The sequence below is a fragment of the Halichoerus grypus genome, chromosome 4, assembly GCF_964656455.1.
Source record: "Halichoerus grypus chromosome 4, mHalGry1.hap1.1, whole genome shotgun sequence".
NCBI lineage: Eukaryota > Metazoa > Chordata > Mammalia > Carnivora > Phocidae > Halichoerus > Halichoerus grypus.
This window is the reverse complement of record NC_135715.1, coordinates 193430706-193707985: the sequence shown is the minus strand read 5'-3', so window position 1 is coordinate 193707985 and position 277280 is coordinate 193430706. Positions and strand designations below refer to the sequence as shown.

Below are 277280 nucleotides of genomic sequence, written 5' to 3'. Positions count from 1 at the left end.
AGGGATTTATTCTACTTCATGCTAACGTTTTGCCTGTGTTTCTGTTGCTATGAAAGGAAAATTTTATCTGCCAATAGCACATTCTTAGGATGCTTGAATTGATGAGGAAATACTTAATTCCCATCTTGCAAAGAGTATTTGCACAACTAATTCCATTCAGGGGCTTATGTAAGAACAAATACATTGTAATGTTCTGTGAGTAAGGTATGTTCTAAAGCAGTAAGCACTTTAATAACACCATGAGATTAATTCCCATATTTAGAAGGTGAAACTACTGTTTAATTTCACAGAGTCCACACTCTATAAATTGCTGACTTATTTTTTCTCATTATAAATTTCAAAGAGCATTGAAAAAGCAAATGGAACTTCAATTTTTAACCAAGATGGCATAACAAGGATGACTTAATCTCTCACCATAAACAATGATAAAACCAAACAAAATATGTGGAAAACGTGCTTCCCAAGCCTGACCAACAACAGCATAGATGTGTGACCCCTTGCAGGAGACAATGAAGTGAGTCCTGCAGGCTTGCAACTTCCACCCTGGAAGCAACGTCAGGATGGCAGGCAGAGCCCAGAGACCTGAGAGGAAGGGAAGGCACCCTGGGGGTCAGTGCAGGGACCTGGGGGGAATGGGAGACATCCCGGGGCAGGTGCAGGGAGCTGGGGGGATGGGGAGGTGCCCTGGGGCAGGTGTAGGGGCATTCATGGACACAGTTCTGGGGAAGAAAAAGCTACATCTTAAAATTTCAAAAAAAAAAAAATGCTACCAACCAGGGATGCCTGGGTGGCTCAGTCGGTTGAGCGTCTGCCTTCAGCTCAGGTCATGATCTCAGGGTCCTGGGATCGAGCCCCACATCGGGCTCCCTGCTCAGTGGGAAGCCTGCTTCTCCCTCTGCCGCTCCCCCTACTTGTGCTCTCTCTCTGTGTCAGATAAATAAAATCTTTTTTAAAAAAAGAAAAGAAATATTGCTGACCTAAAATTCTATATCCATCAAAATGTCCGTCAAAAAATAAGATGAAATAATAGCTTTCAGACAAAAAAAAAAAAGATAAATCAGTAGCAACAGATTCTTGTTACCGAAAAGGAAAAAAAAAAAAAAAGTTGAGATAAATTCTTCTTGCAAAAGGAAAGTGTTCTAGATGGAAATTTGGGTCTACATAAAATCATGAGGAGTCCAGAAACGATAAATCAGTGGTTAGACATAAAATACATTGTTTCGATTTTTTAATGTTTACACTGGTTAAAACAAAAACAGTAGCAATGTGTTGTCAGGTTTAAAATATAAACAGAGAGAGAACAGAGATGGAAGAGAAGTAAAATCTAGGAGAAAACCATGTGATCTTCTCAATAAATGCAGAAAAACTATTGGACAAAATTCAACATCAATTTATATATTTTTTTAAATCTGTCTATAAGAAAAATAAAGAAACTTCACCAACCTGATAAAAGATATCTACTTAAAACCTACTAAATCTTCACTACCCCCTCTACTCAGCATTTCACTGGAGACCCCAACCATTGCAATAAATCAAGGAAAAGAAATAAAAGATACAGATATTGGAAAGAACGAAGTAAAACTTTATTTGAAAATGACACTATTCTCTATTAGAAAATCCTAAAAGTATCTTTAAAAGCTAAAAGCAAATGAAGAATAAGTATACCAAGGTCACAGGATTCAAGAGCAATGTCCAAAACGTAATTTTATTTCTATATACTAGCTACAAATAATTGGAAGCTGAGATTTTTGAAAACACATACGTGCTGAGGGGAATTTTTAACACCAGGCTTGTACACAGAGAACCCTAACACACTGTTAAGGGACATGAAAAGCTGTCTGTGGCGCACGAGATCATGACTCGCAGGGAACAGCGGTGACGGGCGCCCCCGCCCGCCTGGGTGCTGAGCTCCACGCCCCACTCTGGGTCCCCCAGCGAGCAAGCCTAGGGCCACGGCGTGTCTTCTGTTCTGACTGCGCTTCAGACGTCGAGATCCATCTTTACGCACTCTGGCTGAGAAATGGTTTCAGTCACGTTTTCCTTTACGTGGGGGAACAAAATTTGTTTGCTTTTTCACAGAGAAATCTGAACATAAGCAATGACCCTTGAGCTACTTTCTTTTAATATCTCTTAAACTCATTTTTACTGAAAGTTACTAAAGCAGAAAGGCAACTTCTCTCCAGAGCTGGATGCAGTTAGGTCCAAGCTGTCCCCAAATCACTTCCTGCTTTTCTAGAATAATTGGTTATGCTCTAGGTTTTGCATTAAGGATGTGCAAACATGAGACCCCCAGCAACCCCCGGACGTTTGCGCCTCTCAGAGGAGCGGGGCTAGCTGGGCTGGGCCCCACGGTCATGGCCACGGCTGGGACCCTCGGCCTCCAGCCCTCTAAAAAGGCAGCAAGGCCACAGGTGTCCACAGGGAGGGCCCTCATTTCCCATAGGAAGAAAAAGCCATTTCAGCGGCTGTGAAAGTCCCACCCCCATGGTTTCTGATGCTTGACGACATTTGGAGATGGATCAGGTGAGTGACATTCTTCCCTTCCTTAAAGAGAAAATGGACACTGGAACACTGGCCGAACACAGTGCCATTCAGCCGCCTCCCATCCGGTTCCTGGTGCTGCTGCCCTGCGGTCAGGGCTGGGGCTCCGCGGGAATCTGACAGTCCACTCTGTGGGCTCTCTGGGCTCTGGGGACAGGAGGAAATGAGCCATCCTCACCCCAGACCCACAAACTCAGCATCAGAGGGGAGAACACAAGGTTTCTGGGCTTTGGGAAATGGACCCTCTCCTGCTGCAGGTCGGTGACATCACAGGGGTGTCAAACACCACTGCCCAAGGTCCTGGGGTGGGACGTTCAGCTTCTCAAGGGGGGGCGTCTCCCCTTCCCAAAGTTGTAAGTCAGAAGATTCCCTTCTCAGGGGGCACAGCACGCCTTAGTCTCCACACTGCACACACCCTCACACACATGCACACACACACGCACATATATGTACATGCACACATGCACATGCATGCACAAGTTTGCATACCAGCCACACAGAGACACATGTATGCATACGCCCTCACACGCATGCACACACATGCACAGATATGTATACATACACATGCATGCATGAGTCTGCATACCAGGCACACACAGACACACGTGCACACATGCACATACCCTCATGTGCGTGCACACACGCGCACACATAGGTACACACATACACACGCATGCCAGAGTCTGCATACCAGGTGCACACGCACGTGCACCTTTACACGCATGTGCGCACACACATGCATGCATGCATTGGCATGCCAGGCGCACACAGACACGTGCCTGCGCACACACGTCCCCGGGGCACACCCAGCCTGGTGCCGTCCAGCCCACTCCCACCGCGTGCCGAGTGAGTTGAGGGTGAGGGCAAACCCCACCTGAGTCATGTTTTAATAAACCACGTGCATTACTGGCAAGATGAATGCTGCCTGCTGCAATGCCCTGACGGCGCCTTGCATGTCCTGACCTCCCCGTGTGTCCTGATCCAACGTGTCCTGTCTACTCCTCCACTGCGACCCGAGCTTCCTGAGGGCCAGCGGCTGCCCAGACCCCTGCGTCCCCCCTGCAGCCCCCACTCCTCCCTGCTGCAGCCTCCGCAGCTGGGGGTGGCCGTGTCCTCCCTTGTCAGGAAGGCGCTTCTCTCCGCTCATGCTACCTCTCCCCAGGCGGGTCCCTGGTGCTGGTGGAAGCCATTCCACGAGGCCAGGATTAACAAGTGCCCTTTCCCCAGACCGCCCACCCGGCACTCCCTCCGCCTCCCGGTCCCCGCCTGGTGCCTGCCCACCGCTCCTGTCCGCATAGCCTCCGTATGAGGCTTTGCAGCTCCAGCCCCAGAGGGGAGTCTGGATCCAACCTGGGGGTCCAGGTGGCCTGGTTGGGGAGCTTGTTCCGGCCGGCAGCGGCATGTGGTGGGAGCTCTGACCTGCAGCTGACCAGACCAGGAGGGCCCAGCCAGGAAGGAGCACCTGCCCGGCTGAGCAGCGGGCTCAGGGGTAGCATGAACACTTACTGTTTGAACCAGGGTTTGGGGCCGGAGAGCAGATGCCGTGGGACCACAGTGAGCCCTGGCTTCCCAGCTCCGCACGGAAGCCCAGAGCCTCGGGGTGGGGAGACCATGTGTCCTGATGTTACTGCTCAAAACTCATAGCAAACCCATCACTGAGCTAGAAAAGCCAGGCTCATCTGGGTCCAGAAAACTGAGAAACAGACATTCATAAAAACAGTGCCCAGAATAGAGGGCAGTGGGGGCAGCAGACCCCTCCCCACCCCGGCGGCGGGCAGACCCGGCTCGGCCCGCAGGAGGGAATTTGCTGTTCTCGCCCGTCAGGGAAGAGCGTCCCAGGGTCTCTGTCTGCTCATGCACCGAAACAAAGCCACAAGCCGGCGGCTTCCACGACAGACGTTCGCTGCTCACAGCTCTGAAGGCTGGACGTCCCAGATCAGGGAGCCGGCAGGGCCGGGTTCTGACGAGGCCCCCTTCCAGGGCAGACATAGGGCTGTGTCCTCATGTGGGGAAGGGAGAGACATGGGGTGTCTGGTGAAGGCACTAAGCCCAGGCATGAGGGGCCTGTCTTCATGGCGAACCACCCCGCAGATGTGGGTGCGGTGGGGATGAGGGTCTGTCTCCCCTGCCACTCCTCCGCTCTGTGTGCTCTGCACACACACGTGACCAGCAGTGACCCGAAGGACCCCAGGTGCACAGGGGTGTGGGCAGTGCAGGCCTATGGGGGGTGCAGCAGGGTGTCTGAGAGGGCAGGGTCCCCGCAAGACCCATGGGAACTGGCCAAGCCAAGAGCAGATGCGTCTCCTCAGTGTTGAGGCCAGACCAGACTGACCACGTTGAGTGCCTGATGCTTCACTGATTTGGGGGTCTCCTTTCCCGGCCCTCTGCATGGCCAGAAACGTAGGACTCCCTGCCCCAATTCCACCCAGGGCCTCTCACACCAGTGTGACCGGGGAGGAGGAGACCCCGAGGCCTCAGGGCCCAGCCCCCCACAGCCCTGCCCACACCTCCTGGGAGAACTCTTTGGAATTTTTGTTTTGCTCCATGCTTGGTTTTCCTGCTAAGTGTGTATCACGGTGAGATCCATCTTATTTATTTGTCAGTTTATGGCAGCTTAAAAAAAAGGGGGGCACAGATTGCCGCAGGGCTGGTAATGAGAAATCTCTCCAACTTCCGTAGGTTTTTATGTGCTTCACAGTTTTCTGCAGCAAGTAATAAAAAATGAAAGAATATATATAAATGTGGAGGTTCAAGACTGCCCCTTATCTTGCTTTTCTTTATTCTTTTCCTTCGTATTTCTGTTTGCTTCACTTTGCTTATTCTAGATTCCAGCATGTTTCTATCTGTGACTAACGGGATGAAAAAGCCAAGAGCTTATTCTCAAAATGAGGAAGTGTGCATAAAGTGTCTTTCAGCTGCCATTTATCAGAAATAATGGACGATTTCTTAAAGAGACTATTTCTACCCATAAAGAGACGCTCTTTTCCTCAACAAGAGACATACACCTAAGAGCTGGGCTTTGAGCCAGGATCAGATGGAGACGGCGCTCACAAGTAGCTCAGCGGTGAGTCTGGGGACTGCAGATCCGTCAGCTCGGTAGGTCGAACTTCTGCCATGATCAGAAGCACGGTGGTGAGAGCACGGAAGCCGTAGCCTCTGGAAGGAAGGAGGAAATGTCTTCTACCCCAATTATGATTTCCACGTGGTCTGTGCATTAATTCCATGCTTGCATTACCATTCAGCAGTGGTGGTTATGATTTCCTCAAACATTCGGTTTTTGTTGTCATTAGCACATTTTTCTGTTAACTTTGGCCAAACTGCTGAAATGAGTTCCTTTCTAAAAATCTTCCAGGATCTTCCCTTTTGGGGGAATTATCCATAGTAAGTATGTCTAATCAATAGTCCACACTTGATTAATCAGCACTTAACCAAGAAAGTCAGTTACTTAAAACCAAAAGGGCACTTAAATGAACTTTGTTTGTTGAATAGAGATGGATCAGTGGATGGAAGTTTAGGTGGATATTTGGATGATAAATGTGTGTACAGATGGATGGGTGGATAATAGATGATAGGTGGATAGATAGATGATTGGGTAGATGGGTGGTTGGTGGATAGATGGGTAGACATGTGGGTGGATGGATGAGTGGTGGGTGGAAGGATGAGAAGACGGATGGATGGGTGGATGGACACATGGGTGAATGGATAAATAGATGGGTAGTTAGATGAAAGCATGGGTGGGTGAATGGACAGATGAGTAGATACATAGCTAGGAGAGGGGGTAAGATGAAAGCGTGGAGGGGGAGGGGTTAATGCAGCAAAAACTCGGGGTGGGGGGAGGAAAGGGTAATGCCGCCAAGCCATGGAGGAGGGGGAAGGGAGGGAGGGGACACAGGATGGGCAGCCAAGACCTGAGCCCAGCCTTAGCGCCTTCTGAGCTCCTCACGCTTCCAGGCAGGTGGTTCAGCTCAAGGAAAACACATGTAATACATCTTCATAGATGCTTCACAGACTGGATCTTCCCTGAACTGAAGGTCAGAAGTGTCTTTAATGCTCAACAACAAGGCTAGTGTTTAGGTGAATATCAGTAAAAAGACGTCATGAACCACAGGAACCTAACAGAGTGTGGTGCTTTTGATGTGACCGCTCCAACATAAATTCCTGTTAGAACCTAGGAAGCTGGCTTCCGTCCCCAGGGGACATACCTGGAGAAGGAGAACTGAATACGTCCTAAAGTCTTTTCAGTAAAGTTGGCATCACTTCCTTTTGCTGAGCTCAGGTGTGTGCACTGTAATGGAAAGCTGGTCCGTGATAACGTCGGGAAGTGGGACTCTCAGCAGAGAAGAAAGGAGACACAGTGTAAGGGCAAGGAGGTTGAGGACAACCCATAGACCTTAATCTGAGTTGGAAGTTTCGCCATGAGCTCACTCTGGGCTCTGCTAAAAGGGAAAGAAAGGGGACTTGTCAGCTCTGCCGCCTGGAAAAGTCAGGGAGCACGACTTCCACGTCCAGACTGTGGTCTCCAAGTGCCACTTCCCACTCAGGAGAATCAGTCCTTGCAGAAATGACAGAGGTCTGCGGTCTGAGACCAGAAACCTGTGGGGGGGTCTGACAACATCATGTCACACCAGAAGCAGGCAGCTCATGGACAGGACACGGAAGCCTGCCGGGACCCACCCACAGGCCACCGGTGGGACACCTGCGTGTGGAGTCAGGGGAGCCTAGATCCCAGCAGTGTTTTGAGAAGTTGGTAAATCCAGGGCAAGAACAGAGCTTCTGACAGCCAGGCCACCACCGTCCACGCGGCTGACGCTCCCCAAAGGGATGCGCCTGGCAGCCAAGCTTTGAAGACACGCACACGGCCACCACCACCACGGAAAGTAAAGGAGCCCTGCCCACACGTTGCCTTGTTTTTCCCAGCTCCTCACCACTCCCTGCACACACACCCCATGCTGTGTAGTTGCCGTTCCTCCTGCCAGAAATGGCGCACCTGTCCTGGCACCTTCCGTGGAGGGCTTGGCCGTGGGACTCACCTTGGCCAGTGACGTTAGCAGTAAAGGACGCTGCCGGAGGGGCTGGGCCTGTCCTCTCACACTCTTTCCTGCTGCCGAGGGAAGGACACGCCCTGGAAGCTGCCGATCCCAGAAGACGTAATAACACAGGCCTGGAGACAATGCGCATCCCCCGAAGAGGCTCACGCAGCCCTCGGGCATTCTGTTTAAAATGGACCGTCCCCTGCTGAAATGACGCAGCGCGTGGAGGGGCTCCGGAGAGAGTGCTGGGCAGGGCATCCCGGCAGCAGGGTGACCGCGAGCTGTTCCCTGCTGGGGCAGGCGGTAGGTTCCTGATGGATACGCGGCACCGCTCTCTAGACCTCAGAAAAGGTTGGAAAAGAACAGTCACAGGGAAAGGAGCGGCCACTTTGCAGCATGTGTGCAGAATCTGAGACAGCGGGAACGACGGCGCACGAGTGGCCCGGTGGGGGAGGGGAGTGGCACACAGTGGGGCCCCCAGTGCCCGCCATGGAGTCCGACCTCACCTGTTAATGTTACAAAGACACATCACCTGTAGAAGGAAAGCGGTGAGACCTGCTGTCTGGGTTGGAAGCACTGGTGGAGGTGTGACGAGACAAATCTAAGATGATGACCTGTTTGACCTTGACACTGGCCGAGAATCCAAACAGTGCTGTGAAAACACATCAGTGAAGGTCCCAGGGCCGCGAGAAATGAGAAGAGGGGGAGCCTTTCCCTCTGCGGCGCCCGGGACTTGCAGGGGCAGCGAACTGCCCCGCATGAACATGTGCAGCCCTGTGACGCACCCTCCCCACCGCCGCTTCTCTGTCCCCACCCCTGCTTCTCCTCCCCACCCCTGCTTCTCTGTCCTCACCCATCTGCTTCTCCAACCCCACCCCTGCTTCTCCATCCCCACCCCTGCTTCTCCTCCCCACCCCCGCTTCTCCATCCCCACCCCTGCTTCTCCGTCCCCACCCCTGTTTCTCCGTCCCTACCCCTGCTTCTCTGTCCTCACCCCTGCTTCTCCTCCCCACCCCTGCTTCTCTGTCCTCACCCCTGATTCTCCGTCCCCACCCCTGCTTCTCCTCCCCACCCCTGATTCTCCGTCCCCTGCAGATGCACAAAGGCAGGGTCTCCTGCAGGAGCCAATGAGATGAGCCTGGAATCATCTGACTCTGCACAAGCAATGATACCCAAGTACAGTGTGCGAGAGAGCCCCGAGCCACCCTGGACAGGGAAGGGCCACCCGAGGCCGCCATGTTGCTGGTGGCACATGACCAAGGACTCAACAACGACCCCACAGGGTCCCAGGAGGCACAAGAAGAAAGGGCTCCTGCCGGACGGTGCCTCCCCCAAACTGGGAAGAACTGGAGGGGTTGTCAGACGCAGCTAGACGTGCCTGGAAAGTGTGTTGCAGGCGAGGAAAGGAAGCCTTGGGGAAGGTGTGCGAGCCACAAGGTGTGAGTGCAGAGGACAAGACTGGGATTTGCAGGAGGATCTGAGCTCTGCAGAGGGAAGGACAATGAGCCGCTGGTCCACGCACCCACGCCTCCATCAAACACCCCCAAGCACAAACGTCCCGTGTGAAACCAGCAGTGGCCTCCCCTGAGAGCCCGCCCTCGCAGACAGACTGCCTACCCTTCTTCAGTTACAGACTGTGGAAGATAAATACCCACCCCATTCACTGTGCTCGTCCCCCAAGAGGGCACAAAACGTGCCGGAGAGAAAGCTAGCCAAGAGTCATTCACAGAGTCATCCATCATTATGATGATGCCCCGTAAAGGAATAATGAGTGGGAGCAGAGCTCAGGCCAGTAACAGGAAGGAGCTCTCGTCCCGAGGGCAAGCGCCCACCGTGCAACCACCGAGTGCAGTCTGGCCGACAGCTGCCCACAGGCGCCTCTCCTGCCGACAGAGCGAGAGCCCCATGGGTCCTCTCACTGAGTCAGTGTGAGGCTGTGAGGCATTCCACGGGCTTCTAATGACCCCAACCATACCTGTAGCCAAAAATCAACCAGACTTCCTGCCCGGCAAAGACATACATCAGCAGCTGCCTGGGGTGGCCACCTTGGTCACCTGCAGCCCTTCCCAGCAGGAGCAGAGGGAAAGAGGGACACTTTGTAGCAAGTGAATCACTCAGGTCTTCATATCTAGAGATGGGTCTTTTGGGGTATAAACTCCAGGTGAGCAGTTTGCTTGGATGAACAGGTGTGCTCAGGTGAGCGGGTGTGCTCAGGTGAGCCAAGGAAGCTGCACTTGAGGCTCGCTGTTCTGTTCAACATTTCAGGAAAACCCAGGCCACAGGCCATAGGAGAGCATAGGACCCACACGGCCCCTGGTGGTCACTGCCAAACTCAGTGATGGATCCCCAACATCCACCTGGGCTCAACAATGCCCCACCAACCAAAGCAGGAAAGTAACTCTCGGTGTTGTTGTGGGTTTGCTTTGTTGGTATTTTTGAAGGTGGTGGAGAGGTTCCCCTACTCAGGTGCCTGGGTTCTAGAGGAAGCATGCACACATCTGCTGTGGCTGGTGCTGCAAACACAGTCGGTAAGAAACTCCCCAGCCAACTCAACACCAAAAGAACAAAGAATCCAATCAAGAAATGGGCAGAAGACATGAACAGACATTTTTCCAAAGAAGACATCCAAATGGCCAACAGACACATGAAAAGGTGCTCAACATCACTCGGCATCAGGGAAATCCAAATCAAAACCTCAATGAGATACCACCTCACACCAGTCAGAATGGCTAAAATTAACAAGTCAGGAAATGACAGATGTTGGCGGGGATGCGGAGAAATGGGAACCCTCCTACACTGTTGGTGGGAATGCAAGCTGGTGCAGCCACTCTGGAAAACAGTATGGAGGTTCCTCAAAAAGTTGAAAATAGAGCTAACATATGATCCAGCAATTGCACTCCTGGGTATTTACCCCAAAGATACAAAAGTAGGGACCCGAAAGGCTACGTGCACCCCGATGTTTATAGCAGCAATGTCCACAATAGCCAAACTGTGGAAAGAGCCAAGATGTCCATCAACAGATGAATGGATAAAGAAGATGTGGTATATATATATACAATGGAATATTATGCAGCCATCAAAAGGAATGAGATCTTGCCATTTGCAACGACGTGGATGGAACCGGAGGGTATTATGCTGAGCGAAATAAGTCAAACAGAGAAAGACATGTATCATATGACCTCACTGATATGAGGAATTCTTAATCTCAGGAAACAAACTGAGGGTTGCTGGAGTGGGGGGTGGGGTGGGAGGGATGGGGTGACTGGGAGATGGACACTGGGGAGGGTATGTGTTCTGGTAAGCGCTGTGAATTGTGCAAGACTGTTGAATCTCAGATCTGTACCTCTGAAACAAATAATGCAATATATGTTAAGAAAGAAAAAAAGAAGAAGAAGAATGTAGCAGGAGGGGAAGAATGAAGGGGGGGAAATCGGAGGGGGAGAAGAACCATGAGAGACGATGGACTCTGAAAAACAAACTGAGGGTTCTAGAGGGGAGGGGGGTGGGAGGATGGGTTAGCCTGGTGATGGGTATTGAGGAGGGCACGTTCTGCATGGAGCACTGGGTGTTATGCACAAACAATGAATCATGGAACACTATATCTAAAACTAATGATGTAATGTATAGGGATTAACATAACAATTAAAAAATTAAAAAAAAAAAAAAAAAGAAACTCCCCAGCCCCCCGACATGCAGCAGGCAGCTCTGAGTTGGGGGTCCAGGCCCGTGCAGGGGGAGCTTTGTCCCCTCTTGGCACTGTGTCCTCAGCATCCATCCTGGGTCCCCAGGGAAGGGTCCTCCAAGTGCAAGGCTGCCAGGACTGAGCTCCCTTGGAGGTCCCAAACCAGCGGAGGCTGGGACAGAGCCGCGGCCCCCAGCGCCCCCCCCCCCAGAAGCATCAAAGGGCAGGGCCAGGCGTGTGGTGTGAGGTGTGGTCAGGAGGAATGCACCATCCCCTGTCCCTAAGACAGCTGGAAGGACAGTCAGCTGTGCCCGTGACCCCACACCCGAGTGAGCGAGCACACCCCAACCACATCAGTTACAAAGGCAGTCCTGTGCCCAGAGAAGACATGCCCGATACCCCTATTTCTGGATTTACACCTCTGCCGCTAAGAAGTGAATTTTATTTTTTTACATTTGTGATTACAATTCATTTGATAATAAAAAGCATTCAGAAAATTGAATATTTTATTTATTTTCTCTTGGTTTAACTGCTCTTAAAATATTTTGTTCTCACTTTTTACCAGCTTCATATTTTCAGTGGCTTTTTAAGTTTTTACCCCCCCCCCAAAAAAATACAAAGCGATGGAGAGAAATCCGTGCTTTCAGAGAAAACCCAGCAAGGGCTCAGGTCGCGCCCTCTGCTCCCAGAGAGGCAAGCCCAGCGCGTCCCTAGCCCTTGGCCAGAAAATCCAGATGTGAGACGCGGGTAACGAGCCTCTGTCGTAAGCTACAGCCCCTGGAGAGTCGTCTCAGCAAGTCTTCCTTCGATGTCTCTTCCTTTCTTCTCCTGGGAAGATTTCACGGAGAAAACGTTTCCCCGATGGTTAAGACATTTTGTGGCGGAAGGTCCCGCATGCTCGGAAGCGGCCAGCCCTGCCCCCTTGGCTGGCCCGGCACCACGTCTGGGGTGTTCTGAGCAGTCCAGGTGGGTCCCAGACGTGACAGGATGAACCGCCTGCTGACGGCGGCAGGTCCCGCTGCACCTGAGGCCGACCCCGCCACACGGACAGTGTCCAGGTCTCTCCTTCGAGGAGCAGGTGAACCGCCAGAGGGTGCATGCGGTAAAATTATGGTAGACGCTGAAGCTCCAGGGTCGCCTGGGTGGCTCAGTCGGTTAGTTGTCTGACTCTTCATTTCGGCTCAGGTCATGGTCTCGGGGTCGTGGGATCGAGCCCCGTGTCAGGCTCTGCTCAGTGTGGTGTCTGCTTGAGATTCTCTCTCTCCCACCACTCCTCCCCCAGCTCTCTCGCGCTCTCTTTATCAAATGAATAAATCTTAAAAAAAAATTCAAGAAACTAAAACTCCAAACTTCGTGAGGACAAAGAGAGAAGAGAGGAAATCAAGACCCTAGCACGAACGGGGACTGTTTTGTGACCGACCAGCCAGGGATCAGTGACCCTGCGGCCGCAGTCCCGGCGTACCCGGGGGCCTTAGCTAGCCAGTCCGTCCCAGAGGCCCTGGACTTACCACCCACCCCCACCTTCGCTGGCCCTGGGGGCCCCGGGCTGCAGCTGCCTGGCCTGGAGGGTCCCTTTTGTCCCCAGCATTAGGACACATGGTCTCCCCACCCCGAGGCTCTGGGCTTCTGTGCCGAGCGGGGAGGTCCAGGGCTCACTGTGATCCCACGGAAACTGCTGTCAGTCCCCAGACTCTGGCTCAAACAATAAATGCTTGTGGCTGCTCGTGAGCCATGTGGGGAGCTTTCAAAAATCTCTGCCTGGGGATTCACGGTTGGAGAGCTGGCTCTGCCCAGGTGGCCGTAAGGGGTCACCTGACGGAGACTCTGCTCTCCAGAAGGGCTCAGGTCTGTGGTGAAGCCAGATGCACCACCTTCAAATGCCAAGCACGCGTCCCCCTGTGAAACAGAGCTGAATGGTGGAGCTGACCCTGCCCAGCAGGACCGAGGGGAGGGTGGACAGACCCCCCTCTAACCAGCAGGACTGGGGGGAGGGTGGACAGACCCCCCTCTACCCAACAGGACCAGGGAAGGGTGGATAGACCCCCCTCCACCCAGCAGGACCAGGGAAAGATGGACAGACCCCCCCCTTCCACCCAGCAGGACCAGGGGGAGGGTGGACAGACCCCCTCCACCCAGGAGGACCAGGGAAGGGTGGACAGACCCCCCTCTAACCAGCAGGACCAGGGTAGGGTGGACAGACCCCCCTCCACCCAGCAGGACAGGAAAGAGTGGACAGACCCCCCCTCCACCCAGCAGGACCAGGGGGAGGGTGGACAGACCTCCCCACACACCCAGCAGGACCAGGGAAGGGTGGACAGACCCCCCCTCCACCCAGCAGGACAGGAAAGAGTGGACAGACCCCCCCCTCCACCCAGCAGGACCTGGGAAAGGTGGATAGACCCCCCCCCACCCAGCAGGACCAGGGAAGGGTGGACAGACCTCCCCACACACCCAGCAGGACCAGGGAAGGGTGGACAGACCCCCCCTCCACCCAGCAGGACAGGAAAGAGTGGACAGACCCCCCCCTCCACCCAGCAGGACCTGGGAAAGGTGGACAGACCCCCCCCCACCCAGCAGGACCAGGGAAGGGTGGACAGACCCACCCCAAAACCAGCAGGACCAGGGAAGGTGGACAGACCTCCCCACACACCCAGGAGGACAGGGGGATGGTGGACAGAGGAGGCACGTGAGGCTGAGGGTCCACGTGCTGGGTGCAGATCCAGCTGAGCATGAGCACACACTGCAGGTGAGCCAAGGGGGAGAAGCCCAGGTTCTTTGTTCAATCTTCAAACACCATAGCAGGTTTCTCCTTGGCTTTTCCTGGATCAGTTTCTTCCTGAGCTCCTTCATCCGCCCACGACTGTCCAGTGCAGGGCTCTCGCCAGCGAGAGGGCAGGACAGTGGGGCTGCACCGGGTGGGAGCCAGTCTGGGCTGGAGGCGAAATGCACAGGATACCAGTGAGGTACTTGGCTTCGGAAGCTGGTGTGCGCCGGCACTGCTCCGTTCCCCTCCATCCCGGCCCCCGCTGTCCTCTCTACCCCCGTGTCTCCCACGCTGGCCCTGCCTCCCCCCACGACGGATTGCTCTGTCGGGGAGAAACTCCGCCAGACAAGAAACCTCCCTGGTGAACCTTCTGGGGTCTGACAATTTTAGGGCGCGACCTTCCATGTTGCAAACATGGGAGCAAAGTCGAAACGGTCAGTTGTGTTGAGATCATGTTGCATTCAGTGCAGAAGCCCAGTGTTTTTAATTCCTGAAACCGTTATAAATGACAAACCTTTATTTTGAATATAAACAGAAATAAAAGACATGCACCTTTTTTTTAAATAAGCCCTTTTCTGCCTGGAGCCTTTTTTCAAAATATGATTAACACACACAAATGATCATAGGGGGCTGAGGGTTACCTCCCTCTGGGCGGGGCGGGCCAGCTTGCGCGCATGAGGACAACGGCTGCGTCCCCTGGCTCCCACGAGGACCGCTGAACACTCTGCAGGCGGGGCCACGCCATCGCTGTCCTCAGTGCGCGCCTGGCCCCCAGCAGCCCCTCTGTGATTGGGGGGCAGACGCGGGGAGGGGCGGCCTCTGCCCTCGTCCAGACGCGCCCGACCAGCACTGACGCCCGCGGTCCCTCTTTCAGAACAATTAGCATTTCTGGGGATGATTAACAGAATCCTCCCAAAGGTAAAGGCGCCCCATGAAGAACGCAAGCTGGGGGCTGGGGCTCACTTGCACCCCAGAGCCCAGGGGGTCTGTCAGCGCCACAGCCCCCCACCCCACATCCACATGACAAGAACACCTCCCACCCCCAGCAGGCATGAGCTGCCCCCAGCCCCGGACCTCCTCTGCCCCTCCCGAGGACAAGGTGGCTGGGTCACAAAGGGGCCTGCAATTGGGTCCCTGAGCTCAGGTTCCCATGAAATCCACGCCAGGTGCCAAACCTAAAGCACCTTCCTCCCTCTCCTAATAAACCGCGACTATTAGTTACTTAAATCCAAGTAGAATTTCAGCCTGTAATACTTGTCTAGGCTGTGAAACAGACCTGTAAATAAGACTTTCTCCTCCCCCCTTTTAAAAAATCATTTATTTTTTTAATCGTGGTAAAATATACATAGCCTAAAACTGACCGTCTTCCCTGCGTTTAAGTGCGCGGCTGCCTTCAGCGCCCTCACACGGAGGTGCGACCATCCCCACCGTCCATGTCCCGAACTTCCTCATCCTCCCCAGCTGAACCCCCACCGCGCAGCCCCCGGCCCCGTGCCCACCGTCTGCGCTCTGCCCACAGGAGTTTCACTCCTCCAGGGGCCTCATACCAGTGCGATCTGTGTCTCATTCCACACAACGTAATGTCCCCCGTGTCCACCCACCTGGTGGCGGGTGTCGGAACGTCCTTCCTTGTTAAGGCTGAGGATGAGTCCACTGTGTGGACAGACCACGCTTTGCCCATCCACTCGTCCCTCCGTGGATGCGTGGGTGCACCCCCCCTGGCTGCCCACGGTTTTGGTGTTTTCCTCTCTGTGGATGTTGGCTCTGGGCCAGTGAGCCGCATAAACACACACGACGCCCTGAGGAGCTCAGACGAGTTAGCTCACGTCACCGTAAGCCTCCGTGCTCCTGACAGCAGACGTGGGGAGCCCCCAGGTCCCAGGAAGCAGGAGGGAAGAAAGTGCCTGTAAGTGGGCGGGGGGGGACTACGGGACCCTCCTGCAGCCGCTCGGATTAGCACATCTCAGCATCGTCTGGCCGCGGGCGGAGGGACAAGGCGTATCGCGCTCCACTCGGCCAGGCCTTGCTGCCGGGCTGAGCAGCCCCGGACTGTGGAGCCGGCCCGGGGCAGGGCATCAGGGACGCGGGCTCACCTGCAGGTGAGCTCAGGGGTGTCCCTGGTGTCGTGGGGGTGTCGACTGCACCTCACGAAGCCTCCATCTCCGGCAGGACAGGACCGAGAAAATGGGTCCTTTGCCAGTAACGCCCCCAGCACACAACTGGGGAGAACGACGGGCTCCAGACAAGCCCCGAGGAGCTCTACCTCTGCAGAAGGGACTGCCCTCCGGAGGCTCACATTTTGGGATCAAGGAGCAGTTCTGTGGCTCGCTCCTGTCACGGGCACACAGTTTCTGGGCCTCTCCCGGTTGCGGGACACGCTTTTTCATTGCTGAGCCATATTCCCTTGCGTGGATGTACCCAGTCTGTGGATCCATTCAGCTGCCGATGGACACCCACTGTGAGGCCACCCTGCACAGAGCCAGCGTGGGCACTCACGTATGCACCTTGTGTTCACTCCCCCCAGCTCCCCCAGGCACCTCTCGAGTGAGAGGGGTGCCCTGACCGCCGCCCCCCCACCCGACTCTACGAGCTGAAGCAGGAATCTGAGATGCTTCTCGGAGCCAAGGGAGCCTTCTCACTTTGGAGACCCTGGGAGAAGCTGGGAGAAGCTGCTCTCGGCCTCTGGGCTTTGTGTTTGCTGTCTTGCTGATCCTCACGGGAGAGGCCTGCAGGAGCCCGGCTCCACACGCGCAGCCTCCTGGGGCCGACGGACATCAGCGTCGTTCTGAGTAGGAGCCGAAGAGCCCCTGACGGAATCTCTTTCCATCCAGTGAGACAGACACTGAGCAGCAACATCTGGAAATCCAGACCCGGCACGTACAGCCCAGGTGACCTGGAGAGCACTCCAGCTGGCTTCTCGCAGGTGGAGCCGGGTGTCTGAGGCTCATCTAACCAGGGACAATATACACAGCTCAGGCATCTGTCACGTGTCCCGTTCACTACGCTCCTTGCAGCAGAAAAGGGATTTAAAACCCTAAAACAAACTGCAGTTTACTTACCCTCCCTGCTCGCTGTCACGTTTGTCCGCATAAACACTGAAAGCAAAATGCATATACGTTCTAAAATACATGTCTGTGGTTTCGACCCCTGCTTTGGGAATGTTTTAATGAGTTGTGTTTTCTCTAGAATGTTCCCTGGGTGTGGGGGACATTCTGCAGAGTTGCTTCAAAATGAATTTCTCTCTCTCTCCCTTTGAAAAAGCTTCAGCCAAAGGTTCTCTTTCAGACATCGAATCGGGCACTGGGGTTTAGACCAAGCAGGCTAATTAAACGCAGGCTCAGACTCAGCGTCCAATGTCACCCCGCGTCCCCCGGCTCTTGGCTGCAGACGTGGGGCTGACTGCCCACGCCATAGGATGGAAGCTGAAATGTCTCGTGGTGGTCAGGTCTGTCCACAGGCTGCAGACCGAGGCTGTGTGCCATGCCCTCCTCCTGGCGTCAGGTGCTCCTCAGACCTGCCTACCTGGGTTCCTGTCACCGGCCAGAGGCCAGCACAGCCTGTCCTGAGTCGGAGTGGCCGTGCACGTGACCCCGACGTTCCCAGAGAGCGCTGGCTGGCCCCAGCCAAGGCACAGCCCGTCTGGTGGGGCCTGGCAGAGGACAGGCTTGCTTGGCCGGTGGGCCGTGCATTTGACACGGTCGCTCATCCCAAGAAGAGGCCGTGATGTTCCGGATGGGATGCTCTGGTCCTGCTCTCTGGAACTCGCCACTCCTTCCAGAAAGGGCTGGGACCCTCCTGGCATCAGGGCCTGGGGAGGTAACTGGATGGGGCCTCAGTTCCCAGCACGCTCCACGTGGGGACCGAGGACGGCCCAGCGGGGGCGTCACGCCTGCTCCTTAACCCACAGCTCTGCCACCCCTCCCACTGAACAGCTGCCTCGTGCCCGCCTAGAGGCGATGACAGACGTCCTCCATCCCTGACTTGACTGATGCAGCCACGGACGACAAGACCACCTGGTGTGCGTGGAAAGCGCCCGTGCCAACCAGCCAGGCCTCGGGCCAGCACCCACAGCAGGCATGTGATAGGAGCTCCCTGAGGGACCGAGTCCCAGGTGCTTCCAACCCCCCAAGCACACAGGTCCAGGGGGCCCGAAGATCCAGCACAGACCCAATGCCGGCCACCCCAGGGTCCGGCTTCAGCACAGGGAGCTGGAAGGGGGCCGGGGGGACACCACCAAGGGCCACAGCCTCCCTCCATCCCCCACTCAAGCCACTGGGTGAAGACAATGGGGTCTCCTGCCCTATAGACTCAGCTGGATTTGGAGAGAGCCTGGCTGGCCCACATGTCCCCCGTCCTCCGCCCTGCATCTCCTGTGGTCAGAGCTAGAGGCTCTGTGAGCTCCAGGGCCGACTGTGCACCCAGGGGACTTCAGGAGGGCCGCCCTCCCAGGACACGTGCCGTGCTGCACTCCCTCGTCCAGGCCCATGACCTTGTCCAGGCCCACGCCCTCAGGGTTCCAGAATGCTGGTCTCTGAGGCCGTCACTGGTGTCTGAGGCTTCCTCCTCAAACCCAGGACTGTGGGCTTTTCTAAACCTCATCAGCTGTGTGGGGGGACCGCCCTTCTCCCACCCTGAGCATCCCCATGGTTGTGTGCCCCGTTTCAGCGACCGGGACCAGCCCAAAACTGCGGTCTGTGCTTGGGTGCACCTCCCAGGGAGGGGCCCGTGAGTCCTGCCATGTGATCCTTACTGACCCCCATACTGTTCTTTTAAGACCCTCGCCTGGCCCTGGGGCGCTGGGGGGACCGACCGTCCTGACTCCAAGGCCCCAAGCAGCAGGCATTAACCTTCAGACAGTCACCCGACTCTACTCCTCGGGACGCAGAGGCCATTCTTCCGGCTATTTCTCTCAACCTGGCTCGTAGAACACCACCGAGAGCCAGCCTCCAACCCCACAGAGGACACTCCCCCAGTGGAGTTGACAGCCTTACAGACTTCCAGCGTCTTCTCCAGAAAACGTGCTTCTTCTCATTTTTACAAAGAAAAAGAAAATCTCATTAGCAACAATTTGCCTTAATCCTCCTCTGGGCGCCAAATACACACGTGAGGCTGGAACTCTCTGTGGAAACTCAGCCGCGGTAGCGTGTAAATCACGCGGCCAGAAACACCCTGGAGCCCAAGTCCTGTGTTCTGCAGAGACGCCTTCCCCGCGGCTGCACAGTGCACACGTCACCTTACCGTGCGTTTGTGCAGGGAAAGGTCGATGGAGCCAAGGTCAAGGGAGAGGTGCCCTGCGCATGGAGAGAACAAGAGTCCAGAAGGCTTGTCCTCAGGAAATGTGGGGTCTGGTCGGTTTCTGTGGTTACCTGCCACTTTCTCACCTCTGGAACATGACAGCGATGCCATCTGGGGGACCAGGTGCCTTTGTCCGCCCACACTGGCAAGCAGCTTGGCCCCGGTCTCATTCCGTCCCCGAGACCAACCTTGTGCATGCGGGCAGCTGCACGAGGCCTCGGGTGTGCACGTCCCCTGATGCGCACCGTGGGTCCAAATGCCCCTGGTCCCCCCTGCAAATCAGAGTGTGGGGGCAGACAGCGTCCCTCCCTGAATTCCCAGGTCTGGGTTCCCAGCGCTCTGCTGCGAGGGGGTGGGAAGTGTGCAGTTGGTTCCCAGAGACAAAGGTCACTCTTGGCAGGATCCTGCTCCAGCCTGCTGGTGCCTCAGCTCTAGGCACTGGTGACTGAGCAAAAAGGGAAGAAATGGAATGTTAGAAAAACAAAATTCAAGTGAGTACATTCAGTGACTGACCAATCGGGCAGCAACCCATCCAGCAGACGGCTAGGGGCTCCGGGAGCTGTAGGAAATGCTAGGCAGAAGGAACAGGACAAGGAAGCCATCCTGGCGGGCAGCAGGTTGGCTGGGCAAGGTCCCCACTCCCTTTAGGGGACGGCCGGGGCCAGGCAGGCAGACAAGCCCTCTGGGGCCGGTCAGGCCGCTCCTGGTCGACTGGGTTAAGATTCCATCTCCGGGGGAGCCGAGACTGTAATTAGGTTAAGTCTAGATGGCAATGAGGGGCTTTGGGACCTGCTGTCTTGTTTTTAACAAGAGAGAGGAAAACAGAAAGGCCATGTGGCCCTGTCAGCCGTGAATCATGAATGCGAGGGTCTCTTCCCACCGTCACTTGCATCCTCAGTACACGGGAAGGGGCAGCCCCTCGCTGGGAAGGTCACAGCCAGGACGTCAGGGCCCGCAAGGGGCTGACCCCACCTGAGCACCTAGAGCCCCAAGCACAGATCACCTGCTTCCACCTGGGACCCCGCGAAGGATTCCAGGACCTCCTCGGAGCAGAGAGGTTGGAACAATAAACAACGAAGTGGTCTCCATCTGAACAAGGCCAGCCCCCTCGTCTAAAGGAAAGCCATGTTCCGTGAGCCACGCCGGCTGCTTTGATTCCGTGGCCCCATCAGTAAGCCCCAACCGCCTCCACTGTTCTCGCCACTAAAAAGAGCAGTGACCTTAAACGCGTATTTATGCATCGGCTCAGCGAGCCCCCAAGGTCAGAGGCAGCGGTCCCGTGCTAACAGAGATGAGCCAACAGGTGGCAGCCAGTCCGACGGGTCCAACAGCGGCTGTCACCGGGGCAGGGGGAGACAGGTGCGGGCAAATACAGCACAGCACGGGGAGGGCAGGCCAATGCTCTGTGGGCGAGGGTCCCGCCCGGCGCGCAGCACCCCGAGGGACCCCACAGGTGCTCTGGGCGCAGGTCCGGAGAGCTCCTCCCCGGGGCCCAGGGACTAACAGGGGAGCCCTGCAGTGAGCAGACGGGCCCAGAACCAAGACCCAGTCCCAGCTGCCCCCGGGCTGCCCCGTGCCTTTAAGTCAGGCAAACCATGTTTTTATTTTACTGCTTTTTAATCTTGGAGTGCACGGAAAGACAGCCAACGCCTCAACGATTTACTCCAAAGTCCCGTGTTCTTCCTCCCCACTGCCTGGGCCCCTCCCTCCTCGTCCTGGGGTCAAGGCCCAGCACCAAGCTCCGGGCTGTCCACCAAAAAGGGAGGAGACGAAACAGCCTGGGGTACAGGGAATTTCGAAGTACAAATTCACCGCAGAGGTATAAATAGGGCGAAACACTGAAACCAACCTAAATATCCAGCAGTGTTTAGTGAATTCTAAAGCTCCCCCACATCAAACACTGAGCAGCTAATGCGTTTATGAAGAGTTTGAAACAGCACAGAAGACACGCTGCGGCCCAGGGAAAGTAAGCCATGAGATGATGCGTGTCCCCTCCCCCACCAGCCCCACCAAGCCCCCTCCCCCATCTTCCACCCCCACCTTCCCCTTCCCCTCCCCACCTTTCTCCCCCTTCCCCTCCCCCACCCTCCTCCTCACCCTCCACCCCACCCTCCCCTTCCCCTCCCCCACCCTCCTCCTCCCCTCCCCATCTTCCACCCCACCTTCCCCCTTGCCCTCCCCCACCCTTCTCCCCTCCCTCTTCCCCTTCCCCACCCTCCTCCTCACCCTCCCCTTCCCCTGACCTCCTTCCCCCACCCTCCTCCTGCCCCTCCCCCACCCTCCCCTTCCCCTCCCCTACCCTCCTCCTCCCCCTCCCCCATCTGCCACCCCCACCTTCCCCCTTCCCCTCCCCCACCCTCCTCCTCCCACCCTCCCCCCTTCCCTTGACCTTCCCCTCCCCCTCCTCCCCTGAGTCTCCATTGCGTTCTAGAGGAGAGATGAACATCTTGCCTGTGTGGGGCCCAGGGGGAGGCGCAGACCCACACACACAGATCTGGGTTCCACCCATATGACCTGCAACTGCCGTTGAGTCTGAATCTTTGCGAACAAAATCTGGATTCCATAAAAATATATGTGGCAAACTCTTAAACCCCCAGTGCAGTGCACGGATCCTGACACCACAAATCGGATAAAATTAGGATCTTAAATCAGCTTCAGCAGCTGCGGCCAGCTCCGAGGGCTCAGAGCAGCATTTGAAGTCATTCAGCAAACCCTTCCCAGAAGCCAGATAAAGTTGGTCACCAACAACTCCGATTAAAGGAAATACCCTGGAATGGCCACTGGAAAGGAGGAAAATGAAAGAATTTCCAGCACCTGGGGCAGCTGTGGCCTCGGGTGTCCGGGTGGGGGCAGAAGGATGGCAGGTCTGGGGTCAGCCTGGTGCCCCGATTACCGCCTGTGTGACCTTGGGCAGGTGGCCGACGCCCGCACGGCCTCCCCTTCACCAGCTGGAGAACCGAGAAGCCAGTCAATGGCGCACCACACAAAAATCAAGCAGCGGGGGCCGGCCTGCTAGGCGGCCTGGGGCATGAAGACAGCGGCCCCCAGGCCCCACCCGTCCTTAGCAATGTGGAGCTTCAGCTGCTCTTGGCCAGAAGCAGAATCCATCTCCCAGCCGCCAGCAGCCGACCTCAGGAGGCCTGCCTGCTCTCACTTGCTTTCCTGCTCTCACCTGCTTTCCTGCCCCCACGGGGAGGGTGTGTGGGCAGCTCCCAGCAGTCCCCGGCCGGCCTGCTGAGGACGAGGACACTGGACAGCCAGACCAGCCCTCACCACACCTGCCCACTGAGCTCAAAAGCATGGTCAGGCTCTGCCCGGTCAGCCCAGCCCGGCTCGGGCTGGCACACCCACTGGCCTCTCTGCAGGCTTGTGGGAAATGAATACAGTTCTGTGGATGGTTTGTTACACGGCAGGAGCTAACGGATGCATGCGTAGTGAGTGTTAACTGCTTTTCTCTTGCTGTAACCGGATCGGAGGTGGCTGTCTGACCAAGACTTCCTTGTCATGTATAAATTCATCAGTATGGACACGGGCTGGACTCCCAAGTGATGAGAACCCCACTCTCGCCTCCGGCTCCTCGACATGCGTCATGTATCATCAGCCCAGCACTGAGTGTCCAGCTCCAGAACCTGCAGCTCGTCTCCCACACACGAGTCCTTCGGTTCCCGGCGATGGCTCGCACCCATCCCCAGGCCTGCTCTGAGAAGTCAGTTATGGAAAACACACAGTAGGCCACCATAAATGTGGTTTAGTGCCTGTTGGCATCCTGAACCCTTCAAAACCTCATCTGAAGCCGCTGAAACCAGCAGCATGGAACACGGAGACCTCGAGCCACTTTACTAACGCGTGAGGCACTGAAGACGGGCGCAAGAGGGGGAGCCCGGACTGCGCTCGCTCTCGGTGGCTCGGGCCTCAGTGTGTTCCTTTCCCTTTCACATGGTTTGATGTGAAAAGAATCTCATCTGGAAAACCTCTACCGCCACCAGGCGCCCCGTCCTTCGTGTCTCTCAGAGAAGTCCCATGTGGTGATTCCCTTTAAATCGTCTCGGTAAAGCCCCACATCCTGGAGGGCAGCTCCTGAGCCAGTGGGGACGCTGCCGGGACTCCGTTTGCGCCCTTGCTTCCCGGAAGCTCTGGGCCAGGTGGCAATGTGGCCGTTCCCTCTGAACGGTGGTAAACACCCTATCTGATGGTGGTGCTCATTCGTGTATTCCCCACTTCCAAAAAGATCCTTAGGGAGGTTTTAACACACAACACAAACTATTAAAATAGAAAAACAAAGCTGGGGCGCCTGGGTGGCTCAGTCGTTAAGCGTCTGCCTTCGGCTCAGGTCATGATCCCAGAGTCCTGGGATCGAGCCCCACATCAGGCTCCCTGCTCTGCGGAAAGCCTGCTTCTCCCTCTCCTACTCCCCCTGCTTGTGTTCCCTCTCTGGCTGTCTTTCTCTCTGTCAAATAAATAAAACCTTTAAAAAAAAAAAAAAAAGAAAACCAAAGCTGCACGAGAAGGGGTCAGTGAGTGTTATAAACAGAGAAGCCCGGCGGGTGCAGCCGACCCCGGCTAAGCACACAGCCAGCCCATGGGCCCGGGAGGGGCAGGTGCACCCCCAATGCCCGGCAGGGGTGGGTGGATGTACTGAGTGGTGCCGCCCCCTCCCTCACTGCCCCGGCTCCTTACATAACTGCAGGCAGACCTCCGGGAGCCTGGCTAGAGGACCTGTGACTCCTTGTTGCTGAGTCTCCCAGCAGCCCCTCCCACGGATTAATAGGCACTTGAAACTGTCTCTCAGCTCCGTTCCATTTACTTAAAATGATGGCACGACTTCAGTGCTGCTCATAAACCCCAGTGCTCAAAAGAATCTGTCCTGATGTTTGCGATGCTTTCTTTGAGCTCTCAGTCATCTGACGCCCCAGCTTCCGTGGGCTGTTCTCCTTCCCCATGGGGCGGTTTGAACTGGATCACAGCCCGTCTCCCCTCAGGGGATGAACGTTTGTGGTCCAACCACAAGGGGAGAATGTGTGTGGATTTATGCTCTCGGCACTCAGCGTTTACGGCCTTTCAGCCTGACGCGGGCAGCTGGAAGGAGAGAGGACAGCATTTCCCATAAACGTGCCCTGCTAAGAACTGCTAAAACATGAAAGCAGCAAAGAACCAGCTTCACAGTTTCTGAACAGCGAGTGCTCCTCAATGAAACCCCTGAGAGGCACATCTTCAGCGCTGGGCCCCCGACACATGACTCATTTCCCTTGTGATGCCACATGGCCTTTCCGCTAAGCAGACAGATGCACCGTTCAGAGCTAAGATTCGTTCAGTCGATCCATCCACCCAACAGTCACTGTCCAGCAAGGGCAGGGGGTGAACACTGGGGACACAAGGGCCCCTGCTCTTGGCACCCCTGCTAATGTCCGGCCAGTGGAGGGTTTGAGGGACCCAGGGGAGTGGTCCTGGGTTTTCAGAGCCCACCCCTGGGGTTTGCCTCCCAGTGTCCACACCCCTTCTGCTTTGTTGTCAGCTACAGATGCACTTCTCTTCCCCTGCCAGTCATGTGCTCCAGGTGAGACACTGAGGCAAGAAGACCTGCCGGGTCTCCTGGGACATAACAGCTCTCTTCTCCACTGGGTTTGGACAAGGGCAGGTGAGCTGAGAGGCAAGAACACCTGAGAATGGTCACAGAAAGGAGCAGAACCAACAGACCAGAAAGAAGAAAGCTGCTCCTCATCACGTTGATTCCCTGGATCCAGCTGTACCTGAAGGCAGCCCACACTAGACTTTTCAGCTTTGTGACCCAATGATTTCTTTCCCACTTGATTTTTTTTTTTTTGAGTCAGTCTTCTGTCACTTATGGACAAGACCCTGACTTCTCTTCCCTTCTAAACAGACTCTGTGTTTGATTCCCGCAACGTGGTAGTTTGAAGATACGGTGAGCCACGGGAGGTGAATCTCCGGAGTCACAGGGCTTCTTACACCCACACTTCCCCTGCTGAGGGTGGGACATCTGAGGATATACTTTCAGGGGTCAGGGAGTCTGTGAGATTTTTTAAATGCTGTGTGCTGATCTTAGTGATGATCTGAAGCCACAGATAACAACACTTTGGCTCATACCAGTGACACTCAGGGTGGAAGTTTGCCACCGGGTTTCAGAGCTGAATCCGCAAGCAGGCTTACCATCACATCCTCGCCTGTGGGCCTGGGGGGCCCTCACAGCGCACTGTAAGGGCCAGGTGTGCGTGTGGTGTGAATACAAGAAAGCGGACGGGTCTGGTCACACCCAGCACTAAGCAGAGCAGGAAACACGAGACGGCAACGTCTCCTTGGAAAAGTCATCTTCATTTCTCAACATGACTTTGGATGTACACCATTCCATTGATTATCCCATCAATTTGATGTGTCGGTCAGTAAAGCTATTAAAAATGAAAAATAACCATGGTAATGATGAAGATCCAAATGACAATTTGTCTGGGTAGAAATTCTAAAATCCAGGTAGGACACTAAGAAAGCATAAATAAAGAAGCCAAATATGCCTGTGCTTGAATTCAGCATTGGAATTTTGTTTCAAAAGAACGTCACCACGCCACTAAATCAGGGCTGTCACTCGGAAATGGACTGATTTTGTGGGGCATCTAAAACTCCATTTGGTCAGTACCTTTGTTCTTGCTGTGTAGCCGGAAAGAGGTGACAAGAATTAGATGTTTCTACCCCATTTATGTTTGCACACAATTTAGCAACATGAAGAATAACATGTTGATACTTTTCCTTGTCAGCTGCTACAACAAAACACATTCACTGCTCACAGTTCTGCAAGATCAAGGTGCTGGCTGGGCTGCCTCGTGCACGGCCATCAGCTTCTCGTGGTGCCCGCCCAGGCAGAAGGGGTGAGGGAGCTCTGTGGGGCCCCCTATAAGGGTTCTAACCCCATCCTGAGGGCCGTGCTGCACTTGCATCACACTGGGGTCAAGATTTCAACATATGAACTGGGCGGGGGGCGGGGGGGGGACATATACATTCAGAACATAACGTTTGGGTTTAAGCACTTTGATAATTTTGCAGGAAGGATCCTGAGCCCGAAAAATGGAACAGTCTTCCCCAATCTCAGAGACAGTTTTGGGCAGGGGCTGGAGGATGGCCAGCACCCCCCCCCCAACCTGCTCGAGCATGTGTTTCTAGCAGGGAGGGGAAGGCCCTGACTCCAGCCCCACAGGACAGGGCGCTGTGGCCCCCATCCCGCTCCTTGCACCGCACAGCGCAGCAACACCATTTCCAGATGATGCGCCCCACGAGTCCACCATGAGAGCCCACACCTGGTGGGGTCGGTTAAAGCCCCTTAAGCTCCGGTTGTGACCTCAGGATAGCAGCCTCCCTGGAGCATCAGAAATGCAGGACCTCAGACCCAAGCAGAGCCTGCGGCCACACGCCCAGCCCTGGGGAGCCTGCCGTCCCCGTCCTGAAACTCCAGTGAGGAGCCTCCTCTGACAAAGCCTGCCTTTGTGCTTCTCCCCGTGAACCACCACTTATAGGCCCCTGAAGACAAATCAGGGAGAGAGGGTAACCCTCGGTAGCTAGCACCGCTCCCACGACGGCCAGCCACGAACAAGGTCACGGGGTGACACCTCGTGGTCCTGAGGACGCTGCCACCTTTAACTGCCCCGTAAACTCATGGGCTCACTTCAAAATGCAAGGGATAGAAAGAAAACTACTGGTGAAGGCGCTCCTGGCGTCGAGGTCACAGATTAACCTTCAGAGAAGGCAGGAAGCCTCCGCCTTCCTAATCTGCCTCCGGGAGCCCACCCACCAGCCCCCGCTGTCTGACTGGGATTTAACCAGAATCACCCCGAATCATTACAGAGCTCAGTGGTAGTCCCAGCTCCCCAACCTCCATCTCGCCTGCACCCCCACCCCCTCCCACCCCCACCCCTACCCCCTCGCCCTTCCACCCCATCCCTCTGCCTCCAACGGCGTCTCTCCAGGCTGGGCCTGCACGCCCCATCTCCAGGCTGGGACCAGGAAGCCCAGGCCCCCCCACCCGAACGAAGGCCCTGCCACCGCCCAGCACATCCAACCTGCCTCACAACAGCCCTGGCCCTGCGGCCCAACCCGGGGGGACACGTGGCCCTGGGGGCAGAATCTGTGAGAGCCATCAAGGGACGGTTGGCCCCCGATGGCCGTGGAGTGAATGCTGATTCGTGGCCGTGGCTGCTATAACCGGTGGCCACAGACTTGGTGGCTAAAACCACGGAGAGGTGTTCTCACAGCAGCGAGGGCCGGCGTCCTGGACGTCCTGGGACAGTCCCTCGCTCTCACGTGGGGGGTTGCCAGCAAGTGAGACACTGTCTGCTCACGACTGCTCCCCTGCATCGCGTGTCTCCTCTTCTTGGAAGGACACCAGTCCTTGGATTTGGGGTCTACCCTTGAATTAACTGATGACACCTGCAAAGACCCTTTTTCCAGATAAGGCCACATTCTAAGCTTCCAGGTGGACATAGACTTCGGAACACTGTTCAACCAACCACAAACATCAAAGAAAAAGAGCAGGAAACTGGACCCTGTTCCCTCCTACAGCTGCTTATCCCCAAGAAGAATGTCCATGTGGGTGCGTCACCCAACCGGCCACCGTCCCTGCAAACCACACCCGTGCCTCTCAATCCCCAGCCCCCGACGGCCCGCTCAGAGCTCAGCACTGTCACCCCTCCCACTGTGCTCCGTGATCTCTGCTCTCAGACCAGATGAGCTGGCCTGTCCCCACAAGCAACCACTTTAGCTGCGTGCATCTCCCCCTGTGAGGTCTGAGCTGCCCCTGCACCGCTCCTTGGGACCCAAGCCCGCCCTGACACGGGCCCCAGCTCACTGCCCGGCCACACGGCTCCCAGGGCTCCAGTCCCCCTCCCCTTCCCTGAACGCCCACCCCACCCCAGCAGAGGCTCCTTCCGTCCAGGGCGCACCCCGCTCCGCCCGCCAGGGCCAGTCCTGGGCTTGAGCCCAGCGCACCTCCCTGAGGGCGCCTCCCTCGTGCTGCCACCGGCAGCCCCACATGGCACTGCTTCCGACAACCCCACACGTGCCCGCAGCAAAGTTGGACCGCTCACACGGGCGCCTGCTGAGTGCGGCACCCTCTCCTGCTCCAGGGGCACAGTGAGGGCAGGGCCTGGCTCTGTGGTGTCCGCAGCCTTTGCTCCTTCTTTCAACCTACCTCCCTACTCCTGCTTACGGAAGCACGGTCCTTCTTCATTCAAACGGTTCCCTTATCTCCAGGAGACACTCCAATGGCCTCCTGTGTCTCAGGCTCTCCTACCCGAGCTGTGAAATGGGACGGGGGGGGGGGGGTCCGTGAGATGGAGAATCGCAAAGCCCCATTCCAGGGCCAGATAGCGTGAGGTTTAGAGAGGGGGCCAATCACAGGGTTATAAATGATTCACGGAAAGTTGGGACATTTCTAAGAGCTCGTCAGCATGTGGGGAATGGTCAGCACACCCGGGCATCTCTTTCCAATCAAATCCGACAAGTTTCAGAAGCACTCCACGCCCTGGGCTGGAGGAAGGAGCCCAGGAACCCAGGCCCCCAGAGCCAGGAGGTGAGGCATGGACTGCCCCAGCCCCCAGCTCTGCGGCCCTCGGATTCTGCACAGGGAGGACCTCAGGGCAATGAAGCAACATGACCGAGGCGGGCGGTGCGCCGGGTGGCATGAAATAGGCAGGAGGTCCTCACTCCTTGTTTCTTATCACAAAGATTTTTATTTTGTTGTGGTGGTTATTTCTACTTCTGTTTGTCCCACGAGAGTTTGAGCACTTTCTTGTGCGTCTCTCTAGGAACCTGGAGCTTTCCAAAGCAACTGGTGTAGAGTGCCCACCCCAAAGCCCCGCCCCGCCCACAGGAGCCCCCCAAGGGAGGAGGAGGATGGGCTGTGTGGTTCCCCAACGCTGTTCAGGTTTCTCTCTGGGGTCGTTACAAATGGACCTGCTGCGTCATTCACCTGCAGGTCTTTGCATGAGGGCGTTTGTTTCTCTGGCGTAAACTGCTGGGAGGGAAATACCTGCACCACGGGGCAGGTTCATGTTCACCTTTGTAACAAACTGCCAAGCCGTCTTCCAAAATTTCACATTCCTTTTCCCCACGGCCTCGCCAGTGCTGGACAGGACCCATGCTTCCACTCCAGCACTAGAAGCGATGTGTCGTGGGTTTACTGTGCATGCCCTTAATGCACAGGGAGGGTGAGCATCTTTTTGCATGCTGCTGAATCCGTGAAGTGGCGGTCAGACCCTGTGTCTGCCCTTTCACTCAGTTTCGGGAAGTTTTTATATATTCAAGATATAAGTCCTTCATCAGATCCATGATTTGCAAATGTGTTCTCCTCATCTGTGGGTTGTCTCTTCATGCTCTTAACAGGGTCTCTCAAAAAGCAGAAGTGTTGGGTTTCAGCGAAGCCCAGTGCACGTGTTGTTTCTTGATGATTGTGCTCTCCGGTGTCACTGCTGAGGAATTTTCCCCGGCCCGTAGTCACGGAGATTCTCTTTCCCCTTCGCCCTCCTCTGGGTGTGCCACAGACTTGGTCGTCAGGAGATGCACTGGAAGGGACGCCTGGAGCCACGGGGCGTTTGCAGGCCCATCCTGGCTCTTCTCTTCCAGGCCCCCAGGGTTGGGGCGGGTTCCAGGAGTCTGGACTCCTACACACCTGTCCATCTGGGTGATGCCACAAGGTGAGGTGGCTCCCCGTGGCCCAGCCACAGACACGTGGTCGTCTGCGTCACCCACAGAGACACACAATGAAGCTTCTCTAAAATGAGCAATCAGGAATTCCTTCTGTTTTCCGGTAACACACACAATTAGGCTACTCTTACTTCAACTTTAAAAAACGCGGGGCGCCTGGGTGGCGAAGTCGGTTAAGGGTCTGCTTTCGGCTCAGCTCATGATCTCAGGGTCCTGGGGATGGGGATTGAGCTGAGTCCCGAATCCTAATTGGCTCCGTGCTCAGGGGAGTCTGCTGCTCCTTCTGCCTCTGCCCCTGCTTGTGTGCTCTCTCGCTCGCTCTCTCTCTCTCTCTTGCTCTGTCCCTCCCCCCCAAATACATAAATAAAATCTTTAAAGAAAATGCCCCCGTGTGTATATGTAGGAAAAGCCACCCTTCCACCTTTACAATCCTGCTTAAAGGAGAGCATCTGCCCTTTCCATTTCTCGTGTGGATTGGAGAGTAGCAGGCGTCCGAAAACCCAGCAGAGGAGAACATCTCCCAGGAATGGCCTGTGCCGTTTGGAACGGCAGACAGTAATACCTGTTAGAGGGAAATACCCGTTTTGGATGAAACACTGGGGTCACTCGACAGATCGACGTGGCTTCTGATGCCCGCGAGCCCGTGCCGAGAGGTTGGCTTTTACCACGTATTTTGCCAACTCAACAGTTCCTCATTAACACATTCTCCTACTAATTAAACACCTGTGTACAGCTTGTTCAGTTATGTGGCCCCAGGAACTTGTGAAGAGCAGAGTTGTTTCACCTTTTCCGTTTTGAAACGGCCAAGTTTGCAGCTGGAAAGTGGCTGAAGTCAACGGTCTCGAGTGATTCCACTCCATATAAAGAGTGCAAACTGTTTCGGGGTTGACCCAGTGCGACACACACACAGAAAGGGGTGTGCGTTCCCTGCGTGCAGCTCATCGCCAGTAGCGAGGACCCCGGCCCGGGCCCCCGCGGGACCCGCTGGACTCCGCACACCGGGAGCCTCACGCGTCTGTGCCTCCGGCCGGGCTTCTCTCCTCTCCCATTGTCAGATGCAAATGCATTGTTCTGTAGGTGGTGTTGCTGATTTCCGTCACTGGGTAACAATCCATCGTCTGAATACGACACACCGTTGACTGGTCCGCCGCCGAAGACATCTGGGCTCTGGGGGGTCACTGCGCACGTGCCGAGGAGGGGACTTGCTGGGCAGGCTGTGCACGTGCATGATCATCAGGCCGTGTTCCGAGCGCCGTAAACACCCGTGGTCCCCAGCAGTGCGGGAGACGCCAGGCCATCCCCGCCAACACTCGATGTTCCGGGCTTCTCCCTGTTGGCCACAGGCCGCCACAGGCGTCGTGGGGTCTAACTGTGGCCGCGCTCTGCGTGGGGCCAGCGCTCTGTCCTGTGCCCATTGTTCTTCCCGTCCGTGCGCCGATTCTTCAAGTCCCTCATCTGCTTCTTCCACTTGATCTGTACAAGTTCCTCCCACGTTCTTCCCAAACCTGTTACAATGTCTCCTCCCATCCCGCGCTTGCCCTTCGGGGTCTCTGTCTTTACTTTTGGTGGTTTTCCAACCTGAGTTTTGGTTCAGTGCGTGCACTTGCTCACCTGTAACCAGTGTTCCTGAGTTTCTGGGGTTTGTGCTTCAAAGACGTGCTTCGCGCCCCGACTGCGTGTGCGGCAGAGTGAGGACGGCCTCGGCAGCCTGGAAGCGCACGCCGCGTGGAGACAGACGTTCAGGGACACGCCAGCAGGGCCATAAATAATTCTCAAGGCTGGGCCGGCTCTGAGAGCTGACGTCACCTCGCTCTGCGGAGGTTGGGGTTTTCTCTACTTCCCCAAGTCTGGCTGAGTAGAATTTCTATTTCTCCCCTTAGAGAGTAGTCGATTTATGTACTTACAGCAGCTAATTGCATTTGAGGGGGGCTTATTGAAACTGAATCAGAATGAAAAATTAATATATTAATATGTTAATATATGAAAAAATCAGGGTCCAAGGAATATAAAGGCAGAAAAAGTCAGCAGTTTAGAGTAGACGGTGGTCCCGTTTGGTCCGGGGATGAAATTCAGATTATCTAGAATGATGTTAATATTCAGCTTGTTTACCGAAGTGTCAAAGCATGTGCCCCAGGACGTTGATAGGCCTTCCACAAACTAGAGCTGCGTCCTATTATCAAATACATTTGAGAGATGTAGGGTTGGGCAGAAATGCAGGGGCTGCCCAACCCCAGAACACTTCCAGCAAAGGATCGTACCTGAGCCCGTAAGATCCAGCATCCCTGCGTGCAAAGTCCTCTTCTGCACGCTCTACAGTGCACAGATGGGGAAACTGAGGCCAGGAACCCTTAGCCCGGCGACCAGGTTCCCGGGACTCCAGTCCCCGGTCAGCACCCGCCAGGAGCTTCAGTCATATATCCCGACGAGGACCCAGAGTGCGGGGATGCTGCCCGGGGGCTGGCCATGCTCGAAGTCACCCAGTGAGAGCAGGGTCCGAGGGTCTGTCCCCACTGAGCTCGCTCCCATCACATCCCTGGGCAGATTTAAAGTAACAGCCAGAAAGCACTGGGGAACCACCAAAAGCAGACAGGAACTGGCAAGGCCATGGTCCCTGGAGGAAGGCATGCGCTGGACATGTTTCTCTTTTTGGGGGCGTTTTGCCTGAGAGCAGCAAGCCCCACACAGGGAGACAAAACCTGCCTTAGAAAACCCGCATCCAGCCGGTGCGAAGAACCAGAGCACAGCTGGGCGGCCACCGTGGTGGGGGGTCCTGGAACGGGGAGCAGGAGAGCCCCAGCTCGGCTGCGGACCTCAAACACACGCATGGGATTCCCAGCAGCCCTCGGGGACTGGTCAGGGAGTCGGGGACTCAGAGCTTGGAATTCACCTGATTAACGTCATCCGACAAAAGCCTGACAGAACACTCCATCTGCACAGCACACCGTGTGCCCGCCCAGGACGCACTCCGCGGTCGCGCACTCAGGAACGGGGAGCTGGAACCCTCATCCTCACAGAGGCGGCGCGCCCAGCCCGCCCCGTGGCCCAGGTGTCCAAGACAGCAGACTCGGTTCTGAAGGGCGGGTAGAATTATGCTCGTTCTGAATGAAAAGAAAGAAAATTTCAACCACAATGAAAATGATAGTCAGTGACCCAGTAGGAACCGCGGAACTCAGAAACACAGCGTCTGACGGGCTCAGGGCGAATGGCGGGTGAGGGAAACGGGGAGACAGCATCCAGCCGGCCCAGGAGCCAGGGGGCCTGTGTGGTTGGAGCCATAGACGGAGAGGACACGGGAGGGACAGGTCAGAGTCATCCGTGCTGTGACGAGAGGTGGCAGACAGCTCCTGCGTGGTGTCCCCGGCCACATCACGACACCGAGCCCGCGCACGGTGCTGGGGGAAGAAACTCAGCGCCCAGCTGGGCGCCCACGGGCCCATGGAGCCCTCCAGGCACAGAGCGCAGACTGGGCCTTCGAGGGACCTGGAGACACTGCCCGGGGCGGCCGGCACGCCTCGTCAGCCCTGGGCCGGGCCAAGCCTGTGCTCGACACCCCTCTCTCAGCCTCGGGGCCCGGGCCGAGCCCCGTGCCACCTCAGGCCCCAGATCTGCCACCTGCTTGGGAGCCCCGGACACAGCTCAAGCTTCGGGGTGAGCCACTGTCCTCGGGGAGTCCATCTGGGCCTGCTCTCCACCCTCAGGGGCCCCTGCTGACCCTTCCTCTATGGGAGCACTGTCCTTCTCCAGGCCCCAGGAGCTGAGCCCGAACTGGACCCCAAGCCCAGCCCCTCTCCTGCTCCCACTCCTCCCCTGCCTCCTGCCCTGTGCGGCCCCACCGCGTCCGGGTGCTGGCCCCCAGGTGGCCCCTGGCCTCGGTGTCACGGGCACCTGGGATGCACTTTGTTCATTTCCCTGGGGGCCCACCCTGGAAGAGAGCAGGAGCGACTTACCCCGCAGGAGGGCGCCCCCGGTGTGGACTGTGGGTCGTCCCCAGGTGGGATCATCCGGCCAACGGGCTGGAAGCTAGCTCATGGCCTCCAGACCCACTAACCGTCAGGGGCGCCTCTCCAGGGCCATGAACACAAACAGGCGGCTTAAACCACCAGGCGTTTATCGTCTCCGTGTCAGGACCGCAGAATCCCGAGCTCAGGCGTGAGCAGGGCTGGTCCCCTCTGAGGCCGAGAATGTGTCCCAGGCGCCCCGGCTGCAGGCACCTGTCCTTCCCGCAATGTGGACACGAAATTTCCACTTGCCTCTCATCTGAACCCACAGTCCTTATCCCTTTGTCCCCAAAGCCCCCTCCCGGTACACCTCTGGGGAGAAGTTGGCCGCACTCTAGGAGGCAGGAGGTTCGGGGCGTGGGGAGAGCCTGACCGCCGGCCCCAGGCCCGGAAAGCTTCGGGGTGTGGCCCGGCAGCCCCCGGAGACCCAACCCTGCCGGCAAGATGGTGGCACTGGTGGGCTTCATCCCCGCGTACTCCTGCCGGGGATATTTGGGAGGAGGAATACAGCTTCTGAAGTAAGTTTTGGGGAAAATAGCTCTATTTAAATAAAAAATTACATCAAGCAAACCAGGGCATCTCAGCAAAGATGTTAGGAAGCTCTGGGCTTGCGGAACAAGGCACCTGGCCGCCAGAGCTGGGGCTGCCTCCGGCAAGTCTGCAGGACCGGCCATACAGGGCGAAGGGCAGGGCCGCTCTAGGAGGGAGCCTCTCAGTGCCAACACATGGCGCGGAGAATACGCCACATGGAAAATAAGGAAGATCCCTAGCCAGACACGCGACCCTGGACATTCGAGAGCGAGGCTCCCGGCCCCTCTTTGAGTTACAGCCAAACACACACATGTGTGTGTGCACACACGTGCACACCCCCTCGTTTCTCTTGGCTGGGGTCGGCCAGCACTCAGCTCCTGTTCCGCACTGTAACGAGGCCAGTGGCCCCTGGGGGTGGTGAGTAGGCAAGCTGCCCCTTCGGGCAGAGGGGACACGTCCCCTGGGGGCTGACCCCCGACCTGGGCCTCTGACCCCGTCAGGGGTCTGTCGAGCCCGCGCGTGGCAGCCTCAGCCAGAACCGCCTGTCACCCCAGCCGACCGCAGCTGGGGAGGGGTCCCTGAGCAGGGGTGGGGTGTCACGGCAGGCCTGGCATGCACCCCGGCAGGCCACCCCTGGGCAGCTCAGCGAGGGCTCAGAAACCCCAGAAGAAGGGGCTGGTGCACCAGCAGCCCAGTCGGTGAAACGGAAAGAGAGGAGGCGGCCGGGTGATGCTTGCGGTCTCCCTCGGCACAGGCTTGGCGCCCGCCCGCAAATCCTTGCAGACCGCATTCCTGCTGGCCTAGAAAAAATAGAGCATCTAGGAAAAACTCCCTTGACAGGTGGTTCTGGTCAGGAAACTGATAATAAAAACTCACCTCCCACCCAACACCCCATGATTTGTGAGCTGCCCGGCTCCTGTGTGTCCGTCTGTCCTCTCCCGGCCGTCCCCTCGCAGTGCGGCTGGAGGCGACGGGCCCAGGGCTCCTGGGCGTCTCCAGGCAGGGGCTTTGTCTCCACCCGGAGCCTGGATCCCCCACGGTCCCTGCGGGCGCCCAGAGCTCCCCGTGCAGTTGGCTGGCTCGGTGACTTCATGTTAAATAGTGTCAACACTTAAAATCTGGATGTCACCTGAACAATCCAGACTTGGAGCTTCTATTGAGAAGCGTCCTCCGAGCGTCAGTGAGCCTGGGCTGAGGGCCAGCTGCCCCTTCCTGCACGGCTGGGCGTCCATTTGCCAGACTTCACGGCCCCTCAGCGCTCCCAACACTGAGCCAGGTCAGTAAAGGGCATTAGACACTGGCGAGGGGGTGGGGAAAGAGTCCCTGCCCTCCTCCCACTGCCCTCCCCAGCCCCTCCCCCCGCCTCACGGTTCCCTTCCCCATCCTCCTTGATCTGCTGCTGAGATCCCACTTGTCTCTCGAAACCCAATGCAGACGCCACCTCCTCTGTGGGGCCTTCTGGGATTTCTCTCGCACCTTGTGCTCCCATGGCATCGGGGTCTGCTTCCGTGGGAGCACGTACAGCTCTGGGCACTCATCCCTCCGATGGCCAATGACTGTTGCAGCCTGGATACCACTCCGCTGAGCACGGCAGCAAACCCCTGCCCCTGGGAGCAGCGTTCCAGTGGGAAAGCACAGTGTGGTCTGAGGGACAGGGGGCTGTTTCTGTTTGGGGATTTGCCCAGGGACAGCTTGCGGCCACCGGGCTGGTGGGCTGAGTGCCAGGGGACCCACACGCCCCCAGAGAGCAGTCCCGGGCAGGCTGCCGAACCCTGGGGACCCTGCCTGGGTGTCCGTGGAGCGTGGAGCGTGGTTGCTGAGCCTCCGGGAGGCGGGGGAGGCCGGGCCACAAACACAGGGGCCACGCCGGCCTCCCCAAAGCCTGGGGGCTACTGAGGGTCCCGGGACCCTCCCTCCACACGGGGGCGGCTAACACAGACATAACAGAGGAGGTGGCCAGGTTCCCCGGTTTTAAGGGAGGGCACTGTGGATCTGCCGGCACTGTTTCCTGGTCTTCTACCACCATCTGTTGGCGGAGGTGGAATTCCAGAAGCGGGAGGAGACGCCGAGTCCTTGGGCAGGTGCCACCTGGCAGCCACAGAGCCCACCGCTCCCCAGGCTGCTGCGTCCGTGCACTAACCAACCACAGACCCACAGACATGCGGGAGCGTTTGGGGCGAAGGCATTTCTCCTAAGGAAGCGCCTCATCGCCTGGCTCACTACGTAGTCACGAGTGTCTCCCAACTTAACCAGGACGGCGGCACGCGCTGGCCAGCCCCTCGCGGCTGCCAGGAGCTGGGCTCGCACGTCCAGCACCCAGGGCCCCGCCTCTCGCCGCCCATCTGCCGCCACCCTGCTGTCCCGTGACCTCCTGTCCCTTTCCTGCTCCATTTGCAAGTGGACTCCACCCTATTTTCCTGCAAAAGCTCTTTGCGTGTGGTAGACACTTGTCATTTCCCTGGCATCCGTTTTGTGAGGTTTTTCCAAACACATCACTGGCGGGCCATCTCTGTTCGCTGCCTCCCTGCAGCTGAAAACCTGCGTCTTGTTTTAACTTGACCACCTCATCATCCGATTGGGGGTTTTTGCAGGATTGTCGGATCACAGATCCAACCCCTGGGTCATCCTGGGTCATGCACCGGACTTGGGAAGGTCGGAAGAGAAGCCAGGGAAGTTAAAGCCTCCACCTGGGGCAGAATGTGTCCTCCCAAATGCCTCCCATAGCTCTGGTTTTCCAATTGGACAAATAATTTGTGCTCAACACAAACGCCTCATGACCTGCTGAGGGAAGGAAGGCACACCTGATGACTTTTCGACCGTGATGGACGCAGGATCCGCGCACGCTGTGGAGACTCCTGTTCCAGAGGTCCTGCCTCATACGTATTAAAATAAAGGGGTCTCTCACACTGTTTGCTCTGAGTCAGAGACGGGCACTTTGGTTTCGCTGGTGGGCGGGCCGGCCGCCCCTGTGTCTCTTCCGTGGGCCGGCACCAGGCAGGGCGACCCAAAATATCCCTGGTGCCATATTGGGTGCGTCTTGGTTGTTGTTTTAACGTGACCTGCAGCGTATCAGGTGCGAAGGCCGCCGTTCCCAAGACACAGGGCTGTGACCCCGCATGATGCTCAGCCAGCCCGCACGCTCGGGTGGCGGTCATGCCCGGGTGCCACGGTCTGCTCGGCCCCCAGCTCCCTGTCCCCCCACCGGGCTCCCTGGGAGCAGCATCTCAAGAGGAGAAAGCTGTCCACCATAACGCCATCTAGCAGGGAGCTTGCTCAGCAGACTCCACATTCCTGGACGGAGGACCGAGGGATGCATGGCCGCCAATAACTATGTGCCAGGAGCCAAATTATGTCTCCAGAGTCTGCGGCCAGACAGGAGGCAGCTCGTCTTTCCCAGTGACTGAACTGATGCCAAGTGCCACGTCACAAAGCCCATATAAGAGTGAGCGAGCGCAGAGGAAGCCCACCCTGGGAAAGACGCCCTCTGACACCCAGAGATCTGGCTGAGGAGCACCCGAAAAGTAAGCTCTGTCCGATTTGCCAGAGGACACTAACCTTGCAGGGGCCAGGCTTGGAGTTTGGGGGCCCCCATAGATGAGCACAGCAGAGGGGAGATGGGGCACACGAGAACTGGAGTTTTTCCAGGCAAATTTCTGGTAGTGAGTTCCTCCCACGTGTGCCTCCAGGGTCTGTTGGCGCTCTGTGTCCTCTGCCGGCTTTCCGGTTTTCCCTTTGTCTGTTGGTTGGTTGTGTCTACGCAGGAGGGCTTGCCGGGCGGAGCCTCCAGGGGGTCCCACAGAGGATAGCAGCCTCAAGCTTTTACTTGCCGTGCGTGAATCCAACGCCAGGCCCTGCTTTCTCTCGGGGGGCTTCTGCCCAGACGCCCGAGTGCCCAAGCTCCCTGTGGACCGCTGGGGGTGGGTGTGGGGGCAAGTGTCTCAAACACTGCTGTTCCGTTAACTGGGACAGTGCCGGTGTGTTCCTCCCCATCAGGATGGAAGCCAGCCATTATGGGAGGGCCCGTCCTGAGATGTGAGCAGGGACACAGGGCCTGGTGTCGCTCCCTGGGCCCCGACAGCAGGGGCGTTCCCAGGATAGTGCGGGGCTCGGGGGGCTGCAGCCTCCTCCAAGAGCCTGGTGCTGGAGCACAGGGCCGGCTGCCCACGAGACCTGGACCAGGCCACAGCGGGCACTCACACAGGACTCAGGACCTGTGTGCCTTCACAGGTGACCTGAGAGCAGGAGTCCAAGAGGATCGGTCACAGGGGACACTTAGGCAGCCTGACTGGACCCTTCTCTATCCAATAGCAGAACTGAAATTTTTGGTGTGTTCTGGCACATCCAGCCCTACAGCCAGGAGTATTTCAGACCAAGGGTCAGCCGCCATCAGGACGCCGAGTGAGGGTGACCCCAGGGGCAGTGGTGACGGGCCCACGTCAGGCCATCTGCTGCACAGCCACGAAACTAAGTCTGCCGGGCAACCAGTGGTGGTGGGCTTGGTGGCCACATGTCAGCTCAGCATGGACGGGCCACGGCTCCACGGCCACAGCTCCACGGCCACAGCTCCACGGGCCATGGCTCCATGGGCCATGGCTCCACAGGCCACAGCTCCATGGGCCACAGCTCCACAGCCACAGCTCCACGGGCCACGGCTCCATGGGCCACAGATCCACGGCCACAGCTCCACGGGCCACAGATCCACGGCCACAGCTCCACGGCCACGGCTCCACAGGCCACAGCTCCACGGGCCACAGCTCCATGGGCCACAGCTCCACAGCCACAGCTCCACAGGCCATGGCTCCATGGGGCACGGCTCCACAGCCACAGCTCCACAGGCCACAGCTCCATGGGCCACAGATCCACGGCCACAGCTCCACGGGCCATGGCTCCATGGGCCACGGCTCCACAGGCCACAGTTCCATGGGCCACAGCTCCACAGGCCACGGCTCCATGGGCCACAGCTCCACAGCCACAGCTCCACGGGCCATGGCTCCATGGGCCACGGCTCCACAGGCCACAGTTCCATGGGCCACAGCTCCACAGGCCACAGCTCCATGGGCCACAGCTCCACAGCCACAGCTCCACAGGCCATGGCTCCATGGGCCACAGATCCAGGGCCACGGCTCCACGGGCCACAGATCCATGGCCACGGCTCCACAGCCACCTTTCCCTGAGACCAGAGCACTCCGAGGGCTGAGCAGGAAGCAGGAGACACACACAGAAGCTGGCCTCCTGGGGACCCTGCCCTTCTCCAGGGACCCTGCCCTCCTCTCAAAGCTTCTTCCTGCTCCCAGAATCCCCCGCCCCCTCCTCCCAGCACCCCTGTACTCCTCCTCCCCACACCCTTGCACTCCTCCTCCCAGAAACCCGTCCCCTCCTCCCAGAAAATCCCCCCACACACCCCTGCCTGTTCCAGAACCCTTGCCCCCTTCCAAGGACCCCTGTCCTGTGCCCAGACCCCACCCTCTTTGGAGGCCTGGGGGACAGCACTGAGTCACTCTCCAGAGCCCAGGGGCCCTCCTCTTGGGTCCCATACTTCCTGTTGTCAGAACACAGAAGTCTCAGCTTCTTAACTGAGAATCCCCAAATCCTGCAGTCTCCTCCTGACCCTGATTAGGTGTGAGGGACACAGGTCTTGACTTGCTTCTAAGAACCCCCAGAGAGCAGGCTTGGTGCAGCCCTGCCAGGCTGACCACCCCCCACCTATGGGCTCATGTCCTGGGCCTGGGCTCTGCTGTGTGTGCCCACAGGGCCCCCCACCCCCCGCCATAAGCCCGACCCTGCCCACCCAGGCATGGAGCCCAGAGGCCCTGGGGAGGGGCCTTCTCTCCCAACCTCCACACCCTCTGGACTCAGGCAGGAAGCCCCCTCACTGCCTTCACCCTCAAAGGTCACAGGGTTGGGGTCAGGAGGGTCCTCAGGGCTCCCCACCGCATGCTGGCTGCAAGAGGGGCTGAGTGCCAACGATCACCCTGAGGTCTGGCCCAAGCCCTGCACAACTTCACGATGCTTTCCTTATGAGCCTTTCATTCACGTCCTGCTCACTTAACAGATGTTTGCACGTTGCTCTGGGCTCCAACTTTGTAGGCGTTTCCTGGATGTAGCCGTCCTGGACACTGTGGATGCTTCCAAGAAGGATCCCTACAGCCAGAGAGGAAATGACGGGGTCCCTAAGATAGGTCAGGCAGGCAGGGACACTGTTTCCCCCAAACCTCAACTTCTGGAAGGAGCCACCAGCTCGAGCCTGTGGCCACAGCTCCTGGGCTGCTCGCGGTCAGTGGGCACCTGGAGGGAGCCAGGGCAGGAGTGGTCAGCAGAGGCGTGAGGTGGACAGAGAAGCCCCCGGTGGAGCGGCCTGGACAGCATGCCCACGGGGTTCCTCAGAGCCACTGTCCGTGGCCTGATGGTGTCCAATCCGTCATGGATGGGCACTCTGGTAAAACACAATAAAATAAATTGTAGAAAATGACATTTAAAAGACATCAAATACAAGCCCCAGATTTTTTTTTTATGGAATCCACATGAAATTCCTGTCAAACAGCTGTGAAAGTTCCTAGCCTCTTCCCCGCTATGAGCCCTGAGGATCCCTGGTCCCGAAGGTCCCACCGCGGGGCCAGCGGGAAGGGCCAGGCGGGGGGAGGCGTCTGACCGTGGAGCCAGGACCAGCGCCTGACGGCAGGCAGCCCCTTGTCCACCTCGCTGTTCTCGGTCTGCGCCCGTGTCCCCGCGCCCCCAGCGCGTCCCTGCTGTGCCCGGCTGCCCCTTGCCCTGAGCACAGCGGCTCCGTTTCCTGTGAGGAAGCCCAAGCCTCCAGCTTTGGAAGACACATGTGTGAAGCACGATGTCAGAAGATGGGTTTTATAAAATGTCACCTTAAAGCTCCTTATTTTTATTTGCGTGCCGCTGATGCACACTTAGAGGAGTTTCGGCGTGCAGCCGAGTGACTGGACGGGAGCCTACGTTACGCTGGGTTCGCCGCACGTGTGGCCCCCCCGGTCAGCACACGACGCCATCGCGGGATCAGTGACCGCGGTCCCCGTGCTGCGCCTTTCATCCCTGGGACGCACTCGCTCCGTAACTGCACGCGGCACCTCCCGCCCCTTCACCCCTTCTGTCCACCCTCCACCCCCTCCCCCCTGTGCGTTTATGGGTCTGATTCTGCTCTTTGTGCGATTATGCACTTGCTTTGTGTGTTAGATTCCACATACAAGTGAAATCCTGCGGTATTCGTCCTGCTCTGCGTGACTTCGTTCCCGGAGCGTGACGCAGTCTCGGGCCACCCGTGTTGTTGCCGACAGCAAAATTCCAGTCTTTTTTATGGCTGAATAATATCCCATTGTGTACACACCACATCTTTATCCGTTCATCAGTCGATGGACACTTGGGCTGCTTCCATGTCTTGGCTATTGCAAATAGTGCTGCTAGAAACATAGAGTGCATTATCTTTTCAAAGTAGTGGTTTGGGGTTTTTTGGTGGGGGGGGCAATACCCAGTCATGGAATTTCAGGATCTTAGTGTAATTCTATTTTTAACTTTTTGAGGACCCTCCATGCTGTTTTCCACGGTGGCTGCACCAGTCTGCTTTCCCACCAACGGCGCACGAGGGTGCCTTGTTCTCCACATCCTTGCCAATCTTGTTGTTTTTTGTGTTGTTGATTCTAGCCATCCTGACAGGTGTGAGGTGGTGTCTCATGTGGTTTTGGTTTGCGTTTCCCTGACGATGAGTGATGCTGAGCATCTTTCCATGTGTCTGTTGGCCATCTGGATGCCTTCTTTGGAGAAAGGTCTGTTCATGTCTTCTGCCCAGTCTTAATGGGACTGTTTGGTTTTTGTTTCGTTTTTTGGTGTTGAGTTGTATCAGTTCTTCATATATTTTAGATACTAGTCCTTTATCTGATATGTCATTCACAAATATCTTCTCCCATTCCCCAGGCTGTCTTTTAGTTTTATTGACTGTTTCCTTAACTGTGCAGGTTTTATCTTGATCAAGTCCCAAAAGTTCACTTTGCTCTTGTCCTCCTTGCCTCAGGAGACGTGTCTAGAAGGGAGTTGCTGTGGCTGATGTCAGAAAGTTTACTGCCTGAGCTCTCTTCTAGTATTTTTATGGCTTCAGGTCTCCCATTCTGAGCTTAGTTTTGTGTGTGGTGTGAGAAGTGGCCCAGTGTCATTCTTCTGCACGTGGCTGTCCATTTTCCCAACACCATTTGTGGAAGAGACTGTCTTTTCCCCATTGCATATTCTTTCCTGCTTTGTCATAGCAAAGGGCTTATTTCTGGGCTCTCTATCCTGTTCCATTGATCTGTGTCTATTGTGGGGACAGAACCGCACTGTTCTGATGAGTACAAAAAGCTCCTCCTTTGTCCAGGTAAACACCAAGTAAGTTACGAGGTGTCCACCAGGTTTCCGTGACAATCTCATAACCCTCTGGTGTCCTTCCTCCTTGCCGCCCTCCACCCACCCTGGGCCGCTCTGCTGTTTTGTGATCGTGTCCACCCCGACCTGCTTCCCCGCACACAGAAGCTTTCTGCAGGACTTCCTTCCAGGAGTGAGCATCGCCTCGCGTCCCGTCAAGATGGGCTTCCTCTTCTCCGCTGTCTGACTCACTTCCGTCCACGAGAAGTAACTCAGTGTGCAAAGCTCTGCATTCATGGCTGGGTTTTGACCTCCCTCCGTTATCACGGGAAGGCATCTCTGACGAGCCGAGCGCACGTTCGGCCGACGGAAGCCGAGCGCCCCGTGGCACGCCGGACGGCACCGCTCTTGGGACAGACGCTTGGGGCAGCATTGTCTGTGCTGTGAGCCTCGGGCCGGGCCGGCGCCGGGCGCAGGCAGACCTGGATGTTGCTGGCAGGGGCGCCTACCTCCCTGGCAGATCCGGGGCTCCCCAGGGTGTCGCGGGGCCTGCCGCTAGACGTTTATTAATTACCGATTCGCAGCAGGCTCGACGACGGGCTGCTCTCTCCTTCTGGACTCCCCAGTTTTTGCCAGAAGGAAGGTAACTTTGTACTTAATTCTACCCTCACTATTCAGCAGCGTTTCACGCCATGTGGGCCTTCTCCCGGGGCGCCGAGCTGAGGAAGAGAAGTAAGACCGCTGTGACGGGAACTCTGCCGTGACTCACGGCGGGGCTCCAGCACCCATTGTGGGGGCTCTGCTGCGGGGACACCGCGGACGCATCCGCACGCCCGGCTTATTGCCACAGTTCCCACGTCTCCCGCTTCCACGGCGCGCATCGGACACCCACAGCTGTTGTCAAGCTTTCTAAAAGCAGGCGAACAGGGGCGCCGTCCAGGAAGCGTATCTTCCAACTGCTTGAGTCTGCCCTGGCTGTTTCCGAGCCTTCTTCCCGCGTGGCTCCGCACCTGCCTCGGGCTCGGCCACCTCGCTCGGCCGCTCGGCTCCCGGCTTGGGCCGCGCGGCGGCGGCGTTCCAGACAATGCCCCCCCAAGCCGGACTCCCCGAGGCCACCCACACAGAGCACTAACAAAACTAGAGCCTTATTTAGGTTTGAAATAACCCAAAGCCTCAAACGGGACTTGCTGTTAGCTGCTACTTGCATTCACGCAGGAAACGGTCCGGAGGACAGAGCGCCGGCTGCATGCAGCTGCGTGCCCTCTGACGCCTGACTTCCCGACACTGCTTCTGTAGGGCGCTCACAGAAGCGGGGGACATGCCAGTGTGTGGGGCTGAGCCAGCCCCATGGTCGTTACCACGCCGTCCCACCCACAGAGCACAAACGCCAAGTCCCATCAATTTTCCCTTTTCCAGAAAATGAGTAAAAGCCATGCTCAGAAGCGCCCGGGAAGAGTAGCCCTCGATGTCGGTGTGATAACGATGTTTTGGGAGAAAAAAATCGAGCTGCATGCAAAACACCTGCAGAACGAGGCCGCGAGGACCTGCAGCAGCGCCCTGGACAGGTGAGCTCGCGGAAGAGCAAGGCCTGGGCTGCTGCCGATAGGAGCCCCCCACGCCGGGCCGCCTCCACCCTCACCGCTCATAGCCCCAGCCCCCACCGGCCACCAGCACGGCCCCCCAGGTCAGTGGTCACAGCAGGAGGGAATACAACTGCGAACAGCACCACATTAACTCAGCTTACAACCACCACCTGGTCACCAGGTGGGAGAGGGGAGCACCCCACCACTCCACACCCCACCCCCTCTACTCCTTCATCCCTCACCCCATCCATCCGTCCATCCCTCACCCCACCCCTCCACCCCACAACCCACCCCTCCACCCCTCCATCCTTCCATCCCTCACCCCACCCCTCCATCCCCCATCCCACACCCCATCCCTCACCCCACCCCTCCATCCCCCATCCCACACCCATCCCTCCATCCCACACCCCACCCCTCCATCCCTCCATCCTCACCCCATCCATCCCTCCATCCCTCACCCCATCCCTCCATCCCACACCCCACCCCTCCTTCCCCCATCCCACACCCCATCTCTCCATCCCTCACCCCATCCCTCCATCCCACACCCCACACCTCCACCCCTCACCCCACACCTCCACCCCTCCATCCCTCCATCCCACATCCCACCCCTCCAACCCCCATCCCACACCCATCCCTCCATCCCACACCGCACCCCTCCATCCCTCCATTCCTCACCCCATCCATCCCTCCATCCCTCACCCCATCCCTCCATCCCACACCCCACCCTTCCATCCCCCATCCCACACCCTATCCCTCCACCCCTCCATCCCACACCCCACCCCTCCACCCCTCCATCCCTCCATCCCACACCCCACCCTTCCATCCCCCATCTCACACCCCACCCTATCCATCCCTCCATCCTACACCCTATCCCTCCATCCCTCCATCCCACTCCGCACCCCTCCATCCTTCCATCCCACACCCCACCCCTCCATCCCTCCATCCCTCCATCCCACACCCCACCCCTCCACCCCTCCATCCCTCCATTCCACACCCTATCCCTCCGTCCCTCCATCCCACACCCCACCCCTCCACCCCTCCATCCCACACCCCAACCCTCAACCCCTCCATCCCTCACCCCATCCATCCCTCCATCCCTCACCCCATCCCTCCATCCACACCCCACCCCTGAATCCCCCATCCCACACCCCACCCCTCCACCCCTCCATCCCTCCATTCCACACCCCACCCCTCCATCCCTCCGTCCCACACCTTATCCCTCCATCCCTCCATCCCACATCCCACCCCTCCACCCCTCCATCCCACACCCCACCCCTCCATCCCTCCATTCCACACCCCATCCCTCCATCCCTCCATCCCACACTCTATCCCTCCATCCCACACCCCATTCCACATTCCCCCATCCCCCTACTCCAGAGGGTCTTATGGGAAGTTGTCAAAGAAGCCGTGTCTGGTCAGACCAATTTTCTGACAGTTGCCCCCACTGAGTGCAGGACAAATTCATCATACTCCTTCCCACACATTAGCAGATCCAAAGCCCCCTTTCATCCCTGGGATGGAGGCCAGGGCCTGTGGGTGCTGAAGAGGGTCTCCTGGGTGACCCTGAGCAGACTGAGGAGTGCCTGGTCCCAGGGACAGCTAGGAGGGCAGATTAGCACATAATTCGCACCTAGACAAGGGCTCAAGTGAACAGATAATCCAAAGTGGTCACAGCTTTCATCCCCAAATAGCACCATCAGCTGCTACCCTGGGAGCCCAGTTGGAAAAAGGATGCCTGGCAGCCACGGTGGGACCAGACTTCGTGCTGACCTTGCCAGAGGTCCGGCTCCGGGGCAAGCCACCCCACCCTGTCATCCAGGACATCTCCCCCATTCGGCACGGTACAGGAAGCCACGGTGCCGTCCCCTAACCTCTCAGGGCGGCGGTCCCAGCACAGAGCCCAAACATGGGAGGACGAGACCTGCACTAAGGCCTCCTGCCAGCCCTCAGCTCCCTCCTGCGGTCTCCATAGCCTCAACCTTGTCCTACACGTGCCATCAGGCCCTGGAAGCTTCTGGGTCTTCTGCCCACGGGTGCAGGCCCCGGGGATGGGCTCTGGGGCAGACAGCGAGAGTGCGGTCAGCGATGGCCGAGTTAGTCACCGAGCGTCTGGGCTGCTCAAGGACAGACTGTGGAGTGACATTCTGTGGGGGACATATGGTTGGTTATTAGGCCACAGACCGCAGCCAGAAAGATTGTGCCCTGTCCCCTGGACAACAGCAACTCCTGACAGCATCCCCTCAGCCATCCTACGGGCCCCCAGGAACCAGGGGCTCTTCGATGTGTGGCCCCGGGGCCAGCCATCAGCAGCTGCGGCCCGGTGAAGGGGCAGGAACGGGGCCTTCACATGGGGGGCCTGCTGCTGGGAGGCGCCTTCCTTATTTAGGACCCTGGGTGTGGGAACAAGTGTCCATGTACCTGCCTCTTACCAGTTTGTCCTCCAGCCCCTGAGGTCTGAGGGAGCTAAGCACCCAGCCCACACTGCACCCTCCAGCCCAAATCACACAGCAGGGCCAGAAGCTGTCGAATGGCCATTGCCTGCTCAAGGATGGCCAGGCCCTTCCCACCCGGGTCGCCCCTGTGTGTCCTGCTGGAGTCCCAGCAATGTGCCACCTTCCCAGGCAGGTGGGCAAGGCAGGCGGGCAGCACGAGGAAGGAGGGAACGCTCTAACAGGGTCACCGGTGGGGGGCCCTGGCCTACCTTGGGGACTCTGTCGAGTCCCGGTGAGCACATACTCCTACACAACAAACCAGTTCAGGACATGGCTCAGTCTCTGTGGGCCTCAGAAGATTCCAGAAGCTGCTTCCTGGGCAAAGCACTTTCCCTCTCCAAGCTAGAGACCCGAGTGAGGCCCCCCCTGTGGGGATGTGGCCCCCCGCCAGGACTGGCCAAGCCATGGAGGCTGCAGGGCTCTCTGGGACCCCACAAGGTCACAGTCACGCTGGCAGCCCGGGGGCGGGGGCGGGGGGGGGGGTTGCTGGGCCATGTTGGAACATGTGCTCAGGTGCCGACAGAGGCCTGGCTGCCACCCGGCCCTGAGACATTGACTCACAGGCTAAAATTATCGCTGTCCCAGGCTCCGCGGCGAGTGGGCTCGGATGCTGGAGGAGAGGAACAAGGCGCCACAGGGCCCCCCGGAGGTGGCCTTCCCCACGCAGGACACCTCCGCCTGAGGCCTGCACACTCGTCCCGCCCCGGGGTCCAGAAGCGCCGGAGGCTGAGTGCGGATGTTCCCGGCACACGCACAGCCGGGAGCCAGGGCGGCTGATGAGCTCACGGGCTCTCTGGCAGCAGGTCCCTTCATGGTTTTGCTCTTCTAGCACATGGCAGGTGCCCAATAAACCTAAGATAATTGGATTACATGTGTTCTGCAAAATTTTCCCCATATCGTTAAGTCTTGCGCACATTAGAAGCTTACTGTGATGCTGCTAACCTGGGACAAGCCACCGGAGGAAGCTGGCGCCCGAGGGGGACCGGTCTGTGCCCCCATCTTCCCTGCCTGCCACTTAAACACGTCCATCCTCCCTCTGATCAAAATATGCGTGTAAATCTCCACCCCGGGATACCGCCCGATGTGAATTTGTGTAAAGCTTTGTGCTTGTCCGAATCCCCCCTAAACACTTCGTTCATGACCCAGAACATCTCAGGAAACTACACATCCTTATTTTCACAGTTGGAAAGCTGTGTATTTCCGAAGTCCACGAAGGCCCTTAGCGCCGGGATTCAGTGCTTCGCCACACTCCGTCTTGTCCCTCTGGGGCCCCCGCGGTGGCTGTGACCGCTCTGGAGGGTAGGGGGGCCGAGCACACAGCAGAGGCCAGGCCGCTGGAGGTCCTGGGCCACATCGACCGATGGGGACCCAGACTGCAGCCGGCACCAGTCCCGACAGGGGAGCCCAAACCCCACCTACTGCGTGCACCCACTGTCACCACTGCGTCCCGTCCTCAGTGACACAGGACCCCAGCGTGGGGGATGGGATCTAGCCCAGTCGTGTCTCCAGACACAACTACTTATTGGGTTTGGGTCTTGTTCTTTTGTGACCCCGTGATCGAGTTGGCTTCGCCAGTCATGGGACCCTCCCCAGAGAAAACACATTGACCAATAGCTACGGGACATTGAGAGCCGAGCACAGACTCCTCATAGGGCGTTTCCAGAGGTGACCACACAGACCGAGCAGAAAGACAGGTCCAACCCGACACAAAGCACGGATGTCTGGGTCGCCAAATGAGCAAGTGGAGCGAACCCAGTCAGTGTCCCTTACGACACCAACCCATGAACACGTGTTCCCCCGGTCGCCCCCCGGGCTGCCGGTCATCACTTGTGACTCAGGAGATTCCATTGATGAGCACGCTGGGGAACGTGGTCATTAATAGCCCCAAGTTCCTGAATAGAGGTCACTCACTGACACCCGCAAAGCCCCAGGCTGCCGGAGGGTAACTCTACCCGATGACAGCCTTAGAACGCTATTACTGTCAACACCAGTCGGCTGAGGAGTCCAGTTAGACCGTTGCGGGCGGACGCAGCGGCCCTTGCCGCCAGGCTCTGCGGAATCTTCCAGAACAGCCGTGCCCTCCTTGCTGTCTGTCAGAGCCCGTTCCCCTCCGATGACCCACCGCCTTCCAATGCCAGGCAGTTGACCAGGTACGTCTGTGCTCTCTCCACCACTACGCGGCCCCCGCACAAAGCCGAGCCAGGCTCCAGGGCGGGAGGCACGGAGTGAGGAAGGAGTGAGGCATGGGGGGCGGCGAGCTGGACGCAGCTCCCCTCCACACACACCCCCTTCTGGAATTCGCTTCAAACCTTGGCTCTGGAGCTTGAAGTTCAACAGACTCTACTGCGCTTCTTCCGGAGGAGGAAACGGGGCGAGTTCTGTTTCTTCCTGTAAGCCTGGAGTGAGGGCAGGAAGGGCGCGTACGGCAGGGGGGTGGGAACGGGGGATCATGGGTCCCCTGGCACAGCCTGGACGTGGGGACAGGGCCCCCAGGGGAGGTCGGAGCTCACCCAGGTCTGCGCCTGGGTCCCCGCACACAACCGCTGGGCACCTGGTGTCCCTGCGGGGCAGTGATGGGCACCCTGCCCCCACCCCACCCCCGCTCTCTAACGCCCTCCTGCCCAGGTCTGCCCCTCATGCAGGCGCGCTGGTTTGCTCATGTCCGGCTACAGCACTGGAAGGTTTTCTGTAACCTGCACCAAATTGTGCCGAATTCAAAATGGGGCCAGAGGACCGTGCCCCTCTGGGTATCACACGTGCCCAGAGGGCATGGCTACACTTTGCAATGTTCCTCTGCCAGCAGGTTTGTGTGAGCCCACGACCCCGAGTGACTCTGACCCCCAGAGACCAGACAGCCCCCTTCCTTCCTCACCTGTTACTACCTTGTTCCTCTAGTCTCTCCAGTCCTTTAAAAACCCAGGTTCACTCTACAGGCTCCAAGCGCTCACGGGGCGGCTGGCGCCTCCCGCCAAGGAGCACAGCAGGGGCCTCAGCCCACGGCCTTCGCTCCCGTGAGCGCAACGTAGCCCTGGTCTCCCCAAATCCCAACTGTGCCGATGGGCCACCTCACAGGGGCTGACTTCCCCCATCACCCCTTCCCCTCACAGGGGCTGACTTCCCCCATCACCCCTTCCCCCTCACAGGGGCTGACTTCCCCCATCACCCCTTCCCCTCACAGGGGCTGACTTCCCCCATCACCCCTTCCCCTCACAGGGGCTGACTTCCCCCATCACCCCTTCCCCTCACAGGGGCTGACTTCCCCCATCACCCCTTCCCCCTCACAGGGGCTGACTTCCCCCATCACCCCTTCCCCTCACAGGGGCTGACTTCCCCCATCACCCCTTCCCCTCACAGGGGCTGACTTCCCCCATCACCCCTTCCCCCTCACAGGGGCTGACTTCCCCCATCACCCCTTCCCCTCACAGGGGCTGACTTCCCCCATCACCCCTTCCCCTCACAGGGGCTGACTTCCCCCATCACCCCTTCCCCCTCACAGGGGCTGACTTCCCCCATCACCCCTTCCCCTCACAGGGGCTGACTTCCCCCATCACCCCTTCCCCTCACAGGGGCTGACATCCCACCCATCACCCCTTCACCCTCATCAAGAGCTGAAGTCATCCCCCCAACCCTTCCTCCTCATCAGGAGCTGACTTTAGCCCATCACCCCTTCACCCTCATCAGCAGCTGACATCCCTCCATCACCCCTTCTCCCTCATCAGGAGCTGACATCAGCCCATCATCCTTCCCCCTCACCAGGGACTGACATACCCCCAATCACCCCTTCTCCCTCACCAGGGGCTGACTTCCCCCCCCATCCCCCCTTCCCCTCATCAGGAGCTGACATCACCCCCCAACACTTCCCCCTCTTCAGGGGCTGAAATTCCTCCATCACCCCTTCCCCTCATCAGGGTCTGACTCCCCCCATCACCCCTTCCTCTGACCAGGGGCTGACTTCCCCCCATCACCTCTTCCCCTCATCAGGGGCTGACTCCCCCCATTACCCCTTCCCCCTCATCAGGGGCTGACTTCCCCCCATCACCCCTTCCCCCTCATCAGGGTCTGACTCCCCCCATCACCCCTTCCTCTGACCAGGGGCTGACTTCCCCCCATCACCTCTTCCCCTCATCAGGGGCTGACTCCCCCCATTACCCCTTCCCCCTCATCAGGGGCTGACTTCCCCCCATCATCTCTTCCCCCTCATCAGGGTCTGACTTCCCCCCATCAACCCTTCCCCCTCATCAGGGTCTGACTTTCCCCCATCACCCCTTCTCCCTCATCAGGGGCTGACTTCCCCCCATCACCTCTTCCCCCTCATCAGGGGCTGACATTCCCCCATCACCACTTCCCCTCATCAGGGTCTGACTTCCCCCATCACCCCTTCTTCTGACCAGGGTCTGACTTCCCCCCATCAACCCTTCCCCCTCATCAGGGTCTGACTTCCCCCCATCACCCCTTCTCCCTCATCAGGGGCTGACATTCCCCCCATCATCCCTTCCCCTCATCAGGGTCTGACTTCCCCCCATCAACCCTTCCCCCTCATCAGGGTCTGACTTCCCCCCATCAACCCTTCCCCCTCATCAGGGTCTGACTTCCCCCCATCACCCCTTCTCCCTCATCAGGGGCTGACATTCCCCCCATCATCCCTTCCCCTCACCAGGAACTGACTTTCCCCCATCACCCCTTCTCCCTCATGGGCAGCACCCCTGCCTGAAGCGGGGACCCCTCACTGGGAACAGTTTGGTTACAAGATTTATAGCCAACCATATCAATAATTATATGCAATGCAAAGGTAGAAAACAAATATAAGGCAGAGACTGTCAGACAAACAGCAAACCCAACTATACTTAAAACATAAGGACACAGATTGGGTGCCTGGGTGGCTCAATTGGTTGAGAGTCTGACTCTTGGTTTTGGCTCAGGTCATGATCAGGGTTGTGGGATCGAGCCCCACATCGAGCTATGTGCTCAGTGTGGAGTCTGCTTCAGATTCTTTCCCCCTCCCTCTCCCCCTCTGCCCCTCCCCACTGAGCACTCTCTCCCTAAAATAAATAAATCTTTTTTTAAAAAGAAGAAAGCTGAGCGCCTGGGTGGCTCAGTCAGTTAACCATCTGCCTTCGGCTCAGGTCATGATCTCAGGGTCCTGGGACTGAGCCTCACGTCAGGCTCCCTGCTCAGCAGGGGGTCTGCTTCTCCCTCTCCCTCTGCCTACCACTCCCCCTGTTTGTGCTCTCTCTCTCTCTCAAACAAATACATAAAATCTTTGGGAAAAAAAAAAAAGAAGAAGAAAGTTAAAAAAAAAACATAAGGACACAGATAGGTTAAATGTCTGAAGGAGAGACAAAGATAGAGTATGCAGACCCCAGCATAAGAAAGCTGCTGTGGAATACTGTGGGGCCAAGTGGCCCTACCAGAGGAACAGAGGGCAAAAGAATCAGTACGTCAGGTAGACATAAAAATCCTAAACACTTATGAACCTGATAACAGAGTCTCAAAATATATAAGGTAAAATGGGCAGAACTAAAGGGGAAAGATGGAGCCAGGGCCTGTCCCATGACCACGGGTGCGGTTGCACGTGGAGCGTTTCCCCTCCATCCAGAAGGGGCACTGGGCACGGGGCACCTGGAGGCATGCCTTTGCCCTGCTGACGGTTCGGGAGGTCAGCTGGGGTCCTCACTGAGGTGTTCACGGCTGCACACGGGCTGGGTCATGGGGTCAGGGCCGCAACCAGCACTGCCGTGGTCACACATCCCCGCCTCTGATACCCACAGACCAGCAGGGACCTTGTCCACAAACAGGCCACACAGCCAAAGCACAGAGGAAATGTGGCCCGGCTGCGGCTCCTCACACCGGTGCTGGTCGTCGTGGCTCCCTGGCTCCATCCACCTGCCCTGCAGCCTGTCCTGCCCTCAGCCTCTCAGCAAGACGTGGCTGTGGCCTTGGGCTGGGTTTCCGGCCCACCTGGAACCCGGTTGGGGACAGCAGCCTGCCTGGGCGCCCTAATGAGCCCTGCTATCTGGTTGGGGTCACATGGCCAAGCTCCAGCCAACCCCTCCTTGTAGGAGGGAGGCCAACTTTGGGGAGCCTGGTGGAGGGCAGCACCCACTCCCCCACACACCCAGGAAGGAAAGGAGCCCTACTCGTTGGAGCCACACATGGCCGTCCCTACTGCTGCCACCCTGGAGCCCCACTGCCCCAGGGTTAACATCTCAGCACCCCAAGTGGGCTCCTCGCGGGCTCTTCAGAAGGGAATCAGGCATCGAGGGGCTGGTGCTCCACCCTGTGCTTCCCCACATCCCCGAGCTGCACAGAAGACGTGGATCGGGAGGATGAGTGGGCTCTGCGCATCCCTGAGGGGTCGTCGTTCTAATTCCCTTCAGCTGCGTCTCTGCTTTCCTCTTTTCTATAATACACTTATAGGTGTCACTTTCATGATGTTCTTCTTGGGTTTAAAAGAAGCCTAACGCCATCCTTCTGTCCTTTCCCTGCTGCCAAGCACAGGCACGTGGGCCCCGGGCCATCACAGGGGAAAGTCAAAAATCCCACACAGGCTCAAGTAACGGCCGGCCAGAGCTGGTGACAGAGCTGAAGTGGGAGTGGACTCAGCTGTTCGAGAGTCATGTTCTGTAAAGAATTATTTTGACATTTAAAGACCACACAAAATCCCATTTTGTCATGATCCCAGGATAGCGTAGAGGAGAAACTCTAGGGAGATACACAGCAGATGCCCCAGTGACATCCAGAAGCAGAGGGCAGACACAGTTCCCGAACCCTCCATTTCTGGGGGTTAGATTGTTCATATTACTCTCCTAATAAAAACGGAGGGAACGGTTCAGACCCCGAGCAGCACTAAGTATGTGGTTCTTGTGAGCACCCCAGCAGCTCTGCCTGGAGGCAAGCCCACCCCCTCCCTGGTGCTTGGAGTCTTGCCCCGCCCTGACCAGTGAAGGACTGGAAGATCTGCCTGCCCCCCACACTCACCCAGCCCCTTTGGGATTACAATGGTAGAATTCTAGAATTTTCTGGGAAGTCACATCAGCCTACACTTGCTGATGAGAACAGCTGGACCATACGATAGATGTGTTTTCTAATCAAAGTCAACAAATTGTCCTCTGACTTTTCAACTCAGAGAAAAGATGATAGAAATCAGGTGGGGCAGCTCAAAGTCAGAAATGGCAGCGGGTGCCGTTTGCAGAGTGGGATCCCTGCTGCAGGGCTCGGGCGAGGGCAGGTGGTACCTGCAGGATCCAGCCACGTTACAGGGCAGGGGCTCTGGACTCCACCCGCGTCCCCGGGCGGGGCATGACTGTTCTGGGTCCCCGGCTAATCAGGGTCCCTTTGGTGGAGCCCCCTCACCCCTGCCCTGCAGATGGTCTCCTTGAAGTCCTCCCTCAACACAGACAGGGCCCTTGTTCCTTCCCCCCAGCTTGAGACGCTCGTGTCACTGTGCCCACTGCCGAGGGCACAGTAAGTGTGATTCATTCTTTCACCAGAACATTTAGCAAAAATCAGGAAACTGTTCACATTTTGAGGTCCCCAACTTTGGCTGAACTAATAGTAATTGCATTTAAAATGTGTCCGCCTTTGGTTCTCTTTGAGATGTTTTAGACATCCCGTGTCTCCATTGTCAATTGAGTTCCCAAAAATAGTTATTGCTACATCACACTGAATTAGGCCCTACCTGGTCATTCAGGCTGTACAAGAGACAGGTGTGGAATCAGATGCAGACTCAAGTAGAGGCTCAGGTGAGGGCTCAGGTGTGAGCTCAGGTGTGGGCTCAGGTGAGGGCTCAGGTGAAGGCTCAGGTGTGGGTTCAGGTGTGGGTTCAGGTGAGGGCTCAGGTGAGGGCTCAGGTGTGGGCTCAGGTGTGGGCTCAGGTGTGGGTTCAGGTGAGGGCTCAGGTGTGGGCTCAGGTGTGGGTTCAGGTGAAGGCTCAGGTGTGGGCTCAGGTGAGGGCTCAGGTGTGGGTTCAGGTGTGGGTTCAGGTGAGGGCTCAGGTGTGGGCTCAGATGTGGGTTCAGGTGAGGGCTCAGGTGTGGGCTCAGGTGTGGGCTCAGGTGAGGGCTCAGGTGAGGGTTCAGGTGTGGGTTCAGGTGAGAGCTCAGGTGTGGGCTCAGGTGTGGGCTCAGGTGAGGGCTCAGGTGTGGGCTCAGGTGTGGGCTGTCCTAGATTTGAGTCCCAGGCTTGCCCTTGGCATCTTAACTGGTGTCTGAGCCCGAAGTTTCCCATGATTATGAAGGTGAGCATGGCACTCAAAATACCTGATATGCTTACATATAGGTCTGCCCCCAAGCAGGTGCATAGACAACATCCGCTCTCAGTTTTATTAATGAAACTTAATTTTTTTCTGTTAAGATTTTATTTATTTATTTGAGAGAGAGAGCGAGCATGGGGGAGGGGCAGAGGGAGAATCCCAGGCAGACTCCCCACCGAGCAGGGAGCTGACGTGGGGCTAGATCTCAGGACCCTGAGATCACCACCTGAGCTGAAACCAAGAGTCAGACATTCAGCCAACGGAGCCACCTGGCGCCCCTGATGAAACTTAATTCTTAATGAATTAATTAATAATGATTTAATGAAATTTAGCTACTCATAAAGACTAATGTTAATGATGCTGATGATGGGTGGAGTTTGTTGGGTTTTATTTTTTATTTTTTTTTTTTTTTAAAGATTTTATTTATTTATTTGAGAGAGAGAGAATGAGACAGAGAGAGCACATGAGAGGGGGGAGGGTCAGAGGGAGAAGCAGACTCCCTGCCGAGCAGGGAGCCCGATGCGGGACTCGATCCAGGGACTCCAGGATCATGACCTGAGCCGAAGGCAGTCGCTTAACCAACTGAGCCACCCAGGCGCCCTGGAGTTTGTTGGGTTTTAAATGGAAACAGTTAAAACAGCGGCAATCCATCCCCCATCACGGGGCTGCGGTGCCCACCAGCGGCCACACGGGGGCGCCGCAGGACAGCGCGGGCTGCCAGGGCTGGAGCAGGTGCGGGATGGAGCAGGAGCCCCGCTTTGAAGGAGGAGGGTTAGGGGCGTCCCGGGACCAGGGGCCGGAAAAGGGGCCCAGGGGATGGAGGAGCGGGCGGAGGGGGCTGGAGGAAGGCGTTAGCGGCGTCCGGGACCGGCGGCCGGAGAAGGGGCCGGGGGCCTGGGCGTGGGGGCTGGGGACTGGAGGAAGGGGCTGGGCGCTGGAGGGGGTGGTAAGCCGCGTCAGGGACCGGGGGCTGGAGGAGGGACCGGGGGCCTGGGGGTGGGGTTGGGGGCTGGGGGCTGGAGAAGGGTGCGGGGGCCTGGGGGAGGGGGCTGGGGACTGGAGGAAGGGGCTGGGCGCTGAAGGGGGGGTTAGCGGCCTCCGGACCGGGGGCTGGAGGAGGGGAACTGAGGCTGGAGGAGGGGACCAGGGGCTGGAGAAGGGGCCGGGGGCTGGAGGAGGGGGCGGGGTTAGGGGCAACCGGGGGGGCGGGGACCAGAGGTGGGGAGGAGGGGACCAGAGGCTGGAGGAGGGGGGCTGGGGGCTGGATGGAGAGGGCCCAATGTGGCCAGCAGGGCGGAGGGACCAGGCAGACCCCCACGTCCTTGCTCCCACCGGGGTGGACTGGCGTGGATCCCTCAATCAGAAGAGACACCAGGCTGGACACCTCCATTTCAGATATTAACCCCTCCCCAGGGCGGCCCTGGTGGGCAGGGTCTCTGAGCTGCGGGAAGTGCGCCAGAGGGGGTCCTCCACGGGGAAGGGCAGGTGCCTCTGACCAGCCCAGCACCCCCGCCCACACGGGGCAAGAAGGTCTCCAGCCGCTGGCCCAAAGGGACACTCCCCAGGATGGGTTCCGTCTTGCCCTGGGACCCGCGCGACTGCGGGCAGGATGTCCCTGGGAAGAGTCCAGCTGCAGTGCCCACGGTGGGCAGGGCTACCCCAAGCAGCCATTTCCACGGAAAGCCAGCGAGCGGGGCGGGTGCCCCCGCGACCGTGTGGGGACTAGACAGAGAGCCTGGCCACGTGGGACCTTCCTAAGCAGACACACCCCTACCCAGCCACCCAGTTGGTCTTCACACCCAGTGTAGATAGGACACCCAAGGTGGGAGGGTGCCACCTTCCTGCCCTCAGACAGAGGGCTCTCACCTGGGGTAGACAGGACCCTGAGGGTGGGCAGTGGGTCCTGCCCTTACAGTGCGGGTCCCACCCGGTGTAGACAAGGATCTGGAGAGTCTGGGTTTAGATCTTTCTCGGATCCCAGGGGTGTGAGGTGGGGGCTCCTGTTCAGGCTGGTGGAGGTCTGCAAACCTGTCTCACACAGGTTTGGCCTTCAGTGTAGGGTAGAACCTCCCGGGTCCTGGTGTCTGTCAGGCTTCTGTGAGCAGGCGTGCAGGGCTGGACATGAGGTCCCAGTGCTGACATGCGAAGCCTCGCCCGCATCTCCCCTGTTCCCGCCAACAGCGCCCACCCGAGCGGGCACCCCCTCTCCCCACGCCTCCCCCAGCAGGATCTTGTAGCTTCCAGGTCAGGCTCAGGGCAGCTGGGCAGAGAGCCCTGGACGGAAGTCTCCATACACTGACCCTTCCCCACAAGGCAAGGCTTCCCCAGACCGTCTCATCTGACCCCGGGGTCCCTCCAGACAAATCCCAACCTCCCTGGGGCCCTGAGGGCCAGGCCCTGCCTAGAAGAAGAGGGTGTGGTGACCTGACACCATCGTGCCCACTGCCATGCCCCCACCTGGCTGGGACCGTGCAGCCCCACCCCCGCCCCTTAGAAGTGGGCCGTCTGGTCTTTGAAGATGGAAGTCCAGAGTGTGACTGACGGACAGGAGGGTTCTGACTTCTGACATGGACGGCCTTTCTCAAACCACATCAGTGCTGGAGGGGGTCCACGGCCCCGGGGGTGGGAGGAGCTGGCTGGGCTGTGTCTCGGCCCCTCCCCTCTGGGTGGGATGTGCCTTCTCAGCTGGAGGTCAGGGGGGACAACTTCAGTAAAGATGCATGCTGGGGGGTCACCAGCCAAGCCTCAAGGGGGGCTTTCATCTTTCCCCAGAGTCGGGGGCGCACCCAGGAAAATCCTGTGGGTGCCCACAGAACGTGGCTGATGTGTAGAGGGGCAGCCCTGTGCTGAGAAGGCACAGGTTGGCCTGAGCGTCCTGTCCCGTCACCCCTGGCCAGGAATCCAGAAGCCATCAGAGGAAGAACCCACTCCCCACCGGGACTGATGGGGGACAGTGACATGCCCACCACACCCTCCCACCTCAAAACCTTGTCCCGGGGGCTGGCTTCCTCACAGCCCAAGCACACCATGTTGGTTTTTCCTTTTCGCTTTTATTTTATTGGACTGTAACACTCACACAGACAAGCGCCTGGACCACGCGTGGGCAGCTTGGCGGATAATCACGGTGTGGACATCCATGAGGCCACGACTCACATCAAGAGACTACACACACGGAAGCAGGAGGTGGAGAAGGCTGAGGGCCCACACTCTGCTCAGGGAGGGCAGGCAGGGGTGGCCTGGGGGCCCCGGGGGTGCGGGCAGGGTGTCCCACTGCTCGGCTGCCTGGGCGGCCCTGCTGGAGGGGCACGGGGGACCCCGCTGGGAGGCGTCAGGACTTGCACTGGCCATCAGGGGCTGACCTTGTACAGGTACATGATCCAGAGGATGCAGACGGTCATGGAAACCCAGATCCACACTTCTTCGTAGGGGTCGAAACGCGGTGCGCAACAGTCGTCATCCCAGCAGAAGTCCTCCTCCCAGCCGGGCTGGGAGCCGGACCTGCCAAGCCCGGCCCTCGGCTGTCTCCTCTTCTTGTCATAGCCGTGCGTGGCCAGGCCACCGCTCCGGCGGCCACTGACGATGGAGCCGGGGCCCTTGTACTTTATGATGTCGAAGACGGAGAAGGGGATGGTGATGGAGCCCTCACTAATGGTGACGGGTCTACGGGTGCGGGTCCCCGGAAGGGGCTCACGGCCAGCAGGGGCAGGGCCATCACCGCCATCCTCCTTCTCTTTGCCTTGGGTGGTGTTGGCAGGAGCATTCTTGCCTTTGTCTTCATCAGTGAAGATGAAGGGGAAGGTGACGGAGCCGTTGATGTTGGGGAAGGAGTCGTCTCTGATGATGTTCGCCAAAGACGAGGGGAAGGTGATGGAGCCCTCTCCGTCATCCGTGAGGCCCATGACGTAGGACACCGGCAGTGGGCCGTTTCCGGCGGAGCTGGGGACGGAGCCCCGGCCTTTGAAGATGAAGCCTTTCAGCACGAAGGGCTTGATGCTGCTGAGGAGGAGGCCTCGGCCATGGAAGATGGGGCGTCTGATGTTCACCAGGAGGCCTCTGCCCTTGGGCGTGGCTGTGGAACTGGCCGGCAGGTAGATGGAGCCCTTGCCGACGATGAGGGGCCCGCCGGGGTCAGCCGCTGGGAGGGAGCCCGACCCCGGGCTGACACGGCCCTTGGCCCCGGCGGCCGGACCCTTGTCCCTCCCCACATCCACAAGGGAGAAGGGGACGGTGACGATGTCGTCATCTTGGCTGAAGAAGTTGCTGCTCTCGGAAATCGGGTTCCTGATGAAGTCGGCCACGGAGAGGGGGATGGTGATGGAGTTGGGGGTGTAGCCCCCGGCGCGGTCGACCACGGGCCCGCTGCCGAGGGTGAGCAGCTGCTTGCCGGGGGCGGTGGTGGCCAAGCCGCCGCCTCCGTACAAGGTGTACCTGCCCTTGATGGTGCTGGGGCTCTTGACCTCGGGCCCCCAGGCTGGGTCTGGGGGCTTCTGGAAGAAGCAGACGCCCAGGTCGCAGGCCTCGCAGCGCTCACCAAAGCAGATCTCGGGGCACTGGTCTGAGCTGAGGCTCTCGCCGTAGCACTTCTGCAGGATGAACAGGACCAGCTTGTTGAGGAAGAGCCGCACATTGAGAAGGCTCACCTGGCAGCGCCCCTGGATGCCCGGTGGGCACAGCCTGCACTGCTGGCCCCAGATGCGCATCTTCACCAGCCCCAGGCGGCTGTCCTCATCCAAGCACGTGTGGAAGAGGATGTGCACGTGGGCCGAGGACCAGCCCCACTGGCAGCGGCCACACTGGAGCCTGGGGGTGGGGAGGACAGAGGCGGCAGTGAGCGGAGGGGAGGGGACGGCCCTGGCCCCCCGCCCGCGTGGAGGCCGGCCCAGCACAAGCTCCGGACCGAGACCCCTTCCACAGGTGTGCGCCCCTTCCTGCGCGCATAATCTGGAAAGCTGAAAAACAAAGGCCTTTTCACCAGTTTGGCTCCCTCGGTGGCAGAGCCGGGCCTGACACTTGTGGGAGGTCACTGCCCCGCTGCAGCCGGCTGCTGCTTTTCTGCCCTGGGGACATGTCACCAAGAGCCAAGGCCAGCCCTGCAGATACCTGTGAGGGGGGGAGAGCCTGGCTCCCCCAGGGGAGGCCCCCTCCCCCTCGCCCCCCCTCCCCGCGGGCCCCTGCACGGCAGGGCATGCCTGGCTGGGTGGGGTCCCCGCAGGCTTGGCCCATCCCTGGGGCTGTCCCCATGACAATGCGGAGAAGCGAGGCGAGGCCCTGGAAGGAAGAGCCCCATCCCCACGGAGAGAAAGTGAGATGGAGGGGCGGGGGAGTCTCGGGACACAGAAGGCGGGGAGAGCCGGGAGGGGCTGGGGGCTCCCAGGACGATGGCGAGTGAGCCCCTTCCACTGATCCGCTCTGGCTCCAAACACGTGAGCAAGATGGCCGGCACCACTGGGGCTGAAGAAGGTGCCGGTCCAGGGCTTCTGCGGCCGTGTGCCCCAGGGCCAGCAGGGGGGCCCTCTCTCCAAGACCCTTAGGTCACGGACGAGCGACTACATGCACGTGCGCGTGGGAAACCTGCCCAGTATCTCCCAGGCAGCGCCGTCCCGCAGGACTTTCCGTGATGGTGAGGATGGGCTCCATCCTCGCGGCCCAGCCAGCAGCCACAGGTGGGGCTGGACACGGCTAGTGCCCTGGGGGCTGGACTTTCAGCTCCATTTCAATGTGGCCAGCTGTGGCCAGGGCTGTGACCCCCCCACTCCCCGGTGTTTCTAGCTGCATGAAAGCTGAAAGGCAAGGGAACAGTGTTTGTGACCCTCGGCCACTGAAGGCAGTTCTCCAGCTTGGCCGTGGGAACAGGTGCTTCTCAGACGCGCCGAGGGCCAATTCTCCTAACACCTGGGAAAGCCAGCGTCCCACTAAACACCTGGCCCCAGGGGTTTCAGACACTGGGTGGGGGCTGAGGTGTCCGTTGTCAAAGGGTGGCTGCCCACAGAGTCCCCGTGGTGACCTGTCCGTGAGGCCCCCTCCCCCAACGGCCCCCCTCCCTGCAGGCCCCTGCAGGGCAGGGCATGCCTGGCTGTGTGGGGTCCCCGCAGGCTTGGCCCATCCTTGGGGCTGTCCCCATGACAGTGAGGAACGGGGCTCACATGGTGACCCCCACGACACTGGGGCTCCCAACCCAGCCCCTGCTTGGCCTGCAGCCCAGCCCAGACACAGCTCCCCCCTCTGGGCCTGTGGCCCCCTCAGGCACGACTTAGCCTCCCTTTCTTCAGGCCCCTGTGCAGGGTGGGGTGTGAGCACAGGCACCTGCCCATCCCCTGCTCTGGCGGTCAGCGCTGCCATGGAAACCAGGAGATGCTGCGGTGAGCAGACAAGACTCTCACGCGGGGGTGGCCGCGTCACCCCCCAGCATCCGCCACGCCCCCACTTCTGCGAAGCCCCCGACTGGGGTGGCCGGCACCAAGGGACTGAACAGAGGTGGCTCCCCAGCCCCCCACTTCCTGGAAGGGAGAACGAACGCCTGGTCCACCTACCTGTTGGAGGCCAAGAGCCGGCGGGATGCGTGCCCCTTCCGGGCCCACGAGGGCCGGACTGCACGAGCCCGGCCTCCGGACTCAGGGCCTCCCCGGCCGGTGCTTAAGCAGCTTCAGCCCCTCCCTGCCCAGCACCCCACAGCGGCCCCCCGCCTGCAGCGCACCTGGAAAGCCCCCTCAGCCGGTACTGAAAACCGCCGCCCTCCATGTGCCCGGAGGCCAGGTTCTCCTCAGGGACCAGCTCCCAGGTGTCCTGGGGTTTCCTCTTGGCCATCAGCTGGGCCAGGGTGCTGGCCCACACGTCCACCCCATCCATGCTGGCGCCGGGCTCCGCAGTGCGGTCTGGAAGCTGCGCCGGCTGCCACCCCAGGGAAGCCTGGGATCCCACAGCCTGCGTCCTCACCAGCCAATCAGCGCCTTGACAACCGTCCAGTCTCCACGGCAACCAGGGTTGGCTCCAGGAAATGAGAAACAGGCCTTTTTTTCTCATCCCCTCGAATGTTTTCTTGTTACGCAAGCGATACATTTTCATTTTAGGAAAAACAAGAAACAAACAGATAAACACAAAGGAAAACAGACAACAGAAAATAAACTGGTACGTAATCATCACTGTGGTGCTGACGTCCGCATGTGGCCCCACGCACAGGCATGTGTAAATCTTCGTATCTGTTTCTCACAAGCAGGAAATCGCACTCAACGTGGCCTCCTTAGCCCACAACATGCCTCGGACAGTGTTGCCCACTCGTCCGCGTGTAAGCGTCTGCCGTGTTTGCAGCCCGCAGCTGAGCCGCATCTGCTGCCCGGCCTCCGTCCCGGCTGCTCAGTGCTCCTTTACCACTGGAAACGAGCCCGGGAGGAAGTGCCCTGAACATGGGTCCTTGCAAAGTTCCCCATGGTTTTTTCTCAAACTTCATATTGGCTAGAATGTAGAACGTTTATGTAAACAACGGCTAAAACATAACGCAGAGCGTCACAGTTACCGTAAAGCCTCGCTGGGCACCTGAAGGGCAACCCCCCACCGCGCTCCATGGGCTCCTCCCTTGCAGAGGTACGGTCAGCCTGGCCGGGACCCCTCAGGGCTCCACGACCAGAGACATTCCCCTTTGCTGCTTTGGGCTTTATGCACACGGAATCGTGCAGGACACATTTTGTGCACGTGAGTCTGGGCCCCCACCCTCCCCGTGGGCGGACAGAAGCATCGCTGCAACCAGCCACCTCTCACGCACGCGGCCAGGCTGCTGTGTGCCCCAGGTGAGGGTCATGCACCTGCTGGACCACCATCCTCAGGCTTCAGAACTACCGCTTCCACGCCTCCCAGGAGCTGGGCTCCCTGGGCCTTTCTGGCCACCTGAGCCTCCCCTGCTCTGGAGGACCGTCCACCTGTTCCCGTGTCCCCGTCCCCCTGCATCCTGGCGAGGTCACTGTTTCATCTTTCACTGTCCCTCTAGGGCTTCGGATGCTGCGCTCTGGTCCTGCTGCTTTGGTGGTGGCCCCAGAAGCTCCAGCATGTGAAGGGAGCCCATCCTTCAGAGGGTAGAGCAAAGGCTCTGCCCACCACCGGCCTCATCCCCTGTGGTGCCCAAAACCCCTCACTCACCCTCGGTGCCTCCACGACTGTCTCTCTGACCTGCGCACAGAACGATCCTTCTCCTTTCTTAACGGCTGATGAATTTTCTGCTCATCTTTGCCCAGTCTGCAGCTAATCCTGGCAAGTGAGTGGATGTCCTTTTCATATTTTGCATTTCTGAAACTTGTTCTTGGCTCTCTCAGCTATGCGCCATCTGTCTGCCTTGCAGCGAAGCATGCTCACGGGATAGGAGAGGAAATTATTGGGATGTGCTCCTGGGAAGGCTCCATCCTGTGGGAGCAGCTAGCTGGGGAAGACCCACGCCCCCTGCACTGTCCCCTGCCTCTGTTCGTTGATGCAGATGTGATGACTGGCACTCCTACAGCCCCCTTGGACCATGAGGTGAACTTGCAGATGGAAGCCACGTGTGGAGGAAGCAGAAAAGCAAGACTTTGGACCCGTGATGACAGTCGGGGTCACTGCACCACCTCAGGATCACCTACCTCTGGACTCGTTGTTCAAGAAAGAAGGAAACATCCAGCTCCCACTGTTACCATAAGGCCCTGTGCTCTGGGTTTTCTGGCTCATCAGACAACCAATTACAGCACTTCTAACTGATATGCTGGGCTGTGCCTAAGGCCCTGGGTTTTGCCGGTTGGTCTAGGGCCATTGTGTGTAGGTGGGCATGCGTGTGGTCCTGGTCACGTGGCCAGCAGGGATCCGAGGGAATGGCTGTAGCCTGGAGGCAGTGCGGAGGTCCCCACAGGGCTTTTCCTCTCCACGTGGCCTCTCTGGACCCAGCACCCTGACTGCTTCCACACCATGCTGGGCGTGGGAGCCCACGCTCGGCCCTAGGGCCGTACCACAGCCCCGTCCGCCCGGCCCACCCCGCAGCCTCCTTCGCTCTAGAAACCACAACCTGACTCTGAGTTTAGGGAAGAGTCTTGGTATCATGACTGACCGCCACCCAAAAACAATCTATTTGGTTTGGGAACTTCCTTATGCCTCTCCCAGGAGACTGCTAGAAAGGCATAGGGGGCAGACCCAAGGGAAGCCAGCCTCCACGTGCCTCTCTCCCCACGCCCGTTTATCCGTCCCCCCCAAGCCCCCAAACCAAGCTCTCTGCAAAAGCTGCTCACACGGTCAGCTAACAAGTCAGTTGGCTTCTTGACCAGAGGGGTGATGGATGAGGCAGAACACGCACAACGCTCGGCCGACGCCCGAGGTCTGTGGCGTGACCCTGAAGCTGGCCAGCTGTGTGTGGTCCACCTGCATGGACGCGGGTCTCTCCGACATGGACTCTAGTAATGAGGCTTGCTAGATATCCCTTCCGCCCCTGCTCTGTCCTCCACCCTCTGCCCACCACTCTGTGACCAGCCTCCCCGACGCTCGATGACTCCAGAATGGGTTGGGCTCGGGACGGAGAGTGATGTCAGGGGCAACCAGGTACCGTTTCAATGCTACTGCCCCACCTGACGGAGACAGCGCTCTCCTCTCCCCCATGGACACTTTCCTTTTGGCTCACACCGACCTGCCTGGCACTCAACTTCTTGAGTTCAGCTTTTGGAGAAAGTGGCTGGAAGGCAGGGGTCAGCCCTCACCACTGGGTGGTGTCCAGCTGGAGCATTTGAAAGCACACCTTCTGGCAGCCCCGATGAGCCATGAGGACCGTCTCCTGCAGGTGACGATGCTCAGAGCCTCTGTCCCCCTCTTGGCCTGGGCGTGGCCTGGGCAGGTTCCTCCAAAGCCGCTCCATGCCATGCTGGACCAGAGAAGTGCCAACTTTGGGACAGGACAGCACAGTAAAGGAGTCAAAGCAGGAGACCAGGCTGGGAGAGGGAGGGCATCCCAGGGTCCAGCTCCAGCAAGGCCAGCTAGCTGAATGGACCCTACCCTGTGTGTCTGGAAGGAGAGGAGTTGAGAGAGACAGACAGACAAGGAGAGAAAATCAGGTAGAAATAATCATGCCGGGTTCACCCCTGCCCTCCCCCAAACCTCGGCTCCAGGGACACAGGGCAGCTGGGCAGACCCCAGGCCCAGCCCCCAGCATGCAGGCACGGCGGGTGTCTCTGGGCTGCCGGCGGGCAGGGGCCCTGGAGTCGGCGGCCGGGACAGCAGCGTCTGCATGCCAGCAACCCCTTGTCCAGCGTCCTGTCCCACGGGCTCTTCCCACCACCTCCCCAAGTTCCTCGCTCTGCTGTCCGCCGAGCTGCTGCCGGGCAGGGGGCCAGTCATGTCTGCCAAGCCCTGGTGGCGTGGGGGCTCGCCCTGGAAGGAGCAGTGAGAACCACAGAGACCGGCCTTGGGCCACGAAGGGACAGACTGGGGACCTCAGGGCCAACGAGGCGGGACCTGGGTGGCTGGCCCTTTGGCCATGGACATCTTGGCTGTAAGCATGTTCCCCGCATAACTAACTGGCCACACGGCAATTTTGTGAAGGATAAAAAAATAACTGGCTACTAACAGCTTGGTTTGACAGTTCCATTTCCTGACGCTGGTGGATAGTTTGGTTTCATGTCTCCATTGAAATAAGCAGGTGTGCGCAGAGCAGGGCGGGGGACCCTCCCTCGGCCACGTCCGCCGTGTGGAGAGCGGCAGTCCCGGGGTCGGGTGGCCAGCGTCCCAGCCTGCGGGGGCTGCAGCTGCCCCACCTGGCTGACCAGCCAGCAGGCAGGCCGAGCGGCGTCCACGGCGAGAGGTCAGACGTGATGCGCATCTCACACGCCCATGCGAGCACACACACGAACACACAGACACATCCACGCATACACACAAACAAACGTGGGAACTTAAAGTGTAAGTTCACGTTCAAACAACAGCATTGTAGAAAGTTGACCAAGTAAGGAGAGTCGGAAATCTGGGATTCTGCCACCTTAGCGAACAGACAACCCAACCATCTCTATTCTTGTGTGTAACAAATGGTGTCATATTTTGTTCAAATTTTTAAAATCGGGTTCTTAAATTGGGCAGGTAATTTGGGTGCTCTTTTTTAACTTCTGGGAAATGCTTCAAAAACAGGATAGAACAAAAAGTTTTTATTTGCAAACACTATTAACCATTTCCTGTTCCGACCTCAGAAATAGCTGCGAACCTGCCGCCGCCTCCCGGGGCCACGGTCGGTCCAGGCGGGGTGACATCACCTCCCTGCCGGCTCAGAGGCAGTTTCGGGATGATCCTTCTGCTTCCTGTGTTTTACCATAAATGGAAACTTCCCTGTGACTGGGCTGCTGCCTCGGGAAAGCGCAGGGGGATCCCCTCTCCCCCACTTTCCATCGTGCTGGCTCATGTTCCGGCTCCCCCGCCCGCCCGCACACCCTTGCTTGGCGTCACAGTCACTGCCCGCCTGGCACCTTGGAAACCAGACTCGCTTCTCAGACGGGGAGGGTGGGAGGCCCCCGGCAGGAAGCTTCTCCCGCCCCGAGAACCAGACCCTGCTTCGGGAGGGGGGCGGCACCCACCTTGCAAACGACCCTCCACCCTCGGGGCCTCCTGAGCGGCCTCGGTAGCTGGTGGCGGGCTTCCCCAGGTAGCGCACAGCCAGGACAGGAACACGGGCCCACGGGCCCACGGGCCCAAGGCGCGGAGCACGCGGGACAGGCAGCCCTCGTGGGATAGAGGCGGCGGCTCACGGACTCCCTGAGCGTCTCCGCCCGGTCACAGGCCTCAGGCCAGAAGGGCCCAGCTGTGCTCAGCCCGCACAGAGCACCGTGCGGGCACAAAAAGGAGCCCTCCGGAGACACGCACACGTGCAAGTGCAGGAGGGCACACGGGGTCGTGCCGCAGGGAACCCAGCCCAACAGGGCACACGCAGGATCACCCGCGGCGCGGCGGTGCGCAGACATGCGTGGACAGGAGGGAGGGGCCGTGACTCCTGTGTGCGGAGCGCAGGGTCGTCCCGGGGTGGGCACCGGCCGCACGACACACACCATAACCCCACACGGAGCTCTGTGCGCAGGGGACGGCGCCCGTGTCAGCATCCTGGTTGAGACACCAGGGCCGGAGGTGCAACGTGTTACCGAGAGAACCCCAGGCACGTGTGAAGGGCCGGCTCTCCCCCGTTTCTGAGACTGTGAGAAAACGTGGTTACCTCAGTGACCACAAGCAACATCCTTCTTCATCAAAGATCCCATGAACTGGGGGTCCTGGGTTGTCCCTGATGCCTGGTTACAGGTGGGGACAGGGACGGAAAACTCCAGGCTGGGACCTCCCAAACCCGAAGGGGTGAAGCCAGGACACAGGGCAGGGAGGAGAGGGCTAGCCAGCGGGGGACACAGGCAGGGGGCAGACGGGACCCTGACCTTGCCCTTCCCTCCAGCCAGGGAGCCTGTCCTGTCCCTAATGAAAGATGGTGAGGGAAAGGGACAGTGTGTGTGATGGGGACAGTGTGTGTGATGGGGACACTGATGGGGACAGTGTGTTTTGGGGTGACATGTGTGTTTTGCAGGGACAGTGTGGTAGGAAGAGTATGTGTTTGGGGGAAGTGTGCTGACAAGTGGTGGGGAGCTCCCCTTGGGCGTACAGCACCCCAACAGTCCCTGGGACTCCTGCCCCATCTCCCACTGTCCCAGCCTCCTCCCCAGGCTCTGATCCCAGCACCTGCTGGTCCTGCCCACCCCAGGGTGGAGTGTGAGGCTCCTCCGGGCTGTGTCCCCTCTCTCTCTGGCCTGCACAGTCTCTGTGCTCTCCCGTGCCTCCATATGGGCCTGCCGACCCAATACTCCCAGGGTGCAATGCCCCTTCCAGCCTCTTGAGTGGGCCCTGCACACAGCCCACCACCCCAAGGGAGGGGTAAGAGGTTGGAGGGAGGAGAAAGGAAGCGACAGAGGGTGGTGGGCAAGGAAGGGGACAGTGCATCCCCACATTCTCTGGCGGGCATCTCTGGACACGCATCCAAGCTCTTGCAGATGGAATCACGGCTGGTGTGGCTGGGGGGTGGGAGGTGGCCAGGGATCTGACGCCGTCTCCCGTCCCAGAGCACACCCCCCAGACTGCCCCACCGGCCCCTCCAGCCCCAGGCCTCCGAGGGCGGCATGACCCCCAGCGCAGAGCCTCAGGCTCCAAAGTGGGGGGCGCCAGGGGCAGGTGCCCACGGGTCCGAGCCTTCCTGGGCGCCTGGCAGCCCCGAACCTGACCTGACCCACGTCCCCGCCCCGGACCCGCGCCTGACCGCTGAGGGGAAGCCACGAGGGCGGGCGGGCCAGGGGACACCTGTCCGGGAGGGACGCCCCCGCAGGCCGGCCGTGCCCGCACCGCGGAGCCCACGGGCCGCGCCCCGCCCGCCAGCCGCCCCCGGGGCCGCGCGGGGCTCGGGGAGTGGCCCTGCGCTCGCCGCCGAAGCTTCCTCCGCTCGCTCGCCTGCAGAGCACCAGCTTTGATGCTCTTTTTCCACCGTTTCAGTTTTCTTTAATGTTCTCCCTCGGCAGCCGAGCCGGAGCGTGAACGGGGCCGGGGCGGCGCCAGCTGTCGGGCTGCTCCTCGGGCTGCGAGACCCACGCACGGCGCTCGGGGCTGCGGGTGTCAGCAGTTTCCTTTACCGCTTTCCATTCATCGCCCAGAACCGCTGACAGCAAACCCCCCGCCCCCCGAGCGGCCAGACGTGCGCTGCGCAGCGGGCCGGCGTCCTGGACACCCCGGGCCACGACCGCCCCCCCCGCCCCCGCCCCCGCCGGCCGGGCTGAGCCAGCGCCAGGGGCGCGGGCCAGGGGGCGCAGGGGGGGGAGCGGGAGGGGGCGCGGGGGGGCGGGGCGACGCTGCAGGTTAAGCCCCAGCACTGGGTGTCCTCAAGAGGCCCAGCAGGTGGCCCCCTGAAGCTGGGGGTGAGGGGAGGGGGGTGCCAGACATCCTGCAGCAGCCCCTCCCCTCCCCCCCGCCCCCCCCCCGCAGGGAGAGGGCACTCCAAGGCCTGGGGCAGGACTGGAGGAGAGGGGTCTCACTAGGCCTACCGGAATTACCCCGAATTACCAGGGCGCAGCCCCCGGGCTCAGGCAGACCCTCAGCTGCCCCAGTGTGGTGGCCTTGCAGTCCTGGGGGGAGGGGCGCACCCTTGGCAGTGGCCGTGCCCCCACCCTCCCCAGTAGTGGCACAGTGTGGTGGGTTCAGCCCCTCAAGAGGAGACAACGTGGGCATGGGGTTGAGCCCACCCCTCACTGCAGCCCCAGGGGCCTGAACCCAGACAATCCACCTCCCAAGGGCAGGACGATGGCTGGGGGCGGGGGTGGGGAGGGCAGAGGGCCCAGTACCCTTCATCAGCCTCAGCAGAAGGGGAAAGAAGCCACAGCAAATAAAGGGACAAGTCGCTCAGATGGAGAGGCTGGGCCCCCACCTCCTCCCCTGCCTCTGCCTCTCTCTCTGCGTCTCTACCCTCCCTATTTCTCGCTCTCGCCCATCCCCCCCGTCCCCTACTCCATCTCCCCCATCTCTCTCTCCCTCCATCCCCCAGTCTCTCTCAGGCTTCCTCCAATCTCCACCCACGTGGAGGAAGAGGAGGAGGAAGAGGGGGCGGGGCTGGGGCGTGTCCCCCGTCCTAACCCGGGGCAGTTTCCTTTCCGCTCGCACCTCTGCCAGAGCAGTGGAGGAGACTGGCAGGGGAGGCCGGCAGGCGTTCTGGGCATGGGGACCCCACGGGCGCCCTGGCCGCTCATCTGGGCCGTGCTGCAGCTGGGCTGGTGGCCAGGATGGCTCCTAGGTACGTGGGTCAGGGCTGGGTGGCACGGGGTTAGGTCTCAGGGAGAGACCTCTTGCTCTTGGTCCCTGGCAGATAGAAAGGGAGGGGGCTGTGCTGGGGCCAGGCCTGGGCGCTGTGTGGCTTGGGCAGGTGAAGTGCCATCTCTGGGCTCCAGCTTCTTGCCTGCCCACCTTACCTGGTGGTGAGTCCAGGCCTTGCCTCTGAGCAGGCAGGATGTCTCAGCTGTTCCTCAGGGTCCCGTGGGACAGACTTGCCCATCTGTAGGAGGATAGGGCTGGGCTGACCAGAGCCCCAAACCTCAGCCCAGATGCCTCATATTTTCCTGGGGATGGGACCAGCCCCCCAGGGGACTGACTGTCTCTGTGAGGTCCCAGGCTGGATGGCCAAGAGACATTTCTCTAATTATATCAGAAGTGTTAACCATTCAAGTGGAGACTGTTCACCTCTCCAACCGACCTGCTGTGGGCCTGGGGTCTCTGGTCGAGAGAGACTCTTGGGTGTAGAGTGCCTGGGTATGGCTGCGAGCATCCATGGCGGGTTCCGACAAGGGGGCCCTGGCCCCTAGCCCCCTTGCACAAGTTGTCTATCACCGGGCAGGCCCTGCAGGCCCCTGGTCAAAGCCCCGATGGTCGGGGAGGGGGGCCCAGCTGCCCTTGTCCTCGGCTACTGCACAGAAGGTGGGTCCCTGGGATGGGCCCAGGGTCTTTCCTCTGGACCTTGCTGGGCTGGGAGGTGTGACGGCCCCCAGAAGGACCACGACAAGGTCCCCACTGGGGCTGCCCATCCTGGAGTGTTGGTGTCCCTCCCGGGCCTGCTGGGCAATGGTGGGTGCACCAGCCTGGCCTGCCTCTCCAGGAAGGCCTGTAGGCGGCTCTCAGGATCAATGGAGGAAACTCAGAGCAGAGGTCGGTGGTCCAAGGGCATGTGGCCAAAAAGTGGCCTGGGGGGGTCCTTGCGGGGGAGCCCAGACACAGAGGCAGAGGTGTGGGTATCACCCCAGGAGGGGGAACCGAGGAATAAACGGGGGCCCTGACTCACCCCTGGTGGCCCGCGACTCACTAGGACCCCTTCCCAAAGCAGGGGAAGGTAAGAACAAGATTCTGCAGCCACTCCTCAGAGTCAGAGGCACCTGCTTGTGGAGCAGCATGCCTCAGTTTCCCCATCTCAGCCCTGAGCACTGCACGTTGACGATATCGTATGTTGGGTCGTCCTCCTGCTCTTCGAAGCAGCAGATTCGGGCGCTCCTGGCTGTGGGGACGTTTGGTTCGCGCCATCTCTCTCACTTCCTAATTTATTCGCTGTTCTTACGATTTTAGTCATTCCCGTGGATGTCTCCCCGCCATACCTCCTTACGTACGGGTTTCTCTTGCAGTTTATGGACTATCTCAAACCCAGTAGTTGGCCGACCCCGATCCTAGTGGGCAAGAGTTAGGAAGAGTGGAAGAGGACAGGCCTGAGTTCAAACGAAGGCACGGTTGATGAGATCTCTGGCAGGTCATCTCCTCCCACTGAGCATGGGTGCTCTCACCTGTGGCGGGGGACCCTACCTGCCTTGCACTGAGAACTCAATCCGATCAATTCTAAACACCATCCACACAGCCCAGGATATGTCTTTTGAAGCCAGATTTGTTTTAGTTATTTTTCCAACTTAAATTTTGAAAAATGTCTGAAACATACAGAAAAGTCACAAGAACACAGCCATGAACACCATTTACCCGGGGTCATCAGTTGACAATATTGGCACGTTTGCTTCTGTATTGATTTGCTGGGGCTGCCGGAACAAATACCAGCCCCCGGGAGGCACAGCACCTGAAGGTTGTGGTCTGGCATTTCTGGAGGCGGGAAGTCCGAGACCAGGTGTGCGCAGGGCTGGTTCCCGCTGAGGCCGTGAGGGAGGGTCCCTTCCAGGCTCTCCCAGCGTTTGGCGTTTGCTGGCAACCCTTGGGGCTTCTCAGCTTGTGGATGCATCACCCCATCTCTGCTCCAGCGTCACACGGCGCTCTCCTCGTACGTTGGTGAACAAATTTCCCCCTTCCTGTAAGGACACCAGCCATGTTGCATTAGAGACCCATGGGCTCCAGCTTATCTTAAGTAATTAGGTCTGCAATGACCCTATTTCCTTTTTTTTTTTTTTTTTAAATGGTCTCCTCACCCAGTGTGGGCCTTGAACTCAAGACACTGAGATCAAGAGTCACAAGCTCTACCAAGGGAGTCAGCCAGGCGCCCCTACCCTATTTCCAAATAAGGTCACATTCTGCAGTGCTGAGGCTTAGGGTTCCAGCACATGCACTGGGGGGCACGGTTCAGCTCACCTCGCTCACAGAGTTCAGACCTCTCTGCTAATACTCCAGAGGCTCTCCTCCCAGGATGGTAGCTTTGACCCAGTCCCTTCGTTCAGATGCTCCCGCATCCCAGTCCAGCCCTCTGGCTGGATTATCTTTCCCTGATGGGAGCCCAGTCAAGGGCCGCCTGCCTCGTTGGATGTCACTGTCCTTGGCTTCTTCTGACTCTGGCCAGACCCCAGCTCTCTCTGTCACCACCCCTGGCATTCTGGTTTTTTTTTTCCCCCCTTTTTTAAATCAAATCTTAATTTTATTTTAGATATGGAAAACTTAGAATTGGGAATATTTTTATTGAGGTATAATTGACAGCATTATATTAGTTTTAGGTATACAATGAAATGATTCGCTATTTGTATATATTGAAAAACAAACAGTTAACACGTCACCACACATAGTCACAAAATTTTCTTCTTGTAATGACAACTTTCAATATCCACTCTTCTAGCTACTTTCAAATATGCGATAGAGGATTATTAGCCACAGTAGCCCTGCCATACATCACATCACTCATTTTATAACTGCAAGTTCGTGCCTCTTGACCCTTTCATTCATTCCGCAGACACCCCACTCCCCACCTCAGGCAACCACTAATCTGCTCCCTATATCCATGAGCTCGGTTCTTATTTAATTTGGTTTTTGTTTTTAGATTCCACATGTGAATGAGATCACACAGTATTTGTCTTTCTCTGACAGACTTACTTCACTTAGCATAACACCTTCCTCGTCCACCGTGTTGTCACAAATGTAGTAAGATTTCATTCTTTTTAGGGCTGAGCGATATCCCATTGTGTGTAGACACCACACCTTCCTTAGCCATTCATCTCTGGATGGACACTTGGGCTGCTTCCGTATCTTGGCTCTTGTAGATAATGCCACAGTAAACACAGGAGTGCACATAGCTTTTTTCGAATTTGTGTTTTTGTTCTCTTTGGGTAAATTACCCAGTAGTGCAATTGATGGATCTTAGGGTAGCTCTATTTTTAACTTTTTGAGGACCCTTTCCATGGTGGCTGCACCAGCTTGCATTCCCACCACCAGTGCACGAGGGTGCCTTTTTCTGCACGTCCTCACCAATCTTGTTGTTTCTTGTCTTTTTGATTCTAGCCATCCTGACATGTGTGAGGTGGTATCTCGTTGTGGTTTCCATTTGCATTTCCCTGACGATCACTGATGTTGAGCATTTTTCCACGTGTCTGTTGGCCATCTGGATGCCTTCTTTGGAGAAATGTCTGTTCAGGTCCTCTGTGCATTCTTTAATCAGATGATTTGGGGTTTTTTGTTCTTGAGTTATATGAGCTCTTTACATGTTTGGGATATTAACCCCTTATCAGATAAATGATTTACCAATATTTCCTCCCATCCTATAGGTTGCCTTTCCGTTGTGTTGATGGTTTTCTTTGCTGTGTGCAGCTTTTGAGTTTGGTGTAGTCCCACTTGTTTGTTTTCACTGTTGTGCATGGCCCTGGCGTCCTTGAGGGGTCCTAGCCAGGTGGGCAGGCGCGTGCCGGGTGGGCGCGTCTGACATGTGTGGGAGATCACAGACGCGTCGGTCCTTCTTGCGGCACCTTCAGGGGCCCCACAGCAAAGAGGCGGCAGCACCTTGCCCCCTCCTGATGAGTGAGAGACTCGTGGGGCTTGCTGGAACCCCGACCGTCCACCGGGTAACACTTCAGCACACCAGCAGGTCTGTGTAATCAGGTGCCAGCTGGTGGATGTGGCCTCTGGGACCGCAGCGGTCGCTGTGGGCGCTGAGCTCATGCCATGCAGCCTGTCCCACCACGCTGGGCCCCACCTGAGATCTCCCCTCCAGACCCGGCCAGCACACACTGCTCCCTCCTAACCCACTCCCCAAACAGTAACGACCCTGGGGCCCCTCGCTGACACTTTAGGATCAAATATGAAGTAAACAGACAACATTTCAATGTTTAAATCCAAACAACACAAGATTCACAGATGTTCCTACTGTAGGGATAAAGTGAATCCCACCCTCTGCACTCAGAAGCGGGCTCTGCAAGCAGCACTTCTCTGGGAAAGAGTTTGGGTTGACTTAAAGGTGTGTGTACGCAGGGTCCCAGTCCCATCTTGCTGTCCCACCTGCTCCCAGGAAGCAGAGAGCCCAGGGCCCACCTAGCCCCGCTCTCACCCCAGTGAGGTCTCGGCCCCGTGCTCCCACTGGTCCTCTTCCCTGGGTGTCCCTTAGCTCCCGTTCCAGGGAGCCCATCTTTCTCCATCTGGACAGGCTGCTGAGCACCCAGCTGGGATTCCCCCGTGGCCCTGCAGCCCAGCCAGACCGCCAGAGCCCTCGACGGCCGCGCACCTTGTGACTTCGGGGAGGTGGATGCTCCCTGGTCAGAGCGGGTGCTCCCTGATCAGGGTGCTCCCTGGTCAGAGCGGCTGCTCCCTGGTGAAGGTGCTCCCTGGTCAGAGTGAGTGCTCCCTGGTCAAGGTGCTCCCTGGTCAGAGCGGGTGCTCCCTGGTCAGAGCGGATGCTCCCTGGTCAAGGTGCTCCCTGGTCAGAGTGAGTGCTCCCTGGTCAGAGCGGCGGGTGCTCCCTGGTCAGAGCGGGCTCCGGGGCAGCTGCAGGATGAAAGGCTGCCCCTTCCCGCACTCCCCACAGGGAACACTACCCTGACCTGTCTCGGGCCAGACCCATAGCAGCTGCTGCATCCAGCCCCTGCCCCCCAGCATGCCGTGAGGCCCCGGGGGGGGGGAGGTGCAACAGGCACAGAGACAGGGGTGCCCTGGGGAGGGGTCCAAGGAGAAGCAAGGAAGCCGTGGCGCCCAGAGGGAGCGGGGCCTCGAAGGCCACCAGGAGGGACCTCAGTCCGCGGGGCCGGAGCAGGACCGGGAGGCTGCCATGCAGAGACCTAGGCAGAGGCTGGGCTGGGTGGACGGGGGTCCAGGCCGCCCAGTGTGCCTTCCCTGCCAAGTTCAGGTTCCCTGAGAGGCACCACAAAGAGCCAACCAACAGGCAGTGACCCAAATGGTCACAAATTCAGGTGAAGGGTGGGGCAGATGAGGGCCTGAACCAAAGTCTACTCGGGAGTCCTGGGGAGGCCTGCTGGTGGGGGGGGCCTCTGCAGGAGGGGAGGGGATGCCATGCACCACATGGACCCCCAAGGGCCACTTCTCGGGGGCCCTGATCCCGGGAGGGCAGGGGTCTGTCTGGAGGCCTCGGTGGGGGTGTGGGTCTGAGGGCGGGGCACGCAGAGTGGGGATTCCTGGAGGGCACTTGCGAGGAGGCAGGTGCACGCACACCTTGGGTGGGAGCCGGGGGGCGTGGTGCTGGGCGGGAGACGCACAGAGCAAGCTGGGCCAGCAGGTCCAGCAGTTCAGGGCCGAGGCTGTGACGCCACGCCGGCTTCTGCCCCATCTGCTTGCACTGTTACATGACGCTCTCTTTGTAACGTGTGTGCTTCTCAAATAAACGAAAAAAGAAGACGTGCGTTAGGACCGGCAGGGAAGTCCCACTGTGCTGGGCCGGTTCTGCGTGGGTTGGACACGCAGGTACAAATAAGAGAGGGGCTTAGTGTGGCCCCCCTGGTGTGGGGGTCACCCCTGGGAAGGCCAGGGCGGGGTCCGTGAGCAGATGCCCTGCTCCACAGGGCAGTGGGCCTCTGGTCATCGCAGTGCTGGGAGAGCTGAGGGGCGTGGGACGTGTTGGGTGGGCCAGGAAATGACCTCACTGGGCAGCGTCTCGGGTCTGGGTGTTACGTCCCGGGTGAGAAAGCCAAGGCCCAGAGCAGCGTGGCCAGGAGGAGCCCATGGGTCCCAGGCAAGGCCCCCGGGCAGGAGCCAGGACAGCCGGCTGCAGACCCAGAGCTGGGCTCGGACAGAGCAGCTTGAGGCCTGCTGCGTCCTCCCTCTGAGCCTTAGTTTCCCCATGTGTCGATCATGGCTCACGGCCCAGCCTCCCCGGTGAGCCGACGACAGACACTGGAAGGCTCAGCACATGTGGGTTTGGCCATGGCTCCCAGCCCAAGGCCCTGGGAGCCCCTGGCCTGTTCCTGTGTCACCTTGACCATGTGGGGTGCTGCTGGCGTGTCCCCTGGGCCCAGGTGGGAGGGGCTTCCTCCGCTGCCGAGTGTGAGCAGGTGAGGGCATGCACACAGGTGAGGGCAGGCGTGGGTGCATGTGTTAGTGAGGTAGGCCCTTGGTGGAAGGAGCCGGGAGCCCCTCCGAGGATGTGGTGGTGTCCCCGGGCCAGGGCCTGGCAGTTGGGTGTTCTTGTAAAGCCTTGTTTTGTGGAGTGTGGGCCAGAGCCTGGGACCGTCAGGGGCGATGGCCCAGCTGGCCTCTGAGCTTCAGTCCCAGAGCCGTGGCAGAAGACAGAGGGCCCCACACTGACCCGGTCCCAGCTCTGAGCTTGTCCTGCGATGGGCCAAGGGCTGGACGCTGAGCCTGCCGGACGCTGAGCTTTCCATGGGAGGCCCACACCGGCTCGCCCCAGCATCTCAGATGCCCACCCCCTCCACCCTCACGGTGCACACAGGACCAAGCCAGCCCCCGATGAGCCGGGGACCCAGGATGGTGGAGCTAGGGACATGACGGTTAGGCCTGCGGGGACTAGCAACCTGGAGTCAACAAGGGAGGGGGGAAGGCCCTAACCACCAGTTAGGGGGGAGAAAAAGGGACCTGGGGGTCAGAGCCGGAACACAGCCCAGGCCTCAGGTCTCAGCACAGTCAAACCCCACCATGGATTTGCCTGGTGAGAAGTGAGCGCCTCATCCCTGGGGGTGTGTAAGGAGAAGCTGCAAGGCTCCGAGGCAGTGTGGCCGGGAGAGTGGGAGGGGAGGAGGGTCTGGACGGCCGCCATGCCCACGCCCCTCCCTCACCAGCTGCTGGTTCTCCCCCCCAGACTCCCCCGACAGGCCCTGGAGCCCCCTCACCTTCTCCCCAGCGCAGCTCACAGTGCACGAGGGGGACAACGCCACCTTCACCTGCAGCCTCTCCAACATCCCCGAGAGCTTTGTGCTCAACTGGTACCGCATGAGCCCCCGCAACCAGACGGACAAACTGGCCGCCTTCCAGGAGGACCGCATCCAGCCAGGCCCGGACAAGCGCTTCCACGTCACGCGGCTACCCAGCGGGCGGGACTTTCACATGAGCATCGCGGCTACCCGGGTCAACGACAGTGGCACCTACTTCTGCGGGGCCATCTACCTGCCCCCCAACACACAGATCAACGAGAGTCCCCGCGCAGAGCTCACTGTGAAAGGTGTGGCCCTCAAGCCCCAAGACCGGGGGGCAGGGGGGAGTGTGGGCACAGTGGGCAGGGACTCCCCCGGCTCATGTCCAGCTCTGTCCACACCCAGGCCCGCAGTGACCAATGGCCCCAGCTTTTGGGATGGGAAGCACCCCCAGAACCGCTGCTCCTTAAGGGAAGGCAGAGCCTGAGGGGGGCAGCAGGTGGGGCGCTTCTCAGGATAAGGCTAAGCTGGGAAGCACAGCGGAGGTGCAGGGGGGTCAAGACTGGTTAGTGCAGGACTAGAAGCCAGGCCTCTCGGGACAGGGAGGGGGAGGGGAGGGCCCTGAGTCCCTTCCCTGAGTCCTCTCCCTGAGTCCCCTCCCTGAGTCCCCCTCCCTGTGTCCCCTCCCTGTGTCCCCTCCCTGAGTCCCCCTCCCTGTGTCCCCCTCCCTGTGTCCCCATTACTAAGTCGCCTCCATGAGTCTCTGTCCGTTTGCCCCCCAGAGAGAACCCTGGAGCCCCCCACAGAGAGCCCCAGCCCCCCACCCAGACTCACTGGCCAGTTACAGGGGCTGGTCATTGGCATCACAAGTGTGCTGGTGGGGGTCCTGTTCCTCCTACTGCTGACCTGGGTCCTGGCCGCTGCCTTCCCCAGGGCCGCCCAAGGTAAGGCCCCGGCCCAACCCCACGGCTGTCTCCTGCCCGTCAGAGCCCAAAGCGCCACCCCCAGCCTCATGCACCGGGGACCCCACCCTGCTTCACCGTCCTCCCCGTCCAGTCTCGCGCCCAGTGCCCTCCACGGTGAGCACCCCTCCGCGGGGGCCTGGGGCTGGAGTGGGCCCCCCAGGTTCTGGGGTCCCCTCCCCCGGCACCGGCTCTAAGGGGGGGTCTGAGGGGGGTGCGGAGGGGGAAGGCAGTGGGCGAGGTCGCACAGAAAGGCAGGAAGCAGCCCCCCAACAGGCTGAGCCACTGACACTGACCACAGCCAGGCCTCCCCCAAACCTCAGGCCACACCACAGCCCACAGAACACTGGAAGCGCCTCTCACAGCGGCTGGGCTCTGCCTTTGACAGCCACAGCCACTGGGGTGGTTGCCGCGAGGCCCCCGCAGCCCCGCTCACCCCCACTCTGCACACACCCTGGCCCCCTGGCGGTCCCACACAGCTTGGGGCTGGGGCTGGGAGGGGGAGCCCACAGGGGACCCAGCCCCGGGGCCAGCTCCTCCGCAGGCCCGGTCGTGGTCTCCTGGGCCAGGAGGCACCTCGGGGGACACGTGGCCAGAGGACAGGAGGCTCCACGGGGTCCCAGACAAGCCCCCCGGCAGCCGCTGCCCTCCACGATCTCCCCTGCTCGCCGGCCAGGAGGTCTGCGCCCCTGTGGCTGGTCCCCAGTGGGCGTTCACTTCTCTGCTGGCCACGGGCGGGGGTACGTGTGGCATTTCTGGGTGGCCTCCATTGGAGAGACGCTTGCCGCGGCCTCGCTGATGAGGCGCCCGCTGTGCTGTGGGTTTGGCGCCTGCCGTGGGCTCGTATCTCAGTCGGGGGTTTGTGGCCAGAGACGGCAGGTGCCCATGGCAGGGGCGGGGACTGGAAGCCAGCGGTCCAACCCGCGCAACTCGCGGTCCACGTGGGAACTCTGGTTGATGAGCAGGGACTCAGTGTCCTTGTGTGGGGAGTGGGCTTAGCCAGACCATCGGGTGGCTGAGAGGACCCTCGGTCACCCCAGGTGGGAGCCCCTGAGGAGGAAGGGGCTACGAACCCCCACCCCCACCAGCTCGTGGACCGCGGGGTGTCCCGGGCCTCTTCAGTCCAGATGCATTTCTTCATAGGTGCCTGCGCCTGTGGGAGTGAGGAGGAGCCCCTGGTGAGTTTCCCTCCCTTCGCCGCCCCCGGGGTGGTGCAGGGTGGGGTCCACGGGGCTCAGGAGCTGCCACGCCTGTCTCCAGCCATGCCACTGAGTTTGAGCGTGGGGACAGCAGGCCCCAGAAAGGGTCGGGAGCGCAGGCCCCGCCCCGGCCTTGCTTTGGCTTTGCTTTGGCCCCGCGGATGCACGTGTGCCGGTGTACGCCTGCCTGCCTGCCCCCCGCGGACAGCTGACGCCTCTCTCCTTCTCTCCCTAAAGAAGGAGGGCCCCTCTGCAGCGCCCGTGTTCACCGTGGACTACGGGGAGCTGGACTTCCAGTGGCGAGAGAAGACGCCGGAGCCTCCCGCCCCCTGTGCCCCCGAACAGACAGAGTATGCCACAATTGTCTTCCCGAGCAGGCCGGGGTCCCCGGGCCGCAGGGCCTCAGCCAACAGCCCGCAGGGACCCCAGCCTCTGAGCCCCGAGGACGGACCCTGCCCCTGGCCCCTCTGACCGGCTTCCTTGGCCAGCCTGAGTCCCTCAGACCCTCCACCAGGAGCCCGGACGGGTGCCTTCCCCGGAGAAGCGTGTACTGGGGAGGCAGGGGGGCCGCCCCGGGGCTGAGCCCGGTGACCAGCCCTGCCTGCACCAGCCCTGCTGCTCTCCTCTCAGGACTCGCGCGACCTGGGGGCAGGAGGTGTCCCTGTCTGTGTGGCTGTAGTCGGGAAAGGAGACTCACCCAGGACTCCAGGCCCAGCCCCCTGAGCCGGTCACTCTCCAGACCTGCTGCTCTGTGCCTCCCCAGGGGTGAGGGTGGGCTAGCGCTGTGGCCTCGTGAGGGTCAGGCTGCAGGAGTCTCTGCGGCCCCCCACCGCCTCCAGGGGAGCCTGATGCCTGGACACGGGGGCACAGGGACACCGGCTGGAGACCCTGCCTTGGAGTGGCCCAGTGACATGCCCCCACAGCCAAGAGGTCCCTCGTGCACCTGGAGGGGCCCACGCATGGGGTGGGGGCCTTGTGCTCATCCAGGCCTGCCTGGGAAAGAGCTCCCAGCACGGCAGAGCAGGTGCCCAGGGCCACCCTCATGCCCGGCCCAGCCCACCAAGCAGCCGGCGGGGGCAGGGGGGGATGGTAGCAACGAGGGGAACAGGCAGAGCTGGAGTCACCCCAGCGAGGCTGTCCTGGGGACCCCCAGGAGTTGCCCTCCCCTTGGCGCCCATGCACGGTGCTATTTAAAGGGGCCTCAGCCCGGCGCATGGCAGGTCAGCTTGGGGCAGGCTGGCCAGTGGTTACCCGGGTGTCGGGGACTCAGGAGCACATATCGTCCTGGGTCCCACAAACACTTCAGAGCCCCTCACCCTGTTCTGTTATATTATAATTAAATAATGACAAAACTCTAAGGAAAGCCCGAGTTCTCTCCTGCTCTCGTGGTCGTGGGGGGGGGGGGGTAAGGTTTGCCCCAAGATGGAGGACGCAGCCAGCCCTCCCTAGGCCTGGCCCTCACCCACCAGGCCCTCGCCTTCACTGTCCCAGAAACACACAGACCCACCGAGGCCTCTCGTGTCCACTCCCCCCACATGCACACCCACGGCCTCCGTGGGGTGACGTCCCTACAACCTCAGGATGCCAACAGGCGCCACCCCCAGGAAGCCCGTCCCCAGACCGCCTCAGCCTGGCCCGCCCGCCCCCACCTGAGAGTCCCTCCCAGGGAGCGCCAGGACCCTGGACCCTGGACCGGGGCAGGGGGCGGGCTGCACAGGGGGAGTGAGTGGGAGTGGCACCAGCGGGGAACACAGCCCTTCCCATTCGCAAAGGGCACGTCGGCTCCCTCCTCCAGACGAAGATACAGCACCGCCGTGAGCACCTCAGTTCTCGTCCCGACCGCAGTGACGGACACCCACCCCCAGCCTCGCCCCTTCCCGCTGCTCTTTGTCCAAACCCTCAGGGGCCACGCACACAGCTGCCCCCCTCCCCACTCCCCAGCCCCCTGCGCGCACACCCCGGCCTGCCACGCTGGGGTCCTGTCCTGGGTGGCCCAGGAGGTAGGAGCACCGTGTCCAGGACAAGGCAAGGATGCCGCTTTGCTCTGGGGCTGCCAGGCAAGATCACACCTCGAGGGAACGCTGAAGTTTGCAGGCTTGCCTGGAGAACCCGACGGCTCCTGTGGAGAAACCAGGACAGAAACAAGAAGATGTAGTCAAGTGGCGCATCTAAAATATATTCAAACACTAACCAGTCAGAAGGAAAAGTGGCCGAGAGCATCTTCCACCTACAACAGCAACAGAGAAGATGAAATGCCTGAGGCACCGGTTTAATGAGAGATGCACAAACGCACAGGACAGCTTGGCGGGAGGGCGGAACAGTCCTGCCGGCGGGAACACACCATCGAGAGGCCAGCTCTCCCCACGTTAACTTGTAGATGTAACACGGTCCCAATAAAAACCCACATCTCTGCAGCTGAGAAGTTCATGCGGAGACTTAAACAAGCAGGTAAGAGCCAAGGAAACCAAGAAAAGAAAGTGAAAGACAGCAGCTTTATCAGATGTACGACTCGCGATGGACGGTGGCTCGCACACACCAGAGGACGGCCGTTGGCGGAGAAAGACAGACATGGTAGTAAGTGGTGTTAAGAGCTCTTTGAAAAAGTATTAGGCAGACTCCCCCCTCATGCCACGGACTTGCACAGATCCCAAATAGAAGTATAAAACAGACACCCTGCGAGACCCAGAAGGCCGGTGACTTCCTTCGCCACGGGGCAGGAAAACCTTCCTGAGGCTGGCTCGAAATCACAGTGCCATTAAAAAGAAGATAGAGACATTCAATTCTACAAATCAGGGAAAACACTTTAATGTGATAAAAAAAAAGTGTCAAAGCGAACTAAGGGAAAGTACTTGTAATATTACATAAAAGGTTAATACTCCAATTAGATAAAGATCTTCTAAAATATGGAAAGGTCAAAATCACAGTGGGAAACTGAACAGAAGATATGAGGCACTTTCCACCTACACATACGTGCATGTACACATGTAAGTGCACACAAGTGTACACGCATACATGTACACAGTGCACATGCACACATGCATACACGCATGTGCACACATACATGTGTACATGCGTACATGTACACAGTGCACATGCGTGCACACATGCACACACATACATGTACACAATACACATGCATGCACATACATGTACACGCATACATGTACACAGTGTGCACACAATGCACACATCCATACACACGTGTGCACACATACACGTGTGCACTCGTGCAGTACAAATGTGCATGCGCACACATGCGCATATACACACGTGCATGTGCACATACACAAGCACTGCACGTGCATATATGTGCACACAGGTGTGCCCTGCACACGTGTGTGCATGCGGATGCACATGTATGTTCATCCACACGTGCACACAAGCCACAAACGCTATACATACGTGTATTCCATGTATGTATATACATACCCCTTAAGCAACAAACAGATGTTCCATTTTACTCATAAGAAAAATGCAGATTATGGGGCGCCTGGGTGGCTCAGTCGTTAAGCGCTGCCTCCGGCTCAGGTCATGATCCCAGGGTCCTGGGATCGAGCCCCGCATCGGGCTCCCTGCTCCGCGGGAAGCCTGCTTCTCCCTCTCCCACTCCCCCTGCTTGTGTTCCCTCTCTCGCTGTGTCTCTCTCTGTCAAATAAATAAATAAATCTTAAAAAGAAAAAAGAAAAATGCGGATTTCAATGAACCTATCCACGGGCAACACTCCGAGCGCATGACTCCGTACTGCTGGCGAGGATTTGGGGACGCAGGCCCCTCGAGCACTGGGAGCGTGGCGGGTGGGAAGGTCAGACTGGAGAACTGCGTACTGGCCAGCAGTTAGCCAAGCATTTGCCGTCTGACCCATGAACCCCACCTGTGAAATACCTCCCAGGGGTGAGCCATGTGCCAGGGGAGGCCCCAGGGGAGGCGGCTGGGGCAGGAGGGCCTGACTCAGGCTCTGAGTGAAGAGGGATCCTGGGACCTTTGCCCATGCTGGTCAGTGCGGGGCGTGGGCAACTCGCTGCCCCCAAAAGGAACCGAGTGGGCATCCTATCAAAAGACAAGGGAGCACTCTGAGCATAAAAAAAAGTACCAAAATTAAAAGTAAAAATCTAATTGATTAACACATTTTGAGTATGCTTTTTAAAAAATGAGTTCATATTCTGGAAAAAAAAAAAAAAAAGACAAAAATGCACACAGCAGAGAGGGCAGGAAGCGGTGGCCTCAGCAAGCCGCCGGCCGGGCCACCCACTGGCAGCACGGCGGCTCAGATAAGAAGCCAGCGAGCCGGGCACAGTCAGCACTTTGCTGCTCACCTTCCCGGAACGCGGCCTCTGCAGCCCGCCCCCACTCACTTTTTCCGTCCCCTGCTCTGCCCCAGCCCCATGTGTCAACGGCCCCGGCTGGGGCACCTCGCCCACCCCACCCACACCCGCCCAGCAGGTCCCTCCCTGCCAGCCCTGCGCATGCCACGAAGGGTGGCAGCTGGAGGACCCGGGGGTGAGCCTGGGCTTCTCAAATGAGGCCTGAGACCCTGGCACAGGAAACGCAGAGCATAAGGCTTGTGGCCCCCCCAACAGCCCGGGCCCACCAGTGCCCTGCTCTTGGAACCCCTCTGCCCAGGAGGATGACCCCTCCCACTACCTGTGCTCACCCTCGCCTGGTCTGCAGAGCTGGAGACAAGAGCTGGTCACCTCCAGTGAGGAATCCGAGGTCATGCAGGACAGAAGGACAGGAGTCCGAGCCCTACCCTGAAATCCAAGGTGGGGGCCCTGGAGGACCAGGTGGGGGTGCTAGTGGGAGAAAAGCACAGACCCCAAAGGGACCCTGGCCTGGGATCATGAAGGCAAAGCTGGTGGCCTGGGCCCTGGGGTCTCAGCCCCAGTAGGTTAGTTGTCTGGTGTGGACAGTTGCCTCTTCATGTCAGGGTGAGGCTCCTGAAGTTTTGGAGAATTCGGGGGGGGTTCCTCCTGAGGGCAATCAAGGTGGCAGAGCCAACATGATGTTGACCCCAATCGCTGGAGCCCCTCCACTGCGGCTCAACCGCCCCCCCTGCGGGGGCGGGGGATCCTATGCCCTCTGACTCCAGTCCAGCAGCCCCCCCGCCCCTTGTACGGTCTGTGTCCGAGCTGACTGACTCGTGGTGAGAAGGCTGATGCCATTTTCACGAGTCCACTGGCCGCTTGAATAGGCTCAGGATTCTGCAACTATCACTATGCACTTCCTTCTTTCTCTTTTCTTACTTTCTCAGTTTATGGCTACACTGTTGTCACAACTGTAGACCCATTTTAAAGCAGTTTTAGGTTACAGAAATACAAGCCATGGTTCTCGGCTTACATCACACCCCCACGCCCCCACACATACAGTTTCCCCTCGGTTAACTTCCCCCGCTGGTGGGGTACAATTGCTGTAACTGATGAGCCGACGGCAATACAGTATCATTAACCGAAGTCCATCGTTCACACCAGGGCTCACTCTCCGTGTCGCGCACTCTGTGGCTTTGGACAAACATACAGTGACACGTCCCCACCGTGACAGCCTCACACGGAGTCCTCTGCACCCCACCTGCTCATCTCTCCTCCCCACAACATCTGGCAACCGTCTTCAAAGGCCTGCCTTTTCCAGAACGTCACATGGAATCACACAGCATGTAACCTTTCACTTAGTGACACACATTTCAGGGTCCTCCATGTCTTCTCTGGACGGATGGACCACTGCTGGTCCATTCATCTGCTAAAGGACATCCTGATTTCTTGCAAGGTTTGTCAATTATGAATAAAGCCGCTATAAACATCCATGTGCAAGTTTTTGTGTGGACATGAGTTTTCAGCTCATTTGGATAATTACCAAGGAGCACAACTGCTGGATCCTACGGTAAGAGGCTGTTTTTTGTAAGAAACCATCAAACTTGTTTTCCAACGTGGCTGCCCGGTCCCCGAGGGAGAGCGCCTGCCGTTTTCATCCTCGCCAGCAGGCGGCGCTGGCCGCGCTCCGGATTCTGGCCCTTCTAATCGCGTGCAGGGGGACCCTACCAACCCCCACCCCCTTGACATAGGATGCGGAGCATCTTTCAATATGCTCAGTTGCCAAAATATACAAACAACGCTTAAAACTCGCCAATAAGAAAACAAACAACCCAATTTAAAAAGAGGCCAAAGCTCTAAACAGACACTCATCGGAAAGACATGCAGCTGGGGCAGCCCCTTTGGGAGACAGGCTCTGCAATTTCTTACAAAGCGCGACTCTCCCGTCAGCCAGCGCATCGTCCCGAACCGTTTGACAGAATTCACAGGGAAAGCCAGGCCACCTGAGCTTTTCCTAGTGTGCAGATTTTAAATTATGACTTCAGAGTCTTTAACAGGATTTTTCTGACTTTCTAGTTCCTCTTTAATAAGTTGTATTTTTCCAGGAATTGTGCATTTCATCTAAATTTTTAAGGGTATTGGCATAAAATGGCTCCTAATATCTTCTTGAAATCTTCGAACATCTGTAGGAACCTCGCATGCCCTCTCTCGTTCCTGAGGCTGGTTATTCGTGTGTTCTTTTTTTTTTTATCATCAGTCTCAACAGGGGTCATCAGCTTTATTAGTTTTCTAAAAACGGACCTGGTTCCATTCGTTCCCTCTACCATATGATTCTTCCTATCCCTCTAGTTTTGCTCTGGATTGTTCTCTTCCTTCTCCTCTCCTTGGACTCAGTTTCCTGCCCCTTTCTAAGGTGGGAGCATCAGCGGCGGACCCTCTTCAGCTCATCTCACATGTTCGCATAATTAATTTCAAACTCTTTTCTCATTTTCACTAGAGCTTCTTCTTTGAACCAGGAGTTATTCAGAATCGTGTTTCTCAATTTTCAGACACAGGAAGATTTTAAATTTCCTTTCATTTTTATTTCTAGCTCAATTTCACAGCAATTTTCAATCCTTCAAAGTCTTGTAGAGACTTGATTTCATGATCCAACATGATGTCAAATTTACAAAGCGGTATATTTGAACAGACTATATTCTGCGGGGTTTTTTATTATTATCTTACGTTAGTATTCTGCGGTTGTTTTGTGCTGTGTTCTGTACGTGTCAATTAAGTCAAGTTTGTTGGGCAGGTTGGCAAATCTTCTGTGTCCTCAGTGATTTTGTCCGTTTGCTCTATCAGTTACCGAGACGTGTGTCTAAAATTTTCTACGACAACTATGGCTCTGTTTTCTCCTCTAGGTCTGCCCACTTTTGTGTCATATTTTGAAGCATAGTGTTAGGGACATACAAATGGGTCTGGCCAGAGAGCCCATCAGGAAGGCCGGCAGCGCTCCCGAGGCTTGCCCCCGCGGCTGGGCGGCACAGGGCCCGCCGGCACGTTCTGCAGGACCTCAGCAAGGGAGAACATGCAGAAGGAGATCTCCTCGTAGGAGACCCTGGCCCCACTCTCATACAGACAAGCAAAGGTCAGGGCTCCCTTGAGGGTGGGCCCGATGGATGCCAGGTCAGAGTAGCCACTGGGGCCCTCATAGATCACCCAGGGCTCTGTCCAGCTGTGGGGGTCCAGGGGGGACCGGCTCAGGTGGATTCCCATGTGGAGCCGAGCCCTGCGCCCCGCCGGGTGGGAATACAGCAGCCAGGTGGGGCTCTGAGACAGGGTGGCAGGGGGCCCAGGGAGACTCGGGGCCCAGGCGTCCCTGGTCCCACTGAGCCCAGGCCCTGGGCCAGGCTCCTCAGGGCTGTCCTTCCATCCCTCCATCCCGCCGAGCCCCTGGTCCCCTTGGGTGTCTGTAGTGCCCTCCTCTGAATGTTGCTGGACTCCAGGACGGAGGTGTGGGGACTCGGGGTGGTTCCTGGCACTTGCCGACCATCCCTCACCCCTGGGCCTGCTGGAGAGTGGGGCAGGGAAGCCCAGGATGCTGCCCTGGCAGCCCCGGGCCGTCTCGGCCAGCGCAGGCACGAGCTCCCCAGGCAGGAAGGAGGCGCCCTCATCTGCGCTGAGCGCCTGCACGCGGCGGCCCAGGGGGCTCCGGGCGTTGCAGTAGAGGATGCTGCCAGCCTGCTGGCCGTCCACCGCAGCCAGCTGGCACTCGCCTGAGCGCAGGTTGGGCACAAGGCCTCCACGGTGCCAGGTGCGACCGTGGTCGTCACTGTAGAAGGTGAAGGCATGGGGGCTGGTCCTGCAGATCTTGCCGAAGCACTCCCGCCGGTCCACGCGGTACGTGTAGGCTGGCACCAGCAGACGGCCTGAGCGCAGCTGGATGCCATGGCCCGGGCCGACGGCGAACGTGGCCCAGTCTGCAGAGGAGAGGGCCTGCGGTCATCCCAGCAAGGAGACGGCCACCGCCGCTGCCAGGCACCACCTCCCTCCCTGGGGGCTGGGGAGGGTCCGCAGCCGGTGCCTCAGAGGGAGCCACCCCGGGTTGTGCCCTCACCCCCCACTCCTGCTGGCCACTCTGGATCGTCCAGGGCTGGACAAGCCTCTCTCCAGCATCAGCAGGAGCCGGGAGCCCAGGCAGCCTACTCGGCCAAGTTCTCAGCTTGTGAGCAGGTAGCTAGTCCCTGCATGTGGATGGACAGCCATCGACAGTGCCCAGTGTGAGCCCTCTCCAGACAGGGGGGCAGCAAAGGGCGGAGGGGGTATGCGGACCTAAGGGCGGGCTCGAGCCCTGGGCCTGAATCCCGTGGAGTAGGGTCCACAGGAGCAGACAGTCCTTTGGACCAGCTCTGTGTGTCCTGTCCATGCCTCAGAGCCTGCCACACCCTTCAGCTTAGATCCCACCTACAAGGGTCAGGGTGACCCCTGGGTCAGTGTCCCCATGCCAAGGGTGGGATGGCCTCAGAGGGCAGTGGGTAGTCAGGCCCCTCAGCAGGAGTGGAGCAAAAGCTTTAGGGTCAGGCCACCTGGGCAGCCCTGGACCCTAGGCTGGACACCCCTGGGTGGGGTAAGAAGGCAGAGGGCAAGTGGTAACGGAGGTGAGGAGGCAGTGGGGTTGGGGTGCTAAGAGGGAGGGGCCTCAGCGCTCAGGCAGAGACAGTCTCAGTTAGATGAGCCTGCTCTTCAGGCCCAGTGAGGGCGACCAACACCCATTTACAGGACTGAGGGGTTCAGGGAAGCGCTGTGGGTGGCCCTTGGCTTGGGGGGCGGAGTAGGCAGCCCTGTGACCTGTAGCCGGACCCTTTCCCCGCCCCCCCACCGTGCGGACCCGGACCCAGTGCGGACACCACCACGCCACTGTGCAGACACCTCCCAGCGAGACCCCGCCCGCCGCTCTGCGGGCCCCCTCCCAGTGCGGACACGGCCAGGTGCGGACGCCAGCCCCTCCCCTGGGAGTCCCGCCCTGCGCCCCTGTGAACAGCGCACCCGCCCACCCACACCCCGCCTACCCTGCTCGGCACCGCCCACCGCCTCCTCCGTGAGGTCCCTGGCGGCGCCCCAGCTGCGCCCCGCGTCCCTGCTGGTCACGCAGCAGAGGCGCGCGGCGTTCCTGCCCGTGGCGATCTGCGTGGCCTCGGGTGTGCGACCCCGCACCGCGATGAAGAAGAGGAAGATGGTAGCCGTGCGGGCGTCGTGCACCGGGCAGGGGTTCATGGACCGGTGCTCCTCCAAGGCCGCCGTCCCCAGCACGCGCGCGGCGCCCCACTGCCCGGGGAGGGAGGGCGGGCGGCCTCAGTTTACCTGTGCGCGCGGCGGTGCCCCGCCCGCGTCCTGCCCGCGGTGCGCGCCCCGGCCACTCACCCGCACGGAGCCCCCGGCCAGCGTGCCGCTCCTCTGCACCAGGCGGTGGGCGTGAGCATCGTCTGGGCTGAGCCGCTGCTCCGCGAAGGCCAGCAGGGTGGGCGCGGGGGGCACGGGCAGCAGCGCGGGTACGCGGTAAGTCAGGCCGCTCCTCTCGCGCTGGAAGAGCACGGTCCGCTCGGGGACACGCGGGGCCTCCATGCTCTGCCGAGCGGGCCCAGGGCCCCGGGGTCAGCAGAGCACAGGGTCAGCGGGGGGGCGTGCTCGCTCCCCTCCTGTCCGCCTACAGTGGGGAGAGGGCTCTGCAGGGGCAGACACCCCCAGCCCCGCGGGCCTCCTCGGAGACCGCGCCATCCCAGGCTCCCCATCCCAAGACCAGGGCAGCCCCTACCCCACTCCCTCCCTGCCACTGCACCCCAGAATGTCTGTAGTCTGCCCTTCCTCCTCTCAACCGGGTCCCGGAGCAGGGGCTGCCTGGTCAGAGTCCCCTGACTCTGCCCACCCTATTCCTGGGACACCTGCCCAGCAGGACGCTGGCCAAGTGGACAATCAGGGCCCAAAGTTTTGGACACTCAGGGGTTCAGTTTCCCCAAATAGGGGCCCGATGACCACAGGCCGCGCAAGCATGGGGCGACACAGACACACCAGATGCACAGAAAGTGACACAGGGAGAGACTTAGGCACGAAACAGAGGCGCACACAGACGCACGCACACTCACCATGCACAACCCTGGGAGACAGAAAGACACTTGCATTCCACACACTCAGACACACGCTTCTTGGCGAAGGTGCCCTAGCTGCCGCTAGCACCCTTCTCAGACCTGTGGGGTTGTGGGATTCTTGGGAGCGGCCAGGAGGGATGGGGGCGGGGCGGGGGGCGGGGCCTGCTGAAGCCAAGAGGGGGGTGCCAGTGGGTGTCCTGCAGGGAAGGGGCCTGAAGTCCAGATCCTAGCAGGACATCTGCGGGTGCAGGGGACCAAACACCCTGCCCCTTGGGCTCCTGAGCAAAGCTGGGGGTCATGGGAGGTCCAGCAGAGTCACCCCACCCACAGGTGCCCCAAATGGCTCCCACATGTGCCTCGAGGGAGCTAAAGGCAGTGCAGGCCAGGGGAGCAGTGATAGGGACCCCACGGAGACCAAAGAGGTCACCCACCCTGCTGTCCTGCCCCACCCCCTCCTGGCAGAAAGGGGGGCCAGCCCACTCTAGTCTGTGCACTGGGGGTTGCCCTTGGAAAGCAGCTGCTCCCCACAGTGATGGGAGGAAGATACACACCCCCAGTGTCCGTCTGAGCCCCAACAAGCTGCTGCCCACAGAGGCCAGAAGCCAGGCTGCGGGAGGGCGAGCTGAGCCTGGGGGCTTCCAGGCTGCGGGAGGGCGTCTGAGCCTGGGGGCTTCCTGGAGCCTAAGGCTAAGAGGGGATGGGGGAAGGACAGAGAGGAGGCCACATTCCAGGCACCAGGGGAGCCCTGGCTGGAAGGACCCCAGGGGAGATTCAGCAAGGACAAAGAAGGCCCTTCCCGCTGCAGTCCTGGCCTCTCTTCCATAACCCAGGCCCCAGCCGCTCCTGCCCCTGCATCCTGTGCCCGCACACGGCCCGGCTCTCTGAACCCCGGCTGGCCACCTGGCCCCCCTTACCACAAGTCAGGGCTCCTGTAGGGGTAACGGGGAGCGGCCTAGGGCAGCCTTTCTGGAGGTAGCCTCACTCCCAGGAGTATGCTCCCAAGGGAGGTTCATGAGGGGCATATTTGGGGTGCACGTGGGGTCTGCAATCCCCCGGAAGGGGGCCTCTTTCTCTGATTTGCACAAAGGCAAATGTGGGCTGGCCCGGGCCCCTGGAGGGACGCAAGTCAAGGAGCGCCCTGGTGGTGCTGCGGGCGGCAGGCAGTAGAAGGTGGTGGAGCCACGTGCCGGACTTGGACCAAGCAGAGCCCGTGGCCAGGCACTGGACGGTGACTACACACAGCACCGAGGGAGGGAGGAGGGAGAGAGCAAGACGCCCCACATCGTACTCGGGGGCACCACTCTCAGAGCTCCAGCCCCTGCACACAGGGCACGGGCAGTGCATGTCAGAGGAGACAGTCGGGATGGACAGGGGCTGGCCGATGACAGGAACGAACACCCCTAAAGACTGGCCCTGCTCAGGCACGCGGGAGGGTGTGCCGCCTGGCTCAGCCTCCGCTCCCAACATCCCCAAAACACGCAGACACCTCCACCTCCGTCCGCCTCTGCCCAAGGCCACCTACTCCTGAAAGGCTCTCGTGGGCAGCACACTGGCCCGCTCCACAGCCCGCTGAGCCCAGCAGACCCCCTGCCAACCTCAGGCCTGCCCCCTCCCCAGCCTCTGGGGCTTCGAGAGCAGCTTCGTGTGTCTGGAAGCCCTGGGCTCCTCCCCAGCCTGCCTCCAAAGGGCAATTGTGCCCCAGAGCGGGAAGCAGCTGCAGCTGCCACATGTCCCTCCAGGCTGGATGGACACAAGGGGACATTCTCTGCCCTTGGCTTACTCCACAGGGCTGGAGCCACCTGGACTGCTGTCAGTGAGAGCAGGGGGTCTGGGCCCACCCCCGCCCAGCCTGCAAAGCTGCACAGACCAGCTCCTCACTCTGCCCGCTGCACCGAGCAGGATGAGGGCACCCAGCGCCACCCTTGCCTAGGCCCCAGGTCTCTGCAGAGCCCCAAAGTCCTGGGGAGACCCCCCAATCTAACAGGAAGAACAGAGCCTCATGGGCAGCTGGCCCAGTTTGGCCAAATCAGCGGGGTCCAGGGGTTTGGCTTGACCAGGATAGGATGGCTGTGTCCCAACATCCTGTCCGGGCTCTACCCTGGAGCCCTCCGGACAGCCCAGGTCCCCCACCCACACCCTCCGGGTGAGCACAGCCCCTGTCGTCTGGCCCGGGATCCCAGCCTGTAGGGCACTTAAAGGCCCGCGTATAAAGAGCAAAGGGCTTTGAATACAAGTTGGGCAGAGGGGCCTCCTGGCCCTGTCACTTCGGGAAGGGTCTCCAGTCTGACCTGAAGGACCTGTGCCGTGTGATGGGCCAGGACTCAGTTACAAAGCTTGGGCCTGGTGGAGCGGAGCCCCCACACCCGTCGGCTCCCACAGGCCCAGCCCAGTGTACATCACCCAACCTCTAACTCTACCCCTGGGGCCCTTCGGCACCCCTGCCCCTCGGACCAGGCAATGATCCCACGGGGGGCATCCATGTGGAGCCTCTGGCTGGGCAGCCCTCAGTCCATGCATTCTGCCCTCGGCCCAAAGAAGGGCAGCCAGGGAGGGCAGAGGAGCCCATTTCTGGCCCTCAAGGGCTGGGGTGCAGGTGAGCAGGGAGGGGACTCACCGGGCACCAGAGGAAGGCTGCAGAGCTGGGGCGGCGGCAGGAGCGCCTGCTTCTCCAACCCGGCCGAGCAGGGCAGAGACCAGGGCCCGCTGTGTGGGCGGGACCTGGGGCTGGCTGGATCCCAGGGCTGCGTCAGGACCCAGGGCCCAGGACCCTCCCGCCAGCAGTGTGGCTTCAGGGAATGCAGGGAGAGGGCGCTGCAGGAGCACCCGGGGGAGGGGCCCAGCGCCATGACCGCATCTCTCCGCCCTGGGGTGCTTGGGATCCAGGGGCTCCCCCTCCCACAAGGCAGTGCTGGGCAGCCTGCTGCGAGGGGCCACAGCTGACCTCTGAGGGGCACACAGATGTCCACTGCCCCCAAGCCTCCTCCAGAGACACTCGCCCACAAAAACCCCAGCGAGCACTCAGACCCCTGGGGAGGTTCTTCCCACCACAGCCTGGATGCCCAGCTGCGCCCCCCACCGGGCCCCAGGACACCGGCCCCTTGGGCTCTCCCTGGGCTCCAGCCCCATGTCCATGCTAGGCCCCCAGCTCAGACTGCACCCGCCCCCTCCCCAGCACCAGCCGCCTTGTCAGTGCTCCTGCCAGCTGGCCCCTTTCACCAGTGACCACGTCCCGGTGACCGCTGCCCAGGCCAGGGCCTCAGGGGAGACCTCAGCATCCCAGCCCTATCAGTGAAGAGGGCTCTCTGGAGGGCCGTCCCCCTCAGGGGCTCCCTGGGCCCCACCTGCACCAGCAGGATCCCGCATGATAGACCCCAAGACCTGACCTTTACTGCCCATCTGCTTGTACCCAATGACCTTCATCCCACATTTTTCCTGAAGCTCTTCTTTCCAGCTGCTCTCTTAACTCAGGCAGAGACCCGACACGTAAAGTATTCGGTGATGGACACTGAAACTGCCCCACCCCCACCCCCAGGCAGTAACAACTGCTCGGACCACCTGGACCAGTGGGAGCTTAACCCGCGACTCATGGACTCACGCCTGTGCAGTTTCTCTGTGTGACTCACCGAGGAGTAAACTCAGGTCCGTTCAGTTACAGTAGGACTTCAAAGGGAAAGCAGGGCTCTGGGAAAATGGAGACATCCTATGATATCCAGGTGGAGATGATAATAAACCTGTCAAGTCTTCAGGTCCTCAGAGGAGCTGGGAAGGGGATGGATGGAAGCCCAGGGCTCTGCCGCAGTAGGAAAGGGGGAGACTGTGGGAAGGAGTCACTGATGTGGGAAACAAAGGCAAAAGAAAAATTAAATGTCCTTCCTACCCACAGCCCATGGACAAGTCCTTGAAATAGGCAGAGTGGCCTTCCTCTAGGGACTCACCTGCCTCAACGTTCATACTTTGCTAAGGGCAAAAGACAACCTTACCTTGACCCCCAGGATCCTGTAAGTCTACTTTAACATATAGAAATTCCTTTGGAAACTTCCTTTATCTCTAACCCCCCCAAGATACATGTTGGCAATCATCCCCCAAGCACATGACCCACCGATATACATCTGGAGGGTCTCATGATTCAGGTTTTATTAGAGGGTAATAAATGACATTTTCCCAATAGCTAGCCCCCTCAAGGTCCTGGAAACCTTGCTTCCAAATTCCTTAGAGACTTACCCTATCCCTAACCCCCTCCCAACTCGAAAGTATATAATGGGCTACTCCTCATGGCCCCATTGCTCTCTTCCTGCCTATGGGTCCTGTCCCCGTGCTTTAATAAAACCACCTTTTTGCACCAAAGATGTCTCAAGAATTCGTCCTTAGCTGTTCATTCCGGACCCCAACGTTTCCACATCAAGTACAATCTCCCCACCTCTCAGGGCCTCACCCAAACCATCTCCCTTCCCCTGTCGCCCACGACCGGGCCTGGTGCAGACTGATGGGCCCCCTGCTGAGCCTCCAAGCCCCCAAAGCCCCCAAAGCCCCCAGGTCCAGGCAGGGCTGTCTAAGCAGGATGCCCACTGGGGCCATGGAAGGAGGCGCCCCACACACGGGCCTCATTCCCTCTGCTTAGGGATTTGGGGTTTTGGTTTGTTGTTTGTTTTTTCATTTTTAACAACACCGAAGAATGCTTAATAAATAATTTAATCATTTGAGAAACTTTTATTCATAGAAGCTTTCAACAATATGGTGAGAAAAAAATTATAAGTAAGCTATTAACAATCTTTCGTGTCAATCAATCTAGGAGCTCGCTGTTTTTCCTATGTTACAATCACCTTTCCTCTACAAACAGAATAAGAGATCTGTGGGTTTTGTTTTGTTTTTTGTTTCCTCGTTGAAGTATAGTGGACATACGACATCATATTAGTGTCACGTTAGAACACAGTGACCCAGCGATTAGGGACATCACAAAACGCCCACAGCCACAAGTGGTCCCGTCTGTCCGCACACAAGACACTGCAGAGTGACAGACTACATGCTCTCCCCTGGTCATCATCATTACTTATTCACTGCTAAACCGAATGTTTGTATCTCTAATCCCCTCCCCCTATTCACCCTCCTCCCCACCCCCTTAATGTTTTAACACGACACCAGCCTTTTTAAATGTGGAGAGTTCACATAAAAACCTGTATTTCCAGCTTCTCTTGAAAAATCAGAAGGTCTGGCTCCTGGGCGTCTTCCGTCCTCCGTGGCCATCATAGACCCTCCCGGGCCACCTGCCCCCCCAACCCCCCCTCAGCATCACCAAGGCCCCGAAATCCCCCCGCCTAAAGGGAGTTTCTGCAGACTCAGTGCTCCCAACGTTTATTGGCTGCAGACTTCAGCATTTGAAACCTCCCTTCTGGATGGAGTTCCCGAGCGGGCTGTTTTCCGAGCTCTCTTGCAAACCACACGCACTTTACATTGTAATAAATAACCCCGAATTTCCTCCCAAAGAGACAGAACCAGTCTACGTTCCCACCAGCCACAAGGGCAGAGCAAACACCCTCGAATTTCTACTGTAACTCCGTGGTCCTGATCGGTGTGCCAGAACAGACGCCCTGCTGCGGTGGCGGGGACGGGGGTGGCCACCTGTCTCCCTCACCCTGGCTGGCAGGCTGGCCGGGACAACTCGTGCGAGGGCCTACACACGGAGCCCCTCCCCAGGTGCCCCGGCCAGGCTCCTGGGGTCTTCACGGCTGAGGACCCTCACGTGGAAGGAAGAAGACCGTGGGTACTGGGCAGAAGGGACACAGGGTCTACGCCACTGGTATGCACCCCACTCTAACCTCTGGGCCCCCAGGCAGCCAGGATCACATCCTACTAGGCAGGGGACCCTCAGTCCCTCCCTGCAATTGACAAACAGGGGTGCCTGGAAGCCGCCCTCCTCTGGGACTGCATCCAAGGTGGTCTCCAGGACAACGGGGTCTGCTGTAGGTCCATGGGAGCTCCTCTAGCAGGTCAGACGCCACACATTCCAGGGGGGCTACCCCAACAGGGAGCTGCGGCACAAATCCTCAGCTTTCACTCCGGTTAAACCATTTGTCTCGTAAGCAGTTTCAACATTTCTCAACCTAAAGCCATTCTTTACTTGCAAAGAAACCTCATCCAGCCCTAGATGGGAAGCCGAACATTCCAGATCCTTGCTGCCTCATACCAGCTTCCAAGGGCTGCCAGTGGGTGTCCCACAAGGTCTCTGTGACCAGCACCGTGTCGCACAGCCAGCACATTCGGGGAGCCACCTGGGGCCCTTCGGGGACTCCCGGCCCTGCTGCCCAAGGCCCTCTGGATCCCCTGGGTTTGAGCTCTTCTGATGGTCAATGTGCCTACGTGTGTTCTTTCCCGGGGCAGTTTGTCAACTTGTAATTTAGTATCAGTGACTTTCCCACCTTGTAAGTCTTTTCTACCTGTTAACCAGGTTCATACCCTCGGACCGAGTGTGCCTACTGTCCCAGAGTGGGGTTCTCAGTGCCTCCAAGGGGATGGATCACGGGTGGGTGCCTTCAGAGGGGTCTTCACCCTGACCAGCAGCTGTCCCAGGAGCCCCCCTCCTCACGAATTGGTGCCATGGTCTCCCAGGGATGACGGGGGGAGGAGGGGCTGGGACGGGGACCCTGTCCCTGGCGCTGTCCTTCTACTCCAGGAAGGGGATGCGTTTGGGGTCCTTTTCCGGGAACTGCAGGGCATACAAACGGGCCACGTACTGCAGCTCAGGCATGACCATCCCCTGACACATCCGCTGCGTCTGGTTGTCCAGGCCCTGCCTGAGGTTGTAGCCCAGGATGTGGGCCTGACCCGACTGGAAGGGGCGCAGCTGGGGGTCGGTGATCTGCGACTTGTTCTTGGCCACGCCGTCCTGCAGGCACAGGGCCGTGAGCTCCCGCAGCCGCGCCACCTCGGAGCGCAGACGCCGCGGGCCCAGCTCGGCGCGCACGCGGGCCCAGAAGGTGCGGTCGAAGTGCTGGTAGAGTCGCCAGTCCAGGGCGCACCAGCGCTTGGCGCGCGCCTGGCCCTCGGGCGTCAGGCTGGCGACGCTGCGCGCGCTCGGCGAGTTGAGCCGGAAGGCCACCACGTCGTCCAGCCGCCAGCGCGGCAGGTGCCGCAGCAGCACCATGGACTCGTCGAAGCAGGCTGGGAGGAGAGTGTGGCCACTGTCAACCAGGGAGGGTCCGTGGACACCCAACCCCGGAGACCCCCAAACCATCTTCTGTCACCAACCTCTCCCCCATCCAAGATCCCTTAACCCACACTCTCCCTACCAGTGACACCCAGACTCTGCACCTCCAACCTCGCTCGATCACTGTGTTTCCACGCACCAAGAGACCCCCAACACTGCAACCCCAGAGGACCCACTGGCACAGACCTGATGGCTCCCTAAGTGGCCGCTTATTCTGTCCCCCCACATACCACAGGTTGGGCCCCTGGGCCCTGGCACCCCCTCTCTGGCCCCCAGCCTCCTCTCTGCTCCCCAGGGCACCCGGTATGGCTCTGGCCCTGTGGCCTGGACCACACATCCAGCGTTTCCTGGCTGACCCTCCATGCCGGGACCGGCCAACCTGACTGCAGGCTCAGAGGGGTGCTGGTGCCCACTCTTGTGATCCCAAGACGGCACCGACCCAGCTGCAACTCCAGCCTGGAGCAGCAGGTACCTTTCCGGCCCCAGTGCAAGGCCAGTGATAACCCTGGATAGAGGGGGGCAGGGTCCAGAGGCCTGTGCCAGCCCTGGGGACAATGGGGGGATGAATGGAGAGACCCAGGGAGTTTGGTGTCCCCCTAGGAGACCCAACCAGAGAGGTGGTGAGACAGAGAGAGGAGGCCTGGAGCCACAAGACCTCGCAGTGGCCAGGCCAAACACTGGGCTTACATGGCCATCCCTGTGGACCCTGGGCCTCACAGAGGATGAACCACCGGCAGGCAGGGGAGCAGGGGACCTGACCTTCCCAGACCCACCATGGACCCTAGCCCTGCCTCCTAGCACCTGGGCACCCTCTGCAGACAGCAGCTCTGCCCAAGACATGCCCAGCCCGGGCCCGCTCCCACCCTCCCAGAGCCTTGCCCAGAGGCCTGGGCAGCTTGTTGCCCACAGGAGACACTGGAGGGCTCCAGAAGGCTATTGGATCCCCAAAAGGAAGGGCCCACCCCTCACAGGGGGAGGAAGCTGAGGCCCAGTGGAGAGACATGAACCTCCATGATCACCAGCCAGTGCTGGGTGCGACCTAGAGGTGGACAGGCTGGGGTCGCGGGCACTGCCCTGGGAGCAGGCACCCAACGCAGAACTCACTGTGTGAGCTGCCCCATGTCCATGTGCAGGATGCCGGTCAGCAGGAGCATGGTCAGGGCCAGGAGGAAAACGGCCTGGAAGCACCTGTGGGGAAGAGGGAGCCCTTCAGCCCCCAGTCAGGGGCATGGGAGGGCCAGTGCCACCCCCCATACCCCCAGCCATCACTGTGTATCTGTTCCTATTGAGTATGTACCTGCACCCATCCCATGGGGGCCCTGGGGTGGGGGAGCTGAGGCCCAGGAAGAGCCTGAATCATCAGACTCCACCCCTCCTCGGCCCCCAGGGCATCCTTCGTGGCTCAGGAGCCAGGAGAAGCTGGGGCGGGGGGCATGGAGATGGGCGAGCTGATAGGCTCTGAGCAGGGTCGCCTGGGAGACTGTGGCCCAACAGAGGTCCCTGAGCTCACACACCCCCAGGGGCACAGCAGGGGAGGGGGCTGAGAGATAGGACATCCTGGTATTCTACCACTGGGGGGGGCCCCACAAGAGAGGCTCTTTGGAGGGTCTGTGTGCGTGCCAGGTACTCAGCAGGTGGGGTGGGGGCAAGGGTCCCTCCCAATCCCCATCACCCAGGGGCGATGCTGCGACCAGATCAGGGAAGAGACAGGACTGGGAGAAGGGGAGCCCCACGGAGTCAGGTGGGGACCCCCCTTGTCCTGCCATCCCCTGGACAAGGGAGCTGCAGCAGCCAAACCACCATCCCACCCGGCCCCACACCTGCCTTCCACCCGCCAAGGTGCCCCTGTTAGGGGAGGGGAAGCATCTGCTGGTCTCCTCTATAAGTATTACTGGTGTGCAGGCCACCCCAAATTCACATCCCCAGCCTGAGCTAGCCCCAAATCCCCACTGGGGCGGCAAAGGGTCCAGACTGCAGCTCCTGATCTGCCCCCCAAAGCCCCTTGCCCTTGGTGGACAGCGGTTCCTTCAACCTGCTCTGGCTTTGTGGCCCCACAAAGTTCCCATCTGTCCCACCTTCAGTCTTGAGCCACAGCTGCTCACCTCCTCCTCCAAGCCTCCCGGGACCATGGCAGCCTGCTGCCCCGGTGGTCCACGTGTGTTCCTGCTCTCCCATGCGCAGCCCACTCTCCCTCAGCAGCCCAAATGACCCTTGCATTCGGAAGCCCAGTGTGCTCAAACCCACACCCTTAATTAAAAAGCGACTCTCCAGGCCCCTCCTCTCTCCAGCCACCCCCTTCCTCTACTCCTCATACATCAGGCCTCAGGGCCTCTGTGCTTATGGAGGATTCAGCTGCTGCATGCCCCACCCCCAGCTCCTCTGGTCTCTGCTCCATCCCCACCTTCCCCAGTGACCTCCCTGACCCTCCTGCAGGAGTGCCCACCACCCTGACTTGTTTCTGCCCCAGCCTCCCTGCCACCCGGAGGGGTCGCATACGAATCTGTCCGCTTATAGTCTGTGCTGCCCACTGGTGCGTAAGCTCCTCGGTCCCTGGAAGAGCAACTGGTATGTGCAAGATGCTCAGGTCACATTTGCTGAGTGAATAAATGAAGCCAAGCACACATTCCCTCCCCCTGCTGTAGACTTCCCAGTTTGAGATGGCATGGGATGGAGGAGAGCGAGCGATGCGGCAGGGACAGGTTTGGAAGGTGGGGGAGCAAATCTGTTGGTACAAAATGTGCTGGGACCCCCAAGTGGAGATACCAGCCAGTGGCTGGAAAAGGAGTCAAAGCTCAAGGAATTGTGGGGGCTGTGACACACATTTGCTCGTCAGCATAAAAATGCCACGTCACTTAGCTCTTTGGTCCCAAGAATCAGAAAACAATGGCGGATTTTCCTCACCAATCTAGGAGTCTGGAGAGGGGAGGCTGCTGGTTCTGACAGACTCAGCCCCTCCACATTGAGGACGTTGACATCTCTCCCTCGCCAGGCTTGTTGCCTCATGGTCACAAGATGGCTGCCAAGTTCCAGACATCACATCAACATTTGGATCAACAAGAAGGGAGAAAGGACAGGGCCAGCCATGATAAAGACTCAAAAAGCCTTCTAGAAGCCCCTAGCAAACCTCTACTTGACCAAAATTCGGTCACATGATCACCTCTAGCTGCAAGAGGGTGCTGAGAAAGCGTTATCCAAGTGTTTACAGCCTCTGTGGTGGGGAAACAGGGAGAAGGTGGTGAGTGTCTATATAGCTCTATTTCTGTAAATCTGTGGGAATGGTGGGCTGCCGACTGGGCCCAAGCTGGACCTGCTCATGGAGGCAGACACATCTCTGAAAGAAATACAAGTGGCTGCCTCAGATGTGGCCTGGCTGGTGGCCCGGGACCCACATGGCCAGGCCAGCAGCAGGGCCCCTCGCAGCCCAGGGCTACCCGGCAGTCAGCCCTCTGTTCATCCCAACACTGGGGTGGCAGGCACCTCCCAGACGCCAGGTTCTGCAGACAGGATTCATGAGCCCGACAGCCCGGGACATGGAGCCGCGGCCCCCCACCTACGGGCATACGGCAGCAAGCTGGGAAAGCCCCCGTCTGCAGGGCCTCGGGCGGTCCAGGTTTCCAATTATTTTCCTGACATCTGACTGATAAATGTCCGTTATGTTGCTGCCTGTTACTGATTCCAGCCCTCGAGCACTGAAAACGTCCATGTGCATCGAGGTATCTTGGGCCGTGATTTCCAGCAAGCTGACCTGCCACGTGGCTGCTCGGCGGAGAACCACGTGGACCTGCTCACTCGACAGTGTACAGTACCACCCCCGCATGTCTCACCAGCACCTTGCCCTCGTGCAGACGGGAGTTAAGCTGGGGAGAGGCAGGGGGCTCTTCTGCCTGAGTCAGAATGCCGCCAGGAGGGGTTGCAAACTCTTTGGAGCCCATAGCCCCCGTCACACCCCACATGTGGCCCGGCCATCCGACAAGTGACCTATATGGTTTAGTGGACTGTTGACTAGATTCGTTCTGCATCCTGACTTCTTGGAGAGCGGAAGCACCTACACAGACCGACTTTGCGGATGACGACCAGGGCTTGGATTCTGAGCTCTGAGAGGGGTGACCCGGGAGGGGCTGCCCAGCGCAGACCCCTGCCTCCAGGTTGGGCAGACACGCCCAGGAAGATTCCACAACTGTCCTTCCCAGGTGGGTTCCGAGTTTTCACAGCCTTCTCCAGAACACCTTCCCGGCCACCTGTTCCCCACAGACATGCGATACCACGGAGCAGACTCCCAGGCCTCTCCTTGGACAAGATCTGCGGTCAGAGGAAGAGTTGCAGATTTCCCTGTGTTTGAAGACGGAAAAGGACAGATGGGTCTCTCCGGGAGCCTGACTCCCAGGCCTGAGTCTCCCCAACAGGCTGTGCCCAGCAGGTCAGACGTCTCATGGGCTCCAGCAACATGGAGGAGCAACGGGTACCAAAAAGGCCACTGAGCAGGGGAAGTGGGGCCGAGCGGGCTCTGCCATGGGGTCCCTGGCCCTTAGGAGGTCAAGTCACAGGTTATGAGGGGACTGGATGCCACAGCTGGACTCTAGAGCTTAGCATCTGGAGAGGACACAGAGAGGAGCTTCCTGCTTGGACGGGGGTTTTTACATAGGGCTTTACAGAGTGCATAGGAGTGTGACAAGCAAATGGGGAAGGAATTCCAACTAAGGGGAAGTAGGACTGAGAAGCTGGCCTAGGAGAACCAGGCAAGAGGTGGGCACCTCCCTCAGGGTGACACTGGAGCAGCAGGGAGACCAGACTTGGTTAATAGGACACCTCTCTTAACCTTCCCCTGGCATAAAAGTGGATTAGGACGGGCTGACGGTTCAGTGGTGGAATGTCTGTCCACGCACCACCCAGGGGAGTGGGGAGGAGGGCACAGCATGCCCAGTCACAGCCGTCTGGCCCTGAGCCTGAACGAAGAGCAACAGGAGGCCCTCACCCCTGCATGGCTGTGGCCAGCACCCCTCCATCCTGGGGGAAAGGAGGTGACCATATTTCTGCAGAAAATACTCTCAAGTTTAGGGGCATCCAGGTGGCTCAGTCGTTAAGCGTCTGCCTTCAGCTCAGGTAACGATCTCAGGGTCCTGTGATCGAGCCCCACATCGGGCTCCCTGCTCAGTGGGGAGTCTGCTTGTCCCCCTGACCCTTCCCCTGCTTGTGCTCTCTTCCTCAAATAAATAAACAAAATCTTTCAGGGAGGAAAGAGACGCTCTCAACGTTTAATAAAAAAAAAAAAATGGGGGGGCGCCTGGGTGGCTCAGTCGTTAAGCATCTGCCTTCGGCTCAGGTCATGATCCCAGGGTCCTGGGATCGAGCCCCGCATCGGGCTCCCTGCTCCGCGGGGAGCCTGCTTCTCCCTCTCCCACTCCCCCTGCTTGTGTTCCTTCTCTCGCTGTGTCTCTCTCTGTCAAATAAATAAATAAAATCTTAAAAAAAAAAAGGGGGGTGTCTGACTGGCTCAGTTGGTAGAGCATGTGACTCTTGATCTCAGGGTTGTGAGTTCAAGCCCCACAATGGGTGTGGAGCCTACTTTAAAAAATAAATAAAATAAAATAAAATACAAAACACTCTGGAAGTTTAACATAATTCCCAAAAGAAAATTTTTAACTAGTAAGTCAACTTTAAAGTTCAAATGGAAGCAAATCATACAGTAATAGCCAGGGAAATTCTAAGTGATAATGAACAGGAGCGCCCTGTCTATACTACAAGGCCTAGAAAATCAGCTCCTCGGTGTTTGTGCAGGACGGAAGGAGCCCAGGGGCGAGGGGTGGGCAGGTGGCTTTCTGGGCAGGGGGCAGAGGGGGCACAGCAGACGGCACGAGCGTAGCTCTCGGAGAGGATGAGGTTGGATTTCCACCTCACGCCATCAATCAGAATACAGGCCACATGGGCCACATTTCAACGTGGCCGGTGTGGAGAGCCCAAGGCTGTCCCTCGCTGTCACTGGTGTCCCGACTGGCACCACCTCTTGGGACCTCCGAATTAAAATGCACAGAGCCCTGTGCTGTGCCCCAGGATTCATCCCATGGTCACCACGGATCCCCAACCTCAGCACCCGACCTGCTCTACCCTGTGGAGGCCCCACGGGTGGCTGCCAGCCACTGGGCGGAGGGAAGTCGCGTGCCCGGCCCGAGGCCCCACGCCAGGATGCAGCGAAGAGGCCTGTGGCCCAGAGCTGTGCTCCCAGAGGCCCCCACCGTCCCCGCGTGTGCAGCCTTCGCCGCGGCCCAGCTGGGCAACCGAAGAAGCGCGTCAGCGTCCCTCCATACGGAGCAGGGCTGGGACTCCAGGTGGAGGACGTGGCCGTGGTCGAGAGCCAGGTGTCCAGTAGAGACAGCCAGGTCAGAGCAGCGCCGTTGTGGGGCGGGCAGAAATTGGGGGACCCCGGAAGCCCGGGAATGGAGATGGGGGGATGTTGGTGCAGACGTGGAGGCGGGGCTTCATTACAATGTTGCCCTCTCACCGGAAGCACTGTGTCCTCTTTAACCAGATTGCCAACCTGGGAGCTCGGATCACAGTCTGGCTGTTTTCACGACGGAGGTCCTGCACCTCACATCGCAAGTATCCTGGTTTGCTAGCTTTCGTTGCCGCTGTCAATGAAATATTTATCCAGCTCCCATTTCTGGGAGCCTACCACTAGAGAAGAAGACCACGTGTTACACATTACGGCGGCCACTTCCGGCCACGCCACCACGCCACCTGTTTACCATGCGCCAAGGTCTCATTCCAGAATTCTGGTGCCCCTGCCGTCCGGGCTTGTCTTGTGCCGCTCCTGGCCCAGGCCCGGAACCAGCTGCATCTCAAAGGGGCCCTGGGTCCTACTGGCAGGAATGGTCTTTAGGGACCACCATCGGCGGGCCGGGGTGCTCCCTGCTCAGGGAAGGTGGTAGTTTCGGGGCCCTGTCGGGCGACAGAGGCCAAAATCCCTCATGAGCTCACACTGGTATGTCCAGCCCCAAATTCAGCTAAAACCCCAAGCCTGCAGCTTTTGGAAGGAACCTCTTCCTACTGCGTCTCGCCCCCTTTCTTGAACAGCAGTGTGGTCTCAACCTCATGGGAGAAGGCAGAATCGGAGTCTCCCGTACTTCCTCAGTTGCTCCGTCCATACTGCACACACAAAACCAAAGCGAGGCCACGCGTTGGCATGTTCTGTCCCTCGCCCACACCACCAGTGCGGGAGCGGGGCCCCAGCTGGGCGTGCGTGATTCTCAGGGGGCCTGGGCACCTGCAGCGAGTGACCAAAGAGGGGTCCTCCAGAAGGCCACACCGTGGTCATGGGGTTACACAGTCACGGGCTCTTGCACTAGTCGAGCTGTTTCCACTGAACCCTTCCCTCCCGAGGAAGGTAGTTTGGGGCCCCCTTGGACCCGAGTGCTGAGGAAGCCACAGAGGTTTACGGCCCCATATGTGACTGTTGTAACCCCGGCCGGCTATGGTTTTACAGCCCCATACGTGACTGTTGTAACCCCGGCCGGCTATGGTTTTACAGCCCCATACGTGACTGTTGTAACCCCGGCCGGCTATGGTTTTACAGCCCCATATGGGAGTGTTGTAACCCCACCTGGGTAAGGTCCACATGGAACGTCAACCAGGCTGGTTCTACCCCACGAACTTACTCAAACACCGCACTGATCCACCACAGAAAACTCCCTTCTACCAACCCAGTGTTTACTGGCCTCTTGCAGAGGGGCTCAGTAAAATTCCGGCACACGCTGACCTTCTGTTTGAGATTTCTGCTTCAACATTTACAGTCACCCCTTTGGCCTTGAGGCAACAGGAATCTGTCTCAGCTCTTCCCAGCTGTACGATTGGAACAAACAGTCCTCAGAGAAATCTGTTTGTTTGTAAAGGGAGGCTCCTCTTTTGCCGAAAGGCCCTCTGGTCCAAACAGCCACGGGGTCCGCAGGGTCCTGGGTTTTGGAGCCGCCAGGGCGCCAGGTGGCCAAGTCTTGGGGCCGCGGCCGGGAGCCATTTCCGGGCCTGCAGGTGGGCAGCATGTTCTGCCGAGGGGCGAGACGGGGTGCCCGAGCCCCCCTAGGGCCTGTGCGCTCCTCACACACAGAGCTTCTCACAGACACATGTTCTGTAAGGAGAGCCCAGTGCATGCGCAACTTTAAATGGGTGCATTGTCTGGCATGTGAATTACACGTCAATAAGACTGTCTAAAACGATCAAAAAAAATTAAAAAATATTCTTAAAGAGCTCAGCTGCCAAAAAAATTGAAAGCAAATAATTGTGGGAATAAATAAATAAATATAGCTGGAAATGATTACCATGTGACATGGCTTCCAAGGGGTCTTAGCTGAAAGGGGCTTCTTACAACCCCCGGGGCCTCGCCATTCAAGCACGAGGGTCTCTGCCGAGCTCCCTTTCCTTCGGGGGTCGGCCTGCGTGCTCAGTGGACAGATTCCAAAGAGTCTCAGACTTCCTGCATCTGGAATCACCGGGGAGGGGGCTCCAGGTCCAGAGTCCAGGCGATGGGCCTGCTGCCTGCCTCAGGAATGTCTGCAAGGCTCGTTTCCAGCAGTGGCCAGGGGGCCAGCAGGCTCTCGGTCAGCCTTGCCATTAGGGGCCACATAGTCCCAGCCCGTGACACCAGAACCCCGGCAGCAGAGACCTGACAGCCAATGTCGTCCATCAGACGCGGTGCTGGCCTGGTTCCGATGGGACCCAGGGAGAACTCAAGGTCCCCAGGCCCCAGAGCCCCAGGTGAGCAGCCAGGGGGGCGGGGAGCCCCTGAGCCCCAGGTGAGCAGCCGGGGGACGGGGAGCACCCCAGGTGGGTCTGCCCTCTGGTCCCTCAGGGAGAGTTCCCTGGCATCTGGGTAAGAACCAATCAAAGATCTAAAATCATGGATAATAAACAGTGTTAAGACATCCCCATCACCAGTTCAGGGAGCTTCTGGTTTCACTGAACTTGTTTACTATGAGGGAGACTCACGAGGGTTTTTATGGAAATGGATTTTTTCTATCCAGGATCTCTCACATACACACAAACACACAGAGTCCCATCTGAGCAGCTCCTGATAGACGAACATCCGCCTCACTGGGACTGTAGAAGGACACGTGTCTGATGGACATCCAGTAGCCAACCAATTTTAGCCAAAATCTAGAAGAACAATACTGAGCCTCATCTCAGGAGCTGACAACTCAGCCCCACAAAATGCACCTGGCCACCTGCCCGGCCACCTGACTCTTACCTCGGTGGCTCTCGGTGGCCCCACGGCCTGAGGGAAGCAGAACGGACTAGAAAGAGCTAGCCCCACACACACACTCGTGTACACAGTGGTCAGGTTACAAAGCCCTCTGTCTGTCCTCTGGGCCTCCGGACCCAACCACGGGCTTTCGTAGAACACATTCTCCCTCAGCACATCCAGGGCCCCGACTCAGAGCTCATGTGTAGGATCCAAAGTTGTCAGATAAAGCAGCCCCTGCACTGTTCACCCTTCACATGGTCCTCACTGAGCCGCAAGTGCACCGTAGAGCACAGGGGAGCAGGTGCGGTAAATTAATTAGTGGGGGCCAAGGACAGGACTGACCGTTTCCCAGGGCTCCCTCCCCACAGCCAAACACTTGGCCTGAATGACTGCATCCTCAGAAAACCAGGCTGCAGGCCCCTCCCTGGCTCAGCAGCCCAAGAAACCGCAGTGAGGAGCTGGCCTCTGGGACCCCCACGGTAGATCGATGAGTGCGAGGCCAGGGCAGGGCTGCCCAAGGTCTCCCCGAGGCTGGGCACAGCTCCCAGGCTGAAGACTCCGTCAGTGCCAGGGTGGATAGAGGCTACAGGCCAGGGAGTCTGGAGCACAGAGCCATCCACAAGAAGGACAAACCAAAAAGGAACAGGGATGGCGTGGCAGACATCCAAACTCAACGTCTCCCAAATAACAGAGGGCATGTGGGCCACCCTCCACCCAGGGGCTTCTTCTAGAAAAAGAAGAGCAGGCCACATCGTTACTGTCTGCTGGGTGTGTCAGAGGAGAGACGCCCGTCCCTACACCCACCCCCCAGCTGCCTCCCTCCCATCTGCTCTTCCACGGCAGGTGCCACCCTGCTTCCGCCCCCATCATGCTTAGTCCTGGGGAAGGGCTGCCCCAGGCCCAGGTGTCCGAGTCTGGGGGGGACACGTGCGGGCTGTGGGCAGTTCTCACCCTGCAGCCAGCCTCATCCAGCCTCTCTGGCCAGCCTCCGAGCCCCACACGTGCCCTGGCACAGACTCCTTCCTGTTCCCCCACCCCAGGTGGCAGGACAGGCCGTCTGCTTGGAGGGGCGGCTTCAGACCCTCCTTCCCTCCCACCCCAGAGCTGGGGGTGGTTCCTGGGTGGGTGAGCCTGAGGGTGGTGCCCAGCCTGGCCCTGCTCCCGCTCGGCGCCCTAGCTTCCCCCACCCTGCCTGAGGAGGGAGGATGAGCAACCACAGTGCAGACCCCCCGCCCCCGCCCTCCCACCTCCGAGCCCAGCCCAGCCGGCACTCAGTTGTGCAAGGACAAACACCAGCATTTTGAAAATAAATGTAATCCTCCCTGGTGCAGAAAGGAAAAGGGACCCCCTTCCTTTTCTCAGAGCATGGACTTTAAAAACTTGTAATTGTGAATTCTTCCTCTGTACCCCTGACATGTGTGTACATTTTTAAAGAGCGAAATAGCTTCTTGCCAGTCTTACAAGCCGGGAACGTCTGTGTTCTGCTGTGAGGCGGGGTCAGGGTGCCAGGTGAGCCCACATGGGATGGCACGACTCCCAGGTGATTCCACGCCCTGTCCGTTTCCCACCGAAAAGGACACCACACCCCAAGGCCCCGGCCCAGCAACCTGGGCAGAGCTTGGTCCCCGAGGCCCTCCTCAGCCTGAGCCTCCCACAGCGAGCTGACCAGCTCCTCGAACCCAGAACCCACCAGGCCAGCCAGGAGGACGCCCCCTGTGCCAGGCCCTCCCGTCAGAGCCCCACGCAGCCACACACCGCCCCCGCCCGGCCTGCACCTTCGCTCCTCATCAGCAGCCAGGGAGGCCCCACCCCTCTGCAGCACCCCCCATTGACCTCAGGGGACCCCAAAGTCTGCCTGATGCCTGCCCGCCCTGCGGCCACGGGGCTGTGGGCACGGGGGCCATGTAGCTGGCCCCTCCTCTGGCCCCGCAGGTGCCAGCGTCCTGGGCTCAGGACCCGCAGACCCAGAGACCTGCTGCCTCGGTGGGCCAGGGAAGGCGCCGCCCACGCCCCACCGGCAGAGGCGAGAGGTCCTGCCACACCGGCAAGTGGACCCTCTCAGGGTCTGATGGGGGCAGGCAGGGCCTCCCGGTCCCCCTGAGCTCCCGGGGTGGCCTCCAGGGGGGAGGCAGCATCAGGTCCCTTCAGCAGACCCCGTGGAGGGTGGCGTCCCGTGCTGGCCACACCCTGCCTCCGCTAGAGCACCGTGAAGGCCGTAGGGCTGCAACCTGCCCTCTGGACCCCTGCAGCGTGCACGGCCAACAGGCAGGAGTCCGGGACGGCCAGTGGTCGTGGCTTTTGCTGCAGAGGCCAAATACGAGGCTGCTGCCTCCTGTCTCCTGGGCGGGCACCGGTGGACCGCAATGCTGGGAAGATAGGAGACAACTTGCAAAGCACGTCCCATTTGTCCCTCCCAGAAGCTTCCATGGCTCTGAGAAGCCTCGGGGCAGACCTGGCCCAGCCCTCAAGGGGTGCCTGGCCGGGAGGCTGGGAGCCAAGCCTCTTCCGGGGCCAGGAGTGGGGAGGACACAACCTCACAGTCTTCAGACCTCCGCCCTCCTCCCACCCCACTCCTGCCCAGCACAGACGAGGCCCGCGGGGCACCAGCCACAGGGGTCAGGGCGGCCACATCTCAGAGCTGCAAACGCAGTGCCTTCCGGAAGGCGTGGGCCTGACTGCTCCTGAGCACGGCAGGAGCGCCCCTCTAGGGTGTCTTCCAGATGGTTCATTCCTTGGTCCACTGTCCCCAGACCCACACGCCCCGCCAGCATGCCCCTTCCTCGAGCAGGAGCCTCCGGGAGACCTGCACCAACCGGGGTAGGGGGCACTTTGTCTCAGCCAACCAGCTCAGCGGACACCCGTCCATGGCTCAGTCAGGGATGCCCACAGACAGGCCAGCACACTTCCTGTGGCGGGGGAACAGGTTTCAGGCAGAAGCCAGGCTTTTCCCAGGAGCACTGGTGACCCCTAACAGCACTAACCCACCGGACCACAGACTGGGGGCGGCGTCCCGGCTGCGGCGGTCAGCCCCCACCCCGGCTCCCGCTCCCGCACCCTCCCTCTGGGCCCCAGTCCATTCGCGGCCCCCATGGTCAGGCACCAGCAGACTCTTCCCAGGTCCCCCTGCACCGCCCCCCCCACTACTCTTAGAACTGACCCCAAGGCCTGGAGCCACAGCCCCCACGGGTCACACACCTCTCCCACGGGGTCACACACGGGGTCAACAGCCCCCACGGGCTGGACTCCTCAGGGCTCAGCACTCCAGCGGCTACTCAGTTCCCAGAAACAGAGCTGACACACAGGTTTTCAGGAGGCGCCCCCGTGAAATTCTCAGGACCAGGACTTGGAACGTTGGGGTTTCCATTCTGCCGTACAGGGACTCTGCCACCCGGGGCCACAGGAGCCTGCTGGGGATGCCACCCACGTCCAGGGCTGCTCCAAACCTTGAGGCAGCTGAGGAGGACTGTGCTTTGATCCATCACAAGCCCGGGACTCACTGAGACCACACCCCCTGGTGGGGAAGGTCTCGTCTTTGCTCCAGGCAGCTCCTCGGACCCCCAGGGCCGCTGGATACCCGTGCGGCCACGTCTGCCCAGTCCCCTCCCTGTGCCCAGGGCCTCTGTGTACCCACCTGGCCAGGTCCGCCTGGGACTGTCCCCCTGCCCTCAGGGCCGTGGCTCAGTTCACCTGTCAACCCGCCAAGCACACTGGCCTACGCGGGAAGAGCCTCCAAACGTTTGCACAATTTGAGGAAAATAAACAAGAGGTTCTGGGCGGTCCGTGCCTCTTAGGCTGTGGGGCTAGTAAGTGATGTGGCCACCACCACCCAGGGAGACCCTTCCTCCTGGGCTTTGAGCCAAACCGGGGAGCCCGGGGCACACGAAGCCGCTGTGGCTCCAGCCCTGTGTGAGATGGTTCCCTTCGGCAGGACTAAGACACACCATCCTGCTGCCCCACCAGGCAGTCTGCTTCCTGGGGCTCCCCGGGGGCCCCTCGCCTTCCGCGTCACCAGAGGCCCAGCAGCCAGTGGGCCCCGGGCTTGGCCTCCAGCTAACAGAGCGATCCCTCCCAAGCCTCCATGTCTCCTCCTCACAGCACGCTGACCCCATCCACCTCCGCGGAAGGGGGACACCTGGACCTTCCCCCTCGGCTGGCTCCTGGGGGACCCTGGTCCTCACCTGAGGGAGGGAGTCACATCTTGAAGAGATTGGTCATGCCCAAGCCCGGGGCCCACGGTGGGGGGGGCACCCAGAAGCACTGGCTTCTCCCCAGAGCATGTGGGGTGAGACAGAGGAGGAGAATGCAAAGCATTTCCAGGCACACATTTCCACCTCCCCTCCACACCTAAACTGTGTCAAAACATCCAACTCTTTCTGTGTATACAAGAGGAAACATAGCGCTTATGGCCCAGAGCCGGCAGGGCCGGGCACCTGGACCCTGTAAAGGGGACTCGCTCTAAGCCCTTCGGAACCCCAGCGAGCACCCTAACACACACAGGTAACCGGCCTGAAGGACCAGGGGCTCAGGCTGCCGACTCCACCGATGCGGGGAAGCCCCTGCTGCAAATACGGGGACTTGGCTGTGGCACGGGGACTACAGGAACGAGGCCCGGAAGTCCCGGACCCCCAGCCGCCACCCACCCAGGCCTTGAGCCCAGACACCAAACTGTCGTCCTCTTGGCTCTGGGCCCCATATCCCCTCAGAGGCCCAGGACCAGAGCTGGGCCTGGGAAGACAGGGAGGGGTCACTCACTGTCTGAAATGAAGCCCCAGCACGGTGAGTTTGGGGCAGCATTAGAGAGAAAGAGCTCCAAATCTAGCGACTCCCTTTCAAAGACACGGACAGCTTCCTTCTGCCAGGTCCTCAGACTACCCAGGACTTAAAGACGGGCTTTGTCTCTGTGCTGACGCAGCGACCCCCAGCTTACCTCCGTGTGCCCCCTGGCAGGGGCAGCATGCTGGCGGGCCAGGCGGACGGAGCCGGCTCTTGGCCCCTGGACACAGGCACCAGGCAGAACGTGAACTTGACTCCCAGGGCAGCTGGCTTATGGCTCAGGTGCAAGGCCCCACCCTCCACCCCAGCTGGACAGCTTAGACTTCGGTTTCTAGGAAGAACTGGACTTCCCTGGGGCCCGGCTGACGCGGGGAGTCGGGCTCGCCCCCCCACCAGGCTCCCACCTACTCCCAGGGGTCGGTCAGCCCAGGGTGGGCTGGGGAGCCGTGGGCAGCTTCAAGGGCCTCTGGATCCAGAGCTCAGGGTGAGATGGGAATATTCATACATGAGGTGAAGCCTGAGGGTCAGTGATCCCTCGGAGGATGAGTAAGGGAAACACGGGATCAAAGTAAGACCTGTTCTCTTCCTCTCCTTCTTCAAAGCTCGCTTTATGCTGGGAGAAAGTTTAACTATTTTTTTACATCTTGGGATGGAAAAGCACTTTAGAAAAAGAACATTGCAATGCAAGACAGAAATATGAGTAGATCGTACTGCATGCAAGTTCACTTCAGGAAATAAGTAAATACACTTTGAAGACAAAGGACAGACGGCAGGGGGAAATGGCCTGCAGCTCTCACCCAAGCATTAAGTCCATCAGAAAAGTATGAAAACCCCGTAAGAGCTAACAAGGCGGCACTCGGTGGAGGCCCCTCACCACACTGGCCGCCCAGCACCTGCAGTTTCTTGCGTCCTGGCCAGCCAGCGAGCTACAGGACATCACCCCCCGGCCCGTGGGCCCCCTTCCCACACGGCCCCCTCTCCAGGCCAACCAGTCCCCAGACTGTCCGAGCCCCTCAGCAGCCTCCCCGCCCTGGCCGGGTGGCACAGTGGGGGCATTAGAAATAAGGTGGGTGGGCCGAGGGCTTGGAGGAGGAGAGGGGTGCCATGGGCGGAGGCCAGGCTGGGGACCGGCCCACGCCCTCTGCTGCCAGGACTTCCATCCCCTCATCGGCCAGTGGGAGCATCTCCCCACCACACATGCAGCATCACACAACTCCTGGGTCCAGCTCAGAGGGCAGGGAGTCTGCACCCCCAGGACAACCCTCAACTAAATGGAGTGGACGGAAGGATGAGGCCTGTTTCCACCATCCCTGGGGTTCCAGGAGGGGTCTTCAGGGAGCTGGAGCAAAGGCACCCATCCCCGGGCTCGTGGGTCTGAGGGACTGGGGCTCGGCCCACCGCGCCGCTGCAGGTTGGGGGTTTGTTCTGGGCCCGAGCAGCCGCTCAGACAGCTCGCTTCCAAGAGGGTCACAGGGAGGCCAGAGCGCACCTCACCCCCCGCTGCAAACCAGACCCTACACCTCAGAACCCACGAAACCACATGGCTAAGCCCAAGGTCAAGGGGAAGGGTGTGGGGCCACCACAAAGCAACGGCCCACGGAGGGGGTGGGGAGTAGCTCCCCCACGGGAGGCCCCTCCTGGGGGTGGGTGGGATCCGTGGGGCATCCTGTGCAACACCCCCAGGCCCAACCCAGGTGCCCCAGGGAGGGTGCTCACAGATGGAGGGGCCTGGCCCCGGGCCCTGGACAGACTGTGGACCCTCCTCCCCTCTGCCCGAGTTCCTCGTCCAGTCCTGGCCACCGTGTCCTCGGCCCCCTCCCCACACCAGGGAGCCCAGTCCAGAGACGCCCGGTCCTTCCTGCAGCGCAGGGTCTCCTCTGCTTCCTTGGGGTCACCCCTCCCCGGGCGGGGATGCAGGTGCTTGCCTGGCCGCTGGGAAGGGCCACCGTGGGGCTGATAAAGCAGGGCAAACAGCTATCACTGTAGCTTCAAAATGTCCTGCATCCCCGTCAGCAGGGCCCCCGGCCCCGTCAGGGAGAGAACCCTTCTGGCTGACAGGCAGCCATCCGTCTGTCCACTTGGAGACGGAAGGAGCCCCCACATGGGCACAGGGCCAGGGCTCTCCAGCACGGAGACCCCACTTCCCTGCCTGCCGGGGCTGCTGATGTCGTGGTTGCTGGGAACGATTCCCCTCCTCCTGACGTGCTGCTTCTGTGACCCTGGCTGTCCACCAGCTCCCAGGTGGGCATCCGCTGCCCCTCCCGGGGCCAGATTCTCCGGCACATGGTGGTCAGACCGCCGTGCCAAGCCCCATGAGCAGCGCCCGGCTCCATCCTGAGCAGCTGGAGAAGCCACAGAGCTGCCGGTCCTGAGGCCTGGCCCCGCCATGGCCCGGGCAGTGACTCAGGGCCCAGGGGCGCTGCGGCTGGAGGCACCTGGTGTCTGGAGCCACGAGACCCGGGAGAGCTCTGCAGACTGGAGGGCCACCGGGGGCTGGGAGGCCGAAGGGGGGTGGGGAGACAATGAAGGATGGTGCTGAGCTCGGGAGGACAGGGCAAGGACTGACCATGGGGTGGGGAAGGCGGGGGCGGGGGCTCCGGGGGAGGAGACGCCCATGGGAGCCACCCTGGGGACGCAAGCCCACCCCGCAGCGGCATCACGAGGCTCTGAACTTGGGAGGCCTAGCTGGATGACCCTTTCTTCGACCCTCCAAGGCCCGGAGCCGGGATGGGGCAGACAAGGGGCCTTGGCACCACCCTGGGATGCCCCTATCAAGGTGGTGGGCTCAGTGAGAGGACAGTGGGCTTCTTGTCCAGCCCCCACAGAGGCCCCACGTGGGGCGGATGTCTCCCTGTGCCCTGTGGCCGGGCGACCCCACAGGCAGGACAGGGTGGGGATGGCCAGTCTCAGAGGGGGTCCTGCTGCCCCTCAGCTGCGATGCACCCACAAGCCCCAGCGTCCACTCTGAGGAGGGCCCTGGATGGGGGAGCACCACGTCACCCTCCACAGGCTGTCCGTGGATGTGGGCCCCCAGAGACGCCCCACTGCCTCCCTTCCCCAATTTCCCATGCCTGTGGCCCAAAGTCATGATTCTAATGGCAGGTGGCAGACAACTCTCCACCTGGACACACTGTGCAGCCCCCACATCCTGCCCTCCGTGAAGTCACGGGGGGCCGCGCTGCTCCACCTTTAAGGGGGACGCTGCTGTTCCACCCAGCTGCCCAAACCGAGAATGTCATCAGCCAGGAGTCAGCCGGGAGTCACCTCTCCAATCCCCGCACTTACAGATGCTGGGGCCCGGGGATGTGGCACTGCAGTTGGGGTCCCTCCCCGTGGATCCGGGCAGGAAGAGTGGGCTGAGGCTCGAGGCCATTCGCTGCACACCCCAGTTCGGACTGGGGCTGGGGAGCAGAACAGGACAAAGCAACGTGACGTGGAGCCTCAACGGCCCAGCCCCAGGGACGGAGGGAAGGAACCATCGTGGCGCATGGGCCGTGGCCCGGAGCCCCCACGAGAGCAGGGTCCACGGGGCTCTAGCTTACCCACAGCAAGAGGATTCCAGGGGATGCTGGGAGCAGGTGCAGAACCACACCCAGAGGGCCCAATGGTCACTTCCATGCTGCCCAGCTACAGGGTCCCTGTCCACGCTTTCCTGGCCTGCCTCACAGGAGGGGCCACCTAGCATGGGCAGGGTGCCTCCACCGCGTGGCCCTGCTTGGGCTCCCACTCGCGTGCTGGGCGTGCAGTCCGGTCCTGCAGGGGATGGACGGATGTGGAGGCACGCCCTTCTTGCTGGCCCAGGGCCCAGGAGAGGGAGTGCCAGGACCTCTGCCAGCCGGTGTCCACAGAGCATGCCCTCGGGGCCCTGGCTTTGAACCATATACGCGAACTTCTCCCTGGGGCCCGAGTTGGGAGCATGACCAGAGCCTGGGGAAGAGGTGCTACATCTACGCAGGGGCTGCGTGTACTGTGTGTGCACATGTGTGTACGGTACATGTGCGCTACATCTGTGCAGGGGCTGCGTGTACTGTGTGCGTGTGTGTGTACCGTACGTGTGCGCTACATCTGTGCAGGGGCTGCGTGTACTGTGTGTGTGTGTGTGTACCGTATGTGTGCGCTACATCTGTGCAGGGGCTGCGTGTACTGTGTGTGCACGTGTGTGTGCAGGTGGATTCTGCAGGGCGCGCCCCACGAGTGGGCCACTTCACATTCTGACATTTGGGGAACCAGCTCATCCTCCAGGGAAATGGAGGTTCCTCCTGCCACCTCCTCCCTGGGACCCCCAGTCACTGGACCTTAAAGTCCCCCCTACTCTCGCAGAAGACACCTAAAATCTTCCGCCTTTTACAATGTCATGCATGTTCATTCTCCACAGTCCTCCGACTCGCTGACAGCCACCTTGCAGCCTCAACACCCCCAGTGCACACCACCACCACGAACCGCCTCCCACAGCTCCAGGAAACCCTCAGGAGGCCAAGCCCATGGGGTTTTAAGTCAGTCGGGGGCGGGGATGGGAGCAGAGGAAGGAGTGGGGCCAGGGGTCACTGTGTCGCCCCCAGTGTCCCAGTGCTCAGGGAACAGGCACCTGCAGGCCCCTCACCACGGGCTTCACGAGACTTTTCTAGTAACAGAAGCAAGGAGAGCGTCATGATTCATTCCCATTTTACTGGAAGCTCATTACAGCCGAGAGAGAGCACGTGTCTGGACCTTCTCCACAGCCCCAGGAGCGGCCCCGGCCTGGGCAACAGCGGGGAGCGGGTCAGGGTGCGGTGTGTGCGCCAAGCCGCCCCGCGGCACACACCCTCTCGGGCACATCGGGGCTTCTCACCCTGGCCCAGGATGTTGGATGCTGAAGCGGGAGTGCAGACACATCACTCCAAACCAACAGGGTGACCCCTTAATGACTAACTCCGACAACTGGCTTGCCGATGGATGGGTCCTCTAGAAAATGGGGGAACCATGCCTTACAGGGTGGAGACCATCCCTGTCACTCTGGCCCAAAGCCGCCGGTGACCCAGGCCATCGGTGAGAGTTCTGGGACGGACCCCACACTCTCCCACGGAGCTCATCGCCTCTGCCAGGGACGCATACTGCGTGGGGGACCCAGTGACAGGACCACGCATGCCCCCTCCCACAGCTGCAGCCCACCGCAGAACGTCATGTGGCCTGGTCTCCCTGCCCACCCGGCCCCCCCAGGACGTCAGCAGGAGGCCCTCTCTCAGCGGGCAGAGGGGTGGACAGTGCCCGCGCAGAGACTGAGAGAGCAGACCAGACAGCCCAACAGGACTGCCAGGGCAGCCAGGAAGAATCCCGCCCGGGGGCCGACTGGGCCCCTCCAACTGGTGGCTGGACCACCCCACCTGCTGCTGCCCTACGGCACAGAGACCCCCGAGCTCACCCCAACCCTGCAGGCCCACCGCCACAAGCAAAACCAGAGCCGGGCCAAGGCCCCTCCTGCGTCTCCTGCTGACCCCGCAGGCCCTCTCAGGCCTGGGCGGGCAGCGTCTTGTAGGGGTTCAGGATGCCCTGGGGGTCCAGGAGGGCCTTGAGCTGCTGCATGAGCCTCAGGGCCTCGGGCGGCTTGCTGTAGCTGAGGACGCCTCTCTTCCTGAAGCCCAGGCCGTGCTCGGCACTGACGCTGCCCTGCTGCCTGGCCGTCCACTCGTACACGTAGGGTTCCAGGGCGTCCAGCAGCGACGGGCTGAAGGCCTCTGACGTCACATTGAGGTGCAGGTTACCGTCCCCTGCAGGGACAGGGACCCCTGGGTCAGGCCGGGCAGGCGGAGACCCCTTCCCTGACAGGGCCCAGTCCTGCCCTGCCCTCACGCCTGGTTCCACGCCTCGTGCCACTGGTCACTGGCCTGCAGTGACCGAAGTGGCCTGTTGGTGACCACTCCAAGTCCTCCCCTCTACCTGCACGGCCCCTCTGAGGCTCCCAGCTCACAGTGACCGACCACCCGCCCGGCCAGTGAGCGTCTTGGGCCCAGACCACACCCATGGCTATCACCAGACCCACACCTCCCACCAGTGCCCACGGCAGCCTCTGCAGACAGCTCCATGTGCCCGCCAATGCCCACTGCAAAGCCCTGGCCCCGTGCTCTCTGGCCTCGCTGAGATATCCAGACACGCCCTGGCTCTGGCTCTGTGGACGGCCTGGCTCACCGCCCACGTGCACCCCCCTCGGGGGCCCCAAAGCAATGACGAGACACAGGATGAAGCCAAGGCAAGGCGGGCAGGAGACCCAGGGCCGGGGCCGTGATAGCTGGCTGCTGTCTGGCCGGCAGAGGAGGGGGGCAGGACTCCGTGGGCCCCAGCAGACAGGCCTGTAGTGAGGCCCTCACCCGGGAGGCGAACATTCAGTGCAAGAGCAAGTGCAGATGCGGACAGGAGGCCCCCGCTCCCACACTCAGAGGTCAGGAAGGTGGGAAGGGACGAGCAGATGGGGGTCGGGCCCAGGGAGAGTTGCTGCCCACCGTGAGGGGCAGAGAGCCTCGTTAGCCAACAGGAGGGGCTCCTCAAGGCTGCAGCAAACAGAGCAAACCCCAGGGCAACACAGGGGGCAGGCCTGGGGCCTCTGACCCAGTGACCACCTCCCTCCGGGCCTGTCAGATGTAGGGAACACAAGGGGGAGCCCCCTCCCACCGGAGCGTACCGCTGCTACCTGAGGGCAGAGGTCCAAACCCCCCGCGGAGGGGCCTGCACACCCATCAGCCAGCCCGCACAGGGTCCGGCTAGAATTCCCACTACCTCGGCGGTCCCACGGACCCTGAGCTGGAACATGAAGATGGGAGAGGTTCCAGCAGGCGGGACCTCGGTCCCCACCCCCACTCGCACCCGCTGCACAAGCAAATCACCTCCGACCCAGGCCTCAAGTAGTCCCCACAGACAAAGCCCTGAGATACACGAGCCCACGCCAAAAACTCCACGCACACAAGAAAAGCAGCCACCACGAGCAAGAGCCAGCAAACCTGACCCACAAAGGCTTCAGATCCCGCAATTTCCAGAAAAAGGGCACAAATGCTTCATATGTTTACAGAAATAAGAGATAAAGAAGATCAAACATCTTAAACATCTCAACCAACTTCCCAGAAATAGAAAATACCAATCAATCACCGAAAGGTCCAAGTCGACAAACAGGTTTCGATGGGTGTTACTCACGGCAGAGATAAGCGACACGGAAGAGAAATTTGAATGCAGGGTGCAGTCAGAGCTGGGCAGCAGGGAAAGCGGACGGGGAGCCGCAGGGCTGGGGGGAGGGGGACAGGCGGAGCCATCGCTACCGCTACCGCCACCGCCCCACGGCGCCCGGGCGGACACGCAAACGCTCACCCAGACAAACCAGTGACGCGGGAGAGAAGAAAAACACGGCAAGTCAGCACCGCGGAGCGTTCGGGTCGAAGAAAGCCTGGGCAACAGAAGTAACACTGCCGGCAAATGAAACCCGTGGAGCTCTGTCACCTCCCGCCCCGCAGACGGGAAACGAGGCTGAGACTCAGGCAGAGGCCGCGGCACCAAAGAGGGACGCCGGCGTGGCTGAGCCTCGACCAACACAGCCACGTAACACCAGCACCGCCACCCGGGGTGGAAAACAGAACCAAAATACGCCCCAAGAGGGGCACCCGGGTGGCTCAGCTGGTGAAGCGTCTGCCTTCCGCTCGGGTCATGGTCCAGGGTCCTGGGATCGAGCCCCGCGTTGGGCTCCCTGCTCCGCGGGAAGCCTGCTTCTCCCTCTGCCGCTCCCCCTGCTCATGCTCTGTCTCTCTCAAATAAATAAAATCTTTTAAAAAATAAATAAAAAATGGGGGCGCCTGGGGGGCTCCGTCATTAAGCGTCTGCCTTCGGCTCAGGTCGTGATCCCAGGGTCCTGGGATCGAGCCCCGCATCGGGCTCCCTGCTCAGCGGGAGCCTGCTTCTCCCTCTCCCACTCCCCCTGCTTGTGTTCCCTCTCTCGCTGTGTCTCTCTCTGTCAAATAAATAAATAAAAATCTTTAAAATAAAAAAAAAAAAAAAAGAAGGACGCAGCCTGTCACCATCGTGCGGACTGCTGACCGCCGCTCCGTGGCCGGTGCCCGCAGGATGCACAGCGCACAAACCTTCAGCCTTGAATCTTCACCGCAGCTCCCGCCAGATGGCCAAGGAGGCGGTAACGCCAACCAGTCAGACCCTTCGGGCCCGAGGGAGAGACCACGGTCACGCCGCTGTGGGGTGATGATGGCGTCCAGCATGGACACGGGGAAGGGACCTACAGGACGCTACAGCCCAGGACGAGGCCAGGGAAAACCCTGCACAGAACACAGGCACGCAGACCAAAGACGCAGAGGGCTGTGGCCGAGCCGGGCGACCCCCGGACCACAGCCCCACCTGCGCAAGGGGCCCGCCGGGACACAGCCTCGCTGACCCCAGGGAAACCAGCCCAGTGGCCCCGCCAGACGCCGGAGAAGCTCCCGACACACACGGCACCCGCTCCTGACGTGCCCAGCGGGCGCCCGGGCGCCGCCAGCGTCACAGGCTGTACTCTGCCCCACGAGCAGGAAGGCTGCCCCGCAGCCTCCCCTCCCCGCCCCCGGCCCTTGGAAGATGCCGGTCCTCCACCGCCCTGCACCCCCTGCTTCTCCCTCTCCCTCTGCCTGCCGCTCCCCCTGCTCATGCTCTCTCTCTCTCTCTCTCGCAAATAAATAAAATCTTGAAAATAAAAAATAAAAAAAATAAAACGCTTCCAGCTGGTGAGGGGCAGGGGGAGGGAGCTCGTCAGCGATACCGCAGGCCAGGCCGAGGGAAGGGCACTGCGGCGGCCAGTCAGAGGTCCTTTCCAAAATACCCAAAGAACCATGAAGACGATTAGGGTTCTCCCAACAACCAGGATCCCCCATCACCGCCCGACCCCAGAACGGCTCACCCAAGTGGCCATAGCCCACCACGTGCTTGGCCCGTGAGCCAAGGCGGGCGCGCAGGTCGGGCACGAGGTCGTAGAGCCTCTCGGTGGGCAGGGAGAGGTCGTATTTGTACACGTAGCCGTCCTGGCTCAGCGCCTCCGAGATCCTCTCCCTCAGGGCCCACAGCGCCTAGGATGGACAGAAAACAGACAAAGTCAAAGGGAGCACCGTGAGGGTGTCTGTGCTGACAGCAGTTAGAACGCTGGTGGCCTGGGGTGACCGGGAAGGTCATGACGGAACTTTCCAGGTGACTGAAATGTGTTGTGACAAGCATGGGGCTCTGATCCAAGAGTCCATACTGGACGAGGCCCCAGAAAGCGGCCACGGCTCACCCCAGGACACACCGACGGCCCCTCTCCAGGAGGACGGAGGACACTCTGAGTGATGGTCGGGGCCGCCGGTCGGTGAGGGAACCTGAGTGACAGCAGAGTTGGGCAGGGAAGACACTGCAGACAGAGGGACGGGGCCGCGGGGCCCTGGGCTGCCCAAGCCACACACAGGCTGCGGGCGGGCAGGGGTGCTGGCAGCTGGAGCAGGAACATGAGGGTGGCGCGGGGCGCTGAGGGGCCTGGGGAGCGGGGCTCATCGCATCACTGCCCTTCCAGACAAAGCCGCCGTGGTTTACTGGCTCGGCTGGATGACCGGTCATGGTGGACACTTGAAGTCTGGTCACGGAGCGGAGGAAACAGAGCCGCATGCGCCATCGCTCCGCTGTGGGGCTGGCCCCTGTCCTGCCCTCCACGTGTCCCCCGAGTCAGGAACTGTCACGGCAAAGTTCCAGCGCGGGAAGCACTGGTTCCTCCTGCTTTTCCACACGCGCACAGAGCCAGGACCGCCCCCAGAAGAGCAGCAAGAACCCCTTACTGCCACGGACACCCGCCAGTGTCTGGTTTCCCCGATTCTCTCATCAGCTTTCGGGGTCACTGCGAGGTCCCTCTGTGCCCTCTCCCCAACTCTCTGCGCCCAACCTTCAGCGGCTCCCGCCCGCCACCTTCCTCACACAGCCAGACCAGCGACGACCCCGCACAGCTCGCCTCGCCGCTGGACCCAAGCTGGAGCGCTGCAGGGCCGTCCTGCTGCCCACAGGCTTCTCCCCGTCCATTCACATCCGCCACATGCTACCGCGGCCACAGACCTGCTCATCCCTTGCCTGCCACCCACCCTCTCTGCTCATCCCACCATCTCGGATGCTCTGGAACCGGGCAGGCACAAGCCCCTCGGGGCCCCTGTGCTCCTGCAAAGGTATCCTTGAGGCTTGTTCCTGCTTCCCTCCTATCTTTGCTCAAAGGCCCCTTCGGGAATGTCCCCCGGCCACCACCATGCCACGTCCTGCCTACCAGGGCAACGCCATCTGCGAGGGGAGCCGGCCCAGCTCCTCCAGTGTGCCGGGGCCGCTGGAGAACGCCGCTGTGGAGTCAGCGGTCCAGACCGAGCAGGGACCAGCGTGGGTGCCCGCGCAGCCCCATGCTGCCGCCCACCCCGGGCAGCCGGCTCTCGGGACTCGCTGTGGCCGACGAGCCTCGGGCAGCACTGCCCGCCAGCCCCCAGCACAAGCCTGGAGCACCAGCTTTCCTTCTGGTGGAGACGGGACCGGGCACGGGCCAGCGCGCAGCGGGGAGCCTGTCCTTACTGCCCCCAAGGCCCGGGGTTGCTCCTCACTCCCATTGCCGACACGCAGCACATTTAGGAAGAAACAGAGACAAATGTGGAGACGCAGTTACGCGTCTTTGGCAGCAGAGAACAGCACCGAGCCCGTCCTGGGAGTGAAGGACTTGCCCACGTCCCTCCAGCTGGCGTGGCCTGCACGACACTGCAGGAGACTCACGGGACACCCGGAGGACACAGCCCCATGCCCTGCCCGGTCCTCCTCCAGCGGGGAGGTCACCCAGTGGGGACAACGGAGCGGTGGGGGCGGGGCGGGGAGACAGGTCCTCACTCCCCAGCAGGACGAGGCCGCGGCGTGAGGCCCTTCGTCTGCAGGTGGGGTTGGACGTGCCTCGACAGCGCTGGAACTCCTGACTTAGTATTTACTAAACTCACAAAACAACTGTGAAGAAGAAGGTTTAATAACAAGGTACACCAGGAAACCCAACAGGTCCACCGTAAGAGCCAGCCTGAGACCCGGCTGCCCACTCACGCCCGGGGGCGCCCAGATTCACATACAGCCCTGGCCCAGACGCACGTCCTCCCTCAACCCTGCCCCAGCTGGCCACTCTCACACCACAGCCCCAGGGACCACGGTGCACAAATATGGGACAGTGCCTCCCAGCGCCCCAGGTCCCCCAGGATGGTGACGGGGGCTCCCGGCGCCCCGGACCCCCCAGGATGGTGACGGGGGCTCCCGGAGCCCCGGGCCCCCCAGGATGGTGACGGGGGCTCCCGGCGCCCCGGGCCCCCCAGGATGGTGACGGGGGCTCCCGGCGCCCCGGACCCCCCAGGATGGTGACGGGGGCTCCCGGCGCCCCGGACCCCCCAGGATGGTCACGGAGGCTCCCACTGGGTGGCTCAGTCAGTTAAGTGTCCAATTATTGGTTTCGGCTCAGGTCATGATCTCAGGGTTGTGAAATGGAATCCTGCATCACACTCCACTCTTGGCAGGGAGTCTGACGTTCTCTCCCTCTGCCCCTCCCTCCAACTCACGCTCACACACTGTCTCTCAAATAAATAAACCTTTTTTTTTTTAAGATTTTATTTATTTATTTGAGAGAGAGAGAAAGCATGAGAGGGGGGAGGGTCAGAGGGAGAAGCAGGCTCCCCGCTGAGCAGGGAGCCCCATGCGGGACTCGATCTCGGGACTCCAGGATCATGACCTGAGCCGAAGGCAGACGCCCAACCAACTGAGCCACCCAGGCGCCCTCAAATAAATGTTTTTTAAAAAGTAAATAAAAAATAAGGGCGCCTGAGTGGCTCAGTTAGTTAAGCGTCTGCCTTCAGCTCAGGTCATGATCCCAGGGTCCCGGGATCGAGTCCCGCATTGGGCTCCCTGCTCTGCGGGAAGCCAGCTTCTCCATCTACCCCTCCTCCCTGCTCATCATCTCTCTGTCTCTCACTCTCTCTCTCAAATAAATAAATAAAATCTTTAAAAAAAAAAAAAGTAAATAAAAAACTGAATTAAATTAAATCAAATTCATAAAATAAAATAAAATACCGCTGATAATGACGAGACCCAAAGTACATTTCCCAAGAGGCAGGACCCCTGCTCACGTTCAGACACCACACGCTCCGAGCTGGACACGGGGCCCCGCGCAGACGTCCTGGACCAGCTGGGCGCGAGGGACGCGAGGAGGCGCCAGCAGCGCCCACGCACCTGGAGTTTCACCTGGTCCGTGGCCAGGGTCCCGTCCGTCACCAGGCCGGAGCTCAGCACCTGCTCCAGGAAGTCACTCAGCTTCTCAGCATCGTGCTCCGGTCTGGAGCCTGAGGTCTCGACGAGGACATAGAACGGACTTTCTGGAAGGCACAGAATGGGTGAACAGAGGCCATCGGACAGAGCTAGGAGGGGTCTGGGCCGGCCTGGCTGAGCGTCTCTGACGGCCCTCGTGCGGCCCACGGAGCAGGAAGACTCGGTCCAGGCTTTATCTCCAATGGCTTAAAAATAGGTCTTCCATGGGGCACCTGGGGGGCTCAGTCGGTTACACACCCGACTCCTGGCTTCAGCTCGGGTCGTGATCTCAGGGTCGTGGGATCGAGCCCGTCAGGCTCCGCGCTCAGCAGGGAGTCTGCTTGTTCCTCTCCTTTTACGCCTCCCCACGCTCTAGTGTGTGCTCACTCGCTCTCTCAAATAAATATAAAAATAAAAACAGATCCTTCATGGGGCGCCTAGCTGGCTAAGTGGGAGGAGTGTGACTTTTGACCTCAGGGTTATGACTTCAACCCCCACACTGGGTGTAGAGATTACTAAAAAAATAATAAAATAAAATAAATAAAAATAGGTCTTTCACTGGAAGAGAAACCGCACTCCCCAAAACCATACGAACCACCCTGAGCGACGCCATGGGCACCTGCACGGGGCTGTGGGCGAGGAGCGTCCTCACCAAACCACGGTGGTGGGGAGGCCATGGGCTGAAGGAGAGGCCCCCGTGCCCAGGACGGCCTGTGATGCCCATCATGCATAGCGCAACATGCAAAAAGGCATGATTTTACCCAACATATCTTTTTTAAAGTTTAAAAAAAATGTTTTAGGAACTATAAAAAAATGTTAAGCCTGTTTATTTTTCAAGGGTACTGTGAATTTATTTTTAACTTATTGAAATCAATGAAAACTCACCAAATGCACAGCTCTTCCTTTTAGCACTATATTAAAAGTGCCTTCCAGAAAAATACTACAAACCTGTCCTACTATAAAGAGAACAAATGTTTTCCAGATATCAGCATTTTTCCATGCTGAAATGCAAATTCTGCTCTTTAATTTATCTTATGTCCTAGAAAACACTGGGAGGGTTTTAATTTCGATTGGCTCCTTTTCCAATTACAAAAGTAAAACATGGTTATAAAAGGGAATTTGGAAAACAAAGACAAATAAAAATGAAAAAACAAATTGCCCGCTTGCAAAATACAGCGACCAAGCATGTTTCGACAGCGCTCCTTCCTGTCTGCTTCCACAGTCAAAGAGATCTGCACACTGAAACCTGCCTGGGACAGTAGGGTGGCCTCTACTGGGTGGCGGACCCTCCATCCGCCCAGGGATGCTGTCCACGCAAGGACCCTCCAACTGCCCAGGGATGCTGTCCACACACGGACCCTCTATCCACCCAGGGTCCTTCTGTCCACCCAGGGATACTGTCCACACAGGGACCCTCTATTCACCCAGGGTCCCTCCATCCACCGAGGGATGCTGTCCACGCAGGGACCCTCCATCCACCCAGGGATGCTGTCCACGCAGGGACCCTCCATCCGCCCAGGGATGCTGTCCACGCAGGGACCCTCCATCCGCCCAGGGTCCTTCTGTCCACCCAGGAATACTGTCCACATAGGGACCCTCCATCTGCCCAGGAACCCTCCATCCACCCAGGGATGCTGTCCACGCAGGGTCCCTCCATCCACCCAGGAATGCTGTCCACGCAGGGACCCTCCATCCACCCAGGGTCCTTCTGTCCACCCAGGGATACTGTCCACACAGGGACCCTCCATCCGCCCAGGGACCCTCCATCCGCCCAGGGACCCTCCATCCACCCAGGGATGCTGTCCACGCAGGGTCCCTCCATCCGCCCAGGGACCCTCCATCCGCCCAGGGACCCTCCATCCACCCAGGGATGCTGTCCACACAGGGTCCCTCCATCCACCCAGGGATGCTGTCCACGCAGGGTCCCTCCATCCACCCAGGGATGCTGTCCACGCAGGGACCCTCCATCCGCCCAGGGATGCTGTCCACGCAGGGACCCTCCATCCGCCCATGGGCCCCCCATCTTTCCAGTGATTGTATCATACCTTATTTCTTTACTACTGGATATTTAGATTGTTTCCTGGCTTCCCGTACTAAAAGCAGCACCTCATTAAAAATCCAGAGTGTAAAGATCTTTCCGTATTTATGACTGCTAAGGACTAAGTTGTGTTCCCCCCGAATTCCCACAGTGAAGCTCTCACCCACCCCCAATGTGACTGTAGGGCGGTAATTAAGATTACATTAGGCCGTAAGGGTGGGGCCCTGATCTCACAGGACTGCTGCCCACTTTGGAGGAAGAGGCACCACTGATCTCCCTACACACAAAGGCCAGGTGAGCACACGGCAAGGACACGGCCGGCCGCACTGGAAACCAGCCAAGCCGCCCCACAATCTCACACTCCCAGCCTCCAGGACCGCGAGAAGCAAGCGTCTTGTGCGCACGCCCCAGTCTGTGGCGTCTGCCGGGATCGCCTGCGCTAAAACCACCACCGTTTCTGTAGGAAGATCTCAGAAGTGGAAATACCAAGATCCACAGCGGAACGTTTCTGTCCTCCAGGTGCGTGATGCCAAACTGCTTTCTGGAACGCTGAGCCGGCGTTCTGTCGGCTAACGTGCAAGGACGCCCTGCGAGCCTCCACGGAGGGGTGGCCCCCCTTGGCCGAAGAGAAGCATTTCTGACCGGCGCACTGTGGCTTCCCAGAGACCCTGGCAGCACCCACTGAACCAGCTCTGGGGGCACGTTCACGACGCGGGTCAGAGAACCACACGCTTGTCGGTTACTGCGATGCCGGAGCTGCGCAGGCTGCTCCTTGCCACCCCCCACTCTGCGGACAGGACTGCCGGCCCGTGAGCGGGCCCCACGAGCCGGGCGTGAGGGCAGCGGCGGGTGCCGCCCGCCCACGGGGGGCCAGTACCTTGCACCGGGCTGGTGAGGCGCAGGTGGTGCGTGACCAGCCGCATGCACTCGGCGTCCATGAACTCGTAGGCGGACAGGATCTCACCCAGCAGCCCCCTGCAGCTGCTGAAGGTCTGCAAAACCTCATCAAAGCCTGGGCAACCTGCAAAGACAGCCAGACCTCAGGCACAAGCACCCGAGCCCGGCCGGACCCCCCAGGGCTCCCTGGAGAGCAGCTGCGCCAAGCGGCCCCGGCGGGTGGGCTCCTGGCGAGCGGGGCGGCCCGAGCAGCAGAGCACCCCACAGGGACACCCGCTGGTCAGCGGCACGCACGTCACGGGTAGTGCTGATCAAGGAGGAAACGCTCGTCTGAGAACCCAGGGCGCTCAGGAAGGTGGCGGGACCAGAGGGGCCGTGGCGCAGACACGGGGCCAGAGACGGGGCCACGCCGGCCAATGGCTTCACCACGTTTCTCTCAGCACAGCGAGCACTGGGTTTCCAGCAGCCCTGGGTGAGTCACTCAACTTACGGAACAAGGAGAGCCTCTGAGGCGCCCCAGGCCCAGGGAGCTGGCCATGCAGCGGCCGGGGGCAGATGGGAAGGGCCCAGGAGACCGACCCTGCACTGGGGAGGGGGTGGGACGTGCAGGGTCTTCCGGGCCGAGATGGGACGCGCTGACCGGCCCTGTGGGCGTCAGGGGAGTGTGTCCGCAGAGCGCAAGGCCAGGCACAGAGGCCTACTCTGCACACCCAGGAACACGTGGAGGTCCCACGGCTGGAACGTGGGGCTGGACGTGGCGGGCTCGGCCACCTGGGGGCCACAGCTGACGGGAACGCTGGCAAATGGAAAACAGACGGGAAACTACCCAGAACGCGACGCGGGTGTAAAAGGGTGGAATCCGTGGGAGAGAGATTAAGAGGACGGACTGCAAAGCTGTGTCGTGGGTCCAACCACAGTCCTCAAGGGGGAGGAAGACGGCGCAGACCTGAACTGACGAGACACCAAGACACAGGCTTAGGAGGCTCAGAAGATCCGAGGTAAAAATGTGCGCTCACAGGCAACATACCCCAACCACAGACGGCCGAAGATAAAGAGATAATCTTTAAAGTCACTAAAGAACAAAGCGCCAGAACCACTGGGAGCAGCGGCCGCGGAGGGTGGCAGGCCTCCCTACGACCCACCGCGCAAGCGCAGGACGCGGGATGATCTTCAGCAGCCCGGCTTGTGCGACAGTGTCTCCAGGAGCGAGGGGAGTGAAGGCACTTCGGACGGGCCGGCAGAGACCGGGCTTACAGGGAGCACGGTCCCAGGGCAAAAAGGCACGCCGAGCGGAGGGAACGGCACGTTTGTAGGAAAACAATAATTACAGCCGAGAGATTAGAGACCGTAAGATCCTGCATCCTGCTGTGGGTTCAGACACCGCTGAACGCACCGAACGCAGGAACTGGGAGTTGAGTCACCCGCGGTGACCTCTAGAAGAGTGGGTGTCTCCACAGCTTCTGAACTAACAGAAGAGGACAGGCTCCGAGTGGAGACGAGGCAGGACACGGACTCAGAGGAGAAAGAGACAAGCCCACGTTCACAGTCTGGAAGCAGAGGACCCGAGGGGCAGCTGGGGAGTCCTGTGGGGTCAAGAGGGCTCCCCATGCTGGAAAGTCACAGAATGCACGGTGCGCACTGACAGGGACAGCAGGGGACAGGGCGGGGACAGCACAGGGGACAGGGTGGGGGATAGCGGGGTCAGGGCGGGGGACAGGACAGGGACAGTGAGGGACAGGGTGGGGGATAGCAGGGACAGGGCGGGGATAGTAGGGACAGCAGGGGACAGAGCGGGGACAGCGGGGGGACAGGGCGGGGACAGTAGGGGGACAGGGACAGCAGGGGGACAGGGTGGGGACCGTAGGGACAGCAGGGGGACAGGGCGGGGACAGCAGGGACAGGAGGGGACAGGGCAGGGACAGGGCGGGGACAGCACAGGGGACAGGGTGGAGGATAGCGGGGTCAGGGTGGGGGACAGGGTGGAGGATAGCAGGGACAGAGCAGGGACAGTAGGGACGGCGGAGGGACAGGGCGGAGACAGCAGGGACAGTAGGGAGACAGGGCGGGGACAGAGACAGCAGGAGGACAGGGTGAGGACAGTAGGGACAGCAGGGGGACAGGGCGGGGACAGCAGGGACAGGGGGACAGGGTGGGGACAGCAGGGACAGCAGGGGGACAGGGCGGGGACAGGGCAAGGACAGCAGGGACAGGGCAGGGACAGCAGGGACAGGGCAGGGACAGCAGGGGGACAGGGCGGGGACAGCAGGGGACAGGGCGGGGACAGCAGGGACAGCAGGGGACAGGGCGGGCAGTGTTCCTACGGCTGTGACTGATCCGGGAGCGCACACACCAGAAATGACACCATCTCCCTCAGAGTCAACGAGCCAGACAGGGTGGCAGAGCTGAGCAAAGCCCCAGTTCTGCTCCAGAACAAAGTGTGTTCTGCCCCGAGACGGGGGAGGCTCCCCTGCAGACCTCACTCTGGGAGCACCATCCCTCGGAGAGAAGCCAGGAGAGGCGGCAACAGCCTCCCTCACGCCGACGGACAGGGCACCGAGTGGTGCACCCTGACGGCCTGCCTACCGAGGAAAGCCACGTTCACCGCTGTGGGCTTGGGCTGACACTGGATGGACACAGCCGTGATGACCCCCAGTGTGCCCTCCGACCCGATGAAGAGCTGCTTCAGGTCATAGCCCGTGTTGTCCTTCCGCAGGGAGGTCAGGCAGTTCAGGATGGTGCCATCGGCCAGTACCTAGCCGAGAAGGAGAGAAGCAAGATCCTACACATGGGCCCTCGTGGACACCCCTCTCCTCCCGCTCCCATGCCCGGGGGGCCCTCAGAAAGCAGAGCCAGGCATGAGCCCCCACCCCACCCCAGTCGGAGGCCCCGGGGTGACCCCAGGCCTGAGGCGCCCAATCGGGCTGAAAGAAGGACTTTCATGCTCCCACCCCCAGGGAGCTCAGGGCCCAAAGCAGGGTGGCGAGGAGGCAGGGCGGAGCAGGGGCGTGGCAGAGACCACGCTGCACCAGCCGCACCCTGTAGACCCCTCATCCACAAGGCTTCCCAACCTCACCCCGCACCGCCCCAACCGCCCGAGACCCAGAGAGAGTGCCCAAGGGGGCACAGACCCCCCAGAGCCAAGCCGGGTCGGGGCCCCTGCGGAGACCTCACACGCTGAGCACACTCAGCACTGGGGAGAGGCTGGGGAGCCGGGCCACTCGGACACGGGCACAGGGGACACAGAGGAAAGCGGGCCGGCGCCACAGCTCACCACTTCCAGGCCCAAGACAGTCCCATGCAGTGAGCCGTAGCGCAGAAACCGCAGGCCACCAGCGTTGGTCGCCACATTCCCCCCGATGTGGCAGCTGCCCTTGGCCCCCAGGTCCAGGGGCATGACGAAGCCCCTCTCCTCCACGTAGCGGCTGAGCTCCTCCAGGACACAGCCCGCCTGGCACACCAGGGTCCCTGCCGAGCCAAAGCGCTGCCGCGGATGCTCTCGGCCCAGGAGGAGCCAGGAGACTCATCGCGGGGCCCCTGCGGGGGTCAGCCCCGGGGCGGGGGTCCCCCTCCAAACCCGGACCGAGGAAAGGGAGCGTGTCCCCAGACCCGTCCCCCAGAAGTGACCCTTATTGTTTACCACGAGAAAGAGAAATTGCTAGGGCAAAAGTAAAGAAGAAAGTCCTCAGGCACACACTCTTGAGGAAAAGAGCTGAAGAGCGTCGCTATAAAGGCAGCAGCCCCTCGCCCGGGGCTGATCCCACCACCGGGGATGTGTGACTCTGGGGCGCTGCTGGCATGGAGCTCCCGTGCCCAGGTGCCCCCAGCACAGAGGATGGCCCACCCCAAATGCCCTGCTGGACAGACTGCTGGGGCCACTGAGCGGGAGGCGCCTGGTACTTCCCTGTACCCCACCCTTTGCACCCCATTTCCAAGGGCCGTCCTGGTCAGAAAATGTCAGAGTCGGAGGGGCTGCGGCAAAAGCCCACCCCCTTCACCTCAGCCCCACCGCACAAGCCACCTGAGTGACCGGCCAGAGAGCACCCCCAGGGCAGACAGAGCCGGGCCTCTCCTCCCCAGCCCGGGCCCCCACCACCCGGCCGCAGTGCAGGCTTACCTGACACGCTGTGGAAGCTGATGACCTGGTTCATCTGGGCGGTGGACAAGATGATCTCATCAAAGACGGGCACGCTGCCCCCCACCATGCCCGTGTTTCCCCCCTGCGGGTTCACAGCCAGGTTCCTCTCATGACAGTACCTGGGACAAGCACAGGACGGGTATCGGGGTCCCGTCCCTCCACCCACACCACCATCCCTGCAGGACGCGATCCAGGCCAACCCTGGCTGCGAGCCCACCGAACCTTGAGTCCCCCTTCCTCCTGCCCGTGGCCTCCATGGGGGCTTCCTCAGTCCCTGTGCTCGGCCGGTGAGTCTGAGGAGACCGGGGTCTACCCATGAGGCTGCACGGTCCCGGACAGGGTGGCACTCCTGGGGGGAACCTCCTGAGAGGCCACACCCCTCCCTGCACAAGGCCCCGATCAGCAGCACCCCCTGCTGTCCACCAAAAGCAACGCAGCCCCCCACGTGTCCGTCAGACCTCCGCCAGAAACTGGCCTGGAAGCGCAAGGAGCACCTAGACGTGGCGCGGAAACGGCCAGATGGGGAAGACAGAGAAGCGCTCCCATCACAGACACGATGTGACAGCAGTTAACCACTCCAGGCAGAGAAGGAGCAGCTGGAGGGAGCAAAACCCCTCAGGGGCCACCTCTGGAGGGAAGAGAGGGCTTGCTTTCGCGGGGTTTTCTTTATGGTTTTCTGTTTTCCAATTTCAACGTGAGTTTACTGGCATAGAACAATGAAAGAATGCTGTTTGCAAGAAAAGGCCTGTCTCCCTCCCTGATGCGTGCCCTCCCCAGGCGCCCGCCGCGGCCCCGTGGGCCCCCGCGGTGCCGGCTCCTCACCTGAGGATGTGAGCCACCTCCTGGGAGGTCCGGGGCCTCAGCAGCACCTTGCTACCACCTGCAACACCAAGGAGCACGTTACACTCACGGAGGGCAGCGCTCAGTCTACCCTCCGGAAAGGGAAGATCCTCCTTCCTCTGCAGGCCACCCGCACAACCGCAGTCAGCAACAAGCCCGCGAACCTCCAGGACAAGGGCGAGGTGTCAAAAACGGGCCCCGCCTCCCTGGGCGGGGAGGCCACGGCACGGACGTCCAGGCCCACGTCCACGGCCGGGGGCACCTGCCTGGCTGCTCGCTGGGAGTGACTGTGTTTCCCCCATAACCGCACATCCCTTGTGGGGAGACACCTGACATCGAGCCAGTGACCTGTCCGAATCCATCCCTCCACCTGTGTGTAGTACTGGACTTTCTGCCGCGGGGAGGGGGCTTCCCATCCCGCTCCTGTAAGTGTTTCATCAAAGCGGTGTGCGCTCACGGCTCTTGTTTTATGCACCAGGTGCCGGCTCTCAGCTGTTTCGATTTATGGGAGCCCAGAGGTGGCCAGCAGGAGCCCCTGGATGCCAGCCCGTCGGTGTTCCTGACCACCGCCTCCCAGAGACAGGCAGGCTCTCTCTGCCCCTCTGACTTTGTTCCAAATGCAGAAGCAGGTGAGGAGGCTTCAGGAAGGCGGGAGGCACAGCACCCCCCCCCCGCCCACGTCAGTGACTTCTCATGCGGCTTTGAGATCTGGCTGTATTTCTTCGCTTACTTTTTTTTGTTATAAATTATAAATATATATATATTTATAATCCTTGCTTTAAATATAACTTAATCATATATTTACATACTTTAATTTTTAATAAGGGCTGTGTTTCACAACTGGCTTGCTGCAAAATTCTAACAATTTTTCAGTAACTGGCTCTCCCAGCACACCCCTGCCCGAGCCTCCAGGAGGCCTTAGGGCTCTGTTGTCCACCTCAGGACGCTGGCCAAAGGGAGGCAGCCGTGGACATGCTGCTGGATGATGACTGTGTTTCCTCTGGGACGTGTGGGAGGAAGCAGGGAAGGAATCTTCGGGCAGACTGCCCCCAAGGTTCGAAACTCCAGCTATGCCCTAGTCTCCTGTCTCATGTGCACAGAGCCTCAGAGGTTAGGGACGGACTCAAAGGACAGAGGGGAAAACAGAAGCAGCAAAGGCAGATGGAGCAGAGTCAGAGCTCTGGAGGGCGCCGGTCAGGGACGAGCTGAGGCGAAAGCGTCAGTCTCTCTGGCCCTCAGCTCGTGTCCTTCCGCTCGACAAAGGCAGGCTCAGCAGACTGGTAGGGGACAGATGCCTTTCACTGGTCTCAGCGGCACCGTCCGCATGCTGCCCACCACCTGCTTCTTCGGCCCTCTTGGCTTCCCAGCAGCCGTCCGAGGCCCTCGTTCACTCAGGGTGCCACTGGGCTTGGGGCACGAGAGGACCCTCCTGGGGCATGGCCTGTCACCTGTCACAGCATGCACACCCCCAGCGCTCCCAGCGGGCAGTCTCCCTGCCTTCCTCCCAGTGACCAGAGCACCCAGCTACGTCAGGGCTGGCAAGCCCCGCGTGCAGGCCACGCCCAGCCCGGGCCACGTTTGTAAGTGGAGCTGTGTGGACACAGTTTGATGCCCATTTATTTGGTGTGGCTGCTTTCGGACAACAGACTGTGGCACAGACCGAGTGGCCGGCAAGCCTCAGATCTTGCCCATCTGAACCTCTGCAGGACGCTGCTGACCCTGACACATGAGACTTTCACCTCGAACTCGGGTCCTGCCTCTTCTCTCCCAGCTCCCTGGGAACCTGGGCTGAGGGTCCTGCTCCCCAGGCTCCGGGAACGACTCCCCGGCTTGCTTCCTCCCACCCCTGGGCAGCAGTCCCTGGGCCCTCCCTGTCCTGCCTCCCGGGGGACAGGCAGCAGTCTCTCACACGCCTCCCCCCTCCCACAGACCGCAGCTCCCATGGCCTCCCCCAGCCTCACCTCAGCAGCACCCACCTGCTTCTGCACGGGCCCCCACTGTCTTTCCCCCTGAGACTGCGACCCCTCCCTGGGCCCGGGTCCCTCCACGCCCACCTCCTGGGCAACTTCACGGCGACCCCCCGTTTCTCACCAAGCTCCTCGCTCTTCCCTCTCTACCAGATCATTCCACTATTAACCTGCTGCGACGGCAGGCTCGTCCGAAACCAGCCCCGAAAAGGAAAAAAACATCTTCTCTTGACCCCGTCCCCACAGCCTCAGCTCTCTGTCCCCCCCGACAGCACAGTGCATCCACCAGACGGGGGTCCCGTCTGCCTCCCAAGCCCCCACAAACAGCTCCAGTGGCACACGTGTCACTTCCATGCTACGGACGGCCTCCTGCCACGGTCCCCAGTGCAGCAGCTGCTCCCGACCCCTGCCGATCCCTGCCGACCCCTGGCTTCCCCTTTGTTCACACATGCACCAGGTTCCCCGGAGCCCCGGCCACACCTGCTCGGTCCCCTTGGCTGGTGCCTGCTCACCCCCATGGACCACAGCGGTCACCAGCCTCCTCGGACCCTGCCCTGGGCTAGCCGGCTTCACAGCCCAACAGGCCCCCTCACGTGTCCATCTGGACTTGTCCAGGCCCAGACCTCTGGCTTCTCCACAGAGCGGCACCTCCTGCCATTTTACTCAGCAAGTGGAAGGCCAGTTCTGCAACTGCTCAGGCCAAGGGGCCCTGCATCCTGACTCCTCTGACACCCTATTCGCCCATGAGCACATCTTGGACTCTTCCTTCCGCACACACAGAACCCGATACCATTTCAGCTGACCGCCCTCGAAGACTCGTGCTCTGCTCCCAGGTTCCACGACTGCGGAGTGAAAGCCTCCCCCGACACGGGAGCCACCTCAGGCCATGGGCCCCTCTCTCCTCCTGGCCTCCCAGCAGCCCCCCATCAGCTACCAGGACTCACACAGCCCTGAGGTCTCGATGACCTGGCCCCCTCGCTCTCTGACCTCCCCCTCGTCCATCCACTCCAGCTGTACCTGGGCCTATGGCTCCACAAACACGCCAAGCGTGGCCTTGCTCAGAGGCTTTGCGCTGGCTATTCCTGTCCCAGGACACCCTTCCAGGTGGCTTCCCCAGACTCCAAGGAAACAGCCTGTGATGGGGGCCTTTCCTGGGCACTCATGCCCACCTGGCGTGCAGCTCATGCCACCGTCCCTCAGGTGAGCCTCCTGTCCAGCTTCATGTTTGGGACCCCAGCCCTGCACCATGTGCAGACACACAATGAGGTGCCCACCGAAGTTTATGGGGTCCACCCATGAGCAAGGGATCTAATTTTTGGACAGGATACTTACTAACAGTTTCCATTTCAAATAAAATCCATTTTTAAGAAAATTGTAAAATCCTAATCAGCTTTTACTAGCTGCGTTTTCTATAGAACTCCGAGATTAAAATGTTAAATGATCGTAAGTTTAGACATGCTTTCTTCTCAAAAGAAAGCCACACAAAAGGGTGATTTAGACAGAAATTGAACAAACTACTTCAGCAGACACCCACTGGGCAGGTGCTGGGCATCAAGTCCTGCGGATTCAGACACGAATAAGCCCCAGTGCCGCCCTCCTGAGCTCAGCTGTCAGCAGCCAGGGGTGGGGGTGGGGGGTCGTCCACACAGGCACACAGACCTCCAGGAAGAGCCCCCAGCACACAGCCAAGCCCTGTCCAGGGAGGGAGGGCAGACAGTCCGCATCCCAGTCACAGGGTGCACTTGCTCTGGAAGCCCCAGGAGGAAGACACCCTAAGCCTTGAGCACCCAGCACACTGGGTTCTTACCTGAGGTGGGAGCCCCATCCCCAGTTTGTGGCGCTTGGCACTCAGGCAGCAGTGCCGAGCCAGGGCCGGGGCCCGGCTTGGTTGAGCCGAGGGTGGACAGCACCCTCTCCTGCCTCCAGGAGCACCGCACACAAGCCTGCAGGCCCTGTGCGGGTGGTGGGCTCGCAGCCTGGCAACATCCCCCACCCCCCCGCGAGGCCCTGACTTAGCGGGCAGGGTGGGGCTGGACGCCCTTCCAGTCTGGGCACTTAGGCCATAAAGAAGAGCCCGAGGAGGGCGCCTGGGTGGCTCATCAGTTAACATCTGCCTGGGACGGACAGGAAGCCTGCTTCTCCCTCTCCTCCCTGCTCGTGCTCTCTCCCACTATCTCTGTCTCTATCTTGCTCTCAAATAAATACAATCTTTAAAAAAAAGAAGAACAGTCCGAAGACTTCCAAGGTCTCCGGCCTGTCTTTCCCTGCGAGTACAGCGTGTCTCGGTGATCTGAGCCCACACCCTAACTCCACGTGCTCAAGACTCCGCACCATTTCCAGACGCACTATACTTCAGGCCGCAGCTGGTTTGGACCCTCTCTCGGAGTTTTCCCTTGCAGTGGCTGAGTCGCCGCCACACAACACCCCCCTTGACTGCTCTTTCAAGTCCCACGTGCGCCGGATCCAGCCTTGCCTGCGGTCCTGGAATGCCCAGGCATTCCGTGTCTAATACATAACTTTGTTGTAAACTGGTTGTCTTCTAGCTCTCTTTAATGTTCTAGCAAGAACATCGTATTGGTTTTTGTAACTGTCTGAAGAGGCAGCTTACGTTATCTCCGAAAATGTTCCAGGAGAGAACACAGAGTGTTAGAAGCTCTCTCTCACGGGAGAGGGTGTGCTGGGTCTGGAAGGCTGAGAATCCAGGAGCTGACGAACAGGCGTGTGCTGAGAGGAAGGAGGCATGGGCGGCCAAACCAGCACCCACGCATCTTGCCCAAGAGAGCTGCCATGGGCAGACTGGCCCTCCCAAAGTACGTCCACATCCTATCCCTCAGACCCTGTGCACGTGCCCTTATTTGGATAAAGGGTCTTTACATAGGTAATCAAGTTAAGGATCCTGAGATGAGAAGGTCCTGGACTTAGGGTGAGGCCAGGTGCCCTTAAAGAGAAGCAGGGGGAGGTCTGAGACACAGACACACAGGGAGAGGCCACCAGGAGACGGAGCCGGACATGGGAGTGAAGCGGTCACAGGCCCAGGGGCGCCTGGAGCCCCCAGGAGCTGGAAGAGGCAGGAAGGAGCCTCCCTGAGCCTCTGGAGGGAGCATGGCCTGGCCCACGCCCTCCTGGCAGACCTCTGGCCTCCGGGCCTGGGGGAGGGTAAGCTTCTGCTGCACAGTGTGTGGTTCTCCGTCACAGCAGCACCAGGAATCAACGTGCATCCCTCAGAGCAGCCAGGGGGCTCTTTTGTCTTTTGATTTGCAGAGGTCACGCACCCACCAATAAACCTCTATGAATGTTGTTCTCAGAAGACTTTAAAACCACAGTACAGCTTTTCGTCAGCACAAGAAGGGGTATGTGCCAGTGACCCCAGGCTCCTCCACCCAAAGCTCATCACACACCCATCCCCCTGAAGCATGAGGACAGACCCTCACTCACCTCGGACCGTCCTCAGCCAGTCCACGTTGGAAGCTTCCAGCACCTCCGGGTCTGTGACGACCCTGCCGGGGATGATGCGTTCAAAGGCTGCCAGGTCTTCCTCAGACACCACGGAGAATGGCAGCCGCGTCACGGGGTAGCGCTCCTGGGTCAGCACCACCTCGGGGGCACAGGGGGATGTGGATGAGCTGCTTCTGCAGACCAGGTGGCTGGTGCCCGTGGCCCCCCAAGGGCTGAGCAGGCTGGGGATCCTGGACACCAATGCCCATGTCCTGGGCTGCACAGAGGCTCCCCGAGCGCACACCACCTGCCACCGGAAGAGCTGCACCAGCTGCCTGGGCACCAGATGGGGCACCATCGCTCCTGCCCTAAAAAGCAAGTGATAGGACCTGCAACTCTGGAATACTACCGAGAGGAAGCCCAGCACAGCCCAAGTCCAGGTCAGGTCCAGGAAGAGACGTGTCTTCCACGGTGAGGCAGTGAGGTTTCGGCCTCCAGGAGAGGCGCGCTGGGGGGCATGGGGGACAGAGGCCCTGGGCGAGCTGCCCTTGAGCCTGACCCAGGCACGGGTTTCCCTCCTGGGAATTCACTGCGCGGCCCACGCTGGCTGGAGCTGGCTTGAGTCCGATTCTAACATTGGCAATAACACAGCTCCCTCTTAACCCCTCCTGCTTCAGGACAAAACCAGGGTCTAAGGCACTGAAAAGGACGGATGCCGCTGAATTATGCAACTTAAAATGGTTCAAAGGGTAAATTCTATGTCTTATGTACACATTGTCACGAGTTTAAAAAGTGCAGAAATTAAAAGCAAGGGTGGGGAAGGGAAGCTTCCCGGCTGCCGGCCGCGCTGCGGGCGGGTCCCGCACCTGCACCAGCTGGCCCGCACAGCCGCCCGGGCGAGGGACAGGGGCCGGGGCGGCGCCCCTCCGCGGGCTACTCCGGCACTCGGCGCTCCGGCCACCCGAGCCGGAACCGGGGGCAGTGCTGCCCTCGGGGCTCGCGCCCGCCCTCTGCCCCCGGGAAAGCGAGCGCGGCTCCCCGCCGGGGGAGGCGGCCGTCGGCGAAGCCCTCGGGGCCGAGGGCCGGGACCCGGGGCCACCCACGCCGGGGAAGGGACGCAGCCCCGCGGGCTCGCACTAGAGCACGGCCTTGGGTCGCGACGCCCCCGTCGCCCCGCCGCCCCGCGGCCCCTCGGCCCAGGCCCCGGGCGGCCACGCGCGCGCACTCACGTCCGCGCGCCCGTCCCGCCGCCGCCGCCGCCAGCGCCGCACGCCCGACCCTGGACCGACTGAGCCTGCGCACTGGCGCCCTCCGGCCCCGCCCCGGCCCCGCCCCCGCTAGGCCCCGCCCTCCACGGGACAGGAGACCTTCCAGGCCCCGCCCCCAGCCCTGCGGGCGGCTACTGCGCCCGGCGCGTCATTTGGCCCGTCTCGCACCACGAGACAGCCGGCCTTGACCCGTGTGCCCGGCAAGGTTCCACGCCCTCTCCCAGCCCTTCCCGAGGGCCGGCTCTACCGTAGCCCACCCTGACCGCCCCCTTCCTCGTCCTGCTGCGGGGCTCCCTCCAGGGAACTCTGCCCCCCACTCTGCGACCCCCTGAGAACTGCCCCCCCTCCCCGCAGACCTCTGCCCCCAGCAGGGAACTCTGACCCCCCAGGGGTCTCTGGCTACCCCCTGAGAACTGCCCCCCTCCCCGCAGACTTCTGCCCCCAGCAGGGAACTCTGACCCCCCAGGGGTCTCTGGCTACCCCCTGAGAACTGCCCCCCTCCCCGCAGACCTCTGCCCCCAGCAGGGAACTCTGACCCCCCAGGGGTCTCTGGCTACCCCCTGAGAACTGCCCCCCCTCCCCGCAGACCTCTGCCCCCAGCAGGGAACTCTGACCCCCCAGGGGTCTCTGGCTACCCCCTGAGAACTGCCCCCCTCCCCGCAGACCTCTGCCCCCAGCAGGGAACTCTGACCCCCCAGGGGTCTCTGGCTACCCCCTGAGAACTGCCCCCCTCCCCGCAGACCTCTGCCCCCAGCAGGGAACTCTGACCCCCCAGGGGTCTCTGGCTACCCCCTGAGAACTGCCCCCCCTCCCCGCAGACCTCTGCCCCCAGCAGGGAACTCTGACCCCCCAGGGGTCTCTGGCTACCCCCTGAGAACTGCCCCCCCTCCCCGCAGACTTCTGCCCCCAGCAGGGAACTCTGACCCCCCAGGGGTCTCTGGCTACCCCCTGAGAACTGCCCCACCTCCCCGCAGACCTCTGCCCCCAGCAGGGAACTCTGACCCCCCAGGGGTCTCTGGCTACCCCCTGAGAACTGTCCGCCCACCCCGCAGACCTCTGCCCCCAGCAGGGAACTCTGGCTCCCAAGCACCCAGCACCTTGCCCTGACCCCACCTCCAGCCAAAGGGCAGATATTCCAGCAAGTCGGGTAGGCATCACAGGCAGAGCCCACAAGGCTCAGAAAGCGGCCGGTGCACACAGCCTGAACCTTTCCCTGAACAAAGGCCCAGAGCGGGGACTCCAGTGCAGAGAGGTCAGAGGGGCCGCACCAAGGCTGGGTGACGCGGACACCAGGACCCAGACCTGGCAGGAACGCTGCTCTCACAGCCCCTCCAGGGCTGGCCGCCCTGGGCTCTGGCACGCCCTTGACCTCTGGCCTGTGGGGCCTGTTAGGCCTCTGACCTGAGGAAGACAAAGGCGGGGGAGGCCCACTGGGTGTTCCTGTGGCATCACCCCCAGCGCTGTGACAGCTCCCCGCCTCGTCACATTCCCTTCAGGGGTGCCAGCCACCACCGGGCAGCGCGCTCCCCTCAGGCGTGAGTCCCAGCTCCACAGGGCACCCCCTTCCCTGCTCCCCACCTTACCCAAAGCGGTGCAGCCAGCCCCCCAGCTCCGAATCCTAATCAGCGCCCCCGCTACAAGCACACAGGTCTGTGGACACACTCAGACAGATGTTACCGGTCACTTGATCACGGACCAGTCGACCAGGAGCATCGTGGACCTCTGGGACTCAGCAACCTCTCAGAGCCAGTGAAGATTACCACACCCACCCCAAAACAACACACTGGTGTTCCCTTTTCCTAGGCAGTCACCCCCACAAATGGCTGCAAGCACCCTTGGAGGGCCCAGAGGGAAATTCCAGGCCCTTCCTCCAGAACCTCACCCTCCCTCCAGCAAGGACTCTGGGTCTGTGAATTGGTTGTCATCTGGAAAACAGGTCAGAGCCTGGGCCTCTCCGTCGTGGTGACCAAGCTGGGTTTCAGGACCCTGACCATTAACACTCCTCAAGGAAAAATGTCCTAAGTACTATTTAGTTCCCAAAGGGGTCTTCACACCTGTGCAGATTTGGGAGGGCAGACCTTCTGTTCCAGAGAAAGCACTTTATGCCTTTATAAAACAGCAACTCAAAGTATTCTACACAGACATTTCTTGTGGGCTCAGGCACCAGCTCCTGACCCCGCGGCAGCTGAGGCCGGGACTGCCCGGGCCCGGGGCAGCCAAACACCTCTCCTCCCGTTCACTGCACACCCCTTTACAGTTCAGCGGAGGGTGTACTTACCATCTCTGGCCACAGCACTGAGGTCTTATCACTTCCTAGAATGACTCCTTCTCAAACGTTTGTTCCAAAAAATACTTTATTTATTAAACAATATATCCATAATCTATAACATGATCCAAAAATACAGATATACATCTTTACATTATTTAATAAAAAGATTTACAATATTATCTTTCCTTTACAAAGGGAACATAGATAATTCCTTGAAAATAAAATGTAACATTCGTGTTAAAGCTGCATCATCTTTTTGGATGAAATGTGGTAAAAGTGAACACCACAAAATACATTTGTAGGAAGAAAGAAACTTCACAGAACTCTCTCCTGAATGAGAACATTTTTCTTAGACTTTGTTTTAAAACTCCTCTCGGCACAGGTAACAAGGACCAGTCACGGCTCACTAACAACTGAGGAAAACCTCCCATCTCCAAGGCCCGCGGCAAGTGTTCCGACTTCCAGCCGCGGCCACACGGGGAAGCTGCTCTCCGGAGGGTGTTATTGCTCGAGGCAGACCCGGCCAGGGCTGCCAGCTACCAGTCGGGAGTGCCGCGTGGCCGCCCGGGACGAAGCCACCGTCCCCATGCGTCCCAGCAAACCCCCGTCATTCCCGTGCAGACCGGAAGCCACCAGGCTCCGTGGCCATGGCCAGTGGCATCTCACACCCGCCCGCCCGGGGACCCCAGTCACACGGGCCTCAGCTCAGGGTCTGCAGCAGCTCCACGAGCACAGCCACGGATGTGGGGGGCTCAGTTTAACAAATTATTTTTGTAAGTGCAGCATGTGTTGTTCTAGAGGAAAACGAGAGGCTATTGGTCAAACTGCTGACTGCTAACAGAGCACTGAGAGCAAGGAACATGCTGAGTCTCCTCTGAACACGGCGCTCCTTCCCTACAAGGAAACCCCACAGCCGTGGAGGGCCCGCACCCTTGGCTGAGGTGCGGCTGCAACAGGGACCCCCCTCAACCCAAGGGACAGGGCTCTGCAGCCACCTCCGGGTCAGATCTGGTGCCCAGCAGGCAGACGGAGTCTGGTGGGCATCACCCTGAGGTAGGTGGCCAGGCCTCACGGGGCGATCCTCGGCAGGCGCCCACCGCCCCTGCGGGGCTGGAGCCGGGCCAGGTGGCAGGACATTCTTTCCCCAGCAAACAGCGTTGTCGCATCGGCGTTCACAGTCAGGGAGGGGCAGCGGACCCGTGCTGGCCCAAACGGCATTCCAGGGAATAAATCTTGCTACTCTGCTCATGTCTTATTGTCTCCAAAGCTCTATCTATGGCTGTTGTTTTGGAGATACTTATGCAACCGACAAAGGCAAACACTAGAGACAGCCAGGCACAGAACCTACACAGAGAAAGCCGGCAGCTGGGTCGTCACACGGTGACCAGCGGAGGACGGCATCACACACCAGCTCCCGACAGGGAAGCCGGCCGTCCCTCCTGCGCAGTGAGGGAGGCCCCTGCCCAGCCATCCGCCCACACCCCCAGGCACTGGGTTCCCCACGATGGCGGCGGCCGGGAAGTGTTCTAAGATGCAGTGCAAATATTAAACTAGCTTCCAAAGAATCATCACAAACTCGTGTACTTACCTATCCTCTCCACAAAAACTGGTAGAAGAGTGAAGAAAACAATTTTCCACAATTTATTCCCCACAATCTTTAAACACCTGTGTTAACAAAAAGCTAAGTTACTAAATACAAACAAGCCTCACTTTTGGCTGCAGCTGAGATGGAGCGGCACGTGCAGGCCGGCGCGCATCCTGAGGCCCCCACCCCTCCTTTCTGAGCAGGAGGAAGGCTTCGGTTCCGGGATAGCTTGTCAGGCCAGCTGCTGACCCCCGACCCTAACCACGCAGCCTGGGACGGAAAGGGTGGCCCTTTCCGAACTGACCTCACCTGCAGTCCCCTGGAAGCCCCAGATAGGACAGCAGGACAGCAGGTCTGGCGCAGGCTGCCCCACCGAGAACCATAGACGTAGGGTCCAGCAGGACCCTCCCTGCCCTCTGATGTCGGAGTTAACATTCAGCTCTCATTTACCGACCAGGAACTGCCTTGGTGAGGAGTGGCCCATGCAGGACACAGCCCCCCAAGTTTCTCTCCATGTCATCTCCTGTCCTTGGTGAAGTATTAGAGAACAGGAGGGAACATTCGGTAAAGAAGGCCACTGGAGGAAGCAGCTGCACCGTTCCAGAAGGCCTCCTGATAAAGAAGACAATATTCTTCTTCAGTTGGGAATTTCACATCTCGACTCCGCCTCCTGGATTTCTTCTCCTGCCTCGAGGACAGAAACAGGTTTCCCTCTTTCTTCGGGACTCCTCGGGCTCCTCTAAACGTATGCTGGAGGGTCTCAGAGTCCACGCATGCTCCCAGAAGTCACACTATGCACCATCACAAATGGATCTCAGCACACCAAACATATGCAATTTCCCCCAACTATTCCCAAAAAAACGGTTCAGGATTGGTTTGGTGAATGCAGATTAAACAGAAAACACACTCTAGTTTCCTAGCTTCATTCCAGAACTGCGTGGCACGAGAAATTCACAAATCGCATCACATAATTGTCGTCCCCTCGGACATGAGCTGCTGACCGGTGTACGACGTAACAGGTTTAAAATCAGCTCTTACTGGACTGGACTCACTTCACATACACACAGACCCACGATCTTCATGCTATTACAATAATTTCATCTTCACAGTAAAAACGTCAGGAATTCCCAGAGAAACGGAGCATCAGCTGTCTGTCTCTTGCGGGTGGGTCACGGTAACGACCACCCGTGTGCTAACGAAGAGCCGTTTACTCCAGAAGGTAAAACCCTCACGGAGGGAACTGGGAGTCCAGACGAAAAAGGCAGTGCACAGCGAAGCAGAGACCTCCCTCTCCAGGGAGAGCCCGCCCTTCCCAGGCAGGCCACGGGCCCCGGCCCAGAGCTCGGACACGGCAGATGCCCTCCAGCAAGGCCTCGCCAGGTCCCACACGCGCAGACGCCTCGGCAGGGACCGATGTGCTTCCAGAGGTGCTGGGCACAGCCCCAGGAAGCAGGGACAGATCTCGCAGGCTCACGCCTCAGCTGCAGAGTGACGGTACTGCACTGGCTGGGCGGTCCCCGCCGCAGCCCCCACGGAAGGCTCGGCTCCTCGGCGCACCTGCCGGGCTCGGCGCGGGGCCGGTACAAAGTCTCCAATAATGAAGTCACTGTGGCGAGTCCCCGTAAGATCGCTCCTCGTGCAAACAGGGCTCAGGTGGATTCTTGTTTGTTTTAGGAAGTATCCAGAATTACAACTGGCCACTGAGTTTTTAAATATCATTTGAAACAAGGTAGTTTTAAAATGAAGAGAAAATATTGCAACACGAAGAAGGAATATATTAACTTGCTCTTCTAGTCCAGGCATCAGGCTTACTTCTTCTTCCTCCTTTCCTGAACGCACCGTGGACAGAACCTGAGGAGAAAGACACGGTGATCGGCCCTGTGAGTGCAGAGGCCCACAGCCCGCCTCCCCGGCCGCCGGGACGGCACCAGCGGAGAATGCACAGAGCACGCGGCCCTCGCACCGGGAAACCCCCAGCGAGGGGGAGCCCCAGCAAGTCACCCCAGCCAGCACGTGTTTTGGAGTCAACAGATACGAATCAATGTGCAAGACTGTTTCCACGCACGAACACTGCTCACCATCAAGTTAACTGGTCGTCCCTGCGTGATGCCGGGGTCGTCAGTAATCAGAGTGCAGGCGACACCCACAGCCACGCTGGCGACCAGAGGGGCTGGCGACCAAGCGTGCAGAGCATGGTGTGCGGAGCATGGCGCGCAGCACACCCAACCAGGCGGGCAGGCCGAGAGGGCCCTGGGACCTGCGTGATTAGCCAGTGCTCCTGGTGACCCTGGGCAAGCAGGGTCAGCGCCGCACACACAGGAGGCGGCCCTTGGTCACTCCTGGGCCAGGGCAGCTGTGAGTGACACAGGGATCGTTCCTGCTGCTTTCCACCTCAGCCCTCCTGGCTCCCGATGCAGGAGGCAGCTGATGCCATGGCACGCGCCCACCCAGGCACCAAGCCGCCACTCGCCAGTGTGTGCTCTGTGCCAGGGAGTGAGTGCTGAGCACGCTCATGCCGCTGCCCCAGAGGAAGCAAAGCTCCCCCAGCAAACATGCTCACATGCAGCTCGTGCGGCACCAACACGTGTCCGAGCTTCAGTCCTACTTAACAGGGAAGGAGCCTGAACACTGACCCAGAGAAACCCGGAGTTAGACAGCAGGAGTGGGGCCCCCCCGGCCTCCCCCACTCTGCTTGTCCTGCCCTGTTCCTAGTGCACGAGGGGTGGACGCCCATCTGCACGGCCCGCCCAGAAGCAAAATGGTTTTCCATCGCCTACGGACTCTTCCACCCAGAAGTTCCACAAACAACTCAAACCCCTGTCCAAACTCAAATCAGATCTCCCTGCCTGGCGCCCCACCACGAGTCACACCTGCCCCACAGGTGGCCAGCGGCCCCCACCCCCCGCCCCCGCTCAGGTGCCCGCCCCGCTGCAGGGCACCCCACCCCCGCTCAGGGGTGCGTCCCGTGACTGCTCAGACTCCGAGGTGACCCGGTGCCGGGACTGCACATGGCTGCCGTCACCCACTGAAGCCCGGGACGACACAGCCTGTCCTTCAGGGCTTTCTCATCTCCTCTGGGGAACAAGATTCCCAAGATTTCATTTTAGGGCAGATGTCCATTTTAAGCACAGGTAAATAAAAACCTGGTGTTTATTTAAATGAAATCTCAGAACACACAAGCTGCCATTGAGCACAAGGATCAGGAACAGAAAGTGCTCATGTGCTCTGAACACCTTCCCAGTTAAATAGAAGCCCTTCGGCAGGTCCCTGGCCTGCACCCAGGTTTGGATCAGTCTTAATGCTCACGCTCTTTGCCTTTTCCCAAAATTGCTCCAGAGAAAAGAGCTCCCCATTTCACACTTGTTTTTAAGAGTATCTCTACCTCAATGCAAAGAGTCAAAACAGCTGTTCTCTAGAAGAATCACGAAAACGTCATAGAAGACTTGCCCCCAGGTGAGGTGGCAGCAGGTGTCCCTCTACCAGCTCAGCCCCAGGAACCAGGAGCGCTGAACCGGAGCGCCGAGGCCACAGCCCGGCTCTGCAGGGAAGCAGTGCACAGGACGCCCGCAGACAGGGAAGGACAGAGCAGCCCCCCCATACTGACCATTTTCCTTTGGGTTTCGTGGTCAGATCCACACAGGCGAAGTGGAACCACTCAATAGGACACTGCAAGGCAGAGGGGAGGCCACAGTCAGGACTCTGCGCTCTGTGGGCTGGACACCAAAGACAGCAGCCCCCACCCGCCACCCCCACCGGGGCTGCAGGGCCCCGCCCACGGCCTGTGCCCAGCGCCCACACTCACGTCTGGGTTGTCACAGCCTATCATCTCCCCATAGGACACCTGGTGGCACAGGCAGTACGTGGGCTCATTTGGGTCCACAGGCATGTCCAGCACGTCGGAGGGGTGCACGGACAGGATGGTGTCGGTGAACTCAGACCTGCAGGGCAAGCACAGCAGTGAGCAGCAGGTGGGTGGGGACGGTGCGCCCCCTTGGTACAAGACAAGAGGGGTACAGAGGCACCCCAGAGGATGTGAGGGGTAGCACACACCACCCAGCACTGGGGTTTGGCACTCTGGGGACATGAATCCATCCCTGTCTTGTCCCTCCATCTGGACAGGACCTACTCCCCGGGCTCCCAGCCCACCCCACCCCAGGTCCACCCTCCCCAGCCTCTTGGGGACCCTCTCCCTTGGGGGAGTCACACCCCCACTCACCAGCTGCCAGTTGATGCCATCTGAGACCCCTTGACCCCAACCCAGACTGATCCAGCCGCCTTCACCCGCACACCCCGTACCACCCCTCACATGCCCACAGCACCGTCACCCCAAAAGCCAGAAACCTCCAGATGCCCTCCCCATTCCTGGAGCCTTAAGTCTTGGGAGCCCCCTCCTACCCCCCAGCTGCCCACCCGCCAGCAAGCCATTTCTGACCACAAGGCACCATCACCCACCCACCCCCGTGAAGCAGGCCTATTGCCCCCCACTCCCCACAGCCACCCTAGGTCACTGACCAGTGTCCAGCCAGAATCCAGCCTGCCCATGCCTCCCTCCCCGTCGGCTGCCCACAGCTCTGCAGCCAAGCAGGTGCGAGAGCAGCGGGGGGAGCGTCTGCCTGCGGGAGAGCAGGGAGCGCTGGGGTGTTCACTCTTGCCTGTGATGCAGTAGCTCTCAGATACACCTGTCAGCTACAGGGGAACGCACAGTACGCTCCGATCAGCCAAGAAAGAAAGGCGTCCCCACCTCACCCTCCAGACTCGAGAACACATACGTAATTCAAATACGCAACTGCTGTGGGGACACAGCCAGTTCACACCAGGAACCTGAGGGGAAGCCAAGAAACTGCAGCGGGTCACAACTGTTCAAACACCAAGTCTGGTCCCAGAAGCAATCGCACCCCCTTTCTCCCATGTTGCCTGTGTAGAAACACTCCGTGCCTCTGCAGTCAGCTACCCAGGCTCAGCCATGCACCCCCACGTCACACTGCCCCCCCACAGAGCGCCCTCCTCTGACCCAGCGCCCCCAACAGAGCGCCCTCCTCTGACCCAGCGCCCCCACAAAGCGCCCTCCTCTGACCCACCGCCCCCCCCACAGAGCGCCCTCCTCTGACCCAGCGCCCCCCCCACAGAGCGCCCTCCTCTGACCCAGCAACCCCACAGAGCGCCCTCCTCTGACCCACCAACCCCACAGAGTGCCCTTCTCTGACCCAGCACCACTGCAGAGCGCCCTCTTCTGTCCCAGCAACCCCACAGAGCGCCCTCCTCTGACCCAGCGCCCCCCCCACAGAGCGCCCTCCTCTGACCCAGCAACCCCACAGAGCGCCCTCCTCTGACCCACCAACCCCACAGAGTGCCCTTCTCTGACCCAGCACCACTGCAGAGCGCCCTCTTCTGTCCCAGCAACCCCACAGAGCGCCCTCCTCTGACCCAGCGCCCCCCCACAGAGCGCCCTCCTCTGACCCAGCGCCCCCACAGAGCGCCCTCCTCTGACCCAGCGCCCCCACAGAGCGCCCTCCTCTGACCCACCGCCCCCCCCACAGAGCGCCCTCTTCTGTCCCAGCAACCCCACAGAGCGCCCTCCTCTGACCCAGCGCCCCCACAGAGCGCCCTCCTCTGACCCAGCGCCCCCAGAGCGCCCTCCTCTGACCCAGCGCCCCCACAGAGCGCCCTCCTCTGACCCAGCGCCCCCACAGAGCGCCCTCCTCTGACCCACCGCCCTCCCCACAGAGCGCCCTCTTCTGTCCCAGCGCCCCCACAGAGCGCCCTTCTCTGACCCAGCGCCCCCACAGAGCGCCCTCCTCTGACCCAGCGCCCCCACAGAGCGCCCTCCTCTGACCCAGCGCCCCCACAGAGCGCCCTCCTCTGACCCAGCGCCCCCACAGAGCGCCCTCCTCTGACCCAGCGCCCCCACAGAGCGCCCTCCTCTGACCCAGCGCCCCCCCACAGAGCGCCCTCCTCTGACCCAGCGCCCCCCCACAGAGCGCCCTCCTCTGACCCAGCAACCCCACAGAGCGCCCTCCTCTGACCCAGCGCCCCCCCACAGAGCGCCCTCCTCTGACCCAGCAACCCCACAGAGCGCCCTCCTCTGACCCAGCGCCCCCCCCCCACAGAGCGCCCTCCTCTGACCCAGCGCCCCCCCACAGAGCGCCCTCCTCTGACCCAGCAACCCCACAGAGCGCCCTCCTCTGACCCAGCAACCCCACAGAGCGCCCTCCTCTGACCCAGCGCCCCCCCCCACAGAGCGCCCTCCTCTGACCCAGCAACCCCACAGAGCGCCCTCCTCTGACCCAGTGCCACCGCAGAGCGCCCTCTTCTGTCCCAGCGCCCCCACAGAGTACCCTTCTCTGACCCAGCGCCCCCGCAGAGCGCCCTCTTCTGTCCCAGCGCCCCCAGAGAGCGCCCTCTTCTGTCCCAGCACCCCCACAGAGCGCCCTTCTCTGACCCAGCGCCACCGCAGAGCACCCTCTTCTGTCCCAGCAACCCCACAGAGCGCCCTCCTCTGACCCAGCGCCCCCCCCCACAGAGCGCCCTCCTCTGACCCAGCGCCCCCACAGAGCGCCCTCCTCTGACCCAGCAACCCCACAGAGTGCCCTTCTCTGACCCAGCGCCACCGCAGAGCGCCCTCTTCTGTCCCAGCAACCCCACAGAGCGCCCTCCTCTGACCCAGCGCCCCCCCACAGAGCACCCTCCTCTGACCCAGCGCCCCCCCCCCACAGAGCGCCCTCCTCTGACCCAGCGCCCCCCCCACAGAGCGCCCTCCTCTGACCCAGCACCCCCCCCACAGAGCGCCCTCCTCTGACCCAGCGCCCCCCCCACAGAGCGCCCTCCTCTGACCCAGCACCCCCCCCACAGAGCGCCCTCCTCTGACCCAGCAACCCCACAGAGCGCCCTCCTCTGACCCAGCAACCCCACAGAGCGCCCTCCTCTGACCCAGCGCCCCCCCCACAGAGCGCCGTTCTCTGACCCAGCACCCCCCCATAAAAGTACCCTCCTCTGTCCCAGTGCCCCCCGTGAGCTCCATCCTGTCCCAGCGCCCCCCCAGAGTGCCCTCCTCTAACCCAGCGCCCCATCCAGAGTGCCCTCCTCTGTCCCAGCATGCCCCCAGAGCTCCCTCCTCTGACCCAGCCCCCCGAGAGAGCCCTCTGTTCCAGCGCCCCCCCGAGAGAGCCCTCTGTTCCAGCGCCCCCCCCAGAGCACCCTCCTGTTCCAGTGTCCTCCCAGAGCGCCCTCCCTGTTTCAGTGCCCCCCCAGAGAGCGCCCTCCTGTCCCAACGCCCCCCCCAGAGAGCGCCCTCCTCTGTCCCAGCGCCCCCCCCGAGAGCGCCCTCCTCTGACCCAGCGCCCCCCCAGAGCACCATCCTCTGTCCCAGCAGCCCCCCCAGAGCACCCTCCTCTGACCCAGCGCCCCCCCCAGAGCGCCATCCTCTGTCCCAGCACCCAGAGCCAACCTCTGTCCCAGCAGCCCCCCCAGAGCACCCTCCTCTGACCCAGTGCCCCCCCAGAGATCACCCTCCTCTGACCCAGCGCCCCCCCAGAGATCACCATCCTCTGACCCAGCGCCCCCCCAGAGATCACCGTCCTCTGACCCAGCGCCCCCCCAGAGAGCACCGTCCTCTGTCCCAGCGCCCCCCCAGAGCGCCGTCCTCTGTCCCAGCAGCACCCCCAGAGCGCCGTCCTCTGTCCCAGCACCCCCCCCCGAGAGCACCGTCCTCTGTCCCAGCGCCCCCCCCAGAGCGCCCTCTTCTGACCCGGCGCCCCCCCCCCAAGAGCCCTCCTGTCCCGGCGCCCCCCAGAGAGCACCGTCCCAGAGCCCTCCTCTGACCCAGCGCCCCCCCAGAGCTCCCTCCTCTGTCCCAGCGTCCTCCCAGAGCGCCCTCCTCTGTCCCAGTGCCCCCCCAGAGCCCCGTCCTCTGACCCAGCGCCCCCCCAGAGCGCCCTCCTCTGACCCAGCGCCCCCCCAGAGCCCCCTCCTGTCCCAGCGCCCCCCCAGAGCGCCGTCCTCTGACCCAGCGCCCCCGCCAGAGCGCCGTCCTGACCCAGCGCCCCCCCCAGAGCGCCATCCTCTGTCCCAGCAGCCCCCCCAGAGCGCCCTCGTCTGACCCAGCGCCCCCCCAAAGAGCACCGTCCTCTGTCCCAGCACCCCCCCAGAGCACCCTCCTCTGACCCAGCCCCCCCCAGAGCACCGTCCTCTGACCCAGCGCCCCCCCAGAGAGCACCGTCCTCTGTCCCAGCAGCCCCCCCAGAGCACCGTCCTCTGACCCAGCGCCCCCCCGAAAGCATTGTTTTCTGTCCCAGCGCCCCCCCCAGAGTGCCATCCTCTGACCCAGCGCTCCCCCCCGCAGAGAGAGCCGCCCCCGGGGCCCTTGGGGTGAGTGCTGCCCGCCCGAGCAAGTGATGTCCCTGAAGGCCCCAGAGCCTGTGGGAGCCTCTTCCCTCCATAGGTGAGCTGCTCTGTCTCTGGGAACATGGGGACTTTCTCTTTTTATCTGAAATCTGCAGGCATCACAAAATGCATCCTGCTCCACACGCTTCGGGCACCCCTCCGGACTGGGACGTGGTTTCTTCTGTGTTCTGCCAAACAGATTTCTTGGCTTGGCCCCTGACACCCTCACCCCGCGCTGGACCAGTGTCCTTCCCATCAGTGGGCTTGTGTCGCCGGGCACTCACCTGGATGATCAGTGCCAACCCGCCGTGGGTCTCCCACAGACGCACTCAGGGCACTCAGGGCACGCCCCTTCCGGGTGCCCGCTGCGCTTTGGCGGCTCTGTGTGCTCTGCTGGCAAAGCCTGACTGAACTCTCACACCGGGGGCTGACACCTGACCTGAGCCCACGTCCCTCAGGTTCAAGGGCACCACCCAACCAAGGAGGAGGCCCAAGGGCCAACCCCTCTCCAGTCTCACCTGAGGGGGCTCTGGGGCGGGAGGGTGGAGGGGAGCGCCAGGAGGTCCCAGGAAGGCCAAGCCCACCGGGGCCTTTCCTGCTTGCCGGGCAGGCTGCAGACCCCACGTCAGCCGTGCTGGCCACCTCACTCCGACCCTGCTGGGCACAAGCGGTGTCCTCCAAGCTCATTTCCCTGGACACTACAGGCATCTCTCACTGGGGAGTGCCAGGGATCCCCCTCCCGTGCCTGAACCTCCTGATGTCCTTCCCAAGCACAAGTTGTAGCCAAACTTCAGGGCAGGCCCAGCGCCGGTCACACACCCGCTCATACACCCCTCACACACCCCTAACCTCAGCGAGCCCCTCTGGCCTGTCCCAACATCTGTACAGTAGGACAGGAACAGCACTGCCGCTCAGGGGGGCCGTGGAGAAGGAGTTCATGCAGAAGGGCCGAGTCCAGGCCCGACCTGCCTGCCGAGGTGTTCTGCAAAACTCCCCACCCGACGTTCCCCTTCTTAGCTGCAGCCAGCCCAGAAGAAAGGCTGGGGAAGCAGTGACCAAGTGATCCACCTCCGGTGCCACCAGACAGTGGTCAGGAACGCGCACACCGTCACGGCTCTGTCGAGGGAAAAGCCGAATGCCCATTCATCTCAAGTGTGTCCACAGAGATGGAGGCAAGACATGGGTCACCATGAGATCTGAGCACAGCCAGGGGCACGCCCCACCAGGGAAGCTCCAACCACGCCAGAGAGCTGGGGCCTCGCTCCCTGCAAGGGGACCCCTGGTAAGGAGGAGGCCAATGAGAGCATCCGCTGTCTCCAAAAAAGGCCACTGGCCTTTTGGGTTCTGATCAGCAAGGAGCAGGAAGACTCAGAACCCTACGGCTACAAGTCAAAAATATATGCCCAGTAAGCTGCTAAGACCACATTTTAAAGACACTGGCGAGCTGTGGAGTGACACGGGCCAGATGCGCTAGGGCTGAGGGAGGGGTGGCGGCCCCGCTCCTGGGCTTAGCCAAGGGCTGGCTGCTCTCTGGGGGACACACTGAGCCAGACACCTCTGAACCTTACGCTCAGGGCAGCAGTGACCCCACAGCCCGTTTACTGAACCCGGGGGCCATGCAGACGCTGCAGAGTGGCAGAATGGCAGAGCAAAGATCCGAGTCGTGTTCTCGGGGAAGTGGCCTGCCTCCTCCTGACCTCTGCCAACTGTAGAAACAGGGCAGGCCGGACACGAGAAAGGAAAGCTAAGCATCACCAGGGCGCTGTCCAGCCACACAGGAAGCCTTTCAGGAAGGAGAAATAAACCGTGGGTTCTCCATCAAGAGCTGGGGAGGGTCTCCCCTCATCAGAGGGGACTGGGCCCAGGTAAAGGGGCCTCGATTTGCCTGGACCAAAAGCAAAAGAAACTCCTGGAGAATAGTGGAACCCTCACCCTGCGCGCTCCTCTCCCACCTGAAGTCAGGCCGACACTAAGAACTACAGGGTGTGAAGAAGAGCAGGAGAACATGGCCGGAACCCCAGGAGAGGCCAGCTAACAGAAGCAGAGGCACCAATGACCCGAAGTGAAAACCAGCAGACAAGGGCTTGAAGAAGCTACCGGAAAGAAAATGTGAGTAAGACAAATACAAACACGGACACTTTTCAGAAAGGAACTCAAATCTACAAAAAAAGGAATCCAGTGGATGTTCTAGAACAGAAAATGACAATGGACGAAATACCACATTGGTGGTCTCCTCCCTCTGTAACTGACATGGGCAGACTGCACCCAGAGAGGCCACCATGGCGTGGGCCCATCAACCCCACCAGACCCACAGAGCGCCAGCTCAAGCAAGTGCACACACGAAACTAGGCGCCCCCAGTCAAATATCAAACAAATCCACAGAGCACATGAGAACAAGCACTATCTAAATGTTTACTGAAGATGTACTCTCCAGGTTTCATGTCTTGTCAGCAAAATCAAGACTTTGGGAAATGCTGGGAGTCAAACAGTCCAGGTTCTTCAAAAGGAAAATTGTGGAGAAAAGAAAGGGATGGAGAAAAACTCACACATGAAAGAGACTTACAGGGCTTATCTACACAAGAAAAGAAAAAAACTTCCACTTCTGACCAGGACACAACAACAAGCACCGAACTTGCCCTCCTACTGTGAACAACTAGAAAACGGGAAAGAGCATGTGACACAGCGGTTTCCAGACGCTGACAAGAGGCAGCTCAGGACTGCAACCCTAAGAGAAGGTAAACAAACATGGCGAGCCCTGCAATCTCTCAGCGTCCTGCTGGAACCCCTTCCCATGCCCCAGTCCACCAACAGGAAAACCAAACGCAGCATGGGTGTCTAGAACTGAGGAAAAAACCCAAAGTTCCAGGAGGGTAAGGCTGTTGGAAGCTGGTGGCAAGGTACTGGAAAGGAAAAAGGTAAAGAGAACGTGCTCCAGAAATCTGGGAAGGGATCCCTTTGAGTTTTTCACAAAAAAACTAACCTGTGTACAGGGTGAGAATCCCTGAGTCCACGCAGAGAACACAGGGGAGCCGTGAGCGGAACAGCGGCCACAGAGGCTCAAAGACGTCTCAGCTCCACCCAGCCAGCATGGAGAGGCCTCATTAAATTCAAAAGGCATTCAGAAGAGAACCCAGAAGGGTCACACCTTAGCAGTATGACTTAACCAACCCTAGAATAAAGGATACCCTAACCTACGGGTTGGGAAAATATGGCCTGCAGTTGGCTGGCTGTTTCTGTAAATAAAGTTTTATTGAAACACAGCAACATCACACAACTACATATTTTTTGTGGATGCTTTTGAAGATTTGAGTGGTCACAACAAAGACAGTATGACCTGGAAGCCTAAAATATTTACTATCTGGCCCTTTAAGAAAGAAGTTTTTTTTACAAAGGTTAAAAATGAGCCTGCGAGGACACCTGGGTGGCTCAGTTGGTGAAGCATCTGCCTTCGGCTCAGGTCATGATCTCAGGGTCCTGGGATCAAGCCCCGCATTGGGCTCCCTGCTCAGCGGGGACCCTGCTTCTCCCTCTCCCTCTGTTCCTCACCCCTGCTCATGCTCTCTCAAATAAATAAAAAATCTTAAAAAAAAACGAGGCTGCAAAGGATCAAGTTGATCCACAGGTGATTAAACCACTGAACAAAAATTAGAAAATTAAAAAAAAAAACAAAAATTCAGGGGCGCCTGGGTGGCTCAGTTGGTTGAGCGACTGCCTTCGGCTCAGGTCATGATCCTGGAGTCCCGGGATCGAGTCCTGCATCGGGCTCCCTGCTTGGCAGGGAGTCTGCTTCTCCCTCTGACCCTCCTCCCTCTCATGCTCTCTGTCTCTCATTCTCTCTCTCTCTCAAATAAATAAATAAAATCTTTAAAAAAAAATAAAAATAAAAATTCAACACCCATTAAGTGAAGACGACAAAATCCAGACACTCAACAACATAACATTCATACTGTCAAACATCCCATAAAAAATTACTAGACATGTGAAGAAACAGAAAAATGTGACTTTAACCATGAGAAAAATATTTTTAAAAAAATTTTTAAATATTCTGAATGGAATAGAAACAGACCTGCCAAACTATTCAAAGTGTGTATGTTAAATATGTAAAGCTTTTCATATATCAATCATACCTTTAAAAATTGGTTTTTAGAAAAGAAAGAAATAGGGGCGCCTGGGTGGCTCAGTCGTTAAGCATCTGCCTTCGGCTCAGGTCTTGGCCCAGGATCCTGGGATGGAGTCCCACATCAGGCTCTCTGCTCAGCAGGAAGCCTGCTTCACCCTCTCCCACTCCCCCTGCTTGTGTTCCCTCTCTCTGTCTCTGTCAAATAAATAAATAAAATAAGAAAGAAAGAAATATACTTGGAAGTAACAAATAGATTCAGAAAAGATCTTTCAAAAAGCTATTATAAATATTTATGTTCAAAAACATAAAGAAAAACATAAATGTAGTAAGAAAAATAGAAAGTATAAAATATAAATAAACAGAACTTCTTCACAAGGGAAATCTCTTAAGTGGAAGATTCACTAAAGGAAACTGATTAAATTAGACACCAAGGAAAAAAACACCTGAAGATAAAGTAACAGAAACTATCCAAATAGAAACATAGAAAGAAAAACACTGGCCAAAAAAATGAGCAGAGCCTCAGTGAACTGTGGGAAAATATCAAGCTAACATACATGTAACTGGAGTCCCATAAAAAGACAAAAGGAGAGCAGAAAAAAATATTTGAAGAATGAAGGCCTGAAAATGTTCCAAATCTGATACAAACTATAGAGAAACAGTTCCAAGAAGCTCAATGAGCTCCAAGCAGAATACACATGAAAAATCCACACTAGAACAGATCATAATTAAGCTTTTAAAAATCAAATTGCTGAATGAAAATCTTAGAAGCAGTAAAAATAAAGTCACTTACATATAAAAAATCAAAGATAAGAATTATCACAAATTTCTCATCAGAATCAATTCAAGATGGAAGACAACAGGACAACATCCTTAGCACTAGAAGAAAAAAGTCAACCTAAAATTCTATATCCATCAAAAATATCCTTCAAAAAAAGGAGATAAAAAAGGAGATAAAAAAGACATTTTCAGAGAAAAGGAATTGAGAAAATTCATCATCAGCAGCCCTGCACTGTAATACAACGTTAAAGGAAGTTCTTCAGGCAGGAGAGAGATGACACTAGATGGAAATCTGCATCTACATAAGGAAATAAAAGCAGTGGAAATGGTATGTACATGGAGTGACAATAAAACTCCTTCTCATGTCCGAAAATCTGTTTAATATAATCAATGGTTTAAATAATAACGACAATATGTTGTGAGGCTTATATCATGCATAGAAGTAAAACTTTTGACAACAGCACAAAGGACAGGGGGAAAAAATACTTGTGTCAGTTCTTACATTAAACATGAAATACTGTAATATTATTGGAAGTTCATTGTGGTAAGTTAACGAACAGGGTGAATACACTAGAACAGTCCTTAAACACACACAAAAAAAAAAAACCCCTAAAAAATGCTTGATTATTCTAAAAGAAGACACTAAAATAAGAGATGGCACAGACAACTAACAGCAAGAGGGTAAATTTAAATCCAATCATATCAGTAATTACATTAAATCTGAGTACTCTAAATATTACAGTAAAAAAGCAGAGATTGTCAGACTAGATAAAAAAAGCAAGAGTCAGCTTTGCTGACTTCAAGAAACCCACTCTAAATACAAACACAAAAATATGTTGAAAGTAAAAGAATGAAAAAGGAAAAAGATCCACCATGCAAAAACTCATCGTAAGACAACTGGAGTGACTATCATAATATCAGACCAAGTAGACTTCAAAACAAAGAATATTACAAGAAATAAAAAAGGGAGACATTTCATAACAATGAAGGAGTCAGCTATTTTTAGAAAAACCTAAATGCGTATGTACCAACAAATAACAGAACTTTAAAATATGTGAAGCAAAAACTGACAGACAGAAAGGAGAAATAGACAAATCCATAGCTAGAGTTGAAGATTTCAACACTCTTCCCTTAGTATTATCAGTCGAATATACAGAGTATCAGTAAGGATACAGAAGACCAACAACACTATCAACCAAGCTATCTGATTGACATCTACAGAACACCACCAAAAACAGCAAAACATAACATTCTTTTTTCAAGGGTATATGGAACATACAGCAAAACAGGACCACAAACCATAACATAAGTCTTAATCGATTTCAGAGAATTTCTATTATATAATATTCTCTGATCATAGCAAAATTAATTTAAAAATTGAAATCAGAAAGTTACCTGGAAAATCCCAAATTATTTGGAAGCTGAGAACATACTTCTACATAAGCTATGAGTCAAAGAAGAATCACAAAGAAAATTTTAAAATATTCTGAATGGAATAAAAATAACACAACATATCCAAATTTGTGGGATATGCTAAAACACTAATTAGATTTAACAGTAATTAGAAAAAATTTATAGCTTTAAATACTTATATGAGAAAAGAAGGAAAGTATGAAAATCACTGATCTAAGCTACTTTCACCTTAAAAAGCCAGAAAAAGAAAAGCAAAGTAAATCCAAGTACTGGAAAGGAAAAAATAAAACTATGAGCAGAAATAGGGGCGCCTGGGTGGCTCAGTAGGTTAAGCATCTGACTCGTGATTTGGGCTCAGGTCATGATCTCAGGGTCGTGAGACTGAGCCCTGCGTAGGGCTCTGTGCTGGGCGTGGAGTCTAAGATTCTCTCTCTCCCTCTTCCTCTGCCCCTCCCCCCTCTAAAAAAATATATGAGCAGAAATCAATGAAATAGAAAACAAACAATAGAGAAAATATAAAAACCAACAAAACCAAAATCTAATTCTCTGTAAAGATCAAGACAAGATGAGAGAAGACATAAATTATCAACATTAGGTCTGAAAGAGGAATCATCAGTACAGATCCTACAACAGAAAGATGATCGTGTATTATGAGCAATTTGATGTGAATAAATCTGACAACTTACATGAAACAACCAATTCCTTGAAAGACACAGATTACCAAAACTGACTCAAGAAGAAATAGAAAGGCTGAATAGTTCCATAACTTTAAAGAAACTGAATACAGCATTCAACAGTAATCTTAAAATAAGTACATTTTATTATATGTAAATTATTCCTTAATAAAATTAACTTTGAAGGTTAAGAAAAAAATAAGCAAGATTAAACTATAGTGTCCAGGAATGCACATGTTGGGGACAACACTATAAAGAATGGAAATAAACACCACATACGTCTGGGTCGTGTTTACCTGGGGCAGAGGAAGGCGGTTATGGTTTTGACAGGTACATGAAAGTGCTTCTGATAGCAGTCAGTGACAGAAAAGGATGTGCCTGCGAGTAATTCATTAAACTACATGTTTGTTCTGCATGTGTATACCGCAAGGTGGTATTTGGCGTTTTTCTTAAAAGTTTAAACACCAGGTTTAAGAACCAAAACTTCTCCCTTTTTTTGGTCAAGAACTGACTCTCTGAGATCTCCCCCTAACTGTCAAAACCATGTCCACGGACGCCACTGGGCACTTTACTGTTTTCACTGTACTCTAAAAATCACTTCTGTGAAGCAACACAGTAGCTTGGGGGATGAGGGAAGCAGGTGGGAGAAAGCTTTAAATGAAATATTCTGAAGTTCAAGGTAAATGATACATATATTTAATAAATGCAGTCATGCAACTTAATAACAAATATATCCAAAATATGTATTTATACATAAAACAATGAACAGCTATATATTTAACTGCTAAAGCGTGGCTTAGCCTGAACTGTCAATAAATATAGTGTCATTCAAGAGGCAGGACACACAGAGGCTAAGAGCGTGGGTTGTGGAGTCAGACCGCCCAGTGCACACCCAGCTCTCCCACACAGGAGCTGTAAAACCTAGGGCCGGTCCCGCTCCCCGGGAACCCCGTCGGGCTGCCGAGCACAGCGGAGCTGGAGCCTGCACGCGGAAAGCATGCAGAACTACACCCACCGCGGGCATGCAGGAAGCACTTCCTCGCTGTTAGCTGCCATTGGTGTTTCTAGATGCTAAGGAAATACTGATGCTAAGTAACCTTTGGGGAGAAAGAGACAAGGAAAAGAGCCTCTCACCCTCCTTTGTGCTTCTTTTTCTTTGGAGTATCTTCCTCTGAGGTCCTCCTGCCACGACCCCGGGAGCCTCTTTTTTCTTTCTGACCTCGACCTTCTGAAAGACAATAAACACCCCAATTATCTTCACAGAATTCACTGAAGCAGGACACGAGTTACTCAAATATATTTACCATAATGTTCCTCACATATTTATCACCAAAATTCTTCAAAACTCCATAGAAAACAGTAACAAAATAAAGAAAAATTAACAGACTTGCTTTTTAACCCTCGTCCTCCAGAGCTTTCAAAGTCACTGCCCTCCATCTTGTCCTTCAGATCTGCTTCGAAGCGCGCCAGGTCTGCATCGAGCCTTCGAATGTGTTTATCCACCTATAGAGAAGGATGCTCACGAGTCTTATTTAAAAATGAAAGCAAAACACCTCAAGAATCACAAACACACTGGAAATCAACCAGGAAGTACTTTCTTGCCCTTTAACTAAGTTTTCAATTAAGAAAGCTCCTAAAACAAGGTCCACTATCTCAGTTTATGAAGGGTCTTTGTCCCCACGTTTTGAAACCTTAACAGAAGAAACCCTACTCAGGAAAACCACGATGGCAAGCAATAAGGAGAAATGGGGCTGTGAAATGCAATGGAATGGGGACGAGGACATATAATACTAAACCCTAATTTAACCCTAGTTTAAAAATCTGAAGAACATACAGGTTCTCAGAGAAAAGGCCTCTAACGCTGTAGTCAGGACAAGATGGAAGAAAGAAGAGAAGGCAGTGGGGCCAAAGCATGGGGATGAGACAGTGACTACACGGCCCCAACGGAGGAGGCCCCCAGAGAGACGGCACACTCGGCCCCTCACCCAGCGGACTCACAACAGTCAACCCATTAACCCACACCATGTGTCACTGTCCAAAAGGAGGACTTCTCTATCCATCCTTGTCTGGAAACAAACTATAATCTCAAACTCTGCTATGCATCAGAGAGAATCTGACTGTCTTTGACACCTGATCAAACCTAACTTTTAAAAAGCAGGCTGCTTACTGTAAAGATTCAGCACTTCGGAGGGGCACGTGGGTTAAGCATCCAACTCCTGATTTCGCCTCAGGTCATGATCTCAGGGTCTTAAGATCAAGCCCCGTGTCAGGCTCAGAAAGGAGTCTGCTTGAGATTTTCCCTCCCCCCCAACCCCATCCCCCATATACATGCACGCTCTCTGGCGCTCTCAATCTCTCTCTCTCTCTCAAGTAAATAAATCTTAAAAAAAAAAAAAAAAAGATTCAGCACTTTAGGGCATCAAAACCCCAAATATAAGCATTACGTTCTCCTTTTAGAGTATTCTTTCTCGAATACAGCTTAATTCAGGTTTTTAAAAAATTGTTTTTTATTGGGGGAGGCAGGGAACGGAGTTAGGTGACAGTGTGTGAGGACGAAAGAGCTTCCGTCACTACACAACCTGATGTGCATCATGGGACAATGGCTCTGTGCCACCGTGAGCCCCACACAAGACCTACTTGAGAGAAAACTGGACATAACAAATTCTAGGACTTTACCTAGAGCTGACAAAATAAGCATTAAAGAAATATATAAAAACTAAGAACAAATAAAGTGTCCAAATATACAAGCACAAAGGGCATGGAAACCAGACTGCAGGATGGCCCCTGAGGAAGGACACCCCAACGCATGCCTTGTCTAGAAGCATCTCTCTGTCAAAATCTGACCCCACTTCAGATGCACCACTTCTCAGCAGCTGGTCCCTTCCCGCGTAAAAGGGAGGAGCCCGGGCCCCCAGCTGCCCCCCCGGGGCGCCCAGCCCCCCACCTCCTCACCATCTCATAGGTCTGCATGGCCAGCTGCACCTTGTCATCACTGTACTCCTTACACTTGCTGTAGGCACTCTGGATCTTCTGCAGGTGCTCCACACGCTGGTCTGGAGAAAGTGTCTTCACCGTGGATATATACTCTGCAGCCAGGATGTCGATCTCTGCCTTCTTATCTGACAGAGAAATGGGGGAAAAGCTAGTCCCTGCAAGAGATTCCCTGATAACAAGTAAAGCTGAACAATGCCAAGTTGCGGGGCGCCTGCGTGGCTCAGTCATTAGGCATCTGCCTTCAGCTGAGGTCATGATCCCAGGGTCCTGGGATCGAGTCCCGCATTGGGCTCCCTGCTCCGTGGGAAGCCTGCTTCTCCCTCTGCCACTCCCCCTGCTTGTGTTCCCTCTCTCTCTCTCCCTCTGTCAAACAATAAAATCTTAAAAAATAACAAAACAAAGAACAAAGCCAAGTTGCAGCAAAGAAGTGGCTGACTCAACACGGAGGCACCGCTGGTGGGAGCACGGCGGGCACGGCCAAACAGACCAATAAGCTGTGGTCCATTCACACAGCAACCAAAACGGCACAACAACTATTACACACAGCAACGTGAGTTAATCCCACAGAAGGTGGCAGTGAGCCAGAAAAGTGAGACACAAAGGACAACGTACTGTGAGATTCCACTGATATTAAGGACGGACACATACAACTGTGAACTCTTTGGTTTAAGGAGGTGAGAAAACTTGTTGCAGGGGAAACTGAGGGTGGGAGCCCCTTGCGGGGAGGGGCAACATGCTCAGCAGGCTTACACAGGGCCCCAGGCACCCGAGGCCCCAGTTCTCCATCTAGGGAGAGGTTTGCAAGGTGCTGTTTGTTGGGCAATTTACAAACACTTGTGCTTATTCCTGAATGTAAATGCTGTATTTCATAATAACAGAACTCTCTGTATCTGCTAGTCAGGAGACTGTAGCTCAGTGAAAAACCACAGCTATTCTGATCTTACAAAACCTGTGGCAGGCACAATGAATGAAAAATCACCCACACCCAAGCACATCACCACAAAACATAAAACCTCAGGGACAAAGACAGCAGCCCAGAGGCTGCCTAACAGGAAAGGCAAGAAGACCACAGGTATAGGGGCGCCTGGGTGGCTCAGTCATTAAGCGTCTGCCCTCGGCTCAGGTCATGATCTCAGGGTCCTGGGATCGAGCCCTGCATCGGGCTCCCTGCTCAGTGGGAAGCCTGCTTCTCCCTCTCCCACTCCGCCTGCTTGTGTTCCCTCTCTCGCTGTATCTCTCTGTCAAATAAATAAATAAAATAAAATAAAATAAAATAAAATAAAATAAAATAAAAAAAGAAGACCACAGGTATAAAGGATGAGGAATCCAAACAGCATCAGATCTCTCAAGGGCCACAGGGACGCTGGGAGACAAAGCAGCAGTGCCTTCCACATGCTGAGGGAAAATGATTGTCAAGCTGGAATTCTATACCCAGCCAAACTGTTCATCAACTATGAGACCAGAACAAGCATGTTTTCAGACATATGTCATTAAGAAATCTACCTTCCCATGTACCATTTTTTCAGGAAACTACTGGAGGAAAGACTCCACTACAACAAGGGATCAAGAGAAAGGATGTTTACAACACAGGAATCAGGGTCCTGCACCAAAGATGAGCAGAGACAGTGCCTGTGCCGCAGGCCTGGAAACAGCCAGCCCAGACAAGACCCACAGGACAGGAGGCTCCAGGGGAAAGGTCTGAATGTGCAGGGCAAACTTAGGACTGGCAGATCACCTGGGGCAGCAGACACAATGAAAACGTGCAACGTGCATGGAACATGGAAAACAAGGCAATTATCAGCTCTAAGAAAAACAGTTATTCAAAAAAGGTCTCGTAAGCATAGCATGTGATATGGCCCAGCTGCAAACCACCTCCACAGGAGTCCTGAAGGAAACGCCATCCCAGGTCTATGGCAGACTCAGATTCTATGCCCAGACACCAGGAGATGGTGGGGGGGGGAAGCAAACCTTCATATTCCACAATAACAGAATAAAGTCCAAAGCAAAAGGGAAATAAAGTAAGAAACAGCAGCAAAAACATGATGTTTAGAAACAGGGAGCTAAATACCAGAAGACCGCAAAGTGCTATCTGTTTAAACCATGTATACACAGTTTGAAACCAGAAAACCTTTTAAAGGAAAGGAAAGGTAACAAGGAATGGATGATGGTTGTAAAGATGCTACAGGAAGCTGTGCTAGAACCCAAAAAACTAAGTCGAATTTTAAAGTGTCAGCATTGTCCGTAAGACGGGGCCACCTCTCCCCAGCTGTCAGAGCCCACCCCGGGCTGTACTAAAGAGCCCGGACCTACCTTCTGTCCTCTGGTCCAGCTCTCGCATGAGCTGGAAGTTCCTCTGAAGCTCACACGGAAGGTTCTCAATGCCTGAAACATAGAGACGTGTACTTCTCAGTAGCAGGATAAAACCTGCCTTCCAGACTTTATACCTAAAGTCTACAAAGAATAAGCTCCCTTCATTTTCTGTTTCTGTTAGGATTTGAGGAACAGAAGGATTAAGGTAAGCCTTTGGGGGAGACAGGCTTCAGATGGTGTTGGAAGCTGGAAAAGTTAGAGGAGGACTTACCCTCCAGCTGCAAGCAGAGGCCGGGAAGGTGGCCCTTGTGACTCTTCCATCCCACACCCCCAGCCAGTCCTCCCCTCTCAGTACCCCCCCACAGTGGGTGAGACCAAAGCCCTGGGGTCTCTTTACTCTGATACCCAGTTCATGGGGTGGTGCAGGCCAGTGCTGTGTGGTAGACTTCATGCAAGGAGACGTGGTCTGAGCTATACAGTACAACAGCCATTGGCCACAGGGCTGCTGAGCACCTGAAATGGGGCTACTACGACTGAGGGACTGAACTTCTCCTTTGCTCAAGCTTCATTCATTTCAAGTTACACAGAGGTCGAAGACCCCAGCCCACACTGCTTTCCCCACTGCACTGCCGTGCTCCTACTCCAGGCCAGCCATCCAGCCTGTCTGCAAGCTTACAGCTGCCCAGCTCACCCAGAGAATGGCACACATGCCCTCCCCAGCCTCCAGGCTCACCACAGCCTCCCCAACGACCTCCCTGTTCTGTCCTATCCTGGGTTCTGCAGGACAGTGCCACCCCAGGTCTCTCACAGCCTGCTGGGCTCCTTCATGCCCCTTAATCTGCTGTGAACTTTTAAAAAGTCCATTCACCCCATTTGAAAGTAAGTACCAGGAAAATGAGGACCGAGGCTTAGCACACAGCAGGTGTTCAAAACTCAAGCAGACACCTCCATTCTGAGCCTGCACACAGGTGCCCCGGGCACAATGGAACTCACAATCCTCAAAGTGTCTTCATAGGGCTCACTGGGCAGGTACCGGGACAAGAAGGGCAAGCCACAGTGCTCCCCAGCAGACCGGTCAGCGCAGTAAAGACAGGGCAGGAAAGGGCCTCCCCTCCTCAGTGCTCTCTCACCGGGACCCCCCCCATGGCTCAGGCTGAACCCCACCATCTCCCCCAGGGCAGGGGCTCACTCCCCACCGTCAGCAGCTGCAGGTACCAATGCCCGTGTATATTCCCACTGCAACAGAGCGCTCCAGAGCACCCAGCCCAGCGCCCCCCCCAGCCGCCCCCCCAAGGCCGTCCGCAGCCAGAGCCAGATCAGCAGCGTTCAAACGTGGGCTCTCCGCTGTGGAGTGCATGACCTTGACAAGCTACTTGGCCTCCACGGCCTGCATTTTCCCATCTGCTCAGAAGTTCTCAGGACGCCCCAACCTGAGCTACATGTAGGCAGAAGGATGCCTGCAGGAAGAGTCTCCCAAACGTCTTTCCGTGGTGACCATCACCGCCCTCAACACCTGAACCAGCCCTGCCAGTCCCCTCCCACCAACGCCACGCGGAAGGACAGGAACCCTAGGAGACTCTCCCCGCCAGTACTGGCTCCCCCAACTCCCAGGTCACCGCACGAGCAGGCACAGAACCCCGGCCGGAGTCCCCCCCCACATCCCGGACCCGGAGCCCCCCAGGACCAGCCCAGCGTCCGAGGAGGTTGGGGCTCGAACATAGGCGCTTGACTGCGCGGTGGGGGCGGGGCCAGGGCGGGGCCTAGGGCGGGGGGCGGTGCCAAGCCAGCGGATGGGGCCAGGAAGGGCGGAGCGGGGCTGTGAAGGGCGGAGCGGGGCCGTGAGGTGGGCCTTGCCCGGGAGGGGCCGAGGGCGGGGAGGGCGGGGCGGCCGCTGAGGCCAGGGCCGAGGGCGGGGCCTAGCCGGGGAGGGCGGGGCCGTGGCACGCAAGCCCCGCCCCGTGCCCACCAGCCCCCGCCCCTCCGTGACGCACCTGGAATTGGCGCGGCCGTGACGGTGGGACCCCGCGCCGCGCCCCCCGCGCGCACCTCCTTGCGGCCCCGCCCCGCCCGGCGCGCGCCCCCGCCGCCCCCGCCGCTGCCGGACCGCCCTTGCCACCCCCACGAGCCCTCGGGGTCCGCGCGCGGCGCCTGGTGCCCGCGGGGTGGGCCCGTGTGGGGAGACCCTGCCCGGGCGCCGGGCCCGAGGGCCGCGAGGGGCGCTTACTGTCCAGGTAGTGCTCCAAGTACATGGCGGTCGCCATCTTCGTCCGCGGCCGCGCTCTAGGTCTGCGCGGGCGGGCGGGGCCGCGAGGGGCGGAGGCGGGGCCGGCGCGTTCACTATTAATGAACCTCGGGCGCTGATTGGTCCGCCAGGTGGGGCGGGGCGCCGTCTGGACATGCCCCCCGGCTTCCGGTCGGAGGGCTGCGCGCGGCGTCGCGCGGGAGCGGGGCCTGGGCCTGGCGCCTTGCGGAGCGGGGTCCGGGCTCGGGGGCGGGGTTGAGGGCCCCGCACATCCTGGATGCACGTCCCTGCCCGCGTGGCCGGGGCCCGGGCTCCCCCCCCCTCCCCGGCAGCTGCTCTGGCGGGAGCAGGTGCGGGCGGGTGTGACGAGCGCGGTCCCGCGAGCGCGCGCGGAGTCCCCAGCGCCCAGCGGGGCGGCCGGCGACGCACGTGCAGGTGGAGCGCGGGGCTCGGGAGAAGGGCCTGCGCCCCGGAGCTTCAAGGCCTTCCTCCCGCTGCTTAACACACCCTGCCTGACCAGTGGAGTAGCAGTGTCGTTATTAAAGACGGGTGTTGAAACATGCAGTCCCTCTCGTGAGCTCTCCCCTAAACCTGCCCTAGTCTAACAAATGGAAACACTGCTTTTGCCAATTTTACGTTCACTGAGAAAATTCAAACTACACAGGAACTTACAGTTTCCCCACCTCCTCAGGATACAGGTCTGTGACCCTTGTTCCCCTTTGAATCTGAATGTTAGCAGTTCGGGTGCATCCTTTCTGGCCTCCTTCCCTGCTTGGGAAAGCGCACACATGCACAGGTACGTAATTGCACACTACCGACCTTTGGGGCTATGTGGGTTTTTTGTTTTTTTTTTTTAACTAAATAGACTTTATTTTTTAGAGTAGTTTTAAGTTTACGAAAAAATTGAGAAGTAGAGTTCCTGTATACCCCTAACCACGTGCTCGCGCGCGCACACACACACACACACACACAGCCCCATTACAGACACTGCACTAGTGGTACATTTATTATAACTGATGAAATAATATTGATACATTATTATTAAAGTCCATAGTTTACATTAGGGCTCACTCTGTGTTGTACATTCTATAGGTTTTGACAAATGTATAATGACATGTATTCAACATTACAATATACAGAATAGTTTCTCTGCCCCCAAAATCCTGTGCTCCACTTTTTATCCCTCTCCCCACTCCCCACACCCCTGACAAACACTGATCTTTTTACTGCATTTTCCCTTTTCCAGAATGTGGTAGAGTTGGAATCACACAGTGTATGCAGACTTTTCAGACTGGCTTCTTTCACTAAGTAAAATGCATTTAAGTTTCCTCCATGCTTTTTTGTGGCTTGATAGCTCGTTTCTTCTTAACGCTGAGTAATAGTTCATTGTCTGGATGGACCACAGTTTACCCATTCACCTATTGAAGGACTTCGTGGTTGTTTCCAAGTTTTGCCAATTATGAATAAAGCTGCTGTAATCATTTGTGTACAGGTTTTTGTGTGGACATGTTTTTAATCCCTTTGGTTAAATACAAAGAAGTGTAAGATTGTCTAGGTTTGTAGGAAACCACCAAACTGGCTTCCAAAATGGCCGTATGATTTTGCATTTCTACCAGCAAAGAATAAAGAGTTCATGTTGCTGGGTGCCTGGGTGGCTCAGTCGGTTAAGCGGCTGCCTTCAGCTCAGGTCATGATCCCAGGGTTCTGGGATCGAGTCCCGCATCGGGCTCCTTGCTCAGCAGAGAGCCTGCTTCTCCCTCTGCCTGCCTGCCACTCCCCCTGCTTGTGCTCTCTCTCTCTCACTCTCTCTGTGTCAAATAAATAAAGTCTTTAAAAAAAAAAAAAGTTCACATTGCTGCACATCCTCACTAGCATTCGGTGTTGTCAGTGTTCTGGATTTTGACCATTCTGATAGGTGGGTAAAGATATTTCATTGTTCTATTTGCAATTCCCTAATGAGCACCTTCTTACAAGTATACTTGCTATCTGTACATCTTCTTGGGTGAGGTGTCTGTTCATAACTTTTGCCCATTTTTTATTTTTTTAACTTTTTTAAAAAGGTTATTTTTATTTAGAGAGAGAGAAAGTGGGGGGTGGGCAGAGGGGAAGCAGACTCCCCACTGAGTGTGGAGCCCAATGTAGGGCCAGATCCTGAGATCATAACCCAAGCTGAAACCAAGAATCAGATGCTGCACCAACTGAGCCACCCTGGCGCCCATAACTTTTGCCCACTTTTTAAATTGGGCTCTTGGTTTCCTTATGTGTATCATACTATCCACTTTTCTACTATTTACATTTTTAACTTAATACTCTTCACAAACATCTGACCATGTTTTACTCAATTCTACTTCATTCTGTTTACTAGATATATTTCATTGCATTGGTGTGCCATACCTTAATAATAGATGTACAGTGTTTTGATTGTTTCCAATTTTCATAAGCACAAATAATGCCCTGGTGAACATTTATTCATATGGCTGTACTTATCTGTGTGTTCCAGTTATTTATTGCTGCATAATAAGCTACCTGAAAACAATTGCTTAAAAGAACCATTTTATTGTCACTCAGAATTTTTGAGTCACACATTTCAGCGGGGCTCAGCCAGGTGATTCTTCTGTTCTATGTAATACTATAGAGGTCACTGGGGTGGCTGGAAGGTAGCATTTAATTGGCATTATGGATCAGGATGCCTACATGGGACCTCTCCTGCACAGCAGTCCCAGGTAGTGGTACTCTGTTCATGGCCATGCAGGGTCTCCAGAGAGTTCCAGGAGGCCTCGGTAGAAGCTGCAATACTTGCGAACACTCCTGGGTAGTCCCGAGACATCTCATTACATTTTATTGGTCAAACAAGTTGTTGAGGACAACCAGATTTGAGGGGAGGGGAATTAGATCCACCTCTCAATGGGAGGAGTAGCAAGGGTTGAGGCCATCTCTAATTTACACCTTGTCCTATTAGTTCTTTGGGATAAATTCTTAGAAGTGGAATTGCTGGGGCACCTGGGTGGCTCAGTCAGTTAAGCGTCTGCCTTTGGCTTGGGTCATGATCTGCAGATCCTGGGATTGGGCCCTGTGTCAGGCTCCTTCCTCAGCGGGGAGTCTGCTTCTCTCTCTCTCTCTCCCTCTGCCCCTCCCCACAGCTCATTCCCTCTCTCTTTCAAATAAATAAATAAATAAATAAATAGATAAATAAAATCTTAAAAAAAAAAAAATGGAATTGCTGGGGGTGCCTGGGTCGCTCAGTTGGTTAAGCATTGGACTCCTGATTTCAGCTCAGATCTGGATCTCAGGGTCGTGGGTGAGATCAAGCCCCACATCAGGATGGGTGTGGTGCCTGCTTAAGATTCTCTCTCCCTCTGCCCCTCCCTGCTCCTCTCCCTCTAAAAAAAAAAAAAAAAAAAAAAATGGAATTGCCAATGGAATGGCACAACATGCCAAGAAGTATTGCATGTTCTAAGAGCTGATACTTTTAAATGAATTGCCCAAGGAAAAAATTATACCAACTGACACTCTACTAAGTATGTTTTTACACTTTGTCAACCCTAGATTTTGTCAGGCTTTTTATCTTTACTAACTTGATAGAAAAAAGAAATAACCAAAAAACCAACCTGTGTTTTGATTTGTATTTCTTTGATTTTAAGTGAGGCTAAACATATTTTTCCATATCCACTGGCTATTTGCAATTTTATCATTTTATGTCCTTTACCCATTATCTATGAGAAAACTGATCTTCATGCCTTCATCTAAAAAAAAAAATTAGAAATCAGAGAGGGAGACAAACCATGAGAGACTCGTGACTCTGGGAAACAAACTGAGGGTTGCAGAAGGGAGGGGTGTGGGGGATGGGGTAACTGGGTGATGGGTATTGAGGGCACGTGATGTGATAAGCACTGGGTGTTATACGCAACTGATGAATCATTGAACACTACATCTAAAACTAATGATCACTATATGTTGGCTAATTTAAATTAAAAAAAAAAAGTTAAGGGGCGCCTGGGTGGCTCAGTCAGTTAAGCGTCTGCCTTAGGCTTGGGTCATGACCCCAGGGTCCTGGGATCGAGCCCCACATCGGGCTCCCTGCTCAGCGGGGAGTCTGCTTAAGCTCCCCCTGCTTGTGCACTGGTACGCACTCCCTCTCTCTTCTGACAAATAAAATCTTAAAAAAAAAAAGTTAAGGTTAATGGCCCTTCATATATCAGATATTGAGAATAACTTCTTCCAGATAGCAGTTTGTCTTCTTTCATTCACATAAGAAAACTGATGAATTCTCTTAGGAAGACCCTGTTCTAGAAATGACCAGAAAGGATTCCTTTTATTGCAATGTTAAGAGCAGGGTTTCTGGGGCGCCTGGGTGGCTCAGTCGGTTAAGTGTCTGCCTTCAGCTCTGGTCATGATCCTGGGGTCCTGGGATCGAGCCCCATGTGCAGGGAGCCCGCTTCTCCCTCTGACCCTTACCTGGCTCGTGCTCTATCAAATAAATAAATAAATAAATAAATAAAATCTTTTTTAAAAAAAATGCAGGGTTTCTCAACCTCAGGACTGTTGATATTTTGGGCCAGGAAACTCCTTCCTGGGGCGGGGGGGGGGGGGGTAGGGTTGTCCTGTGCCTTGTAGGATGCTTAACAACATCCCTGGCTTCTACTCACTAGATACGGTTAGCACCCCCCAAATTATGACAATCAAAATGTCCACTAACTGAGCAGTGCTTTAGGGGAAGGCTAAGCTAGTATAATATAAAGAAACCCAACCAAAATCCAGTGCCTTAGAAAAGAAAGAATTTTATTTCTTGTGCAACAGTCCCAACATGATTAGTCCAGGGGGTGGCAGCCATGCTCCACGGGGTCACTCAGAGGCCCAGATTCCTTCCAGCATGGTGTCTGCCCCCAGGGAATTTTGTCTTCATCAGCACAGTCACGGCCAGATTGCAATAAGGGGAAGCCATAGGTAAAGGGAGAGCACGGTCTGCTGTCTGAAGAAACACACACCGCGTCTACTCACATTTCATTGGCACTCGGCTACGTCGCCACCTCTAAGTGCGAGCGGGGCTGGGAAAAGAAGTCTAGTAGGGCACTCATGTGCCCAGCAGACTCTTGTGGAAGCAGGTGAGTGCTATGGACTGAATACTCCCCCAAGTTCATAGGTTGAACCCTAACCCCCAACGTGACGTTATTTGGAGAGGGAATTAAGAGGAAGAAGAGACACCAGAGACTCCTCTCTACACCTGTACGGTGGACAGACTGGTGCCGTTGGGAGTCCTGCGGTCTGTGGTGTTTTGGTATGGGAGCCTGGCTAACAGTCAGGAAGACTTCGCTGACACAATCCTGTGAGGCGGGTGGTACAACACACTTGAGGAACAGGGAACGGTAAAAGGGTTTTAGAGTCTTTTTTTTTTTTCTTTTTTCTTTTGTGTCAGAGAGAGAGAAAGCATAGCAGGGGAAGCAGCAGGCAGAGGGAGAAGCAGGCTCCCGGCTGAGCAAGGAGCCCGACATCGGGCTCGATCCCAGGACCCTGAGATCATGACCTGAGCCGAAGGCACACGCTTCACCGACTGAGCCACCCAGGCGTCCCTTTTTTATTTTTTTAATGGACAATCCTAAACACGTTAAGAGTAGGGAGGCCCTAAGAGGAGCCCCGTGTGCTCCTCAGCCAGCTTTGGCAATTAGCACCTTACAACCCATTTTATGTCCCCTCTGTCTCCAAGCACACTTAGACCCAGAACCCTGTAATTTCCTCCACCAAGTGGGAGGCTTCCATGGTGCTGTGAAGAGATCCTCCTTGCACTGCTCCAGGGCAGACCGTGCTGACAGTCAGGCCTGAGACCTAACTGTCCATGCAGCAGAGCAGAAAGGAGACTGAATGTCCAGATGCAAGAGTGCGCCTCTGCCCATGGCAGGGCCATGAGATCAGCACTGGATACGTGGAGATGCTGAAGTCACCCTGTGACCATGAAGGAAAAGCTAGAACTGCTAAAATGTGGACCTGACCTTTGACATCACCAATCAGCAGAAGCAGTTCCTGGCTGCCTAACTCTGGACTTCGAGTTATGTGTGATAACGAAATATCCTGATGATGTAAGCCAGTTAGGCTGGTATTCTGGTATTTGCAGTTAGTGTCATTCTGATATAAAAGAGACAGGACATGTTGGACGACACGGAAGCAAACTGCTTGTTGTACCTTAATAACAAACATCACCATCCTTGTGCTCGTTGAGCGACTGCTGCAGTCAAAAGGGCACTCCACCGCCACCCGGCATACAAGGCTCCAACAGCCAGGTTCCTGCATTTTTACAGGCAACCAGGAAGGCCGTGCATTCACAAGCTGATGCGCCATATTACGTGTTCTCCCCGTTGCCCGGTGAGCTCATCCTACAGATGTGCTGCAAGGCTGTGCTGGCACTTGCCGAACCCTGGGAAGGTTCTCTTCTCCATTCTAATTCTTCCATCCTTTGAAGGCTCAGGAGATGGACATTTTAGAACAGGAGACATCGAGCCAAGGGCTACTGCCTCCCTACCTATGACAACACTGAGCACTAGCCTTTGTATCAGTGAGCCTTCCCTAGGTCATGCTGCAGTAACAGGGGGTCCCAGAGTCTCCGGGAGGAATTTGGAATGCCGGTGGCTTACTTCTTGCCGTGCTACCTATCAGTCGCAGTGGCTGTAGCCTGGCCCTGGCTGTGTTTCCTTCACTGGAGAGCCAGGATGAAAACACAGCCCTAATTGTGTATATGCTCTTCTCACATGGCGGGGGGGGGGGAGGGGATGGGCGAGCCACACAACAGCTTTCAAAGCACGCAAGTCAGCTGTGATTACCACAGCTTCTGGAAGTCGCACAGCCAAGATCAACATCAAGGAAGGAGGCAAATACTCTGGAATAATTCTGTAATCTATCACCCTTCCAGAACCCAAAACCACATCAGGCAAAGGTCGGTTGGGGGGACACAAAGCCACTCTAGCTAGCTATCTTGGGGAGTCACGTTCTCAGGGGCTCGTGCAAACACGGGGACTGGAGGAGCAAAGGTCGGCGAGATCGCCGCTGCCGCTGTCCACCCGGGAAGCGCCCGCAGGCTCCGGCGCTGCAGCAGTGAGGCAGGTGCTCTAGAGAGCTCGCGAGGAAACGGTCCACCACAATTGAGCTGCAACCGCCTCCAAACCTCGTACGCGGGCCTGCCAGCCGCAAACTCGGACCCGGCTCCGGGGGGCACTCTGAGACACGGGGCTCCCAGCTCGTCATGGCCTGTCTGTGCCGTCGCAAACCCCGCAGGTTCAAGTGCTGCCCCCCCCCCAGTGGGATGGCAGCTGGGGATGGGCCCTGGGGAGGCCGGGAGGCCGGGCCCGCGGCACAGCGCCCGCTCCAGGGGCGCACGGTCTCACCTGAAACACGCCCAGGCGGCCCGGGCGCCCCTAAGATAGTAACAGCCCTTATGGACAAGCGCCTCCCGACGCGACGGTGACCCCCATCGGAGGAGTCGGGCACGGGGGGTGGCATGACTGCCGCCCTCCCTCTCCCGGAGTCTGCCCACGGCGTCTCTGACCCTGCAGTCCAGCCTTGGAACAGCGACAGCGACACGGCCTTCCCGGCACGGTCGAGTCGCCAGTGTGCACACGGCCCCGCCCCCGCCGCAGGACGCCGCCCTCGAGGGAGCGGGGATGTCCGCCCGCGGCCTGCGCCACACACCCCCCCGCCGCCCCTTGGCCTCCGCGCCCGCCGCCCACAGTGCCCGCCGCCAGCTCTCCCGGTCCGGAAGGCGGTGACTCCGCCGGAAGGGGCGGGGCGACCGTGCCGCCTTCGCCTCCGCCCCCGGGCCGATACCAGCCAATCCGGGCAAGGCCGGAAAATAGCAGCCAATCCCAACGTGCAGCCCCCTGTCGTCAATTCCGGAGCGCGCCGCTGACGCGCCCCTATTTCAGCCCGTCCCAGTGCACCCCGCGGACGCAGGTCCATTTCAGCCAATCCCGGCGCGCGCCGCGGACGCCCGCCAATGGGAGCCCCGAGCGGCGCTGGGACGCGCGGTGGCGGCGGGCGGCGGGAAAGCGCGAGGATGGCGGGCCGGCGCGGGGCCCTCATCGTGCTGGAGGGCGTGGACCGCGCCGGCAAGAGCACGCAGAGCCGCAAGCTGGTGGCCGCGCTGTGCGCCGCGGGCCACCGCGCCGAGCTGCTCCGTTTCCCGGGTGGGTGCGGCGCCGGCGGGGCCGGGGGCCGGCTGAGGACGCGCGGGGTGCGCACGCTAGCGCGGTCGGGACGCCCCTCTTTCCGGTGGGGCTGCGGCAGGGCCGTAGGCCCCCGAGGCTGTCGTCACGAGGTGCGGACTGGGTCTGTGCCCCCGCTGCCCCCCAGCGGGCTCCCGGTGCGGTCGGCGTCCGTGCGGGTTTCGTGTCAGCGCTTAGGCTACCCGAGTCACCTTCAGGCTTGCAGAACGGGTAGGGAACTGCGGGGAGGAGGTTTCCGGGTGTTCGGGCTTCTCATCCTGAAGCCGGCCGGTCCACAGGCCCACCGGCGCTGCGTTTGAGGTGCTGAGTTGTACCTCCCTTCGCTCCTCTTGAAGCGTTTTTCATCCCTGTGTGTCTGCGCCTTGCTGCCCGGGAAGGTCCGAACCGTGTGGAGACATCCCGAAATAAAACTCAAAAGACTTGAGTTCAGCGCGAACTATGTTCTAATTGAGGTGGAAAGCCTGCCCTCACTTTTGTATTTCTCTCTCTCTCTCTTTTTTTTTAGAAAGATCAACTGAAATTGGCAAACTTCTGAGTTCTTACTTGGAAAAGAAAAGTGAGGTGGAGGACCACTCGGTGCACCTACTTTTCTCCGCGAACCGCTGGGAGCAAGTGTAAACACTACGTTTGTGCTGCACCCCCCCCCCCCCACCCCCCGTGCTTTGCCTCTTGCTTGAGATTGGGCGAATGCAGCTCTTGATTCGGAATGGCGTTGGCAGTAATGCCAGAGGCTGGACCTTTGCAAGCACCCGTCGTGTCCCCCTTAACCCCAGGTCTTAGAGCTCTGGTTCCCGAAGAGCAGGAATTGATGCTTTTTCTTCCTCATGCCCTGACACCTTTTTGTAATTAGTAGACTTTATTTTGTAAGGTAGTTTTACATATATGGAAAAGCTGGTGATAAGTACAGAGTTTCCCCCCTACCCCTGTCCCTCCCTCCCGCCCCCAATTTCTCATATTATTTGTCTTAGATTAGTGTGTTACATTTGTGACAGTGGATGAACTGATGCTGACACATTTTTTTTTTAAGATTTTAGTTATTCGGGAAAGAGAGAGGGTGAGGGGGAGTAGGGGACGGGGAGCAGAGGGAGAGGGACAAGCGGACTCTGCTGAGCGCGAGCCAGATGCAGCACTCGATCCCAGGACCATGAGATTATGAACTGAGCCGAAATCCAGGGTCAGACGCTCCATCCAACTGAGCCCCCCAGGTGCCCCATGTTGACACATTATTAACGGAAGGTTACAATTTACTTTCCCCCCCCCCCCGCCCCTTTTGTTTTACATATTCTTCTTCTACCTCCTCACTCAACGTTTTTTTTGACAGAGAGAGACACAGCAAGAGAGGGAACACAAGCAGGGGGAGGGGGAGAGGGAGAAGCAGGCTTCCTGTCGAGCAGGGAGCCCGATGCGGGGCTCGATCCCAGGACCCTGGGATCATGACCCGAGCCGAAGGCAGACGCTCAACGACTGAGCCACCCAGGTGCCCCCTCACACAGCATTTAACTGTGATCAAGTGCCTGTGGCCTGTGCTTTTAGATGATTTTGTTTCCGTTTATATACACGTATGTCATTGGAGTAGTTTTGTGTAACATAAATAAATGGGATCCTCCCATACAAACCATCTCGTAATTGGCTTTCTGATTGTGCCTTGCAAAGGTCTGACTTTCCAGTCGGTCTGGGGTGCTCTCCAGAAAGGCTGTCCGCAGTAGATTCAGCCAGATACCTGTTCGTGGTTTTGCACTGGCCCCTCTTACAAGCAAGCCTGCACTGCTTTCTTTTGGCTTAGCTGTGTCTGGTTTGGAAAGGCCTTCCCACTCCCAAGGACAAGAAGAGAATGAGATCGTTTTTATAATCTTTAATACATCTGGAATTTAGGGACATAATTGTTCCGATTTGGTTTTTGTGGCTTTGTAGAAAAATAAGGTAGGTCCACTTAAAAGTGGAGAGTAATGCTGACTCCACTTCCTAGTGATCCTGTCCCTGCTGCACAGGCCTGCATGCCCGTGGTCCGTCTGTCCTGCCACAGCTCCCACAGCTCCCCCTTCGGGTAGCTCCAGCCACTACCGTTTGATGGGTCAGATTTGAAAGTCCTTGGGTCAGATGCCAGTTTCACGTGTGGCACCGCTGCCCACCAGCTGTGTGGCCATCATGGGGGTGCCCCACGGCAGGTGCTGGTGAGGCTCAAGGAAAGCTGGCCAGGCAGGCCTGGGAATGAGGGCTAGTAAACCTGGGGTGCTTGGAAGCACTTTGTGAGAAACTGGTTATTTCCTCCAGCCGTGTAATTGTCCACCTTTTTGCTATGCTTCGTCTTAACTGAATCAGTTGCTGGTTCCCAAAAATACTTGTCCTCTGGCATCTTTACAGTTTGGCAGCACAGAGCGTGTGGTGCTGTCCTCACAGGATGGGGGCAGCACCCTCCCTTCCCTCCCCTGTCTGTTTGCCAAACCCAGCGCTCCTTCAGGGGCATCTTAAATAGCACTCTGTGCAGGAATTTGTTCCTAGAAATGAGCGATTTCTTTTACTTCCTGTATCAATCTAGCTATTTTCTACTCATTTTTAAGTTTTTACTTTGGAATAATTTCAATCAACTGGAAGAGTTGCAAGAATAGTGCCAAGAATTCCTGCATGCCCCTCCAAACTTCACCTGTTACTAATATTTTGCCACATTTGTGTTATCATTTGCTCCCTTTTAAAAAATTACAGGTCATTTATTTTATAAAATTCAGGGTTGGTCTGATGTTTCCTCACAAACAGATTTGGGTTTGTATTTTTGTCAGGAATACCATGGAAGTGACATTGGGTCAGTCATCTTTAGGACGCTGAGCCAGGAGGGATGCAGTGTGGTTTGGCCCCCACTGGATTGCTAAGTAGTCAAAAGGGGAGGGACACCTGGGTGGGTCAGTCGGGGAAGTGTCTGCCTTTGGCTCAGGTCATGATCCCAGGGTCCTGGGATCGAGTCCCACATCAGGCTCCCTGCTCAGCGGGGAGCCTGCTTCTCCCTCTGCTGCTCCCCCTGCTTGTGCTCTCTCTCTCTGGCAAATAAATAAATAAAATCTTTTTTAAAAAATCAGTATAAAAAAGGGGGGGGAGGGGCACCTGGGTGGCTCAGTTGGTTAAGCGACTGCCTTCAGCTCAGGTCATGATCCTGGAGTCCCTGGATCGAGTCCCGCATCGGGCTCCCTGCTCAGCGAGGAGCCTGCTTCTCCCTCTGACCCTCCCCCTTCTCATGTGCTCTCTCTCATTCTCACTCTCTCAAATAAATAAATAAATCTTTAAAAAAAAAAAAGGGAATACTACAAAACTACATAAATATCCCCTTTCTCATCAAACTTTGATTTTTTACTTTATCATTCATTAATAAATGTTCCTGAGTTTGTTGTGATTTCAAATGGTGATTTTCCTATGTGTATTAGTCGGCTTCCTATGTAAGGAAGACTTTCCTGCCTCCCCGGGTCATCCATGTGTCCATCATCAGTGTGGACTCACAAGTTCTTTTTTACTTGGTGAGTCATACTATCAGTTGTTTTGATGTTTAGATTATTGCAAATTTGGCCTCTGGAAATCTCTTCATGTTGGCTTGTGTCCATTTGCTGTGTTCCTAGGCCTCGTTTTTTGAGAACTTTTTGGTAGAACAAGATGTTCAGGTTTCTCTTGTGTTTTCTCCTGCTCCAGCCCAGGAACCAGCTGCTCTTTTCTGTTTAATGGAGAGTGGTATTTAGAAACCAACATCTGGGTGCTGGGCGCTTGCTGCTAGTGAGCATCCCTGCCTCTAGGCTCCTGTTATGGTTGGACCTGCATATGAGTTTATCTTGGTCTGCGTCTGTTTCTCTCTCTCTGTGTCTATGCTAACAGACCTACTGTTCCAGCCCGGCACCATGCTCTTCCTGGCTCGCGGCATCCTCAGCATACCCACCTGTGTAAAAGCCTGTGGAGAGGTCAATGCTGGTCTGCATCTCTGTCCTTAAAACAAGGGCACACCGAGTGCTGTCTTCAGAGGTCTCTTGGGGCAGGGTTTTCCCATCTTCACTGTGTGTCATTTGGGATACAGGTTCATTTGACTCTGTATATGATTTTAGGGTTTTTTTCCCATCTTGATTTAATTTTAGTTTTTGGAAACATGAAACATTAAATGGTTCTAAAAGTCAAAAGTCATAGAAAAAGGTCACTGCCTTACCCACCCACTTCTGCTCTCCCTCTGTGGGTAATCTGTTCATTTCTAGTGTTCCCCTCTGGAATCATTTTATATACAAGCAGAGACGTATGTGATGTCTTAATTTGCCAATTTGCCGCCTTCAAAACATAGCCTGCCGTGTGTTTGTACTCTGCTTTCCTAAGGACATCAGGAGATGGTGTTCTGTCGGCTGATAGACACCTCCCTCGTTCCTCATACAGCTGCGTCGTTCTCTTGTGCGTGTGCTGGAGCTGTTTGTTCTATCAATTTTCTGTTTGTGAGGTTAGGTAATTTTTTTAATAGTTTGCAGTTACAGGTAATGCTGTGATGGAAACTGCATTTTACTGCCGGAGGTGTGCTTTCTGTCTCCCTACTGGTCTGTGAGCTTCTCAAGGTCACAGGTAACAAACATCTTTTTGTTCCACAAAGTGCAAGTGACACTTCTTGCTAATGTCAAGCTCTTTCAAGCTCTGTGCACATCTTCCTAAGATCTTGGGGCCGGGGGATGGGGGTTGAGCCGCCATCACCTGGTTGAGGACATCCTCGGCCACCCTGTCCATCCTTGTCCTGGCCCTTCAGGCTCTAGGCAGCGAGCATCATCCCACCCTGGCTGCATCTGCACCTTTGCTCTCCTGGGCTCTCCTTCCCAGTGGGGTAGCCTGGCCCTCCACACCCCTGCCCAGACGGCCAGCAAGACTTCCTCTGTTCATCCGTCTTCATCAGTTGTGTTTGTTTTGCTTTCACAGACTTGTCTTTTTCACATTGGGCTTTGCTGGGAGCACCCCGGCGGCATCTTCTAAGGAGAAGATCCAGAGCTTTTCTGAATGCACACAGGCCACAGATCACTGCCCTGTCATCCCTCTACTGTGTTGGTCTCTGTATCAGTGAATTACACCGTCAGGGCCTGTGAAGCCAGGACCGTGGCTCAGAAACACGCTCTGTTTTTTAGGCCGCTGATTAAGAAGAAGTTGAGCCAGGGCGTCACCCTCGTTGTTGACAGATACGCATTTTCTGGTGTCGCCTTCACCAGCGCCAAGGAGGTGAGTGCCGCGGGGTCCCCGGTGGGGAGATGCGGGGTGCGGACCCAGGAGTGTGTGGGGCGTTAGGAGTCTTCTGTGCTCGGTTCGTTTGCTGCGTACTGTAGGAAGAGCAGACGTTGCTGGAGCCGCAGCTTGTTGTCGGGTAACTTGGACGTCCCCACCTCCCTTTCCCAAGGTGGTCACTCAGCAGCGCTCCTCCACTCAGTGTCTTGTTTTCAGGGCAGATGGTGCGTGTCTGGGCGACTTCTGTGTGGTTCCCGGGCCTCCCCGCGCCACGAAGCTGTCGTCTTAGGGTAGAGTAGCTATGCCACCACTTCGTTCTGCTACTTACTTAGATGTTTTCAAACACATACCAGCAGAGGGAACGATAAAGCACCCGCACCGACACCTGTCCCAGAGCCTTCTGGTCTCCTCTCCGACCCGTCAGACACATCACCGGCTCTTCCACGGACATTTCAGTTCGCATCCCAGAAATGACTTCTTACAAACACCATGTCGCCTCAGACAGCAGGTGTTTCGTCCACCATCACTCAGTCCGTGTGCGAAGTGGCCAGTGCGGTTAGAAACTGTTTGATGTGTCTTGTGTTTCTACAGTTAGACTGAATCAGAATCCATTTCAGGGCCATACTTGAAGGGTCTCTTAAATCTCTTTTAAAATACAGGTCCTTTTTTCTGTGCATTAAAATTTTTTAAAACTTTATTTTGGGGCGGCTACTTGAAGAAGCATTGGGCTCCCCTGTCAAGAGCTGCAGGGCATCTGGCTGTCTCGTTTGTGGTAACAGCCCTTGATGATGGTTCTCTCACGAGGGGTTGCAAAATGATAACCTTTCAATTCTGCCCGTCCTTCCTCGGGCGCTGGCTGGAATCCTTCTGAAAGGACACTTGCGCTATGAGATATCGGTCAGTGGGATTCCGTCTGTAGAGGAGGACAGGGAGAGTGACCGTCATGCCCGGACCGGCTCCCTCACGTCCTCCTGGTGTGCTGATGCCGGGGGGCTGTGGGGCTGACGGAATTCTCCATTTGTGGTATGTCAGACAGAGATTAGCTCATTTTCCCCCTTTTATGAATTTTGAAACTAAACATTAGACCCCATTAAGCCTTCTTTCTCTAACTGTTGGGTTCTGTGCTGCCAGAATTTTTCCCTGGATTGGTGCAAGCAGCCAGATGTGGGCCTCCCCAAGCCGGACCTGGTGGTGTTCCTTCAGTTACGGTTGGCCGAGGCTGCCATGCGGGGCGAGTTTGGCCGTGAACGCTACGAGAACGGGAACTTCCAGGAGCGGGCACTGCACCGCTTCCACCAGCTGATGGCGGATGAGACTTTGAACTGGAAGGTGAGGGTGTCTTCCACTGTCGCCTCCCGAATGGCCAGCTGGGAGCTGCCGGAACATGGCTCGGAGTCCTGCTACCGAGCAGAGACGTCGGCCGAGCACTGCTCCACCGGCAGGGCCTTGGGGCGCGCCCCTCAGGCGTAGCAAACCCTTTCCTTCGTGAGTGCAAAGCAGGGGAGTTTGGGGCCTGGTGGGTGGATTGGGGAGAATTTGCCAGACAGCAGCTCCCAAACAGCAGTCCCGTGTGGCCAGCCGTCCTCCGCCGGGCTTTGCCAGGCTTGTCATCTAGAAAGCACAGCCCGTGAGTCACTGCTCACTTTGCCTTCCATCTGTAACCTACAAGTCGCACTCTGACTCGTTGTGTCTGTCGCCGCCCCCCCCCCCCCAGTCTCCTCAAAAGTTGAGTTTGGCTGGTTTGGGGCTCAGCCCCCACCCCCTGGGAGTCATTTGCTGCCTCCCTCTCAACCCTGTCCTGCCAGTTCCAGCCCCAGGGCCGTTCCTCATTTCCTCTCGTGGGGATGAGCTCCTGTCTCCACGCTCACTCCCAGGCCTGGGCGTCACCTGCAGGCTCCCGTCCCCCCACATCACCACACTCTGCCGGCTCCCTGTCTCCCTTTGCTCGGTGCCCCACAGCCCTGCTCCCTCCATCTAAGGGCACCTCACCCAGGGCCCGGCCCCAGTCCCAGGGGCCAGCCTCACATCTCCCTCCCTGAAGGACCATCCACTGTCCTCCCTGTGGACACCAAAGCTGACCCTTCCCCCTTCCTCCCTGCACGCACCCATCCCCAGACCCACCTCGTGTGAACACACCTGGTCGCCTGGGCCCACCTTTGTCCCCGTGTGGTCAGAGGCCGCCCCTGGCAACGAGCAAGCTGACGTTGACAGCTGGTAAGTCTCACTCCCGAGACAGGCTGCACTCTTGCTGCTCTGGGGAAGGTTTAAGGGTGTTGGCTTTGGCTCCTAGTTTGGCCGTCTTGTCTGCTTGATGCTTCTCCCGCGACCTGCCTGTCCGCAGCCCTCCCCACTTCTCCACACTGACTTCTGCTTGCTCGTTGCCAGGGTGGGGGTTCCTCTGGGGGGCTCCTTTGTGGCGTAGGTTGCACACGTATTTTTAAAGTATGGGTTTCACCACTAGCTAAAAGTACAGCGTTCCTATGAAACCTCTCATAAGCAAAAACGGCATAAAGCAAAGAAGCAATTACCATTAATTTATATGGAAATGTTTTTTAATGTTCTCAGACCCAAAAAACCACCTTTCCTAGGCTTTTGTGACGCATCTTGCTAACAGACGCACAAAATCAATGGAGATGAAGCCCAGATGCACAGCTCAGAGCTCGGTGGCTGGACGGCAACAGGCCGAGAGAGGCTCCCGGGAAGGAGCTGGGCGGGGGGCGGGGGGGGGGGGTGCGCTGCCCCCAGGACGACTCGCTGCAGAACCGGCGCGGAATGGTATTTTTGCTTTTTGCCTTTTTTTGTAAAAGCAAAAACACTTTTTGGATTTCCTTCGGTTAGCAAAAACAGGTACTAACATAAATCTTTCACAAAAGCAAAGTGGTGTAACACAAACTTTCACAAAGCAGGGGACACCCGCATACCCACGGCCTTTCCATCTGTTTCATGTGCTCACGTCAGTGCTGAGCCTACACGGCTTATCTCATGGTCTGAGAAGGGCATTTCTTTGCCCACATGGAAACTTCAATCCCATTTTTGTACTGGTTGATTTTATCATACGAAAAATTGCAAAGTTCTGTTCCCTTTGTTTTTCCTTTGTCAGTCAGTTCTATGTGGCTTCAAACTATTCTGGATTTATAACACATTTCAAACCCTGCAAGGAATAAGACAAGAAGGTATGAAATCAGGAATGGGAGTGGGGAAAGAAACAGGAAACCGTTTCCTGCCGCCCAGTGCTGGCGCTCTCCGCCCCGAACCTCCCCACTTTTCATCTCATTTCACGTCCTTTAGCTTAAGAACGTCTTTTAACGTTTCCTGTAGGGTGGGTCTCCTGGCATAGAACTCTCAGCTTTTGTTCATCTGAAAATTAACTTTTTTAACATTCTTTGAAAAAATTTTTAAACAATAACAAAAAAGTTACAACTTGCAAGTACAATACAAAAAAACTCTTCCCTGGGACCTTTGAGAACAAATTAGTCCCTAATGCCCCCTCCCTGCCAAAATCAGGACATTAACGCAGATCCCTTGCCACCCCCAGGTCCCCAGGCCCCGTTCAGGTTCCCCCGTTGGTCCCACTACTCGTGTCCTTTTTAACAAATGACCCAGTGTACGGTCCGTACAGCCCCATCGCTGGTCTCTAGCCTGTGTGACTTTCACAACACTGACACTTTTGAAGCTCATAGCATTTGATTTGTAGATGAGTCTCAGATGGACTTGGCTGTTTCCCCGTGATGGGATTCACGTGCGTCTTTGGCAGGGCGGCCCAGGAGGGAGGCTGGGTGCTCACTGCGTCCTGCCATGTGGGTAGGATTTCCATTTGTTCACTTCTGGGGATGTTCACTTTTCGGGGTATTGATTTTTATTTGCGTGCCGCTGACGCACACTTAGAGGAGTTTCGGCGTGCAGCCGAGTGACTGGACGGGAGCGTACGTTACACTGGGCTCGCCACATGTGTGACCCCCCCGGTCACCACACGACGCCATTGCGGGATCACTGACCGCGGTCCCCGTGCTGCGCCTTTCATCCCCGGGACGCACTCGCTCCGTAACTGCACGCGGCACCTCCCGCCCCTTCACCCCTTCTGTCCACCCTCCACCCCCTCCCCCCTGTGCGTTTATGGGTCTGATTCTGCTCTTTGTGCGATTATTCACTTGCTTTGTGTGTTAGATTCCACATACAAGTGAAATCCTGCGGTATTCGTCCTGCTCTGTGTGACTTAGTTCCCGGAGCGTGACGCAGTCTCGGGCTCCCCATGTTGTTGCCGATGGCAAGAGCTCATCCTTTTGTATGGCCGAGTGACGCCCCACTGTGTGCGTGCTGGCTCGGTGGGGTTTGCCAGGCTTCTGCACGGTCACGTCACTCTCTCCCTGTGTAATAAGTATTTTGTGATGAGATTCTTATAAACCATGTAAAAATCTCACAGCTCATCAGATTTTCAATTTACCTGTACGTCTCTCTCTGTACGGATTTGTGTTTCTGTTTGACTCACCGCGGTCTGTCCTGCCCGCCCCGCTGCCCCAGCCGGCAGCTCGTTACCTCCTCGCGGGTCCCTGCACTTCAGGACGCGTACTGCTCCCCCGCACATTAGTACTTCCAGGTTCATCCTGTACGCTTCCAGCCCCGCTCTGGAATCAGCTGCTTCCCCAGGCTTCCATGCTTCGGTCTTGTGGGGAAAGCTATTGTAAAGCCGTGGGCAGGGGCCCAGGTGCTTCTTGGCACAGTGCCGTCGCTGCCCCCGGGCCCGCAGAGGACTGGAGATGTGGTTTCTACGGGATATGGCTGCATGGGAGTTCGTACACAGCGTGTGCGAGTTTACATGTAACGTGTGTGCGTAGTACGCCCATGTGCGAGTCTGTATGCGGGGTGCGTGTGCGTGTAGTACGCCCATGTGCAAGTCTGTATGTGGGGTGCGTGTAGTACACCAGTGTGCGAGTCTGTATGCGGGGTGCGTGTGCGTGTAGTAGACCGTGTGCGAGTCTGTATGCGGGGTGCGTGTGCGTGTAGTACACCCATGTGCGAGTCTGTATGCGGGGTGCGTGTGCGTGTAGTACACCCATGTGCGAGTCTGTATGCGGGGTGCGTGTGCGTGTAGTACACCCATGTGCGAGTCTGTATGCGGGGTGCGTGTGCGTGTAGTACACCGGTGTGCGAGTCTGCATGCGGGGTGCGTGTGCGTGTAGTACGCCGTGTGCGGGTCTGTATGCGGGGTGCGTGTGCGTGTAGTACACCCGTGTGTGAGTCGGTATGCGGGGTGCGTGTGCGTGTAGTACACCGGTGTGCGAGTCTGTATGCGGGGTGCGTGTGCGTGTAGTACGCCGTGTGCGAGTCTGTATGCGGGGTGCGTGTGCGTGTAGTACGCCGTGTGCGAGTCTGTATGCGGGGTGCGTGTGCGTGTAGTACGCCGTGTGCGAGTCTGTATGCAGGGTGCGTGTGCGTGTAGTACGCCGTGTGCGAGTCTGTATGCGGGGTGCGTGTGCGTGTAGTACGCCGTGTGCGAGTCTGTATGCGGGGTGCGTGTGCGTGTACTACGCCGTGTGCGAGTCTGTATGCGGGGTGCGTGTGCGTGTAGTACGCCGTGTGCGAGTCTGTATGCGGGGTGCGTGTGCGTGTAGTACGCCGTGTGCGAGTCTGTATGCGGGGTGCGTGTGCATGTAGTAGACCGTGTGCGAGTCTGTATGCGGGGTGCGTGTGTGTGTAGTACACCGTGTGTGAGTCTGTATGCGGGGTGCGTGTGCATGTAGTAGACCGTGTGTGAGTCTGTATGCGGGGTGCGTGTAGTACGCCGTGTGCGGGTGTGTATGCGGGGTGCGTGTGCGTGTAGTAGACCGTGTGCGAGTCTGTATGCGGGGTGCGTGTGCGTGTAGTACGCCATGTGCGAGTCTGTATGCGGGGTGCGTGTGCATGTAGTACACCCGTGTGCGAGTCTGTATGCGGGGTGCGTGTGCGTGTAGTACACCCGTGTGCGAGTCTGTATGCGGGGTGCGTGTGCGTGTAGTACACCGGTGTGCGAGTCTGTATGTGGGGTGCGTGTGCGTGTAGTACGCCGTGTGCGAGTCTGTATGCGGGGTGCGTGTGCGTGTAGTACGCCGTGTGCGGGTCTGTATGCGGGGTGCGTGTGCGTGTAGTACACCGGTGTGCGAGTCTGTATGCAGGGTGCGTGTGCATGTAGTACGCCGTGTGCGAGTCTGTATGCGGGGTGCGTGTGCGTGTAGTACACCGGTGTGCGAGTCTGTATGTGGGGTGCGTGTGCGTGTAGTACGCCGTGTGCGAGTCTGTATGCGGCGTGCGTGTGCGTGTAGTACGCCGTGTGCGAGTCTGTATGCGGGGTGCGTGTGCGTGTAGTACGCCGTGTGCGGGTCTGTATGCGGGGTGCGTGTGCGTGTAGTACGCCGTGTGCGGGTCTGTATGCGGGGTGCGTGTGCGTGTAGTACGCCGTGTGCGAGTCTGTATGCGGGCTGCGTGTGCGTGTACTACGCCCATGTGTGAGTCTGTATGCGGGCTGCGTGTGCGTGTACTACGCCCATGTGCGAGTCTGCGGGGTGCGTGTGCGTGTACGCCCGTGTGCGAGTCTGCGGGGTGCGTGTGCGTGTAGTACGCCGTGTGCGAGTCTGTATGCGGGGTGCGTGTGCGTGTAGTACACCCGTGCGAGTCTGTATGCGGGGTGCGTGTGCGTGTAGTATGCCGTGTGCGAGTCTGCAGGGTGCGTGTGCGTGTACTACGCCCATGTGCGAGTCTGTATGCGGGGTGCGTGTGCATGTACTACGCCGTGTGCGAGTCTGTATGCGGGGTGCGTGTGCGTGTAGTACACCGGTGTGCGAGTCTGCAGGGTGCGTGTGCATGTAGTACGCCGTGTGCGAGTCTGCATGCGGGGTGCGTGTGCGTGTAGTACGCCGTGTGCGAGTGTGTATGCGGGGTGCGTGTGCGTGTAGTACACCGGTGTGCGAGTCTGTATGCGGGGTGCGTGTGCGTGTAGTACACCGGTGTGCGAGTCTGCATGCGGGGTGCGTGTGCGTGTAGTACGCCGTGTGCGATTCTGTATGCGGGGTGCGTGTGCGTGTAGTACATCCGTGTGCGAGTCTGTATGCGGGGTGCGTGTGCGTGTAGTACGCCGTGTGCGAGTCTGTATGCGGGGTGCATGTGCGTGTAGTACACCCGTGTGTGAGTCTGTATGCGGGGTGCGTGTGGTGTAGTATGCCGTGTGCGAGTCTGTATGCGGGGTCCCTGTGCGTGTACTACGCCCATGTGCGAGTCTGTATGCGGGGTGCGTGTGCGTGTACTACGCCCGTGTGCGAGTCTGTATGCGGGGTGTGTGTGCGTGTAGTACGCCCGTGTGCGAGTCTGTATGCGGGGTGCGTGTGCGTGTAGTACGCCGTGTGCGAGTCTGTATGCGGGGTGCGTGTGCGTGTAGTACACCCGTGTGTGAGTCTGTATGCGGGGTGCGTGTGCGTGTAGTATGCCGTGTGCGAGTCTGTATGCGGGGTCCCTGTGTGTGTACTACGCCCATGTGCGAGTCTGTATGCGGGGTGCGTGTGCGTGTACTACGCCCATGTGCGAGTCTGTATGCGGGGTGTGTGTGCGTGTAGTATGCCCGTGTGCGAGTCTGCGGGGTGCGTGTGCGTGTAGTACGCCGTGTGGGAGTCTGTATGCGGGGTGCGTATGCGTGTAGTACACCCGTGTGCGAGTCTGTATGCGGGGTGCGTGTGCGTGTAGTATGCCGTGTGCAAGTCTGTATGCGGGGTGCGTGTGCGTGTACTACGCCCATGTGCGAGTCTGTATGCGGGGTGCGTGTGCGTGTAGTACACCGGTGTGCGAGTCTGTATGCGGGCTGCGTGTGCGTGTACTACGCCCATGTGCAAGTCTCTATGCGGGGTGCATGTAGTACACCGTGTGCGGGTCTGTATGCGGGGTGCGTGTAGTACGCCGTGTGCGAGTCTGTATGCGGGGTGCGTGTAGTACACCCATGTGCGAGTCTGTATGCGGGGTGCGTGTGCGTGTAGTACGCCCATGTGCGAGTCTGTATGCGGGGTGCGTGTGCGTGTAGTACACCGGTGTGCGAGTCTGTATGCGGGGTGCGTGTGCGTGTAGTACGCCGTGTGCGAGTCTGTATGCGGGGTGCGTGTGCGTGTAGTACACCGGTGTGCGAGTCTGTATGCGGGGTGCATGTGCGTGTAGTACGCCGTGTGCGAGTCTGTATGCGGGGTGCGTGTGCGTGTAGTACGCCGTGTGCGAGTCTGTATGCGGGGTGCGTGTGCGTGTACTACGCCCATGTGCGAGTCTGTATGCGGGGTGCGTGTGCGTGTAGTACACCGTGTGAGTCTGTATGCGGGGTGCGTGTAGTACGCCGTGTGCGGGTCTGTATGCGGGGTGCGTGTGCGTGTAGTAGACCGTGTGCGAGTCTGTATGCGGGGTGCGTGTGCGTGTAGTAGACCGTGTGCGAGTCTGTATGCGGGGTGCGTGTAGTACGCCGTGTGTGGGTCTCTATGCGGGGTGCGTGTGCGTGTACTACGCCCATGTGCGAGTCTGTATGCGGGGTGTGTGTGCGTGTAGTACACCGGTGTGCGAGTCTGTATGCGGGCTGCGTGTGCGTGTACTACGCCCATGTGCAAGTCTGTATGCGGGGTGCATGTAGTACACCGTGTGCGGGTCTGTATGCGGGGTGCGTGTAGTACGCCGTGTGCGAGTCTGTATGCGGGGTGCGTGTAGTACACCCATGTGCGAGTCTGTATGCGGGGTGCGTGTGCGTGTACTACGCCCATGTGCGAGTCTGTATGCGGGGTGCGTGTGCGTGTAGTACACCGGTGTGCGAGTCTGTATGCGGGGTGCGTGTGCGTGTAGTACGCCGTGTGCGAGTCTGTATGCGGGGTGCGTGTGCGTGTAGTACACCGGTGTGCGAGTCTGTATGCGGGGTGCGTGTGCGTGTAGTACGCCGTGTGCGAGTCTGTATGCGGGGTGCGTGTGCGTGTAGTACGCCGTGTGCGAGTCTGTATGCGGGGTGCGTGTGCGTGTACTACGCCCATGTGCGAGTCTGTATGCGGGGTGCGTGTGCGTGTAGTACACCGTGTGAGTCTGTATGCGGGGTGCGTGTAGTACGCCGTGTGCGGGTCTGTATGCGGGGTGCGTGTGCGTGTAGTAGACCGTGTGCGAGTCTGTATGCGGGGTGCGTGTGCGTGTAGTAGACCGTGTGCGAGTCTGTATGCGGGGTGCGTGTAGTACGCCGTGTGTGGGTCTCTATGCGGGGTGCGTGTGCGTGTAGTACGCCGTGTGCGGGTCTGTATGCGGGGTGCGTGTGCGGGTCTGTATGTGGGGTGCGTGTGCGTGTAGTACGCCGTGTGCGGGTCTGTATGCGGGGTGCGTGTGCGTGTAGTACGCCGTGTGCGGGTCTGTATGCGGGGTGCGTGTGCGTGTAGTACGCCGTGTGCGAGTCTGTATGCGGGGTGCGTGTGCGTGTAGTACACCCGTGTGCGAGTCTGTATGCGGGGTGCGTGTGCGTGTAGTACGCCGTGTGCGAGTCTGTATGCGGGGTGCGTGTGCATGTAGTAGACCGTGTGCGAGTCTGTATGCGGGGTGCGTGTGTGTGTAGTACACCGTGTGTGAGTCTGTATGCGGGGCGCGTGTGCATGTAGTAGACCGTGTGTGAGTCTGTATGCGGGGTGCGTGTAGTACGCCGTGTGCGTCTGTATGCGGGGTGCGTGTGCGTGTAGTACGCCGTGTGCGTCTGTATGCGGGGTGCGTGTGCGTGTAGTACACCGGTGTGCGAGTCTGTATGCGGGGTGCGTGTGCGTGTAGTACGCCGTGTGTGGGTCTGTATGCGGGGTGCGTGTGCGTGTAGTACGCCGTGTGCGGGTCTGTATGCGGGGTGCGTGTGCATGTAGTAGACCGTGTGCGAGCGCACGTGCAGTCTTGGGCTGTGCAGGAGGTCACTGTGAGCTGTGCGCTCAGACCTCACGGAACGGTCACACACGCGTCTGAGCGGGTCTGCACCCCCCGCAGCTCCTCCAGAATCGGCTGCCCAAGAGGCCCCCTCAGGGCCGAGCCTGGACCGGCAGTGAGACCGGGCACCCCCTGAGCACACAGAAGCTTCTGTCCAGCTTGGTCCCCCTTGCTTCGGGCGGACAGCAGTTTCTCGGGTGGCTGGCTCCCTTAGTGACCGGAGGTCCTCACGCTTTTCACGTGAGGGCACAGCATCCACACATCGAGGGGGAGAGCGGCCCGGCTGGGTCAGGACAGGACGAAACCATCTTCCCCGGGAGGAAAGGATTCAGACCCAGGGTTGGCTTCTGTGCGGAACTTCCTTGGGCTCCGAGCAGCATCGGGCATGGCCTGGGGGAGGGGCAGGGGCTCCACCGGCCGGGGTGGGGAGGGCGCCTCACTGACGCGCACGCCGGCTCGAGCTGGGGGAGGGGGGGTCTGATTGGGAGCAAGACTGGGCCGCAGCAGGAGCCTGGGTGGCTTCATCCCAAGGACACAGGCAGAGGCCGCCCTCCCCAGCCAATGGCAAAGGTCAGACGAAGGTGTAGGATGAAGAACCCGAATGTGTGCTGTACCCTTCTAGAACCCAGCCCCGTCTGAAGTCACACACTGAGAGCAGTGACGAGCGTTAACGGTTCTCTTTTCCTCCTGCCTCCCCCATGGGGACAGATGGTCGACGCTTCCAAGAGCATCGAAGATGTCCACAAGGAAATCCACGCCCTCTGTGTGTACACCATCCAGGCCGCCGCGCAGAGGCCGCTGGGGGAGCTGTGGAAGTAGCCATGCCGCGCCCCCTCCTGGGGTCCTGCGAGGCCGCGCTGGGGGTACATGGACGCCCAGACGACGTGCTCGCGGAGCAGGACGCAGAGACAAGCAGCCCCCAGGAGCCCGCGGGGTGTGCCGTGGCGCCGCTGTCCTCGGTCCTCTCTCTCACCCCCAAGATACCAGTAAATTACTGTGTTCTGTGCTTTCCTACGGGAATTCAACACACAGGCAGGCAGTTTCAGTGAAATGGCAGTCAGTTAAAATTCTCCCGAATTTCTTACAGGCACTAATAAAAATTCATTTGAAAAGATACCGCAGAAGCTCTCGCTTTCCTTAGCCGCCGTGGGCTTGACGGGGCGTCCTTCCTCGTGGGCGAGGGCTCGTCCCCGGGGCGCGGGGGCCTGTCCGGTCTCGAGGCTGCAGACGCGGGCTCGGCCGCTCGCTGTTGTCAGTCTGCCCCGTTGGGAGCCACTCGGGGCGCTCTGTTGACTCCTGGGAGAATCCGGAGCGGAGCAGGGCCGAGTGCTGGACGGAGGGCAGGCAGGGTTCCCCCCGTCCACTCCGTGGGTCTGGGCCCCCCCACCTGGAGGGGCAGCTGCCTTCTGTGGCTGGGATGGGATCTGTGTGAACACCAAGTGGTGGCCCGGCGATGCCGACGGGGCCCGGGCAGAGCCTGCGTGCGGCCACGAGGGTCCGTGCTTGTCTGGGTTCCTTGTCTGTGGTCACTGGGCAGCCGGCCCTCGGTCCCGGTCCTTGGGTGGCACCTCAGAAGGGGGCAAAGGACGTGATAGGTGAGCGTGGCTGGTGGCTGTGCGGCCTTGAGTGAGGCCACAAGGGGACAGTCGTGGAGACGCAGTTCGGTGTCACCTGCTTACAGAGGGGCCTCCAGCAGCTCCTACGGCCGCGGGCGGCCGGGCATCTGAAGCGTCCGCTTACGTGCACCCAGACCGGGCAGCACACGTGTGGTCAGGGCCCGAGGACCCGCCACGGAGAGACAGAAGCCATCAGAACTGCACACGGGGTTCGACTAGAGCCCCGGGGTCACCCATGGGGACGGTCTGACGGCACCGTCCGTAGCTGCCTTCGTGCTTCTTCACACGACCGAGGCCACGCCCCCTGTGAGGAAAACGCGAGTCAGCCTCAAGTCCTAAGACCCCAAACCAGCCTCTCTGCCTCTTGCAGCCTCGTCAGGGCTGCTGGGGGGCGGGGGCGCGAGCGAGCCGGGCTGTGGGGCCAGAGGTGGGAGCAACCTCCTCGGGAGGAACAGCCGGAGCAGAGAGGGTCCCGCGCGTGCGGGGCAGCGGGGCTGGGACGGGGGCAGAAGCGGTCCGACACTTCAACTTTCTTCAGGAAATACAGCATGTGTCTGGAGACATCTGGCCAGGCCGGCCGACGGGCAGGGGTGGGCGGGGAGGGTTACGGGCTGTGACACGGTCCAGAGCCCCTGGCTCCAGTGGCTTTTGCACGGGCGTGGGCGGAGTGATGGTCCCCGAGGATGGACACGCGGTCCTCCTGGAGCCTGGGGACAGGGCACCTGCACAGCGAGGTGGAGAGGAGAGGCCATCCCGCCTCGTCCGGGGAGGCCCAAGGCGCAGCCACAGGGTCTCTGGCAGGGAGGCAGGAGCCCTGGTCGGGACACTGGGGGCAGCAGGATGGGTCAGAGGGCACTCGAGGTGGAAGGAGGGCCGAGCACCCAGGGGACGCGGGCAGCTTCCAGAAGGGGGGGAAGAGGGGTAAACCTTGTCCCCTGGAGCCTCCAGGAGGAAACGGCCCTGTAGAGACCTTGACTTGGAGCCCCGGCCTCCGGGATCCCGACAGGAAGGCTGTGGCTTGAAGCTGCGGAGTGTGGAGGACGGTTCCAGCACAAGAAGGTCCCACGGGCATTTTCTAGAGGCCACGATGCAGGTGGACTTCCTCAGCTGGGATCAGCTCAGTGCTTCCCACTTGTGTCTGCCCTGGGCCCCTCGCAGCGGCGCCGGAGGGTGGGGGGCACCCCTGACCGTCCCACCACGGCCCTGCCCATGTCCTGCGTGCGCCTGCCCGCGGCTAGCAGTCTCAGCCCACCTGGAGGGACGCTGCTTTCATGAAGCAAACTAAGGCTAACACCGCGCTGGGGACGCTTTCTACAAAGCTTCTTGTCGAAGAAGGAGCTACTGTGCGTTCTCCCAAAAGCAGGTTCCCTTGTGGTTTTCACTTCTGGGACCGCGAGGCCAAGGAGAGCATCCCCGCTTACAGGCTGGGTGGGACGCGGGACGGGTCTGGGGCGATGAGCAGGCCACAGCCGCCCGCCAGAGCCCACCCCAGAGGCCCCACCCCAGAGCACCCCCCCCGTGGCAGCAGGAGCCTAGGCAACGTTCTTGCTCCGTCTTCCCACATCCACCTAGAACGTGAGAAGAAATCAAGACACAGACAACCAAGTGTTTTCTACTGAAACTGTTATTATTTGCCATTAAGAATTGCAAACTACACTACAAAGAATGAACAACATTCTCTTCAGTAAGCCTTTTTCAAAACACATGAAACAAAGCTCCCGTGGGTCAGGCCGTCGCCCACGTCCCCAATTTGTACCAGCTGCAGGGGCTGCCGACAGCCCCCCCCCCCCCCCCCGCCCCCAGCGCGGCGGCACATTTGTTCGTTCAGAGAAGTGCAGCGCTGGAGGAGTGGACACCAGCCAACCTTCCCTGCTCCCCCAACTCGACCTCACAGACGGGGTGCAGGGAACAGAAGGGAAAAAAGAAAATCGCTTATGTGGGCAACACGTGGGCCGGCAGGACGAGCAGGCCCGGGGCACACGTGTGCTCCAGCCCCGCCCGCCCAAGCAAGGACTTGGAGGAGGCTGCGAGCGGAGGCGCTCTGGGACAGGCCGTCGTCTCCACCCGAGCCCCCCAGAGCCCCTTTACGCTTCCGGTGGGACAGAAGCCAGTCTTCCAGGACGGACGGCAAACCCGGGTGGGAGTGGCGCAGTTTGGGCCCCGAGTACGTGGGCTAAAGGCCGCAGGTGCTGTTAGTGCTGACAAGGGTCTGGAAACGTCTCTGACTGGTACACAGAGGGGTGGGGGCGCCGGGCTCACGCGTCAAGCTGTGGGCTTTACCCTCTGGCCCGAAACCATCTAAAGCCTTGGTGACCGGGAGGAAGGCTCTGGATGGCAGCGTGCCGCGCCCCCTCCCCCCAGGCCTGAAGGCCACAGACCCCCGACCCAGGGGAAGCTGGCGAGACAAGAGAGCGGCAGCACGTGGGGCCCGCAGAGGAGGCGTGAGAAAGGCGCATCCCACTCGGGCTTTACCTGCGGCTCCAGGAGAGCAGGCATGTCCCTGTCCTAGCGAGTCACACGCACGCTCGGTGACATCTTTGGATTTCCACCATGCCCACCACTTCACTACTTTGCTCCCCAAAGCAAGGAGAGACCTTGCCGGAATTCTTTCAGTCTGATCCCCACTGAGGTAGCCCTTGACAAGCACGCCGGGCGGAGGCCGCGGAGGGCAGGGCCCAGGCCGAGCCCGCAGGCGGCACTCCGCACACGCCCGCCCCCGCCCCCGCCCCGCAGGTCTTCGGAGAAGACGGACTCGGGACACGCCCCACAGAAATGCGTGTCCTTGTAACTTCGAACAAGCAAACCCAGAACCGAGCGCCCAGGAGGAAGCAGGGCAGAGGCGGGTGCGGGGCTGGCAGTGTCGCAGGGAGAGCTCCGGGAAGGTGGAAGGCTCTGCTCTCAGGAGCTCCTGACGGGCTGCGCGGGGCTTCCCGCAGGCGGCTCCTCCTTTGTGCCCGGGAGCCCGACGAGCCCTCCAGGCCTGCGCAGCCCCGGGGCTCGCAGGAAGGCCTCCGGGACAGGGCAGTCCTCCGTCTGCGGGCGGAGGCGGCACGGGGCACGGGCATTCAGCGGACGGGCAGGCTGGATGGATGAAATGCGGCGGCGCCAAGCGCCCCGAAGCAGGGCCGGGCTCTCGAAGGTGCCCCCAGGGAGGGCCAGTGGATACCGTCCCCCAACTCCAGGATTTTCAAAGAGACAAGATTTCAAAGTCTTCATCTTCTGAATCAAAGAATCTTTCCAGTCGCTCTGCGTCAGAAGAATCTAGAAGAAACAAGACACCACCTCAGCAGACGCCCGGCGTGGGGTGTCCGGCTGTGGGGACTGCCCCCCGCACCCTGCATCTGGCCCTCGGGACAGCAAAAGGCGGGACACCAGGACCAGCCCGCTGGGGCGTCGGCAGGCCGGGAGCTTCCACTGCCGAGGGGAGGGCGGGGAAGAGAATCCCACAGGCGCGTCCGAAGAGAGAACACGCTTCTCGGAGGAGCCCAGAGGGAAGGGGCAGGGGCTGGGAGGGCAGGGCTTCCCGTCCCAAGAGGGGGTGGCACCCCTGTCCCGAGTCTCCAGTGCGGCACCCTGACTCCCTTCTGGTTTCTGTCGGACAGTGGCTCAGTCACCATCCTCCATGATCTTCTCGGAGGGACAGGGACACGGGCCTCATCCTCGTCCCAGAGACAGATGGATGCATGAACTGCATGTGCTCACGCCTTCCTGCTGAGTCCCGGTTCTGTGTGTGCCACACGTTGACTCACTTCAGGGAAACTGAGGGCCTGAGTGAGGGAGGAGGCCCTGGGCCTAGAGCCACTGAGCAGGAGGACACGGAGCCCACCTGTGGCCTGCCATCCCAGGGCTGGCTCCCGGGCCGGACCTCGCAGAGACCCTGGGCTGTCGCGGAGAGCCTAGCACGTCCTGGCTCGCAGGGGCCCAGGCGGCCGCGGGAGGAGCACACCCGGCTCCGTGCTCGGGGGCCGGGTTATGGCGCACGAGGTGAAGGACAAGGCAGCAGACTGTGGCGCTGCCCACTCGGGGCCCCGCACAGGCTGTCCGGCAGCACCCCGGTCCCACACACACACCACCAAGGGGTCACCGCCTGGGCTCATACAAATCTTAAAGGTCAGAAGCAACTGGCACAGGGCCTGGGGGAAGCAGAGAGAGAGGACGGAACACGCGGAACAGCCGTGCCCCGACCCGAGACGAGACGAGGCCCTGTGGCCGCCAGACTCACCTAAGGACAGGTTCAGGACATCAGGACAGGCCAGGTGCGAAGGTTGTTGCTCCACCAGCTCAAACATGGGCAGGGCGCCCCCGAGCAGCGACACCTGTCGGCCGACGCAGCCGTGAGACACAGCCTGGCGCCCCCGCCCAGAGATCAGCCCTGCCCGCGGGGGGAACCGCGCAGGAGGAAGGGGAGGCGGCCTCCGTACGATAGGCTCTCGGGCCTCTGCCAGGTCTGCGCGTCGTCAGGTCCCTGAGACTGCTCACCCGGAGGGCGGCAAAGCAGCCGCCCTGGGGGCACCTCCGCGTGCTGCCTCCGCTCAAGGTCATGGCCACGACCCTGACAAACCCGAGCCCCCCGAAGGCTCACGAGCAAGGTCTGCGCCTGTGTTCCCTGCGCACGACGAGGTCAATGCCGCAAGCCATGCCGCAAGCTGCGCGCAGGGTGCCGAGGGAGGCGGGACCCCAAGCTGGAGACCCCGAGACGGCCCTCCCCCAGCCCCCACCCCACGCGCAGGGACCCACCACCCACCTGCCTGACTTGTCGGCACCAGTCATCAAAGTCGTCCTCAGTCTTACAGAAGAAGCCCTAGAACAGAAGGGACCATGAGCCGCACGCGGCAAGGCGCACAAACAGGCCGCGCTCCGGTGCCGCGCACAGCGCATGGTGGCCTGGAGAGAGGCCAGGGTCTCCGCCTGCCTCCGGGGGCTGGGTTCAAGGCTCGACCCTCCGCGCTCTGCCCTGGCCGACCAGGCCACGGAGGCCACGTGCGGGTTAATGGCCCCCCACCCAGTGGCCCCTGGCCGCAGGGAGCCCTGGGTCCCGCACAGAGTCGGTGGCCACGGCGCGCTCCCAGAGCCACCCCCACGAAGCTCCGACGCCTGGACACGTTACTAGACGCTCCGGGCACCGCCAGGACTACAGGGATGGTCACGGAACGGGCGCCCGCTCTCGCTGCGAAGACCATCCACACTGCCCCGGGCTCTGGCGGAAGGACACGGGCAACATTCCGCTGGAAGACGGGAAGCTGGCTTCTCCTGAGGAGCCCGTGCACAGCCCCCTTTCTCAGGTGAGGACGGGGTCACACCTCCCCTCCCCGTGTCCGCGTGCCCGCTGCGTACGGCACTGCGGTCCAGTCTGCTCTGTGTCTACACCAGCCCCAGTCCCCTATGGAAACGCGCTTACTGCCACAGCGTGCCTCGTGCTTGCTGGACGGGGGCTCAACCCTCCAACTCCGGCCACGCCCCGCCACCCTCGGGCGGCTTCCCCGGCCACCTCAAGACACAATGAGCCGGAAGCTGAGGACCTCAAGACACAACAAGACCCACAGACTGCGCGTCCAGAGAGATCTGTTTCAGGACCGGAATCTACCTTGTCGTCTGTGACTCAGTTAATCGCTCCCCGAGGAACACCATTCCTTCCAGATGTTTCTGACCACCCCGCCCCCATCAAATGCATTTTGAGAATACACAGGTTTACGTAAATCACAGCCCAAAATTCCACTTTGTAATCAGAGCAAGGAAGCTCATTCTTAGCAATCATCTCCCAGATCCCTGAAGTCAAAAAACTGAAAGTCAAACCCCAAACCCCAAAAAGGTGGTGCAGAGCAGGGAGTGGGGCAGACTGCCGCTATGTTCAAGGGGCCGCTCGCTGTGAGGGCCATGAGGGCCACACGGGCTGAGGGCCCCTGGGGGGCATAAGGAGCTAACAGACATTGCTAACCCTTTTGTGCTCTGTGCACTTGAAACCACGTGAACGTGAGACCTACTCCAAAACACTGAAAAAAAAAATCCTAAAACTCGGAGACCCTTCCCTTCCATTCCAGAACAGCAGGACTGAGCACAGACGGACTCAGAACACCTGCCCACTAGCTCACGTGGTCAGAGGAGGAGGCAGGACGCAGTGGGGGACGCACCACGGCAATGGACGGGTCGAGCTCCCCGATGCTCATCCTGCTCGGCGGGTGCTGGCAGTGGAAGCTCTCGTCCGGGATGAAACAGCTGTCGGTGAACTCCACCGCTGGCTGTGTCGTGTGAGGGTCCAGGTAGATGAGCTCTTCACCTGGGTAAGACGACAGGGAGCAGGCTGGGGTCCCACTCAGACGTGCCACACAGAAATCCACTTAGCTGGACACGCCAGGTTGGGGTGGGAACCCGACTGCTGGGGAGAAGAGGGTCCACAGGAGGCCGGCACCAGCCGGGTGGGGACACTGACCCCTCACGGGAGCATGCTGCTTTTTAACTGGACACCCTGGGTCAAGCCAACACCCTAAGGATGTTTAGGCTGCTCTGCAGAGGACTCCCTCTCCCTCAGCTTCCGGCTGACCTCACGTCTGCAGAACCACCACTCACCAACGTAGCCGATGAAGTAGTGGGCACTGTTGGGCTTCCCTCCGATCACTCCCAGGGACTGGGGCATCATGAAGCAGCGCTGCAGGACAGAGGGGAAGGCGGGGCGGCTGAGCAGGCCACCCGACCAGGAGTCTGTGTGCTGCGGGAAGCCGACCCCAGGGCCCGACGGGGTGACGGGAAGGAGAGCGGGAAGACGTGGTCCCCAAGAGCTTAGTCAGGAAGAGCAGAGACTGCAGGGTGAGCGCAGAGGCCCACGGGACAGGCGGTCAGGACTGCCCGGAGGCGGGCAGGTGGGGGCCAGGAGTCCACAGGGGCCAGAGGGCAGAAGGGGCCGACATGGCGACAAGCAGCAGCATCTCTCCCCGCTGCTGGTCGGCGAGAAGACCCACCTTCAGGGTCTCCACGTAGGCCTCGTTGATGTCCGTGAGCCCCAGGCGCAGGGGGATGAGAAGCACCAGGGGTCTCCACGGTGCCGGCCTATTGGTGAGCTCAGCTCCCGCGGGGAAGCCGTTACAGTGCCGGCTGGAGTCCGCGGGGAGCGCGGTGGCCCCCGTACACGGAAGACTGCCCCTGCACAACCTTCCTGCGAAACAGAGACGTGCTTTCAAAGGCTGAGCAGCAGCAGACACAAGTTTACCCAAAAGGAACAAGTACATAATTACTCAGTCATAGGAAACGAGTATAAAAAAGTCAAGTGCTTAACACAATCTGAACCTGGAAAATAAGTCCTGCCGCCCACAGAGAAAAAAAAAATCGTTTTCTACGCATGTCCAATTTAAAACCGTTGCCGTGAAATGAAGTCTCAAGTGAAACAAAGCAAACAGCACCGTGCGTCCCGGGCAGCCACCACGCTGGTGGGCACGCGCACTGGCCCCACGCCAAGGACACCATCGGGAAACAGCCTTGCTCCTCCCTCGTCAACGTGGAGACAACTTGTTTCTTCTAAGCGCACTGCTAATCCTCCGTCGGTGTGCTACCGAGGAGGCTGGTGGTGGGGACGGGACGCTCCAGGGGCCCCAGCCCAGCAGGCGCCCAGACCGTGGTTTCTGAACACCTTTCCCTGCTAAACGGAAACAGGGCTCCTCGGAGAAACCGCTGATCCCTGGCCGGAGACAGAGAAAGGACAAGGTGGGCCAGCCACCTTGCCAGCCGGTAAACCCAAAGGGAAGGATGGTTACAGAAGCCACCATTCCAGGCAAAAATCCTCGACACGCATTCGGTATCACCCCCAGATCCCCGTTAATCACAGGGAAGCAGGGACACGGCCCGAGCAGGTGGCCGAGGAAGTGTTACTGACGGGCCTCCGGCTGTGGGCTGAGGACACGGCCGCCAGGTACTGCCGAGGTTTCCCCCGATCTAATCCTGACGACGCACATACATTGAGCGTGGGGCACTGCACCAAACTGGCCTGGGTTCTTCAAAACGTGCCATGATAAAGCAGGAAAATAAACCAAGAAGGAGAACTTTCCAGATCAGAGGAGACTGCACAGGCATGGCAACCACATACAACCCCGGCCCCTCGACCACAGGCCGGAGCGGGCCAGGGAGGGCCAGGGCGCTGGGCAGCAGGAAAGCAGGTGAGCTGAGGCCGACAACTGGGGATGCAGGAGGGAGGAGGACGGCTGCATGAACACGGGACTGGAATCTCTCAAAATGCATAGCTGGAAAATGAAGAATGGGGGTGGGGGGACTACTTGCTGACTGCATCTTTCTCACCAGCACAGACCCTCACATGGATCGGCTCAAGAAATGACGGAAGCAGGGCCTGTCACGCGGCACTTTGGGGACTCACGAGGCTGCACGTGGCCTGTGACATGGCAAGCGTCCAGGCACCCACGGGTCCCTTGCTCATGCTCCCTTCACATCCCCACCACGCGTGAGCTCTCTCCGAGCCCATCCGTGACAGGAGCCCCACACGGCCTGCCACCTCCCCAGCACGCTGCCCCGGCCCCACCAGCACCTGCTGCGGCAGGAAGACCAGACAGCCCGGCCAGCGGACCGCCGCTCTTCAACGGCAGCTTATCACCACCACCACCTTCCTCCGGACGCTTCCAAGTGTCCGTCTCTGCAGTTTGGAAGTGTCACTAGGAACACGCGTATTTGAAGAACCCCTGGTTAAAAAACTGGGAGGTGCTCAGCTGTGAAAACGCCAGCTCGGGCACAGGGAGGCTGGCCGCCCGCTCCTTCGCCTCCTGGAAGTTCCAGCCACAGGCACCTCTGCTTTATTTCTGCCGCCAGGGTCTTCCTGTGGCGTGCCTGTGTGTGCACTGTCTCACTGTCTTCTTCCATCTGTGAGTCCCCCCCAGATTCAGTGCCTTTCCAGTGTCTCACAAAGCTCCAAATTCATCCAGGGCAAGCCCTGGCGGAGGCTGCTCTGGGGGTCCCGGCTGGTGCCCCACGGAGGGCGGCACATCTCCGCCTGCAAGGCTCCCCCGCAGAGCACTCTCCCCCCGAAATGGACAGGGAAGGCGGAAAGCCGGTGCTTTTGCCGGGGAGCCGCTCGGGAGACCTGGACAGCCCTGGCTTGGCCAGTATTGGTTCTCCATCTGCGTTGATGAACTGGAGCTTTCTCTCCCACACCTGCGACCTCAGGCAGCCGTGACTACAAAAGTGGCTCCTTGCCTGCCTTGCCTGAGGCGTTGGTGTCCCCTCTAGCCCCCTGGGGCCCCTAAAGCCAAAAGCAGTTAGCACAGCCATTCAGACTCCCCACCATCTACCACTCACCTCACTAAACTGTGCACAGGACCCCAGGCACTATTTTTGGTCCCAGCGTCCTTGCTCGTGGTGTATTGATGCTATTCCTCCTAAGCTGTCCCCATGAAGAGCATGCATCACTTCTGACTCAGGAGGGGAGAACCCCAGGGCCCTGACCATGGGTGGGCGGCCACACACACCCCACCTGGGAGCCTGTTAAATCCGGGCACACGGCCGAGTCTCCTCCAGGCCCCAGCCAGCACCTCCCCCCGCCCCCACCCTCCCCAGGAATGCAGGCCCTGGAAAGCAGCCTGTCCCTCACTCCCTCCTGGCACCGCACCGGGGAACCAGCCTCGGAGGGCAGGCTGGGCGGGTGACTGGGTCGGCCCTGAGGGAGGTGGTTTCCCCAGCACTGGGGGAAAAGGGAAACGGACATGTACTGGGAAATGAGCAGCCAGACAGCAGGAAGGCTGCAACGTCCCCGACAGAAGACGTGCTCTGGCAACGTGCAAGGGCTGCTCAGAACGACAAACACTGGGGGGAGCGGCATCTCCACGTCAGGAGGAACTGTTTCCAAGTGGTTTTCTCCCCCATTCTCTGTATGTTTCCAGTTTCCCATGTTTCGCAAAAATTTCAAGAAATAAAACGTGAGGAGAAGGCAGAAGGGAAAAACACCTGTCCTTGCGTGCAAGTCCCTAGTTTGTCAGCTCTTAGGGGCAAAGGGTCAGGGGACAGGGTCAGCGGGCAGGGAGGGCTGGCTGGCTCCCCCAACTCTGCGAGGTCACAGGCCCCAGGCTGCAGAAGCGAAGGGCCGGGCAGCAGCAAGGAGCAACACCGCCGTGGGGTCCGTGCCTGCAGTCATGACACGAGGCCCACCTCCGACCGTCCAGGCAAACCGCAGATGAGCACGCTCAAAGGGCTCTTTCTTAGGTAAAATTCAAAGCAAAGCAGCAGCAAATATGTGGAACTTCAATAAAACTGGAGTGGAGGGAGCTCTGGCAAATTCTTTGGGGAAAAGGTGTTCCTAAGCAAAAACCTAAGACATTAAATAGAGTTTTGTCAGCTTGGTTGTATAACGGGATGTAAACTCCAAATTCAAAACTCACTCACTAGAGGCCATTTGCCAAACCCAGCCATCATTTTCCTCCTGGACTAAAACGTCAGCATGCCTGGACTCCTTCAGGTTTCCAGTGGATCCTTCCAGAAAGAGGAACAGAGCTATGCTCCCCTTTCCTGTTACACCTTGGCGAGAAAGCTGTTCTTGCCTGTCCTCGAAGAGGACGATGCCCGAGAAGGGCTGACCCAGTACACCTGAACAAGTTCTTGCAACGAGGACACAGAGCAAGTCGGGGTACGATGCAGCCCAGCTCTGCGGAGAGTCCAGGCCCTTCCCCTTAGCCTGTTGTATACTGGACACGGACGAGGGATCCCCAACCTGCATGCCAGTCAAGGCCTGGCCGTGGGCCAGGGAGCCGCTCCCTGAGTCCCACCAGCTACAACCCGTGCACTCTCGTTCACTTACTGATGTCCTCCATCACCACCGTGTTGTCCATTGCTATGTGGACTGCCAAGGCGCTCCAGGTGTCGAAGACAGCCAGTTTCCTAACAGAAAGGGGGAGGACACACCAGTAAGTCTTCACAATTCAAAGACATTTCACTTCCGCGGGGCAAGCAAAGGAAAGAGCAACGAATGCTCCAGCAGTTTTTACAGATGAGAAAGATCACAGCTGAGACATTCAGGGCCCCAGACGGGAATAAAGCTGAGGCTGCGGCCTGCTTCTTCCCACCTGGGCCCAGTGCTCCTTCCATTACCCCCAGCTGCCACATGTGGACAGGGTCCCTGCACAGAAGCCCTGCCCGCGGGGCGTTCTGTCCTGAGAAAGGGAGCACAGACCCTGTCTCAGAACACCACAGGTTCTCCCAAATCAGGAAGGCCCAGCACCCCCACTCCCCATGGTACCTTCACACTCTGCTCCACCTCACCCCGAAAGTGATGCACTGACAAGCAGTTTGAGTCCCCACAGAGAATCTGTGGCTTAACAACCGCAAGAACCCTGGTCAAAGCCCCGAGCCTCTGAAAGATAAGCGAACTACAACCAAACGTCTAGTGGGAGAACCTGGTCCATCTGGGGACACACGTGGAGGGTGCGGGGCATCAGGGCAACCACACAAAGCCCCTCCCCACGGGAAGGCCGAAGTGGCAGCCGGAGGAACACGTGCAACACTCCACTGGCTGCCTCTCCCTCACCTGCAGAGGGCCAGGTATGGGGCTGAAACCCACTGACACACGAGACAAAGCAGCCCCCCCAAGATGCGGACATTCCAGACACGAGGCAGGCAAAAAAGAAGTAACTGTGGGTAGTGAGCACGATGGAGAACAAGAGAGCAGTAACTGCGGGCAAGACCAGTGCAGGTGCAGGCGGCCTTGATGCTGGCGGAAGGCTGGTACAGAGGCCCCGGGGTGGGTGTGTGCGAGGGGCACGAGGCGCAGCGTGCTGGGAGTGGGCGCGGGGCACGCAGTGGAGACAGGCCCGGGAAGGTAGGCAGAGCCGTGCCCATGCCTGCAGCTTTCCCTGGAGTCGGCTGGGACCCCCAGGACGGTTCCAGTAGAGAAGGGGCAGACGGCCGACATGTATTTTACGAAGATGACACCTATTGCTATTTTATTTTTATTTATTTTTTTATTTTTTTAAGATTTACTGATTTAGGGGCACCTGGGTGGCTCAGTCAGTTAAGCGCCTGGCTTTGGCTCAGGTCATGATCTCAGGTTCCTGGAACTAAGCCCCACGTTGCGCTCCGCACTCAGTGGGAAGCCTGCTTCTCTCACTTCCTCTGCACACTGCCCCCCACCCCCCCGCCTGTACACACTCTCTCTCTCTCAAATAATCTTTAAAAAAACTCACTGATGTACTTTAGAGTGTGCACAAGTGCGGCAGTGGGGAAAGAATCTCCAGCAGACTCCCCGCTGAGCACGGAGCCTGATGCTGGTGGGGGGGTTCGATCCCACAACCCTGAGATCATGACCTGAGCCAAAATCAAGAGCCGGATGCTTAACTGATGGAGCCACCCAGGTGCCCCAATGCCTATCCGTATTTTAAAAGAGCCTTGAGGGGGGCACCTGGGTGGCTCAGATGGTTAAGCGTCTGCCTTCGGCTCAGGTCATGATCCCAGGGTCCTGGGATCGAGCCCCACGTCAGGCTCCTGGCTCAGTGGGGAGCCTGCTTCTCCCTCTGCCCCTCCCTCTGCTCATGCTCTCTCTCTGTCTCTCAAACGAACAAATAAAATTAAAAAAAAAAAAAAAAAAAAAGAGCCTTGAGGATGTCAAAAAAAGGGAAGACCAACGAGGAGGCAGAAGATGGGGCTTGGACCGGGGTTAGGACAGGGAGGCAACGAGCAAAGGTTAGTCTGGACGCGTCTGGAAGGGGTGTGTTGAGAAAAGGCATCTAGCACGACCCCAGTTTCTGGCCTGAGTTCCTGGAAGGACCGCATTCCCTGTAGAAGGAACAGGCCGAGGATGGGGAGAAGGGTCAGCTTTGGGTTTTGGCTGTTAGGCTGACATGCCCCTCAGACAAGGGGTGCTGCTGAGGAAGCATCTGGACCTGAGGCTGGGGTCTGGGCACAAATCAGCACTGGGGGTGTGATGCTCGGAGCTGTGCCACGCAGACCCAGCTCACACTGGTGCTGGCAGAAAAGAGAAGCCGCCAAAGGCCAAGCCAGCCCCGCAGTGCTCACTGAGGGGGGAGGGAGCCCCGCAATGGAGCCATCGACCATCAACAGGGACCAGAGGGCGTGACTGTGGGGCCCAGGGCTTCCGAGAGAGAACACCTGCACCAAGGCCACCTGCTGGACAACTGAGCAAACAGAAGACCGAACCCGGGCGCTGGGACAGGACCAGATGGACAGCAACCTCGGAGGAGCTGCTTCAGAGCAGAAGTGGGGACAGTGAGAACCCGCACGCAGACCACGCCGGCAGACCCCACGCGCAGGCACGCACACAGACCATACACACAGGCCACGCAAACGACTCACGCAGGCCGCACACGGACGGACCACACACTGACCACGCAGGGAGATGGACCATGCAGAAAGGCTGCTTTCAATGCGTGCAGGGCTAGACCCAGGGTTCTAAGGGGCATGTGGCAGGGGCTCGGTAGAGTAAATGGGGGGGCTGGGTGAGAGGACAGAGAGACAGTGGGCAGGCTTGGGGATCAGCCGGAAGGTGGGTGGAGGATCCCAAAGAACCTGCCAAGAGCAGCCAGATGGGAGAGGGCAGCCCTTCACTGCAACAAGAAGTGGGCTGGGGGACAAGGGGTGGAGAAGGGCGGGTACAGACACCCCGAGCAAGGAGCCTGGGCGACAGGGAGCAGGCAACAGATGCACGAATCTGGATGTGGAGGGAAAGCCGCAGCTGCGGACACAGGGTCCAAGGCAGGGAGAAGCGGGGTCAGCGCAGAGGCAGAGGCCCACGGCACCTGACTGCTGTCACTCCACAGCAGTTTCCACCTCCCAGACCATCAGAAAAGCACCCTAGTGGACAGGTCCACGTGACAGACACACAGGGGCCCCATCCAGTGGGCGCCATCTGAAGACACTCATCCATCAGGAAACATAAATTCCACACAGGAGCGCACTGGGTGTGGCCGCCTCTGAGGACTCTCAGGAGAGCCGTGAGGGGAAGAGTAAAAGGTCCCTCATCTCCTTCCGCAACCAAGACTCAGGAGAGTTTGAACCCACAGGTCATGCTCACGCTACCCCGAGGAAATGGGAGGCATGGGGCTTGGCACATACTTGAGCACCTGGGCAACGGTGTTGGGCCCGTACCACTGGCCGATGGACTTGCCCTCGCCAACTCCCATTTGTGCTGCAGGAAACAGATGGGATTAGTGATGTGAGCCCCCCTCCCGCCCCGCCCGTCCCCCAGAAGAGGCCCGTCCTGACAGCAGCACGTGGTAGTGGGAACACTCCACAGGAAGCCTGGACAGGCACACCCACCCCTGCCTCCAGCAGGAGCTCCTGACAGACCCCAGGACGCCTCCTCCAAGAGGGAGAGACGCTGCCTCAAGGTTTGTCCCTCACTACGAGTCAGGGCCCTAGCCCTTCAAGAAGGAGCAGGATGGAGGAAATCAAAGGACTCAAAGCTATACCTTTACTTCCTTCTGTAGGTGAGAATGAGACGCTCAAAACAAAGGAGCATTTAGGCTTAGCAATGGGCGCAGAGAGGGACGACCCCTGGAGATGGCATCCCCCTGCACAGCCGCCGCGACGAGCAGCCCGCACACCACTGCGGCCACACGGCCCCCCGCGCCACAGCAAGGCCCCGGGTCCGAGCTGCCCTGGCCCAGGACAGCAGCCCCAGGTGGCCCCGGGCCAGAGGGACCTACAGCCTCAGGCCTCCCACACCCGATACCAGAGAAGCGCTCAGGGGGAACCCAGCGCCTCGGCCTGCTCTAAGCCGCGGGGACTGGCTCACTCGGCAATCCCCCACCTATCTGGTGAATGGAGTAGTAACTGTCCTTCCTGTCGATGAACGCGTTGAGGACATTGAAGTAGCTATCCGGCTGCCTCTTCCGCTGTGTCCACCTCCAATCTATTGGAGAGATGCACAAGATCAGTTTTACCAAAAGAGAAGAAAGAAGCCTTTACGTTTATGAAACACTCAAGCCACAGGTGATACCCTTTCTTGAACCTTTCCAAAGTTAAAAGCCAAATTCTCCAGGATTCCAAATGCACATATGCTAACCCACCAAAACAAATCCATAAAGAACAGAAAACGGTTTCAGTGACGTAAAGATAATTTCTAAAAGACAAACATTCATCAATATTCTTTAAAGTCACTTTTTCAAATCAACGAATACCAGTGGGTCACCACTCAAGAAAACCCTGAATCCCAGTCTGTGTGCTTTGGGTAACCTAACCCCACAGTCCTGTTTGCTTCCTAAAAACGCTGTCGTCCCCGGTGCCGTGACTTACCTCGGCCTAAATGGCGGCACACCAGGGCCTGGGCAAAGATCATCTGTCCGCACCGCAGCATGCAGCCCCAGCCCGTGTCCGAGGTGGGGCCGGTGCCCCCTGTCATGGTGGACAAAGAGAGAGGGCTCGCCGTCAAGATGGCCCAGCAGGTCAGGAGTCCACTGGCAGGAGGCCTTGGCCCTAGCACACTTGGGGCGGCCCTAGCACACTTGGGGCAGCCCTACACCGCGTCAGCTCCATCTCAGGTGACAGGCCATTTAGAACCTGGTCATGCCAAGGGCACATTTACTGGGCAATGATACGTCCTGCCAACCCCTTGAAACGGGCAAAATATGTGAACAAGTCAGTCACAGAGAATTAAGAATGTCTGGAAAACATATGAAAAGACACTAAGTCTCATGAGTAATGAGGAAACTCCAAGTCAGATAAGGAGGACCTCTCTCCAAGCACCGGAAGGGCAAAGATGCAGTTGCCGGGAGAGTGGGTCGTGCATGCGGGAGGGCAGGAACATAACCCAGGGGCGGTCAGCAACCACCCTCAGCACTTAAAGCACACTTGCCCCGGGGCCCCTCCACGTCATGCCCACTGCCAGGGCACAAAAGGATGCCGACACTGGGCACCACAGCTCTGCGTGCACTCCGAGACAGGCCCCAGCATGACAGGAGAAGCCCCGGCCATCCTAAGTACCGGCAAGGCGAGAGGCATGAAGCGGCGGCGGAGCCGAGACGCCAGGGCCAGCCCAGCGAGCCGCAGCCCCGGCCGGCTCCACCGTTTCCCCGCAGCATCACCTCGGAGCCTGGGGCAGCCCCTCCCACAAACGTGGGTGGACAAAGCCTCGAGGGGCACAGCGGGGCGGGTAGACGAAGCGCAGTGCTCGGGACGCGCAGCAACGACGCCCGTACAAACTAGTCGTCTCTCCGTGGCCAGGGAAGGAAGGACCACGCTGGCCCTTAGCGGCAGGCACCGTCCTCCTCAGCGACTTGACCAAACAGTACAAGGCTCCTCTCAGCCTGTCCCTGCTCTGTGAGTCCAGACAGAGACCTGCAGGAGAGTGGTGGTCCCCCAGCACCGCCCGGCACACCCCCACCGCCCGGGCCTGCCCCGTCCTCAGGGCTGAGCAGAGCACGGCTGGCATAAACGACATCCCGGAGCACAGCGGACAAATCCCATCATTGGGTGGCCTGTGGTGGCACTGGCCTGGTCTCCCCACCCCACGGCGCTCCTGAATGTCAAGCCCTGTGGCTGTACCGCATCCAGCTCACTTCCAGAGAACACCGGCGACTGCATCTTGGTGAGGGGCCTGACAGAGACCTGCCACCCGGGAGCCGTAGCCTCCTGCTGCCGACCCCCTGGTCTCAGGTTCTCCAACCAGCAAAGGCAAGGCCGAGAGCTGGGGCCCCTCCACTGCCCACCTCCAGGGTCACGACGACGAAGAGCCACTCTGAATGGGGCGTACATCAGCGCTATGCGAAGACATGGCACATCCACCTTGCCTTTCAGCTCTCCCCACAACTAAGTGCGGGACACGAGAGAAAAGGTGATGGACACAGAGCAACGGCCTCCAAACATCCTGGCCTACAGTCCGAAGCACACCGTGACAACCGTGACCCAGGACACCCTTCTGACGTACAGACTGAAGCCTCCTGAAGCCGTACGCTGCCTCACTGTGGAGACACACGACTTCACACTCCACTCTGCTCTATACTTTTAAATGCTGCTTATAACTCATTATCCTGATTTTAGATCCCAGTAAGAACCCAGGACCAGCAGTTGGAAAATCCCTGCCCTCGGGAGAGTCAGGAGTCCCGAGTTTGGACCCTAACTTCACCACGCTAGGCGCGAGACCTCAGCCGGCTTACGTCACTAGGGCTGCCGGGAGGTCTGAGGTGCAGTGACAAGCACCCAGCACACCGACGTCAACACTCCACACCCAAGTTGCCCTCCTTATAAGGCCTGTATCCACCGCCACGTGTAGTAACCGACGGCGTACTTACCAATGGCTGGGAAGTTTTTCCTGTATGTAAACCAAAGTCTGGACGCCACATCGGACAAGATCTCGTCCTTTTCTAGGGATTGTTTAAAAGAAGAAAACACACACAGCCTTAACTTCGTAGATCATATGTTACAGAAAGTTAGCAAATAACTATTATCACCACAACGTGCTTTTCACAGCCTGAGCCCTGAGAGCACAGCAGGCTCTGAGGCGGCGAATACCTGTGAAGATGCTGTATTTTCTACCCAGTATCCACACAGGCTCTGAGGTCTCCGGGAAATCTTCAAACTCAGCAAATCGAAGAGTGTCGTAGGTCAGAGTAGCTATTGAAACCAAACACACATTGATCCCATTTTTATAATTTCATAAAACAATATGGAAGATGATTTCTAGCGTTTCCGCGTAAAGAGCTCTGTGTGATCCTGTGTCTCGTCAGGTATGTGACAACCACCACAGACAAAGCAACCGCAAGCAACAGGGCAGCAGCTCCTGAGCCTCGCCTTCCGGCAGACACGAGGGTGAGGCCGACAGCACCAGGCCCGGGGCAAGGAAGTACCTGACCTCAGTACTGGTTTTAGCCTTACACCGACAGGACAAAAGTAACCCTTGCATCTCAGTATGTAAGCGAGGCCACACGCTGAGTAGACGGTGGAGCCAGTGTCCCCCAGGAGCAGGTGTCCAGAGGCCGAGGAGAAGGCAGGTACTTCACAGGCAAGAAACACAAGCTCGGGGATGATGACGACCAGCCGTGGAAGGGCAGGTACTATTCCTGGGTGGGACACAGATCCCCAGAAACAGACAGACCCTTCTGCAAAACTCCCTGAGGCTCTTGCAGCTGTTTTCACTTCAAGATGCTCCCAGAAGAGCGCAGCCACCAGCTCCCACCTCCTAAGAAGATCGCTGTGTATGCAGCTAACAAGACCTGAGCGCCATTTTATTCTGTGTTGCTTCAGTTAAGAAACTAGAGAGGCCCAGTGTCCCTCTCGGTCCTCGGAAGCCAGCTGAAGAAACCCTCTATACACAGTTCCCAGATTCAGCAGAGCACAGACCGACACCCGCGAGGCAAAGGGCAGTGTATCCCGGGTCCCCCGACTCTTCAGCTGCTCCTCACAGAACCCGAAACACACAGTTCTCATCTGCTGCCTCGCAAGCCTCAATGGTACCTAGTCACTCGTACTCTTCACCTGCAATTGCCCAGATAACTTTGGAAAATCTATTATAATCGTTTCTCCCACATCTGAATTTACTTTTTGACAATAGCCCCACCTTTTGGTAACAATGACGTATTAATTTTTAAAAACCCAAAGACTACAAAAATATTATTAAAAAAATCTTCTGCAGCTTCACACCCAGCAAGGAATCTCCTTCCAGAAGTCTCTGCGTTGATCCGTAAAGGAAAGCGTACCACACCTGTGATTTCCTCGTCTCTAGTCTCTCAACGGTGATAGTCCACACAGACATAGAGCTCTAGCAAGTGTCTGACGGTCTCGCAGCACCCTGTCCAGGCCACCGGTAACTCCCGCACCCTGTCGAGATGCTCCTAACATACCCTGCGGAGCATCCCTGCGTGTCCCTCTGTGCTGCGCACAATCCCTTGGGGATGTTGGGGGTCCAGTGCTGGCTCTGGCGCCTGGCGGTGGAGGTTCAAACCCTAGCTCAAGCACTCCCAGGTTGTAGGTTCTTTGGGTTGACCCCTCAGTGTAAAAATTTCCTTACTCATAAAATGGGGGAAAATAATAGGATGCCCTCACAGCGCAGCTGCAAAGTGTCCGTGAACCCCTTCCCATGAGGTGCGCGCACACAAGCTGGCAGACAGAAGGGCGCCAAGGTCAGCCAGTGTCATTAATACCGAGGACGCAGAACTGCAGGCTCAAGGGCATATGATTTTACTACACCCAAAAGGCTAAACTGGATGCGCAGCTAATTCCCAGGCCCAGGGTTGGGAAAACAATGCTCCATGAACAGAGAAATCCACAGTACCCGAAGACCCTGTGTTCGCCACTTCAAGAATTCTCCGGCTGTCAGGAACCCAGACCCAGCTCCGCCTTTTTTTCTTTCCGCCGGAAACCTGACAGCGTCAGGGCAGTCCCAGTGCTTCCAGAACAAGCTGTGCTTCCCGGAGCGCCTGAGCACGATGGCGGGCACAGGGCCCTCACCCGCGGGGCTTCATGCAGGGGCTCTGCTCAGTGCGTCCGACTTGCCGGTGCTTCCACAACGCCAACCAAGCTGCTCTACGCTTACAGAGTCCAGGTTGATCTCCCCCTCTTTTCTGCAGGTGATTATCAAAGCTACGCTGGAGTGAGTTCAAGTTCCACGTTCTCGAGGAGCTGCACATGGTGTTTGTTACTTCTCTATCGTTAGGAACCCCGGGCTTCAACTGATAGGTAGATTCAAACCCAAACCCTGACTCTCAGTGAGAAAGGATGCAAACCACTCGACTGCACTGCAGGACGTTAACTGTCCTCCTGCCCTACTGATGCCCAGGACCCTCTGAAGACCACAGCCGTGAACCAACGATGCAGAGATGGCTGACAACCCTGGAGGGCTACTGATGCCGTGGGCGAGCACCTCGTGTGCGCTTGGCGCCGGAGGGGCGCAGCACCCGTCAAAGGACCACAGCCCTGTATCAAAGCTGCGGCACCTCTGAAGTAGAGAGGTTTTCATCACTGAGGTGGCAAAATGCGAAACAGGCGTACTTCTTAGGTTTACTAGCAAACTTTATAGGCAACCAAGCCAACTTCAGAGGGAAAGAAGTAAGAGATGTTCTATTAACTTAACACTTTATCACCCAATTTCCTAAGACAGCTAACCAAATTATGGGTTGTGTGGCCTCAGATTCTTTTCTGCTTCAGCCAAAACCAAGCAAGGAGACAGACACACCCGAGGGGAATGAACTACCAGAAAGTGACCCCAGCTCTTGCCAGATGAGCAGGAGCCTCGAAGTGAGGGTGCAAATTTATCATCTGCAGGCTCCCTAAGGAGTGCTCCACGCCCCTGTGTCCCCCATGCCCCTCACATCATTGCTCCTCCTGCCTCTGCCCCTCCAGCTGACCGTGCGAGCCGCTCCCCCCGAATCCTGCTTCTGTTGGGTGCAGGTCACGTGAGCCTCTGGAACTGGCTGCAGACACAGCTCCCCCATGGCATGGCAGCTTCCTCAGACAGGGACCGTGTTCCCGTCGGTCCTGGGGGACACTGCGCATGCAGTGTGTGTCCACCATGCCTGCTGAACACAGTCCCCGCCGTGGGCAGCCCGAAGTCTGACCCTCACTTGGTGGTGACCTTACTGTGCCTCAGTTTTCTCACTGGTAAGATGGGAACAGCTGTGTTTCCCTCAGGGACGGTGTGAGGAAGCGTGGAAAGCTTTGCCCCATGCTGGGCAACAGGAAGCACGTTTTGGGGCGGGTCCCCTGGGAGTCACTGGGACGGGTAAGTTGGTGACGCCACAGTGTGCAACGAAGGCCAGTCTCCTCGTGCTGTAACAGGTGCGGCACTCAGTGCAACACACACAGGAGACTCACCCAAATACGTGATCTACCTCACTAAAGCGGAATGTAAGCAACAAGCTTTCCTCACAAGACTGGGGTTTAGGGAGCAGAAGCCAGCCATCCGAGACACTTCACAGGCTAGTTCAACATCCTGAGGCTTCCGCCCTGGAAAATGAGCACAGAGTCCCACGGCCCCTCAGCACTTCCAACCAGGAAAGCAAGTGAAGGGCTTCTCGTCCCCGTATAGCCGGCAGAGTCTTGACTGACCTTCGGCGGCTCTGCCCCGTCCCGCCTGCAGCAGAGGACACCGACACCTGGAATAAATGTCACAGCCCGGGTGCCCTCACGGCTCCCTCGGACAGAGGCATGCTCACTTAGCACAGGCTGCCTCCACCAGACCACCAAGCTCCCGGACCTTCCGGACCTCACTCTCTGATGGTACTCTCGAAAATACCGTTCATTCCTGACGTTCAACTTTCTCATCTCTACGAAGATTTGTTTTTTGGAGACAGAGAGCCCACTTGCCAGCTATAGGACGCACGGCCCTGGTCCCTGGGCCACGAGGCGGGACACAGCTGCTGGCTCTGCCCCGTGGGGCAGGAACGCAAGGCCCGGGCCAGGTTCCAGCCACGTGTGCAGCACCTTCTCTTCCTCCTTTTCATATTATTTCAAGCCTTGTTATCTGCAAGATGAAAATAAATCTCCCTTGTCCCCTACACAACACCACTTTTATCGTTGGTATTAACTTAGTCAAAACACATATTAATACTTCTGTAGAACAAAAAACATCACAGAGCGCCCGTTCAGAAAACAGTTCAGTAGAAAAGCTAGTACTTTTCTATTTTAAAACTTAAGTTCACAATCAGTAACATCGGCACAGATCGGCCAACACAGAGGAGGTGTAGACTGACCTCCAGCTCTCTGCTCAGACTGACCAGCTTCACAGGGGCTTGATCTGCATCCTTCCCACAGAGGGTCACCCCAAATTAATTAGGCCTCAGAATAATTTCATCATCACCACATGCAACATCATATGTGAAGCAGTTCACATACCTCCTGAGTGAAAAGGGGTCAAATCTCAAAAACAATGCCGATCTCCAGACTCCAGGAAATGGTTTTAACTTCCACTAAGAGGACACACAGGACAAGCAAGACTGACAGGTGTCACCCAGTTAAGAATGAGGCTCTTTCAGAGGCACTCTCCCTCATTTGGTCACTTGGGTTCCAGACACTTGATTTTCCACATTTTCCTCCGAGATGTCTCTGACCACACCCAGAAGAGGAAGCAGAAAGCCCTTTAATAGTATGGTAATTCCATTAGAAACAAATGTTTTAATATTATTAATCTGGCAGAAAATTAGGGAATTGTGCTCAATGAAGGTAACCAATTTGTCTCCACTTAGTACCAATCACACTATAATTTAACCAGGGAGAACCACAAAAACACGCACCACTACCTTTTTTTTACATAAAGCATCACTTTTCAAAGATATTTCCCCCAAACATCTATAGCTTCTGAGAGATTATGCTTTACAAATAAAATCAAAAGAAAAGTTCTCCCTTTCCTTTAGAAAATGTTTATGTTTAGGGACGCCTGGGTGGCTCAGTCCACGGCTCAGGTCATGATCCCAGTGTCCTGGGATCAAGTCCCACACTGAGCTCCCTGCTCAGCGAGGAGTCTGCTTCTCCCACTCCCTGCCGCTCTCCCTGCTTGTGCGCTCGCTCTCTCCGTCAGGTAAATAAATAAAATCTTAAAAAAAAAAAAAAAAGGAAAATGTTTATGTTTAGAGTAACAGGTTTGCAAGCAGTTACTTTTTAAAATCCCAAATAGTTTTCATGAAGATGTTGGTAGTTCAGTTTTGAATGAAAAGGAAGGAAAAGGAAGGAAAAGCACCCAGAACATCAGCTACACCAGAGACCTAGAAAATACTGCACTCGAGAGCACACTGGACAGAACACCACACTGAGCCCCTCTGCCCTGCAAGGGTCAGCAGCCCCTTCTCACCACTGACACCTTACACACTAACAGACTCTCTAAACTGAAGTCCTTATAGTGCAGGAACGTGTAAGTTGCCATTAATTCGAGTTCTGCTTCCTTGATTACCACCCACATGCCAGACACAACTGAAGCCCTGGAGACACAAGCTCAAGATACGGGCTCTGTCCTCAAGGGACGGACAGCACAGCCATTTAACTGCGGGCACCCACCGCTCCTTGAGCCCTGAATGTGTTCTCACACACAGTGCTGGGGGCTCGGTGGAGAACACAACCAGCCTGTAGTCCGCCTGCCACCTTCTGGACCTCTCCATGCCAGCCAGCAGCCCTGGGTGCCCCTCCCAGGCCCCTGCTCTTTCTTCCTCCTCTCAGACCCTCAGTGACTCATCCAAAGCAGCTTCCCACACACTTCGACCTCGAGTCCAGGCCTACGCCCTGAGCTCCAGGCCCGTGGACCCAGAGCCTCCCTGGACATCATAACAAAGATGTCTAACAACAGTCAGCACATAGAAAACCAACAGCTCCCCCACCAAGACCCCCAAAGTCTTCCCCACAAGACATTCTCAGTTCAGGCCATAAACCTCACACCATCTTCAAGTTGTCCCTCTCCATGCCTCCCACCACCCGATCACTTCCAGTCTGTACACAGTCCTGATGTCTCAACCCTCAAATACATCCAGAAGTCACCTCCTCTCTCCACCCTGAGCCAAGCTTCCATGGCCTTTCATTGGCTTAGCAACAGCCTCCTAACTGGTCTCCCTGTTTCTGCCCTTGCCCCTCTGCAGGACACGCCGTATATCCTGGACAGAGCAGCCAGAACCAGTCTGCTAAACATCCGCCCAGTCACATTATTTCTCTACTCAAAACCTTCCAAAGACTCACCAACTCATTCAGAATAAACGCCCCAGTCCTCACTATGACCCAACCAGGCCCCATGACTGGGCCAAATTTGTCTCTCTGCCTTCAGCTCCTACTTCTCTCACCCCCACCTGCTGCATCCTGGCCACACTGGCCCACTTGCCCTTCCTCCTGCACTGCTTTTGGGTCTTGGTCAAAACTTACCTCTGTCTGCAGTGAGATTTTTTTCCCTGCCCATCCTGGCTATAATTCTAACTCCCTCTTGCTTGGCCCACATCACTCTCCCACATGAGCCACGTGGTTTTGTCTATTTTGTTCACTTCTCTAGCCCCAGGGTCTAGAACAATGCCCAAGACAAACCTCTCATTCAATAACAAATGCAGTTTATTGAATGGATCACTATAAAAACAACTAGAAACTGCGTAAGACTTGGTCAAGAAAGGCAGGCTTTGTAAGGAGTCCAGGGATCAGAAGAGGCTGCACCATTAATCACCCCTAAAAAGATGTGCAGCATCGTGTCAGAAAAAAAACTCTCCACCACAGCCTCCAGAGATCATACGTATTTTTATCAGCATCAACAGCAGCCTTCAAATGCACTTTTTTCTACTTTGAAATACCCTTCAACCTTAACATGATGATTTTCACGTTTAAGGTAACATGACCAACACTGAATTGTGTTTTTCCACCTTACCCAAGTCTCTCCTACAAAGTCTAAAATATCCGAGCAGCAATAACTTCAAAGAAAGTGGATAAACAGTTCTATTCCTTTCTCCACCCCATTTCCCCAGCAAACAGTAAAACATGCTCTCTGGTTTCTCTTTTTTAAACAAACTTCACAAAAAATAATCTGGTTAACATGCTTCTTTGGGAGTTAGGACTACTGTTTGCTCCAGCCAGATGCCACAAGTCATTGAAATACTGGCCATACACGTCTGCATTCCAGTTTCCAAACTGAGATTTCGGTAAATTTAAGTTGCCCATGCCAAGAGAAGAAAGACAAAGCAAACAAAGCCACCCAGAATGACAGGTGGAATTAAACCAGGTGGCGGTGGGGGAGGGGGGAGGTGCTGAAGGCAAATCACTCCCTACAAGGAATGAAAGGACTGCAACTACCCTGGGATGAGAGAGCCCGTGTCAGAACACTTTTAAGCCTACTGAACAAAGACCCAAAATAGTTTGCAAGCAAAAATTAAGGAATTGTCCCCTCTGGAACAGAAGCATGACGAGACAGGCCAGAACGCCACATATGCACATATTCCCACGTGTACACGGACACACATGTACACATACGCCCTCCCACCCGCCACATACTTCGCATCACGACCCCAAGAAGTTAAGATATGACGAGATGAGTTCAGTTTCTCTCTTCAAGCACGAAGAGGAAGCTTGCGTGATCTACTGGTCACTGAAACGCGTGTGCAGTGAGTGTGGGGAGCATGTTTCTCGCCCCCAGCCTCCCAATGCAACTTCCTAAGAGGTAAAGAGCTTCCACTCCTTAATGCTTGGGGCGTGGGGTGGCGGCAGGCACAGCACTCTCCGGCCCCCGGTTCTGGAGCCAGCTCCGCCCGGCGCCCCTCCCGCCCGTCTCGGACACCACGCTGCCCCCGCTTGTCCGCGCCGGCTTTGGGCCTGTCGCCGGGCGCCCGGGCGCTGCGGGCGGGGCTGAAAAAGCGCCGAGACACGCAGACAGCCGACTGTCAGACCCGCGCCGGCCTTCCCACAGACGCCGTCCCCGCCCCGCTCGGCGCCAGCGCCGGCTCCGCCCCGCGGCCCCGCGCCCATCCCGCACCCACGCCGCGCTGGGCGAGACCCCGGTGGCCGAGGGGCCAGGAGGGCGTCGCCCGCGGGTCGCCCCGCGTCCGCTAAGGCCCTCACCTGCGTCCATCTTCCCTCTCCGGCCGCCGACTGAGAGCGGCGTCGCTCCGACGGTTCCGCAGCGCGACGCGACGGGCCGCTGCCGGGGCCAATCCGGGCCTAGAGGGCGAGGGCGCGGGCGGGGCCGGAAGTGCGGGAGGAAATGCACGTCCGCCATCTTGGCGTACGGTGGGGCCCAACGCCGGGGGCTGGGCCCGCGCGCTCGGCTCCCTGGCGGCCTGCACCGTGCGCTCCGGAGACCCCGACAGCGACCCGTGGGAGTAGCGGAAGCAGACGCGGACGAGCGGCGGAGTGCCGGGGAGGGCATGTTAATCCGCCGTTCGGCCGGGCCGCCGGCGCGGCCATCTTGCCGTACGGACGGCCCGGCGCGCCATGCCGCCGTACGGGGCCGCCGGCCCAGAGCGCCCCCGCCCACCCCCGACGCCGCGACCCGCGGGCTGCGCCCCGCCAGGTATTGGGGAACCCGGGCACGCCGAGGCCCGGCCGGGCGGCCGGGCGGCGGGGCGGCCGGGCGTGCGCCGCCATCTTGCCGTACGGGAGCCGCGGGGGCCGGCTCCCACGTCCCGCAGCCGTGTCGCCGCGCGCCCTCCCCTCGGGGCGGTCCCGCTCGCGGCGCGGCGAGGCGAGGGCCGGAGCCTGGCGGCGGCGCGGCGGCCTGAGGCCCGAGATGGTGATCTGCTGCGCGGCCGCGAACTGCTCCAACCGGCAGGGCAAGGGGGAGAAGCGCGCCGTCTCCTTCCACAGGTAACCGGGCTCCGCCCGCCGCCGCCCGGCCCGCCGCCCGCGCGGCTCTGCCGGCCACGCCCCCGCCCGGCCCGGCCCGGCCCGGCCCGGCACGGCGGGGAAACTGAGGCCGCGCGGCCCGGCCCGAGGCGGGAGGCCCTCGGCGCGCCTGGCCTCGGGGCCGGTCCCGCGAGTGAGTCAGCGCCGGGCGCTGTGTGACCTTGGCCCGGGCCGCCGTCTCTGGGCCGGGCGTCGCGGGCCACGGCGGCCGGCTGCGCACCCCCCCCCGCGGCCCCGCGCCTCTCGTCCTTCCGCCACCCGGCGCCCACCCCACGCCGACTTGGAGGCCACCCGGAGGCCATCCCACGGCCACCACCGCCCTCTCCCCCCCCCCCACCCCGCGGCCACCCTGGGCTCCATTGATTCGGGCTGGCACCGCCAATTTCCAGACAGTGTGTTCTGGAAACGCTCTTGGGTCAGTTGTCCTCTTGCATTTGCTGTGACTTTTTTGCTCTTTTGATCGCAAGGGAGCCTGCCTTGATCTGTGCGGCTGAGTAAATGCAAGTTGTACCTCGAGGACTGACACGCGCTCCCGCACGCGGGGAGAGGTGGCCCTGCTGCGCGGCGGGGCGTCCCTGGACAGGCGGCCTCGCAGCATCCTGCGCTGGAGCAGGACGAGGCCGGCTCTGCAGCCGGAGGCTCGCCCTGCGACTCGCGGACGGGGCCCTGTTCGCCGCTTCTTGCTTGGACGCGGAGGCAGGGACAGGGCTCTGCCTTCTCGCTGGCCTGGCTCCCTTCCTGAGGGCTTCTGGAATTCAGCCTGATTCAGCGAGTCCTCTTCTGCCGGCTGGCTCCCTGGAAAGCCTCCTCGCAGATACTTCGGTTTTAGGGTACAGGGAGTTAGGTTTTAGAGACTCCAGTGGTATTTGTTACCTGTAGTTTTATTGGAAGTTCGCAGTGGTTTGTTCTCTTAAACTGTTACAATCTGTCAGAAGAACTGGCAATACATTGTGTTAGAAGCCAGCCACTGTGCTTTCTTGAGAGTTTCTTTCAGAGCCTGTGTCCAGAAAGTTTTGATACTGCTTTCAGAAACCGGGCAAAGCACTGCAGAGAAGGCTGCCCTTGGCCTTCACAATGGTCTTTGCTGGTATGGGGCAAAGGATGTGGGAATTGGGGTCTTCGGGAAATGGGTTCACAAAGCATTGAGGAAGTGTAGAAGGTCGTGTTGCACAGAACTTCCTGGGGAGTTAGTATCCGTCTTGGTCCTGGTTCTGGTCCACAGTGGCCACAGGTGGGTTAGATGACCTCAGGTGGAGCAGATAGCCCTCCAGAATAACCACCCCGCCCCTGGGTAGAGTTTCCTCCCAGTTTTTTAAATAGAGATCTTGTTTAAAAAAGAAGAAATAATTACTAAGTATCTTATTCAGTATTTTCCGGGAGCTGGTTGCTTTTTAAAAAGCAGTTTTGCTCCTGGCAGTGGGACTGTTGAGTTTGACCTCGTCTTAGAGTCTGTCTCGCATCCTCAGCTGCTTGAGTCACAGCTCAGGCTGGGCTCAGGCACCATCTGGGATGCTCTTCTGGCTTTTTGCTCCCCTCTCTGCTGGCCAGCGCCAGACCTGGCTTCTGAGCAGGGAGGGGAGCCAACCACCCCTGTTTTAGCACCCAACCTGCATCTGAGGCACACCAGGAGGGTTGTTCAGCTGTGTGATTCTAGCAACTATTTCCAAGGCTTCCTGAAGCCTTTCCTGTTGTTGGATGCCATCCTGTGCAATCTCTCCTACAGGGCATTTACCACAGCCTGGGAGGAGTTACCTTCATTCTCTATCTGCCCTACCAGTTGTAAGCGCCTTAAGGGTAGGCAATGAGCCCATTATCTTTCTATCTCGTGATTACTTCCAAGTGGAAGGGGTTCCTTAAATTTTTACTAAAATTTTAAATGGGTAGAGTCAATACAGGATTGGGTATTTGCAGAAACACTTGTTTTGCCTTATTATAGTTGATAAATTTGGGAGGAGACATGTAGTTACTTCTTTCTAATTCTGTTGTCATTTTTCCCACAGGTTCCCCCTAAAAGACTCAAAACGTCTGATCCAGTGGTTAAAAGCTGTTCAGAGGGATAACTGGACCCCCACTAAGTATTCTTTTCTCTGTAGTGAACACTTCACCAAAGATAGCTTCTCCAAAAGGCTGGAGGATCAGCATCGTCTGCTCAAGCCCACGGCAGTGCCCTCCATCTTCCACCTGCCCGAGAAGAAGAGGGGCACTGGAGGTCATGGCCGCACGAGGAGAAAGGTCACCAGAAAGGCCTCGGGCGGCCTGAGGGGACACGCGAGTGGGGTGGACGGGAAGGGAGCTACAGGTCCATCATCGTCCTCGGGTGAAAACCTGATGGCCAAGCCAGGGTCCCGGAAGGTGAAGCAGGCTGCACTGCAGAATGAAACTGCGCCCAGGGCCTCCCAAGAAGCCACCAGTCCGGAGCGCACGTGGCAGGCCCCGGAAGGAACTGCAGGCGATGGTCTGGCCACGGCTGCGGCGGGCAGCCAGGGAGCAGCTGTGGATGCTGGTGGTGAGAGCGCCGCCCCCGACCACGGTGACCTGGTGGATAAGAGCGGCATTTCCATGGACGACTTTACCCCACCAGGGTCCGGGGCTTGCAAGTTTATTGGCTCACTTCATTCTTACAGTTTCTCCTCCAAGCACACTCGAGAGAGGGCATCTGTCCCCCGAGAGCCTGTTGACCGAAAGAGGCTGAAGAGAGACGTGGAGCCCGGTTGCAGCGGGACCAGCCTGGGGCCCGACAAGGGCTTGGCCCAGAGCCCCCCAAGTTCATCACTCACAGCCACGCCTCAGAAGCCCTCCCAGAGCCCCTCTGCCCCTCCGGCAGACGTCACCCCGAAGCCCGCGGCCGAAGCCGTGCAGAGTGAGCGCAGCGACGCCAGCCCCATGTCCATCAACGAGGTCATCCTGTCGGCATCGGGGGCCTGCAAACTCATCGACTCGCTGCACTCCTACTGCTTCTCCTCCCGACAGAACAAGAGCCAGGTGTGCTGCCTGCGGGAGCAGGTGGAGAAGAAGAACGGCGAGCTGAAGACCCTGCGGCAGAGGGTCAGCCGCTCCGACAGCCAGGTGCGCAAGCTGCAGGAGAAGCTGGACGAGCTGAGGAGAGTGAGCTTCCCCTACCTGAGCGGCCTGCTGCCCTTCAGCCGCGGTCAGTACCAGAGCCTCGCGCTCCCACGCTGCCTGGTCGTTGGGACGGGTTTCGTGCTGTGTGGCTGACGGTCCCTGAGCGTCTGTGTGTGTCGAGAGCGCCCAGCTGTCTCGGGAGGAGACTCTAAAAGTAGCTGTACTTTGTAGAGAGGGAGCCCCGCTTGGAAGCTTACTTCGCTCCGGGGCGCTCGAGGGGCATTTGTAGCTGTGAGGGTTTAGCCCAGGAGAAGGGAGGCATTTCACGTCCGCTGGGAGAGCCACGACTACTCACTGTGTGGTCTCCCACCGAAACGGGAGAGGCCGCTTCCGCTGCACGCCTCACACAAACCTCAGTTCCAGCCGAGTTAACGGCTCGCTGCAGAATGAAGTAGGCACAGTAAACTATTAGAAAAATGGTAGGAGACTCTGAAAATCACGGGGAGTTTCTTTCCATTTGTGTTTTAGTGAATATCCTTGAGGTTATGTCATTTTGAACATTAATAATTTCTTTAAAATTTTAAGCATCTCTTTAAGTAGAATATATTCTTTTTTTTTTTTAAAGATTTACTGTCAGAGAGTGAGAGAGCGAGCACAAGCAGGGGGAGCAGCAAGCAGAGGGAGAAGCAGGCTCTCCACTGAGCAGGGAGCCTGGCGTGGGGCTTGATCCCAGGACTCTGGGATCATGACCTGAGCCGAAGGTAGACGCCCAACAGACTGAGCCACCCAGGCGTCCGAATATATTCGTTTTGTAAAACTTAAAATACTACAGGAATATATGGGCTAAGAAGTGGTGAGAGTTTCCTTTTCTTACCTCCCACCTTTTAGTCCTTGTTAAAATTTCTTGTGTAATCTTTTAGATTATTTTCTGTGCTTTTATGTACGTGTCTTTGTACATATACTGATAGGTAGGATATATATTTTATATGTTTATTGGCTCTGTTTATGCTTTTCGTCTTACTAGTGCTTGTAAAAATTGCTTTCTAGTTATTCTTTGCATTTTGAGTATAGTATCTTTTACCTGCTGTGTATCGTGGAAGATGTTTTCCTGCTTAATTGTTCATTTAATCTGGATCAATATTTGTCTTCCTGGATATAATGAACACTTCGTGGGGAGGCTCTCAGTGTGACAGGCTGTTTAGGACCTCCTGGACCCCAGGGCAACAACCATCAGCACAACCAAAAACAAGCAGAAAAACAGACCCACCCTGTGCATTTCCAAATGCACACTGGGGGAAGAACAGCTCCAGTTGAGGACCACCGATGTACTGGTCTGCTATCATTTTAAAGCGGTTTTTGTAGTTTCTCGTAGCTGGTACTACTTTGGTACCTTTTTCTGTTCTCGGTCAGACTTCCCCAGGTCTGTCACGATTACAGGTCTTTTCAAACTAAGCCTTCGCTCCATCGAGCAAGGCTGCTTTGCTGTTTCCACTTCATTAATCCTCACTTCTTTCTACTTTTCTTCGGTTTTATTTTGTTGTTCTGGCTCCTGGAAGGAAGCGCTTAGCTTCTGCATGTGCAGTTTATATTTCCTGATACATACTCTTGAAGGTGTTTCGCTTCTTCCATCCCGTTGGTCCCCCCGAGGATTTATCTCGTGCTCCTCTCATTGCTGTTCATTTCTGAATAGTTAGTTCAGTCTTTATTCCCTCTTTAACTGATTGAGAAGGGCTTGGAAGTTTTTCAAGTGGATGGGTTGAGGCAGGGGAGCTAATTTTTTGTGATTTTTTTTTTTTTTTTGACAGGTTCAAATATTCTATTTATTTAAGATTTTTTTAAGTTCCAGTGTAATTAACGTGCAGTGTTGTATTAGTTTCAGGTGTACAATCGTAGACAGGACTCTGCTCATCAAGATAAGTGTGCTTTAATCCCCTTCACCTGTTTCACCCATGTGGTTTCCCCGTCTCTTTTTTGTGATGATTTTTAAACTTTATTTTTTCAAGGTCCAGTGATTTGGTCACATAAAGATAGCTACTTTGGGGGCTCTTTTTTGGGATTTCATTGTGGTTTAGATTGGCTTGTTTTTGTGACTGTTTCATTGTGGTTTGAGAAGAATGTATCAGCCCCAGTAGTTGGTTACATTGTTCTCTGTCTCACTGAGCCTGAGTCTGGCTTGTGAGTCAACAGATCTGCGCCCTGACTTCCTGAATCCCTCGATCCCTGCGAGAGAGCGTGGAGGTGCCCGGTTCTGCTGGATGTCTCCCCGCCCTGTGTCAGATGCTCAGGTGTTCCTGACAGTTATCAACAGGGAGCACCCCTTCTTTGCCCCAGTTTAAGTGTTACTTCTCTATCTCCTTATTTTTCAAACTTTTTTATATCCCTTTATTTTTTTTAGATACATTTTAACTCGATCTGTGGGTCTTCATTTTTTATAGAGCAATTTAATCCATTTACTTGTGATTATTAATAAGTTGGAATCTGTGCCTGTTTCATTTTTTAATTTGTTAGGTTTTCTCGTTTCTTTTTCTGCTCTTCTAGTGGATGTCTTTTGGCTTTTAACAATAATCATTGAAGCTCATCTCTTTGTAACACTTAGAGCTGATCTGCTGCTGTGCTCCACGCCCCCGGCTCCTCCCCTCTGCTCCCCTGGCCAGGACTGTCTGTGATCTTGGTTCCCTATTCCCAGCTTTCCCATCAGAGCCATAATTAGATGTAAGTACACATCTGATCGGTTACTTCACTCACCACCATTTATTGTATCCAAATGTTTCTTCCTTTCAGGGAATATTTAATGATATTTTTGGAATTCCTAGCACAGTAAAATTTTGAGAGGCATTGAGTTTGAGACACTCCTTAGGTGCTGATGCCCGAGAGCCAGCACCTATCCTCTTAAAGTTTCGTGTGTTTGTCTGCAGTGTCGGGATGAGGTCAGGGGCATTTAAAGCCATGGGACTGAACAGGGTTTCCTGGAGAAGCTATAGCTGGGGAAGGGGCTGGGGCCCAGCCTAGGAGCAAGCCGTGTTTGTGGAGGGCAGTGGAAGAGGGCCCAGGAGAGGAGAGTGAAAGAAGGGAGTGTGGGGTCATGTCGGTCTGGAGGGGAAATGAGGGTTGCTCAGCCACGTTGGATCAAGCTCTGATCAGAATGGAGAAGAGACGGCTGGACTCAGCCACATGGGGTCACTGGTGATCATGTTCTCCCTGGAGCAGTGGGAATGCTGCTGGGTCTAGAGGGTGAAGGTGGGGCTGGGGTGAGGCATTTGAAGAGGTTTAGCCATGGAGGAGTGGACAGTAACCGAAGGGGAGCATGGCTCCAGGGGGGAGTTTATTTGTGGAGATAAGCAAGCAGCTGTCTGTGCTGCTGGTGGGCGGGATGGAGAGGAGGAGTGCCGAGGGCCAGGAAGGAGTGTGCTGGGGCCCGGGGGGGGGGGGGGTGCCTGGCGAGGGGCTGGAGGTGTACCTGCGCCTGTGCTCCCTGGAGGACGAGGCTGGTCGCTGGCATGGAGTGGAGGGGAGGGTGCAAGGGGTGTTAGGGAGTGGCAGGGGAGGGAGGGCGGCTTCCCTGGCATGGTCTCCGAGGGCTGCCTGGAGCCCCTGATTCAAAATGTTTTCCATCTTAGTGGTTCCCAGTGCTATGGTGAATTTGTTAGTCAGTGAAGGAAACTTTTTAGGGATCTTATGTCGAAGGAGCTACCCACGTGTTTATTCAGTCCATTATCTTTAGCCCGTCCTTTATTTCTGGACAGATTCTGTACAACAGGGCAGCTGGGCCAGGGGCCTACAGGTTCCGGGTGCAGAGTTTTGCCCTCCAGAAAGCTGGTGCTGATTGGCCTTCTCACAGCGTGCTCACAGGGAGGAGATCGCCCCTCTTCCTGCCACGGTGTATTTACATGCTGCCTGACCACCCATGCTGGCCCACCTGTTAGCCCAGGGGTGCACTCCCTCAAGTTGGGAACCAACATGGATACATGGTTACTAACGAAGACCTTCGTGCATATTACAGTGTACTGTCTTGCACTTGGATTTTGATAAATGGGTAACCTCAGTATCCTACCATTGCCCTAAAAATCCCTGTGCTCCGTGTGGTCCCCTCCTCCCTTCCAAGCCCTGGCACCGCTGGTCTTTTTAGTGTTTCTGTCATTTTGCCTTTTCCAGAATGTCCTGTAGGATCTATGGAATATATTGGAATATATGGATCCTATGGAATAGATACACAGCTCTTTCAGATTGGCTTCTTTCACTTAAGCAATATGTATATATTTAAGGTTCCTATCTGTCTTTTTGTGGCTTGATGGTTCATTGTTTTACCTTTTTTTTTTTTTACACTTAGTTAAAATACACAGAACAAAAAAAAACTTACCATCGTAACCATTTTTAGGTGTAGAGTTCAGTGGTATTAAATACATTCAGAGGGTTGTGCAGCTATGACCACTATCCATCCCCATAACTCTGGTTAGTCTGAAACTTGATACCTATTAAATGGTAACTCTCCTGTCTCCCCCTCAACCCTTGGCAGTCACCATTCTACTTTTTTTGCTGTGAGCTCGACGCCTCCGAGTGGCTCGTGTAAGAGGAATAATACTTGTATTTGTCCTTTTGTCACTGGCTTATTGCACTTAACATAATGTCCTTAAGTTGTAGTATGTCACAGAACTTGCTTCCTCTTTAAGGCTGAGTCAGCTTATTCCGTCGTGTGAATGGACTACATCTTGCTCATCCATTCATGGGTTGTGTCCACATCTTCATCATCATGAGTAATGCTGCTGTGAACAAATCTCTCTTCGAGACCTTACTTTGAATTGTTTTGAGTATATACCCAGAAGTGGAATTGTAGGATCATGTGGTAGTTCTGTGTTTAATTCCTTTGAGGACTCCTGTGCTGTTTTCCACACTGACTGCACCATCTTAACGCTTCCGACAGTCGCGCATGGGCTCCGTCTGCGTCCTCACCAGCACTGGCTGCTTCCTGTTTGCTTGATCCCAGCCATCCCCGTGGGTGTGAGGTGCTGTCTCTTTGTGGTTCTGATCAGCGCTTCCCTAATGATCAGTGACGTTGAACATCTTTTCATGCGCTTATTGGCCATTTGTGTGTCTTTGGAGAAAAGTCTCGATTGTCCGTTGAGTTGGGTTTGTCCTGTTCCCATTGCTGAGTTTTAGGATTTCTCTGTCTGCTATGGACATCAACCTCTGATCAGAAACAGGATTTGTAAATATTTCTCCCATTCTGTGGGGTACCCTTTTATTCTGTGCGTAGTGCCTTTTGATGTACAAATTTTTTTAATTTTCATGAAGTCAGATTTGTCTATTTTTTCCTTGTATTACCTGTGCCCATAGTATCATATCTGCGAAATCATTGCCGAGTCAGCGGCCGTGAAGCTTTTGTGCTGTTTTCTTCTAAGAGTTGTATTGTTTTAGGTCTTACAGTTAGGTTCTTGATCTATTTTGAATAAATTTTTATAGGTGTTAGGTAAGGATCCAACTTTATTCCTTTGCATGTGGATATCCAGTTTTCCCAGCGCCGTATGTTTGAAAACATTGTCCTTTCTCCATTGAATGAATGGTCATGGCTCCCTTGTCAAAAATCAGTTGACCGTATACATACAAGGGTTTATTTCTGGGCTCTCGATAATCTGTTCCATTGTTTTATGTCTGTCTTTATGCCAACACCACACTGTTTTTATTACCGTAGCTTTGTAGTGAGTTGTAAAATCTGGAAGTGTGAGTCGTCTAGTTTTGTTCTTCTTCAGGATCATTTTGGCTATTCTGGGGCCCTTGAGATTGCACGTGAATTTTATTTTATTTATTTATTTATTATTTATTTATTTATTTATAAAGATTTTTACTTATTTACTTGACAGAGGCACAGTGAAAGAGGGAACACAAGCAGGGGGAGTGGGAGAGGGAGAAGCAGGCTTCCCGCGGAGCAGGGAGCCCGATGCGGGGCTCGATCCAGGACCCTGGGATCATGACCTGAGCCGAAGGCAGACGCTTAATAACTGAGCCACCCAGGCACCCCTCCACGTGAATTTTAAAATGGGTTTTTCTATTTCTACAAGCAAGATTATTGGGGTTTTGATAGGGATTGCATTAAATCTGTAAATTGCTTTGGGTAGTATCAACATTTTAACAATATTAAGCCTCGATAAACATAGGATTTGTTTCCATTTATTTATGTTTATGTGGATGTCCAGTTGTTCCAGCACCGTTTGTCGAGAAGACTATCTTTTCTCCACCGAGTTGCCTTTGCCCCTTTGTTAAAAATCAGGTGCAGGAATTAGTGTGGATCTGTTTCTGGACTCTCTGTGTTGTGTTGATCTGTGTGTCTACTGCTTCATCAGCACCATGCTGTAGTGATTATTGTAGCTTGTAGCTTTTACTAAGTTTTGAAATATAGGGGATTGTGAGTTTTCCAACTTTATTCTTTTCCGTGAATGTTGTGTTGGCTGTTCTGGGTCTTTTGCCTCTCCATATAAACTTTAGAATCAGCTGGTTGATTTCCAGGAAATGGCTTGTTGGGATTTTGACATTGGGGTTGTGTTGAATCTATAGATCAACTTGGGAAGAATTGACATCTTAACAGTATTGAGTCTTTGGTGCATCAACATGGAATATCTATCCATTTATTTAGATCTTTTATTTTCATCAGAGTTTCATACTCCAGTTGTTTCTTGCTGGTGTATAAGAGAACAATTGACTTTCATTTGTTAACCTTGTATTCTGCAACCTTGCTGTCATTGCTTATCAATTCCAGGTTTTTTATCAATTCTCTGGGATTTTCTACATGGATAGTCATGTCATCTGCAAACAAAGATGGTTTTATTTTTTCTGTCCCAACTTGTATACCTTTTATTTCCTTTTTTATTACATCAAGTAGAATTTCCAGCACATTATTGACTATGAGTGGTGCTGATCTTAGTAGGAGAGCTTTTGAGTTTCTCACCATTGAGTATGATGTTAGCTGTAAGGTTTTATCAGTGATGTTCTTTATTAAGTTAGGAAGTTTCCCTTTATTCCTAGTTTATCAAGAGTTTTTATCAGGTATGGGTATTGGATTTTGTTAAACACTCTGCATCTATTGAGGTCATTATGTGGTGTTTTTTCTTCTAGCCTTTTGGTGTGGTGAGTTACATTAATTAATTAATTACATTAATGGATTGTGGAGTGCTGAACCAGCCTTGCATACCTGGAATAAACCCACAGCCCTGGTGTATAATTCACTTTCTTACATTTTTGGATTCAATTTGCTAAATGCTTGTTAAGGATTTTTGCATCTATGTTCATGAGAGATATCTGTAGTTTCCTTTCTTGTAATATCTTTGTCTGGTTTTGGTGTTAGGGTACTACGCATCTCATAGAATGAGTTAGGAAATATTCCCTCTGTTTCTATCTTCTACGAGAGATTATAGAGAATTGGTATAACTTCTTCCTTAATTCTTTTTTTTTTTTAATATTTTATTTGTTTATTTGACAGAGAGAGACACGGTGAGAGAGGGAACACAAGCAGGGGGAGTGGGAGAGGGAGAAGCAGGTTTCCCGCTGAGCAGGGAGCCCAATGTGGGGCCTGATCCCACGACCCTGGGATCATGACCTGAGCCGAAGGCAGACGCTTAACCGACTGAGCCACCCAGGCACCCTAACGTCTTCCTTAATTCTTTGGTATAGTTCGTTGATAAACCCATCTAGGCCTGGTGCTTTTTGTTTTGGAAGGTTATTCAATTTCTTTGAGGGATATAGACCTCTTCAGATTATTAGTTCTGTGTGAGTTTTGGTAATATATGTCTTTCAAGGAATTGGTCCATTTCACCTAACCCCCTGACTGACCTTCTAATGTCCACAGGATTTGTAGTGATGGCCCTCTTTTATTTATAATATTGGTATTTTACGTTCTGTGTTTCTGTTTCTCTGTTCTTACTTAACTGGACTAGATGTTTATCAACGTTACTGATCTTTTAAAAAACCTTTGATGTTGACTTTTTTGTTTATTGTGTTTATTTTCAATTTCATTGGTTTCTGGTCTAATTTTCTTTTTTCTTCTGTTTGCTTTCGACTTAATTGCTCTTCTTTTCCTACTTTCCTAAAGTGGAAACTTAGATTATTGATTTTTAGGGGTGCCTGGGTGGCTCAGTCGTTGAGCGTCTGCCTTCGGCTCAGGTCATGATCCCCGAGTCCTGGGATTGAGCCCCGCGTTGGGCTCTCTGCTCAGCAGGAAGCCTGCTTTTCCCTCTCCCATTCCCCCCTGCTTGTGTTCCCTCTCTCGCTGTGTCTCTCTCTGTCAAATAAATAAATAAAAATTAAAAAAAAATAGATTATTGATTTGAGATATTTTTTCTAATATACTCATTCAGTGCTGTAAATTTTCCTCTAAACATTTACTGCACCCTACAAAATTTGATAAGGTGTATTTTTCATTCTGTTCAAATAATTTTTTATTTCTCTTGACCCACTTGTTATTTAGAAGTGTCTCATATAATCTACAAATATTTGGGGATTTCTCAACTACCTTGCTGTTACTGACTTCCAATTTAATTCCATTATGGTCTCAAAGCGTACTTTGTTTGATTTCTAGTCTGTTAAATTTGTGAAGATATGTTTTATGGTTTTGGTGAATGTTCCATGTGAGCTTGAGAAGAATGTGTGTTCTGCTGTTGGATGAAGTAGTTGTTAGTTTGGGTTCTTCAGAGAAACAGAACCAGTAGGATGTGTCTATATGCACAGAGAACAGGAGATTTTCTTATAGGAATTGGCCCCCATGGTTATGAATGGCAGGATGGGGTACCAGAAAAGCTGGGGGCATCATTTAGTCCCTGTCCAAAGGCCTGAGAATTGTCAGGGGGGTGAGGGAATGGGGTGTGAGTCCCAGTCTGAGTCTGACTGAGTCTGAAGACAGGAACACTGATGTCCCAGGACTGATAGACACCCGGCTCAACCAGAGAGCAAATTCCCCCTTCCTCTGCCTTTTTGTACTATTCAGTCCTTCAGTGCCCACCCACATAGGGGAGGGCCCTCTGCTTTACTCTGTTCACCAATTCACATGCTTCCGGAAACTCCCTCACAGACGCGCCCAGGAGTAATGTCTTACCAGCTCTCTGCACATCTCTTAGCCCCCTCAAGTGGACATATGAAGTTACCTATCACGGTAGCTCGTAGACATCAGTTACGTCCAGGTGACTGATGATGCAGTTGAGTTCAGCCAAGTCCTTCTGATTTTCTGCTGCTGGATCTGTCCGTTCCTGACAGAGGAGTGTTGAAGTCTCCAACCGTATGGTGGATTTGTCTGTTTCCATTACAGTTCTATCAGTCTTGGTCTCACATACGTGGACATCAAGGATTCTCCTGTCTTCTTGGAGTATTGACATATTTGTTATATAATGCTCCTCTTTAGCACTGATCATTTTTCTTGTCCTAATGTCTGCTTGTCTGAAGTTAATATAGTCTTGCAGCTCTCTTGATTTGTTAGCATGGTAAGTCTTGCTCTGTCCCTCTACCTTTGATCTGCGTCTTTATATTTGAGGTGGGTTTCTATAGATGACATATACTTGGGTCTTTTTCTTCAGTCTACTCTGACAGTCTCCATCATTTAATTGGTGTACTTGGACCATTCACATTTAAAGTAGTCATTGCTACAGTTGTACTAATATCTCTCGTGTCTGTAGCTGCTTCCTGTTGGCTTCTTGTGTGTCGTTCCTCTCCTTTTCTGCCTTCTCTGGTTCTGATTGAGCGTTGTGTGTGATTTCCCCTTCCTTAGCAGATGGATTTTACTTCTTGCGGGAACTTTGTTCGTGGTGCCCTGGAGTCTTCACATTCGCAGGTCCTCTGGTCCACTAGCGGACAGTGCTGCTTCCCCAGTGGCACCAGCGCCTTGGAGTGGGACATCCCAGTTTCTCCCTGTCGTCCCTTATAAAATTGCGGTCATTCATTTCCTTTGTACATGTGCTGTAATCACACCATCATTAATCTGAACAAACATTTATCTGTTGGGTCAGTTAAGAATAAGAGAGGGGCACCTGCCTGGCGCAGTTGGGTGGGCGTCTGACTCAGTTTCAGCTCAGGTCGTGATCTCAGGGTCGTGGGAACAAGCCCCGCATCAGGCTCTGCTCAGCACAGAGTCTGCCTCAGACTCTCTGTTCCTCTGCCCCTACCCCCTCCCCGTGCCCCAGGCTCTCCTCTCTCTAATAAATAAATCTTTAAAAAAAAAAAAAGTAGTAGTAGTAGTAGAAGAAAGAGAAAAGATTTTATTTTACCTTCACGTATTCCTTCTCCAGCACTCTTCTCTGCCTGCAGATTCAGGTTTCTGGCCTACATCCTCCTCCCTGAAGAACTTCTAATATTTCTTACAGGGCATGTAATTCCCTCTGTTTTTGTTTGAAAAAGTCTTTAGTTTTTCTTTACTTTTGAAGGGCTGTCTTTTTTTTTAAGTTTTTATTTTAATTTTCATTTCATTTTTAATTTTAAGTTTCTTTCTAATTCCGTCAGTCAGCACATGGGGTTGTATTTGAAGGACTGCGTCACTGGATACAGAATTCCACTCTTGTTTGCTCACGAGTCGGCCACTGTGAGTCTTACCCATTTTGTTCTGTGGGTAAGAATGGTTTCCTCTGGCTTCTTTCAAGACTCTCCATCTTTGGTTTTGGACAATTTGAATATGAAATGCCTGGATGTAGATTTTTTGGCATTTACTGTGCTTGGTGTCTGGGCTTCCTGGATCTGTGGTTTGCTGACATCAATTCTGAAAACTTCTCAGCTGTTACTTCACATGTCGTGTCCACTATGCGTACATATCCCTTTCATAACTGCCCCCCAGTCCTCCAGTATTCTGTGCGTGCTGCTCTTGGCATCTCGGGGCGGGGGGTTCTACTGAATATCCTCAAGTTCACTGGCTCTGTCCTTGACCTCATGTGCCCCGGGCTTCACTTCTGTTGCCACGGCTCTCGTGTGCAACCTTTCCTTTGGGTTCTTCCTCAGCAGCCTCTCCTCCTACAGAGCTCCTCTGTCCGTGCACAGGTGTGCTTTCTCCATGAGAACCCTTAGATGAATCAGTTCTTTTAAATTCCAGGTCTGAGGATTCCAGAACCACTGCCTCATCTGCATCAGGTTCTGATGTGGTCTCTTCGGATTGCGTTTTTTCCTCGCTTTTTAGCATGGCTCGTAATTTTTTTAAGAGGTGGACATGGTATAACAGGTAATAGAAGCTGAGCCGAACGGGCTTTTGGCTGGAGGTGTCAGGTCGGCCTGCCTGGCAGGTGGGTTGTATCATCTCTAGTGCAGTCCTGCTGGCTTCACATTCCTCTCCAGTCTTCACTGTTTGGCTCAGGACTCCCTCCCAGCAAGAGCACCTGGGGCTTTTTCTGCTCTGATCCCCTTACCTGCTGGAGCCCTGAGGAGTGGCATGGGGGAGGGGGACATTCTGCAATGTCAGGGTTGGGGTTCAGCCTTGTGTGGCCTATGTTTCTGGGCTGTGACCTTCCCGAGTCCTCCTGGAGTGAGAAGGGAAAGGTGGAGCGGCTTGTGGGGAAAGCCCTGCCCCCAGGTGAAGTAAAGCTCAGGTGAGATCATCTCCCCTGCTGAGCCTCCTTTCCTGTTGGAGAGTGCTCTGACCTTAGTTCAGAACTGTTCCTTCCCCTCCCACTGCAGAGACACGGGATTTTTTTTCTTGGATTTTCACGGTGAGCACTTGTTGGGTTCCTGGAAGTCAGACCCATGGAAGCATGGGGCCCCCAGCAGACTGTCATGCTCATCTGCGCTCAGCTCCAGCCTCCTGCCCAGTTGCCATCCGTGGTCCCTATCAGCTTGCGTCTGCTCCCGGTGAGCACGTCCTCCAAGTTCTGGGAGATCTGGGACCTCACTTCTCTGATGGGCCCAAGCAAAGTCACTGATTTTCAGTTTGTTCCATGTTTTTCTTGTTGTAAGGACAGGAGTTAAGGCTTCTAAGGTCTTTATAGGTCAGAGTTGAACCTTGAAGCCCCCACCCCTGCTTTTAATGTGGTTATTGTTAATATATAAGAAAGCTACAAATTTTAATAACCAATCATTCTATCAAAATCACTTAATCTAGGGGCGCCTGGGTGGCTCAGTTGGTTAAGCGACTGCCTTCGGCTCAGGTCATGATCCTGGAGTCCCGGGATCGAGTCCCACATCGGGCTCCCTGCTCAGCAGGGAGTCTGCTTCTCCCTCTGACCCTCCTCCTCCTCATGCTCTCTGTCTCTCGTTCTCTCTCTCGCAAATAAATAAAAAATCTTAAAAAAAAAAAATCACTTAATCTAATAGTTTTTCAGTGGAGACTTTTGAGTTAACTAGGTAATCAACCATAACTTTTGCAAATTAAAATTACTGGGTCTCCTTTTATGTCTTGTATTTTACAGAAACATGCTCTACTTCCTGTCATTTCTTTTTTTCCTTGCGTGCACACACACCTTCCCATCTCATGGGTAATCATTTTAGAAGAACAGCCTCCCCTGCTGTGCCGTGCAAGTGGGGTACAGACTGGTCACCCGTGGCAGGACAGTGTCTGCCCCACCTGGGACGGCCAGTGCAGCCTGGGCTCTCTCCCTGTTGTGTCGGAAACTGTCGTCACTAACACAAAGCAGTGTGAGGGTGGGAGGCGCCAGGAAGCAGTCTGTCCCAGTGAGTGTGTCTGCTCCCTTCCTGTTCTTGGGGCCCTCCCGCCTGCTGACACCTTTGCCCGGAGACCGAGCAGTGTCCGAGCCTCCACTCTTAAAGCCAAGATAAGTGGGCCACCAGCCCTCTAGGAGACAGACAGATGGGGACGCATCAGGAGTTTCCAGAGTGACTCTTCCAGAAACAGCTTTTGCTGTGTGCCTGGCTCCGCCCGCTTCCCTGTGACACAGATCGGTTCCCTCCGGGGTCCCCGGTGGAAGCAGCAGAGGGCGGAAGCCCCCTCCTCACTCCCTGGCCTGTCCCACCGTCGTCCGAGTCGACTGGGTCTGCTCCCACATCCGAGGTTCAGTTCCCTCCAGGTCTCTGTGTCCCCACGGGTTTCTGAGGAACCATCTCCTAGAGTAGAACTACAGTTCCCAGAATGCCGTCTTCAGTTTGGTAGTATTCACTTCCTGCCAAGCTGCTAACAGCCAGGTGCAAACGTTTCCCGTCAATGGGCAGAAAACAACCTTGAAGAACCTTGACCGAGTCTGGAGTTCAGAAAATTTACCATCACTGATGGGTAAGCCTGCTTGCGCTCTTAGGCCAAAAAGTGAAAATTTAATTTTCTTGGAGAAAATTTAAATTCTTGTTTTTGCATTTTGGTTGAGATGTTAATAAAAGAAAAAAGAAATAAGAAAAAATTGCATATAAAAGCCTGTCTGGTTTACTTGAAGAGGTTAAAAGTGGCAAATAGGCTTAAAATCCCTTAATTTTTTATGTTTTTTGTTTGACTTTAAGTTCATTTTACTTTTTCTAGTGAAGTATCATTTACATGGAGTAAATACACAAATCCTAAGGATTTAGTTGGATGAATTTTGATATACACATGTAGACTCTTGTAACCTGACATTTGGGTCTCAGGGTTACCTTGTTGGTTCTCCCCTGCAACGCTTCATTGGAAACAAGAGGAGAGACCGAGGCTGTGGTGGGCCGGTGGGCGGTGGTGCGAGGGGGTGGGCGCTGCGGAGCCCGCCCTACCAAGCAACCTGGCTGTGCTGGCCGCCCGTGGGGCGGCAGACCTGGAAGGAGGCGTGGGACCCACCTGCCCGCTGCTGGTGGTTTACCGCCTGCCCTATATTGCGGTAAGATTATGACAGCCAGCCAGGAGAGCTAACTTGGAAGTGTTTCTGGGAGCCGTCAGGAGTGCTGACGCAGAATCAGATGTGGCTTCATGGTATTGGGCATTCTGTGTGTGTGCTGGTCGGTGAAGCTGGGCCTGACGTTGATTTCATAGCGTGCGCCTTCACTCCACGCAGGTGCTTGCTTTTTCTTCCCTTTATTTTTTTTTATTTATTTTTTTTAAGATTATTTATTTGACAGAGACACAGTGAGAGAGGGAACACAAGCAGGGGGAGCAGGAGAGGGAGAAGCAGGCTTCCCGCCGAGCAGGGAGCCCGATACGGGGTTCGAGATCTCAGGACCCTGGGATCATGACCTGAGCCGAAGGCAGACGCTCAACCGACTGAGCCACCCAGGCGCCCCGGTGCTTGCTTTTTCTACTCAAAATGGTGCTTCTGATTTTTTGAGCGTCATTTTAGAATTTTTTAACGTGCCGCCAGGTAAAAGGCTCCCCTTTCACCTCGTGCAGTGCTGTGGAGCGTTTGTCTGTAGAGGCTTTCACTCAGGAGCTCTGTGGGCCTCAGAAACAGCCAGCGTCTGAGGTGAGTCGTGTTTCCACAAGGCCTGGCCAGCTTCACTTACGGAGGCCCCACGTAACCTGCGTGCGCCTTCCCACCGCAGCAGAGTCATGGAATGGGTTTAGACAGAACTGGTTAGAGGCAGAAGTTAGGCCCTCGGCCATCTCTCCCACTTGCTCTTCTGGAGACACCCTCCCACCCCGTGTTCAGGTGCCATGACCATGCTGCGCTCGCGCCTCTCGGGGCCCTGACCAATCCTGGGATGGCCTCTACCCTGGTCTCCCATACCCCTCTAGGCTGCCAGCCTGGGGCACCAGCCACTGCTGGACTTGGCTCCACCTGACCCCCGCCTGGCCTCCTGCCTCTGTCCTCATCCACTTCCCTGACCCCCATTCCTGTGTTCTGGTTCTGGCAGCTCTGTTCTCCGGGCTTCCAGCCTCCGTCCCCGCCCCGGGCAGGCCGTCCCCCTGTCCCACCCCACCCAGCTCCCCCCTGCGGGCCTCCCGCCCCGGCCTGAGCCCCCACGGCACAGCACCTGTATTCAGAGCCGGCCTGGGGACACTGACACCCAGGAAGGAGCGAACAGGTCCGACCGGGCTAGCGGACCGCCGCGGGCAGCTGTTGTGCCCCCAGGCCCTGCATCAGTGCCCCGAAGGTATGAAGTCTGCAGGCTGGGCTCTGTGTTTGTGTGCATTTGTTAGCCGGCTGGTTGGTCACGGTCTCCCGTTCCCTGTCCCTCCACAGGACCCTCCCTGGGGCACCTTTTCCTGTCTCTCTCCTGCTGGTGTCATTCTCAGTTGTTTGTACAGGTGTCTCTTGCCTACTAGCAGACGAGGGCCAAGGCAGAAAGCTCTGGGGTTCACCAAGGGTCGTCTTCAGGGCCTGGGCCCCTGGAGGGGTGTCCGGAGGACGTCCACACGTCCGGGCCCCGGCCTGGGACTGCTGTGCTCTCACTCCCCACTGACCCACGCCTCACACGCAAACTGTTGTTGCTTTAATTCAAACACATCTTTAGAAATTGGGATATTTAACTCCCCAATCAATAGTTCTGTATTTTCTTAAAATAGAAGATCTGCAACAGAAGGCCCCCCCCCCCCGCCCCCGTGGGCAGCAGTTGGCTAGCACAGACCGGAGGCCCTGGGAGGCTAGGCTGGTGTCACCTCACCATCCACGACCCCGTGCTGCGGCGACATAGTAAACAGGTCCTGGGAAGGCATTTCGGGCTCTGATTTTTTGTTTGTTTTGCCTCTGAATGTTTTCATTGCGGTACAATTTAAGTAAGTGAAACAGCCCTTAGGTGCTCCCCCCGAGACTTCAGATGGGTGCGGACACCTGTGTGACGCACCCCCATCCAGAATCCCCAGGTTCTCTTGTGCCCTCCCACCCCAGCCCCCACCCCACCACTGCTGTGCTCCTCACCCTCTTCTAGAATTTCACGCAGATGGAATCACAGAATACGTACGTGTTTGTGTCTGTCTTCTCTTTTGTGGCATAACATTTTTGAGGGAAATCTGATAGTGTTTTAATTTCTAGCCTTGCTGCATCGTCATCAATGTGGTGGGAACTCTTTCTACTTTTTGAAACTTAGGGGGTTTTCTCCAACCATTTATAAGGTCCGTTTTCATGAATATTCCAGAGGAACTTGAAGGCGTGTTCCCTAGTTTTCAGGTGCAGGGTCCCCCCCACCAGAACTAGCTCCTCGTTGTAGGAGGTGTGGCGGTCACTTGGACACAGTGCAGGCGGGACTCCCTTTCGTTGCTTTCCGTGAGCATCCGTGTGTCTCCCGCAGGTCCTGGGCTGTGAATCTGCGCTGCATTTGGTGCGTCAGTCTCTCCGACCGGGGTCTTCGTCCTGACTTGGCCGTTCTTTGTTTAATGCATTTTGGCTTGAAGTTCATTGTCCCTCATAGTGAGATCATGATGTTTGCTCTCCTGCTGCCTCCCTTTGCCTGGCTCTGAAATGCCCTTCCGAATCACTCTTAGTTCTGGTGCATCTCTCACTTACAGCAAGAGTTGAGGGTCTTAATTTGTGATCCATTCTGAAAAGCTTGTTCTTTTCATATGTGATTTCAGGTGTGTTTGGCCTTCGTTCTGCCTTACTTTTTATATTGTGCCTGTGGCATTTTGCTTTTATTTTATTAAAGATTTTATTTATTTATTTGACAGAGACACAGCGAGAGAGGGAACACAAGCAGGGGGAGTGGGAGAGGGAGAAGCAGGCTTCCCGCTGAGCAGGGAGCCCGACGCGGGGCTCAATCCCAGGACCCTGGGATCATGACCTGAGCCAAAGGCAGACGCTTAACTGACTGAGCCACCCAGGTGCCCCTAGAGCTTACTTAAAAAAAAAAAAAGTAAAGACAAACAGGTGAAATTAACTTTATATTCTGTTTAACTGGGGGCACCTGGCTGGCTCTGACTCTTGATGTTGGCCTCGTGAGTTGGAGCCCCAAAGTTGGGTGTAGGAGTTACTAAAAAGTAAATAAATAAAAACTTTAAAAATAATAATAGGGGCGCCTGAGTGGCTCAGTCGTTAAGCGTCTGTCTTCAGCTCAGGTCATGATCCTAGGGTCCTGGGATCAAGCCCCGTGTGGGACTCCTTGCTCAGCAGGGAGTCTGCTTCTCCCTCTGCCTCTCCCCCACTTATGCTCTCTCTCTCAAATATCTATATATTTTAGTTTATTTTACTTAACCCAATACTGTCTGAAATATTATCATTTCAACATGTAACCATCAATACCTAAAAGTTAATAAGATGTGTGAAGTCCTCCTTTTTGCCTTGAGTTTTTGAAATCCAGTGTGTGTCTTAGCCTTAAAGCACATCTCGGTGGACCAGTGACGTCAGATGTCCACGTGTGGCCGTGAGGTCATAGCCGGTGTCAGAGAAAACGGTGGTGCTCACTCTCCTGTGCATCTTGTGAGTGTGGCTCTGGCAGCTCCTGCTGGGCCCTGCTGTGGAGGAGCCCCCCGCTCTGCTCTCCTCATGTAAATGGAACCCTCCAGCGTGTGGCCTTAGCTCTGGCTTCTCTCCTTGGTTCATCCACATAGTAGCATGCGTCAGTGCTTCATTCCTTTTTATGGCCAATGATCCACGTCTAGCAACTGTGAACAGAGACCCCATGTGGATGTGTGTCGTCCTGTCACGGGGGACGCCCAGCAGCGGGACTGGCCAGGCGGGGCTCGGAGGGGTGCCCACTGTCCCCGCGCAGGCTACGCACTGCACGTGCCCCCAGCAAGAGGGTCTCTTGGCCTTCCTGACTTTTTCATTGCACTTTTCTCGCCCCTCTGTGGCGTGGGTCTGCCCTGAGTTCCACGCCGTCCCGGGCCACTTCCAGCTTCCTTGTGGTGGAGCTTCGGTCTGTCTCTCCTGACTTCCTGCACCTCCTGCTTTCTTGCCACTTCTTTCCTTAGTTGTTTTTTTTAAATAAACATTACTATATCTCTTTTTTTAGTTTTTTTTTTTAAAGATTTTATTTATTTGACAGCGAGCAAGCGTACAAGCAGGGGGAGGGGCAGAGGGAGGCAGGCTCCCCACTGAGCAGGGAGCCCGATGCGGGGCTCGATCCCAGGACCCTGAGATCGTGACCTGAGCTGAAGGCAGACGCTTCACCGACTGAGCCACCCAGGTGCCCCAAGATTTATTTATTTTAGAAAGAGAGAGAGACCGCTCGACTGAGCACGGGTAGGGGGAGGGACAGAGGCAAAGGGAGAGAAGCAGGCTCCCCACTGAGCTGGGAGCCCAACACGCCCTGAACCCGGGACCCTGAGATCATGACCTGAGCTCACCCGACTGCGCCCCCCTTCCCCAGTTCTCCCATCTCTTGCCAGGGCTCTTTCTCCCCAGAGGTGGTTGCTTCAGCCGGTGCTGAGCCGCGTGCTCGCAGCCTCACCAGGGCCCTGGCGGTGGCGGGTGGTGTGCTGTCCCTTGGCTCGCTCACTGCTCCTCCCGGGCGTCGGGTTCCAGGCAGGGCGTCCACTTTCAGGCCAACTGCCACCCTTCACACGGTCTGAAGGAGAAGCTGAGTGCACCTTGGCGAGTGGCACATGATGCCCTGTGTGTCAACACAGACGGGGTCCCAGGGCCCCTTGCCAGGCCATCCCCTCCGCCACGGCCCTCAGCATATTCGGGGGCTGTGACCTTCCTGGAAAGGCCAGGCTGCAGGGGGCAGGGGGGTTAATTCTCTGTTGTTTTTTATTATTTTCTGGTAGAGATGATAATGCTCACTTACCCAGTCCTGTTCCCTCAGAGAGACCCCGAGAGACTGTGAGGGAGGATAAGAGCAACACCCAGCTCTCTCTGTCTGGGTCTTTCCCTGTCTCTCTGTCTGCCTGCCTCTCTCCCTCTCCGTCTCTGTCACTGTCCCTCTGCCTCTCTCCCCCTCACCCCACAGTGGAGGCGCTCCCCCTCCCTCGGTGGCCCTGAAGAGCAGATCTGATGAGGACGGGGCTCCTGCCCTCAGGGGCCCCCCAGTGGGGCCGGGTCTAAGAGGAGGGGCTGTGTGTGGACTTGCAGAGGCCGCCCCGCCCCGCGGGCTGAGGAGCTGCTGGGGAGGGGGTGTGGTGGCCCTGGAGGCTGGGGGGCGCCATCTGGGCCGGGGCTCCGCTCATCCCCATCAATGCTTGCCTTTGAGGGGGTCCCAGGGGGAAGCGTTGGGTGGCAGGAGCGGGAGCGCGTGGTCCTGCGGCTCTGACCCGGGAGAAGGGGCGCGGAGGGCTCCTTCCTGGAGGCGCAGGCCGCTGCAGTTGCGTCCCTGGCTCCCTAGGCGGCGGGCCGGCCCGAGAGGGAAAGCGCGCTGCCCCACCCCGCCTCCGCCGCGTGTGGACACCAGGGGAGGGTTAGGCGGGCCGGGCCGGCGGCTTTCCTCCGTGTCGCCTCGAGCGCGACAGGTGCACCAGACAGACGGCGTCTCCGAGGCCACGGCTGGCTAAAAAACAGCGATTTCTATTTACTCTGCGAACCGCAGAACGAGGGCTGTCCGAGCCGAGCGAGTGGCTGTTCCACCCCCAGCCCGAACCAGCGGCGCTCTTCCTCTCACCTCCTCTGTTGTGGAGGCCGTGAACCCTGGGGCTGCTGCCTGCTCTGCTGCCCCACGTCCCAGCCATCAGCCCACACTCTGCCTTCACACCAGACCCCGAATCGGGCCCTTTCCACCGGTGACACTGAGCCCCGGCCGCCCTCCTCCCGTGCTCTGTGCCTCCTGCTCAGACCTCGCCAGGGCCTTTCTGGGGGCCTCCCCGGCCCCAGCCTGCCCCGCCCAGAACCCCCCAGTCCACGGTGTGTCTGCAGAGTGGCTGTGGGCCCCCTCCTCAGAGAGCCGTCCTCGGTCCTCACGGTTTAGACCTCAAAATGTCCAACAGCCCCGTGTCCCTTTCTGGCTTGTCACCTCAGACACGTTACATTCAGCATCCTTTTCTTCTCGGTGCACTGCTGTCTTCGCTCAGTGGGGCGCAGGGGTCCCGGGTGGGCAGGGGTCAGCGCCTGTCCCACTCGGCTGGTGGCAGCAGAGCCCTGCGATCCAGACCTTGGGTTCTGAAGCTTTTACTCCTTACCTGCACTCTAGATTGTGGTTAGCGTCCTGACTTGACTTTCTTTGGGGTCTGATTAGGAGAGTTTGATCGCATAAATCTCAACCGCAGCCTTCCTCCCTTCCCAGTTGTTCGCAGGCGATCAGAAGAGGCAGGACTAGAGGCGCCAGCTAGGTGGGGCAAGAGCGGGTTTCGCCCACCCTCCCAGTCCCGGCTGCCCGTGTTGCCCCCTGCGAGCTCAGAAGTTGGAGGTGCGGCCCTCCGTTCTCCACCCACAGCGGTGCCGCCAGCCTGTGGAGCAGGACCCTCCACCTCAGGTCCCGTTGTCCTTGGCCTCCAGACCCTCTTGTCTTTTCTGCGTAGGAGCTGCAGAGGGTTGGCGGTGGCAAGGTGACCTTTGCTAATTGTTTGCCCTTTTTCTCCCCCTCTTGACAGGTGGCTAGTGGCATATTCTGGTCACGCGGGGCGTGTGAGGGCGTGCTTCCACAGAGAGTGTGTGTGTCCACACAGAGCTCAGCAGGGCACGCTTACAAGGAGTCCAGTGGACACAGAGCCCACTGACCGCCTCTTCCTTCTGTCCACAGAGCCCCCCACGATGAACCCAGTGGTGGAGCCCCTGTCCTGGATGCTGGGTACCTGGCTGTCAGACCCGCCGGGAGCCGGGACCTTCCCGACGCTGCAGCCTTTCCAGTACCTGGAGGAGGTGTACATCTCCCACGTGGGTCAACCTGTGCTCAACTTCTCGTAAGTGCCCCCCCCCCTCCCCCGGCCGCCTGCCCCAGCAACTCCAGGCTGACAGACAGGCAGGCCGGAAGATGCAAAAGGAACCTGGTTGTGTTTCAGAGAGGCACCCTCTTCCTGCCCTGAACCTGGTCACACGGTGGGTAAAAATGGTACTTTCTAGGTCTCATGTTTTTGAAGGTGACCACAAAATCTCGGGCTTGCTAATGCAGACACGAAGTAAGTGCCTATGCTGTCCCCCCGACACACATTACTGGAAATAAAATGACCTGGATTTCTTTTAGAATCTCCCCCCGAGCTGTTTGAGGTCCCAGAGAGGCTGTTAGTATTGTGGTTCTCAGAGTCTTACTACACAGTAAAGCGAGAGTCCTCGGAGTCCTCCAGCCGCATCCTGACCCAGCACCTGTTCTGTTTCTCACCTGTGAACTGCTCACAAGAGGCAGAGCCTGGTGTAAGGGTGGGATTTTACTGTGCACGTAGGGTGCTTGGGACCGCGAAGCACGAAGGAGCCCTGGGGGCGGGGGTCTGCCGAACTTACAGATTTCAGGGTCCCGTCTTCAGGGTCAGGGTCAGTCATGGCGGCTGGGAAGAGAGGGACAGCACACACAAACGACGGGGGGAGGCGCATGTGGGGGAGCTGCTTCCGGGTCAGAGGTGGAAGGTCCTGGGGTGCCTGGCGGCCGGGGCCCACACATGTGGTCTCTCATGTCCCTTATGCTATGTCTTTTATGCATCCCTCTGTTTCCGCATGAACAAGAAACTGCATCTTTTTTTTTTTTTTTTTTAAGTTTTATTTAAGTCATCTGTCCGCCCAGCATGGGGCTTGAACTCACTACCCTGAGATCAAGAGTCAGTCACTTAACTGACTGAGCCACCCAGGCGCCCCAACTAACTGCATTATTTATATTCGGTGGGTGGGGTGCTTTATAGAGTGAGAAAAATGTATCCACAAAGTCCGGCACGCTCTAGGGGGGCATCTGATCCCTGGGGCTTCACGTCTCCTGCTTCCCACTAGGTTCAACGCCTTCCACCCGGACACACGCAAACCCATGCACAGGGAGTGTGGCTTCATCCGCCTCAAGCCCGACACCAACAAGGTGGCCTTCGTCAGCGCCCAGAACACAGGTACCCCCCGCTTGGCGGCCGTCCCTGGCCTGCCCCTGCCCACGCACCATGCATGCCAGCAGAGGGCTGGCCAGCCGGGGAGGCGGCATCTGCCTCCTGCTTTCAGAGTGACCTTTGGGGGTGTCCGTGCTCGTGGGCACATTTGTGGGGAGGGACTGAGTGCTTGTCAGGGTGGAAAGCGTCAGGCCTTTGGACGGATTCAGCAGGGCTGGCAGGAGGGAGCTGGTGAGAGGGGCTGATTCCCTTTTCTCCCGAGTTCTCCCAGCAACAGCTCACGACAGAGCCTCTGTCTGCCGCAGCGCACAGGTGTGGAATGTGTGCACGAGAATGGGAGGCTCGCTGTGCAGCCAGAAGCTGTCCGGAAATCCACTCTGTCCCCAGTGGGAGGCCACCCTAAGATAGTTAACCAGACTCATTAATTAGAAATGACTCAAAAACACACCTGCTTCACCTTTACCTTGCTCCCTGGCTCGAGTGAGTCTCACGTCCTAGAAGCTGGTGGACAGTCAGAAACTAGCCCATCCTGGAGTGGGCCTGCCCAAGGCATTGGTGAGCTAGAAGTCGGGGGGCAGCCAGCAGCTGGGGCTGGGGGGAGGCTCCCTGTCCTGTTTGATGGGGCAGGGCTGGGGTCAGGGCACCTCCTCCCTCTCCCCCTCCCCCCCCGACAGGGTGACCCTCCATAGACCCCCTGCCCTGCCTATAAGAGGACTTGCGAGTCTTTCCCCCTTGGTGCCTGGGAGGCTCTGGCTTCCGAGTTCAGGCCTGTTGAAGCGCTGGGTGCGGAAGGTGGTGGTAGGAGCAGTGGCACCAGCAGGCCGTGGGCAGGCTGCTGAGGACTGGCGGCCCCCTGCAGGCCTCGTGGAGGTGGAAGAGGGCGAGGTGAACGGGCAGGAGCTGAGCATCACGTCCCACTCCATCGCCAGGATCTCCTTCGCCAAGGAGCCTCACGTGGAGCAGGTGAGTCTGCCCCTGCAGCCTTCCCTCCTTCCACTACGCACTTGCAGTCCTCAGAGGGGCCACAGATCACCCCTTGGCCTGTCTGCACCGTCATGTGGTCGCTCCCCACACATGCTGAGGTGGGGGTGTGCCACAGCGGAATCCGGTCCCTGGCAGGTGGGCACTTAGGGGTTCTCAGGTCGACTGCGGTTTTTCAGTCACAAACATCCTTTTACGTTTGGGCTGTCCACTTTGCCAAATGAGTCCATTATCTGTTGGGGAGATTTCTCCCATTTGAGTTGCTGGATCAGAGGACAGGTACATTTTGCATTGCTTTTCTTGACGACTGTCCCCTCCAGCTCTGCAGGGACCTACCTGCTTCTCTGCACCGTCGTCTACACGGCGTGTTCCAGACTCACTGGTCTTTTGAATCTGATCCGTAAAAGATGGTGGCTCATTTGTGTTTGAAATTGAATGGATGCAAGGGAGCATTTCCCACACTTGTGGGCCGTTTGTGTTTCTTGCTCTGCATGGTTGGTGTTCAGAGTCATTGCCTGTGTTTCTGTGGACTGCCATCTGACTGGTTTACCGGAGCTTTCTATGTACCATGGCTGTTTGTGCGGCAGATGTTTCCCCATTTGGTGGTATATGTGAGTGTGGTTTATGATGTGTTCTACTCAACAGATTGCGAGCTTTTCTGTGGTTCTCTCTGGGGGTCTTTTCCTTTATGGGGTCTGGATTTGGATTCTAGCTCTGGAAGGCGTTTCTACTCACATGATGAAATTAGTCTTTTGTTTCCCTGCACTCCTGTAGCTTTCCCTTTCACACTTAGACCTTAGTCCCTCCCAGATTGGTTTTCACATGATGCCGTGTACAGACGGGTGACCAGCAGCCCCCAGATTTGAGATGTCATGCCTGTCTTAAGCCCATCCCCATAAGTAGGGGAGGAGGGTCTGTTCCTTTTGTCTACTTCTTTACCGACAGTAATTAAAAGTCATGTAATAACTGAGGTTACCATAGCTCTATGTCCTATCTTAGTATCTGGGGAAAGTTCCCGATATTCTTTACTCTACATTTTCTTGGTTAATTCTTCTGCATTCCCTCTTCTGGGCGGACCGTCCGGTGAGTTTGTCCAGGTCCACACCGTTTACGCCAGGATCACATAAACACATGGGTTAATTTGAGGACAAGAGGAGTTCGGGTTGGTAGCAGTGGACAGCAGCGTGGTGGTCTAGTTTGGGGTACTTCAGTGGGTACCCGGTTAATTCCTGTATGATGTTAATTATGCAGGCCTTGGACGTTGCGTGGCTGCGTGGCGCTGTGGCGCTTTCTGGTTTCCGAGGGTGTGTCTGGCACCTGGCTGCCCTTCCGTCTCCTGGGTGTGTTGGGGGGGGCTCTGGCTCTGTGCTGCTCTGCTGAACGGGACGTCCCGTCCGACAGCTGGCTCTCGGGCGCAGCCCGGATAGAGCGCTTACCCCGCAAGGTGCTCGCCCGAGGCTACCAGTTTGTATCTTTGCCCCCCTCTTCTGCTTCTCAGAAACAGAGGTTCTTGATTTTATGTGTCGGGTAAGCATGTCCTATTTCTACTGTGGTAAGAATTATATTCAGGAATGGGTTTTGAGTTCCATTAAATGCTTTTGCAGCCTCTTTTGGGAGGATTCTGTTTTTTCCACTTGAAGCTGTTGATGCAGTGAATTGTATTAATAACTTCTAAGTGTTGAGGCGTGTTTGCTTTTTGAAGATAACTCCTACTTGTCCTGATTTTGGTACCAGAGTTATTCATAGAGTGAGCTGGGCACTTTTTAGCTGTGTCTGTTCCCTGACAAGGAGGGAGCCCCATCAACGTTGCCTGGTCCTCCTAGATGTCCTCAGGAAAGCATCTGGGCCCAGTGGGGGGAGTGCCCTTGCTCTCCTCCCTGCTTACCTGGCCCTCCGACCTCCCTGCATTTGCAAGGTCAAGGTTCCCAGGACCCGTGCTCTTTCATCTAGATTTTCAGAGTTTGAGGAAGAAGTAACACTCACTGCTTTCTCTGCATCTGCCATTCTGTGTCCCCTTTATATTTCTGATCTTTTGCATATGTCTGTTTTCTCTTTTTCTTGCTCATACTTGACTTTATCAGGGATTTGGAGGGGTGGATTTTGTTTGTTTATTTTTGCTAGAGAACTAAGTTTGGGCTTTATTAATTAAACACAAGAATCCCTCTCTGTAAAAGGAGAGAGGAGGTGAGGGGAAGCCGCTGAGGGCACAGTGAGGGGAGGCACCCCCATGGGGTGGGGCCAGAGGAGGGCTCAGCTCTTCAGGGTGACATGCTGACCACGGCTGGCTGGGTGCGACTGGGTTGGCCTTCCTGCTGGGTCAACATGCACAGAACCTGGTAGGGAGGGAGGCTGGGGCTGGAAGCATCTGTCTGTCCTCCCAGCAGCTGGTGGGCAGAATGCCTGGCTTCTGCAGATGCCCGGGAGCGGCAGGTGTTGGGAGGGGTCCTTGCTTATCTGTTGTTGAAGCCTGACCTCACCCCTTCTCTGTTGCCCTGCTGTCGGTGCTCGGTCACTGAGGACCCCACACAGCCCACAGGGTGGTGCCCTACAGCAGCCCTGAGACAGGACAGGTCCAGGCCTGTGCCCGCATTTGATGCTGAGGATCAGAGAGGCCGCTGCCTTCCAGAAACTCCCTCCATTAATGCTCGCTGCCTCCTGAGCGGCTGACTCCTGCGGCCAGAGCTGCTCTGATGGCCAGCGTCCCGTCCTGTCCTGCTTGGCCCTCCTCTGGTGGAGTCCTGTCCAGGTCCTCTGACCACTTCCACTGTGTCTGCTGTCCTTCCTGACACTCGTTCTTCTCTGAGTTGGATGTAAGCTCCTCCCCAGCTACTGGTGTGGCCAATATCCCTTCCAGTTTGTATCTTTGCTCCCCTCTTCTGCTTCTGAGAAACAGAAGTTCTTGATTTTATGTGGTTCCGTTTCCCAGGCTCTCCTTTCTGGATTGGTTTTAGAATTTCTTACTTAAGCAGGCTTCCCTGAAAACAGGTCAAAAAATATATATTCTGTATTTTTTTTCCTGGAAGCATTACAGCTTGACCTAAAATCTCCCCTTCAGGTCATTAATTCACCCAGATTTGAGTTTTGTGCAGTTGAATGCCGGCTGCCCCGGCCCCTGGTGGCAGAGCCCTCCCCGCCCCCCACCAGTTCCCGCTTCCCCCCACCCCTGCCAGTTCCCGCTAATTACCGTGGCTTACTAGAATTTTTTTTTTTTTACTTAAAAAAAATTAGCTGCCTGGAGGTGTAATTTACATACAGTTAGTGCATCCAGTTCAGGTGGACACCCTTGGACTATGCCCCGGTCAGGACGAGAACAGCCCCTCACCCCAGAAAGAGCCTTGTGCTGTCCCTACCAGCCCCCAGCCCCCCACAGCCAGGGCCAGATCTCTGTCGCTCCACTAGACTTGCATCTTGTAGGATTCCCTGTAAATGGGGCCGTACAGTGTTTGCTCCTTTCATTCAAGGTAACATTTGTGAGATTCATCCATGCTGTTGCATTTAGCGGTAGTTTGGGTATTTTTGATTGCTGAGTAGTGTTCCATTGGGCAAATATGTCACAGCTCCGTCTGTCTCCCCTCTGTTGACAGACACCGATTGGCTTGTTTCCAGTGCTGGGCTGTTGGGAATAAAGCTGCTGTGAGCATGTGTGTGGACGTGTGTCTTCCCGTCTCTTGGGTGAGGACCTAGGACTGGGACTGCTGAGTCCCGTGGGGAGGGCCAGGTGAGCGAGCCGGAACCACCAGGCTGGGTCTTGTGCCGCTCCACCCCCACCGCCCCCCCCCCAGCCACATTGGTCCTTGAGTGTCCGCCGTCCTGGTGGCTGCACAGGGGTGTTTCATGCGGTTAAATACATTTCCCAGGGGCGCCTGGGGGCTCAGTCGTTAAGCGTCTGCCTTCGGCTCAGGTCATGATCCCGGGGTCCTGGATCGAGCCCCGCATCGGGCTCCCTGCTCATTGGGAAGCCTGCTTCTCCCTCTCCCACTCCCCCTGCTTGTGTTCCCTCTCTCGCTGTGTCTCTCTCTCTCTCTGCCAAATAAATAAATAAAATCTTTAAAAAAAAAATACATTTCCCAGATGACTGATGATGTTGGTCCTCCTTCCGTGGTGCTTATTTGCCAGTTATTTCTTGTTTTGTGAAGGAAGCATTCAGATCCTGGGCCCCTCTCTCCAGCGGGTTGAGTTCTGAGAGTTACATGTTCCAAGTACGGGTCCTTCATCAGGTACATGTGCTCCCAGCTTATGACAAAATGTTTGACTTTTCATGTTCGCTTACCAGCGCTTTCTTTTATGCTCTGCTTTTTGTGCCCTGTCTTAAATTCTTTTGCCTAACCCAGGCTGCAGAGAAAACCTGCATTTTCTCCAATAATTGTTACGGTTTTCCTTTTTGCTTTAGGGTCTATAATTTTGGAATTTGTGTTTTTGTATGGTATGAGGTAGGCGTCAAGATTCTTTTATTTTTTCCCCCCGGATAGATACCCCATTGTTCCAGCACCGTTTGTTGAAAAGACTGCCGTTATTCCCTCGTCCCGCAGTGAGGTGCACTTGGCGTGGGTCCATTTTGGACTGTCTTACACCCAGGTGATCTCTGAGTTTCTGTGTACACTGAGGCCACGCGATCTGGATTACTGTAGCTTTAGACTGATATTTGAAATCAGATCATATTGGTTGTCCAACTTTTTTTTCTTTTTTACAAAATTGTTTTGGGTACCCAAGGACCCTTTGCATTTTCGTATGAAGTTTAGAATTAGCTTGTCAACTTCTAGAAGAATTTTTTTAGGATTACTTGAATTTCGAGATTAATTTGGGAAGTACCATCTTCAGCAAACTGACTCTCCTAATCCAATACCGTGTAAATCTCTCCATTTATATAGGATTTCCTCACCCTAAATTGTGTTGTAGTTTTCAGTACATGTGTTGCATGTATTTTGTAAAATTTATGCCTGGGTATTTTGTGGTTTTTGGATGCTGTTAGAAATGATTTCTTAATTTTCTGAATTATTTGTTGCTAGCGTATAGAAATACATTTGACTGTTACACATTGATTTTATATCATGTAACCTTCTTAAATTCACTTTTTTATTTTACTCATTTTTTAATAGATTCTTTGGGGTTTTCTACACAGTCATGTCATCTGCTGTTAAAGTGTCACTTCTTACTTTCCAGTCTCGATGCCATTTCTTTCTTCTGTGCTAGGACTTTGGAAAGGGCAGCCTATGTAATGTTCGGGACCGGTGGTGGGAGTAGATGCCAGGCCCTGTTCTCTGTTCATGGGAAGCACTCCGTCTTTCACCATTGGGTGTGATGGTCGCTGTCGGGTTTTTACCAGTGCCCTTTACCACATTCTGTTTTCTTATATTTTTAGTTTGCCAGTTATTAAAAATTATAAATGGGTGTTGAATTCTGACAGGTGCTTCTGCTATTGAGATGCTTCTGTGATTTTTCTCCTTCATTCTCTTAATGTGGTGAGTTATAGGAACAGGGTTTCAGATGTTGACCCAACCCCACATTCTTCAGATAAACCCCAATGACAGATAATTTGTCATTTTTAGTTATTGCTGTTTATATTACTAAAATATGTAAGTTGAAGGATTTTTGCATCATGTTATTTGTTTTATTCTAATTATCCTGAGTTTAATTTCCTCTTTTTTGATTTCTTAAATGGGAAACTTAAGTCATTGGTATTTAGCCCATTTTTAGTTTGTGATGCACCACTTGAAACTATGAATTTTGCTCCAAGCCCTGCTTCAGCTGCATCCCGCAGGTATAAAGAGTGTGCTCTTATCACCTCCAGCTCAAAATACTTTCCCTGGTGACTTTCTTATTTGAACTGGGTCATTTAGAAGTATGTTACTTACTTTCCAAATATTTGAGGATTTTCTACATAATCTATTGCTAATGATTTCTAATTCAATTCTGTAAGGCCCAGAACACATGCTTTCTGAGTTACTCTGCCACAATATATGATGTAACTTGGTGAATACTTCATGCACACTCCAAATAAATACATATTTGACAGTTGTTGGGTGTAGTGGACTTAGTTCAAGTCGATTGATAACGTCATTCCGATTTCCTTCATACTGCTGATTTTTTTGGTCGGGGGCGGGGTGGGGGGGTCTGGTTCTGTCTGATTACCGAGAGGTGCTAGAATCTCCAAAGATGATCGGGGCTATTTCCGTTCCTTTCTTGGGTTCTGTCTGTTTTTGCTTCATGACTTTGAAGCTCTGTCATAAGATGCGTACGTGTGATGATATGTATTATATTTATGAAATGTTCCTCTTGGTAGCTTGGAGTATGTACCTTGAAGTCTGATGGTAACAGAACCACAGCTGCTGTCCAATGCTTGTTTATTTGGTGCATCTGTTTTCCTTCCTTTTTACGTTTTACTTATTTATCTCTCTATATTCACAGTATATCTCCTGTAGTCTTGCTTTTTTTGTCTAGTCAAAAAGCTCCATATTTTAATTGGAATGTTTAGTCCATTTACATTTAATAAAAATATTGCTGGTATGGTTGGTTGTAAGACCACCATCTTGATTTGTCTTTTGTTCTTTCTTGTTTTTTTCCTTTACTGTGTTCTCTTGGTTTAAGTAATTTTAGCATTGTTTTCTTTCTTTTGTTAGCTTTTTTTTTCTTTTTTTAGTGAAGTGTAGTTGACACACAATGTTACATTTGTCTCAGGTGTACAACTTAGTGATGGGACAACTCCATAAACTCTGTTACGCTGGGCTCGCCGCACGTGTGGCCCCCCCGGTCAGCACACGACGCCATCGCGGGATCACTGACCGCGGTCCCTGTGCTGTGCCTGTCATCCCCGGGACGCACTCGCTCCGTAACTGCACGCGGCACCTCCCGCCCCTTCACCCCTTCTGTCCACCCTCCACCCCCTCCCCCCTGTGCGTTTATGGGTCTGAGTCTGCTCTTTGTGCGATTATGCACTTGCTTTGTGTGTTAGATTCCACATACAAGTGAAATCCTGCGGTATTTGTCTTTCTGTGACTTATTTCCCTTAGCATAGCGCCCTCTAGGTCCACTCATGTTGTAGCAAATGGCAAGATCTCCTTTTTTATGGCTGAGTGATATTTCTTCTGTTAGCTTCTTTTTTTTTAAGATCTTATTTATTTATTTGACAGAGAGAGAGCACAAGCAGGGGGAGGGGCAGGTAGATTGAGAAGCAGGTTCCCGGCTGAGCAAGGAGCACGACGCAGGACTCGATCCCAGGACCCCAGGATCATGACCTGGGCCGAAGGCAGATGCTTCACCGACTGAGCCACCCAGGCTCCCTCTTCTGTTAGCTTCTTATCTGTGTCTTTCTTGTTTCTTTTAATGGTTGCTTTGAGGCTAACAGTGTAAATCCTAAACTTGCCAAAGTCTATAATCAATGTGGTACCGTTACATCTCCCCCTTCACGTTGATCTTGGATAATCCCCTACTTTACAGCTGACACTTTCCTGGTCCTGCTTGTGGGTCGTGACCTTACAGCTCTGTAACCCCACTGACCGTTTCTGTTACACTAACCTATATATGTAAATACGTGTGTAAGAACTGTACATACACATATACCATAAACCTTTACAGTATTGTTACTTTCGCTTTATTTTTTTAAACATTTTATTATTTGTGAGAGAGAGAAAGCAAGCACGGATGGGGAGGGGCAGAGGGGGAGGGAGAGAAAGAATCTCAAGCAGACTCCGCGCTGAGCGCAGAGCCTGACTACACGGGGCCCAATCCCACAACCGCGAGATCACGACCTGAGCAGAAACCAAGAGTCAGACACTTAACTGACTGAGCCACCCGGGCGCCCCAGTACTTTTGCTTTAAATAATGAGCTGACTTTCAGAGACATTACAGTGAGGGGGTAAAAGCAATCTCTTTCTTACCCACTTATTTTTCTTCTGTGTTGCTCTTTTCACCTTCCTTAGACCCACGTCTCCCGGGGCATAGTTTGCCTTCATCTGGAAGCCATGCGTTCACGCCTTCTTTGCAGTATAGGTCTGTTGTCGGCAGCTCGCTCGGGGTTATTTCAGTCCCTAACTATTTAACTGTGGTTCAAATACAGATAACAGACTTCAGCATCTTAATGGTTCCTGAGGCTACACTTAGGTGGTGTGCAGACGTCACCGCCATCCATCGCCAGAACCCTTGCATCTTACAGAACTGAAGCCCCCGTGCCCGTTAAGCAATAACTCCCCCCTCTCTCCTCCCACACCCACTGGGATCCCCCATTCTGCTTTCTGTGTCTACGAACCGACTACCCTAGGGACCTTGTGTAGGTGGAATCCCACACTAGTCTTTTTGTGATTGGCTTATTTCACTCAGTGTTCCTCCATGTTGTAGAATATTGTGGAATTTCCCTCCTTTTTAAGGCTGAATGGTTGTCTGTCGTATGTGTGTATTGACGTTCTGCTTATCCATCCGTCAGTGGACGGCAGAGTTGCCCCCGTGTTTTATCTACTGTGAATAATGCCGCCATTAACTTGGGTGTACAGACATCTCTTTAAGACTCTGCTCTCAGTCCTTTTGAGGGTGTACCCAGAAATGGACTTGCTGGGTCGTAGGGTAGCTCTATTTAATTTTGGGGCACCACCACACCGTTTCCCAAGTGGCTGCACCAGTGTGTGCCCCCGTCAGCTGTGCGTGGCCCCCAGCTCCCCACGGCCTCACCAACACTAGCTGTTTCTGCTTGTGTTACAGCAGCTGGAGTCTCCGCTATCTCGGAATCCCTTATCAGATACGCGGTTCCCAAATATTTTCTCTCCTTTTGTGAGCTGCTTTTCCACTCTGCTTATAATATCTTTTGATGCATAAAAGTCTTTAATTTTCATGAATTGCAGCGTGTTTGAGTTAGTTTTTGTGTGTGGTGATAGGTAAGCATCCAACTCTATTCTTCCGCATGTGGATGCCCAGTTTTCCCGGCACGTTTGTTGAAGACACTGTCCTCTGCCCATTGAGTGGTCTTGACAGCTTTGTTGAAAATCATCTGACCACACATGTGAGAGTTGGATCATTTCTGGGTTCTCTGTTCGGCTCCATCGGTCTGTATCGCTCTCATTGTGCCAGTGCCGTGTGCTTGGAGATCAAGAGGTACCTGTCCTTCAGCTTTGTTCTTCTTCCTCAGGATTTTTATTTTTCCTATTCTGGGTCCCTTGGGATTCCATGTGAATCTTAGGATCCGTTTTTCTGTTTCTACAGAACATACCATTGGGATTTTCATAGGGATTTCATTAATCCTATACATGTTTGGGCAGTAGTGATATCTTACCCATATTAAGTCTTCTAAACCATGAACATTGGATGTGTTTCCATTTATTTATGTTTATTTTTGTTTGGTTGGTTGGTTGTTGTGGGCTGTCTCTGTGCCCAGGAGCCACCTGAGATGTAAACTGAAGGTCTTCTCGGGTCTTTTCTGAGCCTTTCCCTGGGCATGAGCACTCACTTTCTAATTTCTCCATATATGTCATTGTTTGTCTTAGTCTCTAAAATCTGGGTCCCCAAACCAGAAAAAGTTAAAATGAAGTGGGGTAAGGGGGTGCTGGCCCTTCGGATCTCCCGTGAGTCTGTTGAGCTGGAGGGGGCGGGGCCTTTGCTGCCCACTGATGACAGGTCCTCCGTATTTGGAGGACAGGGTCCTTGCCCACCCTGGCCCCCACAGGCTGCTCCAGAAACACCCGCACAGCAGCCTGTTTCCTGGCTGCTGGACAGGCTAGTGCAGTTGTGTCCAGTGGGGAGACCAATTCCAGGGACTTCCTACTCAGCCATCTTCACGGAATCCTCTTTCACTCCCAGTTTTGAAGGATATGTTTACCATAAATAAAATTCTGGGTCAACAGGCATAGTTTTTTAAAGTAATTATTTTGTTCCATTGCCTTCTGACCTTAATTGTGTTTGTTGAAAAGTCAGCCAAAATTCTTCATGCCCTGCACGTGATTTGTCTTTTTTCTCTAGTCATTTTTTTAAGATTTCATGCATCTATTTGAGAGACAGAGCACAAGCAGGGGGAGCAGCAGAGGGAGAGGGAGAAGCAGGCTTCTCGCGGAGCAGGGAGCCCGATGAAGGGCTCGACCCCAGGACCCTGAGATCATGACCTGAGTTGAAGGCAGGTGCTTCACCGACTGAGCCACCCAGGGGTCCTTTCTCTAGTCATTTTTGAGGTTTTTTTCCTTCATCTTCCTTTCACTATGGTGTTCCTGGGTTTGGTTTCCTTGTACTTATCCTGTGTGGGTCTCCTGAAATTCTTGGATCTGTAAGATGGTGTTTTGGGTCATATTTGGGGATTTTCTGCCATTGTTTCTCCAACATTTTCTGTTCCATTCTTAACTTTTCTCATCAGAACTGCTACTAAACAGATGTTAGGCCATTTAATACTGTCCCGCATGTCCCTGAGACTGTTCATTCTTCTTCAGTCTCTTTTCTCTATATTAGTCATTTTAGATATTTTAAAGATTTTATTTTTAATCTCTGCGCCCATGATGGGGCTTGAACTCACAACCCTGAGATCAGGAGTCACACACTCCACTGACTGAGCCATCCAGGGACCCCCAATCTGGACATTTTTATTGACCTGTTCTCAAATTCACCGAGTCTTTCTTCTGTCTCCAGTTTGCTGTTAAGCTATTAAGTGAATTTTTCGTCTTTCTGTCTTTGTGCCTTTTCTCAAAATGACACTTTCCCCCAGTTTCCTCTCCTTTGCCTCCCCTCCTCCCACACCGACCTTTCCTTGTCGTCCGTGAGGGGCAGGGAGGGGTCTGCTTACAGTTGTGGCACAGCTGTGTGTCTGGCTGTGAAACAGATTCTGGCCCTGGAGCCCCTGGGTGAGCTGCTTCGCCTGTTCAAGGACACGGAAACACGTGCCCGCACGGATGTATGCGTATACATACACGCACACGAGGAGGATTATTCTGCCATTAAAAAAAATTAAATCCTGCCATTTGCAACGTGAATCCCTGAGGGGATTACATTAAGTGAAGTAAACCAGTCCGACAGAGAAAGAGAAATACTGCATGGCTTCATTTATATGTGAGATTTTTAAAAAACAGAGTAGAATGGTGTTGCCTGGGGGCAGAGGGATGGCAGGTTGTAGGTCAGAGGGCATAGACGTCCGGGTGTAAGAGGAGCAAGTCGTGGGGAAATTACGCACAGCACGCCGTCTGTGGTTAATGCTGTATCGTGTAAAATTTGCTCAGAGAGTAAATCTTAAAAGCTCTCACGCTCCACACAAGGTAACTGTGAGGGGACGGGGTGTTGACGCCGTACACACACGTGTGCAAGCGTCACGTTGTAGCTTTACACCCACAGCCTGTGTGCTGGTCCCATCCCAGGAAAGCCGGGGTTGGCGGAAGAACCTGAGTGTTGGCGGCAGACAGCATGCACATGCTCTGATCCCCGGTTGTGCTGACGGGCGGCAGGCCATCATTTCTGTAAAGACGGCCGTGAAGGGGCGCCTGGGGGGCTCGGTCGTTAGGCGTCTGCCTTCGGCTCAGGTCATGATCCCGGGGTTCTGGGATCGAGCCCCGCATCGGGCTCCCTGCTCAGCGGGAAGCCTGCTTCTCCCTCTCCCACTCCCCCTGCTGTGTTCCCTCTCTCGCTGTGTCTCTCTCTGTCAAATAAATAAATACAATCTTAAAAAAAAAAAAGACGGCCTGGAAGCTGTCGGCACACTGGGATTCCCGTGCCCGACAAGCTGGGCCCTTCCTGCCTCCACACCCACGCCTGCTCCACGGGGGGCGCATTAGCCACCGTGGCTTCCTGACGTCTTTGTTTTAGGGCCTAAAACACAGCCACAGCCATCTTCCTCCTGAGCTTCCTTTTCCACCTTTTCCCTGCTGAAGGAAACAAGAAAAAAAAAAACGCTTTGAGAAAGCATTAAAACATGGAGAAATTCTCACAGCGCACTTCTCTGCACAGTCCTGTTTCTGTGGGGTAGCTGCAGTCTCGGGAAAGTGAGCACACTTGGCTAAGATAAGAACTTGTGTTTGTTCACACGGACTCTTCCTGAACCTTCAGAGGCCACGGGACCCCCTGACCCGGCTCTGTGTGCGGGGGCTGGGCTCTGGGCTGCGTGGGCGCGTGGCCTCTGACCCCCGACAGCCTGAACGAGCTCCCCTTGACGTTGTACAGGCTGGTGGTGGCCTCCAACCCCCTCTTCCTCACACGGGGATCCGTCTGTGGCGCAGACGGGTCTTGGGTCGATGATGCTTTCGCTGTGGTGGCCGACTCGGGATGACCACAGAGTACGAGTGAACTCACCAGATTGCTAGCTGTTGCCAGAGGCCACGGGAACCAGAGCGAGGCCACGTGCAGCCTGCGTCCCCGTTAAATCTTTCTAATGACTTCCACTGGAAGAGGAAGATGGCGTGGGAAACGTCCTCTGAGGGACTGCGAACCCAAAGGAAGCCGACAGGCGACTCCAGGGCCCGTGCACGGCAGTGCTGTTGCTAGTTGTGGTGGCTGTCCTCTCTGTGGCGGGGGCGGTGGTCCTGGAGCCCCGTGAGTGTGCGCTCCTGGGGCAGTGGGCACCGGGCGGCCCCTCGCCCTGCTCTCCCAGCTCCCCACCCCTCCTGGGACCTGGCAGTCGTGGTGTGCACTCCTGGGCCTGTGCCCTGTCCCTTCCTCGTGTGCTGCTTGTCACCATGTTTGTTCTGGAGCAGGATGGCCGTGACAGGGTTCCCAGGGAAGGGCTGTGGGGGGCCCACACTTAGATCGCTGTGCCGTGAAACCCGGTGTTGCCAGGAGCCCCTGCAGCCCACAGGGACAGAGCCGCCTGGAAAAGGCCAGTTGTGCTCGGGCGTTGGATGCGTCTATGAGGTGACTGTCAGCCTCAGCACCTATCAGGCTCCGAGGAAACAAGCAGTGGCCTTGCCCGATGCCTTGGCTCCCACGGGGCCGCCCCACCCGAACACCCCTGCGCAGCTGACCCCCTTGCCCCGCCTGTGCTCTGTGAGCACAGTCTGTCACAGGCCCTCAGGCGAGGGCGCCGTAAGACCACCGTGTCTCCATGACAAAGGCAAGTGTGGGTGCAGGTGGGGCATGTCTCCACGCCACTTCGTTTCCTCTGGGAAGTGATTCAAAGGTAAAAGCCTTGTTTATCTGTAAATGAAATTCCAGAAAAAGTAATGTAGAATCAAGGGGCACCTGAGTGGTTCAGTCATTAAGCGTCTGCCTTCGGCTCAGGTCATGATCCCAGGGTCCTGGGATCGAGCCCCGCATCGGGCTCCCTGCTCAGCGGGAAGCCTGCTTCTCCCTCTCCCACTCCCCCTGTTTGTGTTCCCTCCCTCGCTTTCTCTCTCTGTCAAATAAATAAAATCCTTAAAAAAAATAAAGACGCTAAAATAGCATGGGAATACTTGCCTGGCCCACGAAGTGTCCTCCTGTCTGTCTGGTTCTGGGCGCTCTGCTCTCCCCCTTCCCGCCCTGTGTAGTCTTCTGTCTTCCTGCTTACCGGCTCGTTTGGGGTACCTCGTCCTGCTGTCCTTCGGTGATGCCCGCGGACTACAGATGCGGTCTGCGTTCGCGGGCGTCTGACATAAGCTGGTGCTCGGACTGCTTCCAGACCGCCGCAGGGACCTTGGGACAGGCCCTCTCAGACCACGGCGGGCATGCCAGGCGCCCGGGCTCTGCAGCGCTGGCGTGTCGGTTCCACATGCACCTGGGGCGGAGCCTGGGGCCGCGTGTGCAGCTCCTCGTGGCGGCGGCGCTCGGGACACGGGTCTCGGACTCCATGTGTCTCCCTTGCCCTGTCTGCTTCTGCGGTCGTGGGGTTTTGTGGGGGGGCGGGTATCAGTTTTATTTTTTTATTTTACTTTTCCTGGTCTTACAGTACCCTTTTTCCTAATGGCAACAAAATGAAACTTTTTCCTTATGAGTAAATACAGATGTTTTATGTCATTTTCGCACGAGTCCGAGATTTCCTCGCAGATAACCCTTGGAAATCTCCTCTCCCACTTGAAAACATGGGTAAGCACCTTTCCAGAGAACAGGAGTGTCCCTCCTTGGTACCGCTGGCTAAAAAGGAGCCGGGAGCCTCGTCAAAACCTGTCACAGGCGGCGCTCTTCGCTCAAAAACAAAAACTTAGATTTCTGAGGTAAGGGCATAGTATGGGCCACACCAGCGTTTTGACTTTGAATGGGGGAGGGGCATTTTCAGAAACAGCACTAAGATTTCGGCCGTTTTTCGCGCCCGTCCATGAGCTGGACATGGGCCAGCTCCCTTCACACGCGCCGCCGCCGCCTCGGGTTCCCGACTCGTGCGCTTCAGCGGCGCGCACTGGGGCCACGTCGCTGCCGTGGTCAGCCACGGGCTCCCTGCTCGCCTGCGCCGCATCTGTCCCTGCTTCCCCGTGCTGCCGTGGGCCTCTCCCCTGAAAGCCTGAGGAATTCCTCTGGTACTTTCTTCCAGGCGGTGAGGACTCCTGCTGGTAAGTCCTCTGCGGAGTTTTTTTGGTCTAGAAATGTCTTCGTTTTGCCTTCATTTTTTTTTTAAAGATTTTATTTACTTATTTGACAGCGAGAGAGCACACAAGCAGGGGGAGCAGCAGAGGGAGAGGCAGAAGCAGGCCTCCCGCCGAGCAGGGAGCCCGATGCGAGGCTCGATCCCAGGACCCCGGGATCATGACCTGAGCCGAAGGCAGACGCTCAACCGTCTGAGCCGCCCAGGCGCCCTTTTCCTTAGTTTTTGAGTAGTATTTTCACTGCACCGAGAATGCTTTGGGTGGTGGTTATGTTAATGGGTTTGAGATGCCGTCTCGTCGTCTTCTGGCTGCCGTCCTTCTGTGGGGAAGCCCAGAGCCCATGTGGCCTGTTGGTCCCTGGACACGCTGTCCTCCCACGTGTCCCTGGGTGTCTGGCTGGTCCTTGGTGAGCAGCCGGCGTCTTGCTAGGATGTAATTGCATCTGCGACTTGCTGTATGTTCAGCCAGCCTCCGAGAGCTGGCTGTGACCCCGTCACGTTTGGCTTGTGTCCCGTTCTTCCCATCTCCTGGGATCTCCAGCGCGCATGTCAGAACTTCGGGTCTCCACTGTGTCTCTTCGCTTCCGTCATGGCTTCCGTCCGTCCTCCTCCCGGTTCCAGCCCGGGTTTTCCTACAGACTGTTTTCTGGCGGTGTCTATTCTGCGGATTGCATTTGCAGTTACGGAATTCCCATTTTATTCTTTCTGGTGGCGGCAGGCCTCTGCTGAAAAGCTCCGTGTCCTTTCCTGGTGACTCTGGTGTGGGCGCATCCGCCCTGGGGCATCTGCTCCCGGCACCTCTGCTGCTCTTACCTCGCTTGCTCGGTCGGTTTGTTCTGTTTCTCGGCACCACATGTGAAAACTGTAGCTGCCGTGAGGCTCCGTGCGATGCTCTCTGCTACCACGGAGCGGTCCTCGTGCTGCTGGCCATCGGTCCAGGAGGACAGAGCCTGACTGCTGGCGGCTGGGCTGTTTCGAAGCTGGTCTTCCCTGTCCGTTTCTGGTCAGCCCTCACTCCTAGAGTGCAGCCTGTTGGGCCCCAGCCAAAGGTCTGGGGTCTTTCCATGGCCTCTCCTCCTCGATGGGCACACATTCCAAAGTATGCCAGGAATCAGAGCGCTGGCCCGGCTCCCCAGCCTCTTGGCCCCACTGCTGTCCCCTCGTCGCACGCACATTCCTCAGGTGAACGGTTGCTCCCAGCTGCGTCTCTACTCTCTTCTCTCCGGGACCTTTGTCTTGCCTTCTGGGCTGGTTCCCTTATGCCTTTAAATGGACTTTCTGAGATGTGGCTTTTCTGGTTTTTCTGTGCCAGATGGTCAGTTACAGAGTGGTTGGCTGTGGAGGAGAACTCCTGTTGCATACATTTCTGGAGCCCCCGGTGTGTTCCAGAACACTGGGGAGATGTCGGCCATCTGCTTGGGTCTCCACGTTGCTTCACGCTCAGTAAGGATAGGACTTTCTCATTGGCCGCCACACTTCGTTGGGATAAACTAGTGGTTCCAAAGGTGGTCGCGCTGAGTTTTTCGAGAACACGGGTGACGTCAGTTCAGGTTGTAAGCATGAAAGGGAAGGGGGGTAAAGCAGGAATGCATCGGAAGGTCAGCTTTTGTCTGAAAGGAAAAAGTGGCTGGGTTCTAAATGAGCTGAGACGAGACCAAGTTCCATGCATGCCTGTTGGTCTTCTGGAGACAGCCGAGGGTCAGAGGAAGGACCCAGGGGTCAGGACCCCTTGATCTTGGCACGCCCCGCAGCGGCTGTGGGCTGAGTGTCCGTCACGCACTGGCGGGGACACTGTGCGGCCCACAGGCCTCTGACAACGGGGGCGGCGTGTTGCAGCCCTCACAGAGCACTTGGCCCATGGCGGGCCGCCTTTAGAAGGTAAAACTAAGGTGTTTGTTTTGTTCTGCTCAGATCACCCGAAAATTCAGGCTGAATTCTGAAGGCAAACTTGAACAGACAGTCTCCATGGCGACCACTACCCAGCCCATGACTCAGCATCTTCACATCACCTACAAGAAGGTGACCCCGTGACCCCGAGTGTGTGTCGTGACCCTTCGGCTTCTCCGTAGACGCTCGCAGCAGGTGCGGGTGTGGCCGCAGGCCTCGTGGGTTCCAGAGTATTGCCACGGGTTCCTGTAACGGCGTAGAAAAACCAAATAAAAGGCCTTTATTTTTATGACTGAGCATTTTGAATATTATCACTCGTGTAGACTGTGCGTTCCTTTCATCAGCTGGTGAGTACTTGTTTTCCAGTTGTTTCCCTAAAAAATTAAGGAGTGATGCTTTTTCCCTTTCTTTTTCTGCTGGTAGTTTTGGCAAGACCTAAAATATTTATATGTTTTCCTGGAGGAAGTAGTAAGCTGACGACAAACGGACAGAAAGGGTCACAGTTACGTTACTGTTTTTGAAGCTAACAGTCTCGGGCCCCACGTCCACACAGATGAAGGGCATCCCCAAGGCCAGAGGACGGTCATGAGCTCGGCGTCCTCAGGTCCATCTTACGCTGGAGCAGAACACTGCTTCCATTTGTGTGTTCACTGTGAAGTCTCCCAGACACGCTTGAACCCCTCATACCTGTCACCCTGCTATTTCCCACCAACGGCTTCCTCTGTTCTCCCTTTTTTTTTTTTCCTGTTCTCCCCTCTTTAGGCTGGCATATTTTTAAACAAATTCTGGGCATTCACCCCTAACTGCTTCAGTATGCATGTAAAAACGAAGCAGAGCCATTTTCTTCTCCCTCACACACCACCATATCCCAAGCCATGCCAGGAACACGGAGCCACATGCGAGGGAGGTGGTGCTCCAGCCTGGGGAGACGAGGACCGGTGGGAGCCCCGGGGCTGGGGGACCAAAGACATTACCAGCTGGGGTTGCCAGGACCTCGGAGCTCAGACGAGGGACCAGGGCTGGTGCCCCCAGTGCCAAGGGGTGGGGAGGTTGCTGCTGGCTTGCCGAGTAAATCAGGTGTGGGAGACTCGGGGTACAGATTCACCCTGAGGCAGGATCCCCTCTAGCTGGGAACCTGTGAGATGAGACCAGACCATGAGCTTCCAAAGCACCATGGCAGGACAGGGCTGGGTGGACATTCCTGGGCACGTCCAGAACCCGAAGGCGTCAGAGGACTCTCTTTGGCTCCCTGTCGCCGTCCAGGCCCGTGGGGCGGAGGTCCTGCCTCCACAGCTTCACTGGGCGCAGCCCACGCCGCCGGTGTCCTGGATGCCCCCCTTATGGGATTATGCAGTTACATCACGTGGGTTATATGCCGTTCTCTGGGATCTCTGTGGCTGAAATCACACAGCAGTGGCCCCACCCGTGTGGGGCGCCGGTCTCTGCCTGGGTCGAGGCCAAGACTCCTAGCCACTTCACCCTCCAAAATCTAGGTGGAGATAGCAAAGCCCCTCTGGTTAGGATTTCAGTATACGGGTTTGGGGAAAACAAGCATTCAGACCTTAGCACCGAGGGAACCGGCAAGTATCTCAGAGCCGAGGAAGTCCTCCTTCCCTCCTCCTGAGTCTCGCAGGCCTCCCGGGGGTCTGGGAGGTCAGCCCCAAGACCTGCATGCAAGGTGGGCTTGGAGCCCAGGACAAGACGCAAACGCCCTGCACGGTTGTCTGGTCTCCTCCCCCCATGCCGTTGACTCGGTGGGGAGCGGGTCCCTAATCCCGGAAGGGTTCCCGGGCTGGATTCTGGGTGTGTCTATCTGGTTCCTCTGTCCCCTCTGTTCCCTGCGGATGGGAAGTTCTCACCGGATGCGCTGTTCCCAAGGCGTGCCCAGCGCTTCTGTCCTGGCGCCAGGAGCCTCACCTGTCGGCCTGCCACCACTGCTGATGCTAAAATGAAGAGGCCGCCGTGGGGCACCTGCTCCTGAGCCAGCCCCTCGGTCAGCATCACAGACTGGCCGCCTTCCTACTATGGTCATTTCCTTGTTTTTAGGTTTGCTTATGCATCTAATAATCTCTGTGCCCAGCATGGGGCTTGAACTCATGACCCCCAGATCAAGAGTCATGTGCTCCTGTGACTGAAACAGCCAGGCACTTTTTTTTCCCCTTTTTTTGCACATAGCCATTGTATGTTACTGGATCTGGTGTATTTTTTATTTTAGAAAATATACAGGGGAGCCAAAAATGCAGAGCAGTCAACAGTATTGTGATGGGCAAGGGGGCTCCCCTGGGCCCTTGCCCTCAGGTCCTGACGGACTGGGGGGGCGGGCTACACGGAGCGAGCAGGAGGCTGCCCGGCAGGAGTGCTGACGTGGGTGGGACTGGGTCCTGTGGCCCTGCGTTCTAGGTGTGCCCAGGGGCATCTCTGGGTGCGCTGAGCAAAGCAAGAGGCCGGGTGCCCCGGGCGCAGATGCTGTGCCTGCCTCCCCCTCCCCCTTTCTTGGCAGCAGCCACTGGGTGGCCCCTGACTCACTCTGTGCCTCCGGGTCTGGAAGGGACGGCAAATGGAGGCTGAAGTTGTAGCCACCAGGGAGGGTATCAGCTGGGACCTCTCTCACCTACACTCCCCTGCTGCTGCCGCCACCCCTACAAACAGGAAGGAAGGAGAGGGAGGAAGTCCAGGCATGAGTCAGGCCCTCCCGGGATCCTGAGGAGAGTATGGAAGTTCCTGGGGTGTCCAAGGAGGCCGCGTCTTCTGAAGAGCTGGGGTGGCAGCTCGGAGCTGTGGTCCGGCACATGGGCACTGTCCCCGAGTCTCCAGGCCCCTCTACGCTCTGTCCCGGCCTCTGGCTCCCTCCACAGTCTTGTCCCCTCCTGCAAGGCTCTCAAAGGCCCTGGTCTGAAGGGCCAGGCAGAGCCACGGACGGAGAGGCCTAAGAAGGGAATCTGAGCGGAAATGGGTGAGATCAGGGACGGGGGAGCGCCGTAGCAGGAGGCATTCCGTCCAGTGCTGTAGTTCCTCGAGTGGGGACGAGCAGAGGAGAAGCACTTATTTCCTCCAGCAGGGGCACCCTGGGCACTGAGTGTCAGGCAGGAAGAGGACAGGGGCCGCTGGGAGTGGGGAACACCCCACACACACACTCTGCCCACGCCCCGGCCCCTTTGGCTCCAGCAGTCTGGATCACTGAAGCCCCCACAGCCCCCAGGGCAGGGCGAGGACGAGGACAGACCCGGGAAGAGAAGGGGGGGCTTCCACCAGGACAACGGACCCACTCTCCTGGGGAGCTGGGTGACCCCGTCAAAGAGCTGCATGGGCCTCACGATGTTCTTGCCCTGTAGCCATGGTGTGAGAGAGGCAGCGTGGAGAGAGGAACAGAAGGAGCTCGTCAGACATGGAGAGGGACATTCAGGGACAGGCAACAAGGAAGGAGACCCCACAGACACCCGAAGTAGGGAAGAGACAGGCCTCCCACCCCCGACTTGTTTTTTAGTAATCTCTCTGGCCGGCATGGGGCTCAAACTCTGGACCCCGAGACCGAGAGTCACATGCGCCCCTGGCTGAGCCAGCCAGGCGCCCCAGCTGTGGTCACCTCTGCATTCGGGCATGAAGCGCCCGGAAGAACCTCCCTGCACGTGCATCAGCCTCAGCTTGGTTGCCCCGAAATAACTTCCCGCCAGAAACCCAGCGTGAAAGAGGGATTCTTTCCTTTAATTGTCGGCTGTTGGCATCAGGGAGCCCAGGAGCCCACGCGGGGCTGTGGCGGAGCGGTAGCGGGCGACTCCGGGCCAGGGGCAGCCGGCGCCACGGCGGGTGGGGCGGGCTCCGAGGCCGCGGGCGCACTGCCCTGCCTCCCGCCCGCAAACGGCCTCGTGCTTCGTTTTGTCCGTCCTTGCGGGGGCGGAGATGGTGGTACGGGCCCTCTCACCGCCCCGCGTGCGTCCCACGCTTTGCGTTTAAAGACAAAGTAGTATGTGTCCGAACCATTTCCAACGCACGTTTTAGGATCACAGAATGTTTTACTTACGTGCTTGGATTTTGACCTCCTAAGGTAAAAAAAATCTTGGTTCTTTGCAATATTACTTGCTTTATGCTACAGAGACCTGTAATGTTTTCAGGATAATAATACTGTTAATTAACAACAGGACCACGCCTAGAGCTTGCAGTTGTTCCTCTTGTTTTTGCACCTTTCACAGCAAAGAAATAAAGTGAAAATATAGTATAATTGGAATAATTGGTTTTCCTGGTTAAGCTTAGCTCAGCGACCCGACCTACAAGCTCATTTGTTTAATTTCCACAGATCGACCGTTCCCAAGGTGGCTTTCTTATGAGACACCTCCTCCGTGACTTTATTGTCGGAACTCTGCAGTAAGGGGCGCTTTGGCGGCCCCGGGTGAGGAGCACGGGGCGGGGATGGCACCGCGGCCAAGCCCCGCTTCCCAGGCAGGTCCCCTCCTGCTGGACGCCCGCACTGCTTCCCGGCTTCGGCTGATGACGTCACATGAACAACCTGTCGCTGGGGGTTTCTGCCGGCGTGTGCGGGCTAGATGTCAGGGGGTGGGGTTGCAAGCGCCGAGGGAACGGCACGCGGGACCCGTCCCCGCAGGGCTGTGCCATCCCGTCCCCACCGCCTGCCCCACTGACCGGCTGTGGTTGGCCCTGGGACGGGCTAGCCTACCGAATGGGGAGAGGGAGCTGGGTCGACTGGGTTTGCATTTCTTTTTTTTCTTTTTGTTCTGGAATTTTGTAGCTGAGCTCTTTTGAATTAGCAGTATTAATCCTGATATTCTTAATGTTCAATTACGGCTTTTTTATTGGGTTAAATGCACTGTTGCGACATAAAGCTCACCATCTTAAGGTGTATAAAAACTAGACTGTGCAATGCAGTGGTATTTCGTATATTCACAGCATTGTGCAGCCGTCACCACTATCCACTCCCAAGACGTTTCTGTCGCCCCACGAGCCCCGTAACCACGTGACGGTCACTGCCACCCCCCCAGCCCCAGGCCCTGGAGACCACTCCTGCTTTCTGTCTCAGTTAAAATATTTTTGAAAATGTTAAATGTGGGGCGCCTGGGTGGCTCAGTCGTTAAGCGTCTGCCTTCGGCTCAGGTCATGATCCCAGGGTCCTGGGATCGAGCCCCACATCGGGCTCCATGCTCAGCAGGAAGCCTGCTTCTCCCTCTCTCACTCCCACTGCTTGTGTTCCCTCTCTCACTGTGTCTGTCTCTGTCAAATAAATAAATAAAATCTTTAAAAAAAAAAAAAAAAAAAAAAGAAAATGTTAAATGTTATAAACATTTTTACCCAGTATTTTGTCTTTATTGTTCCTGAATTTTGAGTCATACTTAGGAAGGTTTTGTCTACTCCCCAGTTACAGAGAAAAATCACCCATTTCTTGTAGTACTTACTTCGTGTTTACACTTAGCCCTGTGGTCCATGTGGAACTCGTGTCCGTGTACAAGGTGACCTACGATCCCACCTGGTCTCTGTCCACGCTTGTCAGCAAACGCATCTTCTCCACACCTTCCTCACTGACTCCGTGTCGTGGGCGCCGGGGTCTGACTGTGGCTGTCCCGGGTCCCCCGGCCACCACCTGCATGTGGTCCCCCACCCAGGTTCCACGCCAGATGCCGCACAGGGCTCGGCGGCAGGCAGACTGCCCCCTCACCTCTCTCCTTTTTAAGGTTCTTCCTGGCTATTTTTGCTTTTTTAAAAAAAATTTCCTCCCACGTGAACTTTATAATTAGTTTGTTTAGAAAAACCCATTCTGGGGCGCCTGGGTGGCTCCGTCGTTAAGCGTCTGCCTCGGGCTCAGGTCATGATCCCAGGGTCCTGGGTTCGAGCCCCACATCAGGGTCCCTGCTCAGCGGGAAGCCTGCTTCTCCCTCTCCCACTCCCCCTGCTGTGTCCCCTCTCTCCCTGTGTCTCTCTCTGTCAAATAAATAAAATCTTAAAAAAAAAACCCATTCTGATATGTTTACAAGGATGGCATTAAATGTATAAATTGACTTAATGAAGAATTGTCTTCATGAGATGGATTTTGTCTCCAGAATATGGCGTTTCTGTCTGCTCAAGCCCACTTGGGGTCTTGAAGGCACATCAATAGTTTTCCTCACACGGGCTCTCAGGCTTCCTGTGTGGTTGATGCGTAGGAATCTGATCTTTTTGTTGCTGTTAGAAATGGGGCATCTCGTCCGCTGCGTTTTCTAACCCCGTGTGTCCGAGCGGCCTCAGACCTCACTACTGTCCTGAGCATCCCCTCTGCTGCCTGCCTGCCTCAGGATTGGGGCCAGGCGTGAGGGAGGACACGAGGCAGGTGCAGCAGACCTGACCTGACCAGGGCATCAGCCCTGGGGAGGGTGCAAGGGGGCCAGGCAGGGCTTGAAGGAAGCAACGGGCCTCCCAGCGCAGCCGATTCCCGGCGAGATGTGGACAGGCTGCCGCTCGTGCACAAAAGCCTCGTCTGTCAGGATTCCTGCCTCCCTGGGAGACTGGATGGGAAGGCAGGGCCAGCTGACCTCGGCAGGCCTCAGCCACTTGTCGTCCAGAACAGGAACCAGACTGAGAGAGGCCACATCGCAGCCCCCCGGCACCGTGTGCCTGTGGCCGAGCAGGAGTCGGGCCCGCTTGGGGACAATGTCCTTGCATCAGAAAGCAGAGTGAGGACTGCCTGGAGCCGGCCCCGAGGTGGCCACGGGGGAGCCCAAGAAGGGGGTGGAGGCTGTTGTTGGCCAAGAGAAGGCATCGAATGGCCTGGCTGGACTGTGGAGCCACACCGGGCAGGACAGCCGAGCAACCCGCCACTCGTTACCGGTGCATGCGCATAGTGTGACTAGGAGCGCGTGCGTGTGCGTGCATGCATGTATGTGCGCACGTGAGCTCCCCATCGTGGAGCGTGGCCGCAGACCCCTCATCAGGGAAGACGCTGGGACACTCGTGGGCTTCATGTTTATCACACTGGGCTCACTGCCTCTGTGCGGGCCCTGGGCGGTGGCACGAGGACAGGCACAAGAAAGCAGATGGGTCACTCTCCATGGCCGTGACACTTTATTGGAATTGAACACGCACACACCAACCTTCCTGTTCATGGGCTCGTGCGCTCTTAAGTCAGTGTGCCATCCTGGAGCCCCTCACCCCTGGTCCCTGCCACACAGGGACCCCGCCATGGGAGGGGGACACACCCATCCCTCCAGAAATGGATTAAGCAACCAGCACATAAGCTTTATGCCCTGTTTCCAAGGTCAGTAAGACCCCACGGCTCCTCCAGCCTCGGCCAGGCCAGCGTCACCTTCTGACTGAGTGAGCAGGGCCCACTGCCCACAAGGACCAAGGCCAGCTCATGTCCTGACACAGTCCCTCTTCACGGAGGGGACCTGGGCATCAAGTGAGAGCCTGGTGTTCCCATCTCCCTTCCTTTCAGGCCCGGGAGGTGACCCTGATTTTCTGGCTCCAGAAAGAGGACGAGCAGAATTTCCAGAGGAAGGGGAGCAACGGGGAAGGCACTGAGGCCCAGCTCCAGGCCAGGGAGGCCCCCTCTGCTGCCCCTTCCGGAGGGCCCGGGTCTGCGGGCGAGGGGCTCAGGGCAGGGCCTCCAGCACGAAGGCGGGGCTCTGAGCGTCGGAGCCTTCCCGGCCCGGTCGAGGAGGATGTGGATGCTCTCGGGGGGCCGGGGCCTCCTGGGTCGGAGCGCCCGGGTTCAGCCTGTGCTGGAGCCAGCAGCTCATCTCTCTGGCAACAGCACGAAAAAGGCAGCCTTCAGGAAGCGTCCGAAGCTGCAGAGTGCGGCCACGAGCCAGTGGGAGCGGAAGCCGGGCTCCGTGCTGACCACACACTTGAGGACGTCGGTCTGGGAGGCAAGAGGACACAGTTAGAGAACAGAGCACCTTGTACGGGACGTCAGCGGACTCCCGTGAGGAGCTGCCTGAGGCTGTCAGGGAAGGTCTGCGGTCCGCTCTGGACCGCGGGAGGGGAAGGGAGGAGCTCGACGTGGGCAGAGGCCGGCAGATGGGACACTGCCCAGCTGGGGACTCCACCACCATCCCCAGGCCAGGTGCCAGCTTCCAACACGGCCGCCTGCCTATTGCCCACAGGGCCACAAACACCCCCGCGTCCTGCCTCGGCACGGTGGAGCCTGGGGTCCAGGAAGCGACCAATCCAGCTACACCGTCCCTCAGAACAGGAGTGGGAACCGAGCTTTCCAGAAGCCCAGTGAACGGCCATTCCTTATTTCTTTCTATTCCTGCTGCAGTCTGGATGCTGAGCGTGGGGTCGACCGGTGCTGGCTCCCCGGAGGGGGGGGGGGGTGGACAGCAGGAGGACAGAGGCCTCGGCGAGCTCCCTCTGCTGAGGAATGACCACAGCCAAGGGTCAACCTGGAAGCACTCTCGTCCCCACCAATGCCAACTCCAGAGGAGACCACAGCCCCAGCCACCGCGCGGCCTCAGCAGAGGCTAAGCTCTGTCGTCCCAGCCACTGGACGTCACACACCCTTGCCCACCACCCATCACAGAGGAGAAAACGGAGATCTCCTCTGGGGGGGCTGGCGCCCCAAGCCCAGGGCCCAGCAGCCCCCGAGGCCTGGCCGGGGCTGGGCGGGCAGGTGGGGGGCACGGAGACTGTGGTGGGTATGACTCACGCACCCACCCCTGCGGGCTGGGCTGGTCTCATCCTGGCATCGGAACATGGCTGGGAGGGGGTAGGGTGCGGGGGCTCTGGGCAGTGACAGGACTTTCCCTCTCACAGGCCAAGGGGCCCACGTCTGCAGACCACCTTCTGCCACGCAGGGGCTCTGGGGCGGCAGGTCTTTAGCACCGGAGCTGGACGGGGGAGGCTCTGGGCGTGGAGGTAGCAGAGGACCGGTCAGCACCGGAGCCGGGCAGCAGGAGCAGCTCTGGGCCTGGCAGCCCGGCCTCACCCCTCCTCCAGCCCCCACAACCCCCACCGCAGGTGCTCGGGCTCTCGGCCATCCCCACCCCCGCCGGGCACCGCAGGTCCCCCTCACCCATCCACCGCGCCTTCGCAGCCAGGGTGCCAGGGTCTTGCGCACAAATTCCCCGAGGCAGTCGACGAGCGCGTGGACCATGGCAGGCTGGGCCTGCCGCACGCAGTCTACAGCCAGCCCTGCGGCCACCGAGTACAGGGACACCACCTTGCCCCACGTGATGCCTGCAGGGAGAGAGACACGCTGGTCAGCAGAAGGCCGCCCAAGCCCCGGCTCCGGTCCGGCCCTCGCGCTCACGGAAGGCTGAGACTGAGCCCCGCCGCTGCCACTCCTCCGACGCTGCCCCTCGCCGCAGCTCCCGCCCGCACAGGCGCCCTGCGGGCCGCAGCCACCACCCGCGACGCGTCGGCCCTGCCACGCTCGAGGGCAGTGCTCGGGCGGAGATTTCCCCAGCCTCCATCACACACCTGCGCCCCTGCGCCGGAGCCCAGGCCGACCTCACGCCGCCCGCCGGCCACGGGAGGAGGTGAGGAGACAGCAAGGCCACGCGGGAAAGAGGAAACCGGGGCTGGGGCGGGCGACTGACTCAGAGACGCGCACGCCGCACAGGGAGCGGCCTCCAGGGGCGCCTGCGCCGGCCCGTCTGCTCTGAGGGGCCAGGTGAGGGCACCGGGACGCGGTGTGCACGCAGCCGCCGAGGCCCGGGGGGAGCCGCCTTCCAGCCCAAGGAGCTGCTGGGACGCAGAGCCACCACGGAGCCCGCCGGCGGGCAGAGGCCGCGAAGGACAGTGCGGGCAAGCAGGCCTGCGGACGCTGGGGCGCGGGCCCCCTTACAGCGCAAGGACGCGCACGAGTCAGCGGGAGCACAGGGACGCCTCGCAACGACGGGAGCACAGAGTAAACAGCTGCGTCACAAGAAAAACTACAAACGCATCAAACGTCTGCAAAATGTCTGCCCTCACGAATAACCGAAGAAAGGTCAGAGAACACAAGTAAGATTGCCATCCATCAGATTAGAGCTGCACATGTCTGCGCGCCGCACCTTGTGGGCCGGGGTGGGGGGGCACAGCCGGAGCGCGCCCGCAGGCGCCGTGAAAGGCCACGCCCCGCACGCCCCGCCGCCCCGCACGCACACGCCCCGCACGCCCCATATGCCCCGCACGCCCCACATGCCCCGCACGCCCCACATGCCCCGCACGCCCCGCACGCGCCGCCGCCCCGCACGCCCCACATGCCCCGCACGCCCCGCACGCGCCGCCGCCCCGCACGCCCCGCCGCCCCGCACACGCCGCCGCCCTGCACGCCCCACACGCCCCGCACGTGCCGCCGCCCCGCACGCCCACATGCCCCGCACGCCCCGCCGCCCCGCACGCGCCACCGCCCTGCACGCCCCACACGCCCCGCACGCCCCACACGCGCCGCTGCCCTGCACGCCCCACATGCCCCACATGCCCCGCACGCGCCACCGCCCCGCACGCTCACATGCCCCGCACGCCCCACACGCCCCGCACGCCCCACACGCGCCGCCGCCGCGGTGCTGGCAGGATGGGAGCCCCAGGAGGCAGCGTCGGCAGAGGGCACCCCTGCCCCCAGGGCACCTGCATGCAGCAGCCAGAGCCCTCAGTCCCCAAAATGAGGAAGCGACAAAGCGCCCATCAAGTGAAAGGAAAATAAAGGGGGACAGGACTCAGCCACGGAAAGGGATGGAGCCCTGACACCTGCCACGGTTTGCGGGGAGAGCCTCAGAAACACGGCGCTCAGTAGAAGCAGCCGACTCAAAAGGCCACGTATGCGGTGCGGGTCCATCTGAGTCCACGCGCGTGAACGGTCCAGAACCGGTAAATGCAGGGAGACAGACAGAGCGGGGGGAGGAGCACAGGTGAGTGCCGAGGGGGCTCCCGGCATCCTCCCACGGCGCCGAGAAACGGCGGGGGGGCCGATGCGCCAAAGGCCACTGAACGGTGCCCTTCCCGATGCCTGAGTGTTACGTAAGTTTCATCTCCAGAGCAAGAAAAATTTTGAAGCCCATAAATTGGACCTGCCTAAAACCCTCCTGTTACTGTTACTTTCCGTCTCTTTCAAAATAAATCCAAGTTAGGGAGCGACCCCCGGCCGGCTCACAGTCGGGGGGGCGTGACCCCTGATCCCGGGAGAGTGCGTTCAAGCCCCACGGTGGGTGTGGAGCTTACTTTGAAAAAAATCCAAGTCTGAAATCTCACCTGAGCCCCGGCCCCCGAGGCCCCATTCCCTCCACCCGGGTCCTGCGCACGCTACCCCCACCTCCACGGCCGGGCCGCCAGGGCCCCGGGTCACGGTGACAGGGGTCTCGCACCGTGCGCCCCGAGGTGGACGCCACGTTCTGTGCCGCGACCCGCAGAGGCCTCACGGTCCCCGAGGGCCGGCAAGCTCCCCGTGGCGGCCACACTTGAAGGCCTGGAAGGCGCCGGCTCGCCGGTCTCCGGGGGGCGGGCCTCGGGTCTGCTGGAGAGACCATCCCATTACCGTGAGCTGGTAATAAATTCCCATAAACTACAGGGGCTTCTGCGTCCAGCAGCCCTGGCTCAGCCCCGCCGCCAGCAGTCAGGCCCCTTCCCCGCCCGGCCAGCGCACCTCCGCCCTGTGCGTGCGCGGATTTCCCCGTTCTAGGTATCCGCTCGGAAGGGCTCCCACCCAGCTCTCCATGCTGGGTCTGGCTCCTTGCACCGGGCACAGTGTCCGCAGGGTCCATCCGCCTGGCCGCGGGGCTCAGCGTCTCCCCCACGGCCGCGTGGTGTCCCGCCGGCGAGGACACCACACCTCGCGCACCCGTTCAGACGGTGGGCGTCTGGGGTGTCCGCACGTGGTGGCTATTCGGAGTGGCGCGCTCTGGACGTCTGTGTCGCAGACACCCAGGAGTGGGGACTCCGTTCAAGTCAGACCGCGTTCCCGGGCCGCGCCGCTCACGACCTCGCCGGTGCTCGACTCCACTGAGTCCCGCCACCCCGGTGCGCCGGCGGTGGGCCTCGCGCTGGGGCCCCGGCGTCACCCCGGGGGCTGGGGGGAGCACTCTTCGCGGGCTCCCAGCCAGCTGCACATCTTCCTCGGAGAAACTTCTATTCTGATCCTTTGCTCATTTTTAGTATTGGTTTCTAAGAGTTGTTTATCTTTTGAATTTTCCGATCTTTCTGTGGGGTAAACTATTTTGCTCTTGTAATAAGAAGAAAACAAAAACTCCTGCCAACTTTTAATCGGGGAGGGAAAAATCAGTGTTTCCCCTGAAGGGAGCTGAGCAGCCAGAGGGCGAACGCTGCCAGGAGCCGCGCTGGTGGCTGCTGCCTCTGACGGGAGCACGCCGCTCACAGACACCTCCACAGGTCCCTGCCCTCCAAGCGGCCCCCGCCGCCAGCCAGAGCCCTGCCTCAGGCACTGCCCGCACCCCAGAGGGCCTGCCAGGAGGAAGTGGGGGCGCAGGGTGCAGCGTGAGGGTCAGTGTGTGCAAGGCCAGGCCCCCCGGGGGGGCCACGGGGAGACAGGGATGGACCAAGGCTGGCCAGCGCCTTGTGGCTGGGGCTGACCCTCTGGAGAAAGGGGGGTGGACGAGGGGCAAAGGGGAGGCCTGGCAGCAAGGGGGAGGGTGGGAGGGGCAGCTGAGCTGGCGAGGGGCACGGTCTGAGAGCCAGGTCGCCGCAGAGCCGGCAGATCCACAACGCCACGCTCCACGGAGCCCCGCCCCTGCTCCCTTTCCAGGTGGCCCTGAGGTTCAGAGATGTTAAGACACCAGCTGCAGGTCACACAGCCAGTGAGAGAGCAGCTGCCCCAGAGCCCCATGGGGCGAGTGCAGGTGTGCGGAAGGAAGGGGCGGGGGCCGCGTGGGGCAGGCCTGCGGGCGCTGAGTGGCTGGAGGTGCTTGAACGTGAAGGGGTCTATTCTGCCCCATCTCAAATGAAAATCACAGGACTTTAACTGCACTCCACAAGTGGACTGAGCTGCCAGTGGCCTGTGTCCATTATCCCCACCCCTCCCCGGTCCCAAGGCCTTCCATCGCCCTCCCAGAGCCCAGAGCCTTTCTGAACCTCTCGGGCCTGTACCCACACCAAGCAAGGCCGGGCAGGTGGACTGGGTGCGCTGTGTTGGGCCCCCTGTCCACTGTCTCCTGCCCACACACCAGCCACCACCCAGGGGCCTAGTCGGGCCTCCCGGCTCGGTCCCAACCACCAGCAGGCCAGAGCTGCATTCTCAGAGATAAGCCTTCCTTTTAAAGCCAGACCTCGGCTCATAAACCAGCCGCCCAACCCCCAAGACAGACACAGGGCGGCCACCCACACACCAGCATCAGGCCCAGGACACAGAAGCCCAGGGAGGGCTGAAGGTGGTCACCAGCCTCAAATGCCCGCTGCACCCCAGTCTTCCTGGGCCCCCCCTGCTGCCTCCTCCTCAAGGCACCTTCTCACGTCACCCTCACGGGTTCCCCCAGGACCGAGGTCAGGACTGTTAGAACACTCTGAAGAAAACTGGCCCTCCGACCAGCCCACCCAAGCACCCCCGTCACGATGTCCTAGCCTTGCTGACCCCTGGGGTGTCAGTGCTGACTGGTGGCAGCCTGGAGAAGGCTGGCTTCTGCAGCTGGCCATCCGGTGTCCCCACCGCACCCACCAGGAGTTGGTGGGGCCTCACTGGGAAGGGATACTAGAGGTCAACATGTGGTCACCCCAGAGGGGTGTGGTCAGTGGGGCTGGACATCAGCTGGGCTGGGGGTCCACCTCCAATGGGATGAGGCAGCCCCTCTACTCCATGTCCTTTCCCCTGCAGTGGGGGGGGGGGTGTTCCCCTGCAGAGTGTGGGCTGCATCTGCAGGGGGTGGGGACTCTGGCTCCCCCTGGTACCCCCTACCCTAACTCTGCTGCTGTCCCAATCATCCTATGGACAAGGAAACCAAGGCCAAGGTCACTCGGCTGGTCAGCAACAGACCCAGAACCGCCTCCCAGAGGAGGGGGTGTGAGGCCTCCCTGCTGCCTGGGGACCTTCCAGAAAGCACCAGAGGGAGGCTGGCCCTCCCCACTTGGCACATGACCACTCACTCCCCGCTCCAGCTGGGATGCAGCATCCGGAGCTCTCTAGCTCCACGGCCCCCAGCTTTCCCTCCCTGAGGGCTGGGACTGGCTGTCCCGTTCAGCACCTCGGGGTGCCGGGGAACACCTGCGGGATTTGCTGACAGAGGAGGTGCTGAGTGGGGCTGGGGCTCCGGTGGCTTAGATGGCAGAGCTTGGCCCGTTACACAGCAGGACGCAGGGACAGACTCACAGAGCGCAGATGCCAGGATAGGACATGAGGTCACAGGTGGGGAGATGAGGTCTATGGAGGTCTACGGACCACAGAGAGCCCAGCAGGGTTCCAAGGAGAGGACATGGGGACAGGAGAAGGGTTGGGGGGGTCCTGTACCCTCCTGTGAACCTGGAGGTGGGTGTACAGACAGGAAGCAGCAGGAGCTGAAGTTGGGGGTGAGGGCACAGATGGGGCACCAGGAGATTCCCAGGTGAGTGTGGGCCAGCCAGGTGAGACAGGTGTATTGCAATTCCCCAGAGACTCTCCAGCAAGCCGCTGCACTGGGGCTCATGCCCTCCTGAATCCCCCTCCCTGGGATGTGGGGCTCCCCCCGCGACGTGCCTTTGACCAACAGAACTCGGCAGAGTGAGAGTGTAACTTCTGGGGTTACAGCACAAGAGCCTGACGATGCCCACCCAGGCTGTTTGTGACCCTCCCCTTGGGGACCTGGTGCCACGCCGTGAGACGCCCATTCCCCAGGCCCCGGGCCACGTGCAGGACACACTGGGGACAGCCTGGCCCCCCTCCAGCCAACGAGCAACACCAACGGGCAACCTGGACCTCGCAGCCCAGCAAGACCTCGGTCCACTGCACCCCAGCTAATGCCGGTCAGAGCCACGTGAGAGGCCCGGGGCCAGCTGCCCAGCGGACGGACCCACCGTCCTCAGAACCCGGGGAGGCACCGCACAGCCCTGTTTGAGTCAAGCTTCTGGGCCGGTTTGTGCAGCCGGAAGGTGGCTCCGGGACCTGTGGGGGCTACTTGCAGCAAGGCCCTGCTCTGGCCCGCAGACCCCGGCCCACCGCAGCACCGTGGGCGCCCCAGGGTGGGTGCCCAGGCCTACCTCCGGAGAAGATTTGAGAGGCCACAGCCAGGAAGGCGTCGGTCACCACGGTCTCAGACTGCAGGGAGATGTTTAGCTGGCGAGCCACGTTGCGGTAGACGCTGGGCCGAATCAGCTCCAGCTCGTCCCCTAGGCAGTCACACAGGGGGTCAGAGGTGGTCGTGCCTGCCTGACCCCAGCCCCGCCGTCACCAGCCCACTGCTCATGGCCCATGGCACTGAACAGGCCTGATCGCTGACCACCCCCCCAGCCTGTCAAATTCCCACCCCCACTTGACCCCACCGTGGCCCCTGGGGACAAGAAGACCAAGGGGACACCGTGGGCACCCCCAGACCTGCCCCTGCGGCCCGCGCCTTCTGACAAGCCGGCTGCCCCCCACCCCCACCCAGGGCCAAGCCGGCTGGGCCGGTGGGGCGGGAATCCCAAGCAGGAGCAAGGGCCGTGCCTGACGTGTGACTCATGGCCCGCAGTGAGCTGCCCGGGCGGCAGGCGGACTGGGCCGGCAGCCAGAGCCCTGCATGGGCGGGGGCTATGCCAGCGACCCCACACAGGTGAGGCCCCTGGACGCGGCCTCAGAGGGGCGTCCTGGCTCAGGCCCTGGCTCCGCTCCGTGAACCGAGAAGCGAAGCCATTGCCCGGGGCCACCAGCACCGCCCAGGCTCAAACCTGGGCTCCCGGTGTCAAGTGGGTGTGTCTGGATGGGCGGCCACACTCAGCAGAGGAAATGCCCTCTCAGCAGCCCTGCCCGCTGCCCGCGCTCGCTGCGGCGCCCCTGGAGGGGATGTGCCGGGAATTCCACACAGCCCGCGGACTGGGTGTCCCCCAGCCCAGTCACTTATGCAGCCAACGCAAACAGGGAAATGCTGTGGACAGGACAGCCCGGGCCGATAAGGGCGTCCGCGTCATCCCTGGGGCCAGCTGCACTCCATCTAATTAACTAAGATCTGGATGCAGAGCAGAAACTGGCGAGGCTGGTGGGCGGTTGGGGGCGGGTGGGGGCATGGAAATTCCCAGGGCGGGCCTGACCGTTCCCACATGCAGACCTCGGGGCTGCTGGGGACAGGGCCCAAGAGACCACCCATGGGGACGTGACCCAGGCTTCTTCCTGTGAGCCGCTGCACCAGGAGCTAGGCATCTGTGCTGGGGGGGCGGTTAGGGGCACACTGGGGGGGCAGGGGGACAGCGCCAGCCATGAGGGGGCTACGCGGAGCAGCTCCAAGAGCAGAATGCAGCAGAAAGGCATGAACGAGGGCTCTGGGGGTCCAAGTCATCGCCCTCCTTAGCCATCTGCCAGGGCAGAGTCCCAGGGACTACACAGAGCCTGGCACTGGGGAAGGACCTTGAAGGCCCTGCTCCTGAGAGGGCCAGTGCTGGGCACCTGGCCAGCCCCTGCTCCCCAAGACCAGGCCCGAAGCGTTGGGGCTCCACGGTGGGACACAGGGGACTGAGGGCACAGAAACCAGTCTGCTCAGAACGGCAGAGCCCAAAGCAGACTTTCCAGACAAGTTTAAACAATAGGGACTCTGGGCTCAGGGCAGAGGCAGGACCCAGCTCCTGTTCACAGACAAGGAGACAGAGACGGGGAGGCTGGGGGCAGAGTCGCAGAGCAGGCCAGGACGGAGGCAAGACTTCCTTCTGGCTACCCCAGGGTTTGGGGGGCCTCTTGGGAGACCAAAGAAACATCTTCTCCAAGGCTCTCTAGAATGTTCCCCCAGTGCCATCCCCACTGCCCAACTGAGGGAACGGCCACTGGTGGCTGACCTCATGGGAGCCCAGGTCCTCTGGACCCCTGCCTGATTCCCCAAACCCCACTGGCTCTCCACCTCCCCCGAGGCCTGGGTGGGCTAGCAGGCTTCCTAACAATCTTCTACACTGCCCCCATGGAATCTGTGTGTCTGCCCCACACCTGGGCAGCTGGGTCTACACAGCACAAACAGGGCACAAGGAGACACTGGTGTCAGTCTGGGAAGAGAGAGGGTGTCCCCTTTCACAGAGCACCCCCTACAGCCCTGCATCCTGGACCAGCAGTTCCCCACACTCGGTGTGGAGAGCCACCCCATCAGGGCTCCATCTTTGCTCCCCACTCCCAACAACCAGTTATAGAGTGAGCGACCTGAGTCCTGGTGGTGAAGTAAACTGAATCAGCTGGGCTGGCCCCACCCCCTCCGAAGATGGAAACAGTTACCCTGCTGGGCGGGACCCCACTCCAACTAAGTACCCCTAGCTGTCTCAGCATGACCCGCTGGCCAGGTGGGATTTGGCTGCCCAGACCCATGGTGGCTTTGACCCTCCTGGGGCACCGAATTTCCAGAGGGAGCCCTACCGGGCCTCCACATCACATCAAGAGGAAAGAGCAGTGGGATTTCAGGCAGGAGCCGCAAAGACCTACTTTCCAAAACAAACATCGGGACACGTGGTCCCACAAAGGATTTTTGTGCCCAGCTCAGTACAAGGGTCACTCTGGAAGTTCAGCCACCAAAACAGTGTTCTTCCTGGAGCTTTCTAGTCTTTATGGCCAGAATGTCTGAAATCTGGGCTGAGCAGGCATGTTGGGGAGCTCTGTGGCGGGTGGGCGGGCGAGCCTAAGGGGTAAAGCGGGGAGTGTGGGTAGGTGTGCCTTGCACAAGGCTATCCCCAACACCCCCGGCCACCCCCTCTCTGCCCGCAAAGGAAACTGAGGCCCAGCAGCGGAGGGCGCCTCCGGGGGACCCGCCGGCCGGGCCCGCACTCACCCAGGCGCAGCAGCACGGCGCACACCTCGGCCAGGCGGCCTCCGGGGGCGGGAGCGGCGCGCTCAGGCGCGCTCCAGGCGAGGCCGGCGCGCAGCAGCCGCGCGTGCACGAACTCCCGGCCGAGCGCCTTGGCCTGGGCCACCAGCTCCTTGTCGGTGGGCGAACGGTCAAAGGCGTCCATGATCTCCGCGGCGAAGACCGAGGAGCGCCGCAGCACCTCCATGGCGAGGACGCGGGCCAGGGGCGCGGCACCTGCGGGGAGACGAGCTCAGCGCCCCGGCCTGGCTGGCGGCGGGGAGCCAGCCCCGGGAAGAGGTCGCCCCGCAGGGAGGGCGCAGCGGGGCGCGGGGAAGGGCTGCCGCCAACTGCGAGGGACCGTTCGTTTTGTGACACCGAACCTGGTGTCACATTCTTTCGGATTCCAAGTTAAATCACAAAGATCCCCACGGCCGCCCGGGATAGGAAGGACCGCGGGGAGATGGCGATATGCTTTGGGGCCGCCGTGCCCGCGCTCGAAGACGAGTGCGCGGGCAGCGGAGGCGCGGGCGGGTGACAGGCGACGGCCAGGACCCTGCCCGGCCGCGCGCTCGGAGCACACCCGCCCCCGCGCCTCGCCGTCCTCGGTGTTTGTCCCGGGCGTCGCCGTTCCCACGGCGAGGTCGCCCTGCTCACCTCTCCCGCGGCATGTCGCGGGCGCGGGGCTGTGGAGGAGCTCTAGCCTCGGGATCTCCTGGCCGCCGTCTCCGCCGACCTCGATCCTTCCATCCACAGCGGCGAGGACGCGCGCCCGCCCCTCGCCAGCCCGTCCGCGCCTGGGCCCGGCTGGCGCGCGAGTGCACGGGCCTCCGCGCTCCTGGGGGTGCGGCGGCGAGGGGCGCGCGGGGCGCACAGCGCGGCTCTCTGCCGGCGAGAGGCGAGGCTTGGGGCTTCGCCTTCTAAGGAAAAGGCAGCCCCCGGGGCGGAGCCGCGGCCCAGAGCTTCCCCGCCGCCTCCCCGCTTAAGGAGGACTGAGCGAGTTCCCGGTAAGGCTCGGAGAGGGCCACGGGGCAGGAGCTGTTCCTGCAAGGCCCGGTGATTGGAGCCTAGCTCTGGCATCGGCCGCCCGGCTTCACACCCGGCCCCATTTTCTTATTGTTTCGTAGAGGTTCTTTATATATTCTGGATATGTGCGGACCGAACCCTGGCACATGGTTCGGTATTGTCGATGGATACTCGAGAATGTACAGTATTGAAGATACTGCAGAAATCTTCTGCCACTCGTGGTTTGTTATTGCTTATAATGAACGGAAGAGATTCTCAGTGAAGTCCAATTTATTTGTCGTTTCTCTTACGATTAGTGCTTTTTCATTGGAATATTCTCCTACGTTTTCTTTTAGAAGCTTAAATGTTTTACCATCTATGATGGGTCACTATTCTTCTGAATAGTGTCTTAGAGGCCAGAGCGCTTTTTTTTAAATATGAATATCCAGTTGACCCAGCATCATTTATTGAAAAGACCATCATTTTCCCCTTGAATTGGAAAAGAGCATCCATCATAAATCAAGTAACTGTG

At 57.5% G+C, this 277280-nt stretch overlaps 10 protein-coding genes across 25 annotated transcripts; 3 read left to right on the top strand and 7 right to left on the bottom strand.

Annotated features, from left to right (window-relative positions):
* Window positions 1–58247: 58247 nt before the first annotated feature.
* On the bottom strand, window positions 58248–63498 carry RTP5 (receptor transporter protein 5 (putative)). 2 transcript variants are annotated; one of them, XM_036068900.2, is made up of 3 exons: window positions 63345–63498; window positions 61912–62584; window positions 58248–60017 (listed from the first exon to the last, which is right to left on the bottom strand). In XM_036068900.2, exons 2-3 carry the CDS (start codon window positions 62352–62354, stop codon window positions 58565–58567), a joined length of 1896 nt encoding a protein of 631 aa, XP_035924793.1. In that variant the 5' UTR covers window positions 62355–62584; window positions 63345–63498; the 3' UTR covers window positions 58248–58564. The 2 variants fall into 2 exon arrangements, with proteins under 2 accessions (XP_035924793.1, XP_077927745.1); XM_078071619.1 differs by lacking the exon at window positions 63345–63498 and having other exon boundaries at window positions 61912–62233.
* Window positions 63499–69874: 6376 nt separating this feature from the next.
* On the top strand, window positions 69875–80775 carry PDCD1 (programmed cell death 1). 3 transcript variants are annotated; one of them, XM_036068904.2, is made up of 5 exons: window positions 69875–69999; window positions 77200–77559; window positions 78034–78195; window positions 79357–79391; window positions 79650–80775. In XM_036068904.2, exons 1-5 carry the CDS (start codon window positions 69924–69926, stop codon window positions 79881–79883), a joined length of 867 nt encoding a protein of 288 aa, XP_035924797.1. In that variant the 5' UTR covers window positions 69875–69923; the 3' UTR covers window positions 79884–80775. The 3 variants fall into 3 exon arrangements, with proteins under 3 accessions (XP_035924797.1, XP_077927743.1, XP_035924798.1); XM_078071617.1 differs by lacking the exon at window positions 78034–78195; XM_036068905.2 differs by lacking the exon at window positions 79357–79391 and having other exon boundaries at window positions 78034–78233; window positions 79653–80775.
* Window positions 80776–86271: 5496 nt separating this feature from the next.
* On the bottom strand, window positions 86272–92607 carry NEU4 (neuraminidase 4). Its single transcript, XM_036068901.2, has 4 exons — window positions 92450–92607; window positions 89114–89317; window positions 88762–89017; window positions 86272–87672 (listed from the first exon to the last, which is right to left on the bottom strand). Exons 2-4 carry the CDS (start codon window positions 89312–89314, stop codon window positions 86687–86689), a joined length of 1443 nt encoding a protein of 480 aa, XP_035924794.1. The 5' UTR covers window positions 89315–89317; window positions 92450–92607; the 3' UTR covers window positions 86272–86686.
* A 2550-nt stretch (window positions 92608–95157) lies between these two features.
* On the bottom strand, window positions 95158–100968 carry GAL3ST2 (galactose-3-O-sulfotransferase 2). The gene is made up of 3 exons (XM_036068906.2): window positions 100826–100968; window positions 98141–98224; window positions 95158–97010 (listed from the first exon to the last, which is right to left on the bottom strand). The coding sequence occupies exons 1-3, from the start codon at window positions 100966–100968 to the stop codon at window positions 96494–96496; spliced, it is 744 nt and encodes a 247-aa protein (XP_035924799.1). The 3' UTR covers window positions 95158–96493.
* A 14715-nt stretch (window positions 100969–115683) lies between these two features.
* Window positions 115684–137971, bottom strand: D2HGDH (D-2-hydroxyglutarate dehydrogenase). 9 transcript variants are annotated; one of them, XM_036068890.2, is made up of 10 exons: window positions 137895–137971; window positions 136666–137033; window positions 131246–131303; window positions 130403–130542; window positions 129560–129753; window positions 128872–129040; window positions 126269–126412; window positions 123279–123421; window positions 119935–120100; window positions 115684–116782 (listed from the first exon to the last, which is right to left on the bottom strand). In XM_036068890.2, exons 2-10 carry the CDS (start codon window positions 137021–137023, stop codon window positions 116523–116525), a joined length of 1632 nt encoding a protein of 543 aa, XP_035924783.2. In that variant the 5' UTR covers window positions 137024–137033; window positions 137895–137971; the 3' UTR covers window positions 115684–116522. The 9 variants fall into 9 exon arrangements, with proteins under 9 accessions (XP_035924783.2, XP_077927742.1, XP_035924789.1 ...); XM_078071616.1 differs by having other exon boundaries at window positions 136666–136825; window positions 137895–137955; XM_036068896.2 differs by lacking the exon at window positions 137895–137971 and adding an exon at window positions 137532–137779 and having other exon boundaries at window positions 136666–136825.
* A 3857-nt stretch (window positions 137972–141828) lies between these two features.
* On the bottom strand, window positions 141829–164751 carry ING5 (inhibitor of growth family member 5). The gene is made up of 8 exons (XM_078071612.1): window positions 164679–164751; window positions 162455–162526; window positions 160103–160269; window positions 158542–158653; window positions 158285–158378; window positions 145590–145725; window positions 145392–145453; window positions 141829–143638 (listed from the first exon to the last, which is right to left on the bottom strand). Exons 1-8 carry the CDS (start codon window positions 164713–164715, stop codon window positions 143596–143598), a joined length of 723 nt encoding a protein of 240 aa, XP_077927738.1. The 5' UTR covers window positions 164716–164751; the 3' UTR covers window positions 141829–143595.
* A 7879-nt stretch (window positions 164752–172630) lies between these two features.
* Window positions 172631–189157, top strand: DTYMK (deoxythymidylate kinase). 2 transcript variants are annotated; one of them, XM_036081876.2, is made up of 5 exons: window positions 172660–172864; window positions 173409–173517; window positions 178021–178111; window positions 179246–179443; window positions 188750–189157. In XM_036081876.2, exons 1-5 carry the CDS (start codon window positions 172675–172677, stop codon window positions 188858–188860), a joined length of 699 nt encoding a protein of 232 aa, XP_035937769.2. In that variant the 5' UTR covers window positions 172660–172674; the 3' UTR covers window positions 188861–189157. The 2 variants fall into 2 exon arrangements, with proteins under 2 accessions (XP_077927737.1, XP_035937769.2); XM_078071611.1 differs by lacking the exons at window positions 178021–178111; window positions 188750–189157 and having other exon boundaries at window positions 172631–172864; window positions 179318–179440.
* A 2106-nt stretch (window positions 189158–191263) lies between these two features.
* ATG4B (autophagy related 4B cysteine peptidase) lies at window positions 191264–215265 on the bottom strand. The gene is made up of 13 exons (XM_036081861.2): window positions 215092–215265; window positions 207100–207201; window positions 206880–206951; window positions 204886–204984; window positions 204401–204502; window positions 203704–203776; window positions 200438–200517; window positions 196611–196804; window positions 196222–196300; window positions 195786–195931; window positions 194402–194458; window positions 193880–193973; window positions 191264–192918 (listed from the first exon to the last, which is right to left on the bottom strand). Exons 1-13 carry the CDS (start codon window positions 215246–215248, stop codon window positions 192845–192847), a joined length of 1329 nt encoding a protein of 442 aa, XP_035937754.1. The 5' UTR covers window positions 215249–215265; the 3' UTR covers window positions 191264–192844.
* On the top strand, window positions 215255–258207 carry THAP4 (THAP domain containing 4). Of its 3 annotated transcripts, none has more exons than XM_078071608.1 (6): window positions 215255–215542; window positions 217875–219022; window positions 239335–239494; window positions 240507–240616; window positions 241470–241573; window positions 257943–258207. In XM_078071608.1, exons 1-6 carry the CDS (start codon window positions 215397–215399, stop codon window positions 258060–258062), a joined length of 1788 nt encoding a protein of 595 aa, XP_077927734.1. In that variant the 5' UTR covers window positions 215255–215396; the 3' UTR covers window positions 258063–258207. The 3 variants fall into 3 exon arrangements, with proteins under 3 accessions (XP_077927734.1, XP_035937753.2, XP_077927735.1); XM_036081860.2 differs by lacking the exon at window positions 215255–215542 and adding an exon at window positions 215601–215835; XM_078071609.1 differs by lacking the exons at window positions 215255–215542; window positions 217875–219022 and adding an exon at window positions 231565–232111.
* Window positions 258208–264942: 6735 nt separating this feature from the next.
* BOK (BCL2 family apoptosis regulator BOK) lies at window positions 264943–276633 on the bottom strand. 2 transcript variants are annotated; one of them, XM_036081873.2, is made up of 5 exons: window positions 276401–276628; window positions 275729–275980; window positions 272997–273125; window positions 266914–267077; window positions 265496–265758 (listed from the first exon to the last, which is right to left on the bottom strand). In XM_036081873.2, the coding sequence occupies exons 2-5, from the start codon at window positions 275949–275951 to the stop codon at window positions 265633–265635; spliced, it is 642 nt and encodes a 213-aa protein (XP_035937766.1). In that variant the 5' UTR covers window positions 275952–275980; window positions 276401–276628; the 3' UTR covers window positions 265496–265632. The 2 variants fall into 2 exon arrangements, with proteins under 2 accessions (XP_035937767.1, XP_035937766.1); XM_036081874.2 differs by lacking the exon at window positions 266914–267077 and having other exon boundaries at window positions 264943–265758; window positions 276401–276633.
* Window positions 276634–277280: the final 647 nt, after the last annotated feature.

Excerpts from the sequence above, each read along its gene's own strand:
- GAL3ST2 (XM_036068906.2), bottom strand. The coding sequence starts at position 100,968 with ATGGGCTCCAAAGAGTTTGCAACCCCTCCTGGCGGCATTCTGACTCAG. Across the intron at positions 98,225-100,825 it reads GTGGTACTGTACACTGTCGA|GTGCTTCCAGGCCGTTTTCC; the intron begins GTGAGCAGGTCC and ends TCTTCCCCACAG. Across the intron at positions 97,011-98,140 it reads GACATGGGGCAGCTCACACA|TGGCCACACTCTCCTCCCAG; the intron begins GTGAGTTCTGCG and ends CCTGGTTGACAG.
- NEU4 (XM_036068901.2), bottom strand. The coding sequence starts at position 89,314 with ATGGAGGCCCCGCGTGTCCCCGAGCGGACCGTGCTCTTCCAGCGCGAG. Across the intron at positions 89,018-89,113 it reads TGGCCGGGGGCTCCGTGCGG|TGGGGCGCCGCGCGCGTGCT; the intron begins GTGAGTGGCCGG and ends CTCCCCGGGCAG. Across the intron at positions 87,673-88,761 it reads GGTGGGCGGTGCCGAGCAGG|ACTGGGCCACGTTCGCCGTC; the intron begins GTAGGCGGGGTG and ends TCTCCTCTGCAG.
- D2HGDH (XM_036068890.2), bottom strand. The coding sequence starts at position 137,023 with ATGGTGCCCCATCTGGTGCCCAGGCAGCTGGTGCAGCTCTTCCGGTGG. Across the intron at positions 130,543-131,245 it reads GAGGTGGCTCACATCCTCAG|GTACTGTCATGAGAGGAACC; the intron begins GTGAGGAGCCGG and ends TGCTTGTCCCAG. Across the intron at positions 120,101-123,278 it reads CGGACCAGGTGAAACTCCAG|GCGCTGTGGGCCCTGAGGGA; the intron begins GTGCGTGGGCGC and ends TGTCCATCCTAG.
- RTP5 (XM_036068900.2), bottom strand. The coding sequence starts at position 62,354 with ATGATTACGTACCAGTTTATTTTCTGTTGTCTGTTTTCCTTTGTGTTT. Across the intron at positions 60,018-61,911 it reads CGGCTGAGGGGGCTTTCCAG|GCTCCAGTGTGGCCGCTGCC; the intron begins GTGCGCTGCAGG and ends CCCCACCCCCAG.
- ING5 (XM_078071612.1), bottom strand. The coding sequence starts at position 164,715 with ATGGCGACCGCCATGTACTTGGAGCACTACCTGGACA. Across the intron at positions 162,527-164,678 it reads CTTGGAGCACTACCTGGACA|GCATTGAGAACCTTCCGTGT; the intron begins GTAAGCGCCCCT and ends TCTATGTTTCAG. Across the intron at positions 143,639-145,391 it reads ACGAAACCCAAAGGAAAATG|GTTCTGTCCACGGTGCGTTC; the intron begins GTCAGTATGGGG and ends CTTTCTCCTCAG.
- ATG4B (XM_036081861.2), bottom strand. The coding sequence starts at position 215,248 with ATGGCGGACGTGCATTTCCTCCCGCACTTCCGGCCCCGCCCGCGCCCT. Across the intron at positions 206,952-207,099 it reads AAAATACAGCATCTTCACAG|AAAAGGACGAGATCTTGTCC; the intron begins GTATTCGCCGCC and ends AACAATCCCTAG. Across the intron at positions 204,503-204,885 it reads GTGCCGCCATTTAGGCCGAG|ATTGGAGGTGGACACAGCGG; the intron begins GTAAGTCACGGC and ends TCTCTCCAATAG.
- PDCD1 (XM_036068904.2), top strand. The coding sequence starts at position 69,924 with ATGGGGACCCCACGGGCGCCCTGGCCGCTCATCTGGGCCGTGCTGCAG. Across the intron at positions 70,000-77,199 it reads GTGGCCAGGATGGCTCCTAG|ACTCCCCCGACAGGCCCTGG; the intron begins GTACGTGGGTCA and ends TCTCCCCCCCAG. Across the intron at positions 77,560-78,033 it reads CGCAGAGCTCACTGTGAAAG|AGAGAACCCTGGAGCCCCCC; the intron begins GTGTGGCCCTCA and ends TTTGCCCCCCAG.
- DTYMK (XM_036081876.2), top strand. The coding sequence starts at position 172,675 with ATGGGAGCCCCGAGCGGCGCTGGGACGCGCGGTGGCGGCGGGCGGCGG. Across the intron at positions 173,518-178,020 it reads GCGAACCGCTGGGAGCAAGT|GCCGCTGATTAAGAAGAAGT; the intron begins GTAAACACTACG and ends TCTGTTTTTTAG. Across the intron at positions 179,444-188,749 it reads ATGAGACTTTGAACTGGAAG|ATGGTCGACGCTTCCAAGAG; the intron begins GTGAGGGTGTCT and ends CCATGGGGACAG.
- BOK (XM_036081873.2), bottom strand. The coding sequence starts at position 275,951 with ATGGAGGTGCTGCGGCGCTCCTCGGTCTTCGCCGCGGAGATCATGGAC. Across the intron at positions 267,078-272,996 it reads CTCTCAAATCTTCTCCGGAG|GCATCACGTGGGGCAAGGTG; the intron begins GTAGGCCTGGGC and ends CTCTCCCTGCAG. Across the intron at positions 265,759-266,913 it reads TGCGAAGGCGCGGTGGATGG|ACCGACGTCCTCAAGTGTGT; the intron begins GTGAGGGGGACC and ends CTTGCCTCCCAG.
- THAP4 (XM_078071608.1), top strand. The coding sequence starts at position 215,397 with ATGTTAATCCGCCGTTCGGCCGGGCCGCCGGCGCGGCCATCTTGCCGT. Across the intron at positions 240,617-241,469 it reads CGTCAGCGCCCAGAACACAG|GCCTCGTGGAGGTGGAAGAG; the intron begins GTACCCCCCGCT and ends GGCCCCCTGCAG. Across the intron at positions 241,574-257,942 it reads AGGAGCCTCACGTGGAGCAG|ATCACCCGAAAATTCAGGCT; the intron begins GTGAGTCTGCCC and ends TGTTCTGCTCAG.